We start from the raw sequence: 283,006 nt of genomic DNA, 5'->3' as shown, positions 1-283,006 counted from the left end.
TCATCCAGTCCAATCCCACCCTGTGCATCCCTGCTAGTGCTGTCCAAACACTCCTGGAGCTCTGGCAGCCTCGGGGCTGTGCCCATTCCCTGGGGGGCCTGGACAGTGCCCAGCACTCTCTGGGGGAAGAACCTTTTCCTGATGTGACCCTGCCCTGACACAGCTCCAGCTGCTCCCTTGGGCACTGTCCCTGGGCAGAGCGAGCAGCGACTGGAGCTGTCCCTCAGGATGAAGATGCAGGCCATGCTGAGATCTCCTCCCTCTCTCTCCTCCTCTTCTCCAAGCTGAACAAGCCAATTGACCTCAGCTGGTCCTTATCCCTTCACCATCTTCATATTCCCTATTCCCTTCACCATCTCCATGACCTTTCTTTGAACACTCTCTGACAGCTTTATATCCTTATTATTGCTCTCCAAGCATTTAAAACACACCCTCAGCTTCTGAGTGCACATTTTTGAGTCTCCTGTGGCAGCAGGGAATGGTGCTCATCCATCCATCCATCCATCCATCCATCCATCCATCCATCCATCCATCCATCCATCCATCCATCCATCCATCCATCCCTCCATCTCCTCTCCTGCTCCTCTGTGGAGCAAACACAGTTTGCTGTAATTTGGGCTCCAGAAGATGGATAGGAGAGAGGCACAGCCTGCTGGAAGATCAGGAGAGGATGTGATTGATGGGAATTTCAGATCCAGGTGCTGCCACCTTCCCCTACCTGCAGCCCTTATGCCATGAGGCACATCCAGGGCCAGGAATTCCTTGCCTGGTTTCTAACCTCAATTAACAGCTGCATCCAGAGGCTCTGGATGCATAACCAGGGACAGGGCAGGGAAGCAGCCATATGTGTTCCAGTTCCCTGCTGCATCCCTTACATATTTAATGGGAATACATTTCATGAGCCTCTCCAGTTCCAGTGGAGCGTTGGGGGCTCATCCAGAGGAAAAAACATGTTGGTCCATGGGCTTTTTTTTTTTTTTTTTTTTTTTTTTTAATTTGGAACTGATTCTTCTCCTGCAGGGAAGGTGTGGACAGGTGAGAAAGGGGAGCAGAGTGGGCAGCACTGTTTATTTGCAGTATATCCATGTGGGCAAAGCAGAACCCTAGAGGGGAATAGGGTGATGGCTAAACAGGACAGACAAAGCTGGAGTTCCTCTGGTTTGAGGTTCCTTCAGTTCTTGCTGCAATGAAGGCACAAAGTTCTTATTTACCATATCCCACTAGATTTTCCAGCAGTTTACCTCCTGAACCAGGATTTTATTCTCTCCTTTATTTTCTTTATTTTTTAACTTTTCTTTAAATGCACGTGTGGCAGTGAGAGGGAGTGACTGTGCAGACTCAGCCTCCAACTCTGGCAATCCATAGGTGTTTCAGAGAAATCCCATGGGAAAATGCACTAAATTCTGCCAATTTATACCACCCTAACTTGTAGATTCCCCATTTGGTGAGGACATAGGAAATGCTTTTTCCAAGTCTGGAGAAATCATTTTGTCCAGCATATCCTGACTGCTCCTACCAGATGTGCCAAGCTGAGGGCACAGGCTGTTGCCAACCACAGGGAAACTGAAGCCTGCAGGAGGAGGCTTCCAGGGGCTCAAAATAGCCACTTATCCAACACATGCTGCCTCATCTGCTAGGCAAGACCTGTTCTCCAGCTCCTAACCCTGAAGCAATGTTAAAAAAAAAAAAAAAAAAAAAAAAAAAAAAAAAAAAAAGGCAACATTAAAATTCAATAAATAAATTAATAAAGCAAATAAAACTCCTCCTGCTGCTTCAGAGGATGCCTCAACCATCCCATCCACATTCACTAACATTTTCCACTGCCCTTCCTGAGCAGACACCTCCTCATGCTCCAAATGAAACAAGGAGTTCACTCTGCTCCTGGAAACAGGATCGGGAATGGAACCAGTCCATCCACTGGGGCCCCAAAGGACCCTGCTCCTGGCTGCCCATCCTTCCTTCCTTCCTTCCATCTTCCATGCCACTGGAGAAACTCTGCCTCACCTGAACGTGGCCAAGGGGAAAAGAGGGGCAGGGTTGAACTTCTGTTAATCCACAACTTTTACTCCCTGAAATGAAGCCAGTGGATGCACTTAGTGCCAGACTAAGAAGAAAATGCACCTCCCTCTCATTCCTGGATAAACATGGACATCTTGGGAGCCTTGCCTGAAAAGGATAATGATTTATACCTGGTGCTAAAACCAGTGGTTAGTCCCGCCACCACCACCACCTCTAACGCCTTTTTCCAGGGGCACCACACCTTTTAAATCCACACAGATTCCTCCCAGACCTTCCAAGCAGGAGGAAAAAAGCTGCATTATGAAATACTTTGCAATTGTAACTGCTTCGATCCCAGGGTCACAGTGAAGGAACAGAAAGAAAAGAAGGGGGAAAAAATGCAGTGATCAGAAGTGTAATTCACACTTAGCTCAGTCCATAAAACTTCTCCCTGCCTGGATCCAAGCCATCAGCTTGGATTTGTAGTGAACTCTCAAGTGAAGTTGCCCTGGTGATAAATGCATCTGTGAGGAAAGAAGTGGGGGGGAAATCCCTCATCCCCCTGTTTTTAGCACAGCCCGACATTCTGCTGGGGATTTGGTGTAGTTCCTGAAGAGGACATGAAGGTGTGCATTAACAGCAGAAAACAGGAATGAGAGATGGGAGGAGAACTGAATTCCAGCATCCATTATGTCATTAGGACTGGGGCTGGAAGCACAAAGATGACAACAGAAAGGTTGCTTGGAGTCCAGGAAGTTAATTCTGCTGCAAATGAGCCTAAATACCTCTGTCCTGAGGGAAAACAGGAAGCACTGATGCATCAGCCAGCTGAATTTTAAACTTCCAATAGGTATCCAGCACATTACTCCTTCAATCCTGACCAGGAGAGAGTGGAGGGTGTGGAGTGGAGATGACACTGCAACCCTACAGAAAGGCAGGAAAAATCATCCCATCCATCATCATCAGCATGAGCCAGAGCTGAACAGTCACCTTGCTGCTCCCAAAGAAACTGGGACAATCTGTCCTGACAGTGAGGAAAAAGGGCTAAAAATGAGAGAAGAACCACCAGGATTAACACCATTAAGGAAAAATGGCCAAAAAAAAGGGATTATTCCTTGCTGGTTGTGTCCAGAGGGGTTTGGGTCACACCACCTGTGATCCTTGGAATTTTGGATTTTCAGCTGTGCCCAGAGGGTGCCTGTTGATAAGGAAGCAGGACAGTGTTTGTCCTACACATCCCTTTCATTTCTCCCAACTAAATTATGGATTTCCCTGCTTTTCTTTCATTCTTTTCCTGTCATTTATTTCTGTTAAGGCTGCAGGAATGCCTCAGGATTGTGAGGAGCCCAAATCCATCAGCCTGGTGTCTCCATGTCTCCAGCAGGATCCAGCCACAGGTTCCCAGCTCATGGATCAAGCACAGTTGCAGATAGTTTTTCTCCAGAGCCATCATCATCAACAAGTTTGAGGCAAGGAAGGAAAATACCAGTGGAGTTTTTATCACCATTTTCCATGAGAAACAGCCATCCTTTGATGGCAGATGTGGGAATATCACAGGAGATGCAGGCGCCCCCTTTACCTCAGTCCACAAAGGAAACACCTCCTTACAGGCAGGTTAGAAAATACCAGAAACTCTGCTGAGGACAAGTTTCCATCCACAGCAAAGGGTTGCCCAGGAATGAGTCACGCACGAACATTTCAGCCCAACTCCCACCCACCAGGGGATTTGCAGACAAAATGGATTTATTTCTATTTTTAGATCTTGGTGTGTTGTTGTTGTTTTTTGGTTTTTTTTCCTCTTCAAAAAATATTCAGAATTTGTTGGGAAAATAAAACTGGAAAGGTTTTTTTTTCATCCCATCCCCTCCCACTGTGTTGAACAACTTCTTTCAGCAGTCATGTGGAATTGTCAGAAGAAATAGCTCAAGGAAAAGGAAGAGTGGGGGGGAAAAAAGAGCGGGGGAGGAGAAAAGCTCATTTCCAACATGCACAGGAGTTGGACCTTGATGATCCTTCTGAGTCCTTTCCAACCCAGTGATTCCATGTCCCTCCCTCTTCCCCTGAGTGTGGCCATTGCCCACTTCATCCCAAACACACAGAGAGGTCAAACAGTGAATGTTTCACAGAAATCATTGAATGGTTTAGGTTGGGAGGGACCTTCAAAGGTCATCCAGTCTAACCCATCAAAGAAGGAACAGGCATCAGGAGCTCCATGGTGTTTGACTTCTATGGAAAAGCACAAAGGCGACAAATTCTGTCAAAAAAGAGAAAATACAGTGAGTGTGCACAAATAAGAGACATAAACAGATGAATTAAGCCAGCTCTCCAGGCATTTCTGGCCTTGCAAGTGCTTGACTTTCCCACCTTAACACCATGCTCTCAGCACACTATTTTCCCCCGAAATTCCCTGAAAATAGAGCTGCCCACCCGCCTGCTGCACAGCTAGAGGATCCCAGTGCTGAGAGTGCAGGCACTTAGGGCTGCCCCAGGCACAAGGGGCTCTTTATGGAGCAGCTCTCCAGGCACACAGGAGCTGGAGCAGCCCTGGTGAGCCAGCAGAGAAAAATAAACATCCTCCTCTTGCAAAAGCCTTGCACAGTTTCATTAAGCCGGGCTGCAGCGGATGTGTGTTCATTGAATGGAGCCCTCAGAAAAACAAAAAGAGGGGAGAGAACGCCCCCTTGGGCTGCTCTGCTGAGGGGGGATTTAATGAAACTCCCCAAAGCAAGAACAACCTCCGCCCTGCTCCAAGCCCAGCGCTAAAAAAAGAACCCCCCAAAGTCGATTTGTAGCCGCAGTTTCCGTGAGCTGCGGGCTCCAAACCATCCCCCGAGGAGGGAAGGAAAGTGTCTGTGGGAAGGAGGGAAGCAGGGCTCCCCAGCAGGGATTTCATCCCTGCCTGCTCTCCACCCATCCCTGGATACTGACCCACCTCCCAGGTGAGCTCTGAACACAAAACATTTCCGCAGTTGTTTGCCCCGCTCCCATCCCACTGCCCCTCTAATTAAGAAATTAAAATTAACCCTCAGCTCCCCACGTTCCCTCCCAGAGAAGGGATTCTCTTTCAAGGTGTTCCTGGTCAATTTTCTCTGCTTATGTTGTCTCTTTTTTTAATTGGAAGAGGCTCCAGGGATGCTACTTCAAATGTTTCAATTACCAAAACTCAGCTTCCAGTCTTGTTGCTCAGTGGGGCTGTGGCTGCCCCTGGACCCCTGGAAGTGCTCAAAGCCAGCTTGGAACAACCTGGGATAGTGGAAGGTGTCCCTGCCCATGAGATGAGATGACATGACATGAGATGAGATGAGTTTTGAGGTCCCTTCCAACCCAAATTTCCAGATTCTGTGAAAAAATAACACTGATGATCCTTTTTACAGTATCTCTCTGGCTAGTGATGCAATATTTCTTTTATCAAATGATCCCAAGTTCCTGTTTCTCCACTCAAAAAGAGGTCATGCAGTGGAGATACATTAGAAATGTCACCCTGCTGTGCTTGAGAGACACAGAAAACACAGCCAGCCATGCCTGAAGGGCATAAAAATGTTTTACTTGTGATCAGGACAGCAGTACAGCAATAAAAAACTTTAAATGCTGCTGGAAATGTGTGATGCTAGCATTCAGAATTACAGAATGCTTTATTTCTGCACTCAAAAAGGTTTGCAAAGGGAGGTGAGTGGTTTTACTGCACATGGCTGAGAAGCAGAGATAATTATTATGGTTAATTAGGGAACCATACAAACCTATTAAGGGCTTTGTTCTTCACTCTTACTTTTGCTTGTTTAATTAAAAGCAAAACCTAAAGAAAATGGGGGAAAAGGAAAGAAGGAAAGGAAAGGTAAAGGAAAGGAAAGGAAAGGAAAAGGAAAGGAAAGGAAAGGAAGGAAAGAAAGGAAAGGAAAGGAAGGAAAAGGAAAGGAAAGGAAAAGGAAAGGAAAGGAAAGGGAAAGGAAAGGAAGGAAAGGAAGGAAAGGAAAGGAAAGGAAAGGAAAGGAAAGGAAAGGAAAGGAAAGGAAAGGAAAGGAAAGGAAAGGAAAGGAAAGGAAAGGAAAGGAAAGGAAAGGAAAGGAAAGAAAAGGAAAGGAAAGAAAAGGAAAGAAAAGAAAAGAAAAGAAAAGAAAAGAAAAGAAAAGAAAAGAAAAGAAAAGAAAAGAAAAGAAAAAGAAAAGAAAAGAAAAAGAAAAGAAAAGAAAAGAAAAAGAAAAGAAAAGAAAAGAAAAAGAAAAGAAGATCCACAGTTACCAGCACCTGGCTCTTACCAGAATCCAAGGACATGGAATCTTGACTCCCCTTGCCTTCATCAGCTCAGAATTTGACAAATCAAAGATTATTTCGATTTTTCAGGGCCTCACAACAGCACAGACAAGCCAAAAGCTGAGCACCCCACCCTTGGCCTTATTAGCAGCCATTTCATAGCCGTAAACCAGGAGAACAATGTCTCATTTCTAATTAATACGGATTGTCATTAATTGGATCCCAACAAGGCTGCCTTTCATTCCTTTCCTCGCTGGTGCATTTGGTGAAGCACTTAAAGGGGCCAGCCCAGTGCATTCACAGAACTGTTTTAATTACATCCTGTGAATTTATTTTTCCAGGGAGAAATATTTCTCAGGGAAAACGTCTATAAAAGTAACTTTAGAAGCAAAGTAATTTTGTGTGTGTTCCTATAGGAAATCTGTTTAGTTTAAGTCCCAGGTTCTAACACTCACCTTCACACAGCAGTGTGACCTGGAGAGTGCTGCTGACAGCCACAGTAAAATCCTGGTATCTCCTTCTGAAATGAAATTCCTGATGGATTTGGGAGCTGTATCTTGATGGGACCTGGCTTCCTCTCCTTTGACTGGATTTCCCTTGTGGTGGGGAGGGTGTTTGTGGGCACCTCACCTTCAGGGCTGCTCCAGGTGTTGTGTTTGCAAGTTATTTTTACTGTCATTTGCTTAACCAAGGGCTTGGTTGGAGTGTCCCAGCTCCAAGAAGAAAAACTTTATGGATTTTCCAGCCATCAGAGTGAGAGTTCCCAGGAAATGTATCCTCCAGAAGGGGCTTTGCTCAGGTTTCAATGTTTATTTCTTTCCCTTAGGAAGCAACAAAGGTGGAAACTCCAGCCCAAGGCCCCTTTGTCACCCTTAAACTCCTCCTTTCTGGGTTCTGCTATTGTTCCCCCTTCCAACTTCATCCTGATCCTCTGGGAGCTGCACCAGGAGCAGCTTGAGGAAAAGGGCCTGTCTTCCAAAGGGAGGCAAAAGCAGCTTTTACTCTAGGTAACAGCAAGGAATTGGACACTCTAGAGTGCCCAGGCTGGTGAGGGAACATGTGTGACCAAGGCTACCTTCCCAGACTGCAGGACTGGAAAATCAGCCTGAGTTTGTGCATGGAATCATGGAATTGCTTAGGCTGGAAAAGCCCATTTCAGGCATCAGACAAAAACCATACAGAAAATCCAGGGAACTCTGCAATTCCATCTGCAGAGCATGGAGGATCAGCTTTACCAGCTGCAAAACCCTCTCCAGGTTCCTTCCTCCTTGTGGTGATGGAATGTTTCCACTTCTCACTACAGACAATGCATTAGTGGTACCACAAATGAGACTGCAAGGACCAGTTTTAATCTGGGGAAAGCCAGGCTTCCAATGCCACAAAATGTGCTGCCACATCTCCACTGCCAAATGCACGTGGGAAACGTGCAGGGAGTGCGGGGGACAATAGTGTAGGAGAGCCAAGGAATCACAGAGGGATTTGGGTTGGAAGGGACATCAAAGCTCATCCAGTTCCACCAGGGCCTCAAACAGGACATCTTCCACTGTCCCAGGCTGCTCCAAGCCCTGTCCAGCCCAGCCTTGGGCACTGCCAGGGATCCAGGGGCAGCCACAGCTGCTCTGGGCACCTTGTGCCAGGGCCTGCCCACCCTCCCAGGGAAGGGATACTGGAATTCCTTCCCAATATCTGAAATAAAATCACTGTCTTTCAGTTTAAAGCCATTTCCCTTCCAGAAGTTACGGCTACATGAAAGATCAATTCACCTGAACTACTCCTAAACTCTAGGAGAGTGGGAGTGTTGGACAGAGGGAACATAGAATAGCAGGGCTGGTGCTTCCAGACACTTTCCAGCTGGATGGGTTCTGAAGGAAAAAGCCCATCTCGGGGCCAAGGCCTGGAGATCTCCAGATGGATGAGAAGTCCAAGGCTGGAACATTCTATCCTTCAGCAGGACACTGAGTCCAGAGGACACCTCAGCTTTGTGTTTTTAACCAACTCTCCCTGTAGACAGTGGAAAGATTTAGTGCCTAATGTGAGAAGAAATCATGGAAATCCTTGGGATGCACAGAAGGCTGCAGCTCTCCCCCTCGGCTGAGGCCTTTTATGAAGGCTTCCATTGATGCCTGTGTGAGGCTGACCTGGAGAAGAGGCTGGGCAGAGTTAAAGGAATAAAGCAGGGATTTATTAAAATGCCTTCAAAGGATCCACCTTGGGCTGTACAAGAGCCTGGCCATGGCTACACTCAAGATGGACCCCAGGTCACAAGTTTTCACACTTTTATAAGTTCTGGTCCATTTCCATATTGGGGTTAATTGACCAATCCCAGCCCCAGGTTCTGCAGTCCCATCCTCCCAGATTCTCTCCTCTATTTGCTGCTGTTTGCACATTTTTGGGGCTGAAGCTGCAGCATGTCCTTGCTTCTGGGGCTGGAAAAAGATTGATTTGTGTGACTGAGCTGGGAGGAGAACTTGCTGACACTTTATAAGAAGTTCAGAGTCACACACCAATGCAGTTCAGAGTCTGGAAAAGATGGAAGCTAAGACTGAAGGCATCACCATGCACCAATTTTCCCATGCCTGATTCTTCCCTGCTGGCTCTCCAGAAAGGCAAGGACACCCAGCTGCTCTGTGGAAGGGGACAGAAGAGGTGTTCAGGCTTTACGTCCCATCTCCCAGGCTTGTCCCTGGGTAAGAACCTGGGATTCAGGTAATTTCCTTCTCCTTTCTCTCCAGGGGTTTTAATTAGCATTGCCACTACACTCCTTAATTTGACCACACTCCTGGCTTCCAGTTTAAGCCCCCCTTTCATTTTTCCCCCTTGCTCTGATCCCTTTAAGACCCAGCTGTAAAACTCTGCAGTCTATGTGTCGTAACACTTCATAATCACACTTACACTGGAGCAGCCTGACAGGAATCAGCTCATTTGTGGTGATCCAGGGGGATTGGGAGCAGCATCTCAAAGTTCTTGTTGTGCCATGAGTGCCCAGGAAAGTGATCTGTGTGTGAAGGGAAGCAGGAAAACAATGTGTGTGTGAAGACAAAGGGCTGCCAGTGCAGGGAATGGAGTCATGAATCCTTTGGAGCACAAACACACACATGTGGGCACCTTCATCCACCAAAACTGGCCTTTCACTCACAGATCATGAAATCCTGGAATGGTTTGGGTTGGCAGGGATCATAAGACCATCCAGTGCCACCCCTTGCAGGGACAACCTTCCACTGTCCCAGGTTGCTCCCAGCCCCAGTGTCCAGCCTGGCCTTGGGCACTTCCAGGGATGCAGGGGCAGCCACAGCTGCTCTGGGCACCCAGTGCCAGGGCCTGCCCACCCTCACAGGGAACAATTCCTGCCCAATATCCAGTCTAAACCTCATCTCTTCCAGTTTAAAGCCATCTCCCCTTGTCCTCTCACTGACTATTCCCTCCCTCCAGCCTGCAGTGTGCTGCTGCCCTGTCCTGACACATTTCCCCTCCTGGCTGCACTTCTCAGGCTCTGATCCCTCTGAGGAGCTTCCATTGACTCCAACGGGTCTTGGATCAGGTGCCTCAAGTGAAATCTGTCCCAGCCAGATCCCATCACGTTTGGGAGCCTCAGTTTCAGGCCCAGGCTTGGCTCCCTCTCTGACCTCTCCACAAACCTCTCCTCGTTTGGCTTGGCCTCTCCTGCTGTTCTGTGGCTTCGGTGGTGGCTCAGGTTACTCACTGATGGCCTCTTCTCTTACCTCTGCCTTTCAGGAAGGGCTCACTCCAGGATTTATAACAGGTTCTTGGTAGCACCCTCTGTACTTCAATCTGTGAAACCATTTCAGCTTCACCACCTGTTTTCACAGGCTCATAATCTCACAAAGCATCCACCTTTTGGGATAGAATTTTCCATGCTTCAGCTCTTGCCTGAGGTGCTAGTTTGTTGGGTTGGGGTTTTTTACTTTAAATAAAATTCCAAAAGAAAAAGTAAGTTTGATCCAAATCCATTCCACATTTCTGCACTTGGCCCCAGGCAAGAAACTTTTCCCTATTCAAAAAAACCCACACTTCTTGTCGTGGAACTCAAAGAAAAAAAAAAAATTCTGCTCAGGAGCTGCCACAAACACTGTAGGAAAAAGGATTGAAGCTCAGCCATGGGCTGAAAACCCTGATCCACCCCAAAGGCTTGAAAATGAGGTTCTTCTCCTTGCCTTGCTGTCAGGCTGTGGGTGGTACAGAGCCCGTGGTTCCTCTGGCACCAGAGCCCATGGCAGGCTCTGCCCCAGCCTCTCCTGGAGCCAGTGGGAGCTTTTCCATAAAAACGGAATTTTTTCTCGTGCTGGCAAGTCCATCATTAATTATGGGTGGGCTTAGAGTGCCCTGAGGTCAGGAGGAGCTTCCCAGTGAAATCTGGTCAGGTTCAAGGGGCTGCTGGGGCATGAGGGAGAAGCTGGCATAGGCTGTAAAATATATCCCAGGTTTTCCTTGGATTTTTCACTCCCTCCTCTTCAGGGCACCTTGGGAAACGGAATGCAAAGAAATAGCAGCAGGCTGTGAGATCCAGCAGCCAGAGTAATCAGGAAATGGTTTTTTAAAGCTTCCTATTGCTCCAGAAATAATGTCTCAGCTTCCCTTAGCCCTTTGTGTTCTCCCTGGTGTTGACAAACACATTGCTTGTCCCATTTGAGCCTGTCCTCATTCCTGTCAAGCAGAGCACCCGAGCTGTCCTGAGCCACCCAGAGCCCAGACAGGGCAAACACAACAGTCCCTGTCCCCAAAACCAGGGTTCTGGCTGCCCCCAAGCATGCCCTCCTCCTGCCCTGGAGAGTTGTCCACCTAATTGACTCCATGGATTAATTCCTGGTGGCACAAGCTTTCACTCTGGGCTCCAGCTTGGAAATCCATAACCTGGGAGTGTCCAAGGCTATGTTGGACATTGGGGCTTGGAGCAGCCTGGGACAGTGGAAGGTGTCCCTGCTCATGGCACTGGAATAGGCTTAAAGGTCCCTTCCAACCCCAGCCAGTCTGGGATTCTGTGATTCCCTGTGTGCAGAGACACAGTTCAGCCCAGGATGGAGATTTTCCCCAATATCCAATGGAAAGCAGTGCAAAGCACATGTCCACATTGATTAATCCCTGCTGGGAGCACTGGGAGTGTGTGGAGGTCACCTAGGACAGGTAAAGTTGTGCCAGATGCACACTCTACTATTTGATTTAACAAAGGGCACTTGGCACTTGCACGAAATAAGGACAAATTATCTGCCAGGCGCTGGGAATGGGCTGGAAGTGGAAACCCAGGGGGCATCAGATACTACACACAAACCCTTGGCAAATTTCAGGGTTAACTGGGCACCAAAATCTGCCCTTGATAACCCAACACTTCCCCAAAAGTCCAACAGAACCTCTTGCCCACCAGCTCCTTTCCAGCAGGCCCTGCATGGCTGTTACTCTCCATGAATTTGGGAAGGGCTTCCCATGCCTTCTGGAGGGCTCCAGGCACACTTTTCTCCCCTGGGGGAGCCATCCCACAGTGGACTCCCCACAAAGCCCAGCACTTGATGCTGAGGGCAACAATGGAAGCTCCCACACATTCCCCACTCTGGAAGCGGCTGGATGCCTTGGGGTGGTCCCGGTGCTCCTGGAGCCCTGGGTAGTCACACACGGAGAGCAAACACAGCTCTGACACCTGAGAAAGTGGACACTGGAACAAAATCCCACGTTCTCAGCGTTCCCACCAGCAGGGTTGGAGCCAGCACATAGAACAGTATTTGGGTGTGAGAAGCCTGGGGCTCCCAGCCTGCTCCAAAGACAAGGATCCCATTAATGGCAGCTCTCCAGTTCACAGCCCAGCAGGGTTGGACATAAAGCCAGCCCTTTCTTGACACTTCACTGGAATGCCAGGAAGCCCCTGAAACTGGAGGAGAACACCTTCCCTTCCTGCCAGGTTACCTGAGCAGCACAAAGCTCTGGTGGGTGGCCTGGAATTCCTCCTGGCTGCAGGAATGCTGAGACCATCTCTAGCTCTCCTCTCCTCGCCCCATGTGTGGGACAGGCACACTTTTCACACTGAAAACCCACCACTGTTGGAAATTCTCCACTGGCTCCTCCTGCTCAGCTGCTTCGCCTCATTCAGGCCGCTCTGGATCATGGCCTCTACTCCATGTGCAACTGTCAGGGAGGAAAACCCCACATCAGAGCAGGGAGATGCCCAAAGGATCCTCTGGAACTATGAGCAGGGTCCTGGCAGGACCCCATGGAGAGAGGAACCCAACAGTGTTTCCTGAAGCACTGACCCCATGGGAAAGGACCCACACTGGTCAGTTCCTGAAGCACTGACCCCATGGATAAAGGGACCCACACTGGTCAGTCCCTGAAGCAGTGACCCCATGGATAAAGGGACCCACACTGGTCAGTTCCTGAAGCACTGACCCCATGGATAAAGGGACCCACACTGGTCAGTTCCTGAAGCACTGACCCCATGGATAAAGGGACCCACACTAGTCAGTTCCTGAAGGACTGACCCCATGCATAAAGGGACCCACACTGGTCAGTTCCTGAAGCACTGACCCCATGGATAAAGGGACTCACACTGAAAGGGAAGAGAGTGAGGAGTCATTCCCTGAGGAGCAAGCAGCAGTACAGCCCACCAGTGATGAATTGCCCACAACCCCTATTCTCTGTCCCTCTGTGCCACTGGGGGGGAGGAGAGAAAACCAGGATTGAAGTTGAGGCTGGGAAGAAGGGAGGGGTGTTCAGAAGGGTTTTTTAAGATTTGGGTTTATTTCTTGTCCTCCTCTGATCAGACTGATAATAAATAAATCTGATTTCCCCAAGTGGAGTCTGTTTTTCCCATGATAGTGATTGGTGAGTGATGTCTCCCAGCCCCCATCCCAACCCCTGAGCCTCTCCTTACATTTTGTTTTCCTGTCTGGTTGAGGAGGAGAATGATCAAGCAGCTTTGGCAGGCACCTGGAATTCTGGGCAGCCAGGGCTAACCCACCACAGATGGGTATTGTGGAGAGGAGCAACTCAGGCTCTTTCTCTTCCCACTCTTCTCCAGTTAAAATAAAATAAAGTAAAATCAAATAGCATTGTGCAAACGGTTAAGGGCTGTTTGTCTGCCTTTAGCAGGATGTGACGAGACAAAGTTGCTGGCACAGGGTGCCCAGAGAAGCTGTGGTTCTCTCTGGATCCCTGAAGCGTCTCAGGCCAGGTTGGACATTGGGGCTTGGAGCAGCCTGAGGTAGTGGAAGGTGTCCCTGCCCATGGTAGGTAGAATGGGATGAGCTGTGAGGTCCCTCCCAGCCCAAATCCCTCTGGATTCCATGAAAGCCCAGGTCTCTGTGTTCTGGCCTCCAGTGTCACTCGTGGTCGTTACTGTCCCTCCTGTGCTCCAGCCCCCAATGCTGACCCAGGCCCCACCTCAGGTTCACTTCAGCTTCCAGCCCTGTAACGTGCACTGGAAGTTCTGCCCAGATTATTTGAATTGGACAGGAAAACTTCCTTTCTCCCTCCTGAGGTTAAAGGCAGAGCAGCTTGGAACCTCCAGCTTGGAGCAACTGCTGCTTATCCAAACAGCTTCTCCTTCCCAGACGTGGATCTCCAGCTCCTCCCAAGCTCAGTTGACACTTGGGCTCCAGCAGCAGCAGTTGCTGTTCCAAAAAGCAGAGAAAATCTGAAAGCACAGGAGAAATGCTGCACCTCTTGCCATCTAGCTAATCCCAGGGAAAGCTGCTGGCCAGTAAGCAATCCCTGTGGCTAAGCTGCCAGCCCAGGAATGAGGAGACACTGGGCAGCTCCTGTCACACTTCCATCCCTTCCCTTCTCGACCCACTCAGTCCCTATTTGTTATCAAAGCTTTCTGTTTAACTTTGAGGCTTGTTTAGGAGAGTGGGAAAGATGTAGGATGCTGTAGTTTTGTCCTGGATGCAAGAAAATATTATTAGTTTGATGTGAGAAGAAGGACCCACCCTTCTTCAGAGAGGGGGCAGGTCCTGTTAAGCCCTGGCCATGCAGGATCTGCTATCCTTCCCAGGGAAATGAAATCCCTTCTGTTTGTGCCTGTATTTGGGCTGGATCTGTTAGTTCAGGTAGTTCAATAGTTTCTCCTTTTCCTTCTCTGCCTGATCCTGCCCAGGGCAGACCGAGCCCATTGCCCCCTGATGCTCCTCACTAGCCAAAAAAATGCCCAAAAGGGGAAAACAGCTTGGAGGGCAAAGCCCACCTTGCACATTCCCCACAGACCTGAACATGCCCAACCAGGAGCCCAATGACCCAGCCAGGACCTGAGCACACAAGTGACCTGAAAAAAGCAACCAAACCCATCCATTCCTGCCCACTGCTGGGCACACAACAAAGCCAAGCCTGGGAGCCAGCAGGGCATAAAACAAAATAAAACCTGAGCAACCTCTGCCTCACAACTCATAAATCTGAGGGGGAATTCTTCTCCCTTTCTCCTGGGAAGCCTTTCCCTCCTGTGGCTGCCATCAGCTGGTGGATTTGGGTGGGAAGGGTGGGAACTAATCCTTTTTTCATCACGTTAAATTAAACTATTAAACCATGACTCTTAACCCCTTTTAATTACACTTCTCCCTGGAAAACGGAAATGTTATTTTGCCGTGTTTTTTCACAAAACAAGGCAGGGAGGAGAAGGGCCTTGGTGTTAAGGGTTTTCCAGGGAGCTGTAGAGAGTGCCTGGGCTTGCCAAGAGCTGAAGGGGACTCCATGAGGAAAAGCAGAATTCATCTGAGACAGAATCCAGCCATTTCAGATAAGTCTTAGAGCCAACCCATCCCTTTGGATTCTCCTCCTGGAGAAGGACACATTCCCAAAAACCTTTGAACACTTCTACAACAGCCACAGTCCTTCCTTTCTCTCTGACAGTGTCAGTCTGTGGTGGTTGCTTCCTCAGTGGATAGATCCAAAGTGCTTTGGGGAAAAAGATTTTGAAAAATCACTGGAATATTTGTATTTCAAGGAAAACTGTTGGAGCAAGACCAGCAAGAGCAGGCACCAGCTCAAGGGAGTGAGAAACCCAGACTGGACTCAGGGATGTCACTGCTGAGTTGGAGATGGGATGTTTCACACGTCAAGGCCAAAAATAGCAGTGATGGTGAGGATAATGAGAGGGGAGCTGGGGTAGAACTCATTTCCCAGGCCAGCAGACAGCCTAAAGCCACAGCCTGGAAGACACAAGCCCTCAGCATTCACCTCTGAGGCCAAATCTGCCACAACACTTCCACACCACTCCACACGTGTTCATCCCACATCCATGCATTTCCCAGCGGGGCCATGTCCCAGCAGGGCCACAACAGAGTGAGCTCTGTCCCCATTGGGGACCCTGCAGGGCACCAGGGGAGTGGGAATTCAGGGTAAGGGTGTCCAGAGTTCAAAGGACCCACAAGGATTACTGATCCAGCCCCTGGCCCTGCACAGACACTCCAACAATCCCACCCTGTCCATCCCTGGCAGTGCTGTCCAAACACTCCTGGAGCTCTGGCAGCCTCAGGGTGTGCCCCTTCCCTGGGGAGCCTGAGCAGTGCCAGCACTCTCTGGGGGAAGAACCTTTCCATTGATGTGACCTGCCCTGACACAGCTCCAGCTGCTGCCTCTCTTGGTGCTCAAGAGATCAGCTGGATATGGAAGCAGCTCAGATGACCAGGAGAGCTGGACTGGGGACACCAGGCACTGGTGTCTCTAGTGAGGTCCCAGGAGGGTCCCTCACAACCCCAGCTGGACCTTTCCTTGTACCTAAATTCCATCCAAATGCCAATGTCACACACCTCAGCCCTGCAGCCTTCCCTTCCCTTGCACTCCTGAGGACTCTCTGCCATTCCCACCCTGGGAACAGCCTCCAACATCCAGAGCACTCACGGATGTCTGAGTTCCAGGGGAACTGAGCTCACCTCACTGTCCCCTTCCTTCCAGCCTCTCTGGCTGTCCCTGAGTCCTCCTGGCCGGGGGAGCCCTGTCACCCCCAGTGTCCCTTTGTTGCATGCACCTTTCCAGCAGAGGAACATTCCCTGCCTGAAGGTGGAGGGGCTGGCAGCCCCTCCCGGCACGGCACAGGAATGTCAGGCACGTCGTGAAACACAAATCCTGCTTCCCAGAACTGTCAGGCTCCATTAGCGCCGCCGGGGCTGACAATGAGAAGGGCTTTCAGTCCCTAACCACCGCTCCGGCAAAGTTTCCTTTGCTAATGAACCACCCACAGGCTGAAACACAACTCCCGAGCCTGGGTGTGCACACACACATCCCCTGCCCTCTCCTGCAGGCACAGCTGCTCCCTTGGCTTTTTTGGTGCTGCCTCCTCAACCTGCCTCAGCTCTCAGGCTTTGTTCCATCCCTGGAAAACAGAACAAATCCCAGAGAGTTTAATTAAGGCTGCATAATGTTCAAATGCTGTTAAACCTTCATAGCAAGCAGTTCTTGTTTGAAGTGATATTTGGTCAGCAAGCACAAGAGAATAGGCACATAAAGATGCAAAAAGTCATCCCTGAGGTATCCCAGGTCTCCAAGCCCAAGCTCCCCACCCTGAGAAGGGACAGGCACTTCTAATACAATGACAGACAGACACAAGAGTCATGTCAGCAGGGACAGGATGAGGGCAGGCTGCAGGGAACTTCATGGAGCAGCTGAGGGAAAGGAAAATCATGACTGAAATCCTGCTTAACCCAGAAATCTCTCCATGTCTATGGAGAACACCTGCTGGTGCTCCCATCCTGCTTTCCTGCCAGTCCCAGGCTCCAGCAGCACCACAATGGATTTGGTGGATGCAGAGGACCATGGGAGGGAACCACGGGGTGACAAAGGCTGAGGGACAGGCGACAAATCTCTCTGTGCCCTTTAGGGACCTTAAAGCCCACCTAGGAGCAGCAGGAAGCTCACAGGGACAAACATGCAACCACCACTAAGCAAGAAGTCTGAGCAATTCCACCAAATTCCAAATACTTGTACAATCCAAGTATTAAAAGGAAAAGCTTTCACCAACAGTTCTGGGCTCTGGGGGAGCTGCTGAACACCCTGAACCCCTTTTCCTTAATTTGCTGAGACCCAGGATGCAGTTCAGGTACTGGAAAAGGGCCATGCAAACACAAAGAGCTCACTGTTGCAGGCTGTTGTTGCAAGAGATCAAAAAAATTTTCCTCTTCCTACCCAAGCCCCCAAATGCTTCTCCACCCCCTCCAAAACCCCACACAGCAAAGCCTCCCACCCTTCCAATGTCTGTATTTAACACCCTAAGCACTCACATGATGACGATGATGATGATGATGACGATGATTTGGTAGATTTTAGGTCCTGACACCAGATAAACCATGAAGGAAAAAAAAAACAAAGCAAAAAACTAATCAGAAAAAAACATAGATACACCAATCAAAGGAGGAAAAACAAGGCCACTAGCACTTCATCCAGGATCCAAACAACATAAATCCTTGGCAACAGCCTTGCAGGGGACTAAAACTCTGCCACCCAGCACAGAGTCACACAGTTGTGTCTGCATAATACTCTTTGCAGATCTAGGAATCACTAATGCTGGACTCTCATGGGCAGAACACTCCAGGGATCATAAGAAAATGCTTCAAACATCTGCAATTTCACTAAAGAAAAATCAGTGGAATTATTCCCGTAGGAAAGCTATGAGGACATGCATTGGGGAGGACACAGCTACTTAAATTAATCCTTTCCAAATGAACATATGCAATAAAAATGGAATTAACACCTGTGCAGATAAAAACACTTCAGCTCCTTTACGTGGTGATGCTCGAATTGCATTTTCACTTGGTCCTAATCAGATTCCTGATAGCTCTGAACAGGATTCAGGTTCTTCTGACCTGCAGGAGTTTGGAACATTTAAGGGGGAAAAAGAGTTCTTTAATACCCATTTATCAGGACAGTGTGTTCAGAGGAATTCAGGGGAGATAGGGAGAAGGTGATGAAGGGAGAAGTGGCCAGGGAGGGAAAGGGAAGTGAGAAACAGCAGCTCACAGTTAAACAAACAAGTTCTTTTAATAGCTCTGCAACTTGAGCATTCAAGTAAATATCAATTTATCCTGCATAATATCAACATCTAAAAATCAATGCAATAATGGGTTTTTTAATACAAGTTTTAGGGTTCTGGTCCCTAAACATTTTATATCTGAACAAGGCATATCTGCTATTTGGGTTTTGGTTTTTTGGTAGGAATGTCAGTCAGTGAGTCCCAAGGCTCTTTAATTTCTTTTCCTTCTTCTTCACTTTCTTGAAGACAAGTTTATGCTAAGAACCATCCTCTGGATTTTTTCTTCATTCCTTAAAATATTTGCTTTTACAGCACAGATCTTGTCTTGCTGGTCTTTAATCAGCTGCTCCAATTCAGCCAGGTCAGCTTTTAGTGGCTCCACAGTGCTGTCTGTGATGCTGGAAGAGACACAAAGGAGTGTGATGTTGTTGGAAACTTTCAAAGCTGCTTTGGGTTATTTAATCCTCCAAGAAATACTGAGTACCTGAAAGGCTGCAAAGCATTCATGGAATCCCAGAATGGTTTGGATTGGAAGGCACCTTAAAGCCCATCCAGTCCCACCCCTGCCCTGGGCAGGGACACCTTCCACTGTCCCAGGCCTGCTTCAAGCCCTGTCAAGCCTGACCTTAAGTTGTTCCTACCCTTCCTGAAAGAAAGTTTGGAATAAGAAGCACAAAGACAAAGCTAATAACATGGATAGAGGTGAATATTATTCAAGGGAGATCACCCATAATTCACCAGTAAAAAAGTAACTTCTTGGCTCTTCTGGTTTTTCTGCTAAACTCTGGGACCAGGGACAGAGAAACTGCCCCATCCCCTGGAAGTGTCCCAGGCCAGGTGGACACTGGGACTTGGAGCAACCTGGGACAGTGGAAGGTGTCCCTGCCCCTGGCAGGGATGGCACTGGATGGGCTTTGAGGTCCCTCCCATCCAAACTATGCCATGATATAGAAAGGAGCCATCAGGAGCTGCTGACAAGGATAGGCAATGCCACACTAACAGGAAATTTCATAAATCCTACACTACTGAACACAAGTTGCACTTTAAGTGAATGAGGAAATGGTTTTCAAACAAATGTGCCCCCTGCCATAATTCTGCTTATTTTTGGGAACAGTGGACAGCCAGGAAATGCCAGTCTGCAGGAGCCTGGTGTCATTCTGAACTACCCAGTCATTCAAGGGCTCACCAGCTAAAGTTCACATCTCCAAATCCTTTGGTTTTCCACCCCTTTCCATCACATAAATCACCAAAGGCATCTATAGGAATCACATGGGAATTCCCTCACTGGGATCCTACAAGTGCCTGTCACAGAAGCAAAGCAAACAGGGATGAGCTTCCCAATCCCTGTGTGGAAAGCATTGTCTTCTCCACAGCTGCTGCTCTGTAATCCTAAGGATTGGAAGTGCCTCACTGCACTGATTTGTGGCTAACACCTGACACACTGCTTGTACCAGGAGAGGACTCAGCCAGGAATCAGCCATGCTGCTTCTGCACATGGATTCAGGGAGCAGCAAATCTCTCTGGGCTGAATATGGCTCCAAAAAATATTGATCTCCACCTCATGTTTAAGATCACAGCACACACAGCTGGAAGCACAGCACACTCACCTCTGCTCCCTCTGCAAAGCCTCCGCGTGCTCCCTGTTCTCCTGGCGCCACATGTGCAGCTCGTTCCTCATGGCATCCACGTCCTCCTGGATGTAATCCACAATCCTGCCCAGCCTGAAGGCATTCTGGCACACAGTCTGAATGGACACCTGGAACTTCTCGATTTCTTTGGCTACCAAGTCTCTCTCCTTCTTCCTGGATGCTTCCAAGACAACTGGCTTCTCCTAACAGAAGGGATGAATAGGGGAAGCATCAGAATTAGGGGAAAACTGTTGCTGTAGGCTGAATGAAGGATGCTTGGAGATTGCAAACTGGAGAAGTGGAGGAGAAGTGTTTATGGCAGGCTGAAAGAGAAGAATCCTGGAATCACAGAATGGTTTGGATTGGAGGGACCTTAGAGCCCATCCCATCCCATCCCATCCATCCATCCCATCCCATCCCATCCATCCCATCCCAACCCATCCCATCCCATCCCATCCCATCCCATCCCATCCCATCCCATTCCCATCCCATCCCTCCCATCCATCCATCCATCCCATCGGCAGGGACACCCATTATCCCAGGTGCTCCAAGCACTGTCCAACTTGGCCTGGGACACTTCCAGGGATCCAGGGGCAGCCACAGCTTTCTGGGCAAGCTTTGAAAGCAGCACCAAGTTCTGCTGCTGTGTAGGAGCTCGAGAGTACAGCCTCCCCTGAGTTCTCTGCATCAGCCCCTTCAAGATGCTCCCTCTCCCTCCACTGTCCATATCTGGATTTCCAGCTCCTAATGCTGCTCCTAACAACAGCACTTCAGAGCTAAACCAGCCCATGGTTCCTCCCTGCCTTGCAGCCCTGTTCATGGTTGTAAAACCATACAGGCTGCAGGTGTGGCCTCCATAAACTCCACTATTCCAAAGGAATCTGGCCTTGTGCTACTCCCCTCATGTGCAGCCAGCAGAATCTCTGTGCTGGAGTTCCGGAGGCCTCTCAGCTCACTCCAAGTCAAATTCAGAGTTTGCTCCAGTGGCAAAGCCAGCAGGAGCAAAAGGATGCAAAAAGGGCAAAGTGATGCCATGCTGCTAATATACTGGAATAATCTTATTCCAGCAAAGCCATTAAGGAAAAGCCCACTGGGATTTTCTCCCCCACAAAGAAAAAACAACCTTGTTTTTCTTTCTTTCCAACACTCCTGCAGGTCAAATTCCCAAACCCAGACACACAAAGCTTGAAGTAGAGTTTATTTAAAATCATTTTGGTCAATTATTATAAGCCAGACAACTAGAAAGGCCTTTCCCTGCCACCCCAGCCAGAGGGTGAGCTAATTCCTAGGCACAATTCCTGCTAAACATGGAGGTGGCAGTGCTGGGACAGGGAACCCATCCCACTGTCCCCTCCTGCCCTCCTCCCAGCTGCCTGGCTTCCTGCTCAAGCTGGGGGCTGTTTGCTCAGCTGGCTTTTTGGAGGCTGCAGGGCCTCCTGCCAAGCACATTTCAGCAGCCCTGGGCTGGCTGCAGGACTCAGGGACACGGAGAGATGTGTTTGAGGAAAACGCTGCCCAAAATCCGAAGGCTGAGCCTTGCTCAGGGCTGCTGCCCCTGCTCTGCCACACACAAAAATTGCTGATTTCTGACTTTCCAGGGAGTTTGTCTTTGAGTGGCTTAATTAGGAGCTGGGCTGAGGTGACAAAACTGCTGAACCCTTTGCTGCCCAAGTTATTCAGGAGCACTGGCTGAGCTGTTGAAAACAACACAGCCTCAAACTCCCTCCTGCTCAGGCCGTGCCTCCCTGGCAGCAGCAGGTGTTCACTACACAAGCACAGGATCCAGAGCCTTCCTGGAGCCATCCATGCACTTGCTGTCCTTTAGGATGGAGGAGCTGCAATCTCACAGCCTTTCAAACCCTTCTCTCTCTATCCTATTTTCCTACTCCTTTTCCTACTCTGTGCTTGTGTACCAAAACCAGAGGGAAGGCTCAATCCACAGCACTGTGCACACAAGCACCTCCAGTCCATCAGCAGACTTGTATCAGATCCAACAGCTTCCCAGGAAGACATCCTATTCCCTTGTTTTTCCTCTCCTAAGTGCTCCAAAGCCTCACCACTCTCCTCCCTGCCATCCATTATCTGAAGGCTCAGCCAAGAAATAAGGGATTTATTTCACATCCAGCTTTCTCAGAAGGGAGAAGTCTCAGCCAGTCCATTATCTGAGGGTTGCTGTGTGAAAACCTGCTTCATTTCTGTTTTCCAGATGCCAAGTTTTGGAATGCTTCCCAAGGCATTCTGCTGGAAAAGCTGGCAGTTCATGGCTTGGAAAAGTGCAGTTTTCATGGGATAAAAACTGGCTGATGGAGTGGCCCAGAGAGGGGTGGGGAACGGGGCCACATCCAGCTGTGATTGGTCACCAGTGTGGTTCCCCAAGGCTCAGTAGTGGGCCCAGACCCATTTCACATTTTTATCAATGAATGGGATGAGGGGATGGAGGGCACCCCCAAGAAGCTGCAGATACAGCTGGGGATGTGGATCTGCTGGGGGATGTGGATCTGTTAGAGGACAGCAAGCTGCAGACACAGCTGGGAATGTGGATCTGCTGGAGAACACCAAGCTCAGACACAGCTGGGGATGTGGATCTGCTGGAGACAGGAAGGCTCTGCACAGGGATCAGCCTGGATCCTTGGGCCGGGCTCAGCAAGGCCAAGGGCCTGGTGCTGTCCCTGGCTCACAACAACCCCATGGAACACTGAGGCTCAGGGAGGAGCAGCTGGGAAGCTGGAAAAGGCCCTGGCAGTGTTGGTGATGGTGCTGAACACAGGCCCTGGGCTGTGCCAGCCATGCTGGGACAGCCCCAGGACAGCCCGGCTCCTCCAGGGCTGTGTCCAACTCTGGGCCCCCAGCCAGAGGGACACCGAGGGGCTGGAGCGTGTCCAGGGCAGGAATGAGCTGGGAAGGAGCTGGAGCCCCAGGAGGAACTGAGGGAGCTGGGCAGGGGCTCAGCCTGGAGCAAAGGAGGCTCAGGGGGCCCTTGTGGCTCTGCAAAGCTCCCTGACAGGAGGGGACAGCCGGGGCCGGGCTCCGCTCCAGGCAACAGGGACAGGAGGAGAGGGAACGGCCTCAGGCTGGGCAGGGCAGGCTCAGAGTGCACACCAGGAGAATTTCTCCTGAATTTCTCTGGGGCTGCCCAGAGAGGTTTGGAGTCCCCAACCCTGGAGGTGTTCAGGAAACACCTGGATGTGGCACTCAGAGCTCTGGACTGGGGACAAGGTGGGCATTGGGCACAGGTTGGATTGGAAGGTCTTGGAGATCTTTTCCAACTGAAATGATTCTGTGATTCTATTTCTCATCCTTGTAATACTGGCATGACCTCTCTGATACCTAGACAGACCAAGCAGCCACACTTCCTTTGCTTTAGATACAGAATATATCTATATACAGATCTATAAATACATAGGTCTGTAAACACAGGTCCAGCTCACAATTCGAAATATTCCAGGCTAAAATACACAGCTCCTTGAAAATCTCAAGTGAAAACAAACAAACAAAAAAAATATTTGGAATATTTTTGATAAATCAGCTCCTTAAAGTATATTAGTAAATAATGAAAATTAATTTTAGTGTCCCTGTAATTCCAGCATGTTCATTGTGCAGTTGAAAACTTCAAAAGGAAGATTAAAAGGAAAAAATATTATCCCACCCAAAGTTAGTAATGGAATTGCAGGATTGTCATGGTAGGAGGAGATCTTTTGGACCATCATGGCCAACTGGCATTGCAAGAACTGAAACTTAACACCACCAAAAATGTATTAAATACTACTTGAAATAAAAATCTAGTAAATATTATTCATACAGGTTCATTAATCAGCTTGTTTAAAAAAACAAACAAACAAAAAAAAACCCACTAAGTGTCTTTGAAACACTTATATGATATTGAAGTGGTGTAAGAACTCCCAAGTTTCAAAAAAAAAATCCAACAAAAGTTTCCTCCCAAGAAAGATTTCCCAGCCTGAAGGCACAGGAGCTCAAGGGGCACAAGGTGTCCCTCATCCCACAGGTGAGAAAATCACCATCCATTGTTTCTTTGTCCCATTAACACCTGTGCTACCAAGATCCCAGAATCCCAGAGTGGTCTGGTTGAGAAGGAATCTCAAAGCCCATCAAGTTCCAAGCCATGCCAGGCAAGTGGCAGGGACAACTTCCACAGGTTGCTCCAAGCCCATCCAAGCTGGCTTTGGCCATTCCAAGCATGGCACAGCCACAATTCCATGTCCTGCAGCTCAAGGCTCAGAATTATCACTGTGACATCCCAAGCTTTGCCAACTCACACTGATTCTAAATAAAGAAGGGGAGATAAATCCACTGGTGCCTGTTCCTGGCTGCACAGCTGCAGCTATGGGTTAAAATCCCTGCAATGATGGCAGCTGGTTTCCCACACGCTGCGACGTGGGCGGTACGAGCCCCGAGTGCCACCTTTGCTCGCTCTGCACAAACACCTAACAGGAGATTTTCAGCCAGGAGGAAAATGCCAGAACCCAAATAGTTCCAGGCTTTTTCATTAGGTCCTACACCCCAACCAACTCCCCTTTCACAACAGCCCCAGAACCAAGAAATTATCCCTGTATAAAAGGCTGGGTGACTTCTGTAGGCCCAACACGTTTCCTTTCCTTCATGTTTTTCATAAGGCACCAAGATAAATGTTTACTTTGGATTCCTGGAAAAAAGGCTGCTTTTCCCATTACCTCAATGTGAGCAGAACACAATGTGGACTCGGGTGCAGAGACCTGAGAAATCTGAAAGCAGGAATTTTCTTTTTAATCAAGAAGGGCGCAATTATCAACAAGGCTCCAGAAACCACCAAAATTTCAAGAAACAGCATTTGCTTACTTTTATATACCTTCCCCTTTGCTTCTTTTTTTTTAATTAACAGGTTTTTAAATATGAATCAAATTAGTACAAGCATCCATCAAGCATTTTAATAGTTTCTACTAGCCCCTTTTAACTCTATAATTATGTCCCCCTAGGAAAACAGACCCAAGCAATCACAGTTTTATTGAGCTCCACCATTTTCCCCCACCTCTTTCTACAGGACAGGGAAGAAACTTCATTTTGGACAAGTAACTGGGATATATCCAGTGCAGAACCAACAAGGTGGGGTGGTTTTTTTTTATTGTATAAAATATATTTTTTGATCATAAAGGGTGTTTTCTTTTCCTGGCTTTTACAGAGTCTGTGTTTTAAGTAGATTGTAACTATCCACCAGGGATCCGTATAAGAAACTCTTTCACAGAACCAGGAGGGAAACAGTAAATGTTAAAGCATTTCAAATGAACAGGATGCTTTTTCTGCTGATGCCAGGTATGGGGTTCAGGCACAGGCCAAGGAGTTGGAGACACAATGTTCTTTATCACTGCATTTCCCAGAGTCAGTCTGACCTGCTCCTGAGCTGGAAGACTCCACAAGAAAATAAAATAATGGCTCCTTCAAGACAGCGTTTTCAATCTCCTTTGTCTTTTTTTGTTTTTTTGGAGAGTAGTGGTTTTCCCTTCATTTCATATTTGATCCTTCCAAAAAGAGCTGGACTTTTCACCTGCTGATGAACAGCCATCCCAGCCGACAAACCCACCCTGCTTTCCTGGGGAGAAGTCAGTTCCCAAAACCTCCTCCATTTGGGGCAGTATTCAGCATACAAAGCAAAATCAAGGAATCATGGAATGGTCTGACTTGGAAGGGACCTCAAAGCCCCTCCCATACCCCTTGCCAGGGACAGGGACACCTTCCACTGTCCCAGGCTGCTCCCAGCCCCAATGTCCAGCACTGCCAGGGATCCAGGGGCAGCCACAGCTGGAGCCTTCTCTTCTCCAGGTGAGCACTGCCAGCCTGGCTCCAGCCCTGGGAATCCTGAGCCAGATGGGACAAGCCAGGAGAAGATTCCAGCTCTAATTAGTGACAGCAGAACATATTAATTCACCCACAATGCCATGCTGGTACCAGTTCTGCCCAGTCTTCCCTTTCTCCTCACACTCCCCCTGTCCAGAACTTTTCCTCCTGAAAAAACAGCCTTTCCTGGTGAAAAAGGACTTGGAATAAACCTGCTCCTTGTGTAAAAGAACTTTCCTCCCCCCCAGGCTGTGCCCCAGCACCTGAAAGACATGACAGGCCCTGTGCTGTGTCCTTTACATGCTGCACCCTCTCCTGGGGGGCAACCACAGCTGCTTCACCACTTTTACACATCCTCTGTGTCCACACATCCATCTGCTGTCTTACTTGGATTTATACTGCACCCACAGGACAGGAATTCTGTGGTTCTGACACCAGGATTATCCCAAGAGTGGCCCACAACTGCTTGGGGTCCACATTTTTGTTCCCTGAGAGCTGGGAGGAGTGTAGGGACCCTGGAGCACACACTCCCCTCCACTGAGAGCTCCTGTGCTGCTCAGATGCTGGGTTAAAAATCTTATTTCTGAGGAACTGTGTGCTTGCACCTGCAATTTCCCACAGAATTAGTGTCACATCAGCACCAACAGAGATGGCACAGAGGTGAAAACTCCTCCTCCACTTCCCTGTCAGCACTCCTGAGGACACAGCAAGCTGGCAGGATGCTGTGGTGGCAATGGTGAGCCTCCTCCAAACACCTAAATGCTGGGATTTCTGTGGTGGGAATGGTGAGTCTCCTCCAAACACCTAAATGCTGGGATTTCTGACTCCAGCTGCTTAGCAGAGCACATGATTTGCATGGACTGGAGGACTCAACCAGAGCCATGCAGCTGATGGATTAATGTAAAAATCAATGACCTGCAGCTCTTCAAACAAACAGAATCAGCACTGATTAGATCTGTCCTAAGCTCTGAAGTGCATAATGTACCACACTGGTAATTCAAGTTAATATTGTCCAGGTGCTGAGCTATTCAATACCACTTGTTCCTCCCAGAAGCCTCTGAGCTGCTGCTTTTCTGAAGCCCATTGGGTTGTGCAAAGATGGGAATTCTGTTATCCCACTTGCTTCAACTCTTTAATAACCTGCCTTCGTTTTTCCACACATCAAATAAATGAAGTGGAATACAAAATGGAACATCTGTTTCTTTCTCTGGTTAACATTAGAGGCTTAGATTCTAAACAAATACATTTAGGAAGTTTTTTTAGGAATTTGTTAGGCTAAACACAGCTAATCAAGGCAGCAAAAATCTTGTGTATTTCCAGAATGACCTCTTTGTTTGACCTCAAAATTGTGTATATTATTTTAAGTTTCTGCACATGCAAAATCTAGATGATGAAAGCCCCAGCTTTCTTTCCTTGCCCCTTCTTTTCCTTTATTAAAACTCCTTAAAAAGCAAATGCATGTTTGGGAAACACAGCACAGAAAGGGTTTTGGAGGAATGTTTTTAACATAAATAAATGTTCCCCAGCCATCAGCAGCTGGAAGGTGTGAAACATCCCTGAGAGGGCACCAGTGTAACATTTGGATTAAGTATTAATCCACCAACTTCACCTCATTTCTGGTGGATTAATCCCCAATAAATCAGGTAGATCCATTGATCTTTTTTTTTTTTTTTGCTGAATACTGGAGTTAATAATGTATTAACCAAAAGTTCCAGCACTCAGCCTGCTATTTTTTCCCTCTTCATTTTCCCAACTGGCAGAAGATCAAGGCTTTAACGACTAATGAATAGAAGTGGGAAAATAATTGCATTTCTTTTGGATGTATTGAACAGTTTAATAAAACGAGAGAAGATGAACATTCTAGTGACAGATAGAGGGAAGATGGAATTTCCCAAAGCAAGTTTTCTTTCAAGCATTCCCTTGATTCCTTACTCCAAAAAAAAAATGTCAGTACCCTTAATTTGCTCTGTGATGCACAACACATTTCTCCTGGAGAGTTTGATGGAAAACAAATCAAATAGACAGAGAAACATTCCCAGAGGCAGGACCACATTGGAAATTTGGGTTTGTTTTTTTTAAACTTTTATTGTCACAGCAACTCCATTCTCTAAAATAACTTCCCAGGATTCAATCCAGGTCTTGTTTTCTAAACTGTCATGGGCCTGTCACACACGTCAAGCATTTTTAATCATCTTTTTCATTCAACTCTGCTGTCAGGAAAAACTACACTTTCTTCTGGATCACAATTGCAGGAGAACCACACTTCCCTCTGGATCTCAGTTTCAGGAGTAGCACACTCCTCTCTGGATCTCAGTTTCAGGAGAACCACACTCCTGTCTGGATCCTATCACTTCCACACCATAATCTGAAAAGCAGCAACAGCAAAGGAACCTCCTGCAGTAGCAGACAGCTGTTTGGACAGGCAATCCCATGGTATTCCAGGAGCTTGGGCAGGTTTCCATGGGATGGACTAGGAAGTCAGCAGGTTTTTTTCCAGAATTAGCTGTCTGTTCTCAGCACTGCTAACACAGAGCAGGGCTTCAAAAATCACAACAAAAGCCAAACAAGCACTGAATGAATGTTTCAGGAGCTGAAAACCAGTGATGGGACTCAATGGTGATTGTAGAGGGCGACAATGGCCATTTAAAAATATTTACAGGGTTAAAAAGGGACTGGTTTAGCCTGTTACTCTCAGTCAGGAAAAGAAACGTACCAGAAAATTTAGACACCAGAGGAAGCTTCCCGAGCTTGAAATCCATGTGATTGTGTGAATCGTCTCCCATGATCATGTTCCATGCCCAGTGCTGGACAGGACACACCAGCAAACAGGGCAGCCCACGGTGGGGCAGTGCTCCGAGATTCATTAATGAATTCCTAACGCTCTTCTCAAACTGAGCCTGGGATCCGACGATCCAGCAGTGCCATCTAGTTACCAATCTGGGAACAGGGACAACTGCAAGGCTTGGGCTCAAGTGCCAGCTCAGGAATGAGTGTTGGAGCTGCTGCAGAAACAGCAGAATCAACCTGGAACCCTTCTTTGTCTCCAAACCCTTCTCTAAAGGCAGGATTTTGCCAAGCAGGCAAGTTTTCCCATTGGATAAACTCATGCCAAGCAGCTAGAGGTGTTTCAGTGACCAGAGAGACCACAAGAAGCACATTTCCAACAAACGGATGCAATTCAGCAAGTTAGGGAAAGCTAAAACCACTCCAAACAGATTATGGGCAGCAATCTAAAGGTGTTTTCCTTTTTTTAGGAGGATTTAGTTTTTTCAGTTATAGAATCATCCCAGAGGAGTTTGGGCTGGAAGGGATGTTAAAGCCCATCCAGTCCCACCTCTGCCATGTGAAGGGACACCTTCCATTAGACCAAGTGGCTCCAAGCACCAATGTGAACCTGGCCTGGGACTCTTCCAGGGATCCAGGGGCAGACACAGCTTCTCTGGGCCTTCTCTGCCTCAGTGCCTCTCCCCAGCACATCAAAATAGATTTAGAAACTTTCCATGGGGCCGATGTATCAGAAGAGTCCATCTCAGAGTCCTGTCTTTGCTGCCTTTCATACCAAGAGCTCTGCAAGGCTGACAAAGCCACAGCTCTCCATTGTAACAGCAAGACACTCAAATATGGGGAGCTCAAGCTTTTGGTTCTGGTATGTGAGCACTGCTAGATCCTTCCCAAACACTTTCTAAGTGATCAAAACAACAAAAAAAAACCAAGCAAAAGACAAGCCTACCCTCCCATTCTCAGGTGTGGAAAAAAAAAAAATCACATAAGCAAGGCAAGACAAGACATGACAGAGAAAAGCTTGATCATTAATAGAATAAAAAGCGTTTAAAGCAAAGAAAAAGGCCACAATTGCAAAATTTAATCTCCCAGTTCTTTGAAGGCCATTGCCACCTCACCCTGTCTGTGGTCGGTGATGATTTCTGTGAGGCCTCATAATCCTTCTTCGTTTCTAGAATTCTTTTCACCAGCCCACCTGTTGAAAAACCAGGATTTTTCTAAGCATTGATGGACACTAAACAGTTTTAAACATTCACATAATAAAACAAAACCCAATTGTTTTGTTTTTTTAATGCAGACAATTTTTAGAGCAACATAAACAGCATTTTACTTTGTATTTTTAACACTGACACACAAGGTATTTGTTATTTGACCTTTTTTCTCCCAAGCTTTTCTAGAACTTGTCTTTAAATCAAACCCTGTATCTCAGAGCTGACAAGCTGTACCTGACACTTGAGAAACGTTAATTTATGAGCTTTATGCAGAATTTTAAATCCTGCTGACATTGAGGATGCATAGAAAATGTGTCCTTACCACAGTTGTCAATCCAGCTGCACAGGAAAGCAAGCTTGGGTAAATAAGTTGGTTTTCCTGCAAACGTTGCAAAGCCCTTCCCTCAGGGGGGATTTTACTGCTCTGTTCAGCATTTTAAGTGTTCAGCATTTGGTTTAAACCCAGGGGTTGATGCTAGATCTGTATCAATATAGATAAAAGCAAACATACCATGCTTTTGATCCTCAAGCAGCTCCACTTCTGGCTCCTACACATGCAGGAAAAGAGCTTTAGTTGCAAAAAGTTGTCACTGCTGTATTATGGAACTATTCAAAAATCTTCAGCAGGAGGATATTTCAACAAGGCAGGGAATCATGGAATGGTTTAGGTAGAAGAGACCTTAAAGCTCATCCTATTCCATCCCCTGCCATGGGCAGGGACACCTTCCACTGTCCCAGGCTTCTCCAGCCCCAGTGTCCAGCCTGGCCTTGGACACTCACAGGGATCCAGGGGCAGCCACAGCTGCTCTGGGCACCCTGTGCCAGGGCCTGCCCACCCTCCCAGGGAACAATTCCTGCCCAATATCCCATCCATCCCTGCCCTCTGCCAGTGGGAGCCATTCCCTGTGTCCTGTCCCTCCATCCCTTGTCCCCAGTCCCTCTCCAGCTCTCCTGGAGCCCCTTTAGGCTCTGAGCTATCCCTGGAGCCTTCTCCTCTCCAGGCTGGACATTCCAACAGAAGTTGCAACAGGAACACACCTTTGGCATCTCTGGCAGGGGCACTGCTGACTCCACCACAAACTGCTCATCCTCCTCATCAGAAACCTGCTGCTCCCTGATCACATTTGGGGTTGTTTTAGCACTTCCACTCCTGCCAGGGACACAAGGAAAAGGGCAATGAATGGAATATTGAGATCCATCCAGAAAACCTCAACTCAACTAAAAGCCATGAAAAAAATCACAGAACCCCACTGAGGCTGGAATAGCTCCAAACTATGAGCAATCCCCACCCAGAGCACCGAGTGCCTTCCTTGGTCACTCCAGGGATGGGAACTCCACATGTTCCCTCCCAAACTGGAGATGCCAGAGGAGTTGGGAAGGGTGTGCTCCAAGGAGCACCCACTCTGCATCTCCCTCATGCCTCACCTTTCTGGGATTAGGAGCTCAGTGCTCTCTTGACGTTTCACTCGTGGAGGTGCCGGCCTCGCACTGCCAGGACGCGGAATTCGTCTGGAGTAAAGAGGGAATGGGGAAAAGTCATTTTCACAAGTGACACAAACATTTTTCACAAGTGACAAGCCTTTGCTGAGCAAAAAGAAAAAAAAAAAAAGATTCAAACATTCCAATCAGAAGCAAATTCATAACAGCATCCTTATTGGAATGCACAGAGGTTCTCCTCAAAAATCTTGCGTGGAAGCAAAAAAAATGTTTCATGGAATATTCCATGGAAGCAGTTTATGGATTAAGAATGGAATAAAAGATGGAAACACACCTTTGGGCAGGCTGAGGTGGGACATCAGGAGGTGCTTCCCCATTTTCAGGCTTTTCAGGAGCCAAGTTCTCCACTTCTCTTTCTATTAAACAAAATAGCATAAAATTGGGGCTTAGCTGAGCTAGGAAAACCTCATTTTTTAAGACAATATCTGGAATCTTAGTACTGCACTGAAAAAAAAAAACAGTTAAATTTCTTTATGGTTTAAGTTTTTTAATATTGTGAAATTCCCCCTCCTGTGAAAAGGACATTATCTCACTCAATGCTTTTGTTTCCTTTAACATCTTACCTTCCCCTCCTGGGATTCTTGGTTGAGGTGGCAGCTACTCCTTGAGTAAATCTACTCAAGGCATCTAAACTGCCTACATTCAGAACCTGGGAACTACTCCCAGGGCTAGGAAAATTGGGATACAGAGCCTCATTTGCTCTGCAACAAAATATAACTGAAGTAGACAGAAATCATGCTCTAAAAGATCCAGGAAAATCAGTTTATTTCAGCTAATAAACAATGTTTTATAATCCTGGGCTCATGGAATGGCTTGGATTTGGGATCTTAAAGGTCCTGAACCGAAAAAATGAAGGGTTTACAGTGCCTTGGTGAATAAAGCTGAAAATCAAGATCAGTCAATAAAATAAGGTTGAGCTCAATAGTAAAGGTTGGACTTGATTTTGGAGATCTTTTCCAACCTTCATTATTCTTCTGTTTCAGAATATTTGGTTCTTACACCACCAGGGGATCCAATCCAAATCAATAATGAACCTGGGGGTACTCCTCTTACATCCACCCCTGTTATAACATAAATTTATTTTCCATCCCAGATGCATTCCAAAGGACAAGACAGCTCCAAGAGATGGAAGGGAATTCACATGGAAGTTCTCCCAGCTGGGGAAGGTCACACAAACGTCTTGGCCATCCATCCATATTTCATTAGGCTACCACAGCCAGGAGGCCCTGGAGGCCAGAGGTGGGCTGGAAACACCTCCCACATCCATGAGAATCCATCCTCCCAGCCAGCTCCAGCATGTGCATCTGGAGGGAACAAAAATGCAGCTTTTTGCTGCAATTTCAGCTCTTCCTCCTGCACTTTGCTTCAGTGGCTCCATGTGTGCTGTAGCTGGATACAAATCCATGTCTTGGGAGCTATATCCAGCTTGGGGGGAAAATGGAGAAGTAAGAATGCAGGGATGGAATTTTCCTCTGGAATCCTGTAAAATGCTAGCACCAAGACTCCCAAATAGTTGCACAGAAAAGCAACGTGCAAAGATTCACTTCAGAACAAGTCACCAAGGGATTCAGGTGCAGCACTGGCTTCTTGGAGAACAGGAGAAAAGGAAAAAGAAAAGTAATTTCTTTATCAGGGGATGGACATTTTTCAAGGCAGAACATGAAACGTGATTAAAACACATGGCAGCAATTGGATTAAGTGTAAATCACCCTCCCCACATCATTGAGCTGCATGGATTTGACACAAACACTCAGTTTTCCATGGCAGTCGCACTTTAACTTTCCCTACCTTTCTGTTTTTCTGCAAGGCCTGGATCATTTTTCTCCTGCAGCTCAGCAGCACCATGCTCTGAAATCCCATCTGCCACACTCCTCGTGTCCACAGCTCCTGTAACCAACCAGTTTATAGTCAAATGAAACCTAAGAGCCAATAAAAATTCAAAATAAAAACCCATGCTAAATACCTGCTAGGATTTCTTTAAGGGTTACCCCAGTTTAATAAACCCTCTTCACTGTCAATAAAACACATTCAAGGTCCTGACTAAACTCCTGAATGCTGAAATATTCAGTATAAACCTCTACAATTTATCTGCCCACAGAGTAGAGACATTCCCTCCTGTTATATTACTTAGAAATAAATCAATGTACAAGATAAAATAGAAAGCTCTGATCATCATCACTGGTATGCAACATGCATCAGCACAGCGCCAGAAAGTTTTCCTACCCTCTGGATTATTCACCTATGGCAGCCCCACTGTGTCAGAACAAGAAAAGGGCCAATGCCCCAAAACATTTGGCTTTGGTAAACTAAAATTTGAGTGCTGCATCAGGGAAAGAGGAGTATTTTTAAATATTCACCCTAAAGTCATTCCCTGTATTAAACTTGTCAGGGAAACTGGATTGTGGTTTTAAAGGGACAATCCCATAAATGGGGTGTGTCTGGTCCTTGCAGTTCAGTGCCATATAAAACAAATACTGAAATCTTGGGAAATAAAAGAAGTTATAGGATCAGCTAAGGATCACTAAGTAGTAAAATAAGGCTGCAGTTTTAATGGAATCCAGACAGGGGTTTTTCAGCTGCCAAATTACTCAGACTTCACAGCACAGGAGATGTGACATAAAAATTCCAATTTTCTAGCACCAACTCAAATGAGGCTCCTAATTTAACACACATTCAGATCTCAATTGTCAGAATTTTTCCAAGGTATTTAAAGTGCCCAAACAGGGCTATTCATTATCCTGAAAGCAGGACTGCTATAACTCCAGTATTCTGCCTCAGACACATGGAAACCTAAAACAGAAATAAAAAAAAATAAAAAAAGGTGGGTGCTCAGGAAAACACTCAGCAACACAAGATCTCTTTATATAAATTAATAACAGTGAGATTGGCAAATTAAGGTATGAAGATCTTCATTAGTCTAAACAGCACCAATTTTTAACCAGAACTGGTTATTTTTAACAAACATCAATTCACAGGTGTCACTGAATCTTCTGAACAGTGACATAAAAGTCATTTATGTACAGTGACTTCTTTTTTAGGATTGAAAAAGCAGGGGCACAAAGCACTGAAAGGAAATTACGATCAATCACTGAAATAAGAGGAGGGGGAAATACAGACAGAAACTGCAGTGCCACTGCTGCTGTCTGAGCTCTGGGTACCAGCCACTTTTATTTCTTATCCAGGAGTTTCTCCAGGCTCTTCCTCTTGGTTTCCTACAAAAAGGGATGGCAGTGCTAAGCTAAAATTCCTTCTTTCCTGATGTGCAATACTTGGGATGTTCTGAAGATAATCCACTTTCCAGTCAGTGTGTCAATACAATATTTAAAGGTTGAACCACAAAAGCTGGTGACACAATTGCAAGGAAGCACCTCCACAAAGAAATAATTTATTTGAAAAGCCTGGCCCAACTGCCTATTAAACCCAATTAAAACCATTTCAAGGTTCAAACCTTCACTTTGCTCTGCTGTAAACATTTAACAAATGTCAAATGTCAGAAACAGTTGCAGACAAGTCCGAAAGCTCATTTAGAGAGTAATTACACAAAAATTACCAAAGCAGGCTGAATTTGTATCTGCAACTGTGCCTGGGGAACGAGAGCAAACAGAACTGAATCTCACTTCCTATATCCCAAATCCAGGCAGGCAAATTGCCTCTTGGATTCACAAATGCAGGCTGGGACTACAAACCAAACCCTGACAATAATAAACAGGGATATTTAAGTATTTCTGCTATTCTCACTCAATAATCCTCCAGCATATCTGACAGAAATAACAATATCCTCCCTGTGGTTACCTTCTCCTCCGGGCTTGGAGCGATGCCTTGATCCTTTTGCTGAAGGCTGCTTTGATATCCTTGCAGGAGTTTCATTCTGGAAAAAAAACAAAACAAAACAAAAAGACCAGAAATTTATATAACAGTAGATTTAAATATTATATCATTATATCTAAAATCTACTTCCCTGTGTTGCTTTTCTAAGCATTATACAGAACAAATATTGACCTAAGAATTGAGCCACACATTTATGCTGAATTTATTTCCCTCAAATCCTGTGGATATTTTTTCCTGGGTATGTGCCAGCTATTTTCTTTCAAATTTTTATTTGATGGAAAAACAACTTCCAAATGGGAATTAGGAATATCCAACCTCATGGAAGCTGCAGAGCACCTGTGCTGGGCTTGAAGGATATGATAGGTTATAAAAGGGAGGAAGATTCTGACAATCACCTCTGTATTTCAGCTGCATCAGATACACAGCTCCTCTTCAACCTGCTGCAAAATCTTTTAGACTTCATTCCAAAACAGGAACAAGGACTTAAATCATACTACCAGGCTTGCACAGTCCATTACTTAAATGGCAACTTCCCTGGATAAAAGAGCCTGCCTATTATCCAAAATCCTGAAATATGTTTGGCACTTCCCGGGATCTCCTTCCTTATGTGTTTTTGGGGGTTTTTTAGCAGTTTTCATCCACTTTTTTTTTTTGTGTCAACCCTGCTGATCATCATTAAGGTTGGAAAAGACCTAAAGACTTCCAATGTCCATAGTGATGACCTGAGAATCACAAAATCTGCCATTTTTATGCCATCAAAGAATGGTTTGAGTAGAAGGGACCTTAAAGTTCATCCCCTTCCACCCCCTGCCCGAGCAGGGACACCTCCCACCAGCAGGAAGCGTTCCCTCCTTTTCAGGAAATTCTGTTCTAAGGAAAACCAGACAGAATTGCAACCTTGAAGTGGTTCATCTTAATTTTAGTTGTTCTTAATTACCTCCACAAGCCCAACACTATGGAAGGAAGGAAAGGAAAGCTCCTACCCCATCAGGAGCACATCTGGCACTCCCCAGCCCCAGCAGCTCTCTGGGTGAGGTCATTATTAGCACAGGTGGGGAGGGAGCTGGAATACGTGCTGAGGCTGCTGCAAGAGGGGATTTGGTCATTTATTTATGTGTCTACAAACAGAATTTTTGTGGAGCCACATGTGCAGCCTGGCAGCAGGTGCAGGGTGAAAGCTGACATGGACTCACCATGGCAGCACACAAAAACAGAAAGGCCACACTATTTATGACTGGGGGGGCTTTCCAAAGGGAGATAAAAGAGGTTATTCCCCTCCAAGACTTTGAAAAGCAGCCACCAGATCCATTAAAGGGAAATCTTGCACTTCATCTCACACCATCCTGGAAAAAACACATTACAGTGGAATCCTTGATGGATCCATGCACGCTTCCCCATTCTAAGTAATTAAGTTTCCACGTGGAGAAGATCCAGAGCCTTCTGAAAACCATCCAGGCTGCTGCTTTGTCCTCATCATTAATCTCTAAAGAGGCCAAATTTAACTTCAAAACAGAAGAAAATGTTTGCTGGGGTTTCAGAGCACATTATAAAATAAGCCACTGTGATTTCCCCTCTAATTCATCACCTCTACTGATGGCTCTCTAATAATACATAAGAATTAAGTCTGCGAACAGCAATTTCATTCCATCAGCCCTCCACAGTACTTTTGTTCTAATTAAATCCTGTTCGGGGTTGAGTGTTTTTCTGTTACTGTGTCAATTGTAAGAATTTTTCCCATTATCATGCCAATGGAGCTGGCCGGGTTACACCCAGGGTCCCTGATGGGTCCAGACAAAGGTGTGGGTGGGGACGGCCCCCGGAGGGGCCTCTGAGGCTTCCGGGAGGGCACTCGTGTTTCCGGCGAGCCGGGAGGAGGACGCCTGGGATCGTTCAGCCACGCGGCCGAGCACAGCAGAGCCAGACCCTCTGTGATCACCTGCCCTGCATCTGCCCCGTTCCAGCCTCCTGCCTCTGCGGACACAGCTGATCCCCTGGACACACACACGGTGAGCGAGGAGCCGCCGCCCTTGGTGAGGGTGAGCCCGTTCCCGCCCGAGACCGGTGTGGCCACTGCTGCCCCTCCCCCCTCCCTCCTGCCTTCGTTCCCGTCTGCCCTCTGGCAAATCCGGGCTCTGGACTAAGCACAGAGACAGTGTGCTTGCATCTAAAGGGACTGACACTGAGTTATCTATTTCGTTCTGTTAGCAATTTTAACTGTTATTGTTTTCTGTTTGTATAGTTAGATATATTAGTAAAAGAGCTGTTATTCCCACCCCCCTTATCTCTGCCTCAGAGTCCTTGATTCAAACAATCGTAATACTTGGGGGAGGGGAGTGGAACCAAAGTCTCTATTCCAAAAAGGGAAACTTCTGCCCCTACTGGCAGACACCTGTCCTTTCAAACCAGGACAGATTTTGGCGCCCAGACGTGGAGCAGAGGACACTGAGTTGAGAGTTAACACAGGAATAACAGCTCTCTTAACTGGCAATATGTTGCCTGGTTTAATCTGGTTTGTGTTCCATGTGGCCACAGCCATCTCCCTCCTATTTGTAAGCCCTTTTTTGAATTTCGGCCCCCTCACCAAGGTTGCTGTGGCTATTGTACGATTGGTTTGGTGGATTGATTATGTCAGGAATTCATGGGTTTTTAATTTTTTCTGGGAAGCGGTTGCATGGATCCGGAGCTATCGTACTCTAACTGCGTGTTTCTGGGGCTATTTCAGTAATGGTACTTACTGTGAGATAACGAGTGCAAGGGAAATTTTTTCCCAACCCATCACCCAGTTTTTTGAGGCTACCCCACTGGTTCTCAAGGATTTCAGATCTGTTTTAATTGCCAGTGTTATTATACAGTGGCTGGTGTTGCTGATTGGCCTGTTTTACTTAGCATTCAGAAACAAGGGAATATTGGCTTGGACAACAACTCTGATACCTGCCCCAGGGACTAGGGATGATGCCCCACAGCCCACTGCAGAAATGAGCCATCCAGAGTGGGTGGGGGCTCTAGTGAAGGATATAGGCCAAATGCTGAAAGAGCATAGCCAGATGATGAAGGAGTATTTTTTTCCAGCTGGTGAGAAACCCTCCCTCTTCCCTAAAGAGGGAGAGTCAGATGGTGCTGCAGTGGAACCCACAGATGTCGTTTCTGTCCAGGTTCCAGCTGGATCACAGGAGCAGCCACAGCCAGCAGCAGTTGCTCCTGTGGAAACTAGGAAATCTAAGATTAAAACGAGGCACTTAGATAATGGGGATCAGCAAGGAGGGTCCTCACAACCAGCAAGGGAGCCAGAGGTTGAGATTGTCACCGAGTCCCTCTCATACGATAGTCTCCGTAACCTGCGTAAAGACATTGCTCGGCGGGGCCGTGAGCATTTTACAACTTGGTTACTCCCGGTCTGGGACCTTACGGGAACAGGTGTACAACTGGATGGAACTGAGGCCAGGAATTTGGGATCCTTGGCCCAGGATTCAGGTGTGGACCAGATATTCGTAAGGGAGCAAGGCCTCCTTTCCCTCTGGGACCGGCTTTTAATGAGTGTGAGAAAGAAGTTTGTACACAGAGAGAGAATGCAGGAGCACCACCGTAGGATGCGCTGGAAGACCCTTGAGGAAGGGATCCAGCAGCTGAGAGAGACAGCAGTATTAGAGGTACTCTTTGGGAGGGATGGACAGCATGACAATGACCCTGACAAGGTCAAATGCACAGGGCAGATGTTATGGAATCTGGCAACCTTGGGTCCATCTCAATATACCACCTACATAGCAATGATTAATGCCGATAACAGTCCAGAGACAGTGTGTTCTGTTGCCAACAAACTCAGAAATTTCGAGAGCATGATGAATGGCCCAATGCAGGCTAATGTCTCTGCTGTGGCCAGGGACCTCCAACAAGTCGAAGATAGGATGAGGGATATGAGGGAGGAGATGATAGAGAGAATTGAGGAGGTGAGGAAGATCAGCGTAGCACCAGTACGAGTCACAGGCCCCCAAGTCAGAGCTTCACATCCCCCAGCTAGGGAGAGAGGGTACACCTCACGAGCTGACCTGTGGTTTTTCCTGCGAGACCATGGGGAAGACATGGGAAAATGGGATGGGAAACCCACTTCTGTCCTGGCAGCACGGGTGCGTCAGCTCAGGGAGGGAAATGCTAACCGAGGGAGCCGCACTAAAATGAAGGTAGCCTCAACCTCCCACAAGCAAGGTGCAGGGTATTACAGCAAGGAGGATGTTCTGTCAGATCCCCTGGAAGGAACCTCCACTATGTATGCCCAGGAAAGAAATAATAACCAGGGCTAGAGGGGCCCTGCCTCTAGCCAGGGAGAGGCATGGGATGACAGGATCTATTGGATAGTGTGGGTGCAATGGCCTGGCACGTCAAAGCCACAGAAACATAAAGTGTTAGTTGATACTGGTTCACAACGCACCCTGATACCATCAGAACATGTGGGGAAGGTACCTGTTTCCATTGTTGGGGTGACGGGGGGATCACAGGAATTCACTTTGCTGGAAGCTGAGATTAGCCTGACAGGGAAGGGGTGGCAGAAACATCCAATTGTAACTGGCCCAGGGGCACCGTGCATTCTAGGCATAGACTTCCTCAGGAACGGCTACTACAAAGACCCAAAGGGATTCAAGTGGGCTTTTGGAATAGCTGCTGTAGAGACAGAGAGCATTAAGCAGTTGAACACCTTGCCTGGACTGTCAGAAAACCCCTCTGCAGTAGGACTCCTGAAAGTGACAGAGCAACAGGTGCCAATTGCCACCATGACCGTGCACCGCCGGCAGTACCGGACAAATCGAGATGCTGTGATCCCCATCCACAAAATGATCCGTGATCTAGAGAGCCAAGGGGTGGTCAGCAAGAGCCACTCACCCTTCAACAGTCCTATCTGGCCTGTGCAGAAATCTGATGGACAATGGAGACTGACTGTGGACTATCGGGCATTGAATGAAGTGACTCCACCGCTGAGCGCTGCCGTGCCGGACATGCTGGAACTCCAGTACGAGCTGGAGTCCAAGGCAGCAAGGTGGTATGCCACCATTGACATTGCAAATGCATTCTTCTCCATTCCTTTGGCAGCAGAGTGCAGGCCTCAGTTTGCTTTCACCTGGAGGGGCGTGCAGTACACTTGGAACCGACTGCCCCAGGGGTGGAAGCACAGCCCCACCATCTGCCACGGACTGATCCAGGCTGCACTGGAAAAGGGTGAGGCTCCAGAACATTTGCAGTACATCGATGACATCATTGTGTGGGGGAACACAGCAATGGAGGTGTTTGAGAAAGGAGAGAAGATCATCCAGATTTTACTGGGAGCCGGTTTCGCCATTAAAAAGAGCAAAGTCAAAGGACCTGCCCGAGAGATCCAGTTCCTGGGAGTGAAGTGGCAGGATGGACGGCGCCAGATCCCCACTGAGGTCATCAATAAGATCACTGCAATGTCCCCACCAACAAGCAAGAAGGAGACACAAGCTTTTCTGGGTGCTATCGGCTTTTGGAGAATGCACGTCCCTGAGTACAGCCAGATTGTGAGCCCTCTCTACCAGGTCACTCGCAAGAAGAACGATTTCCATTGGGGCCCTGAACAACAGCAAGCTTTTGCCCAGATCAAACAGGAAATCGCTCATGCAGTGGCCCTTGGCCCAGTCAGGACAGGACTAGAGGTAAAGAATGTGCTCTACTCTGCAGCTGGGAACCATGGTCTGTCCTGGAGCCTTTGGCAGAAGGTGCCTGGTGAGACCCGAGGCCGACCCCTGGGATTCTGGAGCAGAAGCTACAAAGGATCTGAAGCCAACTACACTCCCACAGAGAAGGAAATCTTGGCTGCCTATGAGGGAGTTCAAACTGCCTCAGAGGTGATTGGCACAGAAGCACAGCTTCTCCTGGCACCCCGACTGCCAGTGCTGGGGTGGATGTTCAAAGGAAAGGTTCCCTCTACCCACCACGCCACTGACGCCACATGGAGCAAGTGGATTGCCCTCATCACGCAGCGCGCCCGTATTGGTAACCCAAATCGCCCTGGGATTTTGGAGATAATTACGAACTGGCCAGAAGGTGAAGATTTTGGTCTCGCTGATGAAGAGGAGCAGAAGCAAGTGACCCGGGCTGAAAAAGCTCCACCGTACAACCAGCTGCCAGCAGATGAAACACGCTACGCCCTTTTCACTGACGGTTCCTGCCGCATTGTGGGGATGAACCGGAAGTGGAAAGTTGCCGTATGGAGCCCCACACGACAGGTTGCACAAGCTACCGAAGGAGAAGGTGGATCGAGTCAACTTGCTGAACTCAAAGCTGTTCAGCTGGCCTTGGACATTGCTGAGAGAGAGAAATGGCCAAAGCTCTACCTTTACACTGATTCGTGGATGGTAGCCAATGCTCTGTGGGGTTGGCTGGAAAGGTGGAAAAAGGCTGACTGGCAACGTAGAGGAAAACCAATCTGGGCTGCTGATGAGTGGAAAGACATTGCCACTCGGGTAGAGAAGCTCCCTGTGAAAGTCCGTCATGTGGATGCCAATGTTCCCAAGAGTCGGGCTAATGAAGAACACAGGCACAACAAGCAGGTAGATCAGGCTGCACAGATAGAGGTCTCAAAGATAGACTTAGATTGGGAACACAAGGGGGAACTGTTCCTGGCTCGATGGGCCCACGATGCCTCAGGCCATCAGGGCAGAGACGCCACCTATAAGTGGGCACGAGACCGAGGGGTGGATCTAACCATGGACAGCATCTCTCAGGTTATTCATGACTGTGACACGTGCGCTGCCATCAAACAGGCCAAGCGGGTGAAGCCCCTCTGGTATGGGGGGCGATGGTCCAAATATAAGTACGGAGAGGCCTGGCAGAATGACTATATCACACTGCCTCAGACCCGCCAGGGCAAGCGCTACGTGCTGACCATGGTAGAAGCCACCACCGAATGGTTGGAGACCTACCCTGTGCCCCACGCCACTGCTCGGAACACCATCCTGGGCCTGGAAAAACAAGTCCTCTGGAGACATGGTACCCCTGAAAGAATTGAGTCAGACAATGCGACTCATTTCAAAAATAGCCTTATAAACACCTGGGCTAAAGAACGTGGCATCGAGTGGGTGTACCATATTCCCTACCATGCACCAGCGGCTGGGAAAGTCGAACGGTGCAATGGTCTGCTTAAAACCACCTTAAAGGCACTGGGTGGGGGGACTTTCAAGAACTGGGAGATCAATCTACCAAAGGCCACATGGTTAGTGAATACCCGAGGTTCCACTAACCGAGCAGGCCCTGCCCAGTCAGAGCCCTTGGGAGCAGCAGATGGAGATAAGGTTCCAGTGGTACACTTGAGAGGCATGTTAGGAAAAACTGTCTGGGTGAACTCTGCTTCCAGCAAAGACAATCCTGTTCGTGGGGTGGTTTTCGCTCAAGGACCAGGTTGCACATGGTGGGTGATGCAAAAGGATGGAGAGACCCGATGCATACCCCAAGGGGACCTTGTTCTAGGGTGAACTATATATGAAACTGTGCCCGTAACTACATGTATGTATATAATTTAAAGGTTTCAATATGATGTAGCATGATGGCATGGAAAAATTCGGGGTGGATAATGTTCTGGGTTGAGTGTTTTTCTGTTACTGTGTCAATTGTAAGAATTTTTCCCATTATCATGCCAATGGAGCTGGCCGGGCTACACCCAGGGTCCCTGATGGGTCCAGACAAAGGTGTGGGTGGGGACGGCCCCCGGAGGGGCCTCTGAGGCTTCTGGGAGGGCACTCGCGTTTCCGGTGAGCCGGGAGGAGGACGCCTGGGATCGTTCAGCCACGCGGCCGAGCACAGCAGAGCCAGACCCTCTGTGATCACCTGCCCTGCATCTGCCCCGTTCCAGCCTCCTGCCTCTGCGGACACAGCTGATCCCCCGGACACACACGGTGAGCGAGGAGCCGCCGCCCTCGGTGAGGGTGAGCCCGTTCCCGCCCGAGACCGGCGTGGCCACTGCTGCCCCTCCCCCCTCCCTCCTGCCTTCGTTCCCGTCTGCCCTCTGGCAAATCCGGGCTCTGGACTAAGCACAGAGACAGCGTGCTTGCATCTAAAGGGACTGACACTGAGTTATCTATTTCGTTCTGTTAGCAATTTTAACTGTTATTGTTTTCTGTTTGTATAGTTAGATATATTAGTAAAAGAGCTGTTATTCCCACCCCCCTTATCTCTGCCTCAGAGTCCTTGATTCAAACAATCGTAATACTTGGGGGAGGGGAGTGGAACCAAAGTCTCTATTCCAAAAAGGGAAACTTCTGCCCCTACTGGCAGACACCTGTCCTTTCAAACCAGGACAAATCCAAAGTGCCAGGAGGTATCTTTCCATCTCTACAACATAGTGTGCAGGTATCATTTTATATAAATAAAACCACACACAAGGAAAGATCTCCACTTGCTAAGACCAGTTTGAGTGCTGTGCTGAAAAGATTTATTAGGAAAATATCACTCAATTATCTTTTCCTGAAGTCTCACAAGTTGATGTCCTATTGGTATTAGATTCTGCAAATTAAAACTTCTCAAACACAAAGAGATGAGGAAAATCTCTGTTTCTAAAGTAGTTTAAATGATGAATTTCTGATGCAGTGACAACAAAGAGAGAGACATTCCCAGAACAGAAATATTTGAGCCACGTCCTGCAGTTTTCCATGGAATGATTTACTCTGCAGTCCTTTTTTTAATGCCACAGTTTCATTACATAACCTAAATAAGTTCCAAGAGGAACAAAGTTCATTAGGTAGGACTTAAGAGGCTGCTTCAAGTGACCACTTCCAGAGCAGCAAAGTTTGCAGGGCAAAACTCAAACCTACTCTGCAAGTGGCCAGAAGTGACAGGATATTACAGAAAGCTTTAGCCAAGAGTTCCAGCTGCCATGGGAAACATGGAAGAGACTTTTCCAAGGTGTTTGGCCTCGGGGGAAAATGATTTACCTGCTCTGCAGGCACTTCCAGTACCAGATGCTCTCTGCCCTCTTTCACCTCTTGTCAAGTCTAAATAATAATGATCTTCATTATTTAGAAGGTCCAAAAGGCCATTTTAAATCTGATTTTTCCCTGAGATGGACTGAGAGTGAGCAGAACATGACTCAACCCTGATCCCAAACTGCAGGATGCAAGAGCCAGCCTTGAGGCAGCTTCTGATTGCCATGTGGTAACCAAATGTCTCTTAATTCCTACTTATCCCTGCTTTCTTCTAGCTCCAGAAAATTATGGATACCCATGTGATGACTACTGCACACTGGGTAACACAAAGAGTTTCTTTAGCAATAGAAGAATACATTTAAATTACAAAAAAAAGGTCAGCCTTAAGTAGATTTGAAAGCTGGCGTGGATAATTAACAGCAAAAAAACCTGAGATTTGCATGAATAGAGAAAATCTCATTAAGCAAAGCCAGAGACTAAACTTTAATTGACAGCTTTGCTGAACATGTGGAATATTAAAAACAAACAAACAAAAATGCAAATTGATGTGTTTTCTAAAGTAAATGCAGTAAAAAGTTAAAGAGGTTAATTCTGAGAGGGAAAAAAACAGTGGCTGACTTGTTTGGTACTGCCTCAAACTGTTTCACTTCTATTATAGTGAGTATATATATATTCTGTAACTATTTACAGGAAAAAATACATATAAAAAGCCAAAGAGAGATGCTGAAGATGTACTCATTCTGCAGCAGAGACCACAAATACAATTCAATATCCTTCATGTGCACAGGAAGTTGTTTGCCTTCTTTTGAATGCACTTGTTTCCCTGCCATGTGACTAAAGTGGAGCCACAGTGGTTAAATTGAGTAAATCCCTGGAAATAAAGGCTGGGAAATTTCTGTGAGGACCAGAAGATCAAGCCCAATCCAGGGGATGCAATTTCCAATGATTTCCTACTGGAATTCCCTCTAAATCACTTTGTGCAGCTACCTCAGCTCCCAAAATTCACTGGGCATGCTGTCATGTCATTTCTCCCTTCCACAGCTTTACAATGATGACATTTGCCATGCTCTGCTCTAAAACTTTTTGTTTTCATCACCTCAGAAACGAGCAGCCTCTGCTGTTACACAAGCAGGCAGAGAGGCAGAAATGTCATTTTGGATTTCAGGTAATAATTCCAAAGCCCTGGAATCCCTCCCAAAAGCACTTAGGAGGGGAAATGAAACTTTACTGCTCTGCTGCATTATTGTGGTGCCCAAGAGCATGACGAGAGCTTCGGATGAGGCTCAGAATTTCCATTAGAGACCCAATCTGCAGGAAGTTTGACTTGGCCATAAATATCTGCTGCAGGCTAAAAAAATAAAAATACACCTCTTTTATAAGCTCTCCCTCCCAATGCCAATAACTTGGAGAGTTTGGTAGGACTGGAGTCAAGGAAGAGCAATAAATTTGTCATCTCATGGGGAAGACATGATAATGACAGTGGGGCCAGAGACTCCTGCTAGACTTGGGATCCTGCCTGGCTTTTCCTCAGCCTGTGCTGCTTTAGGTTCATTTACTGAAGTCTCTCTTTAAACATCTGGCCATGTGGCTCCATAATTCCCCAAAACTGCTTCAAGTCATCAGGAAGCAGCAGATGGAGGTACAGTGGTGTCACAAGCAGCAGCTTCTACACAGAGGCACTGAGCAGCTCTTCCAGATGGAAAACATGGGCCCTGTAACAACACTGGACTCATTTTCCTTCCAAAATGGTAACTTCTGCTAAAACTCAAAAATAAATACAAAAGCTCTACCAGCTTTCCAGGAAAGATTCTGAGGAATAAAGAAAACTCATGGTGGGGGGTTGGAAGAGATGAGCTCTAAGGTTCCTTCCAATCCAAACCAGTCTGTGATCCTAGAAGTCCAAGATCTGAATACACAGAAATAAAATCTGAAAAATGAAATAAATTGAGTAGACTTTTTGTTTTGGTCCGAGCTCAGGGAAATTTTCAATAAATCAACAACCAAAAAACTCAGGGAAGCGTCTATTTCATGTCTTTCCCAGCCCTAAAACTTGCCATTTACCTATCTTTGAACTCTACATTTTTTGAAGCAGATTCCCAAATGAAAATGCAACACTTTGAATATTCCTACCTCCTTCACTACTAACCTCAGTGTCTGGCTGGCACTTGCTGTCTTTAGTTGGCCTCTGTGGTTTTCTAAGCATGGACTCTTCAGAATCTGAGGGCTGGAAAGAAATGAACTGGTTTAGACTCAAGAGAAGCATTTTGCTACCCATCAATCCTGAATTTCTAGCAATAGAACAGAATGGCAGAATAGGAAATATTTAGAGGAGGAGGAAACAGAAGACTAACAAAATGAAAGGCAATGAAGAGGTGGCTCTCAAGGCAGTTTAGAATTTAAAATCCTTAGAATATCCCGAAATTCCAGACTAGTCCAGGTTGGAAGGGACCTTCAAGACCTTTCAGTTCCAATTGTAAGAAGGCCCTCCAGGAGCTGAAGAGAGCCAACAAGAAAGATGGAGAGGGACTTGGATAAGAGCCTGGAGGGACAGGACACAGGGAATGGCTTCCCACTGCCAGAGGGCAGGGATGGATGGGATATTGGGAAGAAATTGTTCCCTGTGAGGGTGGGCAGGCCCTGGCACAGGGTGCCCAGAGCAGCTGTGGCTGCCCCTGGATCCCTGTGAGTGTCCCAGGCCAGGCTGGACACTGGGGTTGGGAGCAGCCTGGGACAGCGGAAGGTGTCCCTGCCCATAGCAAGGGTTTGGAACAAGGTCTCTTCCTGCTGAATGAGCAGGAATACAAACACAGAAGGCCACTGGAACAAACACAGTCCCAACCACAGTGTGGGGAAAGTTCTTCCCTAAAATAACATTTCAATTACCTTTTTCTCTGCTTTCTCCTTTCCATGTTCCCTGAAATGCTCCCCGTCTTTTTCTCTGTCCCGATCTCTTCCTCTTTCCCTGTCTTTCTCTCCTTCTCTGTCCCTATTTTTGTCTCTTCCTTTCAGCCTGTCCTTTTCTCTTCCTCCTTCATGTCTTTTCTCTCTTTCCTGTCCTTTATCCTGCCCAGAGTCATCTCTTCGCTCTGAGTCTCCTTTTCCTTTGTTTTTTTCTATTTCTCTTCCTTGCTTGGTTGTTCTGCTTTTGCTTCTTTCCCTCTCCTGTTTTTCTCCTTCCTTTGAGGTGTCTCTTTCAGGTTCTTTGTGCCTCTCTTCATTATTCTTCTGTTTATCCTTCTCCTTTTCTCTTTCTCTGCTCTCTTTCAAATCTCCTTTGGGTTTTCTGTCTCTGCTGGGGCTTCTGTCTTTAATTTCAGTGTCTCTTCTGCTCTAAAAAGAAAGCAAACACTAAAAATTAATTCCAACACATGGCAACTCAATCACTAGCACACACAGTGACTTTATGAATGCTAAAAATACCCCCAAACAAATAAACCATGGTACCCAAAAATGCAAATACTACCTCTTTATTCCTATGGGTTTTTTGTTCTTCCACTTTGGGCTCTCTGCTTTCTTTTGGAGGTTTCCCTTTAACATCAGCTTTTTCCCCAGCCAAGACCCTTTTTACAGCAGCATCACTGGACAGCTGCAAGGAATAGAAAAATACCACTGAAATCAGTAAATTGTTTCATTAAATAATTAATGCAGTAATTATTATTTTAAGAATGTCACAATTCACCATAAAAACATAGTAATTCCATGAAAGAATGCAGTAACTCTGTGTAAGAACAGCTCCTGCAGTTGTTTTCAACCAGTTATCAAATTTCTCCATTATTATATTCCCATTATCAAAAAAAGCACAGTGGAAAAATTACTTTCATTCCACAAGTAAGAGATTTGACTGAAAGGAGACAAAGGCAAGCAACTAGTTGTATAATTAGTGTGTCTGTATCCCAAAATGTAAAGGTTCTGAAACTTCATGTTGTGCTTCCAGTCTAATAAGTGTTATTAAAAGACAAACAGAGTGAACAACAGTGAACATTAAAATCCTTAATACTCAGAGAACATTTGTGTGGGAAGCTGGCTCACACTCTTGCTAAAGATCATGAATTCTCTATCTGCTGTTATTAAGAGGTGACAAAATGTTTTGACTGTGCAATTCATGACAGAAGAGAAGTAATTAAGGCACAGAATCATTTGGGTTGGACAAGACCTCCAAGGTCATGGAGTCCAACCTGTGACTGATCCCAACCTTGTGCCCAGCCCAGAGCACTGAGTGTCACCTCCTTGGACACCTCCAGGGATAAGGACTCCAAACTTCCTTGGGCAGCTCCTTCCAGTGCCTGACCACCCTTTCCATGGAGAAATTCCTGCTGGTGCCCACCCTGAGGACCTGATGCTGTTCCCTCCCCTGCAGTCCCTGTTCCCAGCCTGCATAAAATCTGCATAATTCTGCCCCACCTTATTTAAGCAACACTTCCCAATTGCCTGAAGGAACTCATTGGTTTTCTCAGGCTCGTGTCCAGCCACAACTCGTGCAGGTTTCACTGACAGTGGCTCTCCTGTCACCATCACAACAGCATCAATGGCCTTCTGAAGGAAGTTGATTTTGGAATCTTTATCCTGGTAAAAGAGCAATTAAGAGAAACTTTTATCACTGCAATTATCAGATTCCTTTTAGTTTTATAATTATACTTTACAAACAACCTGCCCCAACTACCCTTCAACAGAGATGTCTTCCAGTGATCATGTAAAATCAGAAGTAAAAAAAGAAAAAACCCAAATAAACAAAGTAAAGCCAAGTGAAAATTCACAGAAGCCCTCATAATTAAGGAATCTTTATTATTTCAGTCCTCCTTACAGCTCTGTCCTATTGATTACTCAGATAAAAATTATTCTCCTGATCTTCTATAACTCCAAGAGAGACTACAGTAAGGAAGCAGCCAAGTCTTCTTCCTGACCAGTGTTTCAGGAAGAGGAACTCAAGGTTGAGACATTTTCCCCCATACTCCAGGATTTTGATCTCCTCTGCCTAACCTCTGGAAAATCCCAAGGACCCATGGGCTGTAAAAGAAATTTGTGAAAGAAATTCTCAGAGAGATAGCAGCACATAAAAGCAACAAAGACCTGCTCAGGAGCTGCTGGGAAATCTGCTTTTTGGGTCAGGAAGGATACTATCAAAAATCCCCAATAATTTAGTTATAAATGACTTAATTTTAGTTATCCTGACAGTGGTAGGAGCAGTCACAGAAATAAACACATACATTAATTAGTGACTAAAATGTGGAGGGATGAGAAGTCAGGCTCCCAGAGCTCACACTTCAGTTGCTATGCTAAACAAACACCATGCGATCAGCTGCCTAAGTGCTTTGTTTGCCAGGAATCATCAACCAAAATTCCCAGATCAGGCTGAGAGTTGGAGAACTCAGCATCTGCTCAGCTAAAAATCAGATGAAAGCAGCAAAAAGAGAGTAAAGTCACCCTTGGACTTAAGTAAAGGAATTTTCAGAAACAATATTAACTTCCTCTTTCAGTAATCAGCCAGTTTCATACTGCAATAAAGCTACTGTGGAATGAATATCCTAGACAGGTGAATCCTGGGATATTAAACAAGGATATTTAATGTATATCTCATTACATACACACACATATTGTGTATTTGTACATACACAAAAATATATAGGGCAATAAGCTTAGGGCCATGAACTCCCTTGAGAGACCACAAGACTCTTTAAAACACATCTGTGCACATATCTACAGGTTTTCACCCCATGGAATACATAGTATACCCCCACAGGCATGAACTTTCACAACTTCTTCACAAAAATAACAACAGGTCCTTGATGCTGAACACAGAAAAGACCAAAAGAACCTTGTGGCAAGTTGCAAAGAATGCCAAGAGATAAATAATTAAGGGAGTCCCATGCCCACCTTGACGTTATCAGACTTCAACTCGACATCTGTGTAAAGTCCTTTCAGAAAACCTGTCACTCTGATCACCTATAAAACAGAAGAAATGGGATAAGTCAAGAACATTTAAAGACTGCTCAATAAATATTGTGAGGCAGCAGGAAACGTATTCTGCATGGAAAGGGTGGCCAGGCACTGGAGTGCAGCCCCATCCCTGGAGGTGCCCAAGGAATGCCTGGACCAGCACCCAGAGCTCCGGGCTGGGGACAAGGTGGGCACAGGGCACAGTCTGGGCTCAGTGATCTCGGGGGGCTCTTCCAACCTCAGTGATTCCGATTCTGTGTTGTTTCACTGTCCCAGGCTGCTCCAAGCCCCAGTGCCCAACCTTGGACACTCACAGGGATCCAGGGGCAGCCACAGCAGCTCTGGGCACCCTGTGCCAGGGCCTGCCCACCCTCCCAGGGAACAATTCCTGCCCAAATCCGCACCTACCCCTCCTCTGCCAGCACGATCCCTTTTCCTACCACTGCACGTGCCTTTCCCGCCCCAAGCCCACCCAGTGTCGCGAACTCCCCGCGATTTACCCAGCGCTCTGGGCACAGGGGAGGCGACGGGCAGCGCCGAGGGTCCCCTCGGGTCTCACACCCACCTCGGAGATGAGGTCGTGCAGGTAGCGGAAGGGCGGCTTGCTCAGCAGCGCGTCGGTGAGCGGCGGCTTGCGGATCACCTGCCCCAGGGTCTCCCGCGTTTGCCGCGACACCGCCTCGTTCATCGCGATGAGCGGAATCGGGACCGGGACGGGGCCGGGCTCGAACCGAGATTGCGGCGGGACCCGCCCGGCCCCGGCGCGGCGCTCCCGGCGTGCCCTGCGCGGCGCGTGCGCGCGGCCCGTTGCTAAGGGGCACCGCGGCCATAGCAACCGGCCCGCCCCGCTGCGCTCTCAGCGGGTAAAAGCCCTGTGAAACAGCCCCAAATCATGCGGAAACAGTCTCCAAAATCCCCGGAAATAACCCAAACCCCCTGAAAACAGCCCCAAAACCGCGCCTGCCCCGTTGCTAAGGGGCCCCGCGGCCACAGCAACAGGGGAGAAGAACCCTGGAAACATTCCCAGAACCCCAGAGAAATAGCCGCAAACCCTCCGAAAACAGCGCCAAAAACCTCCATTGAAACAGCCCCAAAAAACCCGGAAACAGCCCCTAAACCCCCGGAAACAGTCGCAAAGCTCCAGAAAAAGCCCCCCCCCAAACCCAGAAATAGCACAAAAGCGGCCCCAAAACCCTCCAGGAACAGCCCCCTAAAACCCATAAATAAGACCTAAAAGCCATAGAAACAGCCCCAAACTACCCAGAAACAGCCCAGAAACACTGGAAACAACCCCAAAGCCCCATAAACAGCCCCCAACCCCCCATAAATAGCCCCAAATTGCTTAGAAATAACCCCCAATCCCAGTAAACAGCCCCAAACTCCCAGAAACAGCCACGAAAAATGCTGGAAACAGCCCTAAACCCGCACCCCCACCCTTCAGAGCAAAAGGCAGCAAATAAAATGTGTGAGGGACAAATGCTGCAAGTCAGTGGGAGGTGAATCATATTGATCATATGGGGGAAAAGTTTGTTTGTTTTTTTTTTTCTTTGTGATTCTGTAGGCCCCAACTCAAGAAAATCAGGGAGTAAATCCAAAGAAGATCAGGGACATGCTCCAAGGCTGGCGTGTTCACATGGAGAAGGGAAGGATCGAGACAGAACTCAGAGTCACGTCCAGAGCCTAAAGGGGCTCCAGGAGAGCTGGAGAGGGACTGGGGACAAGGGATGGAGGGACAGGACACAGGGAATGGCTTCCACTGCCAGAGGGCAGGGATGGATGGGATATTGGGCAGGAATTGTTCCCTGGGAGGGTGGGCAGGCCCTGGCACAGCTGTGGCTGCCCCTGGATCCCTGGCTATGTCCCAGGCCAGGCTGGACACTGGGGTTTGGAGCACCTTGGGCTGGTGGAAGGTGTCCCTGCCCATGGCAGGGGTAGGAATGGATCACCCATTCCATTCCAACCCACACCTTTCTGTAAGGGAAGAATCAGCTTTGGGAAGTACAAAGCAAATCTATCTGGTCTTAGTGCAGGCAGGGAAATTTTTCCAGCAGAAAGGAAGCAGACACTCCAATGCCAAGTGAGTGATTTCACCTGGGTCCTGCCCCAGGTGCTCGAGGGAAGTGAATTTTCCCTTCCCCCCTCCAGCCTGCTGTTGCTGAGGTTCCCAGACAGGCTCTGACTCCAGGATCTGGTGATCCTGGGAAGAACAGGAGGCGTTGACAGCTTCCACATCCGAGGGCTTTCGGAGGAAGTCTCAAAGGGAGCAAGAAGACTGGGAAGAAGATGCTCTGGGGAAGAGGCATGTTTATTTTGGGTTTGTGTGGTTCATCTGGCTTTTTCCATGACCCTCTATGAAGCATCTGAGATGCGTGAGGAAGAATCTCAGGGGGAAGTTTAAATTTGGCCTCATATGCTCATTTTCCCACAGAGACTCCTCATGGAAGCACAACTCAATTTAACTGAGGAACCAAAAGCCAAGCCCAGGGCTTCACCATCCTTACAGGGAAGGATTTCTTTCCAATATCCCACTAAACCTTGGTAAACCTCTTCAAAGTGCCATGAACTCTGCACCACATTGAGGAAGGATGCTGAGAAAAGCAGAAGAATCTTTCAGCTCAACCCCCAGTCTCCAGGTCCAGAATCCCAAAAAGGTCTGAGCAAACTGGGATGAGCCAGATGACCAAAAAGAAAAAACAAAACCAAAACCCTAGAAATATTTAATTTCCCAGAAAGCAATTTATAGTCTCTAGAAGCTAATTGCTAATTTCAGTCAAAACCTCTTGCTCAAAATAACCAGTCCAAACAACTCAATAAATTGGGATTAAAAACATTTCAAATGCTTTTCATCAGTTCAGGGCTCCAGAGTGGCTTTTTGTCCTGATGGAGGAACCTTCCCTGCCCTCCTCAGCAATTGGAAATATGGGACAAAGCAAAGCTGCTCCTGCACTCAGAGCCCTGAGCCAGGACCAAGCCAGGAACCTCAGGAAAAGACAAGAGCCACAAGGAATAGGGAAACCTCCCCCAGAGATGGAAATCTCAGTTCAGGAACAATGCAAAATTAAAGCATGTCAGAAACCAGTTTGTGCCATTCCCAACCAGTGGGACATCCACAGACAACCCAACTAGGCAGATAAAAATTATGTTTTATTTTGTGAAGAACACTTGAAAAATAAAGAAGAAAGCTCTTCCAGGCTTTGCAAATAACCATCAGAACCCAAGGAGTCACAAATACTCCATTCCCAAAAGGTGTTTCCTCCCCCCAGCTCCATTTTCCATGAACTCTCTCATTGTGGAATAGCCCACAAGAGTTTTAAGGAAAAAAAAAAGCATTTTGAGCCAACATTAGAAATAACCCAAGATTGGTTCAGTGCAGGCGCTGCTACATTACATTTGAACAAAGGCACAAAATTCCCACTTGAAATTTGCATTTCAATTTCTCCAAACTTGGTGTTCTCAGGGAGAGACCAGAGATTCAAGAGAGGAAGGCTGAGCTCAGTCCAGCTCTCCAGCAGGAACCAGAGGAAACTAAAGTGACAGCAAATAAATTAAATGGGCTGGAACCACATGGGAACATAAACCTTTGGAATCAGCACCTCTGATCCCTGCTGTAAACCCAGGCTCCCAAGAACACCTGAAAGGCAGCGACACAAATTAAGATGAAAAAACATCTGTTGTCCTCCTCTCAGGCAGAAAAATGTATCCATGAAACTGGGATTTCAGGATTCAAGTGAGGACATTAAATAATCCCTTGTGCAGAGCATCAGCTCCAAAAAGCTCAGGAGCACCTGCTGAATTTAAAGATATGCAGAGAAATTAATAATAATAGTTCATTTTGTGGTGCTTTTCTTTTTTTTTTTTCCTGATAGCAGTGTCAGTTTTTATCTTTATGCTGTCTGAAATACCAGAATAGTGTTAACCCGTAAAAGGTACATGAAAAATCTCAGCCAAAATTTGAGGAAATCTGCTCAACTAGCAGCTCCCACTACAAAATCTACACATACAGCAAATAGGTCAAATATTTACTGCAGCCCCCAAAATCAAACCTGTGTTTTGTCCTATCATTATCACAGATTTAATTAAGGATATTCAGGCTCACTTTGGAGTTAATACTTAGAGCCTTTGACCTGGAGCCCAGCTCAGTGAGCTGCTCAAAGTCACCAAGAGAAACAGGCTCTCCAATGTAACAGAATATCAGAACAGCTATACCAGAATAGCTGGAAAGATGAGAAATGAGGGAGATTCCTCTGAAGAGCAGCACTGAAAATAAATACAAGCCTTTTTCCTGAGTACAGTAAAACCTAGTGAAGATCGAACTTTGGATCTGTCCATTTTTCCCAACCATTTTGTCTGCTAATGAACTTTAGGGACAACAAAAATGCCCTAAAAACTGCAAAATGAAGTTTATGGGCAACAAAACAAGCCCCAGAACTTCAGAATCTAAGATTACATCCCTGTTGTTCAGTAACACAAAAGGTCTCCAGGTTTTACATCTTGACAGGTCCTAGACTTGCTCTTTTTGAGCCAATTTCCTACACTTTGGTCAGAGATTTCCACATTTCCTTCATTCTTAGGGCTGACTCCAGCTCCTACAGACTTAAGTACAGAGATAAAGAGAGAAAAGCAAATTCTGGTATCAGCAGCAGCTTCAGTGATCAGAGATGGGAAAGAATTTCTAAAAAGAGATGATTATGACTGCATTAAATCTCAGTAGTGATGGTCAGCAGGAGGTCAGATCTGACTCAACAAAGCATTTTGGATGGTTACAAAAGAGTCACTGAGCGGTTATACAACGTATTAATCCTTTTCCTCCTTCATAAAGTGCATTTACTCAGCCTGAGAGTAAGTACCACACTGAGAAAGGGACCTTAAAGCACTTCCCCAAGAGAGAGCAGAAGAAAATCAGAGTTATCCTGAATCCTACAGCCAGCTTGTGCCTCAGGGACCCTTGAAGACACTTTGGGAAAGCCTCTCTTGCTGCTGGAGCTGAGGCTCTGCAGGCCAGGTTAGTACAGGGTGGTGTGGGCAGAGCAGCTCCTGGTGCTATCTGAAAACCCCCACGTTGATGGAAAGAGCCACTTCTGGTTTGCGGGGCTTCATGGGGAGCTTCTCCTTGGGGAAAAAGGGATCCTGGACACGCTCCTGGCGGCTGCAAAACAAAGAATGGGGTTAATTTTTAGTGCTGGGCCTAAGCAGGATGAGCCTGGCCTGAACTCTGAGTTCCAATGAGCTGTGAAAACAGCCTGTGCAAGGCCAGGCCAAGCCAAGGGTTCATTTTCATTTCCACTGTGTGTTGCAGGAGGAAAAACCACAAGGCTCAGTCCAGGAACATCAAGAGCCAGGAGTTTAAATTATCCAAGTGATCCCTGCAGGTTTATTACTGGAATTGTGTGCTCTGACAGCACCCAGCTACCACTGGCCTCAAAAATTATCCAATTAGGCTGAATCATGGAATGGTTTGGATTTCAAGGGACCTTAGGAACCACCCAGTGCCATCCCCTGCCATGGGCAGGGGCACCTTCCACTATCTCAGTTACTCCAAACCTCATCCAACCTAGCCTTGGACACTTCCCAGGATGGGGCAGCCACAGTTTCTCTGAAAAGCAGCAAACACTTTGCATATTCCTGAAGAAAAATGAAAGCAAATGCTCACTACCTTTTCCTCTTTTCCAGAGCCAGCTGCCTTTGCTTCTCTTTACCAATGTCATCCCTGACGGTGCTGAAGTCCTTGGTGTCATCAAGGAGAAGGTTCTTTTATGAAGAAGGATTGGAGAGATCAAAGTCAGAAGATCAAACTATCTCCCAGCTGTTCCTCGACTGGCACAATAAATTTCCAGGTTTGACTAGTTTGACTGATTAATTTCAAGTTGATTAGAATTGCAATGTTTCAAGTTGGAAGGGATATTAAAGATTATCTGGTGCCACTCCTGCAGTGACACCTTACACTATCCCAGGTTGCTCCAAGCTCTGTCCAACCTTGCCTGGAACACTTCCAGGGATGGATTCCTTCCAATAGGCTAAAACAGCAGGACAGGACATCACATTTTTCTCCTACTGCTCTAAAACCCATCCAGAATCTTCTTTCCTTCCAGCTAAGCCTGATTGCTAGCTCACAGTTCAATGTTAGGTAATTCCTTTTCACATCTTAAAACAGAACTGTCCTAGTTCAGTAATCCATACTACATAACAGGTTTGCATCTATAATGGGATTTTTAAAGGGCACTTCCATGGATTTTACTCAGAATTTGAAAAAAAAAGTCAAAAAATGAGGGCAAGAAGAACTAGGAGAAAAAGGAAAAGCAGCAGCAGCAAGAAATTGCCTATCAACACAATGAAGTGTCCAAACTCACATCCCAGTACCCTCAGAAATGCAGCAGGATGAAAGAAAACCAGGAAGAAATGAAGATACTGCAAAGGGGACATTGCCTGAACCTCATCCTCGTGCAACAATTACATCCAGGGAAATTTACCTTCACCCCAATGATGTCTCCATCCTTCAGGTGATAAGGTGCTGACTGCAAACTCTCCTGCTTTTTCCTCCTTTTCCTCTTTGAGATTTGCTGTGTCTGAATAAAATCAAAGCAGAAGAGTTTGGAATTGTCTTTAAATTCAATCCCTAAGGACTTGCAGCCCAAACCAACACATGCTCTTCTCCAACAACTGTTGGATTCTGTAAATCCAGATCTTACCCAGCTAGATATTGGCAGCCACTCAAATCTCTCAGGGAAGTATTTGGCTATTTCAATTTTATCTACAGGGAGACAATAGTGAGAAGCCACTCTTTGCCTCAGAGCCCAGGTTGTGCATTCCTTGGAGATATCCCACACCAAATCCCAGGAGTCGGAGTAGTCCCTCTCTCCTGGTATTCCCATCTGGACTCGCAGCAGCAGCTCCTGGGGGCTGGCAGCAGGATGAGAGAATGGAAATTCTTGTGAGCCATGCTTTAAGAATTCCCAGCTTTCCCCCCTGCCTCCCCCCACCCTCCCTCACTTTTTGTAAAACAATAAACAACTTCCAAGGTTTTCCAACATCCTGAGAGCCCTGAAGTCAAAAGCACCTTAGTGAAGGCCTCCCTCAAATGCAGAGCTGTAAGAAACAAGAGAAATAAAGACCGTCAGCTCTTACCCCAAATTCTCTTCTTCTTGCAAGGGTTCTATGCAGATTTCCACTCTGGCACCCAGCCTGTAGTCACTGAAAATTGAACAGAGATTGTCTACAAGGCTCCAGAGCTGAGCAGGGAGAGCTGGGGAGAAGGCTCCAAGAGCTCAGAGCCCTTTCCAGCACCTAAAGGGGCTCCAGGAGAGCTGGAGAGGGACTGGGGACAAGGGATGGAGGGACAGGACACAGGGAATGGCTCCCACTGCCAGAGGGCAGGGATGGATGGGATATTGGGAAGAAATTGTTCCCTGTGAGGGTGGGCAGGCCCTGGCACAGGGTGCCCAGAGCAGCTGTGGCTGCCCCTGGATCCCTGGAAGTGTGCCAGTCCAGGCTGGACACAGGCTGGGAGCAGCCTGGGACAGTGGAAGGTGTCTCTGCCCATGGCAGGGGTGGGATTGCTCATCTCTAAACTCCCTTCCAACCCAGACTGAGCTGATGAATCTCCCCACAATCCATCCCCCATCCAGTCTGTTGCACATTCCCCAGGATCCCACCTGAGTCTGCGCTTGTTGTCCCGGAGGAGCTTTCCAGGGCGTTTGCTGTCCACTGTCCAAGCTCTGAGGAACAAGGGCAGGGGCACAACCTGCCCCTGGAAGCAAGGTAAGGTCAGAGCCTGAAAAACAGAAATACTTGGTCAATTATTTTAGCAGCCAGCTGGGAAAAATAGAAAAGCACTGGGTTAACTCTCAAAAAACAGGGCAAGGTACTGATATTTATTCCACACCAGCTGTTGCTTGTGGCTATCAACAAAACACTCACTTTTCAACCTCAAGGGGAGTTGGATTTCCCTCCCTCTCAACAATTCTCAACTCAACTTCCATTTCCAAAGTATCCAATTTCTTTTTTTAACCAAAATTTGAATAACTATGAGGGAATGAGGCTGTTATAATTCATGCCCCAGTCTCTGGCCATGTTCTGAGCTCCTCTAAGCCCTTCCCAAGGACACAACACTCATGCTCAGCAGTTCTTGTTCAAGCTGCCAACAGCTCTCCATAGCAGTAGCCTGGCAGAGCTCAAAACTGAAGTCATACCCAAAAAATAAGGGCTGGTATGGAGCAGAATCAGGTGAGAGATCCCGCCCCATGCAGTTGAAGTAGAACAATCAACTGCTTAAACCACACACTGCCTTTTGGTAGGACTGGGTTATACACTTTTGTGGGATTGAGGTGAGTTTTGGGTTTAGCTTTTTTCTTTCAGGGTGTTTTGCTTGGTTTGACTTTCAGCATATTAAAACTATACAAAGATATTTTAGTTTCTGGCCAAGCAAAAGAAGCCAGACGTTCCTGGCTGACCAACCTGTGCATCCCAAAGCAATTCTTTATTCATCAGATTCCACATATAGCAATTAAAAATAAATAAAAAAAATGCATAAAACTGATACAGTAACAATGTGGAAATGGCAAAGTGGCTTTTTAGGAGGTGCTTGTTATGTGTGCTCTTCCCAGGGAGAGATTTGATACAGAAATAAAGGTAAAAGCTGCAAGGCAGAGCTTCAGCTGACGTGCAATGAGGCTCCTGCAGGCCACAACACGTGACAGGGAGCATGGGAACAGCACAGACACTATGGAAGTGTCTGAGCTACGTGCTCCAGCTGCCTCTTGGTACTTACCAGTAACCATGGCATAAATGCCATGGCACAACAGACTGGAGACAGGGGAAAAGGAAATAAAAGAGCTGTCATTAGAGCTCAAGTCATCACAGCGCTGCTGCACAGTCCAACACAGGAGAACATCTAACCTGCATCTTCAGCTCTTCCAGAGAGGCCTCTGCTGCTAATTCTATCCTGCCAGCATAACAGAGATCCAGGCCTGGGTGGGTGGGTTCTGGTGGAGCTTTGAATGAGGGGAGAGGGGGGAAGAAGAAACAAATAACAGGAGTCAACATGATTTGTATAGTCCTGAGAGGTAACAGTTACTTCATGGTCACATTTCACTTAGAGAAGGAGTCTGGAGTTCACTTAGAGCATCCAGAATCCCAGACTGGTTAGAGTTGGAAAGGACCTTAAAGATCACCTCATTCTCACCCCCTGCCATGGCCATATCCAGCACACAACACATCCTGGTAATTTCCCAGCAGTTCCTACACAGATCCTATATTGCAAATCTCAGAACTAGGAGCAGTTATTCCCATTGATAAATAGTGTTAGTTATTGGTTAAACCTACTGCAAGCAAAGCTAAATTGCTCTTAGCTCCGCTACTGAAATCAACAGGGGAGAAAGTGAAACTCAGAAAAGGTTTGAGGCAAAAGGAGAAAAATACAAAGAAAACTTCTACAAGAAGAAGCACAACTTCCTCTCACAACAAGGAGTTGCAGCACAACTCAGCACCAGAGGAATATTACTTTTAATACAAAATAAAAAAATCAATTTGTCCCCCATTTTCCAATTCCCTTATTTACACTTCATTTTCTTCTCCCTTCTCAACTGTCACTTGATTTTGCTCCCTGGCTGCTTTTTGATTTGGATTCGACCTTTAGGAGAACAAACTGCATTTAAAATCTTTGATACTATGCAAGCTTTACCCATCCCTCCTCTTACAGCTTCCCAAAAAGCCACACAGCCTGAAGGGAATGAAATATGCCTTCAGGAATCTGGCACTTGAAACCAACCACATCTGTGCTCGTGAAGGAGATGCTTCACAATGCTGCCACTGCCTTCAGTACAGGCACTGACAAGTAAAGAACCCCTGCTACAAAATCTAGTGGGGTTTTGAGCAAATCCAGCTGAGGAACAGCTCTACAACAGGATTATCCAGCATTTAAGTTCAAAACTGCATCTGTCTCCTGAGTGGTCCTTTCACCATAAACTTGATGCAACTCATGCAGCCCCTTCTAGGTTTCAGAAGGGTTTTAAGGCTTTGGATTAAAATTTGGCTTTGACTCAAAGAGCAAGCACAGATGATTCCTTTCAAAGCCTGGGCAAACTCACCTGCTGCAGCAGACACCTGCAAATCTTCCATCTTCCAGGTGATCCCATTCACCTGGTCTTGTGCATGCTCTCCATGTTTCTTATGGCTTGAAGGCTTCAGCCACCAGATGGGAATTTTCAGGAAACCCTAGAACAGAAAACAGCAGGTGGCTCAAGTGCTGTGTGCAGACAAGGAGAAATTTCAGTTTTAGCACAGGAAGAGAAAAGATTTGTTTAAAACTTAGCTTTTGGAACAGGCTGACCAGGGAAGTGGTAGAGTCACCACTTCTGGAAGTGTCCAAAGAATGTGAGGATGTGATTTAGTGGGGGAGGCTGTGATGATGCAGAAATAATGATTCTACAATTTTGCAAGGCACGGCTTGTTCAGGGCAAGGTTGAACAGGGTTTGGAGCACCCTGGGACAGTGGAAGGTGTCCCTGCCACAGAAGGGTGGCACTGGATGGGCTTTAAGGTCCCTCCTAACCCAAACTACTCAGATTTCGAATCTCCAGACACTGGCCACTCTACTTTTATGCTCTAAATGGCCATTTAGTTATTGGCCTTGGCATTGATCACAACGATTTTAATATAGTAGAATTTGTAACCCCTTTTAACTGCTTTTTGATATAATAAAACCTGTCAGCTTTTGTATGCACTGTACAGCTTATATAAATAGTAATGTGATAAACATATGTATTATATATCCAACCATAGTATAATATTAAAATAGAAACTATGTCATGTTAAATGCTTTCATTTGAGTAACTAACTCAGATAATGGTGCAAAATAGCTATGTTGATTCAATGTATCATATCTGAATGATAAGGTAACAGTTACAAGAATCAGGACACCAAGACAAAAATTTACTACCTATTCTCCAGTCATCAGGAAGTGTCAAAACAACAGAATGGAGTCTCGAGAAGAAATAAAATACATCTATTTAATTTATGGGACAGCGTGCAGAGAAGTCAAAGGTTAAAACCAAGCAAAAGAATTCACAGAACATATAGACTCTCAGGAATATCTGAATATGTATAATCCTCATGAATATTCTTTTAACCAATGCCATCAAAAAGTATATAAGAAAATTGTTTTAAGCAGTTTGCCAGGCACCCCAGAACTGTGTACAGTCCCTTTTATCCCTTACTAAACTTCTAAAAATGTTAGAGAGTGAACCTTGTTTCTCACATTTTACCTTTTCTGGAAGCTTTCCTTCAGTTATAACCAAAGTGTCTCCTCTGCAAACGTTGAGTTCCTTCAGGGTGGCATTCTGCAGGAACAGAAAGTACAGGGTCCCTGTCAGCCCCCAGCTGCCTTTCTCCCCAGGGAGCAGAGAACAGATGGATTCAACAGGCTCCTCTTACTTCCTGACTTAAGGCTTCCCCTGCTTCATAGCACCAGTCAAGCCTTCGCAAATGCCAGTTGTCACCTACCAAAACCCAAAAATACACACACAGAAAACTAATTAGTCAATAATACCAGCTTAGGAAAATACTACAAAGCTCTTAAAAAGGACCCTTGACACTTCTTTTGTTCTTTATTTGTATTTGCTTTTTAAACACAACTCTGACTAAATGAATTACTACTTCCATCTTCCCCAGATCTTTTGCTGTATGAAAATCTTTCATTTGCACAGGTCTCTTCCTCACCTAACTAATTATGTTCACTGGTTTCAGAGGAAAGAGGAAGAATTCCCATGTGTCAAATTATTATTTGACTCTATGACAAGCTCTTTAAAAAAAATACATATATTATAATTAGAATTCTTTCCTCTCCTCATATTACAATAACACACAGATCATTGAAAAAACTTACAAGTTTTAGGTTAGGAAGAGTTGTCTTAAAAGTATTAAAAATTCCTTTAAAAAAATGTAAATAACAACACAACTAACCTGATAATCCAGACTTCTCCAGCATTAAATTGAGACACTGAAAGAAGAAACACAGGATGAATTGTGCCAATGCTGAGGCTGGGAAATATATTTTTCAGCAAATCTGTTAAAATTATCTGATAAAGAGTGACTGATTGCTGGTCAATTTTTAAAACAATATAATTAGATAGACAAGATGTATTTGGACTATATATTATAACCTTCATGGAAGAGATGGTTTTAAGCTAAAAATTCACCACATCAGCTAAGCCAGCTTTTCCAAACTGGTAGAAAATTAAATCTGTGCTGTCAGTTTGCTCCTTTACTTGAACAAATTCTGTCCCAGTTTGCAGATGTACCTTATTAAAAAAACCCAAAAAAACCAAAAAAAACCAAAACCAAAGCTGTGAATTTAACACTGGACTGGTAGCACCAGAGTTTCCTTCACTCTGCATAGCTTTTCCCAACTCCTCTGCCTCCAGGTCAGTGCAAGGAATGTTGTCCAGGAGCTTGGAAGAAGAGCTGTGGGAGCAGCTAGTCTTACCTCTCTGACAGAGGCAGTCTCCTCCACAACTATCTCCATCTCAGGGCTGCATTCTTGGTCGCTCCCAACTATGAAGTACAGGAAGAGCTGAAAATACAAACATAAACTATCAGAATAAATATGGAAGTGTAAGAACAATTCCTGTGGCTAGAATGTCAAACAGCACTAAAATGGCACAAAAAGCAGAAAGACTTGAGTTATGGCCATCAGCAGATCCTCTTTAGCCACCCCTGGTCTCTAGAAGTGAACAATCACTCCTTATCCTGCACCTCAAGGCCAGGTTGGACATTGGGGCTTGGAGCATCCTGGGCCAGTGGAAGGTGTCCCTGCCCATGGCAGGGGGTGGGACTGGATGAGTTTTAGGGTCCCTTCCAACCCAAACCATTCTGGGATATTTACAACTTGCACATTCCAAGAGCAATATCCCATATTTTTTTCCTTTATTCTCTTTAGGAATGTCCCTGCACCAGGCTCCTCCCATCCCACACTGCTGTACCTGAGTGGAAGTTGGAGCTTTCCCACAGCACAGCCCAAGCAAGCTTCCCATCTTCAGTTCTGCTTCCTTGACTGTATAATCCTCAGGTACTTTGGGGAGGACAAATAAAAACATCAATTTTATCATCCTCAGAGCAAGATAAAACCCTTCAGGTGCCCTCTGGAAAACTTAACTTGCTTAGCCCTGACAGCAGATCTGTGAGTGCCCTGTGAGGAGGAAAAAAGGCATGGAGATCTCCCAGAGTCCATCAGGAACACAGGTGGATTAGGGATGTAAGCAATAAAACCAAGCTGAACATTTCAGATTAACCCCTATCTTTGGTACTGTTAATTAACTTAAAAACTGGGAAAAAAAAAAACAACCCCACACAACTGGTTCAGTTAAGCCTGGAAATCAGTGGAGGTATGTGTGGGTACTTCTCCCAGGAAAGGAGAAACAGAGGCTTAAAATCTCCCCAGTGAATTCCTTACAGAACACTCATGCAATAAATCAATTTACCTGGAGATAGAAGTTTCCCATTGCCACTAACAGGTCTAAGACAGCTCTCGTTTGCTGCAGCAAAAAGGGCAAGAAAGAGAGAAGTATTAAGTAATTCAAACAGGAATAAAACAGGAATTTGGCCCAGATTTTCAGACAAGTAACACCTTTAAGATTAATTTCAACAGTTATCTTAGAGGCCTCCCTCTGTGACATCAAAAATGTAACTGGAGAAAGACTCCTCAAGGCTCCATCAACAGTCTCAGCTCTTACTCTTTCACTGAAAGGAAAATTCTACCACTAAATCCACTCAAAAGCCAGTAAATTGTAACATTAGTAGATTGATAAAGCAGCTGAACACTTACCCAGCTCTTCCTCCAGCTGAAACTCCCTGATTGCTTTCATTTTGATATCTGACATCACCTAAAAGACAGGGGATATGAACACATCCAACCTGTAATGCCACCAACACCCCTGCTCATTCAAGTGCCAGTGCACAGGGATAATCCTTCCCCTCTCTTTCAGCTTTGGTTACTGACACTATCTCAAACTTCCACTTATAGGGTGGTCCAAAGAGAAAAGTGTTTGACACTAAAACACTGCACTGGTTTAAGCTACCTGCAAATATCCCAGGGATTGTAACTCTCCACTCAATACCAATTTCAGCAGGGAAAAACTTCATCCCTGAGGCTAAATCGAATGAGCTGTGCCAAGTGCAGAGGCCAAGCTGTACAGGCAAGCAGAGTACTTACTGTTTCAATAGTGGCAGTGATTTTAACATGTTTCTCCTCCTCTTCCACTCCACAGAAGTTTTTCACTTGGAGCCAGCTGATGTCATAGGTGAAGGCAGTCAAATTCCCACTTGCCACATTGACAAAGCTGTGGGAACGAGCAGTGCAAAGACAGTCAGAGACAGGAAAGCTAAACATTGGCAGGGCTGCATCACTCACCAGGCACAGCTGCCAAATAAAAAGATGATGACAAAGTTGTTCACAGTGATGCCATCTCACAGAGCAGAGGCCTGAGGGAGCACAAATATGCCCCTGGCAGCTTTGGATTTGCTGAGCATGAGCTGTTCCCACCAGGCTTTTCCCCCTTTACAAGTGCAAATCAAAGGTTGTGAATGGTGTTGCGCTTTGAGGGCAAGAAAAATCTAATGGCTGATAAATAACTGGTCTCCAAAACTTTAGATAAAAATACTTGGATTTATAAGCTCAAAGTGATAGTTAGAGGAATATATGCTGTTAGTATAATTTGAACTAAAAGGCTTTGCCAACATTGGTTTCTTTGTTTAATTACAACCCTAACCAAAAACGTTACCTCTGGTCATGGCTGTCTAAGATCAGCACGGAGCACCCATCCCTGAGCCCAACACTTCGGACTGTTTCCTTCATGTCCTCCTCACGGAACACTTGCCAGTTCTTGGCTTCTGTGTCTGCCCCAGAGCTGTTTTTGAGGACAATGCCCCCAGCTGGAGCCAGGGCTGAGCGCAGCTGCCCCAGGCTGGTGCTGCAGGAGAAGACGAGCTGTGCCTCGCTGAAGTGCTGCCCCTTGCTGCCCTCGTTGTGCTCGGCCAAGCGAAGCACGTTGAGCACCACGGGCTCGTGCTCAGGGCCCGTCAACATCTTTATGCCTCCAACCTGAGGGAGAGGAGGAAGGAATGGCAGCTTTGTGTGATCCAGAAAATACAGGAGAGACTGGGCAGCAAGCATACTGAGACCAAAAATGGACACTCTTCCCTCCCAAGCAAACCACCTCAGACCGAATTTTTACTGAACGAATAACCACAGTAACCCACAGGTGCTGGGAAGAGAGCAAAACATTATCCAGAGAAGCTGAGGTTGCCCCTGGATCCCTGGAAGTGTCCACGACCAGGCTGGATGGGACTTGGAGCAACCTGGGATAGTGGAAAGTGTCTCTGTCCATGGTAGCAGTGGAATGAGATCCTCAAGTCCCTTCTCAAACCATTCCATGGTAACAGCAGCTGGGAAACCAGTGGACACTTGGTAAAATGTAGAACACAGGAATTTAGCCTCTCAGGACATTAAAGAACTATGCAAATGTTACTGAACATTGTGACTTTATACTTTAAAAGCTTGATCTCTCTGGTACTCAACCTAAATTCAACTTAAGTTCCTTGCTGAAGGAAATCTACTGACACAAAAGCTGCAAAATAGGAAAGTATACCAAAAATAAAACCAAAAAAAAAAAAAACTGACTCTGTTACTACCTGTTTGGGTGGTGTTGTTTTTTTTTTTTTTTTTGAGAAAGCCAAAATAAAATGGATACTTTTACAATAAAAGTGATTTAAAAGTAGCATTTTATTCCACTAGCGACAGAATAAAATGCTGTGCTTCACAACCACTTCCAGGTTAAGCAGAAGTCTTAATATTAAAATGAAGATGGAAAGCTACAAAAGAAGCACAGGATTTACAGGAGATGGAGACCTTGTGCAATCTTATCTCTTCAGAGCTGACAAGGAAGGAAGTGCTTCTTTCCTTTACCTCTTTCCCATTCCAGACAAAGATATCTGCTCCATCAGCCAGCCCAATGCCATCCAGGGTCAGCTCATCTCCTAAAAAAATAGGAGCAAATCGTCAAGTTCTTGCTCCCCACAAAACACACAAACAGGGTCAGCAAGTTTAAAAGTCACTACACTTAAAGAACTGTACAAGCATGGGGAGGAGTATTTAAAGCAGCTCTGTTTTGCTGTAAATATCATAGAGAGCTGGGTTATGTTCTAGTTAAATACCAATTTTCTGAAGCTGACCACAGGGAACATTAAATTTAAAAGTTATTCAGTAAGTTTTTAAAGACTAACATTTAGAATTGCCTAACAAGCAAAGCTGGAGACAAAAATTACTATCTGAAAAAATGACATAGCCTTAATAAAGTAATGAACTCTTAATGTGAGTATACCCCTTTACAAAATTCCTACTTCAGCTGAAGTCTAACCTATATTTTCCTTTGATGTCACCCTGGCTCCTCTCTTCTATCCTCTCCTCCACCTATTAGGCCAATCCTATGAAAGCAAACATCCACAAGCAAATCAAGGGCAAGACACAGACTGATACATTCTTGGCAGCAAATGTGCTTAACTTGCTTAAGATCTGCATTTCACAACAGAAGTTTCACAGCAATGTCTCAAAATCATTCATTCCACTAGTAAAAGTGAAATAAGTAATTTAAATAACAGGAGTTTGAGCTGAAAGAGTGTTCAGTAATACCCATCTCCAGGATGGCCGATGGATGGAATCTTTGATGGCTGCAGGAATTAAAATACAGCAATAGCACAGAAGCCTGGCATGCAGTGCTCTTACCATCAAGCACCTGGTACAGGTGCAATCCAGCTGGTAAAGGCTTGGCCATGCTAAGAACCATGTCCCCTTCCCAAGATTCCAACATCTAGTTGGGAAAAATAACCAGAAAAAATACGTAAAATAAGGGTAGCAGTAAGTCATAGCACTCACAAGAACAACAATCTGCTGAAAGCTGCCATAGTCTGGCTTCCAAGCTCACTTGGCACTTAATTTGTGACTCCTTGAAAAGACAGACAGCTCTGTCACAAAATGAAATATTAAGAAAAAGCCTGGAGTTCTGCAGTGTCAATCCATGGCCATGCACATGCTGTCCAATTATAATTAATTAGCTCATGTGAACTTTGAAGTCTGCATAGTTCATGGCTTCAATAACAGATCCCACACTACTCTTTCCTCTTGTGTAAACTCACAGCAAGTTTTTAGCCTCCTAAACTCCATCTGCTGTTGAATATTTCTCCTTGACACAGGGATTGCAGCATAAATATATTTGTAAAGGTTGCAGTGGCTCAAGTGAAAATGAAGTTTATTTGATGGAGCAGGTACCTGGAACACTGCGTGCCGAAGGTCTCCCAGCGTTTTCCGTCTGTCAATAGTCAAATCCACCACGCTCTCCTTCCAAGAAAGTGAGGGGTGTAAAGCCCCATTGAGGAATTTATAGCAGCAGCTCAGGTGGAGATGTAAATCAATGCCATTGTTTGCTGAGTCACATTCAGCTCTTTGGGAGAACACAAAAAACTGGTGAATTTAACACCTATCAGATGTTTCTGTAGCTGTCCTGGAACTAATCCCCCCAGGGCTAAATTCCCTGTCACATCCCCTCCTCCTTTGTACCTGTCCCTAGTTGCAGCAGCAAACATTAAAAAAAATAAAGGAATAGAATTCACTCAGAAACAGAATTCCAGGATGGCTTGGGTGGGGAGGGCCTTAAAGCTCATACAGCTCCCCCTGCTCCATGGCCATGGCTCCCTCCTCTATCCCAGGTTGCTCCAAGCTCCATCCAACACCTTGGCCACTTCTGGGAATGCGGCAGCCACAATCTTATGTGAAATATCCCATAAACTGTCACTATTGTATCTGTATTTTGGTATCTTAAACGCAATTCAGGTATATCAACATTCATGTCCCACAACACAAGGGAAAGTTTTGTCCAATCTGAATACCATAAGCTCTTCACTTTTCTGGCAGAGAATACAATTTATCTGTAAATTCACTTTAAACCAAGACCCTCTCCCTTCTCCCAGTGGAGGACACCCTCCATAAACACAATTAAGATAATGCACTCCACTCTCTTTCCAGAACTGCAGTGATTTTCACAGGAAAACTGTTTGAAACGCCAAATATGTTTCCCTTGGAACTCTATAGGCTGTCTGCTAACAGGGAAAGCAAGGAACCAGCAAAATACAGATACAGAAATTATATCCTTCAATTAACCCCTATGACATTGAACTATTTCAGTTCTGACTCTGCTCAAGCAATTTCTTTCCTTTTGAATCCCTTGGGAATCCTGCAGGTAAGAGGTGTTTGAGTACAGTGACACCAGTATACCTCTTTTTTTGCAGCTCTATGTTAGCAGCATTTATTTCATTCAGCAGGTGCTCAGGAATTTGGTACCTTGGATTTCCACGAGCTGCAACAAAAAAAAAAAAATACAGGCTTAAAATCTGGTTTGGCAAACAAGAAAAGTGATCAAGAAGAGACATGACAGTACAATAATCACTGAAAACTCAACTGCAACATGATCTAAGAACAAACAAATCCTTTTACTCCTTCCAATCAACCTTTAAGGGAAATCAACACATAAATGCCATTAACAACAACTTGTATTTGTTTCAGCTGATGTTCTGCCATTATTTGTGGAGTATGCTAAAAAATATTAGCCAGCTCCAGCCAATTAACAGGTCACCACCTCCTTGTATCTTCATTTAACTTTTTTTTTTTTTTTTTTTTTTCAAATGATCACTATAAGGGAAACTGGGGGAAAAAAGCTTGGAAAGGACCTCCAGGAACAATGTCAAAGCAGGAAGCTGCCCCCAGAATCTCCAGATAAGCTTTGTGTACCTTCAGGGGGCCTTTTCAGCTGAGCTTTTCTGTAGAACAGCATGTAGGCACTCTCTTTACCCTGGAATTGCTTCTCAATATCCTTCGCCTTGATGGGCTGCACTTGGGAATCATTCAGATCAAACCAGTGGCACCCAGCAGAACCAGCCATTGGCCTTGGGGGGTTTTTCTCACAGTTCCACTGGACATCATTCTTCTGGGAAGGGGTCTGGAAATTTTGTCCATGAGAATCCAGCTTGAATAGGAGCTTGTGTGCTTCCTTCAGGCCAACTTTGTTTCCATCAGGACTCAGCTGGAAAATCTGAGGATGATTCTGCAAATACTGAAAGGGAAGCAAGGACAGGATGAAGATTCCAAGTTTTAAATGCAGCAGCCTGCATTAAGCTGCTCCATCTGATTCTCCTCAAAGTTAAACAAATCCCATTAATTCAACCCTCATTTATGGTGCTTCCTCATATTTTCACAGTTACCTCTATAAAAGCCTCACATCTACACACCTACATTTAAATATTTCTTGTGGAAACTGCAGGTAGTTCCCTTCAGAAAACAAGCAAACATCAGTTTTCCACCTATCTACAACAAAAATGCTAAAGTATTTTTCTTAAAACATCATAAAATACAGCAACCAACTGGAAAACAAGGTCTTGTTGGACTATTAATTTCATAGACATGCTATAAACAACCAAAATATGGGATGCATTTTCAAACACTGATCTCTGTTGAATAAGGTTCATTTTTATAGGCCATTCATAGAGTTGGGAGAAAAAAAAATACAGAGTGTCAGGCAGACAATTCCTCAGGAATTTTAAGTTCCCAATGCGGCTAAATCACATTACAAACCTCTCCTTGCACATGCTAACCCAAGGGTCCATATTCTCAATTATTTCCTCCTGATTATTCAGCTTATAAAAGTTATCTAAAACCAAAACTAGCAAACCTGTGATTACCTTTCGTATTGCTCCATATTGTTTTCTGTATTTCTTATTCCAGGACACTCCTTCCTTCTCCAGTAATTTCTGCCCTAATTGATCCACAGCAATTTGTTTAGCTTCCTCCTGCAGAGGAATGAAAAATAAGGTAACAAATGCTACAGAAGTCAGGGGTCAATATGAAGCCAACTTTGAAGTGTTTTAATCATTCCTTTTTTTTTTTTTTATAAGCTGCTGTAGCATTATCTGGAGCTGTCAGGGGGGTTTAGGTTGAACGCCAGGGAAATATTTTTCCCCCAGAGGGTGCTGGGCACTGCACAAGCTTCCCAGGGAATGGGCGTGGCCCTGAGGCTGCCAGAGCTCCAGGAGTGTTTGGACACTGCTCCCAGGGATGCACAGGGTGGGATTGCCTGTGCAGGGCCAGGGGCTGGATCAATGCTCTCTGTGTGTCCCTTCCAACTCTGGGTATTCTGATTCCTTTTGCAACAGCTTTGGTGAGCAGCTTTAGAAATAGTCCAAAAAAACTTCTTTCTGTAGGAAGAGCCACTGTTAATAGTAAAGCCAAGTTCTAAACGCTTCACACCAAGTTCAGAAGAGCTCTGGACACTTAAGCCTGCCTACTCTCACAAACATCAACCCCCTGCAGGTTCCCTAGCTCCAAACCAAAGCAATGAATTCCTCACATACCATACCTCTGATAAAATCCCTTTTAAGACTGCCAGTGGATTTTCTGTTTCTTTGGCATTTTCAGTGTCTCTTAAAACCTTCTCTTCAATCAGCCCATCCTCTTCTTCCTGAGTTAGAAAGATACTCACAAATGTTGTGGTTTCACATACAATTGTATTATTCTATGCGTGATCATGCACAATTTTGGAATGAACATTCTGATAAACTGTCCTTCTCAAAAAAGATACACAAAGCCTCAGTAAAAATAATTAAGTTTGGATGCACATTCTTAATGCTTTTCTGGAAAGTACAACCTCTAAAGCAAGGAAGAGAAGGCTTTAGGACTTACTTGGAGTTGCCAGTTTCCTAATTCATCCACATCTCTGATATAAACATGATAGTGTCCTCCATAGCAGCCACCTTTGTGTATAATAACAGAGAAGAGCTCATACATGTACTCTGAATCATCCATTTCAGTCTTTAAAAAGAAAAACAATAATTTTAACAACAACTGAGATCAGTCTCACACAAGGACAGCTTTAAACCTTCAGCATCACTTCAGACATTTGTCAGTGGGTGTTTGTACAAGCAGAGACTGAAATGGCTTTTGAGGGTTGGGGACACAAGGAATGACTGGCACAAGCCACAGGCTGATAAATCATAAAATCCCAAAATGGTTTGGGTTGGAGGGACCTTATAATTCATCTGGGTTCCTGCAGGGGAAGAGACAACTTCCACCAACCCAGGTGGCTCCAAGTTCTGTCCAAGCTGGCCTTGGACACTTTCAGGGATGGGACAGCCATATCTGGGCAACCTGTGTTATTAAACAAACGGGATTCTGAACCATACCGAAAATTTTGTTTAAAAGACGAGAGAGAAAAGAAGCAACACTTGGAAACAAACACTAAAATGGGGGGGAGGTGGGGGGAGAGACTTCCTGAGATGCAAACACTGAGAAATTTCCAAGCTTGTATTGCAATACTTGAAGAAAAATGTCTGTTCCATGACAGTGCCTCTTACGTTGTTTAAGGATCAAAATTTGTCATCAAGCAAAGGCATAGCTCAGTTTAGAACAAGAAACACATTTGTGGATGCAAACAGAGATTCCTGAGAAAAATGGGATAACTAAATGGGGCACCTAAAGCACAGCATAACTCAATTTATGCATGATGCTATCAGAGAATAACTACACAAAAATAAATTTCATTTCCATTTTCAGATAATAATTTTCCTGTGAAGGAAAGGTTAGGTAACTTTTGGGTAATTATTTTACCCTTCTCCCTTGTAGCTACAAGGTAGTTCAGTTCAATACTCAAGAAGGACACCACAAAGTTACTCAAATACCTGACAAAATGCAAAAAAAAAAGATAACCTTGAGCTGTGGGTTCTCTGCTGAGCATACAGAAATTTTAAACAAATGTTAACAGTGCCCACCTGCTCACAGAAAGGCCTCAGGTTGATCTGGATAGGGAATGTGTAGCAGCTTGTTTCCTTGTACCTCTCACACTTCTCAAAGTCAAAGTAGAACCTCAGGAGGGAAATGGTGAGGAAGGGAGGCAGCTTGCGTAGTTTAGCAGACTGGGAAAGGATTTAAAAAACACTTTAAGCACAGACTTAGAACAAAGTTGTGCTTCTACCTTGGTCAAATCCTTTTCCACCAAAGCTTTGTTACCACCAGAGAGACAAGATAGGTGCCTTCACTTTTGAAATGTCTCCACTAATTTTCAATTTCCCTTCCAACTACATAACCTAAATGCGACCCAGATCCTCTCCCCCTGTTGAGTCCCTACATCCTCCTTGACTGGTGATCACTAGTCCCACATTTGATCCTGCCCCAGCAAATAAAAGACACTGGTGAGATTCCAGTCAGTAATGACATTTTCACAACCCATGGGCTCTATACAAGCAATCACAGAACAATCAGGAACTCAGGTCTCCCTCATTTCTACAGGGGAGCCCCCTCCACGCAGGAAAGCCAGGAGAATCTATTTTAATGATTCCAGTTTAATCCAGATCCAACTGCTTGATGGCTGAGCACATCAAGAACCCTCATGGGAAGTAAAACCAACCATCTTGTACCACCTCTGACAGCAGGTGTGGGTTCCATAGCCACCCTTCTGAGCCCTTCCAATGTCTCCATGCTGGTTTCCACTGGCACAGCCATAACAGGAACACACACAGGGTTTAAGAAATCCCCTGAATTACGAATTCCATTTGCATCCATGGCCTGGCAACCCTCAGCTCCGATTTTCTGCCAAAATACAGAGTTCCCACTCTTCTGCATGGGTGAGCACTTGTGAGAGGCAAACATCTTACCCTGTCCTGCCTGGAACCCAGTCCAGTTAAACCCCAGCCAGTCCTTGCAACAACACATGCGAGGCACTGCTGAGTGTTCCTGAACTCCCAAGCCAATGATTAACCTGGCCTGATCTCAGCTTCCCTTTGAACTACTCCCTCCACATCCAGAGGGCTACAGGGTTTCACCCATCCTGCAGGAGGCCAAGGACTTCTGCCGCTGTGACCAGGGCAGAGTGCACCAACAACCTGAGTCTGCTTCCCTCCACAAAAACAGAGCAACAGATCCCACTCTCTGCACAGAGCAACAGCTGCTCATTGCTCTTCTCTCTCATTTGAGTTTTCCAGAAGTTGAGTTTCCATGATTTCTCTCATTGCATTTTTATTTTATGCTCTAACTTATCTTTTAGCCAAACCTCCAAAATGCCCAGCACAAGGTGCAACAGAGGTGTTGAATGAGTCAATACTCTCTAAATTATACCACACTCAATGTTAGGGACAAAAAACTGCAACATTTGGGAAATGAGCCACAAGAGCTTTTCTTGACATCCCTGCTGAGGTTTCATAGAATCTCAGGATGGTTTGGCTTGGAAGGGACCTTAGAGCCCACCCAATGCCACACCCTGCCATGGGCAGGGACACCTTCCCCTATCCCAAGGTGCTCCAAGCCCAGTCTTGCACACTTTCAGGGACGAAGCAGCCACAGCTTCTCTGTGCCAGGGCCTCCCCATCCTCACAGGGAAGGGTTTTTCCCCAATACCACATCTAACCCTACATTATCACACCCCAAGGTGTTACCTTTGAAGCTTCAACCAGTTTATCACAGGCTCCACATCGATACAAGTTGTCATTCTCAAAGTATTCTTCTTCCACATACATGTTCCACAGGGCCTCCTCCAGGCCAGCCACGCCTTTCACAGCCACTGTGAGGTCTAAGAAATCTTCCTGTGCAAAAAGGACAAGAAAGGAGCTTCTGAGAGGTGTAAGTTTGTGGTGATTAGAAAGATATCCACCCTAATCACCACAGTGATGGGCAAAAAAACCCCTCATACAATCACATAAATTAATTTGTAAAAACTTTTTTTTTAAATTACAAAGAACACAAAAGACTGTCAAAATATGTTTTGCTGATACCTCACAGCACTCTGTACTAACTACATCTGCCAGATGCAGGGCTTGTGAACTCACAGGATGCAAAACATTTGGGTTTTTTACCTCTCATTTAGAAAATGCAGCCAAAGACAAACACTCACTACCTGGATTCAATAAGGCACCCAACAAGGATGACATTATTTTTGGACTTCAGAAACAAGATCATTTAAAGCCAGCAGCCTTAAGATAACTCCTCAGTGGAAGATCCCTGACTTCACCTGTCTCTCACTGACGTTCTTGCACTCCTTACAAACAATCTGGTTGACAACAATGCCATGGTACAGGCGGTTGATGAGGTCGTGGCCTGATGTCCCCACAAGGGAAGTCTCCAAAGCACTGAAGAGTATCCTGTTCAACTCCTGAACATCATGCTGCCTCATCTCCTACAAGAGAAAAACCCACACAAAAAGGAATAAAACACTGCTGTGCTTGACTTATGGCTTAAAAGTAACACACCAAGTGTCCCAGAGTCTTACAACTACTCATACATATACTCCTTCAGTAGTGAAGTACAACCTTTATTATTGCTATTTTATTTATTTATAATTGTTATTATTATTGATTTGGTTATGCTACAACCCATCTAAGACACTTTCACTTGGGTAGAATCATTGAATTCCAGAGGGGTTTGGCTTGGAAGAACCTTAAAGACCATTTTGTTCCACCCCATGGCATGGTCAAGGACACCTTCCACTATCCCAGAGTACTTCAATCTCCATTGTCCAACCTGGCCTGGGACATTTCCAGGGATCCAGGGGCAGCCATAGCTTTTCTAGGCACCCTGTGTCAGGGCCTGTCCACCCTCCCAGGGAAAAATTCCGTCCCAATATTCCACTTAAACCTGCTCCCTGTCAATTTGAAGCCATTCCCTAGATGTAGATCAATCTCTGACTGATACAGTTCAGCTTGGCTAAGAATCGAAGTGTCTCAGGACAAGAAGCCTGTTGGAAAAACACTCCTGTAAAAACAAAGGAAAAGCAACTGGAATCGTATCTAAGAACGATCATCTTCTGTTCCTCCCTGTAAACAACAGCCATGGACTCCATGTGGAAATCCAATGGGACACACCAAGAGTTAACCCAATTCAATGTCATCTCCGCAGTTTTAAGGATTTTAAGGTATTTCCTAAAAGTCAGGCTTGCAGAACCCATGTCTATAGAGGGAGGAGTGTGTGGGGAAGGAGACTGGCACCTCCTGGCTGCTCCAGCCGAAGCTCTCGGTGAGGTCAGTGGTGGATGCAGCCTGCTGGTCCAGGAGCAGGAGCTGAGCGAACAAGCGCTGCAGCTGCAGCGGGATTATCCGAACCTGGGCACAACAGCAAGGGACACAGCCAGCACATCAGACACAAAGCAGCCATTTCAACAACAACAGAAGCAATTCACTACAAACGTGGTGATAAACTACCCCTGCCTAATTCACTATGCACATTGCTCAGTTCATACCAAGCAGTCACATTTTGTTCCCAAAAATCTGCAGTGCCCCACCTTACACAGCCAAGTAGAATGGTTTGGGGTGGGAGGGACCTAAAAGCCCATCCAGTGCCACCCCTGCCATGGGCAGGGACACCTTCCACTGTCCCAGGCTGCTCCAAGCCCCAGTGTCCAGCCTGGCCTTGGACACTCACAGGGATCCAGGGGCAGCCACAGCTGCTCTGGGCACCCTGTGCCAGGGGCTGCCCACCCTCCTAGGGAACAATTCCTGCCCAATATCCCATCCATCCCTGCCCTCTGGCAGAGGGAGCCATTCCCTGTGTCCTGTCCCTCCCTCCCTTGTCCCCAGTCCTTCTCCAGCTCTCCTGAAGGGTTTGATAATGGGATGGGAGGAGGTAGGAGGGTCCTCCCTCTGCAGAAACAGATACCATATCTGATTTCTGAAGCAAAACCTTATGACAATGAAAGATCAGAATTGTGGGAAAAATCAGCCAGACCAAACTGCCTCTCCGTGTCAAATTCAGGTTTTTACTCATTTTCATAAGTTTCACATGAACTGGAACCATATTACTCCAAACCAATATCAGACAGCAACAAGCAAGAAAATTCCCAACACCTTTGCATCTGCTTTCCTGCTGTCATCCAGAGTCCCAAGTTCTTCAGGTCCCAGAGAGAACAAAGCCTCTGCAATCGGTAAAATATTATTATTTAAAAAGACAACATCCTCTCTTTAAAAATGCAATGTATTTTAATGTTAAAAACTATGATTTTATTCTGGAATAATTGATTCAAAGTGAATTGTGCCCCAAAAATCACCTGAGTTCACTATGTTTCTTAAGTAAATACCAGAAGTGCAAGTACCACTAAAATATTAATCTCAACATTATTTTAAGAAGATTTTGAGCACCTCACCTCTAAATTCAGGTGTGAAAAGCAGAGTTTGCAGAAGGGAATTGAGGTAGCAGGTCCCACCCTGATTTTTGATTCCACTGAGGTTGGTGAAATCCCTGGGAGCTGGAGGCTCAGAGTCTCTGGGCTTTGATTTCTTCCCCTTCCCACAATGATTGTTGGAAATAAAAGAAAAATCCTCTTCAAATAAGTCTCCAAACATTGTGAAGGCAGAAGAGACCTTTAAAGAGATAAAATAAGCATTTACTATAAAAAATGCAGTTGAACCCACCCACCTCAAATCCTCCAAGATAAACCTGGAAGCTCTGACTGAATAATTTCCTTATATTTTTTTCCACCTTATTCTGGTCATTCTAAAAATTAATCCATGTAAAAGTGTAAATTCATGTAACAAAAAAAAAAAGGGGGAATTAAAAGCATTTCCATTACCACATGTCTGAGCAGACTTTTCACCAGAATCAAACCCACCACAATTCCATTTTGCACAAAGCTGTCATTTATTCCTACAAGTGAAAACTGTCCCCTGCCTTGGATTATCCTTATCCACCTCCTCCAAGCACCTGGGGCTTCTTCATCTGAGACATTAAAGCAGAAAGATTTTAAAGTGTCACTTTCCCAACAAACATAAATCAGAAATAAATCACTTTCCATCAGCTCTTCCTCCTCTGAGTGCAGCTCTTGATTGCCTTAAAATCTCTGCAAAGGCCCCTCCTCCCAAGCTGCTGTATGGAATTCCTGGGCTTGGCACTCATTCCAAGCTGTCTCCCAGCCCTCATTCCTGTTTCCAGTCAGGCCTGTTGCACTTTAGCATTTAGATTTCTCTCCTCCCTGATTGCTCAGCAGCTCCTGAGTGGATCATGTGTCCCAAAAAAGGGCCATATCCAGGAGACACCACCCACCCACCATTCTGGAGAGGTACTTGGGTGCCAAATCCACCCTCACTCCTTATTTCTGCATCCTCCTCCCCTTAAAAATCACACAGGAATAGCAATTGGAAGGGACTCTGGATAGCCCAGTGCTTTCACAGAGCAGGGACAGCTCACAGCACAGGGGCTCAAGTGGAATAAATCCATGGCAGGAGAAACTAAAATCCTGGAATAAATCCATGGCAAGATACCCCTAAATCTCTTTAATAAATCCATGGCAGGAGATCCCCAAATTATCTAATAATTCCACGACAAGTGATCCACAAACCTCTCTAATAAACCCATGAGATTTGCACACCCCTCTAATAAATCCATGACAGGAAACCCCCCAAACCTCTCAAATATCAATGACAAACGACCCCAAACTCCTCCAATAAACCCACAGCAGGAGAGCCCAAACTCTTCTAACAAATCCAGGAGGGGAGCTCCCAAAATCCTCTAATAAATCCAGGAGAGGAGTTCCCAAAATCCTCTAATAAATACAGAAGAGGAGTTCCCAAATCCCCTTAATAAACCCACGGCAGGAGATTCCAAACCCCTCCAATAAACCCACGGCAGGAGATTCCAACCCCTCCAATAAATCTGGGACAGGAGATTCAAAAGCCCCCCAACAGACCCACGCCAGGAGATCCCAAACCCCTCCCATAAACCCATGGCAGAAGATTCCCAAGGCCCTCTAACAAACTCATTCCAGGAGCCCCTCAAACCCCACAGTCTGCCCCGGGCCGGCGATCCCCAGCCCTTCAGCGCCCCTCACTAACCGCGCCCGGCCCAGCACTACAGCCACGGCTCCGCGGCCGTCGCCATATTTGTTGTGTGGAGGCGCGCAAAGCACGCCGGGACACGCGTCGGGCGAGAAGGGCGGAAGCCAGCGCGGGACATTCTGGGAATTGTAGTTCTGGAAGCGTGAGGGCAGGGGGTGTGACGGCAGACTGTGGAATCTCCGTCCCTGGAAGTGTTCCAGGACACACTGGATGAGGGCTTGGAATAGCCTGGGATGGTGGAAAGTGTCCTTGCTCGTGGAGCGGAATGGAACGGGATGAGATTTAACCTTTTCCTTTTCCAAATCTTTCATCTGCAATATTGCCTATTCTCCATTTAAAGAGCTGGCCTCAGAGTTCCTCCAAAAACCGATGACAATGACAGATCTTTTAAGTCATGGATCCGTTTGGCTGAGGAGAATTTACTTTGTCTTTGAGTATCCCATGCCTGTCATGCCCAACATGGTTTTCATTGGAGGCATCCACTGTGGAGAGAAGAAGAAGCCATTATCTCAGGTCAGTGGCTGGCTGGGAGAGGGTGGGGCAGTCACACACCTGCCTGATCCAAAGGAGGTATTTGATAGGGACATATCTTATCGCTCTTGGAGGCAAACTATTTACAAGAGCTTGAAATGATGGTGCAGGGGGAATGGGTTTAAGCTGCCAGAGGAAAGGATCAGATGGGATATTGGGAAGAAATCTTCCTGTGACAATGACAAGGTCCTGACACAGGTTTCCCAGAGAACCTGTGACTGCCCAGCAACTGGACATATCCAAGGCCAGGATGGATTTATTGGTTGGGGCTTGGAGCCATCTGGGATAGTGCAAGGTGTCCCTTCCCATGGCACGGGGTGGAACGGGATGAGTTTTAATGTCCCTTCCGACACAAACCATCCTGGGATTCTATAAAGACCAGCTTCCTCAAATAAAGAGTTGTTTTGTGTCGTGTATTTCTTGCAGCATTTTGGATCTCCTGCCATGGGTTTATTAAAGCATTTTTTGACCTCTTGTTCTGCATTTATTTGAGGTGTTTGGGGACTACTTTCATGGTCGTGGGGGGGGGGTTGGGTATCTATTGTCATGAATTTTATAGAAGGGTTTAAGAATGTCTTGCTTTATTAGACAGATTTGGCGTCTCCTCCTATGGACTTATTGGAAGGATTTGGGAATCTCTTTTCATGAATTTAGAAGATGAATTTTAGGATATCTAGTCATGGAATTATTCCAGCCTTGGCCAGTGTGATGTAGCTCCCCTAATAATTCCCTCCTGAGCCTGCAATGGCCCAGCCTGCACCTGACAGAACCATCAAGCTTGGAAAAGACCTCCAGGATCACCCAGTCCCAGCCTCACACCAGCACTGCCATCATCACCCCTAAACCACGTCTCCAAGTCCCACATCCAGGCTCCTCTTGGACACTTCCAGAGATGGCAACACCACGACCTCCCTGTGCAAATTATTCCAGTGCTTAACCATTCTTCCAGAAAGTTAATTTTTTTTCTCTACTACCTGCTCTGAACCTCCCCTAGTGCAACTTGAGGACATTTCCTCTCATCCTTTCCCTTGGGAAACAGCAAGACAGCCCGATTCCACCTCACCTCCTGCCAGGGAGTCACAGAGAGCAACAGGGGCCCCCTGTGCTTCCTTTTCCTCATAAACACCCCCAGTTCCCTCAACTCTGAAGATTTTTTAACCCCTGACCCAGCTGTAGACAGGCCTGCCCCCAAATTTGTGACTTCTCACCCAAATCCACCCTTGCTACTGTCCCTTTGCTCACATGCAAGCAGGGAGCAATTTGATCTTGCCCTGCCTTGAACCCAGCAAATTGCAGAATTCCTGGCTGGGATAACCTGGGATAACCAGGCCAACCGAGGGAGCCTTTGACACGTTCACAAACCCTGGGATGGCCTTTGCACCCACTCCTCATGCTGAAGGTTTAGATTGAAAATTCATCCTGCAGCAGGAGGGAAGGGAGGGCAGGACATTTCCCTGTCAGCTTTCTCCTTATCCCACTTGAGCAAACAGCTGGAGTGCCATCACAGAATACATAAATTAACCTTTTTTTGTGAGAAAATGCTGTTTGCTAAACTGGTCAGCTTCCCAATGCCCAGTTCCAAGTTTGCTTTATAAAAATCTGAACATATTTAGTAGTTTTTTCCTGTATTTTTCATTTTTTTCTTAACAATTTATAATAAAAGACTTAGAGAAGGTTTTAGCGTCTTTCACCTCAGAGCTTCTTCCCTCTACTTTGACACTCAAAAACTTTGTTTTCTGAAAAGCCATCCTGACATAAAACGGCTCTCTGCCACCTTCCCAGTAGAAGTAATTAAAGACATTGGTAAAAGAGGAAAAATAAATTAGGCTGATCTCAGGAAAACAATATGCAGTTCATTTTTCTGCATTGACCATGGTATGAAAGGAGATGAGAGAAGTTGTGTTACTGAGGGATGGAGGCTGCATGGCTCTGAATATCCTGGAGTGCATTATTTTTAATTTTGGCATCCGTGGCAATGCGTGAGGTTGGGGAAATCACGTCTGGGCTGAACCTGCTCCTTTGCTCAGTCAGGTCTGAAACCTGAGGCTCCAGCGGTTGGTGAAACAGATTTAGTGCTGGTCTGATTCCTGGGGGGCAGGAGTTATCAGCTACCTGAGGGCAACTTCCCTGGTGGGGAAACAACTCTGTAAAGTGAGAATTTGAGCTATGCAGAGAGAGGTTAGCCTCTCTCAGTACCTCTTTGTGGTGTTCCTGGCACTGAGGAGATTACTGGCAGCTCAGAAGAGTTCTGAGCCTTCTCCTGATGGTTTTCTGCTCCATCCCTGGAAGAATCACCTGAGGATCCGTGTCTCCAAGATGGAGAGGCTGTTTTCATTTGTTATTGTGGGGTTGGGAGCTGTTCACACCAAGATTGCCTCTCTGTGTCCTGTACAAGAAGTACCACAGGACACAACAAAGATGAGGAGTCCTGAGGGATCTGAGTAGCAGATTGAGGAGATAATTCAACAGCTTTGAAGGAACTTTCGTTACTCAACAGTGCAAGGCTCACCAATCTTGTTGAAACTTGGCTTTCCAAGAAAGGAGGGAAAAGGCAAAATAAACCACCCACAATCCAAAACTGTGAATCATTAACTACAGCATTACTACATAGCACAACGGAACAAATTCACCCATCACTTGCTTTCCAAAGCAACTTCAGGCTCAGTCATCTTCAGGAGAAATCTCTTCCATAGCACCAGTTCTGACCACAGCAACATGGCTTTGAGACTTTGCTGTGCCTGGATTTCCATCCTCGTCCTCCTGCCTGGCCTCTCAGAGGGAGGGAAGCTCCTGGTGGTGCCCATGGTTGGAAGTCACTGGCTGAGCATGCAGGAGGTGGTGGAGGAGCTGAGCAGGAGAGGACATGAGGTGGTGGTGCTGGTTCCTGAGGTGAGCTGGCAGATGGAGACGACACAGGCCTACAAGGTGGTCACGTACCCGGTGAGGCAGACCCTGGAAGAGCTGGATAATGCTTTCCGGGAATATGTTGCCGTGCACCTGACGAAGAGGCCTTTCCCCCTCAATGCCCTGGCAATGTACAAAGCCTCGGTGCACGTTTTCAGCACCTTCCTTGGTCAATGCAAGGACCTGTTCCGAAGCCAGGAGACCCTGAAATTCCTCAACCAAAGCCGCTTCGATGCCATCCTGACTGATCCGTTCTTCATGTGTGGGGCCATTGTCGCCCACCATCTCTCCCTTCCCTTGGTGTTCTTCATGAGGGGATTGCCTTGCAACCTGCACTTTTCAGCCCCACAGAGCCCGAGCCCTCTGTCCTACGTCCCAAGAACCTTCAGCTTCAACTCGGACCGCATGACTTTTTTCCAGCGGGTGGAAAATGCCTTGATTTCCCTCCTGGAGCTTGACTACTGCAATGGTCTGTATGGAGAAGCACTTAAGATTTCCTCAAAAGTTCTTCAGAGGGATGTGTCTCTCACAGACCTCGTGAGCTCCGCAGCTGTTTCGATCATGAGGTTTGACTTTGTGTTTGACTACGTCAGGCCAGTGATGCCCAACATGGTCTTTGTTGGGGGGATCAACTGTGCTAAGAAGAAACCACTGCCTAAGGTAATGTTCTTTCACCTTCATATTGTGCACTTCACCATGAAAAGTCATTACCTTGTTGCAGGAAGTATATCACTATTGATTTTATTTTTTTATTTTAATTTTTTGGTAATGATTTGGTTCAAGTTGGTTTCGGTAGTTGTTTTCCACAGGCTGAAATCAAATAAGCTGGATAGAGATTTCTTTGAATTAATGAGAGTTTTGTAACAAATCAAGCAAAAAAGGGATTTCATCTACCAGATGGAAATTATTGTCCTCATTGAGTGTGTATTAAGCACCAACCAGATTCAGTTTTGATGGTGTCGGACATATATTTCTTTTATGTGATCATAAACCCAAGAGTCATATTTTGGTTTTAACTCCAGGCTCATCAGCACCAGTTTCTTCACTTTAGCTTTATTTGAATGAGAAATTATTTGCAAACTGGCTGTCTGTGTTAAGCTACTTATGTTTGTGGGGCGGGAATATAAATGTTGTGTTAAATGGCAAGAAATAATCTTATAGTCATGGATTTGGAGAAAGACACTTGAGTGCAGAACTCAGGTAAGTTTTCAGACCTACTCCTTGTCATCTACTTTTACTCGTATTCTTCTGCAGGGTTGTTAAAGCTAATGTAGGAATCCGTATCTATTTTGATAGAAACCATGTAATGTCTAAAACGGTAGCCCTGGACATTTCATTCCAGGCACAAAGCAGGACACAAATCCCTCTCCTAAAAAATTGCTTGCACACTTCTGAATTGTGTTCGTGCAGTATCTCTGCATGGTGTCTTTGAGTTGAAGAGGTGGGGTTTTTCCTTTTTCTTTTCCCATTTCCTTTATGCTCTTTGACAGGCTTATGACGAGACCTCTAAACCTGATAAACAAGGCAAATAATAATACTATTAACTAGAATATTCGGATAAAATTATATCTAAGGCATTCTGTCATGTTAGGGCTCACAAGGATGGCACTAATTTGAGATTTAAGAGGCAAATTCTTGCTGGTCATACTACATAAGTCTTTACTTCTATATCCTGCAGGTCTCAGAGCTGTAAAGATTTTGTAACTTTGCTACAATGGTGACCTGGATGGAAAATGCATGGGTCTGTTAGGGAAAACAGGGTCTTCCCTTGAAATTGACAAATCCCTCCCTCTGAATTAGTAAAATTTTGACATTTAGGGGCTCTCTGGCAAAAATATGGGGATAGGAGTAACAGTTCTTTACTAGTATATTTATCAAGACCAACAAGACTACAACCACCATTAAACTAACAACAAATGGAACAGCAGTCCAGTTCCAGTCCTTCTCGGCCACAGGCACCCTTCTCTGTGCTGCAGTTACCGTCACCGCTGGCAGTGAGCACCGGCCGGCTCCCGGTGGGCAGGGGCAGATGCGACGATTCTAGCGCGGCGGCGGGGACGTTGGGGGTGATGGCTGTGGTGTCCCAGGTAGGAAAGGGATGGAGGAGAGACTCTGCTCATGCATCCTTGGAGCAGTGTTGGTCCTGCTGCTCCAACAGCATGGATGCTTGGAGATAGCAAACTGAAGTGAGAAGGCGTCCAAGCAGGGCAGGGATAAGAAATTATAACAATTATGTACCTGCAGAGCCTCGTGAGTGTCTCCTGATGTTTTGCAGAAAGCATGTTTTCAAAGAGGTGTTGCCTTCTTGGATCAATGAGTCTTTTCTATTCCGTTTTGCACGTACTACCCTATATAAGTGCAGTGTTTCTTTAAATAAATTCTGTTTCTCTTTCTCTTTTGCTTCTCCATTAATGAAGGACTATGATTCATTATCCTTTTTGCCGTTCTCCTTCAGCCAAAATGCAACAAGGAGGCAGCTCCCGGTGTTGGGATGGTGAGGGGGCAGTGGGGTAGCAGGAGGAACCTTCTTGCTCCGTCCTCAGGAGCGTGCAAGAGAGTTAGCGAGTAGCAGTGACTGCCCCCCCACCCTCCTTTACCTGCTTCTAATCTTCTAACCCCCCCTTACCCCTGCCCTCCAAGAGAAGCTCTAAAAAATCAGGGAGGCTCTCCTTCCCTCCTTCTCAAGGTCTCAAGGACCTAGCCATCAGTGCTCCTTAGCATGTCAATGGGAAAAAATCCAAAGAGAGGAGGAAGGAAAAACCAACCCCCAGCAAAGTGTAGAGACATCCTGTCCTCATTTTGTCCCTGTCAGCTCCTGTCTTCACACTTCTGTTAGGTGAAAATCAAATATTCCACACCTGAAAAAATCTTGTGTGTTTTTCCTTTCTTCAATCTCTTCTAGCTACATTTTCTACAGATGACAGAGAAATTTTTCCTATTTCACTGTGAACACCAAGTTTAGTTCAGACCTCAGCTGACCCTGGGCTAATCCAAGAACTTCATCCATTCTTTCTATGTCCTCCTTTTATGTCTAATTTCTCTTGCCCTTCCTGTTGTTGCCTCACTTTCCCCCCATTTGTTGTTCTGATGGCCTGGCATAAAAAGTAGGGAGGGTGTCTGTGGACTCCATAAGAAAGTGTGGCCATCCTATCAAGAGGCTTTTTCTATTCTAGTCAAGGAAAATTAACTTGTAGTGGCTTTTTTCAGCCAACTGGTTTTGCCATTGAAAATCCAATTGAATCCAGAGCAGAAAACAAACCAAGCAGCCACTTCCAAGTTCATTTGGTCAGCTCTTGTCACAGCACTTGCAATAAACTCTTTGTGTCCAGATTTCCTGCATTTCATGAGAATTCTTTGTGAATCTGTTCCATCTCCTGCTTTCGATCTGTGCCATCTCCCAGCTCTCCTGCATTGGCCGTCTCCAGTAATTAGTTTTCCATGTCAGAGGATGGTTCCTGCATGTGCAGTGTGACAGAGTGGAGCTACTCCAGGCAGTGTCAGCACCCTTAGTGTGTCATGAGACAAATCCCTTTGCCTCAGGCTGTAAGGATTTGTTTATCCTGACTGAGCATGCTGGGAGTCCCACCACCTGAATGGAAAAACTTTGTGCTGTTGATAGTTTTTCATCACAAGGACTTCTTCCCTATCACTGCCTAAATGGCTTTGCTCTGGAATTGGTTTTACTTGCACAAAGACAAAACATTCCTGCAATGGGATTAATGGAAGGTGTCAGACTTTTCCCTAGATTTGTCTTTCTCAGAAGAAATGAAAGGAGTTTACAAGACAGCGTTGAAAGACCAAGACTCCTTCTTTGCGTTTGTGTTCCCGCTGCTTCTCCATTTGTTTTCCCTGAACCCATCCATTTGTTTACATTTTTGCTGCAGTGCCTGGAGGAATAGCCAATCAGGAATGTTCTCCTCAGATTTGGGATTGCGTGTTGCATCCTGGTGGCTGTGACATCTTTGTACGATGTGCAGGTTTGGCTGCTTCTGGGGGTGGGAATTCGACATCACCCTTGAGTCTTCAGGAATGGAGTTATATCCATTCTGTTGTGTGTATTTTTATTATTTTCTTGCTGTGTATTTGCCACGTCAATGATTTTAACCATGATGACTGTTACAACATGACATCCCTGCTCTTGGTGTCACAGATTAGGGCTGACAGTGTCTTAGTTCTGACAGACTTTGGAGCTTATTTATTTAGAGAAAATACAAATGTTTTCCTGAGGACACCCCTTCCCTTCCCTTCCCTTCCCTTCCCTTCCCTTCCCTTCCCTTCCCTTCCCTTCCCTTCCCTTCCCTTCCCTTCCCTTCCCTTCCCTTCCCTTCCCTTCCCTTCCCTTCCCTTCCCTTCCCTTCCCTTCCCTTCCCTTCCCTTCCCTTCCCTTCCCTTCCCTTCCCTTCCCTTCCCTTCCCTTCCCTTCCCTTCCCATAGACAAAATCACAACACTGTTCATAAATGGAGCCCTCATTGGCCATGAATGATTCACAGTTTCTAGTGAGAGAGGTGTTGTTGGTCTTTGTTATCTGGGGTACAAGGGCGATATGCTCTTTTGCAATTTCAATTTATGCCTGATAGGATAAAGGGTTAGGTTAAAGTTATATGCGGAGATGAGAAGGAAACATTTTCTGCTGGCTGCTTATCTTCCAACAAAAAGCAAGTTTGCATTAAGGAAGATTGATTTTTCACGGTCTTATGACTTTAAAAAAAAAACAACCCCCAAACCCATGGTACTGTAATAACAATGATGGTCTCATATTAAGCTTTACTGTCAGTTATGTTTTACTGTACTATTGCATCAGTTTCATTAGGAACTACAGTGACTCAGCAGTAAAGGGTCACCAAACTTGGCTTTCAAAGTAAGGAGGCAAGAGGCAAAATAAACCACCCACAATCCAAAACTGTGAATCATTAACTACAGCGTTAATGATTCATTACTACATAGCACAACGCAACAAATCTATCCATCACTTGCTTTCAGGCATTCAGGCTACAACTGCAGGAGAAATCTATTCCACGGCCAAAGCAACATGGCTTTGAGGTTTTGCTGTGCCAGGATTTCCATCCTCCTCCTCCTCCTGCCCGGCCTCTCAGAGGGAGGGAAGCTCCTGGTGGTGCCCATGATGGGAAGCCACTGGCTGAGCATGCAGGAGGTGGTGGAGGAGCTGAGCAGGAGAGGACACGAGGTGGTGGTGCTGATTCCCGAGGTGAGCTGGCAGATGGAGACGACACAGGCCTACAAGGTGGTCACGTACCCGGTGAGGCAGACCCTGGAAGAGCTGGATAATGCTTTCCGGGAATTCGTCGCTGCGCACCTGACAGAGAAGCCTTTCCCCCTCAATGCCCTAGAGGTGTACAAGGTCTCGGTGAAGTTTTTCGACACCTTCTTTGGTCAGTGCACTGACCTGTTCCACAGCCAAGAGACCCTGAAATTCCTCAACCAAAGCCGCTTTGATGCCATCCTGACTGATCCGTTCTTAATGTGTGGGGCCATTGTAGCCCACCATCTCTCCCTTCCCTTGGTGTTCTTCATGAGGGGATTGCCTTGCAACCTGCACTTTTCAGCCTCACAGAGCCCGAGCCCTCTGTCCTACGTCCCAAGAACCTTCAGCTTCAACTCGGACCGCATGACTTTTTTCCAGCGGGTGGAAAATGCCTTGATTTCCCTCCTGGAGCTTGACTACTGCAATGGTCTGTATGGAGAAGCACTTAAGATTTCCTCAAAAGTTCTTCAGAGGGATGTGTCTCTCACAGACCTCGTGAGCTCCGCAGCTGTTTCGATCATGAGGTTTGACTTTGTGTTTGACTACGTCAGGCCAGTGATGCCCAACATGGTCTTTGTTGGGGGGATCAACTGTGCTAAGAAGAAACCACTGCCTAAGGTAATGTTCTTTCACCTTCATATTGTGCACTTCACCATGAAAAGTCATTACCTTGTTGCAGGAAGTATATCACTATTGATTTTATTTTTTTATTTTAATTTTTTGGTAATGATTTGGTTCAAGTTGGTTTCGGTAGTTGTTTTCCACAGGCTGAAATCAAATAAGTTGGATAGAGATTTCTTTGAATTAATGAGAGTTTTGTAACAAATCAAGCAAAAAAGGGATTTCATCTACCAGATGGAAATTATTGTCCTCATTGAGTGTGTATTAAGCACCAACCAGATTCAGTTTTGATGGTGTCGGACATATATTTCTTTTATGTGATCATAAACCCAAGAGTCATATTTTGGTTTTAACTCCAGGCTCATCAGCACCAGTTTCTTCACTTTAGCTTTATTTGAATGAGAAATTATTTGCAAACTGGCTGTCTGTGTTAAGCTACTTATGTTTGTGGGGCGGGAATATAAATGTTGTGTTAAATGGCAAGAAATAATCTTATAGTCATGGATTTGGAGAAAGACACTTGAGTGCAGAACTCAGGTAAGTTTTCAGACCTACTCCTTGTCATCTACTTTTACTCGTATTCTTCTGCAGGGTTGTTAAAGCTAATGTAGGAATCCGTATCTATTTTGATAGAAACCATGTAATGTCTAAAACGGTAGCCCTGGACATTTCATTCCAGGCACAAAGCAGGACACAAATCCCTCTCCTAAAAAATTGCTTGCACACTTCTGAATTGTGTTCGTGCAGTATCTCTGCATGGTGTCTTTGAGTTGAAGAGGTGGAGGCAGCTCCCGGTGTTGGGATGGTGAGGGGGCAGCGGGGTAGCAGGAGGAACCTTCTTGCTCCGTCCTCAGGAGCGTGCAAGAGAGTTAGCGAGTAGCAGTGACTGCCCCCCCCCCCTCCTTTACCTGCTTCTAATCTTCTAACCCCCCCTTACCCCTGCCCTCCAAGAGAAGCTCTAAAAAATGCAAGGAGGCTCTCCTTCCCTCTTTTTCAAGGTCTCAAGGACCTAGCCATCAGTGCTCCTTAGCATGTCAATGGGAAAAAATCCAAAGAGAGGAGGAAGGAAAAACCAACCCCCAGCAAAGTGTAGAGACATCCTGTCCTCATTTTGTCCCTGTCAGCTCCTGTCTTCACACTTCTGTTAGGTGAAAATCAAATATTCCACACCTGAAAAAATCTTGTGTGTTTTTCCTTTCTTCAATCTCTTCTAGCTACATTTTCTACAGATGACAGAGAAATTTTTCCTATTTCACTGTGAACACCAAGTTTAGTTCAGACCTCAGCTGACCCTGGGCTAATCCAAGAACTTCATCCATTCTTTCTATGTCCTCCTTTTATGTCTAATTTCTCTTGCCCTTCCTGTTGTTGCCTCACTTTCCCCCCATTTGTTGTTCTGATGGCCTGGCATAAAAAGTAGGGAGGGTGTCTGTGGACTCCATAAGAAAGTGTGGCCATCCTATCAAGAGGCTTTTTCTATTCTAGTCAAGGAAAATTAACTTGTAGTGGCTTTTTTCAGCCAACTGGTTTTGCCATTGAAAATCCAATTGAATCCAGAGCAGAAAACAAACCAAGCAGCCACTTCCAAGTTCATTTGGTCAGCTCTTGTCACAGCACTTGCAATAAACTCTTTGTGTCCAGATTTCCTGCATTTCATGAGAATTCTTTGTGAATCTGTTCCATCTCCTGCTTTCGATCTGTGCCATCTCCCAGCTCTCCTGCATTGGCCGTCTCCAGTAATTAGTTTTCCATGTCAGAGGATGGTTCCTGCATGTGCAGTGTGACAGAGTGGAGCTACTCCAGGCAGTGTCAGCACCCTTAGTGTGTCATGAGACAAATCCCTTTGCCTCAGGCTGTAAGGATTTGTTTATCCTGACTGAGCATGCTGGGAGTCCCACCACCTGAATGGAAAAACTTTGTGCTGTTGATAGTTTTTCATCACAAGGACTTCTTCCCTATCACTGCCTAAATGGCTTTGCTCTGGAATTGGTTTTACTTGCACAAAGACAAAACATTCCTGCAATGGGATTAATGGAAAGTAGTACAGTGGCTGGAGGTGTATTCACTTTGCCACTATGGTTGCTTGCCGAGAGTAGGTCATACACTGGGAGCAGGAGGACCAGCGGTGTGGCTAAAGCAATTGCCCTATGGTCGTTTTGGCCATCAGTCTGTGATTTGCGGTGGCAAGGAGGCTGGAGAGGTCTTTTGCATAGGATAAAAGTGGATTTATTACTCTGATGAATTTGGAGTCCCAAAACAAAAAATGCGAGTGTGCAACAGCTGAAATATGGGGGAGGTTCAAGGGGAGGATACAAATCATCAGCAAATTGGAGAAATTCTGGGCATGAGTAAAAGGCAGGGCTTTCACACTAGCATAATCAAATGTGGAAGGTAGGGGGGAAAATTGGGTCACATGGATTAATGAGACATGGGTTTTTATGGGATTTGCAAGGGGGAATTCCATGCAGGGAGCTGGCACAAGGTAGGATTGACAGGCAATTCAGAGTAGATTGACACGGTGGGTGGGAGGGTATAATTTGAAGAAATCATTAACTGGACAATAACAGAACATAGCAATAACAGGAAACACACACTGCAACATCTCCCCATTTTCTTTTTAAGAAGGAGTGTTGTGGCATTAAGGAATAGATTCTGATTAGGGGTTCACGTTTCTCCACCTGGACTGCTGTGGGGATACTGCTACATGAGTGACTTCTTTGGTGGGAGTGATGGTATCTTGGATAGTTTTAACTATCTCTCTTTATTTTTAACTCTCTCTCTCTCTATATCTGTTTTTTAACAACTCTCTTTAGAAGAGGCAGTTAGCATAAGAAATACAACTAAGAAAATCAACAAAATGGTCCTGCCAGTAGAAGCCAGCCATCCTGTTAGTCCCTGTTCTTTAAAGATGGAACTCAGCCAGTCTTCAGTTTCTTGTTTCACTTCTCCAATGATTTCTTGCATCTTTTTGATGGGAGTGTGGATGCTTTTGCCTTTGGATGTTCAGTTAAAGCAACAGAGCCTTTCAAAGTCTTTACACCCATGGCCATCTGCAAGAAGCAGAAAGTCAACAGTAGCGCAATTTTGTAAGGTTTCTTTCCTGGTTATTTCCTCATCATCTGGTACGCCACTGAGAGCAGCTGATGTCACCTTTGCTTGTTTTGCAACCTAAGACTCTAAGAGGCCCGATTCACTTTGAGCTTTTGCTGAGACTACCCAGGGCAAAGAGAGCAAGACAGCAGATCTTTTGAGGTGTGACCAATGAAAAATCTCGGAATCACAGTCTTCATCCAAATCCTTAATACTTCTGTTTCCGATGACCAAAACATTTGTCCTGGTTTGAAAGGACAGGTGTCTGCCAGTAAGGGCAGAAGTTTCCCTTTGGAATAGAGACTTTGGTTCCACTCCCGCCACCAAGTATTATAATTGTTTGAAACAAGGACTCTGAGGCAGAGATAAGGGGGTGGGAATAACAGCTCTTTTACTAATATATCTAACTGTACAAGCAGAAAACAATAACAGTTAAAATTGCTAACAGAATGAAATAGATAACTCGGTGTCAGTCCCTTTAGATGCAAGCACGCTGTTTCTGTGCTTAGTCCACAGCCCGGATCTGCCGAGAGCAGACGGAAACAGAGGCAGGAGAGAGGAGGGTGGGGCGGCAGCGGCCATGCCGGTCTCGGTGGGAACGGGCTGGAGCGGCAGCTCCTTGCTCACCGTGTGTGTCCGGGTGATCAGCTGTGTCCGCAGAGGCAGGAGGCTGGAACGGGGCAGAATCAGGGCAGGTGATCGCAGAGGGTCTGGCTCTCCTGTGCTCCGGCCACGTGGCTGAAGATCCCGGGCGTCCTGCTCCCAGCTCGCCGGAAACCCGAGTGCCCTCCCGGAAGCCACAGAGGCCCCTCCGGGAGCCGTTCCCACCCATCCCTTTTGTCTGGACTCATCAGTGACCCTGGGTGTAGCCCGGCCAGGTCCATTGGCATAATGGGAAAAATTCTTTCAATTGACACAGTAACAGAAAAACACTCAACGCCCAACATTATCCACCCCAAATTTTTTCCATGCCAACATGCTACATCGTATTGAAACCTTTAAATTATATACACACATGAAGTTACAGGCACAGTATCATAGATAGTTCACCCTAGAACAAGGTCCCCTTGGGGTATGCATCGGGTCTCTCCATCCTTTTGCATCACCCACCATGTGCAACCTGGTCCTTGAGCGAAAACCACCCCACGAACAGGATTGTCTTTGCTGGAAGCAGAGTTCACCCAGACAGTTTTCCCTAACATGCCTCTCAAGTGTACCACTGGAACCTTATCTCCATCTGCTGCTCCCAAGGGCTCTGACTGGGCAGGGCCTGCTCGGTTAGTGGAACCTCAGGTATTCACTAACCATGTGGCCTTTGGTAGATTGATCTCCCAGTTCTTGAAAGTCCCCCCACCCAGTGCCTTTAAGGTGGTTTTAAGCAGACCATTGCACCGTTCGACTTTCCCAGCCGCTGGTGCATGGTAGAGAATATAGTACGCCCACTCGATGCCATGTTCTTTAGCCCAGGTGTTTATAAGGCTATTTTTGAAATGAGTCGCATTGTCTGACTCAATTCTTTCAGGGGTACCATACCTCCAGAGGACTTGTTTTTCCAGGCCCAGGATGGTGTTCCGAGCAGTGGCGTGGGGCACAGGGTAGGTCTCCAACCATCCGGTGGTGGCTTCTACCATGGTCAGCACGTAGCGCTTGCCTTGGCGGGTCTGAGGCAGTGTGATATAGTCATTCTGCCAGGCCTCTCCGTACTTATATTTGGACCATCGCCCCCCATACCAGAGGGGCTTCACCCGCTTGGCCTGTTTGATGGCAGTGCATGTGTCACAGTCATGAATAACCTGAGAGATGCTGTCCATGGTTAGATCCACCCCTCGGTCTCGTGCCCACTTATAGGTGGCGTCTCTGCCCTGATGGCCTGAGGCATCGTGGGCCCATCGAGCCAGGAACAGTTCCCCCTTGTGTTCCTAATCTAAGTCTATCTTTGAGATCTCTATCTGTGCTGCCTGATCTACCTGCTTGTTGTGCCTATGTTCTTCATTAGCCCGACTCTTGGGAACATGGGCATCCACATGACGGACTTTCACGGGGAGCTTCTCTACCCGAGTGGCAATGTCTTTCCACTCATCAGCAGCCCAGATTGGTTTTCCTCTACGTTGCCAGTCAGCCTTTTTCCACCTTTCCAGCCAACCCCACAGAGCATTGGCTACCATCCACGAATCAGTGTAAAGGTAGAGCTTTGGCCATTTCTCTCTCTCAGCAATGTCCAAGGCTAGCTGAACAGCTTTGAGTTCAGCAAGTTGACTCGATCCACCTTCTGCTTCGGTAGCTTGTGCAACCTGTTGTGTGGGGCTCCATACGGCAGCTTTCCACTTCCGGTTCATCCCTACAATGCGGCAGGAAGCGTCGGTGAAAAGGGCGTAGCGTGTTTCATCTGCTGGCAGCTGGTTGTACGGTGGAGCTTTTTCAGCCCGGGTCACTTGCTTCTGCTCCTCTTCATCAGCGAGACCAAAATCTTCACCTTCTGGCCAGTTCGTAATTATCTCCAAAATCCCAGGGCGATTCGGGTTACCAATACGGGCGCACTGCGTGATGAGGGCAGTCCACTTGCTCCATGTGGCGTCGGTGGCGTGGTGAGTAGAGGGAACCTTTCCTTTGAACATCCACCCCAGCACTGGCAGTTGGGGTGCCAGGAGAAGCTGTGCTTCTGTGCCAATCACCTCTGAGGCAGCTTGAACTCCCTCATAGGCAGCCAAGATTTCCTTCTCTGTGGGAGTGTAGTTGGCTTCAGATCCTTTGTAGCTTCTGCTCCAGAATCCCAGGGGTCGGCCTCGGGTCTCACCAGGCACCTTCTGCCAAAGGCTCCAGGACAGACCATGGTTCCCAGCTGCAGAGTAGAGCACATTCTTTACCTCTAGTCTTGTCCTGACTGGGTCAAGGGCCACTGCATGAGCGATTTCCTGTTTGATCTGGGCAAAAGCTTGCTGTTGTTCAGGGCCCCAATGGAAATCATTCTTCTTGCGAGTGACCAGGTAGAGAGGGCTCACAATCTGACTGTACTCAGGTACGTGCATTCTCCAAAAGCCGATAGCACCCAGAAAAGCTTGTGTCTCCTTCTTGCTTGTTGGTGGAGACATTGCAGTGATCTTATTGATGACCTCAGTGGGGATCTGGCGCCGTCCATCCTGCCACTTCACTCCCAGGAACTGGATCTCTTCGGCAGGTCCTTTGACTTTGCTCTTTTTAATGGCGAAACCGGCTCCCAGCAAAATCTGGATGATCTTCTCTCCTTTCTCAAATACCTCCATTGCTGTGTTCCCCCACACAATGATGTCATCGATGTACTGCAAATGTTCTGGAGCCTCACCCTTTTCCAGTGCAGCCTGGATCAGTCCATGCAGATGGTGGGGCTGTGCTTCCACCCCTGGGGCAGTCGGTTCCAGGTGTACTACACGCCCCTCCAGGTGAAAGCAAACTGAGGCCTGCACTCTGCTGCCAAAGGAATGAAGAAGAATGCATTTGCAATGTCAATGGTGGCATGCCACCTTGCTGCCTTGGACTCCAGCTCGTACTGGAGTTCCAGCATGTCCGGCACGGCAGCGCTCAGCGGTGGAGTCATTTCATTCAATGCCCGATAGTCCACAGTCAGTCTCCATTCTCCATCAGATTTCTGCACAGGCCAGATAGGACTGTTGAAGGGTGAGTGGCTCTTGCTGACCACCCCTTGGCTCTCTAGATCACGGATCATTTTGTGGATGGGGATCACAGCATCTCGATTTGTCCGGTACTGCCGGCGGTGCACGGTCATGGTGGCAATTGGCACCTGTTGCTCTGTCACTTTCAGGAGTCCTACTGCAGAGGGGTTTTCTGACAGTCCAGGCAAGGTGTTCAACTGCTTAATGCTCTCTGTCACTACAGCAGCTATTCCAAAAGCCCACCTGAACCCCTTTGAGTCTTTGTAGTAGCCGTTCCTAAGGAAGTCTATGCCTAGAATGCACGGTGCCCCTGGGCCAGTTACAATTGGATGTTTCTGCCACCCCTTCCCTGTCAGGCTAATCTCAGCTTCCAGCAAAGTGAATTCCTGTGATCCCCCCCGTCACCCCAACAATGGAAACAGGTACCTTCCCCACATGTTCTGATGGTATCAGGGTGCATTGTGAACCACTATCAACTAGCACTTTATGTTTCTGTGGCTTTGATGTGCCAGGCCATCGCACCCACACCATCCAATAAATCCTGTCATCCCATGCCTCTCCCTGGCTAGAGGCAGGGCCCCTCTAGCCCTGGTTATTATTTCTTTCCTGGGCATACATAGTGGAGGTTCCTTCCAGGGGATCTGACAGAACATCCTCCTTGCTGTAATACCCTGCACCTTGCTTGTGGGAGGTTGAGGCTACCTTCATTTTAGTGCGGCTCCCTCGGTTAGCATTTCCCTCCCTGAGTTGATGCACCCGCGCTGCCAGGACAGAAGTGGGTTTCCCATCCCATTTTCCCATGTCTTCCCCATGGTCTTGCAGGAAAAACCACAGGTCAGCTCGTGAGGTGTACCCTCTCTCCCTAGCTGGGGGATGTGAAGCTCTGACTTGGGGGCCTGTGACTCGTACTGGTGCTAAGCTGATCTTCCTCACCTCCTCAATTCTCTCCATCATCTCCTCCCTCATATCCCTCATCCTATCTTCGACCTGTTGGAGGTCCCTGGCCACGGCAGAGACATTGGCCTGCATTGGGCCATTCATCATGCTCTCGAAATTTCTGAGTTTGTTGGCAACAGAACACACTGTCTCTGGATGGTTATCAGCATTAATCATTGCTATGTAGGTGGTATATTGAGATGGACCCAAGGTTGCCAGATTCCATAACATCTGCCCTGTGCATTTGACCTTGTCAGGGTCATTGTCATGCTGTCCATCCCTCCCAAAGAGTACCTCTAATACTGCTGTCTCTCTCAGCTGCTGGATCCCTTCCTCAAGGGTCTTCCAGCGCATCCTACGGTGGTGCTCCTGCATTCTCTCTCTGTGTACAAACTTCTTTCTCACACTCGTTAAAAGCCGGTCCCAGAGGGAAAGGAGGCCTTGCTCCCTTACGAATATCTGGTCCACACCTGAATCCTGGGCCAAGGATCCCAAATTCCTGGCCTCAGTTGCATCCAGTTGTACACCTGTTCCCGTAAGGTCCCAGACCGGGAGTAACCAAGTTGTAAAATGCTCACGGCCCCGCCGAGCAATGTCTTTACGCGGGTTACGGAGACTATCATATGAGAGGGACTCGGTGACAATCTCGACCTCTGGCTCCCTTGCTGGTTGTGAGGACCCTCCTTGCTGATCCCCATTATCTAAGTGCCTCGTTTTAATCTTAGATTTCCTAGTTTCCACAGGAGCAACTGCTGCTGGCTGTGGCTGCTCCTGTGATCCAGCTGGAACCTGGACAGATACAACATCTACGGGTTCCACTGCAGCACCATCTGACTCTCCCTCTTTAGGGCAGAGGGAGGGTTTCTCACCAGCTGGAGAAAAATGCTCCTTCATCATCTGGCTGTGCTGCTTAAACATCTGGCTATGTTCCTTCAACATCTGGCTTTGCTCCTTCAACATTTGACCTATATCCTTCATTAGAGCCCCCACCCACTCTGGGTGGTTCATTTCTGCGGTGGGCTGTGGGGCAGGGTTAGGCTCTGGGGCAGCATCCCTAGTCCCTGGGGCAGAGGCAGCTTCTGGGGCAGCATCCCTAGTCCCTGGGGCAGGCTCTGGGGCAGCATCCCTAGTCCCAGGGGCAGGCTCTCAGGCAGTATCCCTAGTCCCTGATGCAGAGGCAGGTTCTGGGGCAACGTCCCTAGTCTCTGGGGCAGGTATCAGAGTTGTTGTCCAAGCCAATATTCCCTTGTTTCTGAATGCTAAGTAGAACAAGCCTATCAGCAACACCAGCCACTGTATAATAGCACTGGCAATTAAAACAGATCTGAAATCCTTGAGAACCAGTGGGGTAGCCTCAAAAAACTGGGTGATGGGTTGGGAGAAAATTTCCCTTGCACTCGCCTCACAGTAAGTACCATTACTGAAATAGCCCCAGAAACACGCAGTTAGAGTACGATAGCTCCGGATCCATGCAACCGCTTCCCAGAAAAAATTAAAAACCCATGAATTCCTGACATAATCAATCCACCAAACTAATCGGATAATAGCTACAGTAACTTTGGTGAAGGGGCCGAAATTCAAATAAGGGCTTGCAAATGGGAGGGAGATGGCTGTGACCACATGGAACACAAACCAGATTAAACCAGGCAACATATTGCCAGTTAAGAGAGCTGTTATTCCTGTCTTAAGTCTCAACTCAGTGCCCTCTGCCCCACGTTGGGTGCCAAAATCTGTCCTGGTTTGAAAGGACAGGTGTCTGCCAGTAAGGGCAGAAGTTTCCCTTTGGAATACAGACTTTGGTTCCACTCCCCCCACCAAGTATTGTAATTGTTTGAATCAAGGACTCTGAGGCAGAGATAAGGGGGTGGGAATAACAGCTCTTTTACTAATATATCTAACTGTACAAGCAGAAAACAATAACAGTTAAAATTGCTAACAGAACAAAATAGATAACTCGGTGTCAGTCCCTTTAGATGCAAGCACGCTGTTTCTGTGCTTAGTCCACAGCCCGGATCTGCCGAGAGTAGACGGAAACAGAGGCAGGAGGGAGGGGGGTGGGGCGGCAGCGGCCACGCCGGTCTCGGTGGGAACGGGCTGGAGCGGCAGCTCCTCGCTCACCGTGTGTGTCCGGGTGATCAGCTGTGTCCGCAGAGGCAGGAGGCTGGAACGGGGCAGAATCAGGGCAGGTGATCGCAGAGGGTCTGGCTCTCCTGTGCTCCGGCTGCGTGGGCTGACGATCCCGGGCGTCCTGCTCCCAGCTCGCCGGAAACCCGAGTGCCATCCCGGAAGCCTCAGAGGCCCTCCGGGAGCCGTTCCCACCCACCCCTTTTGTCTGGACTCATCAGTGACCCTGGGTGTAGCCCGGCCAGCTCCATTGGCATGATAATGGGAAAAATTCTTTCAATTGACACAGTAACAAAAAAACACTCAACCCTTAACAACATTCCTTTTGTTTTGCCAATACATAATTTGGGTTTTTGCTGGGAGAAAAGAACCACCTCAAAATACATGGGTCTCTGAGAAGGTGAGAGGGGATTCATGCCCATGCCTGATTATTGCAAATTAAGAAGGTGCTTTTGTCTGACTTTAGGGGATGGTAATTTTCAGTGGAAGCATTTTTATATGGCTGATCGCTTGGCACCGATTGGAAGAGTGTATTCTTTTTGATACTGAATAACTGAAACAAATTGTTCTTTTTTTTGTGTTGTGGCTGATAAACAAAATTTCAAACTCTTGGGATTCTTCTTTAGCTACAGGTGATTTCTTGATCCGATTTCTCCATAAAATAAGAGAGTTTGTTACAGGCACTTTTACAAAGTAAATGCTGCTATAAGAACCAGAAAATTCAGCAGGAGTTTGGTGGAGTTTTTGAGAGTTGATCTCCGTGCGTAAGATTTTTAAACTTTCTGGGTATTTGTTAGGCTTAAATGGAATCCCCAGCAGGCTGGTTGACAATGGGTCATCAGCAGCTGCCATTGACAGGCACACGTGATCCTGCTTTAGTGCCTGGGCCAGGGTGACCCACACATTCTTTCTTGGCTAAGGGATGATCCACTCTTTTGAAGACTGACACAGGATCCAAACGGCATTTAAAACATCTTTTCTGACTCAGAGAACATTCTGGGCTGAGTGCGCCGAACAAGAAAGAGGGTGGCATTCTTCTGGGGGGATATCCTGGTTTGAAGGACAGATGTCTGCCAATAAAGGCAGAAGCTCGTCTTTTAAATAGAGAATGTAAGCCCTCTCCCTCCCAAATATCATAATTTTTGAATCAGGAATTCTCAGGCAGAGATAAGTGGGTAGGAATAACAGCCCTTAACTAATATGTCTAACTGGACAAACAGAAATAACAGCAGCTATGAAAATTAACAACAAAACACAACAAATAACTCAGTTCCAGTCCTTCTTCCCGCCACAGACACACTCTCCCTGCGCTCGCTCCCGGTGGTGAAAGGCAGGGGGCAAGGTCCACGCTGCAGTGGAGGTGGCAGACGGGAGTGGGGGAAGGTGGCAGCGGCAGCTGTGTCCTACATTGAAGAAAGGGTGGAGGAAGGGCTCTCCGCTCACTGTTTGGGTTTTTGATGATCAGCTGTGGTCTCAGAGGTAGGAGGCTGAATGACGAGCAGATGCACGGCAGTGTCCAACCGCAGAGAACCTTGCTCCCTAGCGTTTGGACCACGTGGACTTGAGACGGGCAGTCCTGACTTCCCTCAGACCTCGCCAGCAAGAGAAAAAACCCTGGAAGCCACTCCCCACCTACCCATTTATCTAGAGTCCTGTAAAGAGCCAGGGTGTAAGTGGCAGGCTCCCTTAGCATGATAATGGGAAAAATTCTTTAAACTGAAACAGTAAGAGAACAAAAAACTGACCCCTAACGCCCTTTGGGGACATCAACTTGAGCTGGAGGATTAACAGCTGAGAGAGAGGGGTTTCAGAAAGGATTCTTGACTGCCTGGCCACCACTATCAAGGCAAGGGTACCGAGAAGGCTGTGGGGTGCCAGGGAGTCGGTGGCTCTTCTGTGCTCCACTGCCATTTGCCTCGCAAACCTCCGGGTGCAGGGGACAAGGGTTTTGGATCAGGGGACAGGGCAGCTGGGGAAGTTAGTTCAAACTCTTTCACTTTCCTTTCCTCAACTAAGAATGACTGAATTAGCACAAATAGTGACAAGACTTTAGCAATCGAGGAATCCCCTTTATTTATCAACTCTTGCTAGTTTGCTCCCGACTACATCCCAAAAGGGAATGGTTGGTATTTCCTTGGGGGATACTCTTGGTAAGCAGAGGAAAAGCCATTGGACAAACTGTTTTAACAACTGATTGGAAAACTTTCTTTTCCCTCCCTCCAACGTACCCACAATTAGGAAATAAATCTCCCCCTGCTGGGCTGGCAGTTTAGCATCCATATTCCTTGATCTTAAGCAATGTCAGCACAACAAAATCCTCCCTCCACTGCAGCAAAAAGGAACAACGTAACAAACTAAGGAAAAGAGTTCATGGTCAGTTTCAGAGAAAGGGAGACGTCTGCAGTCATCTATTGTGGTCTATAGGTTCATGTGGCCCCCCTCCATCCCCAGGGGACAATGCACCATTCCCTTTACTTGGAGCACTCTCAGCCTAATTTGGAGGATACTCACCCTTCTTTCTGTTTACTGGACAGAGGCTGCAGTGTAAGTTCTCTTTCAAGGAAGTGTTCTTTGAGTGCTAGATGTTTATCATTTCCTCCCCCCCAAAAGAGCTAGCGGACAAAGATTTCCAGTCAGCTGCAATAGGAGGCAGGTGATGGTCAGAACTTTTCTGTATTATAATCCACCATTTGTCTGTGGGGTCTGCTTATCGTGGCCCATACGGTGGGTGCCAGCTAACACATTGTCCGGACCTGCACTCACTTTGCCACTATGGCACCTTGTCAGAGTCACACACTGGGAGCAGGAAGACCTGAGGTGTAGCTGGAGCAATTGCTCTAAGGCTATTTTGGCTGTCAGTCTTCCCTCTGAGGAGGCAAGGAGGAGGGAGAGGTCTTTTGCATAGGATAAAAGAGGATTTATTACTCTGAGGAATTTGGTAGCCGAAAGACAAAAATGAGAGTGTGCAACAGCTAATATATGGGAGAGGTTCAAGGGGAGGCTACAAATCATCAGCAAATTGGAGAAATTCTGGGCAAGAGTAAAAGGCAGGATTCACAATCGCATAGTCCAATGAGGGAGGTAGGGGGGGAAATTGGGTCGCATGGACTAATGAGAGGTGAAGTTTTATGGAATATCCAATAGGGAATTCGAAGCAGGAAGTTCACACGAGGTAGGATTGATAGGGAATTCAGGGTACATTGACAAAGTGCATGGGAGGGTATAATTTAGACCAAAGCATTAAATTGGGCAATACATAACAATAGCACGGAGCACACTGCAACAGGAAGGTTTCACACTTTCTCCTAGATTTTGTGTTGCTCACAATACACAAAAATGGTTTTCGAGACAGCAACCAAAGACCAAAACTCCTTCTTCGTGTCCCTCTGCTAGCCTCCTCTCTCTTTGTTTACCCTGAATCCATCCATTATTTCACTTTTTTGCTGCAATGCCAGGAGGAAAAAGCCAATCAAATTTGTTCTCATCAGATTTGGGATTGCATGATACATCCTGGTGGGTTCGACATCTTTGTATGAGGTGCAGGTCTGGCTGCTTCCAATGGGTGAGTATTCAACATCACACTTGTGTGCTCAGGAACAAAGTTGCATCCATTCTGCTGGGTGTATTTTTATTATTTTCTCACCGTGTATTTAGCAAGTCAATTATTTTAACAATGATGGTTATTACAACATGACATCCCTGCTCTTGGTGTCATAGATTTCCTGCTGACAGTGTCTTAGTGCTGACAGACTTTGAAGCTTCAGAATTAACAGAAAGTGCAAATGTTTCCCTGGGGGTACCGCTTCCCTTCCCTTCACTTCCACAAACATAGGCAAAATCATAGGTGAATCGGAACCATATTGGCCAATTAAATATTAATTTCCTTAAGCAATAAATTCCCTTCTTAGTCTGCATGGACCATCCTATGAACAACTCCGTGAATCCCTCTGGAGGAGAACACTCTGGTTCACTCCCACTGAAATGGCTCTTTATTATGGACGTACGTGGATATTTCTCCACCTGATGCTGTACTTAATTTTGGCTGAAGGTGGAAAGATCCTGGTGGTACCTCAGGATGGAAGTCATTGGCTCAGCATGCGCCCAGTGGTGGAGAAACTGCAGCAGAAGGGACACGAAGTTGTTGTAGTTGTACCTGCTACTAGTCTGTATATGAAGTCAAAGGAGCCTCAGAATTACACAGTGAAAGTGTATCCAATACCTTACACTGATGAATACTTGGGTGAAATGCTCAAGACCTTCGTTAATGCCCATTTTATTGAGCAATCTGTTTGGAATGTTGTTCTTACCTCATATAAAAGCACAATAGATATCTCCTCGGTCTTCTTCACCAACTGTAAGAGCCTTCTGCAGAACAAGGAGCTGATGCAGTACTTGAAAGAGAGCAATTTCGACGTGGTTTTCACAGATCCCATTCTGATGTGTGGGCCCCTGGTGGCTGAGTATCTTTCTGTTCCTTCCGTCTACTTCCTGCGGGGCTTTCCCTGTGGAATGGATTCTGCTGCTACCCAGTGTCCAAGCCCTCCTGCCTATGTGCCCAGGTTATTCTTGGATAATTCAGACAGCATGATGTTTTCTCAGCGGGTGAAGAACATGCTGGTCAATCTGCTGGAGCTCTTTTACTGCAAGCCTATCTATGATAACTTTGAAGAACTTGCATATGAGCTTTTCAAAAAGAAAGTGACAGTGACAGAACTCCTGAGCCGTGGATCCTTCTGGCTGATGAGATACGATTTTGTGTTTGAGTTCCCCAGACCGGTGATGCCAAACATGGCTTTTATCGGAGGGATTAACTGTGTTCAGAAGAAAAGTCTGTCTCAGGTACAAAACTCTGTTTGTTTTTTATATTGAAAAGGCAAAAATATAAATGCGTCATAGAATGGCAGAATGGTTTGGGTTGAAAGGGACCTTAAAGATTATCTCTTTCCCACATCCTGCCATGCAGGGCAAGAGATGTCGCTCACATCCTTACATCAAATCCTGACTGGCAACAGCTTGGTGTTTAAAGATAGAAATCCTGCATGATGCAGAAATGTTGTTTCCTAATACTCAACATTCAGATTATATCACATCCTGCCAGACCTAAAGCCTTATCAGGCTTAATTAGGACAATTTAAGTGACATGTAGCTTTTATGCAAATCATAATCTCTTTCACTGAACTGAAGAATTTTGGTATCATCCTTTCCCAGCTGTCCCGTGGACTGTCTCTCCCTACTTCCATATATCCCCTCTCCTGTTATCCAGAGTTAAGGTTATAGGACTGAAGATGTTACCTGTTTTCTATCACAGCCATCCACTAGATAGATTTCTTTCCATCTGTCTTTATTGTCAAGGTTGTCGCAGTACATGGAGAGTCACATGTAATAACAACCATGAGTTCTTGAGCGTGAGAAGCTAAAGAAGCACTTTATTAAAAAACCGAACCATATTTATAGTAGTTCAGAAGTTTCAAAGTGTACAGCAGTCCATTGGACAATAGGTGAAAACATCTCCTGTCACGTATAACATGAAAACTGTTTCTCAGTCAACACTAGGTCTTAATGTCTGTTTATTAATTCGTTTCTGTTTATCAGAAAGGTATCATTCTAGGAAAGGCTCAGGCCGGAGCTGAGAAATTGTCTCAGCCTGGGAAAAATCTTCCCAGCCTGAGAAAGAGAAAAGGAACTCAGAACCTGAAAAAGGCCTTGCAAACTATGCCTGGTCCTTCAGTGATGTCCACACAAGGTGTCAAAAGAAATCCTTTTCCAATTCCATCCACCCTTTCTTTTGTAAAGCATTGAATTAGGCTTGAATTTTTTCTGGGTATGGCTATCTGCTGTAAATTTCCATTTGGGCTTTTGTGTGACAAACTTTCCATGCTCATTTGGCAGTCTTATCTGAAGATATGGCCTGTCTTTTGTGGATCTCCTTCCTCTGAGCAGTTTGACAATTCCCATTAAGCTAATCCATGTAAAACTACCAAGATGGCATCAATGTGGATGATGGAGTTGCTGCTCCTTTTGGAGGACAGGTTCTCAGCCAAGTTCAAGATTTCCCACCAGACTTCGAAAGAACCATGCAGAAATGGCATGGGAAAAAAAGCTCCAGCAAGAATTTCAATCTAAAAGCTCCAGAATGCCCCAGAGAAGGAAGTAGTTTCCCGTATTCACCTACTTATAAACTTTAGAGAGGTTATCACCAGCATTAAATCCTCAGCCATTTATAACCAAGAAGGATCTGGACACAGGGTTGAGGCCATGGACTGGCCCAACACTGACCATGAACGAAGCCCTCATTGGCCTTATTTGTAATGAGCAAATTGTTGTTGGTCTTTGTTATCTGGAGTACAAGGGTGAAATGCTCTTTTGCAATTTCATTTTACACCTTATAGGGTAAGGGATAAGTTAAAGTGATATGGATACATGAGGAAAGATTTTCTGCTGGCTGCTTATCTTGCAACAAAATGCAAGTTTCAGTTAATGAAAATTAATTTTTCTCGGGGTTTTGACTATTGAAAATAAAAGCAAAACCTGAAAACACAGGTACTGTAATAACAAACATGTCTCAGAGTAATCTTTACTGTAAGTTATGTTTCACTGTACTAATTGCATCAGTTTCATTAGGGAAGAAAATGCTTTTAAAAAACGCTATATTTCCTCAGTCTGTTACAACTTCTTTCAGCATTCAGTGGCTGTGATGGAAAAGTATCCTTTCAGTGCTCTCTTGTTAGGCAGAGTTCTCCCATGTGGGGTCAGTAGTGTTTCTGAGCATTCACTCTGTGGGTGCATTTTGTTCACGGATTTTCCCTGCATTTTATCATCAGACCTTGGACATGGTGGGCTGATGACTAGAAGTGCCACAAAGCTGGGATCCTGCTGAGGGAAGAAGGTGGCATTAAGCCAATAACATTATCATGGTGAGTGAAAGTGGCACTTATTTTCTTGAATAATGGAAAGGCACCTTTGTATCCAAACCTGCCCTGAATCAATCCTAATTATTTATTGCTGTCCATGACCTTGTCGCAAGGGTCTGATGACCTGAAATGGGAAGACTATCAAGAGGGCAGAGGAAGGGTGGAAAAGCTGACAAAACAAACCTGGCCACTCTGGTTCTCAGCCAAATTCAATATTTCCCACCAGGCTTAGGAAGAAACACACAGAAACTGCATGGGAAAAAAGGCTCCCACAAGAATTTAAAACTAAAAGCTCCAGAATGCCCCAAAGAAGGAAGTGCTTTCCGATATTCACCTACTTGTAAACTTTTTACAGAGGTTATCACCAGCATTAAATCCTCAGGCATTCATAACCAAGAAGGATAAGGACACAGCATTGAGATAATGAACATTGGTCATGAGCAGAGCCCTCACTGGCCTTGAATGATTCATGATTTGCAGTGAGAGAGGTGTTATTGGTCTTCGTTATAGGCTGTACAAGGGTGAAATACTGATTTGCAACTTAATTTTACACCTCATAAAATGAGGGATTATGTTAAAATTATATGGAGAGGTGCTGAAAAATGTTCTCCTGGTGGCTTATCTTCCAAGAAAATGCAAGTCATGCTAAGAAAAATTAATTTTTTCCAGGGTGCCATCTAGTTTTGTTGTGAAAAAAAACCCAAAAAAACCAAAAAACAACCCAAAACCAGGTACTGCACTAACACCAATTTCACCTATTAATTTTTTTTGTATGTTTTGTTTTACTGTACTACTTTCATCTGTTTCATTTGCAACTCCAAGGACGCAGGAGTGGTAGGGTCACCAAATTTGGCAGTCCAAATAAGGAAACACACAATCCAAAGCTGTGAATCATTAACTACAGTATTACCACATAGCACAATACAATAAATCCACCCAACAGTTCTTTCCAAAGCACATTCAATCTACAACCAGCAGGAGAAATCTCTTCCACAGCCCCAATTCTGACCACAGCAACATGGCTTTGAGGTTTTGCTGTGCCTGGCTTTCCGTCCTCCTGCTCCTGCCCGGACTCTTGGACGGAGGAAAGCTCCTGGTGGTGCCCATGGTGGGAAGCCACTGGCTGAGCATGAAGGAGGTGGTGGAGGAGCTGAGCAGGAGAGGACATGAGGTGGTGGTGCTGGTTCCCGAGGTGAGCTGGCAGATGGAGACGACACAGGCCTACAAGGTGGTCACGTACCCGGTGAGGCAGACACTGGAAGAGCTGGATAATGCTTTCCAGGAATATGTTGCCGTACACCTGACGAAGAGGCCTTTCCCCCTCAATGCCCTAGCAATGTATAAAGCTTCGTTGCATACTTTCAGCACCTTCTTTGGTCAGTGTAAGGACCTGTTCCGAAGCCAAGAGACCCTGAGGTTCCTCAACCAAAGCCGCTTTGATGCCATCCTGACAGATCCAATTTTCATGTGCGGAACCATCCTTGCCCACCATCTCTCCCTTCCCTTTGCATTCTTCATGAGGGGATTTGGTTGCAACCTGCACTTTTCAGCCCCACAGAGCCCGAGCCCTTTGTCCTACGTCCCGAGACTCTTCAGCTTCAACTCGGACCACATGACTTTTTTCCAGCGGGTGGAAAATGCCCTGATTTCCCTCCTGGAGCTTGACTACTGCAATGGTTACTATGCAGAAGCACTTAAGCTTTCCTCAGAAGTTCTTCAGAGGGATGTGTCCCTCAGAGACCTGGTGAGCCCTGCAGCCATTTGGATCATGAGGTTTGACTTTGTGTTCGAGTATGTCAGGCCAGTGATGCCCAACATGGTCTTTATTGGAGGGATCAACTGTGCTAAAGAGAAACCACTGCCTAAGGTAATGTTTTTTCAGAGTCAAACTGTACATTTCCCCATGAAAAGTCATTACCTTGTTGAAGGAAGTTGATCACTGTTGATTTTTTTATTATTATTATAATTTTTGGTAATGATTTAATTCAAATAGATTTGGGCAGTTGTTTTCCACAGGCTGAAATCAAATAAGCCTGATAGAGAATTCTTTGAATTAATGAAGGTTTTGTAAAAACCAAACAAAAACTGGATTTACTGTCCTCATTGAATTTGTATTAAGCACCAATCAGATCCAGTTTTGATTTCATTTTAATGGTGTCGGACATATATTTCTTTTATCTGACCAGGAACCAAAGAGTCATATTTTGTTTTTAACTCCAGGCTCATCAACACCAGTTTCTTCACTTTAGCTTTATTTTCATGAGAAATTATTTGCGAACTGGCTGTCTGTGTTAAATTACTCATGTTTGTGGGGGTGAAATATAAATGTCATGTTAAATGGCAAGCAATAGTCTTACAGTTATGGATTTGGAGAAAGACACTTGAATGGAGAACTCAGATGAGTTTTCAGACCTACTCCTTGACATCTGCTTTTACTAGAATGTTCCTACAGGTTATTAAAACTGATCTAGATATCTGCATCTATTTAGATAGACATCATGTAATGTCTAAAACAGTAGCCCTGGACATTTCTTTCCAGGCACAAAACAGAACACAAATCCTTCTCCTAGGAATTTGCTCCCGCCCTTCTGAATTGTATTCACACAATATCTCTGCATGGTGTATTTGAGTTGAAGGGGTGGGGTTTTAATTTCTTCTTTCACATTTCCTTTATACTCTTTGACAGGCTTATGAAGAGTCCTCTAGACTGATAAAAAAGGCAAAGAATAATGCTAATTACTGGAATATTCAGATACAATTATTTTTAAGGCTTTCTGTCATGTTAGGGCACTAGTGTGTGATTTAAGAGGCAAATTCTTGCTGGTCATACTACATAAGTCTTTACTTTTCTATCCTGTAGCTCTCAGAATTGTAAAAAGTTTGTAATTTTGCTACAAGGGTAGAGACATCCTGCCCTCATTTTGTCCCTCTCAGCTCCTGTCTGCACACTCCTGTTAGGTGAAAATCACATTGCACACTTGGAAAAATCGTCTGTGTTTCTCCTTTCTTCAGTCTCTTTTCTAGCTATATTTTCTACACTCACCTGAGGAATTTCTTCTATTTCACTTTGAATAGTGCCCAGGAGCTCTGTGTAAACAAAACTAAAGTGAGTCATGGGTTAGAAATTATATCTGCCTGTTCACACACACAGTGGTAAAGGCCTGGTCTGTCATGACTTTTGAGAAATATAATCCTGTGGGAAGAATAAATAGTTCTCCAAAGCTTATTGAAAGCATTGCTAAACAGGTAAGAAAAGAAAAAGGATTACTGGGAGAGAGAGAGAGAACAAGAGATTCCAAATGCAGATTCCTTCTCTGACAAGAAATCTAGAGGCCTTTTTCTTACACCACTCCCATGGTTTTCCACTGGTAGGGGATGGGGCACTGTGGTCTCATTCCAGATAAGACCTGCTCTCTGCTGTATCTGATGTGTTCCTGTGGAGGAGCTGCTCTGTGCAGAAGGAGTTCAGGCTTGTGCAGAGCTGGCCCTATTTATCTTACCCAGCTGGGAATTCAGTCCTAAATTGCGTAAGGACCCTGGAAGAGGTTGTGGGAGAACATGAGACCACAGGGTTGGGCCTGGGGGAACACAAACTGCTTTTACACCTTGACTAAGTTGCCTCAGACTGATTTCTTCATGTCCTGTGTTTTGCATGGGGATCTGTTTCAGCAGTAATTACACCTTCATTAACAGGCAGAGAAATCCCAAGTTTCCAACTCAAGTGTCCTCAACTCCATGAAAGTTTAACACAAGGCTTGCAGGAATCAGAGCCAGTGTTTTGATTCTAGAAGTACCAGAAAGCTGGCATGGTGACATTGCAAATAAACTCAACCTGTGAGCACTACAGCACTCTGGTGACAATCTCATCTTTAGCCAAAGTTAATGCAAAGTTGCTTTTTTGGCCACCTCAGAAAACCACAGTTTGTATGATTTGATTAAACAAAAGTTCAGGAGTTTAACCTACAGCCACCTCTAAAAGTTCTCCCTGTAAATATAAACCTGCAGGACTCCCTTGCCTAATGTAAACCCCTCTTATTTAAAAAAAAAACCCTGTACTTATTCAAACAACAGGTTAACTGAAGCCATTAAATTAACCTCAGATTTAAGTAGGTAGCTACTCAAGAAAGGAAAAAGTGTAACTGAATAAACACCTTTTTCTCACTAGCACAGGGCTGAAAAGCACTGGTCCTGCTTTAAAATCCCCTCATCTTCACAGGGTTTCTGTTCTTGGCTTAGCAAGCAGATGCCCTGGAAATGATCTGTGTTCTGTGAATTGCTGCTTACTCTAAGAAAAAATTCTGTTCCTTTCCAACTCATATCAATGCTTTTATGGGTTGTTTTTCCTTGAAAGATAGTGTATCTCTAGACTCAGGGGAAAAACCTGAGAGGGAATCAGGCAAGTTTTTTGTCAGCAGCCATCAACCTGCATTTCCCAGATGCTGCTTAGCACCAAAAAAAGGATCTGGCTTCAATGACACAAGGATTCCTTCATGGATAAGCCTGATCCATTATCCAGATACCAGGAATTTAAATTACTGGGAATCACAGGCTATTTTAAGCTCATCCAATTCCACTTCCTGCCATGGCAGTAATGTCTTCCACTATCTCAAATTTCTCCAAGCCCTGTCCAGCCTGGCATGGGATGCTTCCCGGGATCCACAGCTTCTCTGGGCAGCATCCCCACTCTCAGAGCTGAACAACCTTTTCTGCTTGCAGGATCCAGAGCTTATGTGGGTCAACAATCTCACCTCACAGCAGGGAAGCAAATCCAGTGGATGAAACCAATACTTCCAGACGTCCACAACAAATATTGCTGTAGTTTTAGTGGTGCTGAGGCAGGTGTTTGGTCCTCTTTTTCCTTAGTGCCACTCAGAAATCCACACATAGCACCCCGTCCCACTCACAGGTGAGCAGTTTGAGAAAGTTTTAGCACTTGGCTCATCCAAGCCTTGATGTTCTTTTGTATGCAATGGGGAAGGCTTTCCTCCAAGCAGGCACCTGGCTCTCACATTTGGAATCCTCAGTTCCTCAGCTTCTTCCTCCTTCCAGGAGCTGGTAAGGAGCACCATGCTCTTCAGGGCTGACAGGGGTCCAGGTGCCCTTTGCTAATCATTGTGAAAAACAAACACATTGAAACTTATCTGTTCCTTTGGAAAATGAGCTTGGCTCTTAATTCTCTCAACAATTATTACCCAGTTTGGATCTGACCTGAGCTGATCCTGTGCTAAGAACTTCACCCTTTCTTTGTCTGTTATCTCTTTATCTCTAATTTCTCTTGCCCCTCCTGTTGTTGCCTCACTTTTCCCACAGTTGTTATTCTGATGGTCTGGTATAAAAAGTAGGGAGTCTGTGGAGTCCATAGGAAAGTGTGGCCATCCTATCAAGAGTCCTTTTCAGTTCTAGTCAAGGAAAATGAACTTGTATTGGCAGTTTTCAGCCAGCTGGTTTTCCATTGAAAATCCAATTGAGTCCAGAGTAGAAAACAAACCAAGCAGAAGCATTCAAGTACATTTGGTCAGCTCTTGTCACAGCACTTGCAGTAAACTCTTTGCATCAGATTTCCAGCATTTCTTGAGTACTATTTGTGAATCTGTGCAGTCTCCTGCTTTTGATCTGTGCCGTCTCCCACCTGTCCTGCATCCAGAAATTGGTTTTGCACGACTGGGGCTGGTTCTTGTATGTGCAGTGTGATAGAGTGGAGCTACTCAGGGCAGTCCCACCACCATTTATCACCAGAATGTAAAAACTTTGATCTGATAATAGTGTTTCGTCACAAGGATTTCTTCCTTCTCACTGTACAAAAGGCTTTGCTCTGACATTGGTTTTCTTTGCACAGGGACAGAACATTCCTGCAGTGGGATTAATGGAAGGTGAGGCATTGGCTGGAGGTGCACTGACTTTGCCACTACGGCCCCTTGCCAAGAGTGGGTCACAGCCTAGGAGCAGGCAGACCTGAGGTGTGGCTGGAACAATTGCTCTATGGCCATTTTGGCCGTTAGTCTGCGATCTGAGGCAGAAAGGAGGAGGGAGAGGTCTTTTGCGTAGGATAAAAGAGGATTTTTGCTCTAGGGAATCTGGGGACCAAAAGACAGAAATGCAAGTGTGCAACAGCTGAAATATGGGGGAGGTTCAAGGGGAGGATGCAAATCATCAGCAAATTGGAGAAATTCTGGGCATGAGTAAAAGGCAGAGTTCACAAAAGTATCATCCAAAGAGGGAGATAGGGGGGGAAATTGGGTGACATAGACTAATGAGACATGATGTTTTAGGGGATTTCCAACAGGGAATTTGAAGCAGGAGGTTGGCACAAAGTAGGATTAATAGGGAATTCAGGGTAGATTGACAAGGTGTGTGGGAGGGTATAATTTAGACCAAATCATTAACTGTGCAATAACAGAACATACCAATAACAAGAAGCACACTGCAACAGGAAGGTTTCACACTTTCTCCTAGATTTTGTGTTGCTCATAAGACATGAAGAGGGTTTTCAAGACAGCAACCAAAGACCAAAACTCCTTCTTTGTGTCCCTCTGCTGGCCTTCTCTCTCTTTGTTTACCCTGGATCCATCCATTATTTCACTTTTTTGCTGCAATGCCAGGAGGAAAAAGCTAATCAAGTTTGTTCTCATCAGATTTGGGATTGCATGGTACATCCTGGTGGGTTCAACATCTTCGTAAGACGTGTAGGTTTGGCTGCTTCCAGTGGGTGGGAATTCAACATCACACTTGTGTGCTCAGGAACAAAGTTGCATCCATTCTGCTGGGTGTATTTTTATTATTTTCTCGCTGTGTATTTTGCAGATCAATAATTTTAAACATGATGACAGTTAAAATATTACACCTCCGCTCTTGCTGTCACAGGTTTCCTGCTGACAGTGTCTTAGTGCTGACAGAGTTCAAAGCTTAAACATTAACAGAAAGTGCAAATGTTTTACTGAGGACACCATTTCCCTTCCCTTCCACAAACAAGAAAAATTACAGGCGAATCACAACCATATTCAGAAGTTAAATATTAATTTCCTTAAGCAATAAATTCCCTTCTTAGTCTGCATGGACCATCCTATGAACAACTCCGTGAATCCCTCTGGAGGAGAACACTCTGGTTCACTCCCACTGAAATGGCTCTTTATTATGGACGTACGTGGATATTTCTCCACCTGATGCTGTACTTAATTTTGGCTGAAGGTGGAAAGATCCTGGTGGTACCTCAGGATGGAAGTCATTGGCTCAGCATGCGCCCAGTGGTGGAGAAACTGCAGCAGAAGGGACACGAAGTTGTTGTAGTTGTACCTGCTACTAGTCTGTATATGAAGTCAAAGGAGCCTCAGAATTACACAGTGAAAGTGTATCCAATACCTTACACTGATGAATACTTGGGTGAAATGCTCAAGACCTTCGTTAATGCCCATTTTATTGAGCAATCTGTTTGGAATGTTGTTCTTACCTCATATAAAGCACAATAGATATCTCCTCGGTCTTCTTCACCAACTGTAAGAGCCTTCTGCAGAACAAGGAGCTGATGCAGTACTTGAAAGAGAGCAATTTCGACGTGGTTTTCACAGATCCCATTCTGATGTGTGGGCCCCTGGTGGCTGAGTATCTTTCTGTTCCTTCCGTCTACTTCCTGCGGGGCTTTCCCTGTGGAATGGATTCTGCTGCTACCCAGTGTCCAAGCCCTCCTGCCTATGTGCCCAGGTTATTCTTGGATAATTCAGACAGCATGATGTTTTCTCAGCGGGTGAAGAACATGCTGGTCAATCTGCTGGAGCTCTTTTACTGCAAGCCTATCTATGATAACTTTGAAGAACTTGCATATGAGCTTTTCAAAAAGAAAGTGACAGTGACAGAACTCCTGAGCCATGGATCCTTCTGGCTGATGAGATACGATTTTGTGTTTGAGTTCCCCAGACCGGTGATGCCAAACATGGCTTTTATCGGAGGGATTAACTGTGTTCAGAAGAAAAGTCTGTCTCAGGTACAAAACTCTGTTTGTTTTTTATATTGAAAAGGCAAAAATATAAATGCGTCATAGAATGGCAGAATGGTTTGGGTTGAAAGGGACCTTAAAGATTATCTCTTTCCCACATCCTGCCATGCAGGGCAAGAGATGTCGCTCACATCCTTACATCAAATCCTGACTGGCAACAGCTTGGTGTTTAAAGATAGAAATCCTGCATGATGCAGAAATGTTGTTTCCTAATACTCAACATTCAGATTATATCACATCCTGCCAGACCTAAAGCCTTATCAGGCTTAATTAGGACAATTTAAGTGACATGTAGCTTTTATGCAAATCATAATCTCTTTCACTGAACTGAAGAATTTTGGTATCGTCCTTTCCCAGCTGTCCCGTGGACTGTCTCTCCCTACTTCCGTATATCCCCTCTCCTGTTATCCAGAGTTAAGGTTATAGGACTGAAGATGTTACCTGTTTTCTATCACAGCCATCCACTAGATAGATTTCTTTCCATCTGCTTTACAGGCAAGGTGCCAATATCTAAGCCCCAAAATAAATCCTTTTCCAGTTCCATCCTTCCCTTCTTTTGTACATCATTGAATTAGGCTTTAATCTTTTCTGGGAATGGCTATCTGCTGGAAATTTCCATATGGGCTTTTGTGTGCCAAGCTTCCCGTGTTCATTTGGCAGCCTTGTATGCGGTTATGGCCCATTATTTGTGCATCTCCTTCCTTTGAGCAGTTTGACAATTCCCATTAAGCTAATGCCAATATGGGATCAGCGTGGGTGATGGACATGCCAGTGCTTTTGGAGGGCAGGTTGTCAGCCAAGTCCAAGATTTTCTACCAGGCTTGGAAAGAACCATGCAGAAATGGCATAGGGGAAAGAGCTCCAGCAAGGATTTAAACTGAAAACCTCCAGAATGCCCCAGAGAAGGAAATGTTTTCTCATATTCACCGACTTATAAGCTTTTTTGAGATGTTATTACGATCATTAAACCCTCATCCATTTATAACCAAGAAGGATCTGGACACAGGGTTGAGGTCATGAACTGGCCCAACACTGGTCATGAACTGAGCCCTCATTGAGCATGAATGATTCATGATTTGTAGTGAGAGAGGTGTTGCTTATCTTTGTTATCTGGGTTACAAGGGTGAAATGCTCTTTTGCAACTTAATTTTGCATCTCATAGGATAAGGGATTAAGTAATTGTTATAAGGAGAAATGATAAAAAATTATTTTTTCTCAGGGTTTTGAGTGTTCATATAAACCCAAAACCCAACCCCCAATACTGTAATATCACTGATTTCTAAAATTAATAGTTTTCTAACTTACGTTTCACTGTATTACTTGCAGCAGTTTCATTAGGGAAGAAAATGCTTTTAAAAATGGCTATATTACCTAAGTCTATAGAAACTCTATCAGTGTCCAGTGGCAGTGATGGAAAAGCGTCCTTTCAGTGCTCTCTTGATAGGCACAGTTCTCCCATGTGAGGTCAGCTGAGTTTCTGAGCATTCACTCTGTGGGTGCATTTTGTTCATGGATTTTCCCTGCATTTTATCATCAGACCTTGGACATGGTGGGCTGATGGCTAGAAGTGCCACAAAGCTGGGATCCTGCTGAGGGAAGAAGGTGGCATTGAGCCAATAACACTATCGTGGTGTGTGAAGGTGGCACTCCTTTCTTGACTTACACAAAACCACCTTTGGAGTCCAAACCTGCCCTGAATCAATCCTAATTATATATTGATGTCCATGACCTTGTTACAAAGGTCTGATGACCAGAAATGAGAGGAGTGACAAAAGGGCAGGGGCAGATCACAATTACAAAAGCTGGTAAAACTGCCCTGGCGTCTCTGCTTCTCAGCCAAGTTCAGGATTTCCCACCAGGCTTCGAAAGAACCATGCAGAAACGGCATGGAAAAAAAGGCTCCCACAAGAATTTAAATCTAAAAGCTCCCGAATGCTCCAGAGACGGAAGTGGTTTCCCATATTCACCTATTTTTTACAGAGGTTATCACCAGCGTTAAACCCTCAGACATTCATAACCAAGAAGGATCAGGACACAGGGTTGAGATAATCAACTGACCCAACATTGGTCATGAATGGAGCCCTCATTGGCATTGAATGATTCAAGATTTGCAGTGAGAGAGGTATTGTTGGTCTTTGTTATCTGGTGTACAAGGGTGAAATGCTGTTTTGCAACTTAATTTTACATCCCATAGGATAAGGGATTAAGTTATCGGTATAAGGAGAAATGGTAAACATTTTTCTGCTGGCTGCTTATCTTCTAACAAAACACAGGCTGCATTAAGGAAAATTAATTTTTTTCTGGAGTGCCAGCTGGTTTTGACTGTCCAAAAAAAAAAAAAAAAAGGTGAAACAAAATCCCAGGTACTGCAATAACACCAATTTCTCCTATTAGTCTGTATTCTATGCTATGTTTTGCTGTACTACTTGCATCTGTTTCATTAGGAATTCCAGTAACTCAGCAGTGGAAATTCACAAAACTTGGCTTTCCAAAAACAGAAACCCATAATCCAAGGCTGTGAATCATTAACTAGAGCATGATCACGTAGCACAATACCATAAATCCACTCAGCAGTTGCTTTCCAAAGTACCTTCAGGATACAATCTGCAGGAGAAATATCTTCCACAGCCCCAATTCTGACCACAGTAAGATGGCTTTGAGGCTTTGCTGTGCCTGGATTTCCATCCTCCTCCTCCTCCTGCCCAGCCTCTTGGACGGAGAGAAACTCCTGGTGGTGCCCATGGTGGGAAGCCACTGGCTGAGCATGCAGGAGGTGGTGGAGGAGCTGAGCAGGAGAGGACATGAGGTGGTGGTGCTGGTTCCCGAGGTGAGCTGGCAGATGGAGACGACACAGGCCTACAAGGTGGTCACGTACCCGGTGAGGCAGACCCTGGAAGAGCTGGATAATGCTTTCCAGGAATATGTCACAGTAGACCTGACAAAGAAGCCTTTCCCCCTTAATGCCCTAGCAATGTATAAAGCTTCGTTGCATACTTTCAGCACCTTCCTTGGTCAATGCAAGGACCTGTTCCACAGGCAGGAGACCCTGAGGTTCCTCAACCAAAGCTGCTTTAATTCCATCCTTACTGATCTGATTTTCATGTGTGGGGCCATTCTTGCCCACCATCTCTCCCTTCCCTTTGTGTTCTTCATGAAGGGATTTGGATGCAACCTGCACTTTTCAGCCCCACAGAGCCCAAGCCCTCTGTCCTACATTCTGAGACTCTTCAAGTTCATCTCAAATCACACGACTTTTTTCCAGCGGGTGGAAAACGCCCTGATTTCCCTCGTGGAGCTTGACTGCTGCAATGGTTACTCTGTGGGTCAACATTCTCACAGCAGGGAAGCAAATCCAGTGGATGAAACCAACACTTCCAGACGTCCACAACAAATATTGGGGGTTTTTGCTGTAGTTTTAGTGGTGCTGAGGCAGGTGTTTGGTCCTCTTTTTTCCTTAGTGCCACTCAGAAATCCACACATAGCACCCCGTCCCACTCACAGGTGAGCAGTTTGAGAAAGTTTTAGCACTTGTCTCATCCAAGCCTTGATGTTCTTTTGTATGCAATGGGGAAGGCTTTCCTCCAAGCAGGCACCTGGCTCTCTCACATTTGGAATCCTCAGTTCCTCAGCTTCTTCCTCGCACATAAAACAGGAGCTGGTAAGGAGCACCATGCGCTTCAGGGCTGACAGGGGTCCAGGTGCCCTTTGCTAATCATTGTGAAAAACAAACACATTGAAACTTATCTGTTCCTTTGGAAAATGAGCTTGGCTGTTAGTTTTCTCAACAATATTTACCGAGCTTAAATCTGACCTGAGCTGATCCTGTGCTAAGAACTTCACCCTTTCTTTGTCTGTTATCTCTTTATCTCTAATTTCTCTTGCCCTTCCGGTTGTTGCCTCACTTTTCCCACAGTTGTTGTTCTGATGGTCTGGAGCAAAAGGTTGAGAGTCTGTGGAGTCCATAGGAAAGTGTGGCCATCCTATCAAGAGGCTTTTTCTGTTCTAGTCAAGGAAAATGAACTTGTATTGGCAGTTTTCAGCCAGCTGGTTTTGCTGTTGAAAATGATCGAGTTCAGAGTAGAAGACAAACCAAGCAGCAATATCCATGTTCATTTGGTCAGCTCTTGTCACAGTACTTGTAGTAAACTCTTTGTGTTGAGATTCCCTACATTTCATGTGAGTTATTTGTGAATCTATTCAATATACTGCTTTCAGTCTGTGCCATCTCCCACCTGTCCTGAGTTGACCCTCTCCAGAAATTGGTTTTGCATGACTGAGGCTGGTTCTTCTATGTGCAGTGTGATAGAGTGGAGCTACTCAGGGCAGTCCCAGCACCCTTTGTGTGTCATGAGACAAAAACCTTTGCCTCAGGCTGTAAGGATTTGTTTCTCCCAACTGAGCATGTGTCCTGGTTTGAAAGGACAGGTGTCTGCCAGTAAGGGCAGAAGTTTCCCTTTGAATCAGAGACTTTGGTTCCACTCCCCCCAAGTATTATAATTGTTTGAATCAAGGACTCTGAGGCAGAGATAAGGGGGTGGGAATAACAACTCTTTTACTAATATATCTAACTGTACAAGCAGAAAACAACAGCAGTTGTTAAAATTGCTAACAGAACAGAATAGATAACTCGGTGTCAGTCCCTTTAGATGCAAGCACACTGTCTCTGTGCTTAGTCCACAGCCCGGAGCTGCCAAGGGCAGGCAGGAACGGAGGCAGGAGGGGGGGGGCGGCAGCAGCCACGCCGGTCTCGGTGGGAACGGGCTGGAGCGGCGGCTCCTCGCTCACCGTGTGTGTCCGGGTGATCAGCTGTGTCCGCAGAGGCAGGAGGCTGGAACGGGGCAGAATCAGGTCAGGTGATCACAGAGGGTCTGGCTCTCCTGTGCTCTGGCCGCGTGGGCTGAAGATCCGGCCGTCCTCCTCCGAGCTCCCTGGAAACATGTGTCCCCTCCCGGAAGCCTCAGAGGCCCCATTGGAACCACGGCAATTGACACCTTTTGTCTAGAGTCATCAGAGATCCTGGGTGTAACCCGGCCAGCTCCATTGGCATGATAATGGGAAAAATTCTTTCAATTGACACAGTAATAGAAAAAACACTCAACCCCCAACAGCATGCTGGCAGTCCCACCACCATTTATGTCCAGAATGGAAAAAACTTTGTTCTCATGGTAGTTTTCCATCTCAAGGACATCTTCCTTCTTACTGTCCAAAAGGCTTTGCTCTGACATTGGTTTTCTTTGCACAGGGACAAAACATTCCTACAGTGGGATTAGTGGAAGGTGAGGCATTGGCTGGAGGTGCACTGACTTTGCCACTACGGCCCCTTGCCAAGAGTGGGTCACAGCCTAGGAGCAGGCGGACCTGAGGTGTGGCTGGAACAATTGCTCTATGGCCATTTTGGCCGTTAGTCTGCGATCTGAGGCAGAAAGGAGGAGGGAGAGGTCTTTTGCATAGGATAAAAGAGGTTTTTTGCTCTAGGGAATTTGGGGGCCAAAAGACAGAAATGCAATATGAAATATGAAATATAGGGGGAGGTTCAAGGGGAGGATGCAAATCATCAGCAAATTGGAGAAATTCTGGGCATGAGTAAAAGGCAGAGTTCACAAAAGTATCATCCATTGAGGGAGGTAGGAGGGGAAATTGGGTGACATGGATTAATGAGACATGGTATTTTAGGGAATTTCTGAGGGGGAATTTCAAGCGGAGGTTGGCACAAAGTAGGATTGACAGGCAATTCAGAGTAGATTGACATGGTGGGTCAGAGGGTATAATTTGAACAAATCATTAACTGTGCAATAGCAGAACATAGCAATAACAGTAAACACACTGCAACATCTCCCCATTTTCTTTTTAAGAAGGAGTGTTGTGGCATTAAGGAATAGATTCTGATTAGGGGTTCACGTTTCTTCACCTGGACTGCTGTGGGGATACTGCTACATGAGTGGCTTCTTTGGTGGGAGTGATGGCATCTTGGATAGTTTTTAACTATCTCTCTTTATTTTTAACTCTCTCTCTATATCTGTTTTTTAACAACTCTCTTTAGAAGAGGCATTTAGCATAAGAAATACAACTAAGAAAATCAACAAAATGGTCCTGCCAGTAGAAGCCAGCCATCCTGTTAGTCCCTGTTCTTTAAAGATGGAACTCAGCCAGTCTTCAGTTTCTTGTTTCACTTCTCCAATGATTTCTTGCATCTTTTTGATGGGAGTGTGGATGCTTTTGCTTTTGGATGTTTAGTTAAAGCAACAGAGCCTTTCAAAGTCTTTACACCCATGGCCATCTGCAAGAAGCAGAAAGTCAACAGTAGCGCAATTTTGTAAGGTTTCTTTCCTGGTTATTTCCTCATCATCTGGTATGCCACTGAGAGCAGCTGATGTCACATTTGCTTGTTTTGCAACCTAAGACTCTAAGAGGCCAAATTCACTTTGGCTTTTGCTGAGACTACCCAGGGCAAAGAGAGCGAGACAGCAGATCTTTTGAGGTGTGACCAATGAAAAATCTCGGAATCACAGTCTTCATCCAAATCCTTAATACTTCTGTTTCAGATGACCAAAACATTCCTTTTGTTTTGCCAATACATAATTTGGGTTTTTGCTGGGAGAAAAGAACCACCTCAAAATACATGGGTCTCTGAGAAGGTGAGAGGGGATTCATGCCCATGCCTGATTATTGCAAATTAAGAAGGTGCTTTTGTCTGACTTTAGGGGATGGTAATTTTCAGTGGAAGCATTTTTATATGGCTGATCGCTTGGCACCGATTGGAAGAGTGTATTCTTTTTGATACTGAATAACTGAAACAAATTGTTCTTCTTTTTTGTGTTGTGGCTGATAAACAAAATTTCAAACTCTTGGGACTCTTCTTTAGCTACAGGTGATTTCTTGATCCGATTTCTCCATAAAATAAGAGAGTTTGTTACAGGCACTTTTACAAAGTAAATGCTGCTATAAGAACCAGAAAATTCAGCAGGAGTTTGGTGGAGTTTTTGAGAGTTGATCTCCGTGCGTAAGATTTTTAAACTTTCTGGGTATTTGTTAGGCTTAAATGGAATCCCCAGCAGGCTGGTTGACAATGGGTCATCAGCAGCTGCCATTGACAGGCACACGTGATCCTGCTTTAGTGCCTGGGCCAGGGTGACCCACACATTCTTTCTTGGCTGAGGGGCAATGCATGCTTCTGACGACTGGCACAGGAGAGTCAGGATCCAAATGGCTATAAAAATGTTCTCTGACCAAGAGAACATTCTCAGGCGAGTGCACTGAACAAGAAAGAGGATGGGGATTCACTTGTTTGGTGTAGTGCCAGGAGGGAAAAAAAACAATTGTTATTGTTAACCTCAGATTTGAGATCCCATGGTACATGCTATTGGCTGTGACATCATCTGTATATCACTTCTCCTTTCATTTGCAGTGAAGGTTTAAGGACTGAAGATATTACCTGTTTTCTATCACAGCCATCCACTACAGTGATTTCTTTCCATCTGCCTTTATGGTCAAGGTGTCAATATCTAAGCCCCAAAAGAAATCCTATTCCAGTTCCATCCTCTCCTTCTTTTGTACATTATTGAATTAGACTTTAATCTTTTCTGAGTATGACTATCTGCTGAAAATTTTAATTTGGGCTTTTGTGTTCCAAGCTTCCCATGTTCATTTGGCAGCCTTTTATGCGGTTATGGCCCATCTTCTATGGATCTCCTTCCTCTAAGCAGTTTGCCAATTCTCATTAAGCTAATCCATGTTGTAAACTACCAATATGAGATCATATTGGTGATGGAACTGCCGCTCCTCTTGGAGGGCAGGTTTTCAGCAAAGTGAAAGATTTCCTACCAGGCTTGCAAGAATCATGTAGAAATTGCATGGGAAAAAAAAAAATCTCCGGCAAGGATTTCAATCCAAAAGCTCCAGAATGCATTGGAGAAGGAAATGGTTTCCCATATTCACCTACTTATATACTTTAGAGAGGTTATCACCAGCATTATACTCTCAGCCATTTATAACCAAGAAGGTTCTGGACACAGGGTTGAGGTCATGAACTGGCCCAACACTGGTCATGAATGAAGCCCTTATTGGCCGTGAATGCTTCATGATTTGTAGTGAGAGAGGTGTTTTTGATCTTTGTAATCTGGGTTACAAGGGTGAAATGCTCTTTTGCAACTTCTTTGTTTGCTTGATAGGATAAGAGGTTAGATTAAAGGCATATGGAGAGATGAGGAAACATTTTCTTCTGGCTTCTGGTCTTCCAGAAAAATGCAATATTGCATTAAGGAAGATTGATTTTGCTCAGGGGTTCCAGCTACTTTTTAAACTATAGAAAAAAAGCAAAACCCAGGTGCTGCAAGATTAAAGATTTCTCATATTAACCTGTACTCTAAGTTATGTTTTACTACTTGTAAGAGTTTCATTTGCAACTCCAGTGACTCAGCAGTGGAAGGGTCACCAATCTTGGCTTTCGAAATGAGGAGGGAAAAGGCAAAATAAACCACCAACAATCCAAAATTGTGAATCATTAACTAAAGCATTACTACATAACACAATGCAACAAATGCTCCCATCAGTTACATTCCATGGCACCTTCAGGATACATCCTGCAGGAGAAATCTCTTCCACAGTCACTACTGTGACCACAGCAACATGGCTTTGAGGCTTTGCTGTGCCTGGATTTCCATCTTCCTCTTTCTGCCCGGCATCTCCGAAGGAGGGAAGCTTCTGGTGGTGCCCATGATGGGAAGCCACTGGCTGAGCATGCAGGAGGTGGTGGAGGAGCTGAGCAGGAGAGGACATGAGGTGGTGGTGCTGGTTCCCGAGGTGAGCTGGCAGATGGAGACGACACAGGCCTACAAGGTGGTCACATATCCGGTGAGGCAGACCCTGGATGAGCTGGATAATGCTTTCTGGGAATGTGTCGATGTGTACCTGACGGAGAGGCCTTTCCCCCTCAATACCCTGGCAATGTACAACTCCACAGTGCACGCTTTCAATGTCTTCTTTGGGCAGTGCAAGGATCTGTTTCGCAGTCACAAGACCCTGAGGTTCCTCAATCAAAGCCGCTTTGATGCCATCCTGACTGATCCGATTTTCATGTGTGGCACCATCCTTGCCCACCATCTCTCTCTTCCCTTTGTGTTCTTCATGAGGGGATTTGGTTGCAACCTGCACTTTTCAGCCCCACAGAGCCCGAGCCCTTTGTCCTACGTCCCGAGACTCTTCAGCTTCAACTCGGACCGCATGACTTTTTTCCAGCGGGTGGAAAATGCCTTGATTTCCCTCCTGGAACTTGACTACTGCAATGGTTACTATGCAGAAGCACTTAAGCTTTCCTCAGAAGTTCTTCAGAGGGACATGTCTCTCACGGACCTCGTGAGCCCCGCAGCCATTTGGCTCTTGAGGTTTGACTTTGTGTTCGACTACGTCAGGCCAGTGATGCCTAACATGGTCTTTGTTGGGGGGATCAACTGTGCTAAGAAGAAACCACTGCCTAAGGTAATGTTTATTCACCTTCGTATTGTACATTTCCCCATGAAAAGTAATTACCTTGTGGCAGGAAGTTTATCACTATTTTTTTTATTTTATTTTAATTTTTTAAATTATTATTTCTGGTAATGATTTAATTCAACCTGGTTTGGGTAGTTGTTTTCTGCATGCTGAAAGCAAATAAGCTTGATAGGGACTTCTTTAAATTAATGAAGGTTTTGTAAGGAGCCAGACAAAAAATGGAATTCGTCTACCAGATGGAAATTACTGTCCTCAGTGAATGTGTATTAAGCACCCACCAGATCCAACTATGAGTTCATTTTAACAGCATCAGACATATATTTCTTTTATCTGATCAGAAACCAAGACTCTTCTTTTTATTGCCAGGCTCATCAGCATCAGTTTCTTCACTTTAGCTTTATTTTCATGAGAAATTATTTGCAAACTGGCTGTCTGTGTTAAGTTACTCTCTTTGTGGGGCTGGAATATAAATTTCATGTTGAAACGGCAATAAATAATCTTACAATTGTGGATTTGGAGAAAGACACTTGAATGCAGAACTCAGATAATTTTCAGACCTACTCCTTGACATCTGCTTTTACCAGAATTCTTCTGCAGGGTTGTTAAAACCGATCTAGATATCTGCATCTATTTTGATAGACACCATGTAATCTGTTCAATGGTAACACTGGACATTTCATTTCAGGCACAAAGCAGGACACAAATCCCTTTCCTAGGAAATGCTCCCACACTTCTGAATTGTGTTTGCACAGTATCTCTGCACGGTATCTTTGAGCTGAATGGGTGGGGTTTTTATTCTTCTCTCAGATTTCTTTTATGTTTGTTGACAGGCATATGAAGAGCCCTGTAGACTGATAAGCAACGTAAAGAATAATTCTATTAACTAGAATATTAGGATAAAATTATATCTAAGTCATTCTGTCATGTTAGCGCTCACGAGAGTGGCACTGATTTGAGATTTAAGAGGCAAAGTCTTGGTGATTACACAACATAATTTTTACTTTCATAAACTGATGATCTCAGTGCTCCAAAGAGTTTCTAACTTAGCTACAAGGTTAGAGACATCCTGCCCTCATTTTTTCCCTACCAACTCCTGTCTTCACATTCCTGTGGGGTGGAAGTCACATGTTACACCAGGAAAAATCTTCTGTTCCTCCTTTCTTCAGTCTCTTTTCTAGCTACATTTTCTACAGACAGTAGAGGAATTTATCCTGTTTCACTCTGAATAGCCAGCTTAGTTCAGACCTCAGCTGATCCTCTGCTAATCTAAGCACTTAATGTACTCTTTGTCTGCTCTCCCTTTATCTCTAATTTCTCTTGCCCTTCCTGTTGTTCCCTCACTTTTCCCACAGTTGTTGCTCTGATGGTCTGGCATAAAAAGTAGGGAGGGTGTCTGTGGACTCCATAAGAAAGTGTGGCCATCCTATCAAGAGGCTTTTTCTGTTCTAGTCAAGGAAAATGTATTTGATTTGACTGTTTTCAGCTGACTGGTTTTGCCATTGAAAATCCAATTGAATCTGGAGTAGAAAAAAACCAAGCAGCAGTTTCCAAGTTCATTTGGTCAGCTCTTGTCTCAGCACTTGCAATAAGTTCTTTGCATCCAGATTTCCTGCATTTCATGAAAATTTTTTGTGAATCTGTACAATCTCCCAACTCTCCTGCGTTGGCCCTCTTCAGAAATTGGTTTTGCATGTCTAAAGATGGTTCTTCCATGTGCAGAGTGATAGAGTGGAGCTACTCAGGGCAGTCCCAGCACCCTTTGTGTGTCATGAGACAAATCCCTTTGCCTCAGGCTGTAAGGATTTGTTTATCCCGACTGAGCATGCTGGGAGTCCCACCACCATTTGTGACCAGAATGGAAAACTTTTATGATGATGCTAGTTTTTCATCAAGTGGAATTCTTCCTTATCACCGTCGAAAAGGCTTTGCTCAGCCATTGGTTTTCATTGCACAGATACAAAACATTCCTGCAATGGAATTAGTGGAAGGTGTTACACCTTCTTCTGGATTTTAGGAATTCTTCCTTAGCACCGTCGAAAAAGCTTTGCTCAGCCATTGGTTTTCCTTGCACAAAGACAAAACATTCCTGCAATGGGATTAGTGGAAGGTGTTACACCTTCTTCTGGATTTTATCTTTCTCACAATACATGAGAAAGGTTTTCAAGACAGCATCCAAAGACCAGAACTCCTTTTTTGTGTTCCTCTGCTGGTTCTTCTCCCTTTGTTTGCCTTGAACCCATCCATTAGTTCACTTTTCTGGTGTAGTACCAGGTGAATAAAAGGCAATCAGGATTGTCCTCCTCAGATTTGGGATTGCGTGGTTCATCCTGATGGCTGTGACATCTTCATAAGAGGTGCAGTTTCAGCTGCTTCCAGGGGGTAGGAATTCAACATCAGCCTCGTGTCATAAGGAATGGAGTTTTATCCATTCTGCTGGATGTGTTTTTATCATTTTCTCGCCATGAAATTAGCAGGTCAATTATTTTAACCACAATGATTGTTACAATATGACACCCCTGCTCTTGGTGTCACATATTTTGTGCTGACAGTGTCTTAGTGCTGATGGAGTTCAAAGCTTAAACATTAACAGAAAGTACAAATATTTTCCTAAGGACTTGGTTTTACTTCCCTTCCACAAACATAGGAAAAGTCACAACCATATTGGTAAGTTAAATATTAATTTCTACAGCCAATAAATTCCCTGCTTACTTTGCATGAACCATCCTCTGAAGAATTGCGTGGATCCCTACGAAGCCAAACCATCTGGTTCACTCCCACCAAAATGGTCCTTTTTTACAGAGATACTTGGATATTTCTCCTCCTGATGCTGTCTTTAATCCTGGCAGAAGGTGGAAAGATCTTATTGAATAAGGGTTTAGGTTAAAGTTTTATGGAGAGATGAGGAAAGATTTTCTGCTGACTGACGATGGTACAACAAAATGCAAGTTTGATTTAAGGAAAATTAATTTTTCTCAGGTTTTGGTGATAGAAAATAAAAGCAAAACCTGAATCCAGGGTTCTCTAATAACATTTATTTCTCATATTAAACTTTCAGTTATGTTTTACTGTATTACTTGCATCAGTTTCATTAGGGAAGAAAATAACTTTAAAAATGTGATCAATTTCCTCAGTCTATAACAACTTCTGTCAGCCTCCAGTGGCAGTGATGGAAAAGCTTCCTTTCAGTGCTCTCTTGATAGGCACAGTTCTCCCATGTGGGGTCAGCAGTGTTTCTGAGCATTCACTCTGTGGGTGCCTTTTCTTCATGGATTTTCACTCCATTTTATCATCAGACCCTGGGCATGCTGGGCTGATGGCAAGAAGTTCCACAAAGCTGGGGTCCTGTTGAGGGAAGAAGGTGGCGTTGAGCCAATAACCTTATCATGGTGTGTGAAGGTGGCACTCCTTTCTTGACTCACACAAAGCCACCTTTGGAGTCCAAACCGTCCCTGAATCGATCCTCATCAATGTTGTCACAAAGGTCTGATGACCTGAAATGGGAGGAGAGTCAAAAGATCAGGGGCAGAACACAGCTACGAAAGCTAGCAAAGCAGCCCTGGCCTCTCAGGTGTGAGGGTTCCTCTCTGCACAGCCCACATCATGCTGGTGACACTGCTTCTCCCCTTCCTGTGCCTCCTGAGCCCGGCTGCTGCTGGGAAGCTGCTGGTGATCCCTATGGAGGGCAGCCACTGGCTCAGCATGAGAAAAGTGCTGGTGGAGCTGAGCAAGAGAGGGCACGAAATAGTGGTTGTCGCACCGGACAACAAAATCCTGATCGATTCCGCAGATGTCTATGAACTGAAAACCTACCCTGTGCCATTGATGAAGGAGGTCGTGGAGGAACATGTGCGGACCCTTAGTGCAAAATCTTTCAGCCAAGAACCTTTCTTGGTGAGATTCTGGAAGCTTTTGGTAGAATACCGGCAAAGTGGAACCATCTTTCATGCTTCCTGCAAGTCCTTGCTGTACAACCAAGAGCTGATGAAGTACATCAGAGACGGTCACTTCGATGCCCTACTCACGGATCCCGTGTCACCTTGTGGGCAGATCATTGCCCTGCACTTCTCCATCCCCACTATCTACTTCCTGCGGCTGGTCCCGTGTGCCTTAGAGGTTCATGCAGCTCAGGGCCCGGACCCGCCGTCCTATGTCCCACGCATGTTCTCGGAAAACACGGACCACATGACCTTCTCTGAGAGGGTGAGGAACTTCCTGATTGCTCTTTCTGAGTCTTTCATCTGCAATATTGCCTATTCTCCATTTGAAGAGCTGGCCTCAGAGTTCCTCCAAAAACCAATGACAATGACGGATCTTTTAAGTTATGGATCCGTTTGGCTGAGGAGAATTGACTTTGTCTTTGAGTATCCCATGCCTGTCATGCCCAACATGGTTTTCATTGGAGGCATCCACTGTGGAGAGAAGAAGAAGCCATTATCTCAGGTCAGTGGCTGGCTGGGAGAGGGTGTGCATGATCCAAATGAGGTATTTGATAGGGATGTATCTTATCGCTCTTGGAGGGAGACTATTTACAAGAGCCTGAAGTGATGGCACAAGGGGAATGGCTTTGAGCTGCCAGTGGAAAGGGTCAGATGGGATATTGGGAAGAAATCTTCTCTGTGATAATAACAAGGTCCTGACACAGGTTTCCCAGAGAAACTGTGGATCCCCAACCCCTGGAAGTATTCAAGGCCAGATTTGCTGGGGGTTGAAGTAATCTGAGATTGTGGAAGGTATCCCCGCCCATGGCACGGGGTGGAAAGGCATCAGCTTTAGGGTCCCATCAAACACAAACCATCCTGGGATTCTGTAATGACCAGCTCTGTCTTTACAAAAAATTATGGTATTGTGTCCTGGATTTATTACAGGAATTTGGAATATCTAGCCATGGCTTTTTTAGATGGGTTTTGGAATCTCCTGTCATGAGTTTATGAAAGCATTTTTTGACGTCTTGTTCTGGATTTATTTGAGGTATTTGGGGACCGCTTTCATGGACATGTTTGGGGGGGTTGGTATCTATTGTCATGAATTTAATAGAAGTCTTTAAGGATCTCTTGATTTATGAGAGGGGTTTGGCGTCTCCTGCTATGAATTTATTAGAGGGGCTTGGCGTCTCCTCCTATGGACTTATTGGAAGGGTTTGGGAATCTCTTTTCATGAATTTAGAAGATGAATTTTAGGATATCTAGTCATGGAATTATTCCAGCCTTGGCCAGTGTGATGTAGCTCCCCTAATAATTCCCTCCTGAGCCTGCAATGGCCCAGCCTGCACCTGACAAAACCATCAAGCTTGGAAAAGACCTCCAGGATCACCCAGTCCCAGCCTCACACCAGCACTGCCATCATCACCCCTAAACCACGTCCCCAAGTCCCACATCCAGGCTCCTCTTGGACACTTCCAGAGATGGCAACACCACGACCTCCCTGTGCAAATTATTCCAGTGCTTAACCATTCTTCTAGAAATTTTTTTTTTTCTCTACTACCTGCACTGAACCTCCCCTAGTGCAACTTGAGGACATTTCCTCTCATCCTTTCCCTTGGGACACAGCAAGACAGCCCGATTCCACCTCACCTCCTGCCAGGGAGTCACAGAGAGCAACAGGGGCCCCCTGTGCTTCCTTTTCCTCATAAACACCCCCAGTTCCCTCAACTCTGAAGATTTTTTAACCCCTGACCCAGCTGTGGACAGGCCTGCCCCCAAATTTGTGACTTCTCATCCAAATCCACCCTTGCTACTGTCCCTTTGCTCACATGCAAGCAGGGAGCAATTTGATCTTGCCCTGCCTTGAACCCAGCAAATTGCAGAATTCCTGGCTGGGATAACCTGGGATAACCAGGCCAACCGAGGAAGCCTTTGACACGTTCACAAACACTGAGGCACTGATTAACTTCACCTGTCCTGGGATGGCCTTTGCACCCACTCCTCATGCTGAAGGTTTAGATTGAAAATTCATCCTGCAGCAGGAGGGAAGGGAGGGCAGGACATTTCCCTGTCAGCTTTCTCCTTATCCCACTTGAGCAAACAGCTGGAGTGCCATCACAGAATACATAAATTAACCTTTTTTTGTGAGAAAATGCTGTTTGCTAAACTGGTCAGCTTCCCAATGCCCAGTTCCAAGTTTGCTTTATAAAAATCTGAACATATTTAGTAGTTTTTTCCTGTATTTTTGATTTTTTTCTTAACAATTTATAATAAAAGACTTAGAGAAGGTTTTAGCGTCTTTCACCTCAGAGCTTCTTCCCTCTACTTTGACACTCAAAAACTTTGTTTTCTGAAAAGCCATCCTGACATAAAACGGCTCTCTGCCACCTTCCCAGTAGAAGTAATTAAAGACATTGGTAAAAGAGGAAAAATAAATTAGGCTGATCTCAGGAAAACAATATGCAGTTCATTTTTCTGCATTGACCATGGTATGAAAGGAGATGAGAGAAGTTGTGTTACTGAGGGATGGAGGCTGCATGGCTCTGAATATCCTGGAGTGCATTATTTTTAATTTTGGCATCCGTGGCAATGCGTGAGGTTGGGGAAATCATGTCTGGGCTGAACCTGCTCCTTTGCTCAGTCAGGTCTGAAACCTGAGGCTCCAGCGGCTGGTGAAACAGATTTAGTGCTGGTCTGATTCCTGGGGGGCAGGAGTTATCAGCTACCTGAGGGCAACTTCCCTGGTGGGGAAACAACTCTGTAAAGTGAGAATTTGAGCTATGCAGAGAGAGGTTAGCCTCTCTCAATACCTCTTTGTGGTGTTCCTGGCACTGAGGAGATTACTGGCAGCTCAGAAGAGTTCTGAGTCTTCTCCTGATGGTTTTCTGCTCCATCTCTGGAAGAATCACCTGAGGATCCATGTCTCCAAGATGGAGAGGCTGTTTTCATTTGTTATTGTGGGGTTAGGAGCTGTTCACACCAAGCTGTTCACACTCTGTGTCCTGGACAAGAAGTTCCACAGGACACAACAAAGATAAGGAGTCCTGAGGGATCTGAGTGGCAGCTTGAGGAAATAATTGAACAATGAGGAACTTTGGTTACTCAACAGTGGAAGGCTCACCAATCTTGATGAAACTTGGCTTTCCAAGAAAGGAGGGAAAAGGCAAAATAAACCACCCACAATCCAAAACTGTGAATCATTAACTACAGCATTACCACATATCACAATACAATAAATCCACCCATCACTTGCTTTCCAAAGCACCTTCAGGCTCAGTCACCTTCAAGAGAAATCTCTTCCACAGCACCAGTTCTGACCACAGCAACATGGATTTGAGACTTTGCTGCGCCTGGATTTCCATCTTCCTCCTTCTGCCCGGCATCTCAAAAGGAGGGAAGCTCCTAGTGGTGCCCATGGTTGGAAGCCACTGGCTGAGCATGCAGGAGGTGGTGGAGGAGCTGAGCAGGAGAGGACACGAGGTGGTGGTGCTGGTTCCCGAGGTGAGCTGGCAGATGGAGACGACACAGGCCTACAAGGTGGTCATGTACCCGGTGAGGCAGACACTGGAAGAGCTGGATAATGCTTTCCGGGAATACCTTGTTGTACACATGACGGAGAGGCCTTTCCCCCTCAATGCCCTGGCAATGTACAAAGCCTCGGTGCACGTTTTCAGCACCTTCTTTGGTCAGTGTAAGGATCTGTTCCGAAGCCAGGAGACGCTGAGGTTCCTCAACCAAAGCCGCTTTGATGCCATCCTGACTGATCCGGCCTTCATGTGTGGCACCATCCTCGCTCACCATCTCTCCCTTCCCTTTGTGTTCTTCATGAGGGGATTTGGCTGCAACCTGCACTTTTCAGCCCCACAGAGCCCGAGCCCTCTGTCCTATGTCCCGAGACTCTTCAGCTTCAACTCGGACCGCATGACTTTTTTCCAGCGGGTGGAAAACGCCCTGATTTCCCTCCTGGAACTTGACTACTGCAATGGTTTTTATGCAGAAGCACTTAAGCTTTCCTCAGAAGTTCTTCAGAGGGATTTGTCTCTCACAGACCTTGTGAGCCCCACCGCCATTTGGATCATGAGGTTTGACTTTGTGTTCGACTATGTCAGGCCAGTGATGCCTAACATGGTCTTTGTTGGGGGGATCAACTGTGCTAAGAAGAAACCACTTCCTAAGGTAATGTTCCTTTGCCTTCAAATTCTACATTTCCCCATGAAAAGTCATTACCTTATTGCAGGAAGTTTACTGTTATTGATTTTTTAAAGTATTATTTCTGGTAATGATTTAATTCAAGTAGGTTCAAGTACTTGTTTTCCACAGACTGAAATCAAATAAGCTTGATAGACAGTTCTTTAAATTAATGAGGATTTATTAAGAAGCCGAACAAAAAAGGAAATTCATCAACCAGATGGAAATTACCGTCCTCAGTGAATGTGTATTAAGCACCAAACAAATCCAGTTTTGATTTCATTTCAACAACGTTGGACATATATTTCTTTTATCTGAAACCCAAGAGTCATCTTTTGTTTTTATCTCCAGGCTCATCAGCAACAGTTTTGTCACTTTAGTTGTATTTTCATGAGAAATTATTTCCAAACTGGCTGTCTGTGTTAAGTTATGCCTTAATATTTGGGTGAATATTAATGTCGTGTTGAAATGACAAGGAATAAACTTACGGTTGTAGATTTGGAGAAAGACACTTGAATGCAGAACTCAGATAAGTTTTCAGACCTACTCCTTGACATCTGCTTTTACCAGAATTCTTCTGCAGGGTTGTTAAAGCTAATCTAGGAATCTGAGTCTATTTTGATAGACACCATGTAATCTATACAGTGGTAACACTGGACATTTCATTTCAGGCACAAAGAAGGACACAAATCCCTTTCCTAGGAAATTGCTCCTGCATTTCTGAATGGTGTTCATGTAGTATCTCTGCACAGTATCTCTGAGCTGCAGGGTTGGGGTTTTCTTTCTTCTCTCAGATTTCTTTTATGTTCTTTGACAGGCTTGTAGAGAGCCTTCTAGATTGATAAGCAAGTCATGGATTATTCGATTAACTAGAATATTAGGATAAAATTATATCTAAGTCATTCTGTCATGTTAGGGCTCACTAGAGTGGTGGTAGTTGGAGATTTAAGAAGCAAATTCTTGGTGATTACACAAAATAAGTCTTTATATTTATGTCCTGAAGGTCTCAGAGCTGCAAAGAGTTTGTAATTTTGCTACAAAAGTAGAGACATCTTGCCCTCATTTTATCCCTGCCAGCTCCTGTCTTCACATTCCTGATAGATGAAAATCACGTGTTCCACAGCTGGATAAATCTTCTGTGCTTCTCCTTTCTGCAGTCTCTTTTCTAGCTACGTTTTCTACAGACAGTAGAGAAATTTCTTCTATTTCATTCTGAATATCCATCTTAGTCCTGACCTCAGCCAATCCTGTGCTAATCTATGAACTTCATGCACTCTTTCTATGTCCTCACTTTATCTCTAATTTCTCTTGCCTTTCCTCTTGTTGCCTCAATTTCCCCATAGTTCTTGCTCTGATGGTCTGGTACAAAAAGTAGGGAGTCTGTGGAGATCATAGGAATGGTGTGGCCATCCTATCAAGAGGCTTTTTCTGTTCTAGTCAAGGAAAATGATCTTGCATTGGCTGTCTTCAGCTGACTGGTTTTGCCATTGAAAGTCGGATTGAGTTCAGAGTAGAAAACAAACCAAGAAGCAATTTCCAAGTTAATTTGGTCAGCTCTTGTCACAGCACTTGCAATAACCTTTTTGTGTAAAGATTTCCTGCATCTCATGAGAATTTTTTGCGAATCTGTATAGTCTCATGCTTTCGATCTGTGCCATCTTCCACGTCTTCTGCATTGGCTGTCTCCAGTAATTAGTTTTCCATGTCAGAGGATGGTTATTCCATGTGCAGTGTGACAGAGTGGAGCTACTCAGGGCAGTCCCAGCACCCTTTGTGTGTCATGAGACAAATCCCTTTGCCTCAGGCTGTAAAGATTTGTTTATCCCAACTGAGCATGTTTGGAGTCTCAATGCCAGAATGGAAAAACTTTGTGCTGTTGATGGTTTTTTCATCTCAAGGACTTCTTCCTTCTTACTGTACAAAAGGCTTTGCTCTGATGTTGGTTTTCCTTGCACAAAGACAACACATTCCTGCAGTGGGATTTGTGGCAGGTGTCATACCTTCACTTAGGTTTTTCTGACTCACAATACAATAAAAAGGTTTTCAAGACAGCACCTAAAGACCAAAGCTCTTTTATTATGTTCTTGTGCTGGCCTCCTGTCTCTTTGTTTGCCTTGAACCCATCCAATAGTTCACTTTTTTTCTGCACTGCCATGAGGGAAAAAGCCGACCAAGTTTGTTCTCCTCAGATTTGGTATTGTGTGACACATCTTGATGGCTGTGGCATCTTTGTAAGAGGTGCAGGTTTGGCTGCTTCTGGGGGTGGGAATTCAACATCATCCTTGTGTCCTAAGAAATGAAGTTGCATCCATTCTACTGTGTGTTGTTTTATTATTTTCTCACTGTGTATTTACCAGGTCAATGATTTAAGCATGATGCTTGTTACAACATGACATTCCCACTCTTGGTGTCACAGATTTTGTGCTGACAGTGTCTTAGTGCTGACTGAGTTCAATGCTTAAACATTAACAGAAAACACAAGTATTTACTGAGGACTCGGCTTCCCTTCCCTTCCACAAAGATAGGCAAAGTCACAGGCGAATCACAACCATATTGGGATGTTAAATATTAATTTCCTTTGGCAATAAATTCCTTGCTTACTCTGCATGGACCATTCTATAAACAATTGCGTGGATCCCTCTGGAGCAGAACCGTCTTGTTCACTCACACTGAAATGGCTCTTTTTTATGGAGGCACCTGGATATTTCTCCTCCTGATGCTGTCTTTAATCCTGGCTGAAGGTGGAAAGATCCTGGTGGTACCTCAGGATGGAAGTCATTGGCTCAGCATGCGCCCAGTGGTGGAGAAACTGCAGTGGAAGGGACACAAAGTTGTTGTGATTGTACCCCCAACCAATCTGTATATGAAGTCAAAGGAGCCTCAGAATTACACAGTGAAAGTGTATCCAATACCTTACACCAATGAATACTTGGCTGAAATGCTCAAGACCTACATTGCTGCCCATTTTATTGAACAGTCTGTCATTATCATGCTGTCCGTCCCTCCCGAAGAGTACCTCCAATACTGCCACTTCTTTCAGCTGTTGGATCACTTCCACAGCTCATTCGTGATGGTACTTCTGCATTCTTTCTCTGTGGCCAAACCTTTCTCTTTCTCTCATTAAAATCCAGTCCCAGAGGGAAAGGGCACCTGGCTGCTATACGAATACCTAATGTAAACCGGAGTCTTGGGTTAAAGGTTCCAAATTCCTTGCCTCAGTACCATCCAGTTGCCCATAAGGTCCCAGACCAAAAGCAGCCAGGTTTTGTAAGTGTCACAGCCCCATCATAGATTATGAAGACTATTATATGACAGGAACTCAGTGATGATCTCAACCTCTGGTTTCCCTGCTGGTTTTGAGGGCCCTTCTTTCTTATCCTTATTAGCTGGGTGCTCTGATTTTATCTTACAATTCTTTAGAAGCAGCAGCCACATTATGATATTATTAGCATTTAGAGAAGGTTTGAACCCTTTGAAAACACTTGGGGTAGATCAAAAAAACTGGGTAAAGGGCTGGGAAAAAAATTTCCCCTAGTGTCATTTTGTCACAATAAGTACCATTATTAAAGTAACTCCAAAAGCATACAGTTAGTGTGTGATAGCCCAGAATCCATGTGCACACCTTCCAGAGAAAGTAAAAAATCACCTTATTAACCGATAAAGCAAACTGGATAACAGCCACAGTAGCTTTAGTTATAGAGCCCATGTTTCGATAAGGACCTGCAAATGGGAGAAATATAGCTGTGACCACGTGCCACCAGAGGCACGCAAAGGTAGACCTCATGGTGCCACACAATGAGGTTTCTATATCCAGCACACAAAAATTAACATTACTCAATAACTATTATTCTTTTTTCACTTGATGCCCTCGTGCCTCACATTGGGCGCCAAAATCTGTCTTGATTTGAAAGACAAGTGTGTGCTAAGAAAGGCAGGAGCCTCTCTTGAAATGGAAAATGTAAACCCTTTCCTGCCAAATTATTACAATTTTGAAATTAAGGGGCTCTTAGGCAAAGATATGGGAATAGGAATAACACTTCTTTACTAGGAAAATTAAAATATAAAATAAAATACAGTAATACAAAAAACAAGACACTGACTGAGTCAGAATGCAGCCTGACACCCCATCAGTCAGTCAAGGTGTTGGTAGCAGTCTGATTAAATGGTGGCTGTAGTTTTCCCAGAGTGACAGACGTGGCTCAGTTGAAGCAGTGGTCCTGTAGAAGGGTGCAGTTTTCCTCCAAAGGTTCAGTGATGCTGTAGAAGGGACTGTTTTTTCTCTGGAATCTAGTGGGAAAAGGCTGCTCTCATGTTCCAAATCTCAGATTTTCTCTAGATAGGAAAGGTTTGGCTCCTCCCCCTGGGTGGGGCATCTCTTAATGGGATGATGTAATTTTATCAGTCATGCAGTGGGACTCAATGGCCCATTAACAGAAGATGTCTCCCTGGAGGAAGGATGGGTTGTGGAAAAGATGAAGAACACTGCCCCTCCTGGTTTTAACAGATGGTGATAGAATACATACTTTTGGTTACGTACTGATTTTCCAGCCAGGACAATTCCTGTCAGGATAACTTTGAAGAACTTGCATATGAACTTTTCAAAAAGAAAGTGACAGCGACAGAACTCCTGAGCCGTGAATCCTTCTGGCTGATGAGATACGATTTTGTGTTTGAGTTCCCCAGAACAGTGGTGCGAATCATGGCTTTTATCGGGAGGATGAGATGTGTTCATAAGAAAAAACTGTCTCAGATACATAATTCTGTTTGTTTCTTTTAATTGAAAAGGCAAAAATATAAATGAGTCATACAGTAGCAGAGTGGATTGTGGTCAAAGAGTCCTTAAAGCTAATCTCGTTCCAACATCTTGCCATCTTTGGTAAGGGATGTCACTCACATCCTTACATCAAATCCTGGCTGACAACAGCTTGGTGTTTAAAGATAGAAATCCTGCATGATGCAGAAATGTTATTTCCTAATACTCGGCATTCAGATTATATCACATCCTACCAGACCTAAAGCTTTATCAGTCTTAATCAGGGCAATTTAAGTGACATGTAGCTTTTATGCAAATCATAATCTCTTTCACTGAACTGAAGAATTTTGGTATCATCCTTTCCCAGCTGTCTCATGGACTGTCTCTCCCTACTTCCATATATCCCCTCTCCTGTCATCCAGAGTTAAGGTTATAGGATTGAAGATGTTACCTGTTTTCTATCACAGCCATCCACTAGATCGATTTCTTTCCATCTGCCTTTACAGTCAAGGTGCCAATATCTAAGCCCCAAAATGCTTTTCCAGTTCCATCCTTCCCTTCTTTTTTACATCATTGAATTAGGCTTTAACCTTTTCTGGGTATGTCTATCTGCTGGAAATTTCCATATGGGCTTTTGTGTGCCAAGTTTCCTGTGTTAATTTGCCAGCCTTGTCTGAGGTTATGGTCCATTATTTGTGGATCTCCTTCCTTTGAGCAGTTTGACAACCCCCATTAAGCTAATCCATGTTGTAAACTACCAAGATGAGATCACCGTGGGTGATGGAGGTGTCAGTCCTTTTGAAGAGTAGGTTCTCAGCAAAGTGCAAGATTTCCCACCAGGCTTGGAAAGAACCATGCAGAAACTCCATGGGAAAAAAACTCCAGCAAGGATTTGAATCTAAAAGCTCCAGAACGCATTGAAGAAGGAAATGGCTTCCTTTTATGGGTTGATGTTGTGACTAGCTCCTCTCCCTGCCCCCGCCATGAAGCTGCCGGCCGCTTCCCCCAGGCCGCTTTAGCTAGGCTGTTTTTTTGTTTTTCTGCTGGCCTGCCACTGCCGCCGCTGCTGCCACCACTGCCACTGCTGCTGCTGCCCACCCCCCACTGTTTTGCTGCCCCCCGCTGCTTTTGTTTGCCCTCAGCTTGCTTTTGCTTGCCCTCGGCTCGCTTTTGCTTGTTCCCAGCTGCCCCTCTCCCTCTCTTCCCTCTCTCCCTTCTCCTCATCCCCAAGATTTGCACCGGCTCCAGAGGAGACAAATCTCAACTTCAGAGACCACCTCTGGAAGTCTGACAAAGAAGCTTTGCTGCCCTTCCCAGCGAAGATCAGCCGAGTTTGTGTCACTCTCGCGGTGAAATTTTTTGGTCATCTGGGTCTGTGCTGGGAAGTGTTTCTTTTGTATTTTTGTTAATAAATAATCTTTTTCCACTTTCCCCTGAAGAAAATTCTTTCCGAGCCTGGTGAAGGAAGGAATTGTAAGGCGGGGGAGTGGGGAGGGGGCTCCTTTGGAGGTCTTTTCCCCAAATTTGTCCTAAACTTGGACACATCCCATGTTCACCAATGTATAAACTTTTTTGAGACATTATCACCAGCATTAAACCCTCAGCCATTTATAACAAGAAGGCTGTGGACACAGGGTTGAGATTATGAACTGGCCCAACATTGGTCATGAATGGAGTCCTCACTGGCCGTGAATGATTCATGATTTGCAGTGAAAGAGGTGTTTTTGATCTTTGTAATCTGGGTTACAAGGGTGAACTGCTCTTTTGCAACTTCATTTTATACCTGATATGATAAGTGATTAGGTTAAAGGCATATGGAGAGATGAGGAAAGATTTTCTGCTGGCTACTTATCTTCCAACAAAATGCAAGTTTGCTTTAAGGGGAATTAATTTTTCTCAGCATTTTGACTATTGAAAAAAAAGCAAAACCCAAACTCCAGGTACTGCAATATTGCTGATATCTTGTATTAATCTTTACGTTATATTCCACTGGATTACATGGATCTGTTTCATTAGGAATTTGATGACTCTGCAGTGGAAGGGTCAACAAACTTGGCTAAACTTGGCTTTCGATGAAAGGAGGGAAAAGGCAAAATAAACCACCCAAATTCCAAGGCTGTGAATCATTAACTAAGGCATTACTACATAGCACAATGCAACAAATGCCCCCATCAGTTACATTCCATGGCACCTTCAGGATACATCCTGCAGGAGAAATCTCTTCCACAGTCACTACTGTGACCACAGCAACATGGCTTTGAGGCTTTGCTGTGCCTGGATTTCCATCTTTCTCCTTCTGCCCGGCATCTCCGAAGGAGGGAAGCTCCTGGTGGTGCCCATGATGGGAAGCCACTGGCTGAGCATGCAGGAGGTGGTGGAGGAGCTGAGCAGGAGAGGACACGAGGTGGTGGTGCTGGTTCCCGAGGTGAGCTGGCAGATGGAGACGACACAGGCCTACAAGGTGGTCACGTACCCGGTGAGGCAGACCCTGGAAGAGCTGGATAATGCTTTCCGGGAATGTGTCATAGTATACCTGACGAAGAGGCCTTTCCCACTCAATGCCCTAGAGGTGTACAAAGTCTCGGTGAAGTTTTTTGACACCTTCCTTGGTCAGTGTAAGGATCTGTTCCGAAGCCAGGAGACGCTGAGGTTCCTCAACCAAAGCCGCTTTGATGCCATCCTGACTGATCCATTCTTAATGTGTGGAACCATCCTTGCCCACCGTCTCTCCCTTCCCTTTGTGTTCTTCATGAGGGGATTTGGTTGCAACCTGCACTTTTCAGCCCCACAGAGCCCAAGCCCTCTGTCCTACGTCCCGAGACTCTTCAGCTTCAACTCGGACCGCATGACTTTTTTCCAGCGGGTGGAAAACACCCTGATTTCCCTCCTGGAACTTGACTACTGCAATGGTCTCTATGCAGAAGCACTTAAGCTTTCCTCAGAAGTTCTTCAGAGGGATTTGTCTCTCACAGACCTTGTGAACCCTGCAGCCATTTGGCTCTTGAGGTTTGACTTTGTGTTCGAGTATGTCAGGCCAGTGATGCCCAACATGGTCTTTGTTGGGGGGATCAACTGTGCTAAGAAGAAACCACTTCCTAAGGTAATGTTCCTTTGCCTTCAAATTCTATATTTCCCCATGAAAAGTCAACACCTTGTTGCAGGAAGTTTGTTGTTATTGATTTTTTAAATTATTATTTCTGGTAATTATTTAATTTAAGTACGTTTGGGTAGTTGTTTTCCACAGACTGGAATCAAATAAGCTTGATAGACAGTTCTTTAAATTAATGAGGATTTATTAAGAAGCCAAACAAAAAAGGCTCCTACTCCGAGCTCTTGGCTCTTACTTTGTCGGGTTAACTTAAATAAGCAAAGCATCTAATAGTTAAAAAGCTTATTTATTACAAAGCACATCTTATTACAAAGCACATCTCTCTCAACAGGCAAGCAGACAGCAATGGCAAAGCAGTAGCAACGGCAAATGCAGTGGCAATAAGCAAATGGCTAGAAGCCAGAATGGCTAAAAGCAATAACTCTCCCTAATACATACTTTGATATAGTATTTTTCCAACAAGCTAAGGTGCAAACTTGGACCACCACCCCTTAATTTATTCCAATTCTAATTTCTTAGCACACCAGATTATGTATAGAACTACGCATACAATCTATCTTGCTCTATATGAACAATGTAAGCAATATTCTTACTATAGGTCTGTTATGTCTAAATCCCATCTACATCTGTGGGCCTGGAGCTGAAGATATCAGTATGTTTCAACTTTCACTAGAACTTGCTCTGCTACTCTGGCATTTGAAACCTTTCACTTACTAAAAGCATTAGAACTCACCCTAAAATTACTTTCTTCTATTTAAATGTCTACTTTATGTGTGAATGGCTTAATATACTTCAGTCCATCCAAAGGCTTTAATTCAATCCCTGCATTCTGATTTCTCCCTGAAGAATTCAAAGAGACCCCTGACTCACTGACTCAAACGACAGCCCTTCCTGAAGTCTAAGACAGTCTCAGCCACCAATGTACCAGCACGCAAGCAATGCCTGGAGTTCAGGCGATCAGATCTTATGGTGATTTCAGCTCTAAGTGTTTTCACCTTGGCTTGCAAGGTGCCTCAGCTGGCACAGAGAGGAGAGACTGGGAAGCACTGCGTAGAGGTTCCACAGAGTTCTTTATTGTCTTCTTCTGCAAAGGGGAGTCCAGTGGCAGCGCATTCTGCTGAACTGAGTAAAAGCAGGAGTTTTTATAGGGCGAGTATGGTTTGGTAAAAGAACCAGTGGTTTGGGGTTGAGAGAATGTGAGCAATAGTTTTATAAGGAGATAAAGAGGGGGTTCTGAAGAGGGGAGAAGGCTTTCATAGCCTAGTCACCATGACTGAACAATTCTTATCTAGAGGATAGCTCTCCACGGAAGTCTTGCAGGGGGCCCTGCATGCTCCACACCAGCATTCAGATTATATCGCATCCTACCAGACCTAAAGCCTTATCAGGCTTAATTAGAACAATTTAAGTGACATGCAGTTTTTATGCAAATCATAATCTCTTTTCTTGAACTAAAGAATTTTAATATCCTGCTTTCTCAGCTGTCCTGTGGACTGTCTCTCCCTACTCCCATATATCTCCTCCTCTGTCATCCAGAGTTAAGGTTATAGGACTGAAGATGTTACCTGTTTTCTATCACAGCCATCCACTAGATCAATTTCTTTCCATCTGTCTTTATGGTCAAGGTGCCAATATCTAAGCCCCAAAATGCTTTTCCAGTTCCAACCTTCCCTTCTTTATTACATCATTGAATTAGGCTTTAATCTTTTCTGGGGATGGCTATCTGCTGGAAATTTCCACATGGGCTTTTGTTTTTTTTTGTTTTTTGTTTATTTTTTGTTTGTTTGTTTGGCATTTTTTTTTGTTTGGTTGGTGTTTTGTTTGGTTTTTTTTTTCCCCATGTTCATTTGGCAGCCTTGTATGAGGTTATGGCCCATCTTCTGTGGATCTCCTACCTCTAAGCAGTTTGACAATTCCCATTAAGCTAATCTATGTTGTAAACTACCAATATGGGATCAGTGTGGGTGATGGAGCTGCTGCTTCTTTTGGAGGGCAGGTTCTCAGCCAAGTGCAAGATTTCCCACCAGGTATGGGAAGAAACATACAGAAACTGCATGGGAAAAAAAGCTCCAGCAAGGATTTCAATCTAAAAGATCTAAAAGATCGAGAATGCATTGGAGAAGGAAATGGTTTCCCATGTTCAATGACTTATAAACTTTTTTGAGACATTATCACCAGCATTAAACCCTCAGCCATTTATAACCAAGAAGGATCTGGACACAGGGTTGAGATCATGAACTGGCCCAACATTGGTCATGAACGGAGCCCTTATTGGCCGTGAATGATTCATGATTTGCAGTGAGAGAGGTTTTGTTGATCTTTGTTATCTGGTGTACAAGGGTGAACTGCTCTTTTGCCACTTCATTTTGTACCTGATATGATAAGCGTTTAGGTTAAAATTATATGGAGAGATGAGGAAAGATTTTCTGCTGGCTTCTTATCTTCCAACAAAATGCAAGTTTGCTTTAAGGGGAGTTATTTTTTCTCAGCATTTTGACTATTGAAAAAAAAGCAAAACCCAAGCCCCAGGTACTGCAATATTACTGATTTCTCATATGAATCCTTAAGTTATGTTTCACTGTATTACTTGCATCAGTTTCATTAGGGAAGAAAATGCTTTTAAAAAGGGCGATATTACCTCAGTCTATGACAACTCTGTCAGCCTCCAGTGGCAGTGATGGAAAACCATCCTTTCGGTGCTCTCTTGATAGGCACAGTTCTCCCATGTGGGGTCAGCAGTGTTTCTGAGCATTCACTCTGTGGGTGCCTTTTCTTCATGGATTTTCCCTGCATTTTATCATCAGACCTTGGACATGGTGGGCTGATGGCAAGAAGTTCCACAAAGCTGGGATCCTGTTGAGGGAAGAAGGTGGCATTGAGCCAATAACCTTATCATGGTGTGTGAAGGTGGCACTCCTTTCTTGACTCACACAAAGCCACCTTTGGAGTCCAAACCCGCCCTGAATCTATCCTCATCAACATTGTCACAAAGGTCTGATGACCTAAAATGGGAGGAGAGTCAAAAGATCAGGGGCAGAACACAGCTACAAAAGCTAGCAAAGCAGCCCTGGCCTCTCAGTTGTGAGGGTTCCTCTCTGCACAGCCCACATCATGCTGGTGACACTGCTTCTCCCCTTCCTGTGCCTCCTGAGCCCGTCTGCTGCTGGGAAGCTGCTGGTGATCCCCATGGAGGGCAGCCACTGGCTCAGCATGAGAAAAGTGCTGGTGGAGCTGAGCAAGAGAGGGCACGAAATAGTGGTTGTCGCACCGGACAACAAAATCCTGATCGATTCCGCAGATGTCTATGAACTGAAAACCTACCCTGTGCCATTCACGAAGGAGGACATGGAAGAACACATACACTCTACTAGTGCAAGAGTTTTCAGCCAAGAACCTTTCTTGGTGAGATTCTGGAAGCATTTGGGAGATTATCGAAAGAGCGGGGCTATGTTTCATGCTTCCTGCAAGTCCTTGCTGTACAACCAAGAGCTGATGAAGCACATCAGAGATGGTCACTTCGATGCCCTACTCACGGATCCCATATCACCTTGTGGGCAGATCATTGCCCTGCACTTCTCCATCCCCACTATCTACTTCCTGCGGCTGGTCCCGTGTGCCTTAGAGGTTCGTGCAGCTCAGGGCCCGGACCCGCCGTCCTATGTCCCACGCATGTTCTCGGAAAACACGGACCACATGACCTTCTCTGAGAGGGTGAGGAACTTCCTGATTGCTCTTTCTGAGTCTTTCATCTGCAATATTGCCTATTCTCCATTTGAAGAGCTGGCCTCAGAGTTCCTCCAAAAACCAATGACAATGACGGATCTTTTAAGTCATGGATCCGTTTGGTTGAGGAGAATTGACTTTGTCTTTGAGTATCCCATGCCTGTCATGCCCAACATGGTTTTCATTGGAGGCATCCACTGTGGAGAGAAGAAGAAGCTGTTATCTCAGGTCAGTGGCTGGCTGGGAGAGGGTATGCGTGATCCAAATGAGGTATTTGATAGGGACGTATCTTATCGCTCTTGGGGGGAGACTATTTACAAGAGCCTGAAGTGATGGCACAAGGGGAATGGCCGTAAGCAGCAAGAGGAAAGGATCAGATGGGATATTGTAATGAAGTCTTTCCTGTGATGATAGTGAGGTCCTCACACAGGTTTTCCAGAGAAGCTGTGGCTGCCCAAACCCCTGGAAGTATTCAAGGCCAGGTTGGATTTGGCTTGGAGCAATCTGGGATAGTGGAAGGTTTCCCTGCCTATGACAGGGAGTGGAACAGAATGAGCTTTAAGGTCCTTTTTAATCTAAACCTTTCTGAGATTCTACCTAAGGATATAATTTAGATTAAGACTTTCTGTACAGACAACCCACACTGGGCAGGAGCACAAAATATTTTTTCAGACCCTATCTTTTGGGTCTGCCCAACACAGGGGTTCTGTTTGGTGAGAGCATCATGTGCTATGCTGTGTTTTATCCTAGCTGAAACCAGGCACAGAAATTCTCAGGCAGGAATTAATGCCAAAATGGGCTGGTGAATTATAGCAGCTCTTCCAATAGTTTTTTACCTTATGTAGAAGGCAGAAGCATATTTCCTCTAGAACCATTAGCTGCTTATCTTGTCAGAAAAATACCTCAGTGGGTCATGTTCAAGAGCATCATGTTGTCTGTTACATACCAGCAGTTTTTGAGTCAAAGGCTTATATTTTGTAGTGTAGGTTTTGGTCTAACGGCTTTCATGAAACCCAGCTGAATCTCAATGTCTATTTCAAGACACTTCCAGTTTGGATGGGGAAATGTTGATGGGTAGTTGCTGGGGAATCTGTGGTCTAAAAAGGCCTCTATTAGCTCGATGGTGCTCAGTGTGTATATTAGGTTCTTGCTGCGTGCAATGTGTATTTCTTGCTTGCTTGTGCTGACAGTGGATCAGTGTCATGTGAAGCCAGGGATTAAATGGAAGAGGAGATAAAGGAGAAGGGAACTCTCCTCAGTAGTGATGAATCTGTAGTTAAGTGTCATGCTGCTCTCTCAGCAATACATCATTTGGTTTCCTGAAAGAGGAAGAAATTTTATTTTTGTGAACGTTACTTAAAAAGCAACAAATTCTACTCTTTTCCCTCAAACTTTTTTCACTTGCCGACCTTCCCAAACACCTTAGAATGGATTCTTCCGGCCTAGCACCACTCTTACTGTTCCCTCAAATTCACAGGCTTTTGTGAACATGAATGAAGGAAACTTCAGAAGAATAGAGATTTGTTTTTCACACCTTCCCCAGACCAGCCTTCCCTATCCTGAGGCTTTGCTTCACTCCTTGTACTTCCTTAAGTGCTAGGATTGAGTTGTTAGTTTCTGTTGTTCTGCTTTTTCACAAAGGTCTCTTTCAAATTTGCCAAGCCCCCCCTTTATCAGGGCAGTGCTTTTTCCTGTCTCTTTTCTCCATCAGAGCTGCTTAACAGATCCTCAGGAACAAAGCCAGGCAGATCCTCTGAGAAAGCACCAAGATATCCTGCCTGTATGCAAAGCCATGGAGCAGCTCCAGCCGAACCAAACTCTTCTCTGAGGGCAAGGCTCCCTTTCTATCTCTTTTTTTTTTTTTTTTCCCAAGAGGTAAATATCATAGTCCAGCAGCCATATTTATTGCAGAAATATTGATTATTCACTCCTGATTTCTTCCTATCACTCCTGGAAGGAAAAAATGATGGAGAGATAGGTCAGGATGAGAACAAGGAGTGGTGTGTGTGACAGCATCAACCTAGTGGCTTTCCTTCACTGATGCAAACACCTCTGCTCCTCCAGTGGACTAAATTCGTACCTGGTGGTGTTCCTGGCTCCAGTGCTGAGCTATATGTAAATCCCAGAGCCTCTTGTGCTGTATAGTGGCACACTTTTATAATTTTAAACATAAACTTCGCAAGTGTTTCAGAACAGCTGTAGAATGCTTATCAAAAAAGAAGGAAAGAAATAAAGCATTTTTAATACCTGCTTTCAGCAAGCCTGGTTACTTCCAAGTGCTGACACTATTCTCAGAGTTTTATTTTGTCAAAGCCTGATTTTATTTTTAATCTAGCATCAATCAGCACAGATTGAGGCCAAAGGGAGTCTCACCAAGCCCAACCTAAATTCAGTTAAATGGTTCATCGGTGCCTTCAATGGTTACCTGTGAGTGGTTCTGCTATAAAAGCCCAGTCGTTAAGGGGGAATGTGGGAATCTGGCAGGGAGCTGTGGCAGAATTTAAAAGCTGCTAGTTTGGGGCAGATGAACAGAATTTGGATTTCTGGCAACATGGGTAAATACAGCTACTCAGCTTCGGTGGGCATTCTGCTTTTCCTGTCCCTGCTGTGTTCCACCGGTAGTGGGAAGCCGCTGGTGATCCCAATGGATGAGAGTCACTGGTTTAACCTGCACTTGCTGCTGGTGGCCCTGAACCAGAAAGGCCACCAAATTGTCACCATGGCACCAGAAGCGAACTCGAGTCTGGAGGCATCTGCACATTACACCCTCAAAAAGTATCCAATGCCGTTATGCAGGGATGAGCTGAGACCATGTGTGGGCTCCCTTGGGAATTATCTTTTGGAAGAAAATCTTTTAATCGAAGAATTACTGCTCTCCTTGAAAAAGTCTGGTTCATCTCCAACTTCTGCACCTCCTTCTGGGGCAGTCTGCTGCACAGCAAGGATCTGATGCAATATCTCCAAAGCAGTAAATTCCACCCTGTTCTCAGGGATCTTCTTGTACCATGTGGACAAATCCTGGCTCTTCATCTCTCGGTCCTGTCTGTTTTCTCTTTCCAGGTATTTCCCTGAAGTTTGTATTTGCAGGTTGCTCAGTGCCCAGACTTACCTTCCTACATCCCAAGAACATTTATGGACAGCTCAGACCACATGGCATTAATCCAGCATGTGGAAAATTCAGTTCTCAAGTTCATAGATTCCTTTCTTTGCCATTTTGCCTATTTCTAATTTATACTTTTGGCCTTAGATGTTCTTCACAGACAAGTAACAGTGGAGGAGCTCTTAAGCCATGTATCCATTTGGCTTGAAACAACAGATTTTGGGTTTGACTATCCCATGCCAGTGATGCCAAACATAGTTTTTATTTAAGGTATAAACTACAGGAAGAAAAAGCCATTATCTCAGGTCAGTGATTGCCATGGTAAAATATATGAATGTTTAATGCTGTTTGCAAATGCTTTGTGTGTCTATAAAGATGTCCAAGCATTGGTTTTGCTGTCACAATTGATTTTTAAAAACAGGGAATCTTTTTGGTTAATAGACCCATTCTTTCATAATTTAGAAATGAAGCACCATAATGCGCCAAGTAATAGACAATGTTCTGGTTGCTCTGACAGCATTTGCATCTGCAAGAGCTTTATGCTGCCTTCTCAAAAGTTTCCCTACAAAGGATGTACCCAGAGCCACAGTAGTTTGATAAATGTCCTTAAAAATATTCTGGTGTAAGCTATCAACAGCAACACTAAATGATTCTATTGTCAAAATTATTTCTGTGCAACAGTTTTCATGATTAGGGCTTGTCTGCAAATCCTGTCTCTGCATTAATATTGTTTGCTTTCATGGCCCAGGGGCAAACTCTCCCCAGACTGATCTAGAATGGTGTTTCTGAGTTGCTAATTCAGTTTTAAGTACAGCTGGCAAAAACCATGGCTGTGTCCTTCTTCCTTCCAGCCCCTTCTTCAACCTTCCAAAAAGAGGCTTTGCAGGGAAATGAATTTTGATAGTCAATTTTCTGTTTTCCTCACAGTGTCACAATACAAAACTGATGAAGAACCCAGACGGTTTCCCATGTGAAGCTTTAATATTTTTTCTAATCTTTTGCAAACAGAAAGCTATATGGAATGGCAGAAGGGGAGGAATTATGCTGGAAATTCTTGTTTGGAAGTTTAATGATCTGTTAATTAGCTGTTTTGAGCAGACTACTTGTTGAAGGATTACTCATTTATTTAAATCACAGAATGTCTCCTAAGAGGGTCTGTTCTGTGGCACAGAGGTGAGGCTGACAGGTTGGTAGTTCCCAGGGGATTCCTTTTTTGTCCTTTTTAAATGTGGGTGCAAAGCTTCGCTTTTCCCTGTCACTGTGACTTCACGTAACTGCCAGGACTTTTCAAATATCATGGAGAGTGACTTGGCAACTCCATCAACCCAATTCCCTCAAGACTCTTGGATGCATCTCATGGGGTCTCATGTGTTTGGGTCATCAGGTGCCCTTATGTTTGGGTTCCTCAAGTGGTCACCAACGTGATCTCCTCTTACATTGGATGGAATTTTGCTCCCCTAGGCCTATCTTGCCATCTATCCACTCAAGAGGTGTGGGAAGAGAGGTTTCTGTGAAGGCTGAGGCAAGAAAAGTTCTTGAGTCCCTCAGTCTTCAGCTTGTCCATTGTTACCAGTTTCCTAGTCTTGCTTACTGGGGGACAAACACTGCCTTTGACCTTCCTGTTGAGGCTGGTAGACCTGTAGTGGCCCTTGTTATTTCACCCCTAGCCAAGTTCAGCTCCAGCTGCACCTTGGACTTCCTGAACTTCTCCCTACATTACCAGGCAGTGTTCCTCCAAACACGGTGTCCCTCCAATACGAAAAAGGGGTGTTTCCCAGAGTAGCTCCTGTCCTGATTTGCTTCTGCCAAATAAGATGAATGTTAACAGCTTTTCTGCTACCTTTGCCATGTCCGTGTTTAAATATTTACAAAATGCAAATAAGTCTAAAGATTGTCCATAAAAACCAGAGATCAGTTAGCTTACAATCACTAAGCTGGGTATCTCCTTCTCTGGAGGCACTGACCTGATCCCTGCAGGAATGGCCCCAGGGCTCAGTGCTTCTCCACAAGCTGTGCTTCTGCTCCTGTCCCTGCTGGGTCTGGCTGCTGCTGGGAAGCTCCTGGTGGTGCCAGTGGATGGGAGCCACTGGCTCAGCATGCGGGAGGTGGTGGACATGCTCCAGCAGAAGGGACATGAGGTGGTTGTGCTGGCACCTGAAGTCTCTATGCGCATCAAGCCATCCAAGAACTTGGTGATGAAAAAGTATTCAGTCCCTTACACACAGGAAGATTTGAAGAAAGAATTCCAGGCATTTTTTCATTTTTCATTTGAACAAGGATATTTTCTGGAAAGATTTGTTAAAGCGTACCAAGGTATTAAAAGAATCACTAATTTTGGGGTCTCCAGCTGTGGACATCTCCTGCAAAACAAAGAGCTCATCAGGTACCTCGAGGAGAGCAAGTTTGATGCTGTTCTGACAGATCCTGTCCTACTGTGTGGGGCGATCCTGGCAAAGCATCTTTCACTTCCAGCTGTGTATTTCTTACGAGGAATCCCGTGCGGTTTAGATTTTGATGCCACTCAGTGTCCCAGGCCCCCTTCCTATGTCCCCAGGGGATTTACACAACTTACAGACCGCATGACGTTTCTCCAGCGGATTAAGAATCTGATTCATGACATCCCAGATATTTTTCTCTGTGATTTTGCCTTTGAACCCTACTCAAAACTGGCTTCCGAGTTCCTCCAGCAGGATGTGACTGTGCTGGATCTCTTACGCCAAGCTTCAGTTTGGCTACTAAGGTCAGAATTTGTTTTAGAGTATCCAAGGCCTTTGATGCCCAATATTATTCCAATTGGAGGAGTAAACTGTGCTCACAAGGAACTGCCACAGGTAGGTCTGATTTTAATTCATGCCATGATGGATTTCTGTGATCAGAAGAGGAGAATTTTTTCATGCAATAGGCACTGAGTTTCCGTTTCTAATGAGTGAGCTGAATCCTTGTGAAAGGAACTGTTTTTCACTACTTCTTCTGACTTTCCACTTATTGAGTAGTGAGCTGTTCCTTCTGGCTTTCAAAGGGCGCTCAGTTGAAAGGGAATCACCAGGGTTTCTGGTGAAGGTTTAGCATAGGACATTGCAGCCACTATCAAGGTGCCCAGCTCTCATGCCTGGATCAGGTATGATTTGAAACATCCAGCACAGTTTGACTGGCACTGCGGATTTGAGTTTGGGTACAGCCTTGGTGATGATGCCAAGCTTTGGCTTGCCTGGGCTCTTGGCAAGAGTCCTGTGCTGTGCTCCTCCTGGGGAGCCTCCTCTGCTGCTCCAGGGCAGAGCCTGGAGAGCTGGTGGGTTCTTTTGGTGCCCTGGCTTTCTTTTCAGTCTTGTTCCTCAGGATTGGTGTTCTGCTGGGTGGGACCATAAAGCCCAACATGTGGCAATTGCATCCATCTCCAAGTGTGGAGGAGGCAATGGCACCCTACAGACATCGCTGTGCACACTGGGATTGGCCACGTGAGCATTCACACAACTCTACCACTGCTGGACACCATTGGGGTTTTGTCAGTGACATAAACAAGCAAGAATTAGGCCCTGAATTGTTCTGTGGAAAGTCCCCCTCACAGAGGGCACATAAATGTCTGCTCAGAAACATGGCATCATTCTTCCCTCTCTTCTGTCTTCTTATTCTGTAAACCATCTTAAACAGCTGTTCCACAACTGCTGTGGACAGTCACCCAGACATGAGTGTTCGATGAGAGTGGGAGGGGAGACAGGCCTTACCTGGGGGAAAGGTGAAGCCTCTGCTGGGCTGAATGGAGATATGCATGTCACACATCTCCTGCATGTGACACATCTCCCTCATGTGACATACCTCCCACATGTGCAGAAGTCTAGCCAGAGGGAAGGAATCCAAAGTGCAGTCCCAGCAGCAATCTCTTCCTCACCCTAGGGGTACGCTGGACTGTTCTGATAGAGGCAGGTAGAGTTATCTACTGGTTCTCTGGACTTGGCAGGAATTCCATGCCTCTTTTGCAGCATTTATCATATCAGGGATTACACATTTACCACCCAGCACATTAAATAAGGATCCAAATTTGGGCTGTGGCACAGATCATTTGAAGGCGAGGAGTGGACGTCAGTGCTGCAGTGCTGCTCTGGGTTTAATTTCCAAGAGGCACTGACCTGAACCCTGCAGGAATGGCCCCAGGGTTCAGTGCTTCTCCACCAATTGTGGTTCTGCTCCTGTTCCTGCTGGGTCTGGCTGCTGCTGGGAAGCTCCTGGTGGCGCACGTGGACGGGAGTCCCTGGTTCAGCATTCAGGAAGTGCTGGAGAGGCTGAAGGAGAAGGGACATGAGGTGGTCGTGGTGGCACCTGAAGTCTCTGTGCATGTCAAGCCATCGAATAACTTTGTAATGAAAATGTACTCAGTGCCCTTTGCAAAAGAAGAGTTCGAGAAAGACTTCAAGGCATATTTTCGTGTTGTATTTGAAGAAGGATCTTTTATTGAAAGATTTTTTAAAGTATTTGAAATGACAGAAATAGTCACCAATTATTGGATCACCAGCTGTGAACAGCTCTTAAAAAACAAAGAGCTCATCAAGTACCTTGAGGAAAGCAAGTTTGATGCTGTCCTTACAGACCCTTTTCTACCCTGTGGGGCAATCCTGGCTGAGCGTCTTTCACTTCCTGCCATATATTTCTACAGATTAGTCCCGTGTGAGTTAGAATTTGCAGCCACTCAGTGTCCGAGTCCTCCTTCCTATGTGCCCAGGGCATTTTCAGACAATGCAGACAGCATGACCTTTCTCCAGCGAGTGATGAATCTGCTCTATGACATCCCAGATATTTTTCTCTGTGATTTTACTGTTAAACCCTACTCAAAACTGGCTTCTGAGATCCTGCAGCGAGAGGTGACGGTGCTGGATCTCTTACGGAAGGGCTCTGTTTGGCTCTTCAGGTTAGATTTTGTGCTTGACTATCCAAGACCCTTGATGCCAAACATCATTCCAATTGGAGGACTAAACTGTGCTCAGAGGAAGCACAATGAACTGCCTCAGGTGGGTCTCGTTTTAATCCATGCCTTGATTTATTTCTGTCTTCAGGAGGGTGCCATTTTGTGTTGTGATAGAAAGCTGATTCCCATTTCTGGTAAGTGGTGTGAATCCTTATGAAAAGAACTGTGTTACTCTCATTTTTTTCCTGATTTTCCATTTCCATGTAGGAAGCTGTTAGTTCTGTCTTTCAAGTGTTTCTCTGTTATAAGGAAACATCAGGGTCCTCTTATGACCCTGTACTGCGGATATGTGATGGAACGTTGATTCTGTAAGACAAAAGGATTGTTAGAATTTCTGGATAGTAGGACAAAGTTTTGGATTTGTATAATTATTGCTTCCAGTGGGATCTGCCAGAAGACCCTAAAAACATTTTGCTGGTTCCAAAGCCCATCCCGGATGCCTGGAGCAGGTCTGATTTGCGTCATCCAGCACACCTGGACTGGCAATGAGCATTTGGGTGCAGCCTTGTGCATGCACCAGTCACACCAATGTGCCGTGTGCTTGGGTTCCTTGGGCTGCTGACAAGAGCCCTGTGCAGTGTTCCTCCTGGAGAGCCTCCTCTACTGCTCCAGAGGAGAGCCTGGGAAGTTGCGTGTGGTTTTTTTGTACTCTGTCTTTCTGTTTGTTTAAATACCTTAGCATTTCTGTGATGGAAGGTGGAATCACAAAGCCCAATTTGTGGCAATTCCACCCATCCATATTTGTGGGTGTGGCTGTGACAGTTTACAGACATCCCCATATACACTGGGATTGGCCACGTGAGCATTCACACAACTCCAATACTGCTGGACATCATTGGTACTTTGTCAGGGACAAAAACAAAGCCAAAATTAGGCTCTGAATTGTTCTCTGGAATGTACACCACAAAAGTGGTGATAAATATCTGCTCTTACCTCCCAGCTCACAAAGCCAACCCTTGCATGCTGTGAGGCAGGTCTGGGGCACTGGATGTGTTTCCTGCTTTATGTGGGTCACATGTCCTGTAAGATGTGAAACCTGGCATCATCCTTCCATCTTCTGTGTCTTCTTATTCTGGAAAATGTCCTAGAAGAGCTGTTCAATGGTTTCCATGGCACCTGCTCTCCTAGAGATAAGTTTTCTAAGAGAGATGGAGAGGGAATATACGTTGCTTGGCGGGAACTAGAATATCTGCTGGACTGAATGGTGAAGTAAATGTGACACATCCTCTGCATGTGACATTTCTCCTGAATTTGCAGAGGGTCCAGGTGGAGGGAAGGCATCAAAAGTACAGTCCCAGAGTACCCTCTGCCTCCCTCTGAGGGTACTCTGGACTGTTCCGATAGAGACAGGTAGAGTTATCTGTTGGTTCTCTGAACTTGGCAGGAATTCCATACTTTTTTATGAAGCCTTTTATCATATCAGGGATTACACATTTACCACCCAGCACATTAAATAAGTAACCATATTTGGGCTGTGACACAGATCATTTGAAGGTGTGGAGTGGACACCGGTGCTGCAATGCTGCCTTGGGTTTAATTCCCAGAAGGCACTGAACCGATGCCCCAGGGCCACCAATTCTGGTTCTGTTCCTGTCCCTGCTGGGTCTGGCTGCTGCTGGGAAGCTCCTGGTGGTGCCAGTGGATGGGAGCCACTGGCTCAGCACGCAGGAGGTGGTGGACATGCTCCAGCAGAAGGGACATGAGGTGGTTTTGCTGGCACCGAAGTCTCTATGCACATCAAGCCATCCAAGATCTTTGTGATGAAAATATACTCAGTGCCCTCAAAAAGGAAGAAAAGGTCAAAGTTTACAATGCATTCTTTCAGGTTTCATTTGAAGAGGGATCTTTTATTGAAAAATTTCTTAAAGTGTACAGGAGTATGAAAACAATGACTGACTTGGAGTTCTCCAGCTGTGAACAACTCTTGCAAAACAAAGAGCTCATCCGGTACCTTGAGGAGAGCAAGTTTGATGCTGTCTTTACAGACCCTTTTCTACCTTGTGAGGCAATCCTGGCTGAGCATCTTTCACTTCCTTCTGTGTTTTTGTTATGAGGAATCCCTTGTGGTTTAGATTTTGAAGCCACTCAGTGTCCCAAGCCGCCTTCCTGTGTGCCCAGGATACATACAGACAATACAGACCACATGACCTTTCTCCAGCTGTCACAATCCGCCTAACCCGACTGGGAATCGTGACTGGTTCTTTTATGGATCTCAGAGCACAAAAGACACAGCAGGGGACAAAACCATTTAGCACTTTATTTAGTGCTAACCAAAATGCGATAGTGGGACAGAGAGAGAGAAAGAGAGAGAGAAAGTGGGGGTCGGGATTATAACTACCGAGACGGGCAGACAAATCCTCCTGGAGCCAGCCAACAGATGCCTGTTTCTATCTGGGGAGATCTCAGGGGTCTCCTCTGAGAAAGTCACTATTATAGTCCTTTCCCAAAGTGAATGGCTTCTGGCCAAAAGGTGGGAAGATTTATGGACTATTGTATGTGGAGATCTTTACCCTGAGGAACAGGTGAAAACAGGACATTTCAAGGCACACCAAACCATCTTTGTTGTTATGAACACACTCAGGGCAGCCCATACCGGACCAATCAATTGTTCTTCCATCTGTGGGAGCTTTGTTGAGTCAGCGACCCGTGACTAGTTGTCATGGTAGGCATCACCTGCGGAAGTTACTAGGCGTTCTTCCCATCCCTGGCCAGCGCAGGCCTCAGGCGAGGGTCTCTGGGCAGAAACAGACGAGAGGTTCAGACGGACTCTCACAACAGCAGATGAAGAACCTGCTCCATGACATCCCAGATATTTTTCTCTGTGATTTTGTTATTGAACCCTACTCAAAACTGGCTTCCAAACTCCTGGAGTGGGAGGTGACTGTGCTGGATCTCTTAAGGAAGGGCTCTGTTTGGCTCCTGAGGCTAGATTTTGTTCTAGACTATCCAAGACCCTTGATGCCCAACATCATTCCAATTGGAGGAGTAAACTGTGCTCACAAGGAGCTGCCTCAGGTGGGTCTTGTTTCAATCCACGCCTTGGTTATTTCTGTGTTCAACGGTGGAATTCTGTGTTGTGTTAGGAATCGAGATCCCATTGCTGGTGAGTGGGGTGAACCCTCATGACAGAAACCGTTTTTTTCTCTTTTTTTCTTTGATTTTATGTATCCTGTGTAGCCAGATTTCCTTCTGACTTTTAAATGATGCTCAGTTGTAGGTACACACCAGGATCTTCTAGGGAGAGTTTGTGGTGGGACATTGATTGTACCAGCAAAAAGATTGATTAAATTTGTGGATAGTAAGAAAATTTGCTGGGTTCCTTTAATGGAGAGGTGCCATGAGGAGCCCTGGAAATCCTTAGCAATTCCTCTTTGATGGACAAGACCAGCACTCATGCCTGGAGCAGGTATGATTTGACACATCCAGCACAGTTTGACTGGCACTGAGGATTTGAGTTTGGGTACAGCCTTGGTGATGATGCCAAGCTTTGGCTTGCCTGGGCTCTTGGCAAGAGTCCTGTGCAGTGCTCCTCCTGGGGAGCCTCCTCTGCTGCTCCAGGGCAGAGCCTGGAGAGCTGGTGGGTTCTTTTGGTGCCCTGGCTTTCTTTTCAGTCTTGTTCCTCAGGATTGGTGTTCTGCTGGGTGGGACCATAAAGCCCAACATGTGGCAATTGCACCCATCTCCAAGTGTGGAGGAGGCAATGGCACCCTACAGACATCGCTGTGCACACTGGGATTGGCCACGTGAGCATTCACACAACTCTACCACTGCTGGACACCATTGGGGTTTTGTCAGTGACATAAACAAGCAAGAATTAGGCCCTGAATTGTTCTGTGGAAAGTCCCCCTCACAGAGGGCACATAAATGTCTGCTCAGAAACATGGCATCATTCTTCCCTCTCTTCTGTCTTCTTATTCTGTAAACCATCTTAAACAGCTGTTCCACAACTGCTGTGGACAGTCACCCAGACATGAGTGTTCGATGAGAGTGGGAGGTGAGACAGGCCTTACCTGGGGGAAAGGTGAAGCCTCTGCTGGGCTGAATGGAGATATGCATGTCACACATCTCCTGCATGTGACACATCTCCCTCATGTGACATACCTCCCACATGTGCAGAAGTCTGACCAGAGGGAAGGAATCCAAAGTGCAGTCCCAGCAGCAATCTCTTCCTCCCCCTAGGGGTACGCTGGACTATTCTGATAGAGACAGGTAGAGTTATCTGCTGGTTCTCTGGACTTGGCAGGAATTCCATGCCTGTTATGCAGCCTTTTATCATATCTGGCATTACACATTTACCACCCAGCACATTAAATAAGGATCCAAATTTGGGCTGTGGCACAGATCATTTGAAGGTGAGGAGTGGACGCCAGTGCTGCAGTGCTGCTCTGGGTTTAATTCCCAAGAGGCACTGACCTGAACCCTGCAGGAATGGCCCCAGGGTTCAGTGCTTCTCCACCAATTGTGATTCTGCTTCTGTCCCTGCTGGGTCTGGTTGCTGCTGGGAAGCTCCTGGTGATGGATGTGGACGGGAGCCCCTGGCTCAGTGTGCAGGAAGTGCTGGAGAGGCTGAAGGAGAAGGGGCACGAGGTGTTCATACTGATATCTGAAGTCTCCGTGCACGTCAAACCATCAAATAACTTTGTGATGAAAATGTACCCAGTACCCTACACAAAGGAAGAGTTTGAGAAGGACTTCAAGGCATATTTTGATGCTGTATTTGAAGAAGGATCTTTTATTGAAAGGTTTTTTAAATTATTAGAACATACAAAAAGATTCACTAATTTTGGGGTCTCCAGCTGTGAACAGCTCTTAAAAAACAAAGAGCTCATCAGGTATCTTGAGGAAAGCAAATTTGATGCTGTCCTTACAGACCCTTTTCTACCCTGTGGGGCAATCCTGGCTGAGCATCTTTCACTTCCTGCTATATATTTCTACCGATTAGTCCCATGTGAGTTAGAATTTGCAGCCACTCAGTGTCCGAGTCCTCCTTCCTATGTGCCCAGGGCATTTTCAGACAATGCAGACAGCATGACCTTTCTCCAGCGAGTGATGAACCTGCTCTATGACATCCCAGATATTTTTCTCTGTGATTTTGCTTTTAAACCCTACTCAAAACTGGCTTCTGAGATCCTGCAGCGGGAGGTGACAGTGCTGGATCTCTTACGGAAGGGCTCTGTTTGGCTCTTCAGGTTAGATTTTGTGCTTGACTATCCAAGACCCTTGATGCCAAACATCATTCCAATTGGAGGACTAAACTGTGCTCAGAAGAAGCACAAGAAGCTGCCTCAGGTGGGTTAGGTTTAAATGCCTTAATTTATTTCTGTCTTCGGGAGGGTGGAATTCTCTGTTATGATTGGAATCCGGTTCACATTTTTGGTGAGTTTGGGGAATCCTCAGGAACGGAGCTGCTTTTCTCTCATTTTTTACGGGTATTACATTACCAGTGCAGGAAACTGTTCCTGCTTTTAAGGGGCTCTCTATTATAAGGAAACATCAGGGTCTTCTAATGATCTTTTACGGAGCATAAGTAATGGTATGTTGATTCTGCCAGCCAAAGGGATTATAAGAATTTGTGGATAGTAGGACAAAGTTTTAGATTCGTAAAATGGTTTGTCCCATTGGGATCTGCCAGAAGATCTTAAAAATACTTTGCTGGTTCCAAAGCCTATCCCTGATACCTGGAGCAGGTCTGATTTGAGTCATCCAGCACAGCTGGACTGGCACTGAGCATTTGGGTGCAGCCTTGTGCATGCATCAGTCGCCCCAATGTGCCGTGTGCTTGGGTTCCTTGGGCTGCTGACAAGAGCCCTGTGCAGTGTTCCTCCTGGAGAGCCTCCTCTGCTGCTCCAGTGTAGAGCTTGAAAAGTTGGATCAGGTCTTTTGGTATTCTGGCATGGTCTTTCTTCATATTCCTTAGCATTTCTGTGGTGTAAGGTGGGATCACAAAGCCCAATGTGTGGCAATTCCACCCATCGCCAAGTGCGAGCGTGGCTGTGACAGCTTACAGACATCCCCATGTACACCAGGATTGGCCATGTGAGCATTCACACAACTCCACCACTGCTGGTCACCATGGATACTTTGTCAGGAACAAAAACAAAGCCAAAATTAGGCTCTGAATTGTTCTCTGGAAAATCCCCCACAAAAGTGCTCCTAAATGTCTGCTCAAACCTCCCAGCTCTCAAAGGCAACTCTTGCATGCCGTGAGGCAGGTCTGGGGCACTGGATGTGTTTTCTGCTTGATGTGGGTCACATGTCTTGTAAGATGTGACACCTGGCATCATCATCCACCTTCTGTGTCTACTTATTCTGGAAACTGTCCTAGAAGGGCTGTTCAATGTCTTCCATGGCACCTGGTCTCCTAGAGATGAGTTTTCCAGGAGAGAGGGAGAGGGGGCAGGCCTTGCCTGGAGGGAAGGATAATCTCTATTGGGCTAAATGGTGAAGTGAATGTGACACATCTCCTACATGTGACACACTTCCTAAACAGGTAGAAGGTACAGCTGGAGGGAAGGAATCCAAAGTACAGTCCCAGTACACCCTCAGCCTCCCTCTGAGGGTACTCTGGACTGTTCTCATAGAGACAGGTAAAGTTATCTGTTGGTTCTCTGGACTTCACAGCAATTTCATATTTTATGCAGCCTTTTATCATATCAGGGATTACACATTTACCACCCAGCACATTAAATAAGGAACCATATTTGGACTGTAGCACAGATCATTTGAAGGTGTGGAGTGGACGCTGGTGCTGCAGTGCTGCTGTGGGTTTCCTTCCCTGGAGGTACTGACCTGATCCCTGCAGGAATGGCCCCGGGGCTCAGTGCTTCTCCACAAATTGTGGTTCTGTTCCTGTCTCTGCTGGGTCTGGCTGCTGCTGGGAAGCTCCTGGTGGTGCCAGTGGATGGGAGCCACTGGCTCAGCATGCGGGAGGTGGTTGACATGCTCCAGCAGAAGGGACATGAGGTGGTTGTGCTGGCACCTGAAGTCTCTATGCACATCAAGCCATCCAAGAACTTGGTGATGAAAATGTACTCAGTGCCCTACACAGAGGAAGAAAAGGACAAAGTTTACAATGCTTTCTTTCAGGTTTCATTTGAAGAGGGATCTTTTATTGAAAGATTTCTTAAAGTGTACAGGAGTATGAAAACAATGACTGACTTGGAGTTCTCCAGCTGTGAACAACTCTTGCAAAACAAAGAGCTCATCCGGTACCTTGAGGAGAGCAAGTTTGATGCTGTCTTTACAGACCCTTTTCTACCTTGTGGGGCAATCCTGGCTGAGCATCTTTCACTTCCTTCTGTGTTTTTGTTACGAGGAATTCCTTGTGGTTTAGATTTTGAAGCCACTCAGTGTCCAAAGCCGCCTTCCTATGTGCCCAGGATACATACAGACAATACAGACCACATGACCTTTCTCCAGCGAGTGAAGAATCTGCTCCATGATATCCCAGAAATCTTTCTCTGTGATTTTGCTATTAAACCCTACTCAAAACTGGCTTCAAAGTTCCTGAAAAGGGAGGTGACTGTGCTGGATCTCTTAAGGAAGGGCTCTGTTTGGCTCCTGAGGCTAGATTTTGTTCTAGACTATCCAAGACCCTTGATGCCCAACATCATTCCAATTGGAGGAGTAAACTGTGCTCACAAGGAGCTGCCTCAGGTGGGTCTTGTTTCAATCCATGCCTTGGTTATTTCTGTGTTCAACGGTGGAATTCTGTGTTGTGTTAGGAATCGAGATCCCATTGCTGGTGAGTGGGGTGAATCCTCATGACAGAAACCGGTTTTTTCTCTTTTTTTCTTTGATTTTATGTATCCTGTGTAGCCAGATTTCCTTCTGACTTTTAAATGATGCTCAGTTGTAGGTACACACCAGGATCTTCTAGGGAGAGTTTGTGGTGGGACATTGATTGTACCAGCAAAAAGATTGATTAAATTTGTGGATAGTAAGAAAATTTGCTGGGTTCCTTTAATGGAGAGGTGCCATGAGGAGCCCTGGAAATCCTTAGCAATTCCTCTTTGATGGACAAGACCAGCACTCATGCCTGGAGCAGGTATGATTTGACACATCCAGCACAGTTTGACTGGCACTGAGGATTTGAGTTTGGGTACAGCCTTGGTGATGATGCCAAGCTTTGGCTTGCCTGGGCTCTTGGCAAGAGTCCTGTACAGTGCTCCTCCTGGGGAGCCTCCTCTGCTGCTCCAGGGCAGAGCCTGGAGAGCTGGTGGGTTCTTTTGGTGCCCTGGCTTGTTCCTCAGGATTGGTGTTCTGCTGGGTGGGACCATAAAGCCCAACATGTGGCAATTGCACCCATCTCCAAGTGTGGAGGAGGCAATGGCACCCTACAGACATCGCTGTGCACACTGGGATTGGCCACGTGAGCATTCATACAACTCCACCACTGCTGGACACCATTGGGGTTTTGTCAGTGACAAAAACAAGCAAGAATTAGGCCCTGAATTGTTCTGTGGAAAGTCCCCCTCACAGAGGGCACATAAATGTCTGCTCAGAAACATGGCATCATTCTTCCCTCTCTTCTGTCTTCTTATTCTGTAAACCATCTTAAACAGCTGTTCCACAACTGCTGTGGACAGTCACCCAGACATGAGTGTTTGATGAGAGTGGGAGGGGAGACAGGCCTTGCCTGGGGGAAAGGTGAAGCCTCTGCTGGGCTGAGTGGAGATGTGCATGTCACACATCTTCTGCACGTGACACATCTCCCTCATGTGCAGAAGTCTAGCCAGAGGAAATGAATCCAAAGTGCAGTCCCAGCAGCAGCCCCTGCATCCCTCTAAGGGTACTCTGGACTGTTCTGATAGAGGCAGGTAGAGTTATCTGTTGGCCCTCTGGACTTGGCAGGAATTCCATGCCTATTATGCAGCCTTTTATCATATCTGGGATTACACATTTACCACCCAGCACATTAAATAAGGATCCAAATTTGGGCTGTGGCACAGATCATTTGAAGGTGAGGAGTGGACGCCGGTGCTGCAGTGCTGCTCTGGGTTTAATTCCCAAGAGGCACTGACCTGAACCCTGCAGGAATGGCCCCAGGGTTCAGTGCTTCTCCACCAATTGTGGTTCTGCTTCTGTCCCTGCTGGGTCTGGCTGCTGCTGGGAAGCTCCTGGTGACGCACGTGGACGGGAGTCCCTGGTTCAGCATTCAGGAAGTGCTGGAGAGGCTGAAGGAGAAGGGACATGAGGTGGTCGTGGTGGCACCTGAAGTCTCCGTGCATGTCAAGCCATCAAATAACTTTGTGATGAAAATGTACTCAGTTCCCTACACAAAGGAAGAGTTTGAGGAAAACATGAAGGCATATTTTCGTGTTATATTTGAAGAAGGATCCTTTATTGAAAGATTTTTTAAAGTATTTGAAAGTACTAAAAGAGTCACAAATTTTGGGGTCTCCAACTGTGAACAGCTCTTAAAAAACAAAGAGCTCATCAGGTACCTTCAGAAAAGCAAGTTTGATGCTGTCTTTACAGATCCCTTCCTACCCTGTGGGGCAATCCTGGCTGAGCGTCTTTCACTTCCTACTGTATTTTTCTACCGATTAGTCCCATGTGAGTTAGAATTTGCAGCCACTCAGTGTCCGAGTCCTCCTTCCTATGTGCCCAGGGCATTTTCAGACAATGCAGACAGCATGACCTTTCTCCAGCGAGTGATGAACCTGCTCTATGACATCCCAGATATTTTTCTCTGTGATTTTGCTTTTAAACCCTACTCAAAACTGGCTTCTGAGATCCTGCAGCGGGAGGTGACAGTGCTGGATCTCTTACGGAAGGGCTCTGTTTGGCTCTTCAGGTTAGATTTTGTGCTTGACTATCCAAGACCCTTGATGCCAAACATCATTCCAATTGGAGGACTAAACTGTGCTCAGAAGAAGCACAATGAACTGCCTCAGGTGGGTTAGGTTTAAATGCCTTAATTGATTTCTGTCTTCAGGAGGGTGGCATTCTGTTTTCTGATAGGAATCTATTTTCCATTTCTGGTGGGTGAGGTGAATCCTCATGAAAATAACTGTTTTTCTCGCATTTTTTTCCTGATTTTCCACTTCCTGTGAAATAAGCTGTTTGTTCTTTCTTTCAAGGGATTCTCTGTTATGAGGAAACATCAGGGTCTTCTAATGACTTTGTACTGAGGATCTGTGATGGCACTTTTTTTCTGTCAATCAAAGGGATTGTTAGAATTTCTGGATAGTAGGACAAAGTTTTGGATTTTTATAATTATTGCTTCCAATGGCATCTGCCAAAAGATCTTAAAAACACTTTGCTGGTTCCAAAGCCTATCCCGGATGCCTGGAGCAGGTCTGATTTGAGTCATCCAGCACAGCTGGACTGGCACTGAGCATTTGGGTGCAGCCTTGTGCATGCATCAGTCGCCCCAATGTGCCGTGTGCTTGGGTTCCTTGGGCTGCTGACAAGAGCCCTGTGCAGTGTTCCTCCTGGAGAGCCTCCTCTGCTGTTCCAGTGTAGAGCTTGAGAAGTTGGGTCAGGTCTTTTTGGTATTCTGGCATGGTCTTTGTTCATATTCCTTAGCATTTCTGTGGTGTAAGGTGGGATCACAAAGCCCAATGTGTGGCAATTCCACCCATCGCCAAGTGCGAGCGTGGCTGTGACAGCTTACAGACATCCCCATGTACAATGGAATTGGCCATGTGAGCATTCACACAACTCCACCACTGCTGGTCACCATGGGTACTTTGTCAGGGACAAAAACAAAGCCAATATTAGGCTCTGAATTGTTCTCTGGAAAGTCCCCCACAAAAGTGCTCCTAAATGTCTGCTCAAACCTCCCAGCTCTCAAAGCCAACCCCTGCATGCCATGAGGCAGGTCTGGGGCACTGGATGTGTTTTCTGCTTGATGTGAGTCACATGTCCTGTAAAATGTGATACCTGGCATCATCCTTCCATCTTCTGTGTCTTCTTATTATGGAAACTGTCTTAAAAAGCTGTTCAACAGCTTCCATGGCACCTGGGTCTCCTAGAGATGAGTTTTCCAAGAGACTGAGAGAAAGGACAGGCCTTACCTGGAGGGAAGGAGAATCTCTGCTGGGCTGAAGGGTGATGTGAATGTGACACATCCCCTGCATGTGACAGTTCTTCAGAATATGCAGAGGGTCCAGCTGGAGGGAATGCACCAAAGTACAGTCCCAGAGCACCCTCAGCCTCCCTCTAAGGGTACTCTGGACCATACTGATAGAGACAGGTGGAGTTATCTGTTGGTTCTCTGGACTTGGCAGGAATTCCATGCCTGTTATGCAGCCTTTTATCACATCAGGGATTACACATTTACCACCCAGCACATTAAATAAGGAACCATATTTGGGCTGTGGCACAGACCATTTGAAGGTGTGGAGTGGACGCTGGTGCTGCAGTGCTGCCTTGGTTTTCTTTCCCAAGAGGCACTGACCTGATCCCTGCAGGAATGGCCCCGGGGCTCAGTGCTTCTCCACAAATTGTGGTTCTGTTCCTGTCCCTGCTGGGTCTGGCTGCTGCTAGGAAGCTCCTGGTGGTGCCAGTGGATGGGAGCCACTGGCTTAGCATGCGGGAGGTGGTGGACATGCTCCAGCAGAAGGGACATGATGTGGTTGTGCTGGCACCTGAAATCTCTATGCACATCAAACCATCAAAGAACTTTGTGTTGAAAACGGTATCGGGTCCCTACACAGAGGAAGAGTTCGAGAAAGATTTCCAGGCCTTTGTACGCACTTTTTTTGAAGAAGGATCTTTTTTTGAAAGATTTCTTAAAACGTATGAAGTTATGAAAAAATTTGGCAACATGTCAGCTCTTTGGTGTGAACAACTCCTGCAAAACAAAGAGCTGATCAGGTACCTTGAGGAGAGCAAGTTTGATGCCCTTCTTACAGACCCTGTAGTACCTTGTGGGGTGATCCTGGCAGAGCATCTTTCACTTCCTTCTGTATATTTCTTACGAGGAATCCCGTGCGGTTTAGATTTTGAAGCCACTCAGTGTCCCAATCCTCCTTCCTATGTGCCCAGGGCATTTTCTCAACTTACGGACCGCATGACCTTTCTCCAGCGGGTGAAGAACCTTCTCTTTGACACCCAAAATCTTTTCCTCTGTGATTTTGCCTTTGACCCATTCTCAAAAGTGGCTTCCGAGTTCCTGCAGCGGGAGGTGACGGTGGTGGATCTCTTGCGGAAGGCCTCTGTTTGGCTCCTGAGGTTGGAATTTGTGCTTGACTATCCAAGACCCTTGATGCCAAACATCATTCCAATTGGAGGAGTAAACTGTGCTCACAAGGAACTACCTCAGGTGGGTGACGGTTTAATTCCTGCCTTGATTGATTTCTGTGTTTTGGAGGGTGGAATTCTGTGTTGTGATAAGAATCTAGTTCCCACTTCTGGTGAGTTTGGGGAATCTTCATGAAAGGAACTGTTTTTGTCTCATTTTTCCCTGATTTTACACATCCTGTGAAGGGAGCTGTTTGACCTTTCTTTCAAGGGATTCTCTGTTGTAAGGAAACACCAGGATCATCTTGTGAGACTGTACTAAGGATCAGTAATGGGATATTGATTCTGCCAGCCAAAGGAAGTGTAAGAATTTCTGGATAGTAGGACAAAGTTTTGGATTTGTATAATTATTGCTTCCAGTGGGATCTGCCAGAAGACCCTAAAAACATTTTGCTGGTTCCAAAGCCCATCCCTGATACCTGGAGCAAGTCTGATTTGACTCATCCAGTACAGCTGGACTGGCACTGAGCGTTTGGGTGCAGCCTTGTGCATGCATCAGTCGCCCCAATGTGCCGTGTGCTTGGGTTCCTTGGGCTGCTGACAAGAGCCCTGTGCAGTGTTCCTCCTGGAGAGCCTCCTCTGCTGCTCCAGTGGAGAGCCTGGGAAGTTGGGTCAGGTCTTTATGGTACTTTGCCTTTCTGTTTGTTCATATACCATAGCATTTCTGTGGTGTAAGGTGGGATCACAAAGCCCAATGTGTGGCAATTCCACCCATCGCCAAGTGCGAGCGTGGCTGTGACAGCTTACAGACATCCCCATGTACAATGGAATTGGCCATGTGAGCATTCACACAACTCCACCACTGCTGGTCACCATGGGTACTTTGTCAGGGACAAAAACAAAGCCAATATTAGGCTCTGAATTGTTCTCTGGAAAGTCCCCCACAAAAGTGCTCCTAAATGTCTGCTCAAACCTCCCAGCTCTCAAAGCCAACCCCTGCATGCCATGAGGCAGGTCTGGGGCACTGGATGTGTTTTCTGCTTGATGTGAGTCATATGTCCTGTAAAATGTGATACCTGGCATCATCCTTCCATCTTCTGTGTCTTCTTATTATGGAAACTGTCTTAAAAAGCTGTTCAACAGCTTCCATGGCACCTGGGTCTCCTAGAGATGAGTTTTCCAAGAGACTGAGAGAAAGGACAGGCCTTACCTGGAGGGAAGGAGAATCTCTGCTGGGCTGAAGGGTGATGTGAATGTGACACATCCCCTGCATGTGACAGTTCTTCAGAATATGCAGAGGGTCCAGCTGGAGGGAATGCACCAAAGTACAGTCCCAGAGCACCCTCAGCCTCCCTCTAAGGGTACTCTGGACCATACTGATAGAGACAGGTGGAGTTATCTGTTGGTTCTCTGGACTTGGCAGGAATTCCATGCCTGTTATGCAGCCTTTTATCACATCAGGGATTACACATTTACCACCCAGCACATTAAATAAGGAACCATATTTGGGCTGTGGCACAAATCATTTGAAGGTGTGGAGTGGACGCTGGTGCTGCAGTGCTGCCTTGGTTTTCTTTCCCAAGAGGCACTGACCTGATCCCTGCAGGAATGGCCCCAGGGCTCAGTGCTTCTCCACAAATTGTGGTTCTGTTCCTGTCTCTGCTGGGTCTGGCTGCTGCTGGGAAGCTCCTGGTGGTACCAGTGGATGGGAGCCACTGGCTCAGCATGCGGGAGGTGGTGGACATGCTCCAGCAGGAGGGACATGAGGTGGTTGTGCTGGCACCTGAAGTCTCTATGCACATCAAACCATCCAAGAACTTGGTGATGAAAATGTACTCAGTGCCCTACACAATGGAAGAGATGGAGAAAAACTTCAATCTTTTTCTACATACTTCATTTGAAGAGGGATCTTTTATTGAAAGATTTCTTAAAATTTATGAAGCTATGAAAGAATTCAGTAATATGTCAGCTGTATCCTGTGAACAGCTCCTGCAAAACAAAGAGCTGATCAGGTACCTTGAGGAGAGCAAGTTTGATGCCCTTCTTACAGACCCTGTAGTACCTTGTGGGGTGATCCTGGCAGAGCATCTTTCACTTCCTTCTGTATATTTCTTACGAGGAATCCCGTGCGGTTTAGATTTTGAAGCCACTCAGTGTCCCAATCCTCCTTCCTATGTGCCCAGGGCATTTTCTCAACTTACGGACCGCATGACCTTTCTCCAGCGGGTGAAGAACCTTCTCTTTGACACCCAAAATCTTTTCCTCTGTGATTTTGCCTTTGACCCATTCTCAAAAGTGGCTTCCGAGTTCCTGCAGCGAGAGGTGACAGTGGTGGATCTCTTGCGGAAGGCCTCTGTTTGGCTCCTGAGGTTGGAATTTGTGCTTGACTATCCAAGACCCTTGATGCCAAACGTCATTCCAATTGGAGGAGTAAACTGTGCTCACAAGGAGCTACCTCAGGTGGATAATATTTTGTTTATAATTTGTGCTGTAATGTATTTCTCTGTTTTGCCAGGTTGAATCCTGTGTTGTAGTTGAGAATCTAGTTTCTCTTTCTTGTGTTTGGATGGATGCTCATGAAGTTTTCTCTCTCCTCCCACATGTAGGCAGCTGTACTTTACCTTCTCACCAATCAAGTTGGGCTTTGCATTTGCTGTTTCCATTTCACGTGTTCAGAGCCATTTTCTGTATCTTTGTGTAACTTGGTACTTTCTTAGTGAGTTGTGAACGGGTCTATGTCCAAGCCTTGCAGTCAGGTGTAATCCCTAATTAGCAAATTGCTGTAGTTGGTTCTGGTGTTTACTGAGATTTGCACCTGAGGCTTCCATCTTTGTTGCCTCACTACATTTTCTTCACTGGTGAATTTTTCTGTTTCTTTACCTGGATATTTCCAAAGCTGGAATCTGGAGGAACGCAGCAGGTGGGGAGCTCCCAGACTGAAAAGCAGCCTTTCAGTCTGGAGGCAGATCTAGGAAAATTTTGGCTTGGTGATGCCTGTGTGAGGTCTAATAGCAAGTTTCAGACATCTCAAGGGGCTACAGTGGCCTGGCAGGTAGTGTTCAACGGTTCAAAGGTGAATGAGCTGACAAAGGTCTTGCTACAAAACACGGGGCTTATCTGGTCCATCCCCCCACGTTCATCAGCTGCCTGAACTCTGCTGCTGATTATGCAGCCTTTTATCACGTCAGTAATTACAAATTAACCACCTAGCAAATAAAGCAGGGATACAAGGTTTTGCTGGGCACAGATTGCGTGAAAGTGGGGAGCGGTGCTGGTGCTGCAGTGCTGCCTTGGGTTTCCTTCCCTGGAGGCACTGACCTGATCCCTGCAGGAATGGCCCTGGGGCTCAGTGCTTCTCCACAAATTGTGGTTCTGTTCCTGTCCCTGCTGGGTCTGGCTGCTGCTGGGAAGCTCTTGGTGGTGCCAGTGGATGGGAGCCACTGGCTCAGCATGCGGGAATTGCTGGACATGCTCCAGCAGAAAGGACACGAGGTGGTTGTGGTGGCACCCGAAGTCTCCTTGCAGATCAAGCCATCCAAGAGCTTTGTGGTGAAAACATATCCAGTGCCTTTCACAAAGGAAGAGATGGATGACATTTTCAAAGGGTCAATAATGGATTTATTTGAGGAAGGATCTTTTCTGGAAAGAGTTATTAGACAGTATCACCAGGCAAAGAAGACCTCTGCTCTGTTCCTGGCTACCTGTACCCACTTACTCCACAACAAGGAGCTCATCAGGTACCTTGAGGAGAGCAAGTTTGACGCCCTCCTCACAGACCCTGTCCTGCCGTGTGGGGCAATCCTGGCTGAGCATCTTTCCCTGCCTTCCGTGTATTTCCTGCAGCAAGTCCCATGTGGTTTGGAATTTCAGGCCACCCAGTGCCCCAACCCCCCATCCTATGTCCCCAGAGTATTTACAGACCTTACAGACCACATGACCTTTCTCCAGCGGGTGAAGAACCTGCTCTATGACATCCCCAATTTTTTCCTCTGCGATGTTGTCTTCCAACCTTATGCAGAACTGGCTTCAGAATTCCTCAAGCGGGAGGTGACCGTGCCAGATCTTCTGCGCCAGGCTTCCATTTGGCTCATGAAGCTGGACTTTGTCTTGCACTTCCCAAAACCCTTGATGCCCAACATGGTTTTGATTAGTGGAGTAAATTGTGCTTACAAGAAGCTAAATCAGGTGGGTTACGCTCTGTTTTCTCTTGTTGTTCTTGCAGACTTTGGAAATCTCTGGGAAGCTGAAACACAGCTTTTGTTAGAAAGGTGGATTTCAAACTGCTCATGCTTTGCAGAGAAGTGCTGGTTCTGGTATCTGTGAAGGATTATCAGAGTAGAAAGAGGGAGAAAGTGTTTTTTATGGAATTAGGTCTGGGAGACTCCCCATTGGTCTGTGCCCTATCCTCCAGGCCACCTTTGGATTGGAGTGTGTTCCTTAGAGCCTCTTCCATCAAGATTGTTGATGTGGTGCAAGACACACTTTGAATTGAGGAGGCGTTCATTTATTCTCTGGTACAATCTGGCTGATTTCCTCTACAATTCTTTCTTCCTTTTTTCTTTTAATGAAGGATTTTCAGTGCTTTGAATTGTCATACGCTCATCAAACATTGTCATCTGGAAGGACATTTGAGGTCATTCTGAAAACCTCCTGTCAAAGCATCTTCAGTTACGTCAGGATGTTTCTTTCTCTGTCTTGTCCAGTTTTAAGCATCCCTACAATCTCTAAGTTTTGGTACCTTCCCTACCTTTGTGTAACTTGGTGCTGTCTTAGTGAATAATGAATGAGTCTGTGGGGCTGTCCAAGCCTTGCAGTCAGGTGTAATCCCTAATTAGCAAATTGCTGTAGTTCGTTCTGGTGTTTACTTAGAAATGCACCTGAGGCTTCCATCCTTGTTGCCCCACTACATCTTTCTTCACTGGTGAATTTTTCTGCTTCTTCATCTGGATATTTCCAAAGCTGGAATCTGGAGGAACGCAGCAGGTGGGGAGCTTTCAGGTTGAGAAGCAGCCTCTCTGTTTGGAGGCAGATCTAAGAAAAATTTGGCTTGGTGATGCCTGTGTGAAGTCTATCAACAAATTCCAGGAGTCTGAAGGGGCTACAGTAACCTGGTAGGTGGTGTTCAAAGGTGAATGAGCTGACAAAGTCTTGTTACAAAACACAAGTCTTTTCTGGTGCATCCCCCCATGTTCATCAGCTGCCTGAACTCTGCTGCTGATTATGCAGCCTTTTATCACGTCAGTAATTACAAATTAACCACCTAGCAAATAAAGCAGGGATACAAGGTTTTGCTGGGCACAGATTGCGTGAAAGTGGGGAGCGGTGCTGGTGCTGCAGTGCTGCCTTGGGTTTCCTTCCCTGGAGGCACTGACCTGATCCCTGCAGGAATGGCCCTGGGGCTCAGTGCTTCTCCACAAATTGTGGTTCTGTTCCTGTCCCTGCTGGGTCTGGCTGCTGCTGGGAAGCTCTTGGTGGTGCCAGTGGATGGGAGCCACTGGCTCAGCATGCGGGAATTGCTGGACATGCTCCAGCAGAAGGGACACGAGGTGGTTGTGGTGGCACCTGAAGTGACTATGCACATCAAGCCATCCAAGAGCTTTGTGATGAAAACATATCCAGTGCCTTTCACAAAGAAAGAGATGGATGATGTTTTCGAAGGATTCATAAAGGATGTATTTGAAGAAGGATCTTTTCTGGAAAGAGTTATTAGACTTTATCAACGGGCAAAACAAAACTCTGCTCTTTTCCTGGCCACCTGTACCCACTTACTCCACAACAAGGAGCTCATCAGGTACCTTGAGGAGAGCAAGTTTGATGCCATCTTCACAGACCCTTTCCTACCCTGTGGGGCAATCCTGGCTGAGCATCTTTCCCTGCCTTCCGTGTATTTCCTGCAGCAAATGCCATGTCGTTTGGAATTTCAGGCCACCCAGTGCCCCGGCCCCCCATCCTATGTCCCCAGAGCTTTTACAGACCTTACAGACCACATGACCTTTCTCCAGCGGGTGAAGAACCTGCTCTATGACATCCCCAATTTTTTCCTCTGCGATGTTGTCTTCCAACCTTATGCAGAACTGGCTTCAGAATTCCTCAAGCGGGAGGTGACAGTGCCAGATCTCCTGCGCCAGGCTTCCATTTGGCTCATGAAGCTGGACTTTGTCTTGCACTTCCCAAAACCCTTGATGCCTAACATGGTTTTGATTAGTGGAGTAAATTGTGCTTACAAGAAGCTAAATCAGGTGGGTTACGCTCTGTTTTCTCTTGTTGTTCTTGCAGACTTTGGAAATCTCTGGGAAGCTGAAACACAGCTTTTGTTAGAAAGGTGGATTTCAAACTGCTCATGCTTTGCAGAGAAGTGCTGGTTCTGGTATCTGTGAAGGATTATCAGAGTAGAAAGAGGGAGAAAGTGTTTTTTATGGAATTAGGTCTGGGAGACTCCCCATTGGTCCTTTTCCCCCTGCTCCAAGGCAGCTTTGGCTTTGGAGTAGGCTGTTGATGTGGTGCAGGACACACTTTGACTCCAGGGGGTCTTTATTTGCCTTCTGGATGATCTCCTCTACAATTCCATCTTTTTTTGTTTTTGTTGACAGTTTTTTGTTTCTTTTTTCCCTAAGAAATATTCTCTGTGCTTTGAATTATCATAGACTCATAAAACATTTCATCTGGAAGGCGTCTCTGAGAACCTCCTGTCAGAATATGTCCAGTTTGGTCGGGTTGTTCCTTTCTCTATCTTGTCAAATTTTAAATATCTCCTACAGTGAGATACCTTATTATATCCAATTAATTCCCTTATCCAGTTATAATTTTCCATGTTGCAGTTTTGATTGTTGCCTCTTGTCCTGTCACTGTCAATCTCATGTTTAACTTTTCATCATCTCCTGCAGTCAAAATGCAGTGCACCTGTCTGGTGGCATGGGATTATCCCATTCCGGAGACAGAGCTTTGCATTTGCCTTTGTTGACCTTTCTGAGGCTTTTATAGGCTCATTTTTCCAGCTTGTACATCCCAGGCCACTGATGCTCCTTAATTAATTTTTCATCCAGCATTGAAAAACTAAAGTGTATGTTATGTATTCTTCTAAAATGAAATTTGGATTTATGTCAACCTTTTTTTAAATGTATTTTCAAAGAGATTTTGTGGTTTGCAGAGTATTCTCGTAGATTCTATTTTTAATAATAACTATTCCTGTTGGATTTTTCAGATGTTTGCTTTACAAAATGCTGAGATAAGGCTGATATTTCAGAAAAAGCCCAGTCTCACACAGTAAAACCAGAGGACTTTTAGGAGGATTCAAACTTGGCACTCAGGCTAGAAAGGCAGAGACGGAATAAAGTGCACGGTAAACCTCTGAAAAGAATTATGGCAGATGTCTGTAAAATGTGGAAAATCATTGCTAAAGGCACAAGGGGAGCTGATAGTTTCTCTCAATATTTGTCCTATGACTATCACTGTAATGCAGTAACCTTTGAGTAAACAAAGGGAGGTATTTTTTCATACCATGCTCCAAAAAAACCCAAATCAACCTCTCAAGAGACACAGATTTTCTTTTTTGTAGACAAACTCTCTGAATTTAAATGGGATTTAGGGGGTTAATAAGAGGTACAGGCTGCCTGCCAGGATTTGTAGGCTTGCAGGAAAGATAATCATGGACTCCCTTAGCTTGGATATTTGCGGTACTGTTTCCAGATTACAACCTTGGCACTCAGTTCTGTACTTTTTCTTGACTTTATCCTGCTATCTCACCTTTGGAATGGACTGGACTTGTGGACTTAAGTCTCTGCACTTGTAAACATGTGAAGGGTGTTCATGTGTTGCTCAAAATCCAGTGTCATAACTTCTATAAACTTTTGCTGAACTTTTTTGAACTTTTTTTTTTTTTTTTTCTTTTAACTTTCCTAAGCTTGGTCTCAAGGGTTTGGGTTGAGGTATGTTTTTTTGGGGTTTTTTTTTACCTCTTTAATGTTGTTTTATGGGGTTTCATATTAGTGTCCCACCAATGATACATGTTTGGCTGAAATGTTAGCAGAACTTAACTAGGTGAGAGTGATTATGTACCAAATATGAGATTTGAGAGGCCTTTATGCAGGGTAAGAGTGTTTCTGCAACTCTGAGTTTACTACCCGAGTATGTACTGCCACCTTAAGGCTTGTTTAATGCTGCTTCACCTCATTATTTGAGATATTTTTACCACAGAAATGTGGAGATGCAGCCCTGGCAGGTGGAAATCCTTTCCCTCCACCTCCTGAAGGTTTTGGTCTTTGAATGCTAGAGCCACAGTTCTGCTTCACCAGATGCAGAATGGAACTGCATCAAATCGTGGAACTGCTAAGGTTGGAAAAGCCCTCTAAAATCAGAGTCAAGCCATTAATCTGCACTGCCAAATCTACCACTAAACTGCATCCCCAAGTGCTAGATTCACATGTTTTTTGCATGCTTCCAGGGATGGGTACTCCATCATTGGCCTGGACAGCCCCTTCCAGTGCTTGACAACCCTTTCCATGAAGAATTCTTTCCAATCTAAACCTCCCTGCTGATGTCTGAAATTCCTTCCTATTTAGTGCATTTTCCATAAATGTTACAGTCCTTCTTGCTGGCTTTTAAGAACCCCTTTTCTTTAACAGGCCACATGGAGGACCTCCTCTCCAAATAAACATTTTAGGACACAATTAGTCTTAATATTGGAATAACACTTAGGATTAGCCTTTAAGTGTATTTATCACATTCAGGTCCCTTTGGCAAAGGTAGCCATTTCATGGATCAGATTTCCCATCCTTCCTACCTGCTCCAAGAGAACTCTTCCAGGCCTAGAGAAATTTCTCAGGGTTCACTCTGCTCAGGAGTGCTTCACTGGGGGGGTGGGTCTAAAAGAATCTGTCTTCTCCAGCCAGTTCTTGTCCAGGTACCATTCCCATATCTTGTAAACATACAAACTTTTGGCATCCAGCTTTTCCCTCTCCATGTGGAATATGCCCTAATGGCATGTGAGATCTGCTTGGCCAGGCCCTTCTGTCTATGAGTGTGGATTTCCACATACCACAGCCAAGCCTTCTGAAATTTGGGAAAGGTACTGTTATTAAGAACTTTCAAGCCCTTTTGTCCTGTAGCCTCTCACCCTGAACTCTCATAGCCCCTCTTGAGCAAGAGCAACATATTCTGCTGCATCATTGCATTTCAAAAAGATGTTTAGCCTTGAGTCACTCACCTACGAACTCTGATGGCCTCTCTTGAGTACAAACTGTGCTTTCTGCTGTATCACTGTATTGCTAAAAAGGTGAAAGGTGGTTGGTTAATGTGTTACCCAAACTTTGGTGACTCTGCTGCGCTTTGTGCCAGCTTCTCATTGCCATGGAGAGCATTCTCTGAACTCCAGCCACCTTCTTGAGCAAAGGTTGGGGGCTTAGGTCTTGTGTGTCAACAGTGTGACATGATTCTTGTGATATAAGCTCTGTGGAGTGGCCATAAATTTGATTCCCAACTAGAATCTGGCCTGGGACAGTTGAGTGCACAGTAGTGAGTCACTTGAAACAACCCTGACACAGCAAAACCCCTCCAAGAGCAACTGCTTTTTCTACTGATTATTCTCAATAATGTGAGATAACTTAATTGCATAAAAAAGCATAGATGCCTTGATAGCTCTTTAATCAAGGCTTTTATCAATAACCTGTATCATTTTGTGGAGATAAACATTTAAAGTCCACCACTATTTAAACTAGGTACAAGGAGATTTTTCTTCATATGCTGCTGAGCAACATAAGGAGGAGCAGCTCTTTCTTTTCCTGCCCCATGACAGTTATGTGGAGGAACCAGGTACATGCTGGGCTTGTGCTTTTCCTTGCTTTCTGGAGTCTGGCAGATGGTGGGAAGCTCTTGGTAGTGCCTCAGGATGGAAGTCACTGGCTGAGCATGCGCATGGTCCTGGAGAAACTCTGGGAGAAAGGGCATGAAATCGTGGCTGTGGTTCCTGATGCTTCCTTGTTCTTGAAAAACTCCCAGTCCTTCACCATCAAAACATATTCAGTGCCTTACAGCCAGGAGTTTGTGGACAAATCCCACCAGGACCTGGGGGAAAGGAGCTTTGAGACCCTAAAGCTCTCAGTTTTACTCAGCAACATCTCAGAGTTGACCAACATGTTCTCTTCTGCTTGTCGGCATCTCTTATTGGACAAAGAACTCATGAAGTACCTCCAGGAGAGCAAATTTGATGCCATCATGATAGACCCTGTGCTGCCCTGTGGGCCAATTCTGGCTGAGTATCTCTCCCTCCCCTCTGTGTACTTCATGCGTGGCCTTCCTTGTACCTTAGACTACAAAGCCACGCAGGCTCCCAACCCTGCATCCTACGTGCCCAGGACTTTCTCATCCGCTTCCGACCACATGACATTCCCAGAACGCGTGAAGAATTTCCTGATTGGGCTCTCAGAGCCTTTGCTTTGTGATCTGTTTTATTTGAAATACAAGAACTTGGCCTCCGAGTTCCTGCAGAGGGATGTAACAATGCAGGAGCTGTTCAGCAAAGCATCAGTTTGGCTCATGAGATATGACTTTGTTTTTGAGTATCCACGCCCCATCATGCCCAACATGGTCTATATTGGAGGCATCAACTGTCACCAAAAGAAGCCACTCTCAAAGGTTTGTCATTGCTTACCCTGAGGGTGTTGTTGGTGCTTGGTCAAGATGTGCTTTTTTAAAGTGTTTTCTGTAGTGGTATTTGTGCTTGAGGTAGTGTGTGATCAAATCCCAGGATGGCATGGGAGTGGGAATCAGGATTTGAGGGGATACCCCAAGGCTTGCTGAAGGGTTTCTCTCCAGAAGAGCTTAGGTCGAGTTGTCACCATCACTCTTGGCGTGCTCTGTATCCAGGTAAATGACAAAACAATTCTAGGTCAGAGGATTTAATATTCCTAAGAGGTGGGAAATACTGGTTAATTGCAGAAGACTTGATTGGACAAAAATTCGAAATACAGAATTAACTCTGTGGATATACTCAGACACTTTTGCTGTGCCACTGAACATGAAGCTAGGTGAAGCACAGAACATAAAGGGAGGGGGTCAGGCTGGGTTTTAGGATAAGGTTTTTCCCCCAGAGGGTTCTGGGCACTGCCCAGGCTCCCCAGGGAATGGCCACAGCCCCGAGGCTGCCAGAGCTCCAGGATTGTTTGGACAATGCTCTCAGGGATGCATAGGGTGGGATTGCTAGGCATCTGTGCAGGGCCAGGGGTTGGATCAATGGTCCTTGTGGGTCAGGAAAATTCTAGCAGAATATTCCATGATTCCATGTGCACCAACAGCCCAAAACCAGGGTGTGCAACGACGGCAGAGGGAGCTCTGTTGCCTCTGGATTTTTGCGGCAGCAATTCAAAAGGGCAAATAAGAGGATGGTAGCGAATGGAAGCCTTTGGAATTGTAACTACTGTCCCTTGTTCTATGCTGTGCAAATAGTGCAGATATCCCTGCTTTATTCTGCTTTCAGACCACTGTGGTGTTGTAACAGCAGGAGTTATTGCTCAGCTTACAGCACGTTTACTACTGTAAACTCAGGGCTTTCACTTTGATAACTGCTGTGATAGAGCAACAAATCTGGAGATAGACTTTTACAATCCACTCTGTATCAAACCTTTGTCAATCTTTGCTTTTTGGTTACGCTCAGGGGGCACAAAGCAATCCAAAGGTCAGATTTGTGGCGAGTTCCATGTCCAATCAGTGCTGTGGCCTCAAGGCAGGGGGTTGATCATTAACTGGTTGTGAATGATGTAGTGATTGCTGGGTCAGTCCCATTCATGGCTCTCAGCTCCACAGGCTGTTGGCCACTCCTCCCTCCTGGTGTCAGTCCAAAGATTCAACCTCACCCTGCAGCACCCACTCACTGAAAGCCTTCCCTGCGCACAAATAATAAACCCAGTATTTACCCACAGTTAAAAATTATCCCAATTTCTGCCTGTTAAAAATTACAAACCCACCTTAGTTAAAATTCAAGTGGGAAGCACCCCGCGATTCATTCCTTGTCCCCAGCCGCAGTTTCACTGCCGTTAAAAACTTCACTAGCAGCACCGGGGAAATGGTTTCTCCAAAATCAGGATTTCTTTCTCTTGCCTCTTGGGCTGTGTTTTTCCTGCTGCTGTGGACCTCTAGTGAAGGTGGGAAGCTCTTGGTCATACCCATCGATGGCAGCCACTGGCTCAGCATGCGCCCGGTCGTGGAGAAGCTCAGGGACAAGGGACACAAAATCGTGGTGGTTGCGCCAGAGATAAATTTGCGGATCAACTCATCCCCACTTTACACCTTGAAAACCTATCCTGTGTCCTACACCAAGGAGTTTGTCGAGGCAGAGTTTAAACAGATGGGCCACAGGAGTTTCACACCTCAGCCCTTCATGGAAAAACTCTCCAAAATCGCCAATTTTACAAGCATGTTCTTGGATTCCTGCAAGCGTCTCCTGTCCAATAAAGAGCTGCTCCAATACCTCAAGGGAAGCAAATTTGATGCCGTCTTCATGGACCCCTTCTTCCCATGTGGGCAGATATTGGCAGAACATCTGTCCCTGCCCTCTGTGTACTTCCTGCGGGGGCTGCCGTGCAGCCTGGAATTCCAGGCCACCATGTGTCCCAGCCCTCCTTCCTACATCCCGCGGCTCTTCATGCGCTCCACGGACCACATGTCCTTCCTGCAGCGCCTGGGAAACCTCCTGGCCACCCTGGGCAGCTCCCTGGCCTGCTCTGTCCTTTATTCTCCCTACCATCCCTTGATCCGGGAGTTCCTGCGTCGGGAGGCGACTGTGCCCGAGCTGTTCAGCCATGCCTCTGTTTGGCTCATGAAATATGACTTTGTCTTTGAGTACCCCAGGCCCCTCATGCCCAACATGGTCTTGGTCGGAGGCATAGGCTGCACTCGGGAGAACAAACTAACCCAGGTTAGTTTTCCCAGTTTAGCTGTGGGTGTGCTGTGAGCTCTCTCCAGGAGATGGAGCTCCAAGGCTGGAATAAAGGATGCCAAGGTGAAAGTGGCCGGGAATGCATTTTGCACCACTGCATCCCTTGAGCAATGACGGAGAAGTTACTTTGTGGGACATCTCTGCATTCCCATCAAACCTGCACAAAAAAAAAAAAAAAAAAAAAAAAAAAAAAAAAAAAACCCCTAAACTTTTGTACAGTTCTGCACTGAAACTGTATTTTGCTTCGACTGTGGCAAAATTCCTCAGAATGGGATATTTTCTGTTAAGAAATCCTCCAAATTCTCTTGTTTTTCCATGAGTCTCCACTGCAGGTACTATGTAAAAGTATTTTAATCAGCAGGTGCTGACTAAAACCACTACTAAAATAGTCTGTGTATTCTCAAAGCAGGGCTGCAAAGAGCTTCCTCATAGTAGGAGAACTTCTGAGCAGAAAGACAGACCTGGAACTCAAAAACATCTGAAAAACAAAGCAGAACTGATGTCCCCACAGAATATAAATAGGATTAAATATACCTTGAGACAGCCACAGAAATATGGAAAAGAGAATAAACTGACAGTCAGTCTCTGCTGTCCCTGCCTGTGGCAGGGAATGAGACAATCTTTAAAGTCCCTTCTAACCCAAAGCATTCCATGGTTCTCTGGCTATTCCCAGAGATAACATGGCAGTTGCCAGACTTTCAGAAGCATTCAGTTAATTGTATTCCCCTTATTTCACTCTGATGCCTGTAGCTATTTCCTCCAGTTTTGCCTTTCCTTCCTTGGCTCGACCAAACATTTTTTCTATTTCAAAGAATTTTTGCTCCAGCCTAGGGCTGTTTTTTTCTGCTTCATTGGAATCCTTTTGTTCCTGGATTCCAGTTCTAGATCTCCTTCTATTATTTAAATCGCTCAAACAAAAGAGAGATGGAACTGGCAGCAGTTCAGTGTTATCATACCCAAAGCAGATACAATAAATCCAGATATAAGAAATTTGTGTTACCTGCTGTCAGAATCCTCTTCCAGGATTTTAATTCCCTCTTGTAGATGCATGGCCTGAAAAGAAGAACATCAGATGTAAATCCAGGCTTGGGTTAAATGTGTCCATTTTTACTTCCCCAAGACTCATTTTCTTTAGGATCTTAGAACAGGCTGAGGTGGAAGAGACATTAAATCCCATCCAATGCCACTCCCTGCCATGGACAGGGACATTTTCCACCATCCCAGGCTGCTCCAAGCCCCATCCTTCATCCCCTTGGACACTTCCAGGGATCAAGGGGCAGCCACAGCTTCTCTGGGTAGCCTGTGTCAGGGTCTCCCTACCCTCAGAAAGAAGAATTTCTTCCTGATATCTAACAAAAATTTCCCCTCTTTTGGTTTGAACCCATTACTCCCTGTCCCATTACCCCAATTCCTCATGAAGAGTCCTTTTCCAGCTTTCTTCTGGGCCTCTTCAGGCACTGGAAAGGGACATTTGTGAGGTCTCCACAAAAAAATCTTCTCTGCTCCAGGCTGAACAGCCCCAGTGTCCCAGCCTGTGCCCATAGAGGAGGTGCTCCTGTCTCCTTGTCAACTCCATGGTTCTCCTCTGGACTTGCTCCAACAGTTCCATGTCCTTCTCATGTTGACGAGCCTGGAGCTGGATGCAGGGTTCCAGGTGTGGTCTCATGAGAGGGGGAGATTCCCCTCCCTGCACCTGCTGGCTGTGCTGCTGCTTTGGATGCAGAACTGTCAGTAACAACTCATTTTCCTGGTCCTAATTTTGTTGTGCTCACTGTTTGTTCCATTGCCTTTCCAGAGAGTTTTGTGGGAACATGGCAGCAATTCCAGCCTCTGACAAGAGAAAGGGCTTTGACTAAAGGCTTGCTTTCCTTTGGCAGGAATTTGAAGCCATTGTGAACGCCTCTGGAGAACATGGCATTGTTGTCTTCTCGCTGGGCTCCATGGTGTCTGAGATTCCCGTGAAGAAAGCCATGGAAATCGCAGAGGCCTTGGGAACAGTCCCTCAGACGGTACCAATTCCCTCTTCCTCTTCCAGCAGAGCAGCTCCACGCTGTTCTCAGGTCCTCCCACCCTTCTCCAGCTGGGATCTGACGTGCCCTTTGCTTCCCTTTCCAGGTCTTGTGGCGCTACACGGGCAAGACACCCTCCAACCTGCCCAAGAACGTGAAGCTCGTCAAGTGGCTGCCTCAGAACGACCTCCTGGGTATGTCTGACACACCACAGTGGTGCTGGCGCTCCAGGGCTGCAGAGTGATGCCCCAAGGGCATCATCTGTGGGTCAGGTGTGAGTTAACATCCCCTGACCATAACTGGGGGGCACAAACCTTCCTTGCAGCCTTTGCTGTTGGAGCCGGAGCTTGTCCTTTAGGAACTTAGCTGTGAATGCCTGAATTGTGAAACAACTCTGTTTGAAAAGGATTTCCAACACTTCAGTACCAGTCAAAGATGGAAGTCTTTATCTCTGACTAAGCAGCCTCAACACCCAGCTGTGTTTTTGGCCTGTCTTCTGTCCTGAAAAGAAACTTCATGGTCCTCAAAGGGGTGCTTCCAGACAGGTCTTTGGGCTTTTAAAGTGGTAGGATTGCTGCCAGGAGAGCATTTGTTGGTAAGAGATCAGGTTCAGCTGTGAAAGACCTTCACTACCATGGAAGAGATGGTGAAAAAGCAATAGATGGTAACATCTTTTTTAACCTCTCCTGGTTCTGATTTAATCATAAAGTTGGAGGATAACCCAAGACAAAGACAGAGGTCTACAACGTTCCAATCCCTACATCTGGCCATGAGGGATGATGTTCACAACAGCCCCAAATCCTTGATTTATGCCAACCACAGTCCTTTTTTGTGCATGTTTTTTCCCCAGGGACACGCTGCTGGGCCAGTCAGTAATTCCAGGAGCTAAGCAAGTCTCTGTTTCCCTCCACAGCCCACCCCAAGACTCGTGCCTTTATCACCCACGGAGGCTCCCATGGTGTTTATGAGGGAATATGCAATGCAGTGCCCATGGTGCTGATGCCTCTGTTTGGGGACCAAATGGACAACGCCAAGCGAGTGGAGTCCCGGGGAGCAGGGCTGACCCTGAACATCCTGGAGATGACTACCAGTGACATTTCCAATGCCCTGAAAGCAGTGATCAACGACAAAAAGTCAGTACTGTGGCCCCAGCACAAAACTCTGTGTTTTTCTCTTCTTAAATGGCTTCTTTTATCAAAAGTATGGATTTGATGGCAGCTGCTTCCATGGAGAAGCTTATGCTCTCCCTGGGTTAACTTCCCTTGTCCCCTTCAGGGGACAAGAAGGGACTGAGAAGGGAGCAGGGGAGATGGGCTATGAATGCAATGGAAGAAATCAAGTTCCCAAAAAAGTGTGTCACCTTCCTAAAGCCAAGGCAGTGACAGAGAGGGCTTGGACAGAAATGGCAAACAGCTTTTGTTCCCAAACCTGTGGTGACACAGGTCAGTGGGGAGCCTGAAAAGGGTTTATCAAACATATTTATCACTCATTTATCTTCCAGGTGAGTTTTCTCAGGCATTTTTCTCCCGCTCAGTGCTCATGAGGAATTCTGTGAGGAGGGAGAGCTGCTGCATGACTCAGCAAGGCTGGACAGTCCCAGCACAGAGCAGGAGGAACATGCAGGGATGCACTGAGGAAGCCCAGGGAACATCACAGCACTGCAGTCAGCATGCCCAAGGGGTTTAAAGGCAGCACAGAGATTTCTTTCGGACATAAGAGCTCTCCCCTGCTCCCATTTGAGGATGCTAAGGACTAAGAAACTCCACTACATTCCTGAGAAATAGCAGCTTATTGACATTGTTTCCTACCCACTGTTTATGGCAATAATAGCAATAACACTACTACTAGCAAAAACAGTAATAATGCAGCTGGAAAAGCTGGCCAGCTTTTATAACCCTTTCAGCCAGAGACCTTCAGATATTTTTCTGAGAGCCCAAACTGAACTTTACCTTGGTTTTTTTTTTTTTTCTTCATTGAAAACAACACATCCTGGGTCTGTAGCTTTGCCATTATCCTTCTCAAGGAGCTCAGTAATACAAGAGCCTGGAGAAGCTGCAGCTGTCCCATCCCTGGAAGTGTCCTAGATGGGGTTTGGAGCAACCTGGCTTGGTAGAAGGTGTCCTTGCCCATGAGGGATGAGCTTTAAGGTCCTGCCAACCCACCCCACCCTGTGATACTGATGCCTTGGAGTGGCTAGCTATAACAGAGGCTAGACAAGATTAAGAGAATAAAGTGGGTATTTATTAAAGGCCTTCAGTAGAGACACCTTGTGCAGTACAAGAGCCCAGCCACGGCTACACCTGAAATGGATGATGGCCATGAGTTTTTCAGACAGTTATAAGTTTGGTCCATTTACATATCAGGGGTCAATCCTCCAATTACAGCTTCAGGTAATGAAGTCATTTACCCCTGGTTTGCTCCCCCCACAACTCACTGTTGCTTACATTTTTCAGTGATGCCTTGAGAGGCTATCTGGAGCTGAGGTTAGAGAGAGTTAAAGGAATAAAGCAGGGATTTATTAAAATGCTTTCAAAGGATTCACCTTCGGCTGTACAAGAGCCTGGCCATGGCTACATCCAAGATGGACCCCAGGTCACAAGTTTTCACACTTTTATAAGTTCTGGTCCATTTCCATATTGGGGTTCATTGTCCAATCCCAGCTCCAGGTTCTGCAGTCCCATCCTCCCAGATTCTCTCCTCTATTTGCTGCTGTTTGCACTTTTTGGGGCTGAAGCTGCAGCATGTCCTTGCTTCTGGGGCTGGAAAAGGATTGATTTGTGTGACTGAGCTGTGAGGGGAACTTACTGACACTTTATATGAAGTTCAGAGTAACATACCAATGCAGTTCAGAATCTGGAAAAGATGAACTTAAGCTATAAGTTAAGGCATCACCAGGGCCTGAGGCAGTAGAGTGTACTTGAGTTACAGGCCTAGAGGGATTGTTTTGTCTGAATAAAATGGGAGAAGGGTAGCTGACAAACTGTGGAGTTTTGGAGTTACATCCCAAGGCAGTACAGGATCTAAAAAACACACAAGCTAAAATCCTCAGGCATCAATTCCATGTTTGACCATCCCCAGGTACAAGGAGAACATCCAGCGCCTCTCGGACCTGCACCTGGACAGACCCATCCACCCTCTGGACCTGGCTGTGCACTGGGTGGAGTTTGTGATGAGGCACAAGGGGGCCCCTCACCTGCGCCCCGCCGCCCATGACCTCAACTGGGTGCAGTACCACTCTCTGGACGTCATCGCCTTCCTGGCGGCCGTGCTGCTGCTCTCCCTCTTCATCGCCTTCAAGTGCTGCCTCTGCTGCTGCCGCCGCTGCTTCTGCAAGAAGGGCAGGACGGCCAAGCCCACCAAGGCCAAGTCCCACTAGAGCCCGGCAACGATGGGAGGGGACAAAGCTCCCGCTGCAGGGGGTGGGGAACAGCTCCAATTACGCTGTAATAAATAAAACACTGCGATTTTCAGTCAAGGAATGATAGGGATCCTTTGGAACGGCACCACCAGAAGGGGTGTTCCGCTGATCTGATTTTTGGCCTTTTAATTAAGAATGGGCCTAATTAATTAAGAATGTTAAAAATGCCTTGTGTAGGAGTGCTGCAGTCACTTGAGAAGGTCTGAGTGTGAAATCCAAGGCCCCTGGCTTCCACCTGTCAGTGTGCAGAGGACTCTCAGTGACTTTTTCTTTTAACCTCTAACTGCAGCAGAGATATGTAAGGATTTTGGAGGACTTAAGAACCATCTGGTCAGATTTCTGTTTGAAATCTCTGTGTGGCTGCTGTTGTAGGCAAATGTTGTACACTCACAATTCCCATCACGCAAACCAAGCTTGATGAACATCTTCATGTGTGTTTACAAGACCCTTAATAAAACCAAGGTTTCTGGCAGGGAAGCTGCTGGAAAAGCACTGCTTTTTCTCACAAATTCCCCATCAGGCAGATGTGCTGTACCTGAATCTCACCTGCTGGTGAGGGGATCTTTGTAAGCACTGCTTAAAAACCCCAAAACTGATTTACTCTTGGTAAGTGATGCTCAGGGAAAGACTCCAAACCCAGCCCTATAAATAAACCCCAAATACTAAAAATAAAGGCTGCTGTGTTTTCTGTCTTGAGAATTATGGGGGGGGGGGGGGATGCTTGTTTGTTCATGGAAAAAAGAGCTGGAGAAGGGACAGATTCAATCCCCCATGGGATTTACCCCCATGGGGTAAAAGCTACCTTGATACACAAACCCTCTTCTCAACATTCCTGCCCCACTGTCTGGTGACTTGGTCCTTGCTGAGGGGTGACATCCTGAGGCTGCCACAGCTCCCTGGTGAATATTCTGGGCTCAGAACTGGGGGATCCCAGTACACCAGGGCAGCACAGGTGTCCTGCTGAGTACCTGCTGCTGCTTTTTTCTCTGGCTGTTTGGAAAAGCAGAGATTTCAGAGGAAGCCATGTGAGGTTCAAGGCAGTCTCTGTCCTCAGCCTGTCCCCAGTGTGGTGCCCAAATCTCCTGGACACCCCCTTTGCCCACAACCTGTCCAGCACCTTCCTTTCCCTGCTCCTGCCCACCACAAACAGAAGGAATCCATTCTTTGGGGTGTGCAGACCCCCAAGGTGTGTGAGGGCTGGCTGCTTGGAAAATGCAGCTCCTGCAGCTCCACACATTCCTGAGGTGACAGCTCTGGCTGTCCCCGTGGTTCTGGTGACAGCAGTGCAGCTGGAAAGGTGACCCTGTGAGACCTCTCAGGGCTGTCACAGCACAGCCACAGTGGCTCCAGTCCTTTCTGAGCGTCCCTGGCTCCCAGGAGTGTCCAACAACAACACAAAAAAAACCACTTCAAAATGTCCTTGAGGAGTTCTCTGAGTACCTGCTGTAAACTGGCTTTGGATCAATCCAGTGACTTTCTCTGCATGGACAAAGGGGAAAATTCTTTGATTTCAGATCAGAGGAGGACAACTGAGAAAAAAATAGAAAAATATCTCAATTGCAGCTCCAACCCCCTTGTGCAGGGGAAGTTAAACTAAAAGGAAGGAAGTATCAAAATGCCCATCCCATGACTTATTTAATTTCAGAAATATTTTTAACACAGCCAAAGAAAAACAACAGCAGAAACCAGGTATCCTCCTCTTTTTCCACCTCCCCTTGCTCTCCTCACCCTCACTGCTTTATCCTGTTCTTTATTTTCCTTTGGAGAAAGAATATGCAGGGCCAGGGCTGGACAAACATCCCTCTGCCCAGCAGAGGACACTCTGGGATCACCAGCAGGCAGGAGCAGGGAAAAGGCCACCTTTCCCACCAAGCCAGCCCAAGTGAGGGGCTGAAACTCCACAGGCACTTGTTTATCCCCCCAGTGCTCCAGGAATATGGACATTGCTGCCAGAGAGGATTTCCAGAGCCAATTAATTAGGAGCCAAAGCACTTGGGACAAACTTGAAGGAGCTGGACCATCACCACAGCTCAGGCTCCCCAAACCTTCCCAGGGGAAGGGTTAATCAGGGGATAATGTTCCCTCCTATTGCCCTTTAATTGGGGGCCATACAGAGCCAAAAAACAGGGCAGAGCCTCCAGCCCAGCTTCCCTTACTGGGAGATGGAGAAATACACAGCCACAGCCCAGTTTAAAGCACCAGTGCTGAGACTGAGGCACTTCCCAGAAGGGGAAACTGAGGCAGGCCCAAGCATGGCTCCTCCCCCCGAGCTCCCCCGAGCTCCCAGGCATTGCAGTCTGAGCATCTCCAGCAAATCCTTCAAATCTCTGGGAAAAGGAAGCAGCCAAAATACTCTCACTGCCCTTGGAGAACAGGGGTACAAACACCTCCCACCTCAGCAGCTTCCTCCTCAGAGCTGGTGATTTCTGTTCCCACACAAAACTTTTGAGTTTTATACCTTACTTTTCCCTGGATTTTAACATTCATCAAGCCTGGGAAAGAAACAGTGCTGCTTTCCAGCTCTTCTGTACTGCTCAGACCCACCCCAGCTGCAAAATAGGGCCACAAAGCTCTTTGGTTTTGGGATAGGGTGTCCTGGGGGACACAGCAGCCCTGGCTCCAGGGGGAGGATGCAGCCAGCATCTCTCCCTGCTTCCCACCAGCCAGACCACGGGAAATGACAGGAATTGTTGGCATTTTTCTGCAGCCACAGGCTTTCTCAGCCTCAGCCCTGTCCTCAGGGGCAACAGCGAGGTTTTCCCACTGCCATGGGAGCTCTGGGTGGATCTCAGGCTCCTCCACCCCCAGTGTGGGGGTCCCTAGAGACCCCTGGCTATCCCCCCCTTAGAAATATGTCGTTGTAAATAAATACCTTGGTTATTCACAGGCACAGGAACACTCCCTCTTCCTTACCTGTGCAGGGCTCCACCCACACATGGGTCCCTTGCCCTGGACACTCTCCCTTGGATGCTCACACTCAAACCTGCAATTCATCATGTAATTCATTTATTTGATAATCTACCTTCTGGGTGATTTTTTACAAAGTAAATACTTACTGGTACTGGTAGCCAACCACGACTCCAGTTTGGGGAGATATTCCAGGAGCTTATTTCCCACTGTGGAAAATCATGGAAGCATGACATGAGAAGATGTGGAGTGTATCCCACTTCCCTGAGGAGTGTGTGGATGAGGAAAACCGACCTGCCAGGAGCAGCACTAGCCTCATTTAACAAAAATCACCCAAACTCACCCCAAACCCACATGCATCCACAAAAAAAAGGGACTTCAGGATTGCAGCTGTGATTGCAGCCCAGGGAGCAGTGCAGGGATAATGCTGTGGGAACACCCATGGGAAGTGGTCCAGAACATGCCTTGGCCCCTGCATCATCCCCCAGAGTTATCCATGTAGCATTCCAGAGGGTTTGGCACTGCTGCAGAGGTCCCATCCCAACCCTGGCACTGCCTGAGGGTGACAGGGAGCTGGCACCAGCAAGCCCAGGCACCTCTAGCTGGAGCAGCACAGAGCCCTCTGATTAATTATCACCTGCAGAGGTGTTTTTAGGACTTATTTATATGATGAAACCTGAGGAAAGGGGTTGCCAAAATGTCTGACAAAGGGCAGGACAGACTCTTCCCTCCACAGGAGGGAGCATCAAATCCCTTTCTTTTAAGGAAGGGTGAAAGGACTCCTGTGCCAGATCTGATTGCTTAGGATGATAAAAGCAAGTCATGGAGCAAATCCCAAATTCCCCCCAGCCAGTTCCTGCCTGGCTTATTGAACCTGTCCTCAAAAACCAGCCTGAATAAAGGAGCAGATTTCTTCCCAGGAATGCTGCCAGCTTGGATTGCCTATGGGGGAGAGGGAGACATGGTTCCTATTCTTCTGTGGGTCAGTCCCAGGGACTGGATTTGTGCTGGAAGCTTTAATCAATGCTCAGCTGGGGGGAATCAAAGCAGGGCAGGAATCCACAGTTATAGCCCAGGGGCTGCAGAAGGGGTGCTGGGTTGGTCCCAGCCCCTTGGAGATGATCTCAGCTGGGCAGGAGGGTGATTCAGGGCTGGGATGACTCAGGGAGGGGCAGGGGGAGGAAGGGGAAACCACAACCAGCGTCACTCCCAACATCCCAACACCCAGTGAGGCTGTTAAGCAGTAAAAAACTCACACATTCCTCCCCCCAGCCAGAGCCCTCTGCCTTTTCACTGGGACATGAGGGTCCTTCCACCCCAAATCCAGCAATCAGCCACCCCTTGTGAAAAACAGACCTTTACATCCTTCTTCCCCCCCACCCACCAGGTTATAATAATTTTCTTTTACAAAGCCCAAAGGTGCCATTTGTTGCTCAGAAGCCCCTGAACTCCAGCAATGGATTAAACCTGCTGAGCTGGGAAGAGGAGAGCCCCAGGGGATGTTTTGGGTAAAGCCTGTTGTTAAAAAAATTCAAAAAACAAAAAACCCCCCAAAAAAACAAAAAAAAAAAAAAAAAAAAGGGGGGCGGCTTTTGAAAGGAGGCTTGAGCAGGTCATGCTGTGAACTGGGAGTTGCATTTCCTGGGATCATCATCATCATCATCTCTCTTAAATTTCCAGCCATTCAAGCCTCCTTTTTTGTGGGGGACCAGACCTGATTAAGTTACCTTGGGCTATTAAGGTAAAAAAAATTAAGGATCCAGCAAACAAGGAAACCCAAACCTGGAACAGCTCAGCTGAGCCGGGGTGTTTGGAATGCCAGCAAATCCCAGCACTGAGGGCAGGATTCCAAAGAATCCATTGTGATCCTCACAGGTGTTTCTGCCATGGTTTTCCACAAAACAAAGCATCCAGCCTCCACCTGGCACGGGAATATGGCCCCCACAGGAGGTTGGTTGGATTTGGATGGATTTGGTGGCAAAAGAAAAACCTGGGCAAGACTTGGGAGCAGCTCTGCTTCTCTAAGCACTCAATACCAGCTCCTGTGGTGTCCTGTTAATAGTGAAGAGAAGCAATCCAATGATTTCCAGCAGGGATTTCTAGGGATGGAAACAAACACCTGGAGAGCTCCAGGGTCTTTCATCACAGGCTCCAGATTTCCCTGCAAACCACACTTTGTGAGAGACCCCCATAACCATGGGGTGACCTCCTGACACCTCACCCTCAGACTTCTGGTGCTGGATGAGCCCATGGAAGATGATCCCTCACTGGTGATGGATGAAGCAGAGGACAAAATGCTGTGGGCATGTATTTGCAAGGTGCTGAAGCACTTTGTTCCCTGAGGAATAAAAAGCTGAATCCTTTTTTTTCCTTGAAGCTGAAATATTCCAGGGAGCCAGGCAGCAGGGAAGAAGCCAAGGGGGGATCCCCCAAATCATCTGTCTGGTCCCTATTTCCCAGAGCAGGGTATCCATGGTGGGGGATCACCTGTGTCCACCCCACAGAGCTGGATGAGGGCAGGAGGGGGCTGAGAGCCCCAGCAGAAACCAGAATATTTCCCTTCCCTGGCTTGGGATGTGACCTCCACTGGGACTGGGAGCACCACAACAGCCTTGGCTAAACAGAGGGGTGCTTTCTCCAGACAGAAAACAACCAGGAAGACTCTGTGCCAAAACAAATCCTGCAACCCCATCTTGTCCCACTTCAGGAAGGTCCCTACCTAGAGCTTGAGCACAAACAGCAGTTTGGGAGGTAAGATCCTTTCCAGCCACTTTTCCCCTGGAGAAAGTGGGATAGAAAGGCTGAGGGGTGGAAATGAGCTTGAGAACCACTGGCTCTGGATGTTGGCACAGTAAATTAATCCCACTCTGCTTTGGGATGGAGACAACAGTGGATGACATGTAACTGGGAGCACTGGAGAGTAACAGCTTTAATTGGAATTTCTTTTCCCCAGAAAACTCCTTTATCTTTCAAAAAATGACCCTTAAGAACAAAAACCAGTGGCTGCACAAGGGTGGCAATGCAAAACCCAGACAAGTTTTTAGGAGAAGGCATCTAGGGGACACATTCCCAGTCCCAGTGTGAGAGGAAAGACTGGATTTCAGACCAAAAATGGGGAGAAAATAATGCAGCCTCATCCCACAGGCCCCAAAAGATGTTGGCCATGGTGCCAAGGGTCTGGGAAGGGCACAGGGTGGTTTGAGGCAGCCAAGGTGGGTGCTCAGAGTACCTGAGGTAGATAGAAAAAGGGAGATAGGGTTAAAAAAAATCTGGGATTATTCATGGATTGGGAGGCTCAAACTCCTGCCCTCACCTGCTGCCCCTCCACCAGATGCCCTTCCTAATCTTTTTCTTCTGTTTTGTTGTTTTTGTTTTTTTAATTAACCTTAAAAGCAAAAAAAACCCTCCTTTAAGAACCTTTACACATCCTCTGGTAGCAGTTTTTCACTAAAAGGAGCCTTTGCACTTCAAATCATCTTTCTGTCCAAAAAATATTTCCCTCCCAGGTGAAATATCTGAAAGCTGGGGAGCAGAAGGAGGAAAGAAAGTTGTTGAAAAACTCGGATTTAAAAGAAACAGGAGAAAAATAATATGGGCACTGGCTGACACAAATACTGAGGTTTTTGTCACCAGGTTTATAGCAAAGATTATTTACAAGTTAAGCAGGATTTGAGGAGCCTTGAAGAATTAGAAATCAATGGCAAAGATCACCTGGACCATCCCCAGTGAGCTCAGATTTCAAATTAGGAGGAAGATTCTCCCTTTTCTCTCAGCTTTTTTTTTTTTTTTTTTTTTTTTTTTTTTCCTGCAGAGGGATTATCTGGATAGCAACAATTCCCTCCCCTTTTTCTGGCCTCTTTCCCAGAGCAGGAGCACCTGGGGAGTTTGATTCCCTCTCACCATCCCCCTGATCCATCTCCTGAGGTCTCTGGCAAGCCCCAAAGCTCCAGCTGCTTCTTCTAGAGCTGTCCTGCACCACATCCAGGTAGGGAAAAAAAAAACAGGAACAGGCAACTCCCTGGCCACAAAAAAGAAAATCCATGTTCTGAAGATACATGAAAATAACCCCAAAATCAACCAAAATGCTCACAGAGCCTGTGAATAAAATAAAATAATTTTTTAAAAAGGTGCAAGATGCTGCTGGGACAGAGCACATCCCAAATTTAGGGGCAGCCCAAGTTCGAATGGTGCTTTGGGCACATCTGGTAGCCCAAAACCTGCCTGTGGTGGGGGGAAAGGGCATTTACTGAGCTTCCTCTTAAACTATATATTTACAGGACTCATAGTTGTCCCACACCTCCTCATTTCAAAGCAGTTTCTGCAACCTAAACCAGGCCACAGCTTCCCCCACCCCTCCCCAAAGTGGTTACAACTTTTACTGCTCGTTACAAAAATTAAACTTTTATTTGTAAATGCCTAAAAAACGTCATCTCTTTTGGGATCCCTCCCCACCCCTTACCCTCTTGAAAGTCTGTGGGTTTTTTTTTTTCTGTAAGAAATAGTTGAACTGGATGAAAAGCCATCCCCTTTTCCAGATGAATCCCCATCAGGGTGGGATATCTCCTGCTGATTTACAGTCCTGGTGGAGAACTTGCAAAACTTTGGCCTCTTCAAACCCAGGGGAGAGCAACCTCCACTTCTGCACTTGAAAGTCAACTGCTTAAGAAAGAGGGTGGGGTGGGGAAAAAGCACAGGAAAAAAAATTCCCAGCCAAGGAGAAGTGGCCAAACAGGGACTAGATGGCAAAATCCTGGTGGTCCTGGGGGCTGAAGGCAGCTGCCCGCAGCATGTCCAAGGAGTTGACGAGGATCAGGGTGCCTGTGAGGTGCTTCCAGCGCTTGGTGATGGGGTTCTTCATCTTGTCCAGCCCCGTGTGCAGCTCCTGGATGACGTCCCTGTAGCTGTCCCCCATCTGGCTGCTCCAGGTGAGCAGGAAGTCGTACGCTGGCTTCCACATGGCCTGGGGGACAGGAGAGGACAGAGAGGGGATCAGAGCTCAGCCAACACCCCCACAGTGAGCACATTGCCAGGAAAACAGCCCCCCAACACCCTCAGATCCCTGTGATGCTCCAAGAGCATGGCTCTTGGAGTGGAATAATTGTTTGACTTGGAAAGGCCTTTAAGCATTGGGTCCAACCTTTAACCAGGTGTTGGAACCCTGGAAACTGGGGGTTTTGAACTTTCTGTGCTGACCCCTCCAAGGAACACACTGCTTTTGACCTGAGGCTGTGGAGAAGGTTTCCAAAACTGAGTGACAGAACTGGAATCTCTGGTGTGTGGTTTGAATAGTAGCATGGTGGGACATTTCGAATTTAAAGTCTTAGAATATACAATACATAGAATAGCAATAAATAGAAAGCAAGATGGAGGTTTTAGGGTGGAGGTTTTAGGGTGGAGGTTTTGTCTTTGTTCTTCACCTTATTCCTCTTCATGGGTCCTGGTGGTACTTCTGTAATTTGATAGAAAAACCCACATTGCAGATAACGGGTAATTGGTTATTAGGTTAAAAGTAAAAATAATTTAGGTGTTTGTTCTTAATTGAACCATTTAGCCTTAAAAGGCCTTGGAGAGAGAGAGAGAGAGATAGAGAGAGAGAGAGAGCAGCCACTTTTTAGCTTGTTATCTAGAAGTGCTGCAGCACCCACTGCAACATGGATAAGAATTAATAAACACCCCAGTCCAAACAAGAAATCCTGACCCCGGCAAGAAGAAAAAGAAGATAAAACCCAACAACCAGGCTGCTCTGGCAGTGCTGGCTCAACAGCTGCACTCCAGCCGGAGCTGGCTCAGTCCTGGAGGCTTTTCCAGCCGGAAGAATTCCAGAAGAAGGGAGTGCAGCACGCTCACCTCACTGTCCAGCGTGCCGGACTTGTCGCGGTGCGGCGCCTCGTAGGCGTCCATCTGCTGCCTGGACACCTTGGCCAGCTTCTCGGCCAGCTCCCGCCAGCGCTGCGCCACCTCCACTGCCGTGGTCAGCAGCACAAAGTCCTGGATCAGCCGCACCACCAGCCCCTGGCAGTCCAGCTTCAGCAGCGCCTGCAGGACACCGGGGGAAAAGGAGTCAATGCTGGGGAACTCCCCCCAGGAGCATCCCAAAAATCCTCCTGCATCCTTCGTGGTGACAGCTGGGGGAATTAGGGCACTGAGCTTGGTGACAGAATAATCCCATTAATTGTACAAAACACTCTGGGATGGGGTTTTGCAGCCTCATTCTCCAGGCAACCCCTCCTGAGGTGTTCAGGCTCTACCTTAAGCAGTTTAAAGCATCCCACGGAATGAGGACAACAGATGCTTTTAATCAAGAGAATTAATCCAGACTCCATCCCAGAGCTGCAGGATCCATCAGAGCACAACATTTTGGACATCAGCCCTGTGAGAGGGTGGACTAGGGTGAGACCCAGGGGAAGAGTCCAACATTACATTGCTCAGAGGATGGGATTTCTTCCTCTTCTCCTCCTCTTCCTGCATCACTCATTGCCCTAAAAGCCCAGATTTTCCACAAATGGTTTTCAAGTGGAAAGAGCAACTGCATCAGTCCGAATTTTCTAGGTAAAGGATGCAGCAGGCTTAGTTCCTGCCTTAAAGTGTCAAATCCCCTCAGAGTGGGATGGAGCTGCAGAAGGGCAGAACCCCCAGTGCAGTCCTGGAAAAGGAAGGGTTTAATGACAGTGTTCAGTCTCAGAGGATGGGATGTGGCTGCCAGGATCATCATCCCACTCCCCAGTGCTCCCACAGCCTCTGCCAGAGCCTCTGGACCACAACAGTCCCACAGCAGCAGCAACCCCAGAACTCGGGCAAATCCCACCCTGGAGCTGAGGAGGAGGTTTGATGTATTAAAAATGGAAATCAAGCAAACAGATCCCACACACTGGGATGGTTCTTTCAGAAATCACAAGGTGGCCAGAATCCACCTTGGTCCTGACATTCTCTCCCAACACAGGGGTCTGGGCAAACCCAAGTTTGGCTCTGGGGCAAAGAAGAGTTAAATCCTCCCACTGGAGACTGAGATTGCAGGGGGACAGCTGGGGGAGGGAAGATGGGAACATCTGAAACCACTCCAGCGATTTGCAAAGCAAATGCAGGTTGATTTTCCCCTTATCTGCTCCCAGCTCAGAGCTGAGCTGGGCTCTAATCACAGCTGCAGCCCAGCATGTGCCTGCTCCTCCTGAGTGCTGACAGTGCTTCCTGTGGGAGCCAGGAAGGCCATAAACCCCCTTGTTCAACAAGCAAGGAAAAGCCATGGAAAAGAGCTCTTGCTTTTGCAAAAATACATTCAGAAGAGTTCAGGTCTCACAACCTGCACCAGAACCGCCTCCTCTTCTACAGCCCATGGATCCAGCACCCTCTCTGCATTTAAAATCATCTTTCTGTGCAAAAATATTTCCCTCCCAGGTGAAATATATGAAGGCTAGGGAGCAGAAGGAGGAAAGGAAGTTGTCCAAAAAACTCAGATTTAAAAGGAACAGGAGAAAAATAACACGGGCACTGGGTGACACAAATGTTGAGGGATCCAGCACCCTCTCTGCAGGCAAGGGATCTGGGAGTCCTAAGGAAACATCCCCAAACCTGCCTTTCCCAGGCAGCTGGATCCCAATCCTGTGCACAACCTTGCATTTAGGAGAGCAGGGTGAAGGAGCTGCTCTCCCCTCCTGCCCGAGGTGATGCCAGGGTTGAGAAGGATGGACCTGCAGGAGATGGACTTTCCTGCTCCTTCTGCTGCTCCAGGTGAGTAACAAAACAGCAGCAAGGAAAATACCTGGGAGGCCACCTCACCAAGAGCTCCAAAGTCACTCAAACCCATGATTCTGGGAGAGATGGATCGCTCTGGAGCGCTGCACTGAAGCCTCCTGCAGTGCCCTGGCAGCTCCAATCCCAAAGGCAGAGGTGACAGGACAGGGGAACAGCACCAGAGTCACGTGGGGATGGGCAGGGCATCACATACACCAAGGTGGCAGACAGAGGAAGAATATTACTGGAAATGGGCGAGACACTGGGATTAGCTCAGCAGACTTAATCCTCCAGTGGGATTATGATACAAGTTTTTCCTTCCTCCTCCTCTAGCCTGGACAAGCCTCCTGGGATAGCTGGGTCCACTCACTGCATCTCCATCCCTCATCACCCAGGTGTGACCTGGGCTGTGCTGTGCCAGAGCCCTTGGAAATATTTATTTATTTATAAATAAATATTTATTTATTCCCCTGGGAGCAGCTGGGAACAGGCTCTGCCAGCAAAGAGCAAAGTGGGTGTTTGATATTCAAATCCCAGTTCAAAGCAGAAACACCTCAACTTAAAAGGCATCCAGGGGAGGCTGAATTTACATCCCAGCTTTGAAATGCAGAATTCCCATTTCCTAATGAAGGAAAGCAGCATTGTGGAGGCAAACAGCTCCTCACTGGGACTTCCTCAAACACAGGAGACCATGAGACACAACAGGGTGAGAGGATGCTCGTGCACAGGCTCATGGCTCATCATCCTCTCTAAGACACAGGTCAGGTTTTGACCTCTCAGCCTTAAATGCTGATTCTTTTCTTTCACCTCATAGTCATGCACTGCCTCCACGGGGTTAATTCCCTTGGACATGATGCCCAGCTGGATCTCAGCATGCTGAGGGTGGTGAAACCCTGGCACAGATTGCTCAGAGATGTGGCTTCACATCCCTAGAAGCATCCAAGGCCAGGTTGGACAGGGCTTGGAGCAACTGGGACAGTGGAAGGTGTCCCTGCACATGGCAGGGGGTGGAAAGGGATGGGCTTTAAGGTCAAAAAGCCACGGACACCCTGACCTGCAGGGCTTTAGGACAGCCCCAGCCCCCCTCTTTGAGGTCTGCACACACCAGGGACAAGCAGAAACTCTTGGCAGGAGACAGGCAGCACATGGATACCTGGATACCGGAGTCAGGGCAAACAAAACAATGGCAAGGGGAAAAAAAAAAAAAAATCCCAACCTCATCTCCTGTGTGACCTTTACAAGTAGCCTGGAGAAGAACAAGCTCATAGTTTCCTCTGCACAGCTCCCTGCTGCCGTGCCAGGGGCCATTCCCAGCAGACCCGTGTTTTTCCCAACAGCAGTGTCTGCTGGAAGGATGATAAATGAGAGTCTCTCTGACAGCCAGAGGGGGAGAAATGCTGTGTCTCAGGGCAGGTCTAACCCCACAGGCCAGGCACCAGGGGCAATGAAATCTTCTTGAACCCATGCCCAGCTTTTTTTATCCAAACCATCCCTGTGCTCTCCCTCTCTGCTGAGTAATTCCTGAGCCACATCCCCCCGAGTTACCTTCACACTCCAGTGCTAGTGCCTGATTAGAAAAAGAGTAATTAAAGGCAGATTACTGATTAACCAGTCATCACAACCTGGCTTTTCCTTGCTTGGCTGCTGGTGCACGACTCTGCCACTGGCGTTTTGTGTACTCAACACTGATAAACCTGCTCCTACTTGTCCCTTCCCAGTCCTTTCTGGGGGCGAGACAAGCAACTTTCAGCTGAAATGGCCACACTGGTGTTTAGTGCAGCTGGTTCTTCTTGCCAGAAAGCCAGTCCATTTGTTACACATAAAATCAGATTTAAACACAATAAAATCCATTACTGCTCCATTGCCATCCCCTGAAACATCATTATTTTCTTCTTTCAACAGGCTCAATCTAATTTCTCCATAGGCTAAGGAGGATTTGACGGCAGCCAGGGGTTTGGAAGCAGCATCATGTTCCACCAAGAAGGGAGCTCATCCTTTATCCACAGGCTCAGCCTCACAGAGAGCAGGATTAGAGAAACAAGGAGAATAAAACCTGCCCTGGGACTCTGCTCTCCAGGCAGCCACAGGGGAGCAGGATGTTTTCCTGCAGCTCCCAGCCCTCCCCTTGAGTCAGCAGCTCCCTGAGCCTTATCTTTCCCTTTGTTTCCCCAGTGAGGATTCTCCATGACCTGCAGACTGTCTGGGATCCCTGAAAACAATGGGGATAGATAAAAGCAGCACCTACAGGCTTTGCAAACAGGTAAAGCAAACAGCACAAAGCTCCTGGAAGCATTCAGCAAGAGCAGCACAGATTTCATCCCAACATTCACCGAGCCTGATGATTTCAGGAACAAACCCTCCCTCGGGGGAAACAGAGGGGGCAGAGGGGGGATTTCCCAATCCTGGATGAGAAAAGGGTCACTGTTGGCCAGCAGAACCCTGCAACAGAAGCAGTGTTGGTGGCACGACCTGAAGGCTGAAAGTCAAAGCTAAAATGTCTCCCCACAGGCCCCAAAGTGGTACCTGGGCACAGGGAACACTCCAGACAACATCTCCATGAGTAACAATGGATTCCACACTCCTTCTACGCAATCCTCACATTTCCCCCTTCTCCCTGAAAGGAGTGTGGGAACTGAACTCCTTCATTCAGCTCCAATCCCCTTTTGCCATAATTTCATTTTGCCAAGCAAGGCCGCTGCTATTCCTTAATCCAATTGACATTTTAAACCATGCTGTTCTCCTTAACTCAGTTATGCTGCTCCTGTGGGAGGGCAGGGAACAGGAGAGAGCTGCAAGACATTTTGCCCTGTATTTTCTTTGGCTCACTTCCTGTGAAACACTAGAAATGATCGTGGAGATGGTATTTCGTGAGGGATTTACTTGCTAACGGCATCCTAGAAATACTGGCAGGCAGTGCTCCTCCCAAATTCCTTTCAGGACAAGAAGCAAGCCACACATTTCCATTTGCAATGTATAAAAGCTCAGTTGGTTTAGCCACCACTCAAAAAAAAGGCTCTCTATCCCTGCAAGTGTCCCAGACCAGGCTGGACAGGCCTTGGAGGGACTGGGGACAGTGGAAGGTGTCCCTGCCCATGGCAGGGGGTGGGACTGGATGAGCTTTGAGGTTTCTTCCAACCCCAGCCGTTGTGTGATCCTGGAATTCCAGGTACATCAGCACATCCCTCGTTATTGCCATGATCCTGCTAAACTGAGAGCCCACCAACCACAGGGCTGGATTCCCTCCTGGCAGTGCCCAGCAGCCTTCAAAAGACCTTCCAGACGGACTTCACTCTCTAAAGACTGAATCAAGGATCCGCCACCTCCCGATCCCTCTGCGGAGCCAGGAACGAAGCTCTGCTTCACCAGGCCTCGGACTCACCGTCATCAGCTCTTTCTGGAAGGATTTCCTCTCCTTGTTCTCCACGCTGTTGCAGTCTTCCTTCAGCTTCTCCAGGACAGAGGCCACCCGCTCCGGCTCGCTGTCCAGCTCCGCCCGGCAGAAGAACGTTAGCGGCAAGTTCAGGTAGCCCAGGGCGTCGGCGAAGGAGCGCCAGCTGCTGAGGTTCTCCATCAGCAGAGTCCTCACCGAGGCATAGATGTAGGTCAGGAACTTGCAGGGCCTCAGGATCTGTTCCAGCAGCAGGCTGGTGGTGAGATCCGGCCCAGAGAAGTAGCTGGGCTTGACCTTCCCGACCACCAGCACGTTTTTGGTGTGCACCAGGCCGATTTTGCCCTGGTAGTAGCCGATGTACCACTCCTTGGTCCACAGCTGGCCCTTCAGCCTGATCTTCTCCTCACTGAGGAGGGCTATGACATCTCCCTTCTTGTACTCCAGCAAATAGTGGTTCTTGCTCTGCCTCACCACCGTCTTCAGCAGCTTCCCGTACTTGAGGCTCAGCACCGGCCGGTCCTGAAAAACTGGGTACTTGGCAGCAGCGGCCAGAGGGGACAGGATGATCTTCCCCACCTCATTCTTCTTGAGGAACCGCCTCTGCCCCATGGGCTTGATGGCGCTTTTCGGAGGCGGCTGCGGTGTCTGCACGCAGAACTGGGTCAGAATGGAGTCCTGGTCATCCTTGACTTGTATCCTCAGCGTGAAGTCCGAGAGCTCGTTGGGGTCGTGGGAGGCGATGGGGAAGATGAGGCGGCTGACCTTGCCCAGCTTCATCTGGAAGCCCCGGACGATCTTGGCTTGCTCGCTGGCCTTCACCTCGTAGTTGGTCATGTTGGAGAACATGCAGAGCTTGAGGTCCTGGGGCCGGGACAGAGCAAACTGGTGCTTCCCCCAGAGCTGGAGGGCGACGGGAGCCGGGCCGTGCGACTGCCTGGTGACCTCGTTGACCAGCAGCGTCTTGGGCGCGCACTCGTGGCCGAACATGGCCACCACGGTCTTGAAGGAAGGGTGGATGTGCTTGGGGCCGTAGACGCCCACCGTGATCTTCTTGCTGATGTAATCCCACACAGTGTAAGGGTAGAGGATGTTCTGGCCCTGCGCCACGGCCGCCACGTACATGCAGGGCTCCAGGTTCTCCAGCTGCACCTGGATGGTGTCCCCATAGGAATAGCTCAGCTGCATGGGCGTGTAGGGCCCCTCCTTCATGTCGCTGCGCAGGCACTGCAGCCCCACCAGGCTCTTGCTCACCACGTCGCTCTTGACCTCCGCCGACACCTTCATCTCCAGGATGATGTAGGTTTTCACCTCCATGTTGCTGAGTTTGATCTGCAGGACGGGGCTGATGGTGCTGCACTTGTCGCTGTTCAGCTCCAGTGGTGGGTCCAGCATGGCCTTCATGGAGATCTGCTGCGTCTCCCCGGGGCACACGTGGCCCTCGGGCACGTGGATGCTGATGTTGGTGTCCGGCAGCTGGACGGCGCCACCGGAGCTGTCCAGCTTGCACACAATGTTGGTTTCCACTGGCTGCGTCTGACCCCAGCCAGGATTCTGGCCAAGCAAATCCAAGTCGTGGCAAGACCGAGCCAGCTTCCTGTGGTTCAGCCATGCTGTCCTAAAATCCTCCCTGCTCTGGAACTGCTCAGGGGTGGGAGACTTCAAACCGCTGAAGAAACCCGACGATGCTGGCGCGTCTGACTTGGCCTGGAGGACGGAGAGCTCGGACAAGCTGTAGGAGCGTTTACTCCGGAAGAAAGGGTTGTCCCTTCTCACGGGCTGGTCTACATCCAGCCTGTTCGTGGAGGGAAGCTCATCAAAAAGGTTCCCCAGGCTGCTGTTGGCAGCCAAACTGGGAAGAGCTGAAGTGGGAGCCCCTGCGTCAAAGAGCAACAAATCCACGGCGACACTGGAGTCGGACTCTTTGTCCGAGCCGGGTGCTGCTTGCAAATTCCCATTCAGGAACGGGTTGGTCTGCACCCCGTTCAGGAAGGGGTTGTTGTGGAAAGATTTTGCAGAGTTTCTCTTCACATCAGTCCATTCCCCCAGCAGGTCCAGCTCCTTGACGCCCTCATCAGGGCTCTCCAGCAGGTTGTCGATGACGCCGCTGTCAGTGAGGGAGGAGTTGCGGTGACTCACGGGCTGCACGTAGGAGGATGGGATGTAGCCCATCTCCGTGGTGTTGTGGGCGTACCACCACTCCCCTCCCGAGGTGTCCAGCACGTACAGGTGGTCCCCCTTGGAGAACTTCAAGGTGGTGAAGTTGGTGGGGCAGTAATCCTTGATCGCCACGACTTCCTTTGCGTTCCCGAAGGACGTGGGGTTGTCCACCAGCAAGGCACTGGGAGAAGGCACTGCATAGGCAAGGAGGAGACAGCACTGTCAGAGATGCACAGCAGAATCACCACTGACTTAAATAATTTATTCTAGGTCACCCCTCCAGGCTGTTTTAAGTGATGAAGGTGGTCTTGGAATCACTGAATCATTAAAGTTAGAAACGATCTCCAAGGCCATCAAGTCCAACCACGAACCCAGCACTGCCAGGTCCACCACTAAGCCATGTCCCCAGGTGCCATATCAATGTGCTTTCTGAACACTTCCAGGTCCACTAATTCCCTGGCCAACCTCTCAAGCTTGGAGGTATTTTTCTCCAACATTTTTTTTCAAGAAAATTCCACTATTTCTGGTACATTCACCCCTCTCTTCCCTGAAGGGTTCATCCAAACCCAAGATAGCTCTCCCTGCAGGGTAAAAGCACTCTTGCTCTGCTGTAACCCCTCTCCTCCACATGTCAAACGTGCCCAGAGAAGCTGTGGCTGTCCCTGAATCCCTGGAAGTGTGCCAGACCAGGTTGGATGAGGCTTGGAGTAGCCTGGGCTAGGGGAAGGTGCCCCTGCTTTCAGGCCCCTCCCAAATCAAACCATTCTGTGGTTCTAAAGGTTACCCAGTTTAAACTCTCACAGAATCCCAGCACCTCCCTTCCACACTGCTGTTCTGGTCCTGGCAGCATCTCCAGCCTCCCTTGCAGAGGTGCCAGTGGAAGAGTTTTCTGCCAGGGTATCCCAATTTACATCCAGGCTGGGCTGAGCCTACACTGCCACCCTACTTCTTGACTTTGCCCTCATTTTCAGGACGTGTTTCTGTAAAAAAGTGCTAAAAGCAAGCTGCAGATGATGTTCCATAGATGGCTGAATGTGTGCTGTCTCCCTAGACGCACTGAAGAAAACAAGGAAAGCTGGATTTTCACCAGCAGGGAGCTGCAAGGGAACTGGAATAGCACCTGCTTCAACAGACTTTAGAGCTCTCTGGGAGGAAAAGGGAGTTTAGAAAACACAGAAAGCCCTTAAAATCCCAGAGACAAAGGGATGGGAACTCAGACAAAGGGATGGGAGCTCATCCCTGCAGTCACCACTGGCAGGCTGGTAGCACCCACGGAAATAGCAAGGCAAGAGAAGATGCAGCTGAGCGAAGAGAAGCCTTTGAACACAGCCTGGGGATGGAGCACTCAGAGGAGAGAAGTTTTGTACACATCTTGAATAACTCATCTGCCAGCAGGCAAAGGCATGAGGGCGTCCATCTAGTAGAGAAACTACACAGAAACTCCAAATTGGAATTACTTTGGCAGCCTGCTAGGCTGGAAGTTGCTGTTAACTCAGTCACCCTGCAGCATGGAGCATTTTTGGTGTCAGGTCAGACAGGCAAGTGTTTGTTCCTGTGTCACTCCAGCTGGGCATGCAGGGGTTAACAGGGATGTGCTGAAACCCCTTGGAGAAGAAGAGCAATTCCTAGTTTTGCATTAAACCCATCTCATTTGCAGCAAGTGTTTGATGTTCAGGTGCTACACCTGCCAAAGGAAAATGCATCAGGAAAAAAAAACCAAAACACAAAAGGTGGGGGGAAAAAAAAAAAGGATTATTGGAGGAGCAACCCTCCCAGCACTGGGAAGAGGGAACACCTTTTTTCCTGAGCCCCCCAGGAGGTGAGGATGGGGCTGAAGGGAGGAGGGGTTGCTCCCCACGCACCTTTGACGTCGCAGAGCGCAGTCTCGGTGAAGCCCTCGCCCAGGTCGATGAGCGTCCCCTCGGAGCGGCAGCGCGGCAGCCCGCCCAAGTTGGCTGCACGGATCCTCTGCGCTGCCATCTCCGCTCCCGGCGGCCACTACATGGCCAGGGTCACCTCGGGGAAGAGCCTGGGGACAGAGACACAGGCCAGGCTGTTAGCAAGGCTGCAGAGCCCCCCGAGCCACCCCTGTGCTGATCCCGTGCTGCCCAGAGTGGAACAGAACAGAACCTGGGAGCTGCCGAGACAGAAATGGAACAGAACAGAACCTGGAGCTCCAGGAAAGGAGAGCCTGTCCTGTCCTTAAACCATCACAGAACAGAACCTGGGAGCTCCAGGAAAGGAGAGCCTGTCCTGTCCTTCTGAAACCATCACAGAATAGAACCTGGGTGCTCCCAGGAGCCACAGTGCTGCCTGCAAACCCTTGGAGAGCAAGGACAGCCTCCTGTTGCAGGATGCTGGACACCACCCCACACAAAGCAGCCCTCTGGTCTTTAAGAGGCCAAAAACACTTTTGGGAACACTGCTGCTCCCAGAATGGTAAATCAGTCCTTCTCCCCATTTCCCAAGCATTTGCATGTTGCTGTAACACAGCTATAAACCCACCAAGCACCTGGGCTGCTGTGGGAGCACATAACACCCACAGGACTGAGCTTCTTCCCCTGTTCAAATGGGTCATCCCTCTCTCCCACTGCAGCATCCCCTAGGATGGGGACTGGCTCTTCCTACTTGCCCCCTGCATCCCTCCCCTCACCCAGCCAACCAGGACGAGCGATATCCCTTCCTGCACTGAATACCATAAAACCAAAGGGGTTTTCCCTCCTTTTTTCCAGAAGCAGAAACACTCCCAGAACCCCTGTGGAAGAGCAGCTGCATCAGCCCACCAGAGAGGGAAATGAGCCTTTTCCACCAGGACACCCCGATCACCAACATCGTGGCTGATGCAAGCCTGGGCAAGAGCTCCCCTGACGTCACCCGTGTCCTCTGGAGCTGGGACAGTGCCCAGATAGGCCAGGACAAGCAGGGAAGGCTGAAGGAATGGCTGGAGCACAGCCTGAGCTGGAGCTGCTACTCCAGGTTTGCAGCAGGGAGCAGAATGGCGTAACCAGGATCATCCTGGAAATTCAGCCCCTGCCTCCTGCTGCCCCAGAGCTGCCACAAAACTCCAGCCTGGCTGCAAAAACACCAACAGGTCTCAACCATTAAAGTTTTAATTAAAAGTTATATCCAGATCCCTTGTTTTACAAAGGGATTTTCATCCACTCCTAATGCTGTTCTTCCTTTCTCCCCCTCCCATGCAATTTTTTTTTCTTTTCCTCCCACTGCTTGAAAATGAAGTCAAGCAGAAAATAACAGACCCAAATTTCCTAGGTGGAAATACAGAGCTGGTGTCTCCTCAGGCAGTGTGAGGGGGAAGAGCAAGTCCTGAAGGATTTGGTGCCCTTTCCTGGAATGCAGAAAGAGGAAATTCGCAGGGGAGAGCCTAAGCAGGAGATACTCCAGCCTGCTTGAAATGCTTCCCAAGCCATCCCCAGGGCTGGTATGCCAGGAATGTGGCTGGCTGGATGGGATGCACCAGGCTGCAGCCAGAAAAGGGAAGCGAGAACTTGTGTGCAAACATTTCCCCTTGGAGGAGAGCCTCCTGTCAGGTCCTGCTGGGAGCAACCCCAGGGGAAAGGGTTTGGCAGGGAATAAACACAGGGAAACCAGGCTTCGAGTCAAGGCTGAGCTTATCAGAGCTGGGACCGGCAAAAGAGAGGACCTGGAGCAAGACAAAGGAATAACCAGCAGGAAGCAAGCAAGGGAGGAGGGATGCTCCCCTTGGCTGGCACCCTTCACCATCTACTCATTTTCCCAGCCATGCCATTTGGGATTGCAGCTTTTCCAGGGGGCATGGAAAGACCCCAAACACACAGTGCCTCCCTCTAGAGACCCCACACCTCCCCAGTTTTGGTAATTCTTGCACACAACCTTATTTAAAAGAAAAATAAATAAAATCAAACCGCTGTGGTATCCCCAAATTCATCCCTGCTCAGGCAGCACTGCACAAAGTAGGAAAAAAAACCAAGTGTAAGCCACGAATATGTTTTGAAACACCTGGTCCAGCATCAAATGGATTTTATACTAATAATGGCAGCTACAGCCCTGACAGCTCTCACTGACATATCCACAAGCCTGGAATTTGCAGGGATGCTCCCCCTCCCTCTTATTTATATAAGGAGATGGGAAGCTTCCTGCTAAAGGCCTCTGACAGATGTGTCTGTGTGGAGAAACAGCTGTAATTCCCCTCTGCATGGAACTCTGAGGCCCCAAAGGGCAGCAAGAATCTACACAGAAAAATCAGGGATAGTGTGGAGAGGGATTTCCTCTGGTGATAGCAGCATCCTGGATCTGTCTGTCCCTCCTGGATCTCTGTCTGTCCCTCCTGGATGTAGGGATGCACACACACACGAAGGATGGATTTGGGATGGGAGCCCTGCTTTGGAGCTGGGGATGAACCCAAACTGTTCTTGAAGGCAGGGGTAACCAGCAAACCCTCAAATTGAGGCTGTGTGAGGATAAAAGGGGTAAGTGGGGGGAAACAAAGGGTGGAAGGAGCGAGATTTGTTTAGAAATCACCAAGACAATGGTCTGCAAGCTCCTCTGAAAGCACTTTAAATTTAGCCTGGGGTTAAATATAGACCAGGGAAAAACCCAGCCCCATCTGTTTACCCAAAGCCACAAACAGCATCTGAAATGAATGGTGGGGGGAAGGAAACCAGTGGGTGACCAGCTCGTCCTGCAGCTTCTCAGAGGCACCCACACCTGCTTTTCTCACTGGTTTTTCCCTCCTGAGAGGCACAGGGAATGGTGCAGGGTCAAATCCAACCCTATGAGCCAGAACCTTTTCCTAAAATCCAACCCAAACATCTCCTGGCACGGCTCCAGCTGCCCCCTCAGGTCCCACCAGCAGCAGGTCTGGGGCAGGTGACAGTTTCACATCTATTAAAAAAATCACACTTATTAAAGCTTAAAGCTACAGGTCACTTTTCCTGCAGCACTTGGACACACAGCACTCAGCATCCCAGCTGCAGTGGCATGGAAAAGGTTAAAAATAACTTCTGCAAAGTGTCTGGTACGACTTAGCCCAAAAATCCAACTGCACAGGCAGAGCCCCAGTGCTCCCAGCTCCATCCATCATTCCAAACTCACCTGATGGGATTATGGGATGGACCCACCTCTGGGCAGATCAATCAAAGACATGCCACGGGCACCCAGCCATGCTGGACAGGGAAAAGCAATCCCAGGAAAAATACCAGAAACACTGCCTGGAGCAAAGAAATGCAATAAAACCATGGGAACGACCAAAAGTGCACAGAAGTCCTGAGGGTGGGAAGCAGGATCTGCTGCTGGCCAAGGGTGGGAGAAGACCCCTCCAGGAACCTCAGTGAGAGAAAATCCCTGGGCTGATCAGGCACTTGTTGCTTTATGGCTTTTAATTTGCTTTTTCTTTCTCCAAAGTCAAGTTCCTCTGGCTCTCATACAAACATAGAAGTGTTTTTGGAGGTTTCTTTTAAAAACAGTCAGCTTTGCTTGGATATGAGAAAATTGAAACTTTTTCCAGGGAGGAATTCATGTCCCAGAGCCACAGCAACTCCCCACAACACTCATGCCACAATGAATTTACTGAAAACATTGCTTTTATCAGTCAAAAATAACTCATATCTGTGGAATCAGATGCAGAGACCACTCCACATCCCAGTCCTGAGGGAGCTGCTCAGGGAGTGCCAGATGACACCAATCCACTGCAAGGTGCAAGAGCCTACAAAAGAAGCTGTAAAAAGCCCCGAAGTTACCAAATTTTAGCTAACAATCTGATTTAGGAACTTGGTTTTGCCCTGTGAATCCTTCGCCTCCAAGATCCCCCTTTTACAGACTCTTTTATATCCATCACCAGCTCTAAAAGACCCAAATATAAACGAGTCCTGAGGGTGGGAAAAGGAAGTTTTCCCTGCAGGACCTCCTGCTGCTGCCCAGGACTGATGCCATGGCACAGGAGAGTCCTGGAGATGCAGGCACCACCCTGGAGCATCCACAGCAACCCCAAATCCCTGAAATCACTGCTGGTGTGGCAGAGGTTTAAAAAACCTGGAAGTGCAGGAAGGTGCTGCAGAGGGCAGGAACCCTTGTGAGGTTTACAGGGTCCCCAAAAAAGGTTTTCCTGGGACAACAGCCCAGGTCTTCCCACTCCACACTCACACAACCACGACACGTGCTGGTAACACAGGTGAGTAAATAAAAAAAGCTGGACTTGCTTCCACTTCCTAAAGGTAATCTGGCTTTTTAACAGGGAGCTGTGGGTGGATGCTTCTCTGGTGGGGCAAGGAGTTTAATCCAGACAAGTCCCACGTGGACCAACAAAACCACGAGAACCCAAAGTCACGTCCACTGCTGTGCTCCCAGAGCAGTTAAACATAAAAGCCACAAACTCAGGCTTTAAAACCCTTGAATGGAACAGGAGTCCAGGAGAGAACCATCTTCCTCCAAGCCCTCCAAAGTCCTTCACAAGCCCAAGAGTTTGGCCAACAGCCAAACAAGACTGTTCCTGAAGGATGCTTAAGGCCCCAAGCATGGACCAAATGTCTTGTAAGATTTGAGTTGGATCAGGCAACAGCCCAAGCTCACAGAGGCAACTGGTGGTGGAGGAGAAATGAAAATCAGATTTCCAGAGCCCCAGTAAGACACTTTTAAAGAAAAGATCCTGCCAGAATCACCAGGAAAATGCATCCAGGTCACCCAGGAAATCTCAGGCCAACATCCACAAGGAGCAGAGTAAGGAAACCACAGAAGTCAAAGGAGGGGAAACAGCTCCTGTGGATGCTACAAGAACCACCTCAGGATCACCCACTCAACCCCTCCTCCCCATCTCAAACCAACCAGATCCACAAAAGCTTGAAGGCAAAAGGCCCTAATTGAGAAAATCCTGGAGCAGCTCTCTCCCTTCCCACCCTCCAGCCGCAGTCCTGCAGCTTCTCCTTCCTCGGATAATTGGGATGCTAATTTGGCCTTCAAGAGCTGTCAAAACCCAAAGTCCCTGAACTGCTGAGCTTCCCCCAAGAGGAGATGATGACAGAACTTTAACTGCATCAACACTTCAGAGCCCTGTCCCCATCACCCTTCACTGATTCTGCCCTTGCCTGATGGAGAGGAGCTGCTGCAATGCCACGTGTCCTCCTTGTTCCTGGCTGGAAAACCACTCCCACCAGCATGACCACAGAAGGACAGGCATGAGAAAGTCACTTGTCCTGCTGGCTGGACAGGCTGCCACCACAACTGGTGCAGAGAGGACAACACAAAGCTCCAGAGATGAGCTGCAGACCCCCAGAGACAAGGCAGCTCCCAGCAGGTCGTCACCAACAATTCCACACAGCTTTCCCAAGCACTCCACCAAGACTGATCTATCTCCAGGTATCCTCAGTCAGGAGGTCCATTTTTTGGGAAAAACAAGGGGGTTTGTTCCCAATTCACCACCTGGACACCAAGCAATGATGAATGAAACCTCTCTGGATTCAAGCTGGGTCAAAGGCACCCTCCCCCTTGGTTTAATTTTCTTGCACACCTTCCTGATTAATCCATCACTGGTCTGCTGCTGGATTACAGGACACCCCCAGCTATGCTGAAAATGCTGACAGGAGCCAAAAAACCTCCTTTCCTCTCTTTGAGGAGAAACAAACAGAATCAGCACATTGCAAAGAATTCCCTCAAAACAGCAGGGCTTTTTAAGCCTCTCTTTGGTAAACATTCCCCAGCCAGATTTCCCAGGACACCTGGGTTTCAGCAGCTTAACCCTTTGCTGGAGTTGGTGGTCCTCTCATGGGAAGGCAAGATGGAGGTTGGTTACATCCAATCCAATCTCATAAACCTGGGATTTCCATGATGGAAAGGGGGCAAAGACACCTGGAGAGCAAACTTCCAGGTGATGATGCAAGTAGGAAGAGGATGTGAGGACAGATCAGGGAATCAAGGAATAACCATGGGTTGGAAAGGACCTTAAAGTTTGTCTCATGGGCAGGGACACCTTCCACTGTCCCAGGCTGCTCCCAGCCCCAGTGTCCAGCCTGGCCTTGGGCACTGTCAGGGATCCAGGGGCAGCCACAGCTGCTCTGAGCACCCTGTGCCAGGGTCTGCCCACCCTCCCAGGGAAGAATTTCTTCCTAATAACTGATGTAAACCAACCAAACAGAGCCTGGATCAGGACCTCAGGTTTGTTGTCACCTGCAAATCCACCCAGCTGCAGACCCATCCCAGGAAGTGTTCCTGCTTCAATTCAGAGCATGCTTTGAACATCTGGATACAAAAGACCTCATGGCTCATTTCAGGTGGTTTTCAGCAGCACCAAGTCCTCTTTCATTTAGCTTAGAGCTTTTCCAGGTGCGGACACCTACCTCTGCCAGCCAGGAGGGTGCCTGAGATACACCAAAACCAGCTGCTGTTTATGCAACACAGGAGCAAACACCACGCCTGCCTGTTCAATTAATTACCCCAAAATTAAAGCCCGTCAGACTGCACAGACACTCTGTGCAACCTGCAAATTAACTCAACCTGGGGCTGAGGGAGGTCAGATAGCATCCAAGCAATGGCTCCAAGCATTTTCCACAGCATCAGGAGTGCAATGAAGGGGATAAAAATCCAAAACACCACCACCCACCCCCATCTGTCAGAGCTTCAGGGTTCTGTCATTTCGGTCTGGAGCTGCTCCGGGGTTTTGTTGTTTCAGTCAGGTTAAGAGCTGCTCAGCCCCATCACCGTGGGTCAGATGGCTGATAAGAAACCAATTTCATCACTTTTAAGCCCCAAATGTTTATGGGCAGGCTTTGTCTGCAAACAAAGCCAGGCCCTTTGAACCGCAGCTTTGAGTCGGGATTAACGCAGAGAGCCAAAGTCCCCTCCCTGCAGCCTCCAGTGTGTGAGGGCAAAGCTGCTTCTCTGGGCCAGACATAACCCTTGGAAAAACATTTAGCCATCCTGCCCCTTATTTAGCAAGGTTATTCAGTGTAAAAACAGCAATTTATGCAAATTTGGCAAAAATCTTTGCTCAAAATTACTCTCCTTGCTGCACGAAGCAGGGTTGAAATCTCAAACACATTTTTTCATGGTTAGTTCATCAGGCAGAATTAAAATGACACCTGAAAGTCATCCTAAAGCCATGGCAGGTTGCTCCCTGCTCAAGGCAGTGGAGGACTTTCTTCAGTTCCCTGTGCTGCACTCATGGGACTGGGATGGGACTGGAAATGAATTTTAAAGCCCTTCTTCCCCATCCATGGGCAAACAAACCTTCCATCAGACCAGCTTGCTCAATTCCCAACTGTAAGACAGCACAGAACTAAATTTTGGGGTTTTGGAGCTTGAATTAGGGGTGAAGCATTATCAGCTGTGATAAGGAGTGGTTTAGGACCAAGTGCCCAAATCAGAAGGAACAAGACAAAGCCACTGAGAGCCACACAACTTGTCCTCTGTCTCTACAAGAACAACTCTTTTTAGAAAGAAAGGACTAAACTGAGGTTAAAAAGCCCCACAGGCTCAGGGACACTGGGTCAGCAGGCCACAGAACATCACAGAACCTGCTCCATTTATGGATTTCTGTGGCAAACAAATTCAATCCCAGCACCAGTTCTGCTTGAAGGCTGCTCTGACAAGCACAGAGATGTGCTTTAATCTCCAGACCCAAAACACAGAGCTGCAAGCAGCAGGCTCCTGCCTGGAGAAGACAAATCCATGGCACCTGCCCAGACAACACCTATGGAAGGTGTCCCTGCCCTGGAATGAGAGGAGCTTTAAGGTCCTTTCCAACCCACACCATGCCCTGATTCCAAGCAGGACACAGCAAGAGCTTGGCAGGAGCTGGGGATGCTCTCCAGCACAACCAGCTGATGGCCATATGCAGCCTGCAGGACTTTGCAGGGTCAGGCTGCAATTAGACACACTCCTGATGAGGGAAAAAATTCCCTAAATATCAAACCAATGCAGATGGACTTTTCTTTTCTCCTTTCTCTCTCTCTTTTTTTTTTTTTTTTAATTAAAACTTGCTTGAAGTGACACATAAAAGAAGTGAAATCCCAGGCACAGCTGACGCATCAGGAGAGATTTATATTTAGAAGAATGACTTAAGTACTCATCAACAGGGAAAAAAATGGGAACTTTTTATGCAGGGTCTAGAAGGAGGAAAGAAAACCAAAAGGGAGACAGTCACCATCACCACCCATTATTCCTTAGGGCAAGATCCACTGGCATTTTAGCCTCCCAACAACACACTTTTGCACTGAATCCAGCTTTTTTTTTTTTTTTTTTTTTTTTCATGCATGATCCCAGTAAACAACATTTACAGCCAGAACACATGATGTGCATCACAAGACAACTGGCACCAGTTATTTTTAAATATTTTTAAATACCATCAGCTCTGCTTTTAACAGGACGATGGGAAATGTGTTATTACTTGAGCATAAAACAAATATATTGAGGCAATGAAAAAAAAAAAAAAAGCCATTCCCAAGTTTTGCAGAGTGAAGATTTAAAGAGAGATAAAACAGAGCACCACCAGAAAAATATAATCCTTCGAAATCTGCAATGCTCCTGCTGCATTATTCATTTGGGAGCTTTCAGTGCAGAAGTCAGAGCCCTGCTTAGCCGGATATCCGATCGTTCTCTGGGCCTCATCCCAAATTTCTCCAGCATTACTCACATTTTTTTGTGCAGGAAGGGGGGTGAGGATTTTTCTGGTGAAAGGCAAAAGCGAGGCAGAAGTATTTGCACCACTACAGAGTGTGGGATTTCCATGGACAGGCTCTGCTTCCAAATGATTCCCATCCACAGAAGATGAAAAAAACAGGGAAATGCTCAGTCTGCACTGCTCAGGAGCTGAGGATGAGCTGGGACCTCCCCAGGCAGGAGCACTGGGCAGTGGATGCTCATCCCAAAGGAAGATGCTCTGCATCCTGGTAGTTCCCATCAGCATCACCTCCCCTGTCAGCATTCCCACTGGGAATTACCCTCTGTCCCACTTTCACAAGCTCTGTTGCCTTAAAGCAGCCTTAAAGCAGGAATTACCTGCCCTTTCCCAAAGGAAAACACCTCCCCTTCCCTCTCCAAGCCAGGGGAGCATCTGATGCAGCATCACCACTCTGTGATCACAATCTCCTAAAGATTAGGCCCAACAGCAAATATTCCCACACTGATTTTTTTCCCACCTGCACCAAAAGCCCTTTTGGAGTGATTTTAGAGCCCATTTTTGGACTGCAGAGATCATGGTTTGACCTTCCCACAGAAACACACTGATGCCCCGTGCCTCAGTTTCCCTGCACCCTTTTCCAGTGGCATCCAAACCCTTCAGGACACAGGTTCCCCCTTTTTGCCTAAAGGATGTATCTCCACCTGCCTGTGCTCAGGTTTCCATCACAGCCAGGAAAAGCAGCTTCCCTTGGGATGTCTGCAAGTCCAGGCTTTAAAACAGAGCCCAACACACAGAGCTAAAGCTGGGATGGAACAGCCACCATGCCCACAAGGGGTTAAACACTCACCCTTCCCAAATCCCTGCTCCAGGGTCCTGCATTCCTCTGCTTCAAGAGTGCGCAGGGCTTTTCTCTGATCGCTCTTCCCATGTCCTGGATGTTTTAGGATCTCCTGCCAACAGGCAGAGTAGAGGAGCCTCAGGGATGTCAGGGCAAGGTGCACAATCAGGGAATGCTCTGGGCTGGAAACATCTTAAAGCCCTTCACATTCCCATGGGCAGGGACACCTTCCACTGTCCCAGGCTGCTCCAAGCACCAGTGTCCAGCCTGGCCTGGGACACTCACAGTGGTCCAGGGGCAGCCACAATTCCTTCCCAATATCCCATCCATCCCTGCCCTCTAAACCTGTGAGTTTAAAGCAATTTTCCCCTGTCAAACACCTCCCAGTGCAGGTCCAGGAGCAGGGATGCTCTGGAGAGCATAGCACATCCCGTGGGGATTTGGATGAGTTCCTGCGTCCTCTCCGTCACCGGGGTGGAGCTGTGACCTCATTCCAGGGATCTCATCAGGCTCTGCAGGAGCCCAGATGGACCATCTGGCTAACTGAGTTAATTAAAGCATTTTTCAGCAGCGATTAACTTTCAGGCAGCTCTCCCTGAGGAGCAGGGGCCACAGCTTGGGAGCATCAGGAGGGAGAGATGGAAAAAGTACTTGGAAGCACCAAGCTGCTTCTCTGCAGTGAAAAAACCAACAGTTCTCAGTGGAAAAAACAACCCCAAATGCCCCAAACTTCACCTCTTTCCCAGGCTGAGCAGGATATGAAGAGCCAGGCAGGGGAGGAGAGCCACCAATCCCAGAGCATCCTTCCCAGGCAAGCCTTGGAATGATGAGCTGGTCAAGACCAGTACTGGCAGCACAGGGGATCTGGTTTGCTGAGAGGTAATTGCCACCTCTCAGGGACAGCAAACCCTTTGTCCATGGCCCATTCTCAGAAAACCAAGGAAAACACTTCCCAGGAAAGCCTTGTTTTGTGTTCTCAATCCCTGATAAGCTCAGCTGCTGGAAAGGAGATGCTTTCTGGGAAGCTGGTATTAAAACAAAACAAAACAAAACAAAAAAGCCACCAAACACCCCCAAAATAAGCCATCCTGGTGCTGGGGATGCCAGGTTTTCCTCCCCTTCCCCCTAAAAAACCCACTTGTCCCATCTGAGCAATCACAGGATGCATCCCTGCAGAGGTACCACTCCTGGGGAGGCTGCTCCAAGGAGGAGGAGCTGGAGCAAGGAAAGACAAGCTGTGGGATGCAGCCCTCCCTTCCCTCTTTTGGTGAGATACACTTGGGCATCCCTGCTTTTGTTTTCAGGGATGCACCCCTACCTGCTTCTCCTTTTTTGTGGGATTTACTCACATCTCCTCCTTCTGAGGGATCCCCTCATCTCCTCATCCTTTTTTTTTTTTTTTGAGGGATAGACTAGCACAGCTCCTCTTTTTTCCAGGAGGCACCCACTCAAACCTTTCCCCCTCTGTGGGAGGCACTTGCACAGCTCTTTTTATCCAGGATTTACCCATGCATCCTCTCCTCCTGCCTTTTTTTTTTTTTTTTCCCTGGGATACACTCAGGCATCTCCTTTTTCTGGGATGCACCCCTACCTCCTCCTCCTTTTTTTTGCAAGATACACCCACATAGCTCCTGCTTTTGTGGGATGGATGCATGGAACACTTTTTTTTTTTAAGGATGCATTCAAGCATCTCCTCTTTATTTTTTTTTCTTACCCTCAAACCTTATCCATTGCAATGGCCAGCTCCTCCCAATCCCATTGGGATAATGATCCCAAATGTGCAGACACAAAAAAACCCAAAACACCAAAACCCAAACACACCAAAAAAACCCCAGTGAGGATATTTTTTGGCAAAATGAACAACAAGGAGGGGATCTGGGAGAGAGAGCAGAGCAATTCCCAAGGCTGGCTTTCCATGCAGGCTGCTCTGCTTCCCAGAGCAACCCCACCCCGGGAGCACTAATCTGATGGCAGCTTTTCAATGGGGAGGGAGAGAGGCTGGACAGGGGGGAAAGAAAGCAAGGAAATGCCTCTGAGGTGAGGAGGGGTTTTTTTTTTTCTGGCTGGGGACGCCTTGTTTTGTTTGCCTGCCTCCAGCGCGCTGCCATTTTCCGGAAGCCGGAGCGCTCACAAAAAAATGGGAAGTTTCTCTTTGTTTAATTTTAGCCGTGGCAGTCTCTGCACTGAAGGACCCAGCAGTCCCCCCAGCCGCTCTGGGAACGGATGTGAGCCAAGAGGATGGAGCAGCAGCAGGGAATGAGGAAGGAATTGGGGATTTAACATCTCCCACAGCCACACGAAATGCTCTCGGTCCCAGAGGTGTGTGAGACTTGGGAGACTTTGGGCTGAACTCCCTGGGTGATCACTGCATTTTACTCCAATTCCTGCTTTTTTTTTCTGCTCCCTTTCTCCACACTTTACCTGTGAAGGTGTTTTTAGCTGGATAACTTGAGCATCTTCCCCCACCACGCCAAGAAAACGATGGATACTACACCCAGCCCTAGAAACACTCAGAAGTCCAAAAAACCCACTCTTGGGCTTATCCCAGATGCATAATTTAGGCTGGAAAAGAGCTTTAGGATCACTGCTTCCACCAGCAGTGCCCATAAAACACCTCCTGCCCTGCTCCTCTGCCCTGACCCAGCCAGCACCACACCATTGTTCAATTCCAAAAATGCCTTTTCCCTGTTCCTAAGGAAACAGCCAGCATTGTTCAAACAAGGCCACACACCACGCTGACCCTGCCCCCCAAAAACAACCTGGAACACTTCAGAGGGATGAGCTAAAGCACTTTGCCAGGCACAGCAGGAGAAAGGTAGCAGGATTCACCCCCGGAGAGAGGAGAGGGAAGCACGGAGCTTGTGCAGCACGGGGTGAGCAAGGCAGCCTCACATCCCACACCACAGCCAGGAGCCTTTGCTGGCTCAACATTTGCTGGAGTCACCTAGAAAACAGCTGGTTTGGCTCTGTGGTAGTGATTTTTCCCTGCCTGGAAAGGATGGGATGGTCCCCAGGGCAACCCTCCCGTGGGGCAGGAGAGGAAGCAACTCCAGAGAATGCAGAGAACAGTGAAAAGGAAATGTTTCACAACAATATCATTATTATTATTATTATTATTATTATAGCTTTCCCCATAATTTAACAGGACTGTGACCAGATGTGCACCACCACCTCTTCAATTTACACAAAAGCAGCCAGATGATAAAAAAATCACCCAATCCCAGAATTGTCTGGGTCAGGAACACCTTAAAGCTTATCCCATTTCATTCCCTGCCTTTCCAGGGACACCTTCCACTGTCCCAGGCTGCTCCCAGCCCCAGTGTCCAGCCTGCCCTTGGACACTCACAGGGATCCAGGGGCAGCCACAACTGCTCTGGGCACCCTGTGCCAGGGGCTGCCCACCCTCCCAGGGAACAATTCCTGCCCAATATCCCATCTAAGCCAATTTCCCTTCATTTTGAAGCCATTTCAGTTGGAAGAAACACCAGAGCAATTATGAAATAAGTGGCTGGGCCACCTTTCACCTTTGTATTTTCATATACAGAGGTTCGAGGCTATGAAATTAATCTCCCAAACTGAAAGAAATTGGGTATTGGGCAGGAATTCTTCCTTCTGAGGGTGGGGAGGTGCTGGCACAGGCTGCCCCTGGATCCCTGGCAGTGTCCAAGGCTAGGCTGGATACTGGGGCTTGGAGCAGCCTGAGATAGTGGAAGATGTCCCTGCCATTGGAAGAGGGTGGAATAGGATGAGCTTTAAGGTCCCTTCCAGCCCAAACCACTCTGGGATTCTGTGATGATCCCACATAGAGGAGATGGGATGTGCCATCCTCCCACAGCTGGATTTGACACAACCTCTCTCCTGGGTGGAGCAGGAACACCCACTCAGGTAGGATAAAGTAAGAGCACTTCTCTAGCCCCAGGAGCTGGGGAATGAGAGCATGCCTCTCCCATTGATATGGCAGCTGGGAATGGGAATGGCTGCCTCCCAGCACCAGAAATAACCCCTGGCACAAATCCACATGGAATCAGCAGGTTAAAAATAGAAATGTCCCGTGGGACTGGGGGGCACCACTCATGGGGGTCCCAGTGGATGGACAGCAGCTTGGCAACCAAAAAAAATGGGATTAAAGCCAGGAAATGGTGCTTGTGGCCCACTGAGTGATTCCTCCCAAAAACGTGTGACCCACCCAAAATGCCAATTTCCCAGGAGAGGGACAATAAGCCAATCCAGGGACACCATAAAAACGTTGAAAGATTGCTGGTCTGCTCTTTGATCCATGAAAAACTGACTTTACCCTGGGAAGCACCTGGACCTGCAGCCCCCCTGAGGCAGCAGAGGGATTCCATGTGCTCCTGTATTCCCTGCTGCTGTGAGCCATCCACACACATCCCTACCCATACCCCACACTTTCCTTTAGGAGCCCACAGAAACACAAACACATGGAAATCACTCCAAGGACCACCAGCAGAAATCAAGGAAACTTCCAGGCTGCAAGGAGGAGCACAAATTACCCTTCATTGTGGATGGCTGTGGTGTTAATGGAACTGGGGCATCACTTGAGCACTACAAACCAGATCTGAGCTGCTGGGAGCAAGTCCCTCCACCTTGTTTGGGAAACAAAGGGACTTGTCAGGACATGCATGTGCCAGAGCTCTCTTTTTCCCCTTCCTAAAACCCCAAACACTATTTATGGCCACAAAGCCAGCTGGGGCTGCAAATCCTTCTGAATTCAAGAAAACCCTACAGGCTGGTGACACGGACCCCTCAGCAACTTCAGGGACAGGATCAGCCCCACCACCCCACCAGGAGCAGCCCAGGGTTTCTACAGCCCCTCTCTGCCCCAAGTCCTGACAGCAGGATTTTCCCTGTGCCAGCACCAGCTTAACCACGTGCTCCCTGCCCCAGCCAAGGCTGGCACAGCACTGCTGATGTCCCCAGACAATGCCAGCCCTGTGCCCAAGTCCTGGGCAGGGTTAATGCAGGGACTGCTGGCCAGCAGGGAGCCCAGGGAAGTGATGGGGGATGCCTTCTGTGCTTTTAAATCTCGCTCTGTAAATTTTGGGGAGGGGCTTGGATGTGTCCTGAGCTGGTGCTGGCAGTGGAGATGCCTCCTGCATCCTGGCAGGGCATTGTCCAGAGGGCAGGGAGCCCCAGCAGCACTACACCCTGCTCTCCATGAACACCTTACACAGCCATAAGAGAACCCCAGAATGGTTTGGGTTGGAAGGGACTTAAAGCTCATCCCATCCCATCCCTGCCATGGCAGGGACACCTTCCACTGTCCCAGGCTGCTCCCAGCCCCAGTGTCCAGCCTGGCCTTGGACACTCACAGGGATCCAGGGGCAGCCACAGCTGCTCTGGGCACCCTGTGCCAGGGCCTGCCCACCCTCCCAGGGAACAATTCCTGCCCAATATCCCATCCATCCCTGCCCTCTGGCAGTGGGAGCCATTCCCTGTGTCCTGTCCCTCCATCCCTTGTCCCCAGTCCCTCTCCAGCTCTCCTGGAGCCCCTTTAGGCCCTGGCAGGGGCTCTCTTCTCTTCCCCAAGTGAATATCCCCAGCTCTCCCAGCCTGGCTCCAGAGCAGATATCCCTGTCTGGCTTGTCTGGCTCCAGATATCCCAGCCTGGCTCCTGTTAAGATATCCCAGTTTATTAAGCAGAAATACATTTCCCAGTGGGTTGATCCCCTTGTTTCAAAGCTGACTCATCACTGGTCACTGGGGAAGTCAACACTTGGCTACAAAACCTTCCTGGGTGTTGCCATCCCCTGCTCCCTGTGCCCAGGGAGCAGCTGGAGCTGTGTCAGGGAGGGTGAGGCTAGAGATCAGGGAAAGGTTCTTCCCCCAGAGAGTGCTGGGCCCTGCCCAGGCTCCCCTGGGAATGGGCACAGCCCCAGGGCTGCCAGAGCTCCAGGAGTGTTTGGACAATGAGCTCAGGGATGCACAGGGTGGGAGTATTGGAGTGTCTGTGCAGGGATAGGGGTTGGACCTTGATCCTTGCAGGTTCCTCCCAACTCAGGAAATTCCATGATTCTATAAAAACCCATCCTACCTCCTCACCATCTCTTCTGGGCCAGCCTGCAGAGCTCAGGTGCTCTCAGGATGAATTTGGGGCAGGAAAGAAAAGGAAGGTGCCAAACCCGAGGCCAGGAGGCTCCAAGGTGAGGTTATTTGCAGCCACTGCTGTGCCAGCTGCCAGCAGAAATCCACCCATGGAGCCAGGAGGCGACACAACTCCCAGACCACTTGGAAATAAGGAGACTGAGGAGGATGCAAATCTGCCTGCACATCCCAACCTCTCCAGCTGCCAGCTCCCTCCACACAGACAGCCCCGACCATGAAAAAGCCTCTTGCCATATTTAAATCCTTTTCCCATTAAAAAAAAAAAAAAACACCACCAAAACCCCACACAGTGTCTAAAGCACCTCCTTACCATCCACACAAGCTCTCACAAGCAACCCCACCAGGCTAAAATAAATATTTTAGCTTGGCAAATAGTTTTTCTCTCATTAAAAGGCAAACATAATTAGGATGTCGAGCGCCGAGGCGAGCGGCGGCTGCAATCACTCCACGCTGCTCCGGCTTTGGTTGATTAAAAGTAACGAAGCTGCTATTTTTGAAAAGCACATTCCCTTCCACAAGGCCTGAACAGGGCTATTTTGGAAATATATGTATCCATAGAAAGCTGGCATCTCTGCCTGCAAAATTCCCCAGCCAGGAGGGGATGTGTTCAGTGGGGGCTGCGGGTCTGTGGGATGGGGGGGTCATGAGAAAAGTGGGAATTCTTTTGCTGTGAGCAACCAGGGGGGGTAAAGGTCACTGTTGGAAGAACGAGGAGACCTTGGAAAGCTGAGGGAATCACGGATGGTTTGGGTTGGAAGGGACCTCAAAGTTCACCCCGTGGGCAGGAACACCTTCTACCAGAACAGGGCTGCTCCAAGCCCCATCCAACATTCCAGGGAAAGGGCAGCCCCAGCTCATCAGGGCAAGCTGCTCCCGAGGAAAAGAGGAAAGAAGGAAAAAGCAGAACAGGAGAAGAGCTGCCACCAGAGATGCTGTCCCCTCTGCAGGGTCTGGTACTCACACAGGAGCAAGAGCCAGGAGGAGACGCGACCGTTCCAAGAGTCCCAGAATTATTTTGGTTGGAAAAGTTCTCTGAAGACATCAAGCCCAAGCATTAAGCCCACCGCCAAACCCACCCTGACCCCTGTCAGACCTACAGACCATCCCAGGAGGATGTTCTTCTCATTATCGAGACATTTTTTTACTTTAAAGTGAATTCAAGCATCCCGCTGGTGCAGTCAGGCACAAGGAAATCAAGGCTGAATCCTTGTTCCAGAGCCTCAGCATCCAGACAGAGTTGTCAACACAACACACCCCCCTCAACTCCTACCCAAGCTGCTGCTCCGTTCAGCATAACTGAATTATTAACTTGCAATGTATACATTAATTAACAGCCAAAACTTAATCACTGCAAATCTCAGGGAACACTAGCCTGGAAGGACGGGCTGGAGAGGGCATTGATGGGCATTCCACAGCGGGGATGCTGCACCAGGAATTTGCATCTGCCCGATCCCACATCCCACAGCTCCTCTGGAGTTTGGGGCTTCGATGTTAGCATGGCTGGATTTGGGCACAGAACAAACTCCTGGTCACTGCTTGTTACCAAAGTTATGCCGAGCCTAAGAAACATCCAGCTACTCCCGAACAGTCAAGGATCCCGAAAAATCGGTGTTGTGCCTGCAGCACATCACACACCTGCACAACTCCACCTCTCCCACCCAACGCTGTCCCGGGAGCAACAGCTGGAAAACCGAGCCCTGCGCAGCATCCCTCGCTCCCAAAACATCCCCTGGGGCAAGCAGCAAGGAGCAGAGAGGGCAGCGACCCCTCGGCGAGCCCCTGCTGGGAAAATCCTGCTGGGAAACCGATGCCAGGCACAGCCGCTGGAATGCTGCTCGGAACAGCCCAAACACCCCCGCCGGTGGCCGATAAGGAAGCGGAGCCAGCCCATCCCGGCCCCTCTGCCCCGGGGTGACACCGGCTGGGTGACAACAGCCGGTGTCCATCGTCCCCACGCCCCTCTGGCAGTGCTGGCGGGACACGGCGTGCGCGGACCCACGGCATCGGCCACAGAACGGGGACACGGATCCACGCGTGTCGCGGTCACATCCACACCCCGGAACAGCCCACGGCAGCGGGGACACGGGGCAGGAATGCGAACGCTGAGGGGAAAACGCAGCCACACACACAGGGGACACAGGCACACAGAGTCACACACACACAAGGGACACAGTCACACACAGGGGACACAGTCACACACACACAGGGGACAGGTGACACGCACAGCCACCCAGGACTCCCGCACAAAGTGGCACACGGAGGACACACGGCACAGCGCGACACACTCAGACACAAACAGGACACAGTTATAAGGGACACTCACAGCCACACACACGCGGTGTCACACACGGACACACGACACAGCGTGACACATTCAGACACAGACAGGACACGCACACAGCTTCAGACCCACAGAGGACACTTACAGCCACACACACAGTGTCACACAGGGACACTCTCACACTTACAGCCACGCACACGCGGTGTCACAGTGTCACACACGGCCACTCGCACCATGGTCACAAGCGCACCAGTGTCACACAAGGGACACAAACAGAGTCTCACTCCCGGACACAAACACCCACACTCACTCAGCTCTCCCCAGCCGCCTCCCCGCGCTCCGCCGCTGGCTCAGCCCCGACCCTCCACCTCCGCCGCCCTCCTCCCAGCGCCACCGCCGCAAACTTTTCCCCGGCGGCGCCGGGAGCCCGCGGGAGCCGCTCCCATCCCCGGCAGCCCCCGGGCTGGCCCGGCCGCCGGCTCTCACCTGCGCCCGCTCCCGCACCGGGAGCACCGGGACCGGCCCCGCTGCGCTCTGGGCGCGCCTCCGCCGGCACGGGCCGCGCGCGCCCGCCCGCGCTGACGTCACAGGGCGTGGCCGGGGCGTGGCCGGGAGCGCGGGGTTGCAAGAGGGGGGGATGCTCGTGTAAAACACGTGGGGAAGGGAGGGGGGAAAGGTGGGAAAACAGGGATGGGGGAATGAAAATCACCTCCCAGCCCGGTGGTGAGGGCGGGCGTGCTCATGGTGGGCAGCTGGGCTGTTTAAAGGGGTGTATGCCTCTCCCCCCCCCCCCCCTTTTTTTTTTTTGGCTGTTTTTGTCACGGAAGCGGAGCTGTAAAATCTTGGTAAAGCAGAAATCCCGCTCGTGTTGCTCTCTCAGGGTGGGAAAAGCAGGAGAAACACGGAAGAAAATGTTAAACTGATTTCTTGCGTTAATCACGGTGGGAGAGCGGCTTCCAAGCTTCCCACAGCGCCCAACACCGGAAAAAGGGGGACTGTGCTCCCTAAAATCCCCTAGGCTGAGGAAGCGTCCCGCCCTGGGGTTGTGCTGCAAGGCTGGGATGCGGGACTAGGAAATGAGATACCGGGAGCATCAACACAACAGGACAGGGATAGATACGAATTGCACCCAGAGACTGTGGCCACCAACACCTCCACAGTGGCCATCTCCCTTTGGAACACCCTTTGGAAAAGCAGCTGAGTGAGAAATATCGGAGCAGATGGGCCTGGGCTACTCGAGCCGCTGCTCTTCCCACCCCCTCCATGTTTTTTCCTGGGTTTAATCGGGATCTGATGATTAAATTTCCTCTTCCTGGTGCTGGCTCCTCCAGTGCGGCAGAATGGGACGGAGTTTTGGCGAGGCTGAGACAAAAGTGGGGTGGCTGGGAGTCCTTGCATGGCCAGACCCCATCCTGGGGGTCAGCTGGGACTTACCAACCTCATCCAAGCCTTTTCCTGGCTTTCGAACATGAGGCACACAGAAGCACTTCACAGCACCCTTGGGAGCTCTTTTCTGCAGCATTGTTTAGGGAGCTTTGGACTTTCTCTAAGGTGAGCTCCCTGCAGCCAGATAACCTGGTTCTCTAAGTGCAACGGGGCACTTCCATCCTATTTTGCCAGTGGAAAACATTGGGATGGCACCTGGGATGCAGCTGGGCTGGGTGCTGCCCCCATCCATGCCTTGGCACTGAGCCTAGTGTGCTCCTAGTGTGCTGTCCCTCTGCTCCTGCAAAACTCTAATTAAAATCACTATTTGAGTTGCTGGTTTATTCCTCTTTTCCACCTTCCCCAACTCTTGGGTACTGGAAAGTCCAAAACTATTCCTGCCTTAGGCTGGCATCTTGAGCAGCTTTGGGGACAAATGTGGGCTGGAGGAGATGTACAGGAATCTGCAGTTCCAGCGCAGCACCCTCATGATCCCTTGGGGAAAACCACATCTCTGGGTGGGAAAACTGTGCTTGAAGTCCATTAAAAATCAGCAATTTGTGGGTGACAGCTATTGCTTATCCTGGGAGCAGCTTTCCCAGTGCTCAGGATGTGCCTTGGGCACGTTGCTGGTGCTGAGCCTGGGATGGAGGGATGAGCATTCCATCTGCATCCATCCCGAACTGAGCAGTCTGCAATGCCCAGGAGCAGCTCGGAGCAAGGAAGGGATACCAGGGAGCAATCAGCCCTGGAGAAAATGCCCTAACAAGGCCAGGCTTTTCTGTGGTGATGGGATTGCATCCTGCAGGAATTCCAAAGTTCATTCCTCTCTGTGTTCCCCTCTGTAATGTTTCTCAGGCACAAATCCAGGTGGAAATTGTTGGCCTGAGCAGTTCTTAGGGACAGGGCTCATCTGGAATTACATTCCCTGGGTCAGGTATGTGAGTGTTGCCAGCTTTTTTTTCTGGGAAGAGAGCAGCACCTTTTTGTTCTGATACTGCCTTGGGAATTGCAGACAGGAGCTGGACATCCAGACTGGGTCTGATATGCCTCAAACTCAGCACCACCAATCCCCTCCCCAGGGCTGCAGCATGGATCCTCTCACCAGGAGGATCAGGGAATGGCAGAATCTCTCACAGACACAGCAGCTCCCAAAACCTTCCAGAAGGGAGTGTTCCCAACCCTGAACCTGATAAAAGCCACTTCCACGTGGAATATCAGAACTCCCTGGCCTTTGGTGGGAGCGCCCATGCTCCGTGTTTGTTGGGAGCACTTTTTCCATGATCCTGTAATTTTTGTAGGAACCCAGCGAATCCCTTAGCCTGGATCATGCCATGGATGGCCTTCCAGAGCTGGGAAGCATGTGCTTGGCTGCCAAGGTACGTTTAACAACGCTTGGTTAGTACAGCACTTCCAGCAAACTCCCCGGGGCAAGCTCTTCCCCGGCCAATCTTCCTCTTGCTGCGAATTAATTACAGCCCTGATGGTTAATGACGAAGGAGAGGGATAACTGGCAGGGTTGATGTCCCTCTTCTCCTGTGGAAACTGAGTTATTGACTCCTTCCCTGGAAGCAGCAGCTCTTTGTTTGCATCCTGAGGCAGGGATTGAGGCTCTGGAGCGTTGCTGCCACAGGCTCAAAGGTACTCGACATTTCGGAGCTGGATAAAGCCAATAAATGCCAACAAGATTTGTTCTGTAGGTACAACATTCCTGCCTCAAAGCCAATTACCCACAGAGGTGCCTCATAAACGAGGCTCACCACGTTTGGAACTGGCAAACAAAGCATCTGCCAGGCTCCCCACATGGATTGTTTCTGCTTTGTTTTTGGAATTCCATTATGCCGGGCTGGAATTAAAGCAGGGTGGATTTGCTCCTCCAACAGCTGTCTCCACAGGCGCCAACCTGATTTCCTCTTGGAGCTGGGAGTCTGGAGGATTTATTCCCCTTCCATCCATCACAATGGCTGAAGGCAGCAATTCCCTACATGATACTGGCAAGCATGGATGGCCACTGCTTTTGCCAGAGGGCAGGGCTGCATGGGGTATTGGGAAGAAATCCTTCTTTTTGAGGAGGGGGAGGCCCTGGCACAACTGTGGCTGCCCCTGGATCCTGGGAGTGTCCAAGGCCAGGCTGGATGGAGCTTGGAGCAACCTGGGACAGTGGAAGGTGTCCATGCCCATGGCAGGAGTTGGAATGAGGTTGAAGATCTCTTTCCAACCCAAACCATTCCACGATTCCATGATTCATAAATCTGTGGCCATGCTGGTGCCAAAGGGGGGGGAAAGCTGTGGGAAGGAGGGCTGATATCACCTGTGATCACTCCTGGATGGGGTTTGTGAGGTGGCAGGAACACCTGGCCAGGTAATAACCACTTCCTGCTAATAACAGGGATTAGTTTTTTAAGCCTGATGAGTACGTGCACAGAGCAAAGGACAGAGCTTCCGGAGAGGCTTTTAATATCTTTGGCTGCCTGACATCAGCTGAGAGAGTGAATGAACAAAGGACAGCAGAGAGCTGGAGGGGAGAGGTGAAAGAGCTAAAGGGATGGGTCTTACACCTTCTCTGTTTTCAGTGTCCTTCCCCCATTGCCCTCAGCCTTGCACATGCACTCTGCCCCCATCACACCCCTCATCCCTGCCAGGGTACAAATCCCACCTGCTGCTCTTCCCTGTGCAAATGGATGGGTTTTGGAGAGCTTTGCACCAACCTCCCTCCTCCTGGAAGACTATTCCACATGGCAAACTCCTTTATTATAACCAAAATCCTAGAATTCTAGAATGGTTTGGGTGGGAAGGAACCTTAGAGTCCATCTCTTTCCACTCCCTGTCATGGGCAGGGACACTTTCCACTGTCCCAGGCTGCTCCCAGCCCCAGTGTCCAGCCTGGCCTGGGACACTCACAGGGATCCAGGGGCAGCCACAGCTGCTCTGGGCACCCTGTGCCAGGGCCTGCCCACCCTCCCAGGGAACAATTCCTGCCCAATATCCCATCCATCCCTGCCCTCTGGCAGTGGAAGCCATTCCCTCTGTCCTGTCCCTCCAGGGATTTTTTAAAAGCCCCTCTCCAGCTCCCTTGGAGCCTCTTTATGGTTTTTTTTGGGGTAATTAAAATTTTTCCTTTTAAGCCACTGTTCCCAGTAAATCACCCACTTCATTTTTCCTCATCACCCTTCAGAAGCCAAGGAATCTCTGTCCTCACCTCCCACGCTGCCTGGCCACACTCACAGCAGAAGACGCACGACCCACAAGTTAAATCTGCTCTTCTCCGTTTCCCTTTGCTCCCCCAGTCCCATCCCACTAAATAAAACAGCTTTTGTTCCCGCTGGAGATTCTCCTGGCAACAGAACCACGGAAGCTGCAAAAAAAACAAAAAAGAGAAAAAAAATTCCCAGACTCAATGACAGCTCTATCTAAAACCAACCAGCAGGATGAGGCTGTTTTATTATCGTTAGGGGAGAGAGAGCCTGGCTAATGGGAACAGGGAAATCATTGCTGCTTATGATGGCTTCCCAGATGGATAAATATCCCTGCCTAGCAGAGGGGGATGCAAAAGGGGTTTCAGTTGTTGATGCATCCTTGTGAATCTTGACGTGAGAGTGAGATGGCTCCAACCTCCTCCCTCCGTGCACCAACTGATTCCAGATTGTGGGATTTCTACAGTCAGGCTCCAGCAGATTTCTGTGGGCCTGGAAGAGGCCCAGGGCTTGCAGGAGGGAGTTAGAGGAGCAGAAAGTCCTGTTTTTCAGCCAAGAATACTTTTGTCTTTAGCTAAACATTCTCCTAGGCTGCCTTTCCATGCCCCTCAGAGGCTCAGAGCAGCCATTTCTCCCCCTCTTTGGGGCTGCTGATTCCCAAACTTTCCCTCCACATCCAAAGATTCTCTGGGACAAAGGCATGGGGAGCAGGAGCCATTTAATGGTGCTGCCAAGGGATGCACCTTTATTTATTATGATCATTTAATCCCTTCCCTCAGATCACTGCCAGAGCCACTTCCACTTTCCAGACAGCTCTGTGATAAAACAGGGATAAAGTTTCCTTCCTTAAGCAGTGTAAGACAAAATAATTCCCCAGTTTAGTGACAAACAGCCTTGTTTATGGCTCCTGCATTAATCAATGGGGTTAATTGAATTGATGACTGTGCTGGCTTGTGTTCAGAGCAGCTGCTTCACATTATTAGCCCCATTTAACCAGAGGATCTGCCTGTGATCATTTCCACCTGGATTTCCACCCTGGCTGTCCCCACTCGACATCAGTGTAGCTTGGGACAGGGACAGGCATTTGGAAAACCGTGGTACAAATAAAGGGCAAGCTCAAAACAAGCAGCATTTTCTACAAATTCATCCCAGGAATACTGGGTGGAAGTGTCCTGGGATAAAAGCAGAGGATAAAAGCATCATCACCCTATCAGCCATCCACAGTGGAAAAGGGGCTCAGGACTCAAAAGATAAAGGAGAAAATTAGAATTCCCTGGTTCTCAGAGGCAGAGGAAATAGGGAGAGAGAAATTAGACAATGCTGGGCAGGGATTGGAACAACCTGGACTAGTGGAAGGTGTCCCTGCCCATGGCCAGGGGGTGGAAGAAAATGAGTTTTGAGATCTTTTTCCAAACTATCCTGGCATTCTCTGAGTAGCCCCATGTAGCACAGCAAGGACAAAGTGCTGAAACTTGCCAGCATGCCCATAATTCAGGGTATTTCCAGTGATTTCAGGTGATCCCAAGCCCAGCTTGAGGGGCTGACAAGTCCTTCAGCCCAAAACTGTGCCAAGATAAAACTGGGGACATTTATTATCACAACCAGGGGGACACAGCAGCGATGGTGACGCTCAGATTTTCCCCATTTCCCCTGGCAGGGTTTGAAATCCATAATCACTTCACCAGGCATCCTGGAACAGCCCCCAAGGACAACGAGGTGGTGGCTGTTTTGCCACACAGGTGCCTGTCTTGGCTGGTTTTCCAGCCTGTCAGGGACAAAGAGCATCCCAAGTTTTATCATTCTAAAATGATGCTCAATATCAGCTGCCAGGTACAGCCCCACACACTACCCTGCCCGTGGCTCTCCCAACAAAGCCTGGCTTGTCCAAAGCTCTGCCTGGCTGAGATTTAAGCCAGTCAGAGATAACCACTTGGCTGTTCCTCCCCTCAATGCCTCCTCTGGCCTGGTGGAACACACTTCCTTTCTGTGCCGCCAGATTTGCTTTTCAATGCCCCATTATGTCTCAAGGTCACGGCGGATCGAGGAGTTTGCCCTGCAAAGAAACCGAGTCACAAGAATTATATTTTAATTTTTTTTTCCCCTTGCCATTTAATAACTGCGTGTGCTGAGCCTGAATTGCTTTCTTTAAGCATGTGAAGGAGAGCAGCGAGCACTCGGCTCTGCGTTTTTGTTGGCACTCCCTCCTTTCTAAGCCCATTATTCACCCTCCTTTTCTCCAGCTAAGAAATGCCCAGTTCTCTTCTTTTCCAGCTGGCAAGTGCCAGGATCTCATTTAGGTCCCAGTGCCTTGCGATTATTAGCATGGATGTCAAGAGACCTTCCCAGCAATAACAGTGACCACCAACCCATAAGCTGAGCTTGGCACCAGCATGAGTGGCACAATTCCCATCTTAAAAGTGGGGAAATTGGAGCAAGGTAGCATTTATCAGGCTGCTTTTGTTGTGCTGGGCACCCTGTGGAAAAGATTTGGGATTTGTGTGGTCTGTTCATGCCAGGGATGGAGCAGCAGATGGGAGCAGCAGGGTTTTGGGGCAAAATGTTGGTTTCTTTGGAGGCAGCAGTGGAATGCCCGCTGGCTTTAACCAGCAGCCACAGCAGAGCCAGGGCTCTGCAGATGGTCAGAGCCAGAGCTGGAGCCTGTCTGGTGGCGTCCCCTTGCCAGCTGCTTTGTACTATTAATTATGGCCATGAGTCTGCAGGGTTTCCAAGCTCTGTGGCTCCAGTATGCCATGTGGGAAGGAGCTGGGATGCAAAATGAATTCCCCCTGCGATGCTTCCCAACAGGTCCTGCATTGTTTATGCCTCTGTTCCATCTGGGGTGATGCTGGGACTCTTACAAAGCATCCTCAGAACAGCTTTTTTTTGTGGGACAGTGTTCCATGGGGTGCAGAAACCTTCTTCCCCCTGGACATGGCATTTCCATTCCTGCCAAGGCTCCAGCTGCAAAGCCAAGCAGTCTGACCGGTTTTCCACCTGAGAGTTTTTGGCAGATCTCCTGACCCAAAGCTGAGGGCGAGCTGTTCTTGGGCACTGGCAGCCCCCAGATGTCCCTGGAAACCTCTCTGCAATCTTCCAAAGGTGAGGTTTATTCAATTCCTTCTCCATTACAAATCTCACCTCCCTGGCTATGAGTTTCCATCACTTCTCCATGCTGATATTTGCTGAAGGCGAGATCCCAGCGACCACACTTTCTGAGGACTTGAGGATCTTGGAGACCTTGTCCAGCCTTCACGAGTCTGTGGTTCTATTTATAATCAGATCTGACACAAGGATAAATCCATCCTGGCAAAATTTTATATGGGAAAAAATCTGTAAATGTCTTGGCTTCACGAGGTGTTCATATCTTATTAAACACCAGAAAACCCACATCGAAGGAGATGTAAAAGTTATAAACATCCCCAAACCCATTGCTGGGTGAATTTTCTGGAGACTTTGAGACATGGAAGGAGCAAGTAAACAAGCTGGGATTTTCCCCTCTGCATGCACAAACGTCTCCAGCACGGTGGAAAGCGCGATCAATAATTGAGTGAGAAGCCACGTGGCTCAGAGCTCTCACAAAGCACAGCCTGAGCATCCAATATTTATTTTCAAGCCTTAAATAATGCATTTGCAAATGCTTCTAACTGGATATTTTAAGGCAAACAAATTTATGTCATGAAAAGTTAATTGGTGAGAGCATCTCCGAAGGAAAATCATCGGCAACCACAGGAAACACCCCTCAGCTCCTCAACACTCAGTTGGTCCTGTTCTTCCTCATCAATTAGGGGGCAATTCCATAATTTCTAATTAAGGAATCATTTGCTATCAATTAGCCCATGTAAGTAGATTTCACTCGTTCCCCAAGCTAAATCACTTAAGCCCTGGCATTTCCTCCTCACTGCTGCAGCGCCGGCGGAGCAGAGTGGGAATGGGAGGCAAGGGATGCTTCCTTCAGCCATTTCCCAAGGGAGCTGGGTGGGATGGGTCCATCCCCACGAGTTAATTCACCCTGCAGATGTGTGGCAGCTGCTGTAGGCAAATGGAAAAAAATCAGCTGTTGTGCAGGGAGGTGGAATGGATTGGACTTTGGTGATCCAAGTGGTTCCCTTGCTATTTGGAATATTCTGTGGTGGGAGGTGGTGGGAGTTGCATGGCATGGAGGGGAGGGATATGTTCAGGACAGTGGTCACAGGTGGTCCTCAGAGGAGTCCTGGGCTTGCACGAATGGAGGTATCACCATTAAGGACAACTGGAGCTGGAGGTGAAGAGAATGAAGCTCCTCCACTGTCTGCTCCCTGGCACTGCTGCATCCCAAAACACTGCTCAGTGTGGGCAGGAGCTCTGGAGGAACGACCTTGGCCAGGGCTGGCACCTTCCCACAGGTGTTTGCTTGCACCTTGGCAGCAGATAAAGGGTTTGCTGTTAAATCCAGCACGGCTCCAATGCTGACATGTTCCCTCCCCACTTTGTCCTTCATCCCCCCGTTCCAAGGAATGAGTAAACATGTCCAGGGACATGAGGACTGCACCTTCCAGTTTTTCTGCCCCAGCCTCATCCCACATTACACACTTGGGCAGCAGAGCTGGCTGCAGCACCCCCAGCCACCCCTGGTACCCCAGCCCCAGCTTAGGGATGAGCTGCTGCCACGTCAGGCTTCTCCTTATGAAATCCAAAGAGATAAAGATGAGACAAGATAAGAAAGGTTCTTAACCGCTCATCACAGGACAAGATTTATTATCTCCTGCCTCTGATGTTTATTTGCTGTTCAAGTCAGCATCCAGCAGATGAGTTGCCTCCAGTGGGATTTCAGCTTGGTCTGATCAGAAGAAATTGGTTTTGACAGCTTTGTGATAGAAACACCTTGGGCCAAACTCACCCCTGGTTGATCTCTCTGGGGTCCCCAGGGCTGGATTTGGCTCTGGCTGGCTGGGAAAATTAAAACCAGGAATTAAAAGCCTGAAAACAGAGTAACCTGGATCCAAAAATAGGTAACAGGGGATGGTTTAGCCCACAACAGCCTCAGGAGCTTAGAGGGTAATGGGGGGAGAGCCAGAAGCAGGGAGAGGCTGGCTGCAGCTGCATGGGCTGTGTGACGTTGGTGTTATCCCCTCCAGGGCTTAGGCTGCTACAAACAAAGCCTTAAAAACCATAAACTAATCCCAAATGCTCCTGTGCAGACCAAGCTGACCTGGAAGAACCAGTGCTACCACTTCTCCAGGAGTTATTTCTTCTTGGGCTTTAGAGAGAGCCAGGGTCATGCTGACACAGAGCCCTGAACATCCAAGTGTTATTGCTCCTCAATTCCTTTCTCGTGGCAAAACGTTTGGGCTGAGGGAGGTTTCCCCAGCCAGCAAAGATTTGCAGGAGGTGGGAGGAGTGGGGAAGCACAAATGTGCTTTTCATGCCTCGCTGCCCTCAGTTCAAAAGGCTTTCACCTCCCCAGGAGCACGTTCACCACTCCTATCTAGTCCCAGCAGCTCTCATGCTCGTCAAGAGCTGGGACAAACAGGAAAACATGGAATTACTTTGATCCCAGCCTTTAATACCTCAAGGCCTTATGTTGCTCTTGGATTGTGGGAGCTTGGTGCTGTCAACACAAGCTCAAGGATTTTTCCTTAGAGCCTGGTTGAAGTATCAGACCCATTTGGATCCAGCTCCACCAACCCTTTTGATTTAGGTCCAAAACTCTTTTTTCCTCCTTGGAATGGGTGAGAGATAAACATTTCTATGGCAAAACTGCTCAGTTTTGCTCCATGGCTTTATCTTCAAATAGGCCCCCACTAGTGCTAGTAGAATCCTGTACCCCTGTATCCATCCCAACCCATCCCAGATGGATAACAGGGCTGTGGTAATGGCAAAAGCAGCCTGGATGTTGGAGCAGCTGGAATGAGATTGGGTTGTCACAGATATTTTCACAACACAAACTAAATTTGGGATGAAAACACCACTTTAAAAAGTTTGTCAGCAACTACGTCTGAGCATCGTAAAACTTGAGAAGAGCATAAATCTGACAGGAATTTATAGGTTACAAAAATACCCTCAGCCCACTCTCCTTTTCATCCCTGTTTTCTTGCCCATAATTCACCCACTCAGGCTTCACTAAAGACTCCAGTAAATCATTCCCAGGGTCGGAAGCTCGCCAGTTTGCCTACAGCTTAATGGCACCTTCCACTTGACTCTTGTTTTCTTTATTTGCTTCACACTGAGGGAAAATACTCCAGTCTGACTGACTTAAAATCAGTGGGAGGAGCATGGATAATGGGAATGGGAAGTTTAGCCCTGGCCCATTTTGTAATTACCTCACTGAGGGCTCATGGACTCTAAGGTTATGCTTATTAACACATATATAAAGTGGTGTTTGTTATTTGTGTGTATGTATTATGCACAGCCCAGAGAAGCTGTGGATGCTCCATGTGTGGAATTGTTCCAGGCCAGTTTGGACGGGGTTTGTGGCAACCTGGGATAGTGGAAGGGACCCTGCCCATGGCTTTGGGGTCCCTTCCCACCCAAACCACTCTTGTGATGGTTTTCATGCAGACTTTGAATTAAATCCTCTCTGTCCCCCAGCAAACTCAACAACAGAGAACTGAACTTTTGTTCTTTTGGGTCACTGATCACTCTCCAGATCTCAACCAACACCTCTGGAACTTGCTGGAGCACCAATTCAACAAATACACGTCCTCTGGTGGCTTTTCCCAGCCCTGGAAAGAGCTGTGGCCCTCATGGACAGGAGAGAAGGAGTCCCTTTCAGACCTGGCAAAGACCATGATGGGCTTTCAGCTGCCCATGTTACTAACTTCGAGCCTTTCACTTGGTCCTGAAAAAGCAATTCAACTCCCTTCTTTCCATCCCTACACACCACCTCTTGCTCAAGTGGGATTTTCATTAAGGCTTTGTGGAACTGGTCTGAGAAGAGAACTATCAGAGCTGTCAAACCCTCAGGATGCTCAGCCTCCCTCCCTCTGCAGGCTCTGCTGCACCAGCCCGGGGGAACAGCAGATTCGGGTGACTCAGGGGCAGTCACAGACTTTAGGCAGAGCGTGATCACCTCTGCTGATTAGCCTCACGCTTCACTGGCCTTCCTGACTAATTCACCATTAACATTCCCGTCCTTATCACGGCAGCTCCTGCCTCTTTGGTAGGCAGACCTGGTGTATCATTTACTGAGTGCATGAAACTCTCCTTTGGGGTTTTTCCCAATTTTTTGGGAGTGGGAAGAGGGCTGACTGTGCTGGCCCAAAGCCCATCATGGTGTCCCATGATGAAGCAAGGGCTGACACACAAACAAGGAACAGGAATGGCATCTCCACAGGATTAAAGGTGCAAAGGTGCAGAGGGGTGCTCTTCCTCCACTGGTTTAAGAGCACCTCCCAAGCAAATCATGATTGCTCCCCTCCCTCCGTGGCAATGTGGATCCAAAACTTCGTGGCCCGAAGGGGAGAAGCTGTGGCTACACCTGGAGGCTGCCTCCTCTCTAGCCTTGTTCCAGGAGCCTGCATAGCTCCTTATCCATGGACAAGGGCTGCCAGCCTCCATTTCGGCTGCCCCAGTGGCTTTCACACGGCTCAAAAGGCAATTTTCAGTTTGCAAACACTCCCGGTGGAGCCTGAAACAGGGCACGTTCATTGTTCGACGCACGTGGGCGGCCATAGGAATGCAGAAGAAATTGCAGCATGGACCCAGGATCATGAAAACTCGTTAATTCCTGGCTCCTGCACTGCTGCACAGTCTGGACGCTTTTTGGTTCAGTTTAATCTAATCTGCATGGGAAGAGCTGCCCCCGAGGAAGGGAGGATCAGAGCAACTGCTCTCCCAACTCCGTTCGGATTGTGATGTGATTTCCCAGAGCACTGAGGGCTGGGAAGATAAACCTTTTCCAAAGTGCTGCGCAAAATGATCGAGGGCGTGAATTTGTGCCCAGCACCTCTGAGGCAAATCTGCTCTAATGACAGCAAAACTCCTTTTCCCAGAAGGGGCAAGTACTAATGTTGCTTCACATGCAGTAAAGTTTTACAACTTGCTGTAAAAAGAGGCACGGAGGTTGTTTTCTCCCCCCCCCCCCAAAAAAAAATTCTCCATTCAGTAGTCAGAGGGAGATATCCCCCTGGTCTCCATCCACATTTGTCCCTTAAAAATACCTGTCCATGAGGTATAGACTCCCCATCCATCCCCGAGTGTCCCGGACATGATCACAGACTCGGTAGGCTTAAATTCCTAATGTGGACCAGGAGAGACTAAAAAGACTCATTTGGGATCCCTTCATCATGTCAAGAAAGGAAAGAAAGCATCAATCTGTTGTTTTGCCCTTGCCAGGAGCCCCTTTCCTGCAGACTCCGGGTTGCACTCTGCCTGCAGAGAAAGGCCAGGGAGTTTTGGGATGTTGAATGTGATGTCATCCTGCGAGCTGTTCTCCTCAGGTGGTTTTGGGGTAAGAATTTTTGTGTAGGAATCAAGCGATCTTTAGACTGCATTAACTGGAAAAGGGCAGAGCAGACCAAGACCCCCGGAGAGGGTGAACTGAGCCAGCAGCAGCTGCATCTGAACCATCCCTGCTTAGCGAGTGCCTTTCTAATGCTAATATCCTGCGGAGAAATCCTGCCAAGGAATTGCTCGCATTCCTCCCTGCAACAACAAACCCGCAAGGGCCAAACCCCCGGCCCCCCACATTCATCCTGAGCCTGTGCTTGCTTCAGGCTCTACGTTCTGCTGGCCGTGCTCCCTTTCTCTCCCAAACTCACAGCCTGACAGCCCAGTTCCCGAGGCAGCTTTTCCATGGAATTCTGTGCAGGGTGCACACCCATGCTCCTTTCCCACCGCATTCCCCAGCTCCCTCCACCTCGCTTCCCCTCCACCTCACCTGCAAAGCCTCAAGCTGATATTGGTAGGAATTCCCTCAAGGAAAAATGATCTGAGGGGGTTTCAGAGGTCTGAAGCAGGAGGTGGTCTGTGCTCCCCATTCCCAAGGAGGTTGTGTTGATTAGCAAGGGATGGGACCAGCCAAGGAGCAGAGCAGAGAGCCAGGCAAGCCAGAGCAGTGCAGGGTTAGAATCACAGAATATCCCACAAGGATCATGGAGTCCAACCCTGGCCCTGCACGGACACCCAACAATCCCACCTTGTGCTTCCCTGGGAGTGTTGTCCTAGTGCTCCTGGAGCTCTGTCAGGATTGGAGCTGTGGTCACTGTGTTCAGCCCAGGTGGCAGAGGAGGAAGGTGACCTGGGCAGCCCTGCCCTGCCTCCTACCAGCATCACCTTCCAAAGAGATCGTGCCTTGAGGGGCTCCTGCTTCAGCCTCCACTGCTTCCCAAAGTCAGCTAGGAAAGCCTGGGCTCCTTCCTGGTGAGCAATTAACTGTAGTTAACACGCAATTAGAGGGTTTCTATTCCATTATATCCAACCAGTGGGATTGGAGCCACTAATCGTGGCAAACCCCAGGAGATTGCAAGCCTGGGGTGAAGCTCTTTTTCGTGTTCTACCAAATTCTAGCTCCTGATCCACAATTGCCTTCTCTAATTCGGGTCCAGACACACAAAGAGACTGAACAGCAAGTGGCTACAGTGAAAGCTCCGTTTAAATATGTCTGCTCAGGATTCAGATGAGCAAATTCCCACATGAGGGACAATTACAAGACGAGCCCATGAGGACGATGCCATGGTCTGGGAGTGAGAGTGAGACACTGCACGTGGGCTCTCCATTGTAGCATGATGGAAAAGCAGGAACAAAACCCAAGTCCTACTGAGCCTGTGTTCCAGTACAACTCTGAAAATAATTGTTCTGGAGGCAGATGAGAACATAAAGCAGAATGAAAACACTTTTATGTTGTTCAGGCACTTAATCCCAAGGAAGAGTCCATTGACAGAGCATGGCAGGGTGCACAGTGCTTATCAGCCCCTCAATTTTCTTTGGCATCAGGGCCATAAACAAGAACAGAGCAGCACTGAGTCTCTGAAGTCCAGAAGAAGTCTCCTGGCTTTGGGAGGACTCTGTAAACATTGGGGCAGACGCTATCTTAAAAGGCTCAATGCCTTTGATTATGTTCCCATGTTGAGTTTCCTCCATTTATTTTTGTCTCATCATCTCTAAAGTTGGACTGTGCTGCCTGTAGAGAAGGTTGTGAACTGAAACACCACTGTGAGTTTCTTCGGTTGGAGCTTGAGCTCCAGCAGAGAAATTGGCACTTAGTTTGGATTTTGTCAGTATTCCCAGCCACAGGCTCAAAAGATGATTTTTTCCTAATAGCAAAGCTGTTGTGGTTGTGCTGGTTCAAGGTCATGGGTAAGGCAAGATATGTGAGCAGAGCTAATATATTTTTTAACCCAACAAAACCCTCAAGCACCCCAAAACCAATAAAAAATTTAGACAGGCTGGGCTTTCACAGAATCTGTCTTACTACAAGGGAGTAAAATGTTCCCAATACATGACAGCAATTTCCCAAAAAGACTTTTAGACTTTAAAAAAATGAGAGTGGAGATTGTTCCTTGTTCACATGACTTCAAAATCTGGGGCTTCCAGTGAACTTCAGGTCGGGCTGGGCACACAGGAAAGCCATGTGAGGTGATGACACCTGAGTGACTCTGATAATGGCTGTGGGACCTATGGGTTGGATGGAGAGGGACCTTGTCCTGGTTTGAAAGGACAGGTGTCTGCCAGTAAGGGCAGAAGTTTCTCTTTGGAATACAGACTTTGGTTCCACTCCCTCCCCCCCAAGTATTATAATTGTTTGAATCAAGGACTCTGATGCAGAGATAAGGGGGTGGGAATAACAGCTCTTTTACTAATATATCTAACTGTACAAACAGAAAACAATAACAGTTAATATTGCTAACAGAACGAAATAGATAACTCGGTGTCAGTCCCTTTAGATGCAAGCACACTGTCTCTGTGCTTAGTCCAGAGCCCGGATCTGCTGAAGGGCAGGTGGGAACAGAGGCAGGAAGGGGGGGGGGGAGGGGCGGCAGCGGCCATGCCGGTCTCTGTGGGAACGGGCTGGAGCGGCGGCTCCTCGCTCACCGTGTGTGTCTGGGTGATCAGCTGTGTCCGCAGAGGCAGGAGGCTGGAACGGGGCAGATTCAGGGCAGGTGATCGCAGAGGGTCTGGCTCTGCTGTGCTCGGCCGTGTGGGCTGAAGATCCCGGGCGTCCTGCTCCCAGCTCGCTGGAAACCCGAGTGCCCTCCCGAAAGCCTCAGAGGCCCCTCCGGGAGCCATTCCCACCCACCCCCTCCGTCCAGACCCATCAGAGACCCTGGGTGTAGCCCGGCCAGCTCCATTGGCATGATAATGGGAAAAATTCTTTCAATTGACACAATAACAGAAAAACACTCAACCCCCAACAGACCTGTAGGTTGGGATGGTGGTGGATGGAGGAGAACCTTAGGTTGGGATGGAGAAGGACCTGTGGGTTAGATGGAGAAGGAACTGTATGTTAGGATGGTGTGGGTTAGATGGAGAAGGAGCTGTATGTTAGGATGGTGTGGGTTGGATGAAGAAGGATCTGTAGGTTGGGATGGTGTAGGATGTGTGGGTTGGATGGAGAAGGATCTGTGGGTTGGGTTGGTGTAGGATTTGTAGGCTGGCATGGCATTGGACCTGTGGGTTGCATGGTGGACCACCTATAGGTTGGGATGGTGTAGGATGTGTAGGTTGGGTGGAGAAGGACCTGTGGGCTGGGACAACCTTGTTGCTGCTCTGGCAGCTCCTGTGCTTTGCTGTCACCTCTCTGGGCAGCTGCTGGGCTGAGTTTGGCCATGTCCCCAAGAGGAATTATGTCTCCCCCACCCCAACACCAAGAGGACTGTCCCAGGTCCAATCATGCTGTCTCCAGACGGTGGCAGAGCTCCCACTGCCTTCAGGGACAACAGGACCCGGCCATTGTCCAACACCTTTGATATTTTCTGGGACTATTTTTGGGCTGGGAAGGTCGAAGTCAGAGCAGGCCCAGGGGGAGGAAGGTGGACAACTTCAAAGCCCAGCTCTGAATCCACGTGGAGACATCCAAAGCACTGCTGAACAACCTCACTTTAAAGGAGGATCCTGAACTCCGTTTTTATGGTGGAAAGATCTTTCCAGAACAAGATTTCACAACTCTGCTGTTAATTCAGCCCCATCTCCCCACTCCAGGCTGAGCATTGTCCCCTTCATGCTCTGAGAAAATTTGGGATATCAAGGCCATTAAACTCTTTCCCAAAGGAAGGCACAGGCTGTCCCGCTGGCTCAACCCTGCTATCTCTTGCGTTAATTAATGTTTGCCATTAAGCACACACTTGATAAGCTAACAGAGGGAGGAAAACGTCCCTCGCAGCCATCAGCCCCGCAGCTGGGATGTCTGCTTGGCTGAGCACTCTTTACTCCGTCCAAGGGACGATTATTAGGAGCATCAATGTGCCTGGAACATCAGAGGCCAGCCCTCCCTGCCGTTTGCTATCAGCACCTGGAGGAGTCACGCCGGCAATCGGAGATCTCCAAAGGAGCTGGCAAGGCAGGAAGGAAGCTGTTGCTTTCCCTATTTTTTTGTGGAAGAGAGATGTCAAAAAGAAGTATTTTCACTGAGGAGCTGTGAAGTGTTGATGATTGGAGTGGATGTGCCAATTACCTGCTAAAAATCCAGGGCTGTGTGGCTGATCTTGGTGGAAATGGAAAGGAAACAGGGAGGAAAGCGAGCATCTTTCTTGGGCAGCAAAGTTCCACGAACCTGTCCAAGATTTACCAGCAGCAGCAGACCTTTCTGCCTGGAGAATAGGTAGAAAAACAAGTGAGATGTCCCATTAAAAACTTCTCAGTCACTCTAGTGCTGATGTGTTGAAGATGTGGGCTCAACAGCCACACCGCCACCACTCCCCATCATTTTCCTTGTTTCCACAGCTGACACACCCCTGTGCCTCTTCTCTCTCTGACAACATCCCTGTCCCTTTGGCATTACCAAAATAAACTCACACATTTGCCAGACATATTTGACCCTTCTTGAAAAGTTACCCAGGCACAGCTTAAAATTCATCTCATTCCAGGGCAGGGACACCTTCCACTATCTTAGGTTGGTCCAAGCCCCATCCAGTCTGGCCTTGGACACTCACAGGGATCCAGGGGCAGCCACAGCTTCTCTGGGCGCCCTCTGCCAGGGCCTGCCCATCCTCACATGGAGGAATTCCTTCCCAATATCCTGCCTAACTTTACCATCCCTCAGTGTGAAGCCTTTCTCCCTTGTCCTGTCACTTCCTGCCCATGTCCAAGGTCCCTCTCCAGCTCTCTTGGAACACCTTTAAATGCTAATCTCAGTTTTCAGCTGGGGGGGATTGTCTGCCTCTCCTCACATCCATAAATCCTGAGAGCTCAGCCTTGTCTGAAGGCAAGGCCCTCTTCCAAACCCTCTCTGAGATGCCTGGTGAGCAAGAGGATGGGGAAGGTGAAGTTCTCAGTAAGAGCAGGGCTGAACTTGACCTGGTTTTGACCACAGTCTTTCCTGCTGCTCAGTCGTCACTGCAAGAGGGTTTTTGCCTTGGTCTGGACACAGACATGAAGCCTTTCCTGAAAAATCTCTCCTGGGAGGTGTAAATTGGGAATTGGGTGGTGGGTTAATGGTTTGATTCAATGATTTCAGGGGCCTTTTCCAACTGAAAGGATTCCATGGCTCGAGGTTCCTGCAGCCCAGGCTGCAGCATGGTTGGACACCCCCAGGGACAAATTCACCCTTCGTGGGCATCCTGGCTTTGTCCTGGCGTTGAGGCAAGAAAACAAAGAGCTTTTGGGCTGTGAATAAAAAATAAATTCTGATAAGCACAACTGTCGTTACAAAGCATGGAAAACTACTCAGCACAGAAGTGGTGAAGTGGGGTTGTCCACCCCATATCTCAGCAGCCTTCCTGAAGGCTCCTTAATCCCATGGGACAGCTCACATTCCTCAGGATTCCTTTCCTGAAGGATTCACATGCCTAGCAAGGGAGGTTGAAGAGCAGTTTCTTCTTTTATTGCATTTTTTCACTTATTGTTCTTTAGCTTGCTAATAAATAAGTGCATTCCAGGGGCTTGAGATCACATAAGGGAGAAGGAATGAAGGTAGGAAATGAAAACACAAAAGGGAGCAGAGCCACAGACAGGGGCTTTGTTCCCTGGCTTATTTTGTGGCAAATTTCCCAAATTCCAGGCTTTCAGGATTATCTGTATCATGACTCAAGCAAACATCTTTCCACTGAATGGGTCTTGAGCAGGCAAAACATCTCGATGCCACAGCAAGCAAAGGTGATAATATATTTGAATAAAACATTGTTTCTATTATAAAAATAATACACTTTTCCAATATTTAGTAACAAGTAATGGAATTTCTTAGGAGACATAGTGCTCCATTTCTGGCTTTGGTAAGAAGGGTTGGAGACCTGGCATCAGCTCTCAATTTCAGCACCTCTATTGTACAAACCTGGGTTTGGTTGGAACCCAAAAAAAAAAAAAAAAAGGGGAAACTTTTAGAAATCAAGGTTTTGAAATCCTAACAGGCTGCAGAATGGAGGGCAGGTGTATTTGAGTTTAAATTAAAAAGTATTCTATGACTTTTATTCATGGAAAAATCCTTTACAAAGGTGAGGAGAAGGAACCACCACCTTCCTAGAGGTTGGAGATTAAGTTCTAAATGAGTTTTTAAAACAAGGTAAACTCCCTTGCTCCAGGGCATGAACTAGTGAAGACCTGGAAGAAACCTCAGCCAAGCACAGTCATTCCCTGCCTGCCTGCTTCCAAGATTTTTATCCCTTTTTTTTTTTTTTTTTTTTTTTTTTTTTTTTGCAGGCTGGCAATGCCAACAAGCTGCGGGGATTGAAGAGGTATCAAACTATGGATTATTGTGTGTCTTTTTCTAAAGATTCCTCAGAAAGGCTCCTGGAAAAGCACACTTCACTGAGTTTTTTGTCTGCTGCTCCTCTCATGTGTCAGCTAATGAGCTGCCACAGCCCCAGAACTGGGGCCAGGCAACTGCTTTATTTCAGTGAAATGGGACGTGGGAGCAGCATGGCACCTCCACCTCCAAACCAGCAGCAAGGTATTGATTACTGAGGGAAATCAATTAAGTTTGGGCCTGGAATTGGCAGTGCATTCAAACGTGTAAAGCAGCAGGGTTATTCCTAAACTGAAAAGGAGGTGAAGCCTTAATTACGTGGCTGAATCCAGGGCTGCCAGCGTGGAGAATTTGGGTGTTGAATGTCAGCATGGAAGCAGATTCCTATGGCTGGTTACAAATCACTGGGATTTATAATCACTTTATAGCCCAGGAATGCTGACAGCTTTAAATATAGCGCCGTGCCTGTGATAAATTGCTGACATTTTTTTCTTGTTAGCCTTTTGTAACTAAATTTAAGGTATCCATTTCAGCGTGATCCAATTATGGAAGCGTGGTCAGGAGTGGCTCCCCATGCAAGAGGCCACATCTATTTTTGCCTGTGAAGCTTAAGCCTGCATTTCTGAGCTCATGATTTATGGCAGGCTTTAAATTAATAATGAGGCATCCATCCACAGGCAAATATTTGTATTTGGAGAGTCATTCAGGTCCCAGCCAAGGCTTCCCGAGCAGCCAAGGATCAGTTACAACAATGCCCACACAGATCCTATTGCAAACATCACCTGGCCTTGCACAATTAGCATCAGCTCCTCCTTGCTTAATGAGAGCCTGAAATTAATGGCATGTCAGCCTAAATTATTGAAGCCCCAAGGATTCATTCCTGAGACTGAGAAAAAGGCTGTATTTCAGCTAAATTTCTGCTGGGCCACACCCTCGCCTCTGCTGCTGATGGATAAATTTCCATGAATATTTCCAGGGACACAGTGCAGGTGTCCTGCAGACCTTGTGGGATCAAGCAGGCAGCTGAGCAGGCACAGATGTGACCACACAGACAGACCCTGGGGGTGCAAAGCTGAGAGGGAGAGGGATAAACCCTCTGCAGGCTGTTACCTAGCAAAGACATGAGTTTGGGGATGTTTTGAGCCATCACTTCTCCTGCATTAACCTATGGAAAATACACTGATTTCCTCTGGAAAGTGCCTGAAGACCTGCTGGTGGCAGAAGCCCAGAGCCAAACACTGTTACTGTGGTCAGAGTTCAAGAAAGCTCCTGCAATTAGTCCTGACTAGAGCAGCTTGTCCTGGAGACAAGGATTTATTTATTTTTAAACAGCTGGGGCTGTTGCAGCTTCAGGTTACCTGTGGAAATTGCAACTCCATTTTCTTTCTCTCGAGTCACCACAGAACAGTTCAGGTTAGAAGGAACCTCTAAAGGAGCTGGAAGATGCCATGAGGAGTCACAGCAATGTCCATGGATAACTTTTCCTGGTTGGCTTTGTGAGTAGAGGGTTGGTGATCAGATACTAGGAAAATTTTCTTTGTGGAAAGAGTTGTCTATCCCTGGCACAGGGTGCCTGGGGTGGTGGTGGAGTCAAGATCCCTGGAGAGATTTAAAACACATGTGGATGTGTGGTGGCCTTGGCGGTGCTGAGGGAATGGCTGGACTCGATCTCAGAGAGTTCTTCCAGTGAGATGTCTGGATCTGCCTGAGCTGGGCTGCCCTTATGGCTGAGGACAGGAGGCCTGAAGATGCTCCCTGATCCATTTGTCCCAAAAGAGACACAGGACAAGTGCTTGCTGAATGTCCCACCATGGTCAGTGGCAGCACAGAGAGCAGAATATGGGTGTCTCACACTGATCCCTGTGCCATCCTTCCTCTCAAAAAGTCCATTTGCTCCATGGCTTGGCTCAGTCCCCATCTGGAGTAAAGCTCCTTGTGCTCACCTTGAGCATGCTGGGCAGCAGCACCACCACTAGTGGACATTTTCATCAGTAATTAATTTAATGAAACTTTGAATGACATCTGTGTGTTCCTCTCCATTGATTTGGGACCATGGAAGAGTTCATCTGCTGTATTCCTTCTCCTTTTCTCTGGGAATGACCAGCTTCCTTTGAGATACTTTTCCATGTCTGCATGGCAGGAGATTCCTTGGGAAAAATGATGTAACCCATGCCTTGTTTGCCTGGCAGCCCGGCAGGAATGTGAGCACCATACAGCCTCAGCTGAGCCTCTCCAGCCTGCAGCAGAGATTAATTAAGTGGTGAGTAAACACCTCTGCCCAGCCTGGCAGCCAAAGTGGAAAGCTGAGCTTAGCAGGGAAGAACAGTGAGGCTCTGAGTGATTGGGATTGTATGGAATCCCAGAATCCCAGATGGGTTAGAAAGGACCTCAGAGCTCATCTGGTTCCACCCCTGCCATAGGCAGGGACACCTTCCACCATCCCAGGGTGCTCCAAGCCCTGTCCAGCCTGGTCTAGATTGGAAATTATGGAAAATTTCTTCTCTGAATGGATGGTCAAGCACTTGACCAGACTGCCCAGGGCAGTGGTGGAGTCCCCATCCCTGGAAGGATTTAAAATCCACATGGATGTGGCAACTGGGGCATGGCTGGTGGTGGCCTTGGCTGTGTTGGAGGGATGGCTGGACTCTGGTCTCAGAGAGCTTCTCCAGCCTCAAGGATTCTGTGATTCAATGATTAAAGGTCCCTGCTGTGCTCTGAGCTCATGACCCTCAGCACTTATCAATAGCAATGCTGAAAGCCCCTGGCCTGGGTTGGAAGCTCCCTGAGGAAGGGATTTCCAGCAGATCCCAGCCTGGCTGTGGCTGTATCCTATCCCCTATGGAGGAGCACCTCCTTGAGGCACCTGAAAACACTGCCCTGCCCTCCAATGCTCATCTCCTACACCTTACATGGCTCAAAGCCTGCCCTGAGGTGTCCTGCACCTGGGAAAACTCTGGAGAGCACCGTGTTCCCAGAGATCCTGGGGCCAGCCCCTCTGGAGAGTGCTGCCTTTTCCTCTCCCTATGCAGGGAAGGGTAACAGCCAGGCAGGGAGCCTATCTAGAGTCTGTGACTGACTCATTTTGATCAATCCTGGATCAGATCCCCTTAAAAATCTTTATAAATATCAGAATTATGGCAATTTCCTAGTTCATTTTAGGAGTCAATCCTGGATCTGCTCTCAAATACCACTGGCTGGTGGGGAGGAACCAATTTGCCCAGAACTCCATTCCTGTCTGCAAAGCAGGGGCAGCACTGACCTGAGGTGTCCCCAGCTGACCCAAATCTGTTGAATATAATTCATTAATCACTCCTCACTGCTTATTAACATCATTAATGCAGCAGAGCCTGTGAGTCCTCACCACTTCTTCACCCTCCATCTGTTCACGGGTTGCTCCCTGTTTTTCACACTGCCTCATTCCCACAGCGCTGAACTGAATGTTCTTCCCTCCCCTCCTTCCTCACCCTGTCTGGTAACAGCTCCAAACACCCAGTCTGGTCTGCAGCAAGGTCAAAATTATCTGACAGACTTGAAAAGAGTGGTGAGCCTTTACTACAAGACAGCCTGGCACTGCCGGGGGGAGATGGATGACAGCAGCAATTTGTTTCTGTCACATAGATAACTGAAATATAGGAGTTTTCCCATCTTTTTCTTTTTCTTTTTTTTTTTTTTTTCCCTTTTTTTTTTCCTGAGGTGATGTTTTCCCTCCCCAGCTTGTTTGAGGCTTCAACCAGAAGCTTACTTGGTGTCACTGCCCTGATTTTTAATGGGCCCATCCCCAGTGAAAAGTCATGTCAAACCAAGTGTGATGCTTTTCCTTCCCCTTAAGGATGATCCAAGGGCTTCTCACCTCTGTCCAGAGCCTAAATTCAGCAGCACTGGAAGAATGCACCCAGACAAGCTGCAAATCACTGCAGGACTGATATTAAAGAGCAAAAAACCAAAGACACCTGAGGGCTGGAGGGATCCCAGAGCTCCCTGACTCTGGGGCACGGGCAGCTTGGAGCTGCAGTGCTGAGCCCTGCTGTGATTTTCAAATAGTTCATTTATTCTGTCCTCCCTGACTGCTCAGCTCTGCAATTATTTGTCCTTGGTTTTGCCAGCTCAGGACACACAGCCTTTGCTTTTCCCCTCTCACAAATCTTGCTGTGCAAGGGGCAGAACGAGCTCTGGCAGCAGGGACGGCTGTTGCAAGAAATCCAAGGCTTCAGGGGGCATTTACAGAACCCTGCTTGCTTTTTAAATGGTCTTTTCCCTGACCCATTGTGGCTCCTGGTTGGACCAACCACCCCATAAAATCTAGGCACCAGTCCAAGGCAGTCTGCAGCACAGACCCAGACTGGGCTTAATTTTCAACTTGCAAAGTGAGTGGCCTGGGGTGACTTTATGATGCTGAACTGTATCCCCATCCATCTGGTTAGCCCAGAAGTAAGTTTTGCACCTTTAAAACTAGATCTGAGAGTGAAGGGGGGAGAAGAAGAAGCTATGGAATGTCTGGGGCAGGTGTGTTCAAAAACACTGAGATAAGAGCTTCAGTTTTCCTTCCCACAGACTGTGTTTCTTGCAGCACAGAGAGAGAGAGAGAGCTCCTTTGCTTTTTAGTTAGCTAGGGGTTTTTTTGTTTTAGCTAGCTGAAGCAGGAAAAATCACTGAACTCTTTCTTTTGGGGAGGAGATTTTCCACAGCCACAGCTCAGGCTCCTGCTGGAGCCCAATTGGAGCCCTGCTAAGAGCATCCCAGTGCAGCTGCAGCACAGCCAGGCAGGTTTGCAAGGACTGGGGAAAAGAAGAGATCTGTCAGTATTGGGTCTGCCCAGCTCAGGGATGCAAATCCTTCCCCACTGCACACTCAGAGTGTTGAATTTGGCCTGGGGAGCGTTTATGGGACAGCCCCAGGGCTCTGTGCTGAGATGATGCATGAATGGTGATAATCCAGGGCCAGTTCCATGGAATGGGGCCAAAGAAGCCCTTCCAGGGGTTGCAGGAGAAGCTTGACCTTGAATATGGGCTGAGACAACACCATGAGAGCTCACACTGCCCTCTCTCATGATAAAAACAACTTTTCCCAATAAACAGCACCTTCAAGGAAGAAAAAAACCCTCAGAATAATTTCTACCTCAAGATCCTCGTATTTCAGTATCAAGAAAGATTCAGGTGACATCTAATTTTGGAACAACATCTGCCCCTGGAGACCAAACCCTTTCAAACTACTACAGAAACTGCATTATTCCAACAAATCTAACCCCAATAAAACCCCAGCTTCCCTGGCAGCTGGACAATTGTGGGGGTGAAAAAACCCCAGCAGATGCAGAAAGCAAGCAATCATGAGAGAATTTATTTTAATAAACTCTTGTGACTGCAATAATCTCAGCTCTGATTAGCACTGGAGATTAAAAAATGTAAATATTTACCAGAACATCTTCAATATCCTCGTGGAGTCAAAAGGGCAGTTTCTGCATGCAGCGTGTCAGAACTACTTGCTCTGGCAAACTCTCTCAGACAACTGTGGAATTATGCAAAGAGCTCCAGCATAATTAATTATATTCATTACAAAGCCAAAATATTGGAGTTTTATTTGCTTTCTGTTCCAGCTCTGAGTTCTCTCTGCTTTCTGCCTCTTCTGTGAGACTCCAACGGCTCCTTTTAACAAAAGCTGTGATTCCCTCTTGGCTCGAGGAGCTGCATTTAATGAAAACTAATGAGTTGCATGGTGCCTGCAGTAAATTTGGGCTGCCAGACCTCCTCTAAGTCCCTTCAGGAGGGATGTCTTTGCTTCTCCTTCATTTCAGCAGCCCAGAGAAGCTGTGGCTGTCCCCGGATCCCTGAAAGTGTCCAAGGCCAGGTTGGACGGGGCTTGGAGCAACCTGGGATAGTGGAATGTGTCCCTGCTCAGGGAGGTGGATTGAGATGGGCTTTAATGTCCCCTCCCACCCAGGCCATTCCATAATTCCATGATTTTGTAAGCCCAGGACACAGTGTGGCTCACTCTGCAGTGGGGGAATATCTCTGGGCTGTTGGCAACACTGGTTCTCAGTAAGCTCTGGATGTAGCACATCAAAAGCAAACCAGTGGCCTGGCTCCTTCCCCAGCTTGCCAGGCACCTTGTTTGAAGAGGCTTAGAGCTGGTCTTAATTAACAGAGATGCTGTGAATGGGCTGGGGCCTGTCCAGGCCTCAGTAACAGGATTACATCTCTGTTATCTCACCCCGGGCACAGAGCCTGCAGTGTGTGTTCTGGGCAGTCTGGGAATGTGAGGTGAGGCATCAGGAGCAGTGTCTCTCTGCTGACACATTCCCATCCTCTGCTGCCTTCCCACCTTTTTTCTGCTGCCTTCTCACCTTTCTGCTCTGTTCCCATCTTCCTGCCATGATCCCACCTGTCTCTCAATGCACAATTCCCTGTGTTGGTACTGAGCACAGGCAGGAGGTAGAGATGCCACAGGTGCCACCTGCCCTTTGTTCCAGGTCTCCAAACCCATCCTCCAGGGCCATTCTCACCCACCCAGGATGGAGCTGCTGCTTTTACTGCTGGGGTTGGGTCACTCTGGATCCTGGACATAGCTTGGGCACGCAGCACACGTAGAGATAATGCAGCAAAAAGCATCATACTGTGCCCTTGAACCCAAATTTCCTTCTCCTTGTCCCCCTTGCCTCAGTCCCACAATGCCAGGTTTAAAATCTCAATGGGATTGGGTCTGTTGCTGATGCAGAAACCCCATTGCTGGACTAAGGAGGAATAGAAGCTGTGCACTGAGAGACCAATACAGAACAATAAATCCAAAGAGGCTTTTTATTGCTTAAAAGAAACCAACAAGATGCCATGGGCCTGGGTGAGGGGAAGGAGGGAAACTTCCCCTTCCCTCCCTTCCAGAGGGTGAGAAATACTAGCAAGGGCCTTTCCTGGATGGAGGGTCAATCCAACCTTGTAATTGTGGTTGTTAAATCATGCAGTGAACAAAGATGTGGTGCTGAGTTTGGAGCAGGAGAGGCTTTTTTGCTTTCCCTGCCTCCAATAAATGGAAAATTCTTGCTTTTTGGGGCAGCAAAGGTGCCTGGGGAGCTCAGCAAGATGCAGATCTTGTGCTGTAGGTTTGCTCTTAGAGAGTGGTAGCAAAAATCAAGTCAGACAGATGGGGTGCAATTCTTATTAAGTGGTAAAAGTCACCAGCTTGCTGGGTTTGAGGCAGAAACCACAGCTGAGGGGCAGCCCTGCAAACCTTCCTGCTGAAGAACCCACCACCTTGCAGAGAGCAGGAATCACATCCTGACATCCTTAATGCATCAAAAAAAGACCCTTGGAAATACATATATATATATACACACATAAAAATCTGGTTTGAGTCAAGCTCGTTTCAAGGCAAGCAGAACAAGAAGGGGCCGAGCACGATGAGTTCACACAGCCACTGCTAAAAATGGGGGGTTTGCTGTCAGAAACCACGAAGCAAGAAGCCAAGTGGGATTTTTTTTTTTTTAAACTTGCTCTGTCCCTGGACCCCTTCCCACTCCAAGCCTGGGGCTGAGCCTCACAGCAAGCCAACCATTGGATTTGGCAGACGTGCTCCCGCCTTTTAAGTAGTGCTGGAAAAGAGAATGGGCAGCTCCACAAGACAAGAGGAGCAGCTGTTGCTGAGGGGCAGCCAGGAGGGACAATGAGTGTCCTCAGGCCAGCAGGAATGGGCTTTTCCTTCCCCCCAGAGGAAGGGCCAGGCCTGCCATGATGCTCACAGTAAACAGAGGTGAGCTGCTGAAGCTGTCTCGGGCCCGGAGGGAAATGGAAAAGCAAATATTGATGTCTTGTCCCTGAGAAAAGAGAACAATGCTGTGGGGTGGACACCACCTTGATGGCTTCCTCCTCCTCCCCTGTGCTCTGAAATGTCACATCAGGAGCTGTGATTTCTTTGGATGGAGCAAGGGAGAGCAGAGGGCTGCCTGCTTTTCCCATGCCAGAGGGAAGGAGGGCTCCATTAAAAACCTAATTCTATGCTCCTCTTCCTCCAAAGCCAGGCTCCTCCTCATGAAATTAAAACCAGAAGCAGGCAAGGGCCCCTTTGTGAATCCCAGCAGCTCCTGAGAGCAGGACAAGGAAACACAGGCACCCAACTCCTCTTAAACCTGGCAGGAAGGGTGAGCAAAATCCCAGGGACCAAAACTAGGGAACATTTCAGAGATTACGGCCTGGCTTGTTCTTTGCTTTCTTTATCTCTCCAGTGGGGACAGGCTGCGGGTGTTCACCTGGAGAAGGGAAAGCTCCAGGGAGAGCTCAGTGCCTAAAGGGACTCCAGGAGAGCTGGAGAGGGACTGGAGATAAGGGATGGAGGGACAGGACACAGGGAATGGCTCCCACTGCCAGAGGGCAGGGATGGATGGGATATTGGGAAGGAATTAATCCTTCAGGAATGGATTCTTTCCATCCATCAGGGTGCCCAGAGCAGCTGTGGCTGCTCCTGGATCCCTGGCAGTGTGGATTAAGCCCTGCTACTTCAGCTAAGCTAACACACAGTTTGCAAGTTCCCGTGTGAAGCTATTTTGAGAATGAGAAGTTCATTAACACAACAACCTATTCTGAGGGTGGAAAACAAATGCACCTGCAATAACAAGGGATTTGTCCCATGAGAAGCAGTAAAGAAAATTTGTAAACCATTCAAGAATAGAGGGATTTGATGTACAAGTAAAATATCTTTTACTAACCTGGCAAAAAAGCTATTAACCAATTAAAGTCGCATGTGAGGCCTGTAAAAACTGTATAAAATGAGTTGTGTGAATAAAGAATTGGCTTTTTCTGCATGAAGAAAATGGAGTGGTGGCTCATTTATTGCAACAATGGAGAAATGTTTGTTTTCTTCAAACAGCAGCAGTTTTTGTGGCTAGGCAGCAGCCAGGGCTATCCCACCCTGTCCTTTAGTCCCTCTCCTCCAGAGCAGCAAGGATAAGGGCTGGTGGTCTCCCAAGATACAGTGCCATGGAATAATGGGATGGTTAATGCTGGAAAAACCTCCCAGATCATCAAGTCCAACCTGTAACCAGTGCCTGCTGCATCATATGGCAACATCTGTTTGTTTTGTGAACAAGGATGGTGATTCCACCACTGCCCCAAAGCCTGACTGCTCCTTCAGTGAAGAAATTCCTCCTAATATTCAACCTGAGCCTTCCCTGGTGCATTTTCCCTCAGCTTATTGGTCATTTTTCCTGGGAGAAGGTGGCAGGGACATGAGGTGGAGAGGGGCTGGGATGTGCACAGGTATCTCTGCTTCCTCATAACACACTGGGTTTGAGCCTTCTGTCTGGCACAGAAGGAATCTCTTAAAACAGAATTGGTTTTTCCTTCCTTTTCACATACATAGCTGAAAGGTCAGGTTTTTGCTGTTTTTTTTTCTTCTTCTTCTTTTTTTTTTTTTTTTTTTTTCTTTAATAAACCTCCCAGCGTGGGATGAATCACTGTTTTATCACTCCATCTCTCACATTCTTCCCCCCAAATGGCACAAGATAAGTTGTAACTTATTAAAATCAGAGGAATGGACTGAAAAGCCTCACCAGCAGTGAGGGTTTCTTTCCCTGCATAGCAGCCAGTAAATGATGCTCTGCACTGTGAGGGAGCAGGTTCATTAAATTGTACCACTTTGATGTTATCTCATGGGCTGAGCTGTGGGGAAGTCTGGGGAAACACGTGACATTTCTGGGGGAAAACACTTGTTTTGTTCATTAGTATGCATTAAAGCCTGGCTGCCTGGGAGACAGGCATCACCAAGTCAATAAAGCAGCTCTGATTTCAGGTGAAAGGCAATATCCACCCTAACAAGGCAGCTGTGAGCCATCCTCAAGCTCAGGTTTTTTTCCAGAGAGCTCCAGCAATGACCCTCATGGCTAAATGCTGCAGCCCAGAGGCAAAAATTCATCCCACCAGCATCCTGTATGACACAAAGTGCTGCAGGTACTGGCTCAGGTATCAGTCCTGGAGTGAGAATTCCTGGTGGGAATGATGTGGTGGCACACCAAGGGAAGGGACTGGCCACCTCCTTAAATTGTGGGGCAATGCTGGATTGAGAAATGTCTTCAGGGCAAAGACTTTGGAGGAAAATGCTGCAAACCCACTCTTTCCTCTCCTTCCTGAGCTGTGGAAAGGGACTCATCCCTCTGGGGCAGGCAGGCACTGAAACATCCTCTTTTAATATGGATGGGAGTGTTAGCATTTAAAAAACCAGCCTAAATCCCACTGATACTCATTACAGTGGAGAAGCCTGATCTAAGCCTTGAAATAATTGAACTTGTCTCTTGACATCTCAATTCCAGAGCAGAGTGGGGAGAAAAGCTGGAGCTCGCTGTAACAAGCAGCTCCAGCCTTCCCTGCTCCTGGTCAAAACTAGGGGTGAATTTTTAATGACACCATGCAGGTAGATAAGATAATTTAGCTCGAAGAGGGAAGGTGGTGAGGAGAGGAGCACAGAGGATCAGCATCTTGGATGAAATTCTCACCTGGCAAAGGTGAGGGGACAGGGAGAAGTCCTGTGAGAGACCAAAGAGGCACAACTGGTGAGAGAGGCAAATGGGGAATGGTGAGAATCTCCCTCACATCCAGGGTGCAGGGTGAGGACAGGGCTGATATTTCCCCCCCCCAAAAAAACCACTGTGCTCATCTCCAGCGTGCCTCCTGTGTTCCCAGAAAATGCAGATGTGATGTACCTGTTCTCTGATGGATATCTCTCATCCCTGCAAAACACTGCAGACTGCTTCAATAACAAACATGAAAAAGAGGCAGCTCCATTACCATTTCCCATCTCTTTATATAACAATTTGTTTTGCAGCCTGATTGCCAGCAGCAGAGGCAATTTTGCCATCAGCTTCACGGAGTCTCCCTGCTGGAAAAAAAAATAAAATAAAAAAACAAAACAAAACAAAACAAAACAAAAAAACCCACAACAGCAAAAAGAACATTAAGAGGCTGCACGGTCAAGTGCTCTGATATTAAATTGTGCTGAGGCAGAGATTGCCTCCAGCAGCAGAATTCTGGGAGTTTTACATGGATCCTCAGCATTTCCCTGGGGCACAGACAGGAAGGTGGTGGCAGCACTCCCAGCACACCCATCCCTCCCCAGGCTCCTTCCCAAGAGGGCTTTGTCCTTGCCCTGCCCAGCTCCTGGTTTCTGCAGGACCCTGAAGGTCGCTGCACTTTGGGGCACAAAGCCTTCCACATCCCATGGAAAATGTGAGAAAAGCATGTATCCAGAGCTGGAAAACTGCTGAAGCCTGCAAGGTTTGAAATTAATGTGGAGAGCAGCAAATGGAGATGATGTGGCTGATCCTCATGGGAGAAAGGTGATAGCTGTAATCAGGCTGTGCTGCCTTCCCCTGGAAAAGTTGGGATGCAGGTACAGTTACTTTCTCTCTAAGTGGGCTGTCCCAAAGGATACAGCTCCGTTGATCAGGCTGTGCTTTTCCTCTGCAAAGCTACCTCTGGGGGGAGGTGATGCTGGGGGCTTGTCCCAGATTATCTCCTCCCATCCCACAGCTTCCCCAAACCTCTGGTGAATCCAGCTGTCCATCTCCAAAGGTTTAAAATCAACAGAGCTCAGAGCCCCTTCCAGAGCCTAAAGGGGCTCCAGGAGAGCTGGAGAGAAACTGGGGACAAGGGATGGAGGGACAGGACACAGGGAATGGCTTCCACTGCCAGAGGGCAGGGATGGATGGGATATTGGGAAGGAATTAATTCTTCAGGGATGGATTCTTTCCATCCATCAGGGTGCCCAGAGCAGCTGTGGCTGCTCCTGGATCCCTGTGAGTGTCCCAGGCCAGGCTGGACACTGGGGCTGGAGCAACCTGGGACAGTGGAATGTATCCCTGCCCATGTTGAAGATGGTTTTGAAGGTCCCTTCCAACCTAAACTATTCTGGGATTCTGTGAGTCTATTTCAGTGCAAAGGCACCAGAGATCCAAGTTTTTGGAGACCTCTGCAGATTCCCAAATCCCAGCCAGGACAGCTGACACGGTAATTTTGTTTCAATGCTTTGGAAATGAGGGAATGCAGCCCAGGATTTGGCTGGGTGACAGTCATTGGCGAGCAGGTCACAGTAAAAGTGTTTTTAAAGAGAAATGCGATTCTTTGGGTATTTCCCCGTGGGTGTTCCTGCCATTCCCTGTTATTTCCGGATTGCAGCAGCTGAGTCACTGCTGGCTCTGGAGGGCTGAGAAAGTTCAGGAGGAAAACTATCAGGTCCTGGTGTCCCTGGTGACCTCTGCAGAGCTGGAGTTTTGCACATGGGGCGAGCTGACAGAATTTGTCAAAGACCTGCAAATGGTCTGGGATCGATGGGAATTCACAGCAGAGCAGGACTGGGAAGTGAAGGCGGAGTCGGAAAAAGGGTGGAGTGTTACCCTCTGGTTAGAAAAGGTGTAAAAAGTGAGGATGTTTGTGATTTGCACAAAAACTTGCACTGTCTGTCCTTGATTTTGTTTAGACTTTAAAAACAGACGGTGGGTGAAATCTGTGGGGCAAAGCTCCAGGCCCTGGAGTCAAACCCTCAGAAAATGTGGAGCAGCTTTGGGGTTTAACAGCACTGCCTGACCCTGTTAACCAAACAGAAATCAAAAATTCAAACCAGCGAATTTTAAACCCAACAAGCCCCCAAGTCACGATTTTCCAAGCACCAGCCTGGGAAGAGGTGAAGCTGATGGGGGCATCTCTGGAAGAAGGAGCTGCCCCAAATCCTGAGGCTGCTGTGGCTCCATGCCCCAGACCCAGCCAAGCTTTCCGTGTTATCCCATAAATCCCGATGAGCCCATGATGAGTCCCCAGGGTCACCGACTCATTGGGTGGGTGTCACATCAGAGGGTGGGACAGCTCTGGGAGGGTCTTTGGTGACAGAAGTTGAGGCAGCTCCGTGTCTCCTTCATAAAGGCAGCAGGGAGTGCAGGACGTCTCTGTATTATTTTTCTCCCCAGCCCAGGCTCGGTGCCAGCAGTGCTGCTGGTATAAATAATGGAGCGTGATGACAGGGACATTTTTAAAGGAGAACAAATCGCCAGACTCCTTTTCCCAGCTTCTTTGCTTTAGTCTAAAGTGATGCTAATGAGGGAGGTCAAGCCGTTTCCATCTCTCCCTGCTGCACAAGCTGGGACATTTATCTCTTTTGACAAAAATTTTTTTTAAAATAAATCCAAACTCCTAGAGTAGATTTTTTTTTTTTTTTCCAGCTTGCTTGGCTGGTGTGTCCCTTTCCAGGGAGGAGGACTCCTCCAGGAGCTGGAGGATGCCCTGGAGGATGCCCCAGTCTTTCCCCACTGCCCTTGCTGCCTGCACGTCAGCTGGAATGTTGGATCCAGTGAGGTGCTGCCTCCAAGGTCCCCTCGGGGTGTGTTGGGGACATCCTGTGCTGCAGCAGCGCTGGTGACAGGGCCAGCTGTCCACAGGGAGGGCTCAGCAGGACATGGGGGGGTGCCAGCAGTGTCTTCATGCAGGGATAACCTCTTGTCAGAGAGGATGACTTGGAGTGACAGCACCTTTCCAACCCTGACCTCATACCCCAAACATCCCATTTCCCCCTGATCCACGTGGGAAGCTCCCACTTCCAGAGCAGCAGATATCAGACCACACACACGCCGGACTCTGCTGAACATTTGGGTAAAACTCGATGTATATTCACATCCCTGAAGGTTGGGACACAACCCAAATTCCTGGGAGAGCGCTGCCTTTCCTTCCTGTTGTGGCAGCTGGAAGTGGCTCAGGAGTTCGCAGCTTCCCATGGCTCCCAGATCCTCCTGTCCAGGCAGTCTGGATGTGTCCAGAGGGCTGGGATTTTGGGTCTGTTCCTCAGGGGAAGATGCTCCCTCCTCCAGACAGGCTGGATGGTCTCAGGGAGGATTGCAACAGAGTTGCTTGGGGCAAAGCATGGCTCAGGCAAGAGGAGTTGGCTCCTCCAGGGTGCAGCTGGTGAATGCTGAAAATGTGCTCTGGGGTTCAGGAAAACTGAAAATAGTTGGAGAAGCAATTCTTGGGAGATTATAAATTCCAGAATGGTTTGGGTTGGAAAGGACCTAAAAAAACATCTGTTTCCACCCCCTACCATGGGTGGAACACCTTCCAGTATCCCAGCTTGCCCCAAGCTTCATCCAGCCTGGCCTTGGACACTTCCAGGGATCCAGGGGCAGCCACAGCTTCTCTGAGCACCCTGTGGCAGGGTCTCAGGGATCTCTCTGGCTGCCAGGTGGAGCAGTGCAGGACAGGTGTAAAATGGCTTTTGTCACCCATGTAAAACTTCATTAGGAAAGAGCAGCCACATCTAATTATCTGTGCTGAGCCCTGTTAAATTCATCAGGTGAGGTGAGAGCCTCAAAATGAGGATTGGCTCCTGTCAGGCACCTCAGCATCCCTCCTGATCATCAGAACCTCTCCTCCATGACCAATAACCCTCTTGCAGGTGGGAATGGCTCTGGGCAAGCTCATGGAATCCCAGAATGGATTGGGTTGGGAAGGAACTTAAAGCTCATCCCATTCCACTCCCTACCATGAGCAGAGATGCCTTCCACTGCACCAAGTTGTTCCTGGGGTCCATACCTGGTTACAGTCATGGTTCACACTGGAATTTTTGCTTTATGCAGTGATTTTGTTCCAGTCTAAAAAAAAAAAAAAAAAAAAAAAAAAGTCCCCCTGGACTGGTTTATGTCCTCCTTCAGTGCAAATTCCTGACCAAACCTTCCTGAAAATGCCATCCTTCACCCTGCTACAGGGGCAGCAATACTGGCAACCTCAAAACCCCAAGACCCTGGCTCAGTTCTTTAAAAAACCATGGAGGATTATCCCCTATTCATGGTTCTTACCTCTCAAATCTGCAACTAGCTCTACAAGCCTAATTTGTTTTTTTACAAGGAAAGCCAAAATTAACAATTAATCACCTCCCCCCTGGGCTTCGACAGAATAATTTAAAATATCTCAGGAAATGCAGACAGAAATAGTGGTGACGCTGTCTGTCTCTCAGAAGACCTAGCTTCTTGCTTTATTCCCACAGATTGCTCGCTGATAACAAACCTCTAAGAAATATTCATCTTTTCAAAGACAGAAAAAAAAAAAAAAAAGCCTGAGACAAGTCTAAATTCCCTGGAACCTTCCCATTTGGTGAATGGGCTCCGTGTGCTTGACACTAATTAATTAATTTCCTCAATTTAAATTGCTTCTTCTGCATCCCCAGCCTACAGGAGAGCTTACACCAGACCTGAATGCATAAGAGGGGAAGCAGAGTTTATTTAAGGTATCATTTAATAGCAGTATTTTTTTGGTTGTTGTTGTTGTCTTTGGGGTTTTTTTCTGTGTTTTGTCTGCCAGGTGGGGTTTGGTGTCCAGGGATGCAGCAGCCTGGGGAATAATTCAGCTGTTTTTGACCCACCTGGAGTCAGGTATGCTGGGAATGAGTCTAAAGCTGTAGGAGGAGCAGCAGCCTGGGACACAGGGGTGCTGCTCCCTCTGGGGTGATGGGAGCCATGCAAGAATCACAGAATTCCAGCCCTGCTGAGGTGGGAAAGCACCTTAAAATCCATCCAGTTCATGGGCAGGGACATCTTCCACTGTCCCAAGTTGCTCCAAGCCCTGTCCAACCTGACCTTGGACACTTCCAGGGATCTAGAGGCAGCCAAAGCCCCATTATTCCAATATTTATAAAGATTTTTAAGGGGCTATGATCCAGGATTGACCCCTAAAATGAGCCAGGAAAGAGCATTCACTCCAATATTTATAAAGATTTTTGGGGGGATCTGATCCAGGACTGACCCCTAGAATAAACCAGGAATTTGCCATAATTTCGATATTTATATAGATTTTTAAGGGGGTCTGATCCAGGATTGGCCCCTAAAATTAGCCAGGAAAGATCCATCATTCCAATATTTATAAAGATTTTTAAGGGGCTCTGATACAGGATTGACCCCTAAAGTGAGTCAGTCACAGCTCTGACCCCTAAAATGAGCCCGGAAAGCGCACGGAGGTGGGGACATTTGGGGACATTTGGGGGCATTTGGGGACATTTAGGGCTCGCCCTGCCCTGCGTGTCCCAGCGAGCGACCCGGGGATGCCACCACCCGGGCGGGGACAGTGGGGACACTGCGGGCTCAGCTCCATCCCACAGTCCAACGCTTCCCTCTAGCGACATGGCAGCCAAAGAACAGGAGGAGTCCCAGCAATTCCAGGGAATTCTGTGGTTGCACACGGCATGAGATTGTTTCTCCTCATCCTTTAAGAACCGGGCTCCGTGGATGGAACCCCCCTTGTGCTCCCGCAGCACCCATGGGGTGGACAGGGATGGGGTTTAAGGAGCTTCCCAACCCCAAACACTCTGATTCCATTGAATTCCTGATTTACACCTTTGTGATTAACCCACTGGCTAATTAGGGTGAACAAGCTGCTGCCTTTCTCACAGCCAAAAAAACCCTCCCCAAGGGTCTGCTCACATTGCTCAGTGTTATTTATTCTGCACACCAGCTTTTTACTGGCTGGAAATAGGAATAAAGGCATCTAGAAGCCAAAGTGCACATTAAATGGGGAGAGGCAGTGATGCAAATTCAAATTCTGATGGGATTTTTTTTTTTTTTTTTTTTTTTGCCAGACCTCGAGCTTCCAGGTGTGAGTGGCTTCTTTGGGTTCCCAAAATCCCAAAGCAAGGCTTGTTCCTGTGCCATCATCACCAGGTGGCCCTAGAAAACAGCTTTTGCCTGTCTTGCTGAGCCTCCTGTAGCTGATTAAACATGATTGATTTTAGCTTTTTGGCTCTGGTGTCCTCATCCGCATTTGCCAACATCTCTGTGGGCAAATTTCGGCCCTGACCCCATTGGGGGCTGGTTTGGACTCGGCTGCCAAGTACAGGGAGAGGTTTCTGTGCCTTGGGGAATTTATTTGGTACCAAAGTCCCCTTGGTGGTGATTTGTGGACGTCAGGAGACGCCCCCTGACAGTGTGACTGTCCCACAGGTGGCTACCACTGCTGGCTGCCTGGCATGTGGGGAGCATCCCAACAGAGAATTCATTCCAGGGGGAATGGATTGCAAGGAGGAGGACTGATTCTCAAACCTTTCCCTGGCCAGGGAGAACAAGCAGGGCCTGTCCCCCTTCTTTGGGAATATCCCATAGGAAACACAACCTGCAGCTGTGCCCTGGAGTGCATCCAGGCCAGCCCATAGATCTCAGCTGACCTTGGGTGGTGAAGTGCAGGATGCTTGGAGAAATTCCTGCTCTTCATCCTCTTCTGCAGGCTGCCAGAGAAACTTCCTGACAACACAAAAGGCCAAAAGAGGGCAGCTTTTAGCTCAGATTCCCTGCTCTACTCAGCAGCCAGGAGCAGTAACACTTTCCACTGTCCCAGGCTGCTCCCAGCCCTGGTGTCCAGCCTGGCCTTGGACACTCACAGGGATCCAGGGGCAGCCACAGCTGCTCTGGGCACCCTGTGTCAGGGCCTGCCCACCCTCCCAGGGAACAATTCCTGCCCAATATCCCATCCATCCCTGCCCTCTGGCATGGGAAGCCATTCCCTGTGTCCTGTCAGACCCTTCTCACAAGCCCCAAGTCCATCTCCAGCTTTCTTGGAGCCTCTATAGGCACTGGAATGTGGAATCCAAGGAGTCCCCATGATGGAACCAATCTCTGCCTCTCTGACAACCCTTCCCTCCCACCTGGATGAGCCAGGATAGCAGATCCCCTCTGCCTGGAGGGGGATAACCCTTCCCCTCTCCAGCTGTATGAATCACTGCTCTGAAGAGCTTGAAACCAGGCTGTGTCCTCCCTCTCAGCCCCCAGCAGGGATTCTCCCTGTTCCCAGCCAGCCCTGGACAAGCCTCATCCTTCCTGCTTCCAAGCTGTTGCTGCAGAGGGAATTTGGAGATGCTTTGCATGGGTCAGGTGTGGATTAGGAGCTGAGCTCTGACCTTCTCCTTGATCCTGGTGCATTTTTGCCTCCAAATCAGCCTCCAGCTGAGCAAAGTAGCTGCAAACAACCCTGCATCTGCTAAAGAGCAGGAGCTGGATTTCCCTCCTCTGCATCCCCCCATGGAGCAGCTCCTTTAAGGCAGAAAAAAATTCCAAATCGCCAGCCAAGAAATAAATAAAAAAAAAGGACAGGCAGCAAATAAAGTGCTCTGACATTTTGGGGGGCTAAGCAGAAATTTGTGGTGCAAATCACCCGAGGAGGCAATTTCAGATGCTGGCAAGCCCCGGGTGATTCATGAGCTCTAAATCTCCACCAGCCCTGTGCTTCCCCTCTCTCTGCAGCTCTTGCAGCTTGGAAGGCTCCAAGATTTACTGCCCTGGAAATGGGTGCTGGGAAATTGAGGGTTTTTCTAAGTCTCCTCTGCTTATCACTGCCAGCAGGGCTAATCCACTTTCCTTTTTTTTTTTTTTTTTTTTTTTTGGCTTGGGACAGAAAAATTATAGAATGAAACCTGCATGGCTGACTCATTCCCCAGGCAAGACTGCTTTGGTCAGGAATTCTGCCACGGTAGGAAGGGGCAATTATTGCCCAGAATTATTCAGGACAGGAATGAGGGAGGCCAGTTTGGACAGGGCTTGGAGCAACCTGGGGCAGTGGAAGGTGTCCCTGCCCATGGCAGGGGGTGGAATGGGATGATTTTAAGAATGGTTTGGGTTGGAAGGGACCCGAAAAAACATCTTGTTCCACATGGGTAGGGACACCTTCCACTGTCTCAGGTTGCTCCAAGCCCCATCCAGTCTGGCCTGGGACACTTCCAGGGATCCAGGGGCAGCCACAGCTGCTCTGGGCACCCTGTGCCAGGGCCTGCCCACACTCACAGGGAACAATTTCAACCTGTCATGGTTGAACTCAGTGATCTTGCAAATCTTTTCCAGCCTAAATCACTCTGTGATTCCTTGGCACTCTTCTGAGGGTAGCAGAAATTTGGAGGTGTAGAGTCCCAGATGCAGCAGATAAACCCAAAAAGCTGCCAACACTTCAACCCTGAAATGCTCACAGGAGGAAATCCTACTTTCTACTCTCCACACCACAGGATTTTTTTCCAAGCACCCAAGCAGCTGGTTAGGACATCCAAACCTGAGCAGAAACTTTTAGGGAAGATACAGGAATGCTGTTTGGCTGGACCTGGAGAGTGAGTCTGCCCCGTGTCCCCTCCCGGTACCCTCAGCAGCTGCGGCAGTGCCAAATTGGCCTCTGAGATCTCGGCAAATCAGGGGAACAAAGGCTGGGAGCTCGCTGCTTTTGTCCCTCTTGCTCCAGTCACGCACATGGCTTGTTCCTCCTGTCCAGTTTCATGGAAAAAGGGACAGGAAGAGCTGGGGCTGCAGTGAAAGGAAGGCACAAGAAGAGAGACTTCTCTGGTGAAAATCACAGCCACGAGTTAACTGCAAGGCTCTGCTTGGGCTGTGAGAGTTTGCAGAGGGCATTTCCAGGCAATTTTCACAGCTCTTCATCCAGCAAAAATCAGTGAGCCAAGGCATTTGGCCCCAGGATACCGAGAAGGATAAAAGCTTGTAAAGCTTCATCATGGGAGTAAATTCAGTAAGTTAAAAAAAAAAAAAAATTCTAGTATATGCCTGTCCTGGTGCTGTACTCCTCCAGCTGCCTCCACTCCTGGAGTAGATTTTGGGCTTTTTTGACACCAATTAGTTTGGAGGGAGAGCTCATTCCTCCTGGGCGTGTGGCTCTTTCAGGGTTTCCTGGGGCCAAGGCTGTTAAAGCTCCAAGCTGCTCCTTGGAGGACTTTGCTTGGCCTGAGGAGGCATCTGAGGTCATGAGAAGGAGCTGAGCTGCTGCTGTGCTGCAGATGGATGGATTATTTCCCACTCCTGCATTAGGAGCTCTGTGGATCGGTGCTACGATGCTGCTTTTATTGCCCCTCCAGCCCTTCCTCTGCACATCCTTCCATCCACCGGGAGCACCTGGAGACACCTCTGCTTTGCGGTTTATTCCAGGAGCTCTGGGAAGGAGCGGGTAGAGATGGAGGGACGCTCCTAGAGCAGGGTTGAAGGCTGGAGGGTGAGACAAAGCACAGGAGAACACCCACGGGAGGCTGTCTCCAGAAACCACTGGAGAAACTGGTGCAGAGGTGTGAATGGAGCGCTCAGAGGGATCACCTTGTGTTAAACATGTCCTGTCCGTTTGTCTGTCTCTCCTCGTTCCTCTGCTCTCCCCCATTAACCCTTTCTGGCTGTGTCACCCAGCCCCGTGGAATCCAAGGTTGCCTTTCCCGGGAGGAAGGAGTCCCGTTAAACCCGCGATGCTTTTCCCTCTGAGTTAATGTCCCAGAGGCTCCCAGGCTCCTCAGCCCTTAAATGATTCTGCAGCACCTGGCCTCGTTATCCAGAGAGTGGGAAATTCTTGGAAAGGAAAAGAGAAGGGAAGAAGGGAAGAAAGAGAGGATGCTGACCAAGACAAAAGCCTGCCCACGGTCTTTCCCCCTCCATCAGGACTCAAAAACTGGGATGAGTGTTCCCTACACGGTATTTCCCATGGCTGCCTCCCCCAGTTCTGGCTACCCCGGAGAAAGCAGCTCCTTGAACAGAGCTCATCCCTGAAACGCTGGGAGAAGAGGGAAGGAGCCCCCAGTTCGTGCCTTGTCCCAGCAGAGACTCTTCCAGAAGCAGCTGTGGCAGCTCAGCGCTGCTCGTCACGGGCGTGCCATTCATTATCCCGCGATCCGCAGGAATGGGGCAGCCCTAATTGCAGCCCCGGCCTGTGCGCTTTGTTTGGGCTGGTGCTGCTGTCTTGAACGCAGAAACAAAAGGCACCAGATCAGGACAAGTGATGCTACAAAGAAAGAAGGAACTGGGGAGGGAGAGAGGATCCTGCGTGCTCCAAGAGTTGGGGTGCTCCCTGCAAATCGATTTTTCCCCCTCTCCAGATCACGAGATTTGGCAGAAAGCTCCGGCAGAAGCTGCTGCTCCGAGGTTTCGCTTTGCCCGGGTGATGAAGGGCTAATTGGATGCAGATTAAAAGTCACTATTAGGGATAATCCCTGCGCGGCCGTGGAAACGCGGGGAGCATCGCTCCCTCAGCTCCGGCACTCCGGGGCCCTTTGTATTTCCCCCTCGAAAGAAGAAAAAGAAAAAAAAGATAAAGAATGAAATAAAGATAGTTGGAAGCGCAGGGTGAGCTGGGGGAAGGGAGATGGGATGGGGGAAAGCTGGGAAGAAATAATTGCCATGTCTGAAAACAGTTACTATGGCAGCGACAGTCTTCGCGCCGCCTGAGCGAAATGTTGGGGACCAGCAGCGGTCCCTTTGTCACATCCTCAGACGCACATTTAGATGCTAATGCTGCCTTTAACCTTGATAGGAGGGGAAGGGCGGCGATGGGGGAGAAAAAGCAGCGAGAGGCGGGGGGGGTTATGGAAAAGATGGGTTTCCTCTCCCTAAATTTGTCACCGAATGGACTTGGCAGACTCCTCTGAGCTGCGATTAACGCTGTTATTTCTGCGCTTAATATTCCGCCGAGGTTTTACTAGTTTATTTATGGATAGCTGGCATTAGCTGCAGCGTAATTCACCGCTGCGACGCTCCCGTTTATCTCCATCCCCTCGGGATTGTCTCATCTGAGGCCGGTTTGGAGAACATCCCCAGCCCGGCTATCTAATCTCGCCTTTATTTAGAACCGGCGTGAAAAAAGGAGGGATGCGCAGAGGGAAGACACCCCTTTAGACTCTGGACGGCAGGGAAAGGAATTCTGGTGGCCTGCGTGGCTTTTCTTGAGGCTCCAGGAGCGGGATGAAGGAGGAGGGAGGGAGAGAGGGAGGGAAGGAGAGGGGGATTCCCTGGGGAGCGCTACCTGGCTGAAACAGCATCTCCTGCACTCCCGGCCCCGAGCGTGGGCTCACAGCCCGAAGGTAAATTCCTAAATCCCAGCCCTATTGCACACAGATTAGCCACTAATTCTGGGAGTAGCCCGGGATGCCCTCGCTTTAGGATTATCCTTCACAGCAGCCTTTAAGGAAGCTTTTGCTGGAGCGATTCAAGCCCAAGAGAGGAGAACGGTGCCAGTGCCGGATCTGCCACTCACAGATATGACCCTATTCTTCTGTTTCTGGCATTTTTAAATTCTTCTTTAATGCTCCGGGTCCTGGAGTCAGGTGATTGCTTACAGCTTTCTCCATGTGTTCTCAGAACCTCATTTCTTTGGTGTGGTGGCAGAGTACAGCCTCAGCTCACACCCGCTCAAAGATCAGTCTAGGACAGTCCTGCTGCACAAAATATTTCCATTTTCCAGCCCATGTAGTGCCTGTGCCTCGACTTTGGATTGGCAGTGCCGCCTCACTCGTGCCAAGGAGTGTTTCTGCCACCTGCATGATGTCGTGCACAGATTTTCCTGCTCTTCTCTCGCTGTCACCATAGGCTGATTCCCACAAAACTGTGCCCAGTGTCACCTCTGAGGGCTGCAAAAGCAAGCTGCTTGAGTTTTTAATCATGGCACATGTTAATAGGTAGCCTTATCTCCACACAAAGCCTCCACACACATCCTCAGGATGAAATATAAATGTGAGGAATGATCCCACTCCAGCCCGACAAATCCTCACTGCAACGCTGAGGGGTGAAAGCATCTTAAATTAAAAGCAATATCTGTCCTCTGAGTGCATTTCTTTCTCTGGGGCTTTCTGGCTAAGATGTCACATAGAGTCGATATTTATTTCACAAAAGAGGCAATGGGTATTATTGCAGCAAGCAGCCTGCTGCTGCTTCTTGGCTCGGGAGAGCAGAAATAAAAGCTCCAGCTCAGTTTTTGCCCAGAGAAACTGTGGCTGCCTGAAAGTGTTCAAGGTCAGATTTGGAGCAACCTCTGGTTGTGGCCCATGTCCCTGCCCCATGGCAGGGGGATGGAACTGGATCTTTAGTTGGAAGTAGATTTTTAATGGGACAGAAGTTCCACGGCTCAGCTGTCCGGGGACCTCGGGAGCTTTAACGGGGTCGAGGGCATTCCCAACCTTTACAAAAACGTGAGACCCAAACGGCATTAACAGCAGCGACCAGCATTACAGCCAGCCCTGCCCTGGATCGAGCACAGGTGAGGTTTTCCCTTGTGGCATTTCCCTGCTTTGGGATGCTGTGATAGCTGCAGGGGACGCGGATGCTCCGCATTGCTCTGCTGCTTTCCAGCCCGAATCATCACTGGTGCCATGTGTCCCTGAGGAGCTGTGCCTGAACAGCTTCTGGTGCAGTGCGAAGGCCCTTCTGGTGCCGCACGTGCAGTGAATTATCCCGGAATCCCAGGACGGTTTGGGTTGGAAGTGGCCTGAAAAAACACCTTGTTTTACCCCTACCACGAGTGAACACCTTCCACTATCCCAGATTGCTCCAAGCCCCGTCCAACCTGGCCTGGGATACTTCCAGGGATGGAGAAGCCACACCTTGGCTCGGCTACTATTTTTCACTTTTTGTTTTTACTGCTTGCTGCGGTCGGTTCCGATGACAAACATAAGGATAACCAAACTTCCAGCACCGGGGGGTGGCACTCCCGAGGGTCCCCAAGGAGCAGAAGCGCAGGCAGGGCCAGGTGAAGCTCAGGGCAGGCAGGGGCACTCCGGGCAGGACGCGGGGCGGAGCAGGAGGAAGGCGGCGGCGCAGCCCCTCCTCCTCCTCCTCCTTCTCTCCTCCTCTTTCTCTTCCTCCTCCTCTTTCCCTCCTCCTCCTCCTGCTGGGCGGGGCGGGGGTCGGCAGTCCCGGCGCGCTGCCGCCGCGTGGAACCGCGCTGCGTGTTCCCGATCCCACATCCCGTATCCCATATCCCGTATCCCGGTCCCCGCTCCCTCCGCCGCCCCGAGCCGTGCCCCCGCTGCGGGCCGGCGGCGCGGGGATGGGCGCGGGGCTGTGAGCGCGGCCCCGAGCCGTGGCCATGGGGAACATCTCCTCCAACATCTCCGCCTTCCAGTCCCTGCACATCGTCATGCTGGGCCTGGATTCGGCGGGCAAGACCACGGTGCTCTACCGCCTCAAGTTCAACGAGTTCGTCAACACCGTGCCAACCATCGGTTTCAACACCGAGAAGATCCGGCTGAGCAACGGGACGGCCAAGGGCATCAGCTGCCACTTCTGGGACGTGGGCGGCCAGGAGAAGCTGCGCCCGCTCTGGAAGTCCTACAGCCGCTGCACCGATGGCATCATCTACGTGGTGGACTCAGTGGACGTGGACCGGCTGGAGGAAGCCAAAACGGAGCTGCACAAGGTGACCAAGTTCGCGGAGAACCAGGGCACCCCGCTGCTGGTCATCGCCAACAAGCAGGACCTGCCCAAATCGCTGCCGGTGGCCGAGATCGAGAAGCAGCTGGCCCTCCACGAGCTGACCCCTTCCACCACCTACCACATCCAGCCCGCCTGCGCCATCATCGGCGAGGGGCTGACGGAGGGCATGGACAAGCTCTACGAGATGATCCTCAAGCGCAGGAAGTCCCTCAAGCAGAAGAAGAAGCGGTAGAAGCCCAGCCGAGGCGGGGAGGGATGGGGGAGCAGACAAAGGAACCGAGGGGGAGACAGAACCAAAGCGATTCTTTTGGGTTTAATCGTTCTTTTTATTTTTTTTTTTTTTTTTTTTTTCCCTTCCTCTTCATTTTTTCCCTCCTTCCCCAAAGGACAGACAATAGTGGTGATAACAAAGCGGCTCCCGCCAGCCGAGCCCAGATCCCGGAGCTCCCCTCTCCCACCGCCCCGTGCTCCTGAGGGTCTGATCCGGACTCCTTTGGGCTGGAAACATGGAAAAACGGGATGAATCCCCCCTCTCCATCCTCCGGGACCTCCGAGCCTTTGTGTGCCGGGGAACCAGCAGGGCAGGACCTTGTTGGAGTGCGTTCGAGCGGAGCCCAGCGTGCTTTTGGATCTTTAACGTGGGCATTTGGGGGCATCTGGGGTGTGGATGCCAGCCCCCCACACGCATTTTGGGGCGGGGGGGATCGATGCTGCGGAGGGTGGGGATGCACCGTGGCTCGGCAAGGTCAGCGGGGAGGGGGCTTGCAGCCCTTGTCCCTGCATCCCCGCATCCCTGGATCCCTCCCCCGCGGGCGGCGGTGGGAAGGGGTGTTGCAAGCTTGGAGGGGGGGGGTTGGGCCAGCAGAAAATGTCTTGGAGGGGTGGGTGTGATGGGTAAGGGGACATCCACCCATCCTGGCTGGTGTTTTAGGGTGCAGAGCAAGGACGGGCAGCCTTTGGGTTGGGGGGGAGGATGCAACACTGGGGTGCTGAGCAGCTGCTGAGTGGTGCAGAGCTTCAAGCTCTTGGCTCAAAAAAAGGGTGAAAAAAAGGAAAAACAATACCCAAGAGTTTGGGGTGAACACTGCTGGAAGCGTTGGGGGGGTTGTGCAGGAGCCCCCGTTTCTCAAAGGCTCGGTGGTGTCACCTCCTGCAGCAAAGCCCCCGCAGGTGTGCTTTGGCCCCGTGCACAGGGTGCTCGCAGGTGCGGCTTTTGGGGTGATCTGAACCCTTAGGTCGTTTAGTAAACCCCCCCCCAAAAAGGCAGAGTTTGGAGTTCTGGCCGCTGTGCTGCTCTGCAGTGGGGCAAGAGGCCAAGTCGGGGGGGGGGGGTGGTCAGGACAGATGAATGGATGGACAGACAGACGTGGCCAGAGCCTACAAAAAAATGTCTGCTGAAAAGGGATGATGGCAGAGGGTGAAGAGGCATAGGGAGGTTGTGGTAGGTTTTTAATAAAGATTAAAACCTGATTAAAAGCCCTTCACTTCCCCCAGTAGCCACCTGGGCAAGCTCTGCCTGCAGAGCAGGGTCTGGCCTGGCCACCTCCTCCTGCAGGGGAAGATTTTGGTACCTGCATGGGCTGGGGACCAAAACCCACTTGCTGTCTGTTTCAGCCTGGGATCCTGCTCTCGGGGTCCTGGCTTCCCACAGAGCTGGAGCAGGCAGCCCTCAGGGGCCAAATATCCTGGATTTGGAGGCAGGCTGGCAGGATTTTCTGGTGATTTTACACCAGCTTTTCCATTTGCGAACCCCTTTCCCAGAGCAGCCAAGGGGAAAGCACCAAGCAGACAAAAGCAAAATGCTCTTCAGGTTGCGGGGAGTTGATCCTCCCCTTGCAGTGACGAGCACCTTCCACACAGCATTTTTGGGGGACGGGTTTGTTAGGGAACAAACAAATGTTGCAGTCGAGTTGTGTTTCTTCTCTGGCGGGGTTTGAGTTCCCGGTTTGTGTGGGCTGGTCCCATCCGTTCAGGTGGCTCTTCCCTCTTCCTCGGGTTTCCCTGCTTTGTCTTCACCCCCAACACTTTGGTACTTGCAGTCAAAAGAGAGAGAGAGAGAGAGAGAAGAATTATTTATTTTTGATGCCACAGAAGCCACATGTATTAACCCTTCCTTGGGAGAGCGACCTGTTTGAAATGTAAAAGCTGTGTTGACCCCAGCAGCTCCAGAGGGATCAGGTTTTAGGAGTGACATGTGCAGGCTGTTAGTGGTGGGTTTTTTTTCCCCTCCTGACTGGTCTCTGTTTAGCAAATGCTAAAGGAAAGGCTGTTTTTACCGAGCTGGGTCCTTCCTGGGAGCCCGTTCCACCCAGCTGAGCAGCCCCTGGGAGAGATGGCAGAGCGCTGGAAGGTTTGGCTGAGCCGGGTGGGACGCTTAGCCCGTGCCCTTGCCAGCCACTCTGCTTTCTGCAATAATTAAAAAGACTTTTCCAACGAGTAGCTCCTGGCTTCCGTGGTGTTTCTGTAACGTTCCTCCACCACCTGGTTCTCCCCATGTGTGTGAAGACAAGCGTCGCCCTCGGTAGGCTGCAAGAAGAGGGGCCTCAGCAGAGCAGCTCCCAAGGGGAGCTGTCTGGGCTCTTTGAAAGGTTGTGCATCTTCTCAGATTATGAATGACCTGGGGGTGTTTTTTTGGCAGGTCTCATTCCACCAGGTCTGTTTGCTGTGTTCCCATCCGTCCTGCCCTCGCCATTGTCCGTCAGTCTCTGTTCCTCCCGTCTCCTTTTTTTCTTTTTCTGTTTATTTTTTTTTTTAAGGTGCAGACATAATGCTGTGAACTGAAATAAATTATTTATACAATGAAAGGGCCTGATAAAAAAAAAAAAATCAACAACAAAAAACAAAAACAACCAAACCCCAGTGTTCTGCTCATTTCTCAATATCAGCGCTGTGTTTTGTGCGGTTTGGAGGAGGTTCCTGCTGCCTCCCCGAGGAGAGGAGACAAGAGGACAGAGAAGTGACCTGCTGAGGATCCAGTGTCACAGCTCTGTCACGTGGGGGACATGGGGGACATCCATAATTTGCTGGTTAATGAAATCTGAGCTCTTTTGCAGGTCACTTAATGTCTCTGCATCTCTGCTGCTGGCTGTGAGGAGGATACTTTTGGGGGGGGGGGAGGGGGGGATTTTGTTCCACCACCTCCTCTGATTTTAAATCCACATTAGGGGGGCGATCACACAAGGAGAGAGTTTCCATTTTTGCCTAGTGTGGCTTTTTTTGAACGGGTGGCCTCGGGCAAGCGGTGCTGGTGGCAGAGAGCCAGGTCTGCAGGGGTTAAAACACCACTGGGAAACAGGATGCTGCAGACAGAGCTCGAGGCTGCCTCTGCTCCTGGGTGGCTGCTGACACAGGAAACCCAGGGTGACATTTTGGAGGGGAGCGGTGGAGCTGGGTGGCAAACGACTTTTTCTTTCTTTTGGGGTTTTTTTGTGTTTTGTTTGTTTTTGGTTTTTTGGGGTTGGTTTGGGGTTTTTTTGTTTTTTGGTTTTTTTGGGTTTTTTTGTTTTTTTGGTTTGTTTTTAATGATGATGAGGCAGTCAGAAGGGAAATGATGAGCCTTACTTGTGAAAGTGAGATGTGGAAGGCCTTGGGGTGTTCTCACCCTGCCCGAGGTTTGTGGGGTGTGCAGTGCTGGGGTGAGGGGATGTGGTATCTGCTCTGCAGGATCAGGGGTGGGGGGCTCTGAGGGGTGACAGGACCCCAGGGAGCAGCTGGAGCAGGGCAGGGTGAGGCTGGAGATCAGGGAAAGGTTCTTCCCCCAGAGAGTGCTGGGCACTGGCCAGGATGCCCAGGGAATGGGCACAGCCCTGAGGCTGCCAGAGCTCCAGGAATGTATGGACACTGCTCCCAGGGATGCACAGGGTGGGATTGCTGGGGTGTCTGTGCAGGGCCAGGGGGTGGACTGGATCCCTTCTTTGAACCTAAAGGCTGATCCAGTGCTGCAACTGCTGAGCTGCTACCAAGGCTCAGAAATCCCTGGGAGCTGAGCTGGACCGTGGCATTCCAGGATTGAGGTGTGGATTGCTGACCCTCGCAGAGCCTCTGGAAGGTGCAGCTCCCCACGGGCTCCTTCCTCACACACAGCACCACCGACGGGCTCTGTCCCTCTGCCACATGGTCCCGTGCTCCTGGAGATGCTCCTGACCATCCTCTGGCTCCGTTGTCCGTGTGCTCCTCCTGGTTTCATGGATCTGAAAGCCCAGCAGTGGATGCTGCAGTGCCCGCACTTCCCTTAGCCTGGAGGGACTTGTCCTCACCGATCCCACCTGGCAGAAACTGATTGTTGGGGGTTTTCCAACTGGCCAGGACGTGTGGACTTTGACACTGTGTCCTGGGCTTATCTGTGTGCCCGGGGAGCTGGACTTTGGTCCCTTGGGCACCACATGGAGCTGGGCAGGCGCTTTCCTCCTGCTTTAAAGGAGGAACCATCCCTTCCCCTGTGATGGGGGAAGAGAAACAGCTGCCGGGGTTCGGGCTGTGGCTTTGAGAGGCTGTGACCGGGTGTGTGCGGCTCTGCAGCTGAATCTGCCCCCTCCCACAGCCCCGTGGAAGGGCCGAGCTGGGATTTCTCCCGGCGGGGCTGTGCCCTGCTCCCGGCGGAGCTCCCGCTGCAAGGAGGGACATCCTCCTCCTCACAGCAGTCTGTCCTGCTGACTGGAGCTTCTGTCACAGAGGGGAGGCGGTGTTGGGGCTGCTTGTCATGAGGACATCGCACAAGGGGCTGCTGACCTTGCTGGCCCCGGTGGATGGGGCTGCGCCGCCTGCCCGGGCAGGCAGCAGGGCGAGGGACAGTCCCGGGTGATGTCCGGGCAGCCTGGTGGCACATGGGGCTCAGGGATGCTGCCCCTGCAGCGGGATGCCCGGGAGAAGAAACAGCGAGGGAGCAGCTGGGCTGTGGGCTACATCAGCTGAGGAGGAGCTGGGGCATTCCAGGAGGATGGATCAGGGCTGGGAGCAGCGGGAGGTGGGGTCAGGACAGGAATGAGCAGAGATGAGCCACCAGCGCGTCCCCTGTTGCTCTTCTGCTGGTCCTTGACAGATCCCCTCTCTCTCAAGGACACCAGGAAAGGCTGCTGAGTAATCTCCAAGTGTTCCCATGGACAAGGGACCCTCACCAGCTTGGTGCATCCCACTTTTCCATGCACATAGCTCCCTGACATCTCCTCCAGCCTGGGAGCCCCTCTGCTGCAGGTCCTGCCTCACCCCGTGCTGTATCAGCCACACGGGTCCTTCTGCCTCTCTTGCCTGGCTTTGCCTCGTTAAGCTAAATCCCTCTGCTTTATTTCAAATGGGATTTGCTTCCCAAGCAAGGATCTTTAAAAGGATCATCCTGGGTAATGCAATCCGGAGGGCGCTGGATCCTTGGAGCGTAGTGTAGTGCACTGGCAGCTGTTGCACAGCACCAGGTGCTTCTGGCCAAATTTTGGGGTGGGCTGAGGATGCCCATCACTTTATAACAGCCTAAAAGCTGCTACCAGAAGAAATAAAAAAATCCCATAGTGATTCAAATGTTGTTTGCTTTCAGGCAGCCCCATCCTGGAGCTTTTTCAATGGGAATTGTCCCCAAATCACCAGAACTTTTTGTCTGAGCAGCAAAGGGCCACTGCTGTGAGTTACTTTTAGCACTTTGCACACACACCATGCAAAAAAAGCCTCATACTGGCCTGGCAGAGCCAAATTGAGACATTTCAGCACGAGGATGTTTGAATATGGAGAGCTCAGCCTGGGACTATTTGCTCTAATAAACCATTCTGTGTATTTCAGCTTAGCCTGTGTTTGCTTCCCTCAGACATTCGTGTGAGATTTCAGGGAGGAAAGCTCACAAAGCCCATCCACCTTCCAGCATTTAAACGCTGCTGGAAGGTGAGTTATGGAGCCTGGACACCCCCCAGCTGACCAGAAGAAATCCCACGTGTCCCATGACTCCTTGTCCTCCCTCCCTGATAGCCCTGACTGATGGCATCCCACAGCTTCCCAAAACTGGGAAGCATGAGGGGAATTTGTGAGAAGGGCAGAGAACTCTTCATCAGCCCACAGATTAGATTCTTCTCATTTATCATTAGTCATCCTTATTTATTGCTGTGAATGATAGAACAGATAGGAATTCTAATTATTTTTATTAATATTAAGTATATTTATTAATAAATAGCAATAAAACCAGTAAATAAATAACAAAAGGGTGGTGAGGCACAGACTACCCAGAGGAGCTGTGGCTGCCCCTGGATCCCTGGAAATGTTTCAGGCCAGGTTGGATGGGGTTTGGAGCAACCTGGGATAGGGGAAGGTGTCCCTGCCCATGACAGGGGGGTGGAATGGCAGGAGCTTTAAGGTCTTTTAAGGATTTTTTAAGGATTTATTTTTATTGCTCACCCTAAATTTTGCAGCTGGGCTGAGCTGCTCTCATTCTTGTGATCCCGTGGTGCTGGAGCATTCCCAAAAGATGGGGACTGGGGAAGCAGGGACTCCCAAAGCTCCTGATCCCACCTGGCATTGCTTTCAAGTATTTTGCTGCCAGGGAGAGAGCAGGACACAGATCTGGGTTTAAATGCAGGTTTTTTTATACTCCTGTCCCAGACTTCTTTTCCACAGGAATAAAAGGAAATTGCCAGCTTTTTTCCTACTCCCTAGGATTCAGAAAGAAATTGGGGCTGGTGTGATTCTCAGATCCCCATGGTGAAGATGCTGAACCTGCAGGGGGTGGGAAAAGGGGTTGTGCTACAAACTGTTGAAGGTGGAAGGAGATTCCTGCAGATCCACGTGCTCCTGCTGTGCTGGCATAATCTCCCAGCAGCTCCAGGCCACTTCAGGCTTCACTTCTGAGCTCTCTGAAACCCTCCAGCTGTATCCTCCAAGTGATGGCTGCCAGGGGGAAGTGACAACCTGTCCTCACCCCCTGCAGGCAGAGGGGGTGGCTCAGAAACTCCTGTGCCCACCCCAGCCCCATCTCCAGGGCTGGGAGCAGCTCAGGGCTCTGCAATCCACCCACCAAGCAGTGGAGGCCAGGCTGGAGGTGGGAGCTGGGAACACAGGGTGATTGTTGTGCTGGTTAATGTTTAAATGGCTCCTGGAAAGCCCCTCCTGTGCTCCCGAACAAAGGGGGCCCTTCCAGCTCCTTGGCAGCTTCCCCACCCTTCTGCAGCCTGGTGACAATGTCCAGGGGCTGGAGAGGGAATGGCAGTGCTGCAGGCTTGTTTCCATCCTCCAAGGATGGGCCATGCTCTTCCCAACCATCCTTGGGAAACACGAGGAGGGAGCTGCTCAAGAGGGTGCTGGGGAGAAATAAACCCAAAAAATAATAACTCATGCATGACCCACACACCACTCTTCACAGAATCTCAGAATGGGTTGGGTTGGAAAGGCCTTAAAGCTCATTTAGTCCCATCCCTGTCACGGGCAGGGACACCTTCCACTGTCCCAGGCTGCTCCCAGCCCCAGTGTCCAGCCTGGCCTTGGACACTCACAGGGATCCAGGGGCAGCCGCAGCTGCTCTGGGCACCCTGTGCCAGGGCCTGCCCACCCTCACAGCCAGGAATTCCTTCCTAAATTTTTCCCCGGCCCAGGGCTGACCTGCTGTGCTCCTGGGTCTCCCAGCAGCTCCAGGGTAGCTCAGGCTGGGAATGAGATGGCAAGGGTGGTATAAAATCATCCTCTGCCAGTTTTCCCTGCAGATTCTGGCCCCAGACATCTTCCCACCCAGCCCAGCCTCTCTGGAGGTGCTGCCCATTTTTCAGCACAGGGTTGGGATGCAGAAAAACCAAAGGGTTGAGAATTTGTCCCCCATCAGCTGCAGAACCTCCTGCAGGGTAACTAACCCACCTGGGGCCCCATCCTTCTTCCCCTGTTAGGGCAAAGCGGGGGGGGGCTAACACTGTTTATTACACCTGAACATCAGCATTTTTTGTGTCCCAGGGAGCTGCTGTGGTGCAGTGGGGGAAATCCAGGCATTATTGCTGTCCAGGAAATCCTGGAGTGACAATGTGGAGCATGAGGAGGCCATAAACCCATGGGGAGGATTGAGGCAGGGGGAGAAGAGAAGAGTCCTGCTGGAGTTTATTGTGGCCTGAGGGTTTATAACCTCTGAGGAGTGGCTTAGCTCTGGATGAGGGAAATCCTCATCCAGAAGATGAGAAGAGGATTTGGGGTCCATGAGCAACACCCTCATCCCACACTATGGGGCTGGAGCCCCTAGATGCTCCCTGGGGAGGGGCTGCCAACACTAAGGCTTGGTGTTGATCATCCAGTGGCCCATGGGAGACCTGGATGCTCAAGAGTCCTTTATTTTTAGCTGGATAATGGAGAGAGTGAGGCAGGAGGAGGGGAGGGAGAAGATGGGGCTGTGTCTGCTGAGAGCACAGAGATATTTGAGTTCCTTATTTGTAATTCCTGGCAAAGAAGTTCTGGATATGTGGGGGGTTTACATATATTTATGTAAATTTATATATGGGTGTTTATATCTCATCCATGGATGTGTTCATGGAGGCAAGCACAGATCTCTGTGACCTATCCATGTCCCCATTAAACTACTGGGTCCTAAATTATTACTGGGAAATTACTTCTGCTCTGGGATAAGAAACCAGGGATGCTTTTTGGGGGCTAGGTTGAGGTGTTTTGGGGGGTCTGTTTCCCCAAATTTCCACCAAGCCCTGAAGTGGGAATGTTACCCATGGAGTGGATGTTTCTCCAGCCCCTGTTCCCAGCAGACTCAGCCAGTGCTGCTCTTCCCTGGCCATCCACAATATAAAAACAAACAAACAAAAACCAAAAACAACCCAAGGATTCATCAAGAAAAGGAGCCATTCCATGGAAATGCCGGTGGCAAAGTGCCACAGTGAGGGGGGATGATAAGGGAGCTGCAGTGATCTTGGGAATTTGGATAATGCTGAGACAACATTGGGATGGGCTGTGCTTGCTCTGAGCTGGCTCTTAACTGGGAATTTTGGAAAGAATTTTGCATTATTGCAACTATATAATGAAATTTGGGCAGGACACAGGGGGTATTTTCCATGCCGGGGCATCCAGAAATTTCCAGTATTGGTAACCCAGGAAACCCTGAGATATGGCAGCAGGAGAAACCCTGTCCCATTTCCCCCTGGGAGCTGCTTGTATGAGGAAATGTGCAGGAAAACTGGTGCATTTCTGATGGTCTGAGCTGCCTCAGTCAAGACAAGACCCAGCTTGTAAAGAATGTGGGTAATTTATGTGTAGATAATAACGAGAGGGAGAGCAGCAGGCAAAAGGAACTTGTCTTTCACTCCCCTCAGTCCTGCTGGTCCTGGGGCTTTGCCCTACCCTGAAAAGTTATTCCTGATAATCCCAGGGGGATTAATTCATGTGGGGACCTTCCTGAGTCCTCCCTTTTGCTTTATTCAATCCACTGTGGATGCAATTGCTAAATCACAAAAAAACCCCAACAAAAACAAACAAACAAAAACCCCACAAAAAAACCAAAAAAACCAGCAACAACAACAACAACAAAAACCCACAAAAAAAACCCCTAAACACCCCAAAATTACTTTTCTCCCCAAATCCCCCCTAAACCTGTATTCTTTTGCATCCTTGCAGATCCTAGACTGGCCTTTCCCTAGAGGCTGTTCCTTGGGATCACAGCAGAAATAAATCCAGCTTCCAGGTCCAATGTAATAACTCACTCTCTAAAACCCTTCTGGTGCTGGCAGAAACCAGAAGCCCTGACACATTTATTTCGTTTTTTTTTTCCATTGGAGAGCCCTAGCAAGGGCAAATATGGAACTTGTGAGAGGTCTCATGGCAGAAGAAGAGCTTGAATAAACAGATTTATTACCCAAAACACCAGGAGATTTCTGACTGCAGGAAAAGGCCTGGGAACTTTGAAATAAAAATCCTTTAAAAGGTGTCCTTTTGGGTGAGAGGAACCTTGGCAGCTTCAGGTCTGATCGGGAAAACAACCCAGGGAATTCTAGAAGGCTCAGATATTTTCTTTTTCCCCCTCTCTCCATCTCAAATGGAGATTGATCTGTGCCTTTTCAAAGCAGAAAATCCTGAATTCCTCACTCCATCCCCAGCAACCCGTGTATCCACACATCCATGGATAACGTGCCTTTAATTACTATTAATTACTTAATGGTGCTCTGCTTAAGACACTGCCTTAATTGCTCACAAACAAGCTCTGGACATGCACAAGGTGTCATGGAGACACCTTAAGTCCCATTTCCTGCAGGCTTGGCCCCTCCTTTCCCAGAAGAAATAATTCCCTGTCAGTTTTCCAGGTGATTTTCAGGCTGACCTGCTGACACAGAATCTTGCTTCAGGCTGCTCTCAGCTCCTTGGGGATTAGCAAGGCATGGGAAACCATTTCCAGCAGCTCCAGGGGGACATACCAAGCAGGTGGGATGGGAGAGCCCCTTCCCCTGCAGAAGGAGAAATGGGAAGCAAGAAGAGAGAATGAACCCCTAGCCCTAGTCCTATGAGAAAGGAACAGTGTGAAAAATTCAGTTTTAAGCCCAGACTGCTCAGGCTAAGGCCTAATGTCTTAGAGGGAAAGCAGCAAGTTCACACTGTGGAGGAATTACAAGGAAATCGACGTCTGAAAACAAAACAGTGGCAGAATCTCCAATCCACACTGGCTGCAGGCAACAAAATCAATCCCAATCCCATTTTCTCAGCCAGGCTGCTCATCAGACACAATCTTAGTGCAGGCTGGGAGGAGGAGGAAGGAATACAAGCTGGAATTCCTATGGGCAGAGCTGAGCAAATCCATGGATACAGTACCAAGCCAAAACACAGGAAAGCCCCATGGCAACCATTCCCAGGATGAGACAGCAGGAGAATATCAGAACCACGAAACCCCTGAATAATTTGGGTTGGAACCCTTAAATCTCATCCCATCCCACCTCTTGCCAGGGCAGGAACACCTTCCACTATCCCAGGCTGTGCCAAGCCCCATCCAAGCTGGCCCAGGACACTTCCAGGGGTCCAGGGGCAGCCATAGCTCCTGGGAATTTTATCCAAAGCTGTGTGGTTTAGCACACGTTCCACATCCTGGGGGTAACTTTTCATGCTGAGGAGCCTCACCTTCCCTCTCAGATGCCAGAAGGGGAACTTGCAGCCTCCTGGGTAATGCAGCAGATTGGAAAGAAGCCAGTACTTAGCATTAAAACAAAAAAACAAACAAACAAAAAAAAAAGAAACCCAAAAATAAACTAAAAATGAATTATTGAGTTTTATTCCTGTTTTAGGATTTTGCAACAGCTTGCTGGAAGTGGTTTTGTCCCTTCTAACAGCAGAAGTTGCATCAAAAGTTGTCCTCACAAGTAAAGTAGGGCAGACAGAGGAAACAGAGGGTGGCTGCAGTGACCCAGCCCCAGCTGGCTGAGGTTTCCCACCCACGGGGCCCCACGAGAGCTGCAGATAAAACCCTGTTCTCCCAGAGGTTTGGGCTTGTCCCTGTGCCACTCTGAGAGCTGCACCCCATCACTGTGTCTGTAATAATGACTCTAATTGCTGTCCTGAGGATGGGATGGAGAGCCATGAAATTCCCAAAATGCAGAGTGAAAAATCGTGTTCTGCTCCTTTTCCATGGAAAAAGGGAGACCTTAAAGGCCAGCAAGTGTGGGAAACCCCTGTTAGAAGAGGGTCTGGTGAGAATCATCCCAGCTGACCTAAACACTTCCTGCTCTCATTTTTGGCATCAGGGTGAAACAAAGCCAAGGTGCATTTCCCAGATGGAAAAAGCCTCAGGTCCCTGTGCCTTCATTTTATGTCCCTGGTTGCAGTGGGGTGCTGGGCAGCGATGGGTGCTCTGGCGCTGCCTGCAGATTAAAGAAATTAAATTCCAGTGACCATTTCACTCTCATCTGGGAGACTTTAATTCCCACAGAGGGATGAGCCTCCCCTCTCCTGCTCACCCTCAGCTGTCAGGCTGGTTGAAGGGAAGGGGAATCAGGGGTGGAGGGTGATGATTAATTATTAATCTGTGTCCCAGCCTCAGCCTGACTCATGCTGATCCATCCCCAGGCCGTGCCTCAGGTCATGGAGCTGGACAGGGAGGGACAATCTGCTGCTGCAAGTGATGCAGGAATCCCAGGAAGAGGAGCATCCCCTAAGGAAGCTGGGCCTGGTCCACCTCCAAAATGGTCCTTTTTGTAAGGTGGGGGGTGAGCTGTGGCTGCAGGGAATGTGCAGAGTGGGGCAGGTTCATCCTGACCCCTTGGATGTGGAGGGAGATGGAGCTGCCAGCACAGATAAAGCAAGAGCACCCTCAGGAATTTGGGATCTTCTCCAGCCCTCATCATCTGAGTAGCCCTGGTTCTACCAGGTGTAAACCTGAGGGATGCTGCTGAGGGGCTGGGAAGGGAAAGGGAGGAACTGATGGGACCAGGAAAACCAAGATTCCTGTCCTGGCGTCACTGGCCTCTCCCTGACCCCATCCCAGCCCATCCCAGGGGAGGTCCAGCTCATCTCCCCAACCCCAGGGAGGGACAGAGATGACATATTGGGGTGGGCTGGGGGGAACAGCACATCCCCAGGGCAGGGGGAGGGGGCAGGATCCTGGTTTTTCCTTCACTGCCACTCAAGGCAGGGCATCCTCCCTGGAGACCCCCCTTCATTCCCCAGCCTGGGCAGAGGATGGACGTGGCCAAGGGACCCTTTGGTGAAATCTGGAGTGGCCCAGGGAAGGAGAAAGCCCCTGCTGGTGGCCCACAGCCCCCCCTGAGGAATCTGAGCTATGCAGGGAGCAGAGGTCACCATAATCAGGTGCAGTGTAAAAGGGAAAGAAAGATAAACCCCATAAATCAGGCTGTGGGAAGAGGAGGAGGGCACAAGTGCACAGAGCTGCAGGAGGATGGGCACAAGCAGGCAGAGGGAGGGGGGAGGTGAGGGAATAACCTGGAGCAGCCTGGAGAGGGGGGATGGCCAGGGAAAGAGAGCTGAAATCATCCTCAGTGGGGGGAGTCCTCCCAGTGAAAAAAAATCAACAAAACAACAGAAAACGCAAAATGTGGGGGAAAAACAGAAGCAGTGGGTTAGGCATAGGAAAAAAAAAAAAAAGAAGCTCTCAAAATAAATACAATTTTATTTCAATTTTAGTCTATTTTTATGTTACTCCAATAATGGAAGATGGAAGGAGACACAAAGCTCTCCTTGAAGAATGTTACAAATTGAGTATTTTAAAACATGTAATTATCTTTCTGCTTAGACAGGTGACCCCCCCAAGGCTGGAAGGTCCATTCCTGTGGCTCAATCCTTCCACATGATGCTGCATGTCCATCCATCCTGGAGATTAGATTGGATGGATGGATGGATGGATGGATGGATGGATGGATGGATGGATGGATGGATGGATGGACATCTTGGCAACTTAGCTGGTGACCTGCTCCCTTTTCCTGAGCCCTCCAGGTGAAAACACATCCAAGCACATTTTTGGGACACGGGAGTAGCAATAAGCTCCTGGTGAAAATCTGTGCTGGTCCACATGATGTGTGAGCATGAGGGTGGTAAAATACCCACACCAGCTGCTCTGGATCTCATCCCACCAGGTCCGGTCAGAGCTGGTGCACCCTGACAAGGATGATCCCTGTGCAAAGTGAGAAGGGAAACGTGAGCCTGTGCAGGAGCAGATGGGAAATGCGACCCTTGGAGACACCAAAATAAAAAGGGTCTCGTGGTTTTTAGCCTGATTTCACACCCAGGGGGATTTTGAAAGGCACAATTCTCAGTCCTGGGAAAGTCTGGAGGCTCTGGGCAGTCTCCCCCAGGCCTGGCAGAGGAGTGGAGCCTCGCTGGCACGGAGCGCCCACAAGCTGTGTGAAAATAGGTGACTCGCTGGAGGAGAAAGAGAGAAAGCTATAAATATCCTGAGTGAGGGAAGAATTCATCACTCACTCACTCAGCTCTTATTATACATCACAGAGAGCTGTTATACAAACCCCTGCCATGAAGAAAGGCCCAGGCATGAATCACTCCCCGTGAGATATCCAAGAATCCAGTCCACAAATGGACCCAGACAGCCTTGGAGCCTCTGTTCCAACCACAAGCTCCTGCTCACATTCCTGTGATCATCCAGGAGACACTGTCCTTTTGGGAAAGATATCCAGGGGTAGAGAGGAGAGAAATCTACCTCTGAATTCTAATTCAAAAAGACTGAAGGGGAGCAGTGCCCAAAGCCCAGGCACCATCCCCAGCCTAAAAGACCAGAGGAAAGGGTTTTTTAGGATGCATAAAACAGAAGAGAGAGAGCTCAGCATCACAAGCCCATCTCCCTTCCTCCATGGGCTCCCACTGTGCCTCATCTGGCTTTTCCGGACTGCAAGGATATAACTGCACCTCCCCGTTCAAAGCCAGTCCATGAATTCATGCAATGACAGAATGGTCTGGCTTGGAAAGGACCTTAGAGATCATCTCATTCCAGTCCCCCTGCTGTGCATAGGGACATCTTGCTTCTCCCCTGATGGAGAGGAGACAAGGATAAAGTTAAAGGAAGTTAAAGTCTGAAGGTTGTGGGAATGAATCCTGTTCTCCACAATCCAGGATCACGGAGAGGGCTGGACACTGAACACCAAGATAAGGCAGATGCCTGGAATAACCCAAATAGCTGAGATAAGCCCTGCTCTGGGGCCTGGCACATCCATCCATCACTGACCTGGGGCCAGGAGGCTGCTCTGACCTGAGCCAAGCCTCCACTCACAGCAGCCACTCCTCCTCCCAGATCCCAGGGCTGCTCCAGGCAGGGTCAAGGCTCTCAGAACCCTGGATCTGTGTAAGGGAGGGTGACAGGGCTGAGGCTGTTGGCTCTGAGTTGTGCTGGAGGGCTCTGCCAGAGCAGCCAAGCCCCCCTGAAGGCAGTGGGTTGGGGTTGAATGGGCTCTGATAATTTCTGACCATTCTGACCAGCCTGGCTCACAGGAATGGGTTGGCAATGGCCAAGGTTGGACACCAGCTGTGCAGTGGAGATCCTGCAGTGTCTTTGCTCATGTGGCACCCCCAAACCAGTGGGATGCTGCTCTCCAAAAGGTCAGGAATGGGCTGTGGAGGGGGCTCTGCATGGATTTATTCCCCCTGATGAGCTCACATCCTGCAGATGAAGCTGAATGGTTTCTCATCATTCCCATCCATACCTCAAGTAATGCTGTCTGGTCCTTTGCTCTAGGTGAAAGAGATAATGAGGGCTATTTTCCAGCTTCTCCTCATTTTCTTATCTCTTCTCCTACTTCCTCAAAGCCTCAAAGGGCTGCAGCCAAGTCACCTCTGAAATATGAGTCGTTGTTCATCGCCACTCAAACCATCCCCTTGAATAATCATGGTTAAAGCCAAAGCTGAAGCCCCACAGCTTCCCTCCCCTGGAATTCCAAGGGTGGGGAGCCCTGGGAAGGGAGGGCAGCTCTGCTGACACCACGGAGGGATGGATGGGATGGGGAAAATGGATCAGAGGAGTCTCTGCTTGTTGTGGGAACTTTGGTGCCTCTTGCAAGGAGAGGCTCAGAGCACAGGGCAGGCACCCACAGGAGGCTGCAGGAGCCAGCAAGCTCTGCTCCTGTCATCATTCCTCCCAGGAAAAACAGCTCCCAGCACTGGGAACCTTAATTGGGCTTCCCTCATAAATCACCTTGATGTCACCCAGGTGCAAGCACTTCCAGGTTGGCATGTAAAGGCATTCTCTGTTTTCATCCCACTCCATTCTTCACCTGACCCCTCAGAGCCTCTGTCCCTGAGCCCCCGGGAGATCCCAGGAGCCCTGCTCCTCCAAGAATGTCAGCTATTCCAGGTTGTTTTGCCCTGCTCACAGTTGATGCTTTGAGAGACACTTGTCGTGCTAGCAGCCAGCCACAGCACCTAGTTTCCTCTCCTAGATTAGTCATTTTTCCCAAATTTCCTTCTTTTGTGTAGGGATTCCCTCTGTTTCCTGCTGCAGCCTTCATTTTCCCTGTTCTACGAGCACTTGGAAGTATTTGTATTGCCAGGGAGGCGAGTTCATCTGTTCAGCTATTTTTATTCTTCTCCCCGTAGCATCTAAAGAATTGTTTTTCCAGAATAATCTCTGCAGGTCAGGAAGGGAAATAAATCATCTTGGATACAGCTGAATGGATTGAAAGCCTTTTATTTCCTACACAACAGGATCCCATCACCCTGCTGAAGTCTTTAATATTGATACTCCATGATCCTTGTGGGTACCTTCCAAACTCAGGATATTCCATTATTTAAGTGGCAGAAATTCAGAGCAGAGCCACCAGGTCCCTGTGTCAGAGGTACCAATGCTGGAATTGTGAGGGATCCACTGCACCTCTGAGGACTAAAGGGTTTTGGTTTCTTTCCAAACTGTTAAACCTCAGGTGAGCATCCCACAAAATTGCTCTTGCTCTCAGCATGCCCAGGCCTGGCAGCAGGAAACAAGCCCTGTCCATGGCAGGGAAGTTGGAATGAGGTGATCTCCAAAATCCCAACTCAAACCACCCTGCACTCAAGCCTCTGCAAATACAGATTCCTTTGGAAAAGGATGATCAAAATATTTCTGGGCTCAGCTCTGTCTCTGTGGGGAGTATTTGGGGAGCCAGGCTCCCTCCTGCTGCCCCTGGCAAACCCAGCCTTGCCCACCAGTGTGGAGCATCCCTTGTGCTCTGCCTGCAGAGACATGCCTGGAATTCCTGCTCCAAGCCAGGGACTGGCTGTTTCTGGCACAGCTGTGCCAAGGAGAGGGAGCTTTGCCAGCTCCTTTTCCCTGGCTCCTTCCCCTGGGGTTGGTCTGCTCCCAGCCAGCCCTGGCCCAGGAGGGATGTATCCAGCTCCACATGGATGGATCAGCCTCCACCTGGTGGTAATTCCACAGGGGACAAGTCCAGATTGGAGCATCCTTCTCACTTGCCTCTGTGGGTGCTTGTAAAGCCAGGCTTTGCTGAGCCCCAGTGCCTTCTCCTTATTGCAAGAATATCTCTGCCTCTCCCTCCTGATGCACAGAGCACATCAGAGTCAGATCCAGCCTTGGACCAGCCTCAGCTCTGCCCTTTCCCTCCTGTTGTCACCATGAGGGGTCCCCAGTGAATATCCTGTTCCCACCAGGACTCATCCCAAACCTTATGGGGTATGTGGCAAACCCAAAACAAGCTCTCTCTTTATCCTCCTCTGGCCTCTTCCCTGTCCAGGGCATCATCTCAACCCTGACACAGCCCTGCTGTTGCTTCCCCAGCCTTTGATCATTTATTCACAGGCTGGACAGATTCTGCCCATTACCAATCACAGCCTTCTAATTGGATTGAGAGCCAGGCCTGCACCTTCCCCTTTAATTTAGCTTTAATTAATGCCCATTTATTATTAACTGTTTTCAGCTGGGCTTAGGCTTAATATCAGCTGCTTATTATCCAGAGGCCAGCATGGATTGTTTTCATCTCCTTTATTAGCCATTTCAGCAATTTCCCCCCCTCCCCTGTTGACAGATGCCCACAGAATGTGCACGATCAGCATAAAGGGTCCCTGTGAAGGAACAACGGGGCTTTCAAAGCCACCAAAGCCCAAGGAAAGCCTCCCCACATCCCCAGGTCAGTGCCCAGGGAAAGTAAAACCCCTCTGTGTTTCGCTGGAGATACAGAGTTTATATATATATATATATATATATAGAGTTTATATATATATATATATTTATATATATATTTATATATATATATATTTATATATATATATTTATATATTTTTATATATATATATATATATATATATATATATATATATTTATTTTTATTTTTTTTTTTTACTGGCACACAAAATCAGTGATAGAGGGTGGAAATTATCCAGGAGCTATTTTGAAAGAATTGGGGCATTTTCATGTTCTTTTATACTTTCCATTTGCTCATTTCTGGTTTTAAGAAGAAAAAAAATATTAAAAAGAAGAACAGAGAGAGAAACCTTTCCTTCTACTTCCTTTTATCACATTTCCCTTCCCACACCCTCCAAAAAAAAAAAAAAAAAAAAATAGCAGCAGTGAAAGTACAACACCACAACATTTTGGGAAAGGTCAGGAAGTGTTGCAGGAGCAGCAATATCCCCATGGAGGGATGCAATGTGTGACTTGCAGGTAAAAAAATAACAGTGACAACTGCTGGGCTTGACATTTTCCCCACCCTTAGGGGATATCTCAGTTCACTATTTCTTGACAATTGTTGTGAAATTGGCAGTTCTTGCCACATTTAGTGCTTTCTTCTCTTTGCTTTAAGCTAAGGTTGCAAAATTAGCCTCTGGTTTTTGGTGGGGGGAAAAAAAAATAAAAATCAACACTGTAGAGTTTCCAGGACTCCAAATCCCACCTTGCTCCCAACAACCCTTTGCCCCGGGGGTGTGGGGGACCCTAAATCTCTTTAAAACCTTGGCAGCAGCTGAGTGAGACCAGGCAGGCTCTGGTAGAAGGCAAAGCTGGTCAGGATGACAGGGACATCCCAGGCACGTCTCTCTGTGGAAATAATGGGAAGGAGGGAGAAGTCTGTGGAGTGTTAAACCATCCCATCCCACCCCCAGTACAGAGAGCTGCCCTGGGACAATTACCTTGAGCCAAGTGCATCATCCAGCCGGGAGCTCTCCCCTCCCTGCAAACGCCTCGTTTGCTTTAATTACTCTCATTTGGAAGTCAATTCAGAGCAGCTTTCCTGAAGATGCCTGCCTGGAGCAGCCCTGGAGGAGCTGGAAAACAACGGGAACTATTTCCAGCTGCATATCAGCACCCTCAGGCTTGACGAAAAATAGGGGAAGTGCATAAAGAAAATACTTTAAAGATGTTTTCTAAAGATGTTTTCCCGAGCTTGCTCTTACCCAAGCTTTCAGCACAGTCAATTTCCCAGCCCTCAAGGCTGGAACAAACCAGAGATCCATCATCATCATCAAAGGATTTGGCTTGGGAGGGACCTTCAGAACCATCTTGTTCCATCCCCTGCCATGGGCAAGGACACCTTCCACTGTCCCAGGCTGCTCCCAGCCCCAGTGTCCAGCCTGGCCTGGGACACTCACAGGGATCCAGGGGCAGCCACAGCTGCTCTGGGCACCCTGTGCCAGGGCCTGCCCACCCTCCCAGGGAACAATTCCTTCCCAATATCCCATCCATCCCTGCCCTCTGGCAGAGGGAAGCCATTCACCCATGTCCTGTCACTGCAGGCCAGGAGAGAAACCATAAATATTGGATGCTGCCAGTCCCAAGGGCTTTTTTTGGTAGCCAAGAGCAGCCTGACTGATGGTCCAGCATGTTTTCATCCACAACAGCTCGGGCTACCAAAGCAATGGCTGCCTGTGGCCACATCAGTTTATTTTGGGAGATCTGGAAGGCACAAGATTTAGAGAAGAACAGCATACTGGTAAGGAAAGGGTTTCTGTAATATTTGTTAGCAGTATTAAAAAAAAACCAACAAACTGATGTTTCAGCAAATGTCACTACACCAGGAAAGACACATCAGCAGCAAGCCAGACCTGTCCCCTTCTCTGCTGACCCCCTCCTCCTCTCCAAATTCCTTTGGAGTTGAAGCAGTGACTGCCGCGATCTCTGGCTCTCCTGGGTATAAATTCACCAGGTTCAGCCACTTCTGAGCCAGACTCTGAAAATAAGCTCTGCCTGGCCTTGCAGCTGACCCAGAACATGCAGCAGAGCAGGGTTTGGATCATAGCTCTTAAATCCTGGCTCTGCTGCTGCCAGCAGCCCTTGCCACCAGCTGATAACCAGAGGCCAAGAGCTGGATGTGCACTCTTTCCCCAAAACAGGCAGCCAGGGCGGATCTGGGCATCCCCTCTGCTTGTTCAAAGCATGTCCAAGTCCTCTCCTGCCGTGCATGGACACATCCCAAGGGTTTTCCTACACAGCAGCAGCTTCCCACAGTCCCTTTTCCCCATGTGGGTAAAGACCGGGAGCACTGGAGATGCTGTTCCCATTTCCTGACACCTTGTGCTACCAGCTCCCATGGTCCTGCAGCAGCAAGGATGGAGCCTGGGGACCAGCACTGACAGAAAGTGGATTTTGGAGGGCTGGAAAGGTGCCTGGGGGCACAGACCTGCTGTCTGAAAGCTTTCTCCCATGCTCTTCCTCAGGAAACAGCTTGCCCAAGGCAGATTTCACCAGCCCAGAGAGGGGGAAGGTACAGATGAAGCCAAAGATGGAGCTGCTTGGAAAATTTGGCATGCAGGGTTGGAAGGGCTGGAGGGTGGCTCCCAGCCCTTCCCAGAGCCTTCCTCGGAGAGTGACTGGGTTTGGAATGTGGGGACAGCACTGTTCCTGCATCAGAGACAGAGCAAGAAAAGGCAAGAAAAGCAACAAATGAAAAGGGGGGTGAGCACTGGCACAGGGTGCCCAGAGCAGCTGTGGCTGCCCCTGGATCCCTGGGAGTGTCCAAGGCCAGGCTGGACATGGGAGCAACCTGGGAGAGTGGAAGGTGTCCCTGCCCATAGCAGGGGGTGGCACTGGATGGGCTCTGAGCTCCATTCCAACCCAAACTGTTCTGGGATCCCATGGAAAACAAAGCCTGGCTATTCTGCCCCAAAGGTGGGCAGGCACGGAAATGTGCCCCCCAACCTTTTGGATCACTTCCCTTCTCCAAGGCAGATGTTGTTTTGTATTCTGCTCCCTTCATCTCCTCTCTGCTGCCCTAGCACAGGGAGAGCTCCTGAAACAGCTGCTCTGAGCTGCTTTATTTGGGATGCAAATCATTGGTATTCTGCAAGGAGAGCTCTCTATCCTGCCAGACCTGTTCCAGCTGATTTCCTCACAGAGCTGAAGCCCTTCCCATAAAAACCTCCGGCTGCAAGCCAGGCTTTGCCCCTTTCTTTCTGTCTTTCTTTATCATGCCAGACCCGTCCCCCTCCTCATTTGTCTCCTTTTATTTCCCTTCCCTCACATCTGCATTGCTGCAGAGTGCTGTTAATGAGATGTATGGCTGAACATTCTCTGGCATCCAGGTAATTCCACAGGCACTTGCTGGTCCGGTTTGAAAAGCAAACAGCTCCCCTCACCATTCTCCTTTCAGCTCTGCTACCTGAATTCCCCAAGAAAAACCCAGGGGAAGGTAAATATTTGGTCCTGGCTCCAAAGCTTTAAGGCTCCCCTCTGGGTGGGGGGATTTGGGCAGGGGTAGGGATGCTTTTTCCCATGCCATGGGTTCTCTGAGGACCAACAGAGCAGGAGACTGGGATCACCAGACCAGAGTAATTCCATGTGAAATGACCCTTGGAGGCCACTGCTCCAAATCCTTGTTCAGAGGTAGGGCCAGATCCAGCTGTTCTGTCCAGCTGCTGTTTAAACACCTCCAGGGAGAAACTGGATTTGTAGGAAGATGCTGCTTCTCAGGGAGGATTCCTTTAACTCTGCACAAGCAGGAGGCATTGAGAGCTTGTCCAGGAGTAAATTAAAACTAAGACATCCTATGCCTGCAGCCAGGAAAGTAGAAAATGAGGAAAAAATTGCTTTTCCAAGAGTAATTATGCAGCAAAGTGACTGAATGGGGGAGACAGCCGAGGTTAAATCTGTGCCATGGATCCTGTGGCAGCAGCACTACCAGGAAAACCTTTGTGGGCTTTCACACTGAGCAGCAAGCAAGCGAGATCTGAGTTTCATCTGCTCCAGTGACTGGGAATTTGCAGATAATAGGAATGTTTCAAAGAGCTGTGTTCATGGGATTACAGAATAGTTTGGGTTGGGAGGGACCTTAAAGCTCATCCCATTCCACCCCCTGCCATGGCAGGGATACCTTCCACTGTCCCAGGCTGCTCCAAGCCCCAGTGTCCAGCCTGGCCTTGGACACTCACAGGGATCCAGGGGCAGCCACAGCTGCTCTGGGCACCCTGTACCAGGGCCTGCCTACCCTCCCAGGGAACAATTCCTGCCCAATATCCCATCTATCCCTGCCCTCTGGCAGTGGGAGCCATTCCCTATGTCCTGTCCCTACATCCCTTGTCCCCAGTCCCTCTCCAGCTCTCCTCTGGTGTTTTTCTGTACATGGGCCAGACCAGAGGGACCTTTTCTCACCTAACCAGGTTATCCAGCTCCCCAAAGCATGGTGATAACTCACAGGATCATGGTGGAAGGACAGAAACCCTTCCCTTAACTCCAGATCTTCCTGGAAACTTCTCTGTGAAGCAACAGAAGGAAAATCAGTGCCAAAATGTAAGCTGAGAAACCAAATCTCTCTCTAATCCATGGGCACAGCCCAGGTCTGCCATGGGATGGGAAATTTATATCATCTGCCAACAAAAAGCAAATTGAAATTGTGCACCTGGCAGTTTCTTCTGCTGCTGGCTGCTGGGATATATATATATTTTTTTTTTTTTTAAGGTTGGTTGTGCTTCCTAGAGGGTAAAGTCTTGTTCCCTGCCCTGCTGCCCAGGGACTCCCAAGCACTTTCTCCTCCCTTTGTATGGCTTGCAGACCTTGTGATATTTACAGGGCATCTTGGGGTTTAGTGCTTTCACTCGGGCTTGGAGGGCTCTTCCAGCCTTAGAGATGATTCTGTGATCTTGGAAAATCCTTTCAATTTTACGCTCTGCACCAACTGCCCTTTGAAGGGCTTGCCCAGAGTGGACCAGTGGGGGATTATCCATCCCAGAATCTTCCTGCCAGGCCTGCAGGCAGGGATCAGAGGAGGCCACGGGGAATGGCACGCTCCAGACAGCCTATCTGCAGTGCAGAGGCTCCAAGTGCAGATTTGCCTTTCATGGAGGGCACTCCCTTGGAACGAGCACTTGGCAGCAGATGAGTGAGGAAGGAGATGGCTCTAATCCCATAATTTAATTAGAGCTGTGTAGAACTGCCTAACCAGAAGCCCAGTTCCTGAGCAGGCTGCAGTGCTGAGTGCCTGGACCCTCCTGTCCCTGCTCTTCCATGCTGCAGTGCTTTCCCACCCCTGCCCATCTCCTGTTTTCCCTTCTGCCCTGTTTTACCCAGCTGGAGTGGTATGGTGGGGAGGGGAAGGGCAGGAGTTCAGGTTTTATCCCACAGAAGCAGGAGGTAGCAGTGGAAATCTAAGCTCCAACTCTCCTCCTATTTTGCAATTGAGCAGGACAAGACAAGGCTCTGCTGAGGGAGGATGCTGGGGGTAGTCAGATCCCACCTGTCCTGACCCCCTCCCACACCATCCCAGGAGCAGGAATCTCCTTCAGGATCTGCTGGGGAGCACCAAACAGCCCTCCCTGATTATCCCATGGAATAGCTCCTGTCTGAATTGCAGAACAAGCTGGGATGGCATGGCCTGGACAGCACCTGAAACACAACCAGACCTTCCCCTCCATGGCCTCTGCATATCCTTGAGCTGGGGACGTGCTGCATTTTGGCTATAGGAGCAGTGGGAATGATAATCCAACAATAGACCTTTATGCAATGGAGAAGATCTATGGAAAGATTTATTTAAAGAAACACTACAGATATATAGGATAGTTTGTGCAATATAAAACAGGAAAGGCTCATTGGTCCAAGGAAGCAACACCTCTTTGAAAACATGCTTTCTGCAAAACATCACATCTCCAGCAGGCATTTGATCATTGTTATAATTTCTGAGAAAGGCTGCTTTCTTGGTTCCCAGTAGTATCCTCATGACAGGGAGGCCCTGGAAAAGGTTTTCCAAAGAAGCTGGCCCATCCCTGGAAGTGTCCAAGGCAAAGCTGGAACCTGGAGGAGCCTGGTCTGATGGGAGGTGTCCCTGCTCATGGAAGGGGGTGGAACATGATGAGCTTTAAGGTCCTTTCCAACCTAAGCTGTGATGGAGCAAAAGGATTTGGGGATGAGAGACCAGCAGCCTGAGGCACTATTTGGAAGAGGCAGAAATGCATAAACCCACCCCTCCATGAGAGAAGCAGCCTGCTGTTCCCTCCTCCCTGTCTCAGGGAAAAGCTCATCCTGACCCAAAATCCACATGGGATCAGGTC

The 283,006-nt window shown here is 47.6% G+C and overlaps 5 protein-coding genes, 2 long non-coding RNA genes and 2 pseudogenes across 28 annotated transcripts in view; 4 read left to right on the top strand and 5 right to left on the bottom strand.

Annotated features, from left to right (window-relative positions):
* Positions 1-18,194: 18,194 nt before the first annotated feature.
* Positions 18,195-50,630, bottom strand: TRAF3IP1 (TRAF3 interacting protein 1). 2 transcript variants are annotated; one of them, XM_079311319.1, is made up of 15 exons: positions 50,400-50,629; positions 49,772-49,840; positions 48,302-48,463; positions 47,364-47,486; positions 46,784-47,230; positions 46,047-46,124; positions 34,941-35,016; positions 32,937-33,035; positions 31,423-31,504; positions 31,077-31,160; positions 30,690-30,801; positions 30,163-30,199; positions 29,559-29,635; positions 19,813-20,036; positions 18,195-18,603 (listed from the first exon to the last, which is right to left on the bottom strand). In XM_079311319.1, the coding sequence occupies exons 1-15, from the start codon at positions 50,520-50,522 to the stop codon at positions 18,438-18,440; spliced, it is 1,959 nt and encodes a 652-aa protein (XP_079167445.1). In that variant the 5' UTR covers positions 50,523-50,629; the 3' UTR covers positions 18,195-18,437. The 2 variants fall into 2 exon arrangements, with proteins under 2 accessions (XP_079167445.1, XP_079167444.1); XM_079311318.1 differs by lacking the exons at positions 18,195-18,603; positions 19,813-20,036 and adding an exon at positions 27,701-28,661 and having other exon boundaries at positions 50,400-50,630.
* Positions 50,631-52,957: 2,327 nt separating this feature from the next.
* On the bottom strand, positions 52,958-77,798 carry USP40 (ubiquitin specific peptidase 40). 3 transcript variants are annotated; one of them, XM_079311307.1, is made up of 33 exons: positions 77,731-77,798; positions 76,571-76,618; positions 76,047-76,263; positions 75,751-75,818; positions 74,896-75,009; positions 73,923-74,087; positions 73,351-73,497; positions 71,692-71,835; positions 70,607-70,735; positions 70,284-70,385; positions 69,610-69,717; positions 68,663-68,984; positions 68,150-68,231; positions 67,148-67,319; positions 66,605-66,689; positions 65,789-65,859; positions 64,605-64,924; positions 64,037-64,163; positions 63,650-63,707; positions 63,306-63,359; positions 62,808-62,896; positions 62,312-62,398; positions 61,789-61,825; positions 61,261-61,325; positions 61,092-61,166; positions 59,917-60,043; positions 58,727-58,821; positions 57,484-57,602; positions 56,957-57,022; positions 56,521-56,731; positions 56,302-56,397; positions 55,488-55,582; positions 52,958-54,980 (listed from the first exon to the last, which is right to left on the bottom strand). In XM_079311307.1, the coding sequence occupies exons 3-33, from the start codon at positions 76,243-76,245 to the stop codon at positions 54,875-54,877; spliced, it is 3,735 nt and encodes a 1,244-aa protein (XP_079167433.1). In that variant the 5' UTR covers positions 76,246-76,263; positions 76,571-76,618; positions 77,731-77,798; the 3' UTR covers positions 52,958-54,874. The 3 variants fall into 3 exon arrangements, 2 of the variants coding, with proteins under 2 accessions (XP_079167433.1, XP_079167432.1); XM_079311306.1 differs by having other exon boundaries at positions 77,655-77,790; XR_013774922.1 differs by lacking the exons at positions 76,571-76,618; positions 77,731-77,798 and adding an exon at positions 58,599-58,633 and having other exon boundaries at positions 76,047-76,290.
* Positions 77,799-80,898: 3,100 nt separating this feature from the next.
* Positions 80,899-82,032, top strand: LOC306804243 (UDP-glucuronosyltransferase 1A1 pseudogene; annotated as a pseudogene). Its single transcript has one exon. The product of its transcript is annotated as a UDP-glucuronosyltransferase 1A1 pseudogene (transcript).
* A 4,153-nt stretch (positions 82,033-86,185) lies between these two features.
* On the top strand, positions 86,186-179,979 carry LOC306804264 (UDP-glucuronosyltransferase 1A1-like). Of its 14 annotated transcripts, none has more exons than XM_079310600.1 (5): positions 86,186-87,050; positions 175,982-176,113; positions 176,220-176,307; positions 177,027-177,246; positions 179,192-179,979. In XM_079310600.1, the coding sequence occupies exons 1-5, from the start codon at positions 86,199-86,201 to the stop codon at positions 179,487-179,489; spliced, it is 1,590 nt and encodes a 529-aa protein (XP_079166726.1). In that variant the 5' UTR covers positions 86,186-86,198; the 3' UTR covers positions 179,490-179,979. The 14 variants fall into 14 exon arrangements, with proteins under 14 accessions (XP_079166726.1, XP_079166718.1, XP_079166717.1 ...); XM_079310592.1 differs by lacking the exon at positions 86,186-87,050 and adding an exon at positions 104,713-105,628; XM_079310591.1 differs by lacking the exon at positions 86,186-87,050 and adding an exon at positions 120,298-121,222.
* On the top strand, positions 100,785-101,734 carry LOC306804529 (UDP-glucuronosyltransferase 1A6 pseudogene; annotated as a pseudogene). The gene has a single exon. The product of its transcript is annotated as a UDP-glucuronosyltransferase 1A6 pseudogene (transcript).
* Positions 179,980-186,823: 6,844 nt separating the features above from the next.
* On the bottom strand, positions 186,824-216,297 carry SH3BP4 (SH3 domain binding protein 4). 3 transcript variants are annotated; one of them, XM_079311315.1, is made up of 6 exons: positions 216,049-216,135; positions 209,955-210,102; positions 197,577-197,743; positions 193,546-195,908; positions 188,286-188,474; positions 186,824-187,398 (listed from the first exon to the last, which is right to left on the bottom strand). In XM_079311315.1, exons 3-6 carry the CDS (start codon positions 197,692-197,694, stop codon positions 187,174-187,176), a joined length of 2,895 nt encoding a protein of 964 aa, XP_079167441.1. In that variant the 5' UTR covers positions 197,695-197,743; positions 209,955-210,102; positions 216,049-216,135; the 3' UTR covers positions 186,824-187,173. The 3 variants fall into 3 exon arrangements, with proteins under 3 accessions (XP_079167441.1, XP_079167443.1, XP_079167442.1); XM_079311317.1 differs by lacking the exon at positions 209,955-210,102 and having other exon boundaries at positions 197,577-197,767; positions 216,049-216,297; XM_079311316.1 differs by lacking the exon at positions 209,955-210,102 and having other exon boundaries at positions 216,049-216,115.
* A 42,329-nt stretch (positions 216,298-258,626) lies between these two features.
* ARL4C (ARF like GTPase 4C) lies at positions 258,627-260,382 on the top strand. Its single transcript, XM_079310680.1, has 2 exons — positions 258,627-259,387; positions 259,546-260,382. Exons 1-2 carry the CDS (start codon positions 258,813-258,815, stop codon positions 259,631-259,633), a joined length of 663 nt encoding a protein of 220 aa, XP_079166806.1. The 5' UTR covers positions 258,627-258,812; the 3' UTR covers positions 259,634-260,382.
* Positions 260,383-272,359: 11,977 nt separating this feature from the next.
* LOC306804574 lies at positions 272,360-274,166 on the bottom strand. The gene is made up of 3 exons (XR_013774927.1): positions 273,064-274,166; positions 272,845-272,959; positions 272,360-272,410 (listed from the first exon to the last, which is right to left on the bottom strand). It is a non-coding gene; the product is annotated as an uncharacterized lncRNA (long non-coding RNA).
* A 3,496-nt stretch (positions 274,167-277,662) lies between these two features.
* Positions 277,663-283,006, bottom strand: part of LOC306804575 — an 8,345-nt gene continuing 3,001 nt past the window's right edge. Inside the window, exon 3 of one of the 2 annotated variants that reach the window (XR_013774928.1) lies at positions 277,663-277,795. This is a non-coding gene — a long non-coding RNA (uncharacterized lncRNA). Of the gene's footprint in view, positions 277,796-282,640; positions 282,781-283,006 lie in introns of those variants that run through there. The other variant, XR_013774929.1, reaches the window with a different exon arrangement.

This window comes from Erithacus rubecula (genome assembly GCF_903797595.1).
Source record: "Erithacus rubecula genome assembly, chromosome: 8".
Taxonomy (NCBI): domain Eukaryota; kingdom Metazoa; phylum Chordata; class Aves; order Passeriformes; family Muscicapidae; genus Erithacus; species Erithacus rubecula.
Note: the sequence above shows the minus strand (reverse complement) of the source record. Positions and strands in the feature narration are given on the sequence as shown.

Bases quoted from the DNA above. Each gene is read 5' to 3' on its own strand.
- ARL4C (XM_079310680.1), top strand. From the start codon at position 258,813: ATGGGGAACATCTCCTCCAACATCTCCGCCTTCCAGTCCCTGCACATC. The intron at 259,388-259,545 runs GTAGAAGCCCAG...CCTTCCCCAAAG, and splicing joins CTCAAGCAGAAGAAGAAGCG to GACAGACAATAGTGGTGATA.
- USP40 (XM_079311307.1), bottom strand. From the start codon at position 76,245: ATGTTTGGAGACTTATTTGAAGAGGATTTTTCTTTTATTTCCAACAAT. The intron at 75,010-75,750 runs GTGTTGGGAATT...TGTTGTGCCCAG, and splicing joins GCAGGAAAGCAGATGCAAAG to GTTCGGATAATCCCGCTGCA. The intron at 64,164-64,604 runs GTAACGTTTTTG...TCGTTCCCACAG, and splicing joins TTAGACAGCCATGACCAGAG to CTTTGTCAATGTGGCAAGTG.
- TRAF3IP1 (XM_079311318.1), bottom strand. From the start codon at position 50,522: ATGAACGAGGCGGTGTCGCGGCAAACGCGGGAGACCCTGGGGCAGGTG. The intron at 46,125-46,783 runs GTAATTGAAATG...ATTTCTTTCCAG, and splicing joins AGGAGAAAGCAGAGAAAAAG to CCCTCAGATTCTGAAGAGTC. The intron at 30,802-31,076 runs GTGAGGCATGAG...TGTCCCTGGCAG, and splicing joins GAGCTCCTAATCCCAGAAAG to GAGTGGAAGTGCTAAAACAA.
- SH3BP4 (XM_079311317.1), bottom strand. From the start codon at position 197,694: ATGGCAGCGCAGAGGATCCGTGCAGCCAACTTGGGCGGGCTGCCGCGC. The intron at 195,909-197,576 runs GTGCGTGGGGAG...TTGCCTATGCAG, and splicing joins TGCGCTCTGCGACGTCAAAG to TGCCTTCTCCCAGTGCCTTG. The intron at 188,475-193,545 runs GTGAGTCCGAGG...GGTGTCCTGCAG, and splicing joins TCCAGAAAGAGCTGATGACG to GCGCTGCTGAAGCTGGACTG.
- LOC306804264 (XM_079310590.1), top strand. From the start codon at position 158,023: ATGGCCCCAGGGTTCAGTGCTTCTCCACCAATTGTGGTTCTGCTTCTG. The intron at 158,884-175,981 runs GTGGGTTAGGTT...TTCCTTTGGCAG, and splicing joins AGCACAATGAACTGCCTCAG to GAATTTGAAGCCATTGTGAA. The intron at 176,308-177,026 runs GTATGTCTGACA...TTCCCTCCACAG, and splicing joins GCCTCAGAACGACCTCCTGG to CCCACCCCAAGACTCGTGCC.